The sequence below is a fragment of the Phyllostomus hastatus genome, unplaced genomic scaffold (genome assembly GCF_019186645.2).
Source record: "Phyllostomus hastatus isolate PE091 unplaced genomic scaffold, TTU_PhHast_1.1 phas_contig_196, whole genome shotgun sequence".
In the NCBI taxonomy this organism is placed as follows: Eukaryota; Metazoa; Chordata; class Mammalia; order Chiroptera; family Phyllostomidae; genus Phyllostomus; species Phyllostomus hastatus.
Window position 1 is genome coordinate 3,058,371 of NW_025333709.1, and position 278,569 is coordinate 3,336,939.

At 59.9% G+C, this 278,569-nt stretch overlaps 4 protein-coding genes across 15 annotated transcripts in view; 2 read left to right on the forward strand and 2 right to left on the reverse strand.

The window, feature by feature from the left end:
- The first annotated feature begins 13,298 nt into the window (after positions 1-13,298).
- Positions 13,299-60,122, forward strand: CRMP1 (collapsin response mediator protein 1). Of its 2 annotated transcripts, none has more exons than XM_045834031.1 (14): positions 13,299-13,685; positions 33,021-33,109; positions 34,476-34,660; positions 35,821-35,985; positions 44,962-45,023; positions 46,873-46,953; positions 48,969-49,037; positions 50,442-50,562; positions 51,448-51,604; positions 52,886-53,027; positions 53,284-53,454; positions 55,342-55,521; positions 56,380-56,545; positions 59,100-60,122. In XM_045834031.1, the coding sequence occupies exons 1-14, from the start codon at positions 13,305-13,307 to the stop codon at positions 59,189-59,191; spliced, it is 2,061 nt and encodes a 686-aa protein (XP_045689987.1). In that variant the 5' UTR covers positions 13,299-13,304; the 3' UTR covers positions 59,192-60,122. The 2 variants fall into 2 exon arrangements, with proteins under 2 accessions (XP_045689987.1, XP_045689988.1); XM_045834032.1 differs by lacking the exon at positions 13,299-13,685 and adding an exon at positions 17,599-17,804.
- A 263-nt stretch (positions 60,123-60,385) lies between these two features.
- Positions 60,386-101,219, reverse strand: EVC (EvC ciliary complex subunit 1). Of its 4 annotated transcripts, none has more exons than XM_045834028.1 (22): positions 100,831-101,219; positions 98,514-98,642; positions 94,064-94,147; positions 91,864-92,099; positions 90,303-90,387; positions 89,882-89,980; positions 89,152-89,289; positions 86,289-86,447; positions 82,048-82,264; positions 80,446-80,594; positions 79,760-79,858; positions 72,818-73,030; positions 70,598-70,707; positions 70,092-70,302; positions 69,015-69,221; positions 67,923-68,067; positions 65,950-66,061; positions 63,775-63,901; positions 62,601-62,694; positions 62,009-62,204; positions 61,772-61,886; positions 60,386-61,647 (listed from the first exon to the last, which is right to left on the reverse strand). In XM_045834028.1, exons 1-22 carry the CDS (start codon positions 101,002-101,004, stop codon positions 61,612-61,614), a joined length of 3,135 nt encoding a protein of 1,044 aa, XP_045689984.1. In that variant the 5' UTR covers positions 101,005-101,219; the 3' UTR covers positions 60,386-61,611. The 4 variants fall into 4 exon arrangements, 3 of the variants coding, with proteins under 3 accessions (XP_045689984.1, XP_045689985.1, XP_045689986.1); XR_006785150.1 differs by having other exon boundaries at positions 61,614-61,647; positions 62,014-62,204; XM_045834029.1 differs by lacking the exon at positions 62,009-62,204.
- Positions 101,220-102,963: 1,744 nt separating this feature from the next.
- EVC2 (EvC ciliary complex subunit 2) lies at positions 102,964-162,633 on the forward strand. Of its 3 annotated transcripts, none has more exons than XM_045834324.1 (20): positions 102,964-103,233; positions 104,442-104,510; positions 106,320-106,506; positions 109,040-109,149; positions 109,579-109,632; positions 117,654-117,788; positions 121,626-121,765; positions 137,835-138,159; positions 140,856-141,095; positions 142,964-143,139; positions 145,226-145,385; positions 146,297-146,751; positions 150,813-151,017; positions 152,139-152,261; positions 153,499-153,730; positions 155,397-155,611; positions 157,066-157,153; positions 158,050-158,246; positions 160,309-160,410; positions 161,961-162,633. In XM_045834324.1, exons 1-20 carry the CDS (start codon positions 103,033-103,035, stop codon positions 162,318-162,320), a joined length of 3,774 nt encoding a protein of 1,257 aa, XP_045690280.1. In that variant the 5' UTR covers positions 102,964-103,032; the 3' UTR covers positions 162,321-162,633. The 3 variants fall into 3 exon arrangements, with proteins under 3 accessions (XP_045690280.1, XP_045690282.1, XP_045690281.1); XM_045834326.1 differs by having other exon boundaries at positions 153,499-153,726; XM_045834325.1 differs by having other exon boundaries at positions 109,579-109,626.
- A 14,524-nt stretch (positions 162,634-177,157) lies between these two features.
- The window catches only part of STK32B (serine/threonine kinase 32B), a 124,195-nt gene continuing 22,783 nt past the window's right edge, over positions 177,158-278,569 (reverse strand). For 3 of the 6 annotated variants that reach the window (XM_045834358.1, XM_045834359.1, XM_045834363.1), the window contains exons 2-13: positions 270,922-270,977; positions 252,500-252,651; positions 204,571-204,744; positions 196,163-196,200; positions 191,593-191,682; positions 184,877-184,980; positions 183,778-183,894; positions 182,487-182,612; positions 180,102-180,233; positions 178,672-178,736; positions 177,929-178,103; positions 177,158-177,445 (exon numbers count right to left, since the gene is read on the reverse strand). In XM_045834358.1, coding sequence (XP_045690314.1) covers positions 177,164-177,445; positions 177,929-178,103; positions 178,672-178,736; positions 180,102-180,233; positions 182,487-182,612; positions 183,778-183,894; positions 184,877-184,980; positions 191,593-191,682; positions 196,163-196,200; positions 204,571-204,744; positions 252,500-252,651; positions 270,922-270,977 — 1,511 coding nt within the window. In that variant the 3' untranslated portion in view covers positions 177,158-177,163. The remainder of the gene's footprint in view (positions 177,446-177,928; positions 178,104-178,671; positions 178,737-180,101; positions 180,234-182,486; positions 182,613-183,777; positions 183,895-184,876; positions 184,981-191,592; positions 191,683-196,162; positions 196,201-204,570; positions 204,745-252,499; positions 252,652-270,921; positions 270,978-278,569) is intronic. The other 3 variants (XM_045834360.1, XM_045834361.1, XM_045834364.1) reach the window with 2 other exon arrangements.

The following is a 278,569-nucleotide window of genomic DNA, read 5'->3' on the forward strand; positions in this document are numbered from 1 at the left end:
ACACCTCCTGGCAGAGAGCCACGAGAGGCCCGGGGAGCTACGTGAATGGTGTCAAGGACAGTTGCGTCCGGGGCTCCCGTCTGCACAGAGGTCTGGAGCGAAGTAGGGCACGGACCGGTGTCCCCATTTCTGCCCTCGTTTCCCGAAACCCAAGGGCTTCCCTCCTCCCTGCGAAGTGGTTGTCTCCCTGCCCGGGATCTCCGCCGTTTTCTGCTCGTTCGTCTGCTTCCCCCACCGGACCGGGGAGAGAGGCTGCAGCCCAGGCCTCTCCAGCTCCCCGGGGCCCGCGGGTGCCTGCGGTGGCCTCCCACAATCATGAAGTCACAGAGCTGGGTGGGGGGGGGCAACTCAGGGCCCGCTGGCTGCACGTTCCCCGGAGTGCGCAGGGTCCCCCCCACCCCCCCGTTATCCCTGCATCTGCAGGCGGTGAGCCCACCGTTTCCCCCAGGGAGTCGCCGTGCTGTCTCCGTGGGGTGTCCTTCACGACTCCTTCTGACCCTCCGCAGCCACGGCCGTGCGTGGGAAGCCAGCGACTCTTCCGTCCTGCATTGCAGTTTACCCGCCTGTTCCAGTCCCTCGACGGTGAGGCCCTCAAGGACAGAAATTCCAGTGGTTACTTGTCGCAACATTTCCCATCGCCCTGAACACAGTGCCTGGCACATAGTAGGTGCCTGACAACGAGCAAGTGAAGGAACGAATGAACAGATGAATGAATGGGTGAGTGAGTGAGTGACTGACTAGCTCTCACTGTGAGGAAGTTCTGCCCCCTCGGCCGAAGCACGCTCCTGGCTGACCACCCCCGTCTGCCCCTGAGGTCCACGCACCGGCTGCACGAATGACCACGCTCTCCTCTTGCTCACGGTGGCTTCCCACGGGGCGGGGCCTCAGCGGTCTGCGTCCCGCTCCTCAAGCGTGTCAGCCTGTCCCCGCCGGGCTTGCACCCACCTTTGGCTTGTTGCGCGTCTGCACCTTCTGCTGAGGACACCTGACTCCCATTTCCTCCCCTGTCTGGATTTTCCTTGTCGTTTGGGTCTCCGCTCAAATGTGCCTTCTCAGAAAGCCATCTGTAACCACTCAGTCTGGAGTACTCTCTCCCTGACCCCTCACCTCTTCGTCCTTCTCTGCTGAACCTGGGGCGCCTTCTCCGGATCTGTCTTCCAGTTCACCGAATGCCCCTTCTTCTGTGTCTACCCTGCTGTTCAACCTGCCCATCGGGGTCTTACACCGGTTACTCTGTTTTCCCTTGTAGCAGACGTGTGAACCTTCTAAGTATTCTTACTGCGAAGTCTTTTTTAGAATCCCCGTTACATGTTATCTCCCCACACCGGCTAGCCATCTCTCAGGAGTTGAATATGTTTGTATTGATATAATTTTTTAAATGTAACCTCCTCAGGAAGTACCATCGGTGAGTTATGACCCACAGGGGTTGCAGAGGTGAGCCTGTGGTATTCATTCATCCTGAAAGAGCTGGTGCATTCATTTCTGGATGGGTGTAAGGATTTGGGCACCAACTTTGTGCGTGGTGTACGAAAAGAGCATGACTTCCTGTGTGTGGATCAGTCCCCTGATTCTAGTAACACCGACTTCAGTTTTCTCTGCCCTCAGACTGAAGCAGCCATCTCCCAAGGCAGCGGTACCCAGATGCCAGGTACTTAATGCACGAGTTCGATGCACAAGGATTACCCAGATTAACACGTGAGCCTTGAATTCACTGGGAACACAGGTCTCTGAGACTCCCCTCCTGGAGACGGACTCCATCACTTGGTCTCTCCAAGTGGTTCTGACGCACAGCGAAGTGTGGGCACCCGGGGCCCTATCAGCTTGGAGGCTTGGAGCTGGATTTATTTGCATCTCCCTTCCTTCAAGCAAAAGGGTTGAAAGAATCTTACAAAATATATGTAATACATTCTCTTTTTAAAAGATTTTATTTATTTATTTTTAGAGAGGGGAAGGGAGGGAGAAAGAGAGGGAGAGAAACATCAATGTGTGGTTGCCTCTCATGCGCCCCCTCCTGGGGACCTGGCCCACAACCCAGGCCTGTGCCCTGACCCGGAATCAAACCGTCGACCTTTCAGTTCAAGGGCTGGCGCTCAGTCCACTGAGCCACACCAGCCAGGTCTGATGTAATATATCCTTAAAAGCAGACTTAATAACACCCACGCAAACAAACAACCTAGTGCGTGAGAGCTGACTCTGCTCCATCACCGAGGCACACGGGGTGACGTTGGGTGGGCCTCCTCACCACCACCCTTCTCGTGGATGGGGTCATGCATCTGTGTGATTATTCATCTCTGGAGACCACCTGGGTGGCCCCAGTTATGGGGTCAGCAGTGCACTGAGCAGGGGGGCCGCTCCCTGACAGCCCCCTTCTGGGGCCCCCCTCTGCAGACCGAGGACCCAGACGCATCCATTGAGCCTGCAGCACCGGGGGAGGCTCCTCTTGGCAAACCGACCCGCGTCGGCGGGCCCCTCCCAGCTCACCCTCTCTCACACCTCTTGGCACCCGCCCCCGAGCTGTGTCCTCTGCCCAGACAACTCCTTTTCTTCTCCAAGTCTCTGCTCAGACGTCATTGGCTCCTCGCAGTCTCCTGCTCCGCCTCCTCCACGCCTGCCTTCCATTCTACACTAACGGAGCCCCTCCCCCGCCCAGCACTGCCCCGCCCTGCGCTCCACCCCCGCGTCTGCCCCAGGGCCCGCCTTCCCAGCTCCACCGCCCGTCCCGCTGCCCTCGCTCCCCTGATCTGTCTCCACACGGGCCTCTGGGGCCCTGTCCCCTCATGCAGAGGACACTGTCCATCAAGAGAGCAGCTGACGCGCTGTGCGTGGACAGCACGGTTTAAACCCACCACCGTCAGAGATGAGCGCGGGCCTCCCGGCGTCTCAAAGGTTCGCGCATTCCGATGGCTTCCTGCAGAAGTCACGTGGTTGGGACGGTCCCTTTAAGAACTGCTCTGCCTGCGTCGGTTGTTGCAGGAGAGGAGGCGGCTCAGAAGCAGGTTTGAAAACACGGACACGCCTCCCTGCTGACCAGCGGAGCGGAGGGGGTACCCCGTGATTTGCCGTCCCTTCTGGGGAGCTGAATTATAAGCCAAACAACCATCTTCGTATTTCACATCGTTCATGGGAACGTCTCTGCCACCAGCCCTGCCGTTGGCAGTCCGAAGCCCGTGTGTGCTGGCACGGGGTGGGGGCGGCGGTGTGGGAGGCACCCGGCGCTGGAGTCCAGGGGCCTGGCCGGCTCTGCCACACCTAAGCTGTGTCGCCTTGCACACACTGTTTACTTAACCTGCTCGAACGTCCACTTCTTCATCCGTGTGAAGGTCCTAACGCCTACACAGCAGTTTTGTTGTGACGACTGAAGGAGCTGGTGGCTGCAAACGTGCCCGGACACAGCAGGACCCTTCCCACGCGTCAGGGACCCGTGTGGTTTGTGAATTTGCGTCCTTCCCTCTCCCCGCGCAGGAGCAGACTCTGCCGGACGTGTTCACTATGCTCCCAGCCCTGGCAGACGGGAGAGCGGTTTGAAAACACCTCAGCCGTCACCCGGATGTTGCAGAGCTCCTGCCTGTCTCGCGGGACAGAGCTCAGAGAGTCCTCGTCCGCAGCGGGCACGCGGGCGGCCCTCGGGCCGGGCCGGCTCGCCAACATGTCTTGTTTGGCTCCCTTAAAAGAAAAAAGTCATGATAAAATACGCATAACATCAAATTTACCATCTTAGCCATTTTAAAATGCCCAGTTCAGGGACACTAAGTACACTCCCATGGTTGTGCAGCCGTCACCACCGTCATCTCCGGAACCTTCCATCTGGCAAAACTGAAACTTTGTCCCTGTTAAACTCTAGCTCCCCGGCCCCAGCCCCCAGCCCCTGGCCCCCACCCGTCTACCCTCTGTGTCCGTGAGGCTGGCTGTTCTGGCCGTCTCAGGTAAGTGGGACCATGTGGTGCTTGTCCCTTTGCGACTGGCTAATTTCGCTGAGCACAGTGTCCCTACTGTCACCCCCGCTGTAGCGCGTGTCAGAATGTCCTTCCTTTGGAAGGTGGGATAGCAGTCTGTTGTGTGGCTAGGTCACATTTGGTTCGGCACCGCCTGTTGACAGGCAGCCGGGTGGCTCCCCGCTCTGGGCCACTGTGACGGGTGCTGCCGTGACCATGGGGGCACCAACACCCCCCGTATTGTATGTGTTAATGTTGGAATTAGCAGATGGCCTTTCACAACCGAGAGATTTCTCGTGAAATCCTGCACGTCTGGCTTCTCCTGGGAAAGGAGCGGGTCTGGCCCCACTGGGTCTCCGTCCTCACGGCTGCACTCGGAGCGGATGTGGCCGGCCCACGTTCGCCCTGCTCCTGACCGACGGGCGTGCCCAGCCCAGTTGGTGGGCGTCAGGTCCCCACGCCCTCTAAGGCGGTCCCCCCACCCCGCTCACCATGGAACTGCCCGGTTGACACCCCCGAGTTCTGGGAGGAGACACAGAGGCTCGGAGAGGCACTGCCCCGGGGCCCAGAGTCTGCCGGAGGCCTGGCCGCGTGCCCGTTCTCATCCAGCAAGTGCCCTGCCCGCACTGGGTTCCAGTCCCATCTCTGCCGCTCGCCTGCCCCACAGTCGGAGCAAAACGGGAGAGAAGGTACCATCCCCAGCAACCTCGCAGAATTATTGTGGAGACAGAAGAGGGGGCACACGAACCCTTGACCGTGGCGTGCCCTGCCGCTTCTGCCCACTGCCCTGCTTGGAGCCCCGGAGAGAGGCCTCTGAGCTGCTGCGTGGCCCACGAGGCACCCCTGGGGGGGTGAGCTCCACCCACCACGCACGGGACACTGCAGAGGCAGGTGTGGCCCTGGCAGAGCCCATAGACTTCCCGTCAGGCTTTGGGTGAAATGGGACTGCGAACGGAAAAGCACTTTTTAACAAACTCTTCTGTTCTGCAGAAACGCGCAGGATTTGACTTTTACGCGACAGAGAGCCCAGAGGCCTCACGGTGTGGGAGAAAGAGAGCAGGGTGCAGACCCGGGTCCCTGGGCAGCAGCCGGGCTCTGCACCTTCTCAGCTCCGGGGTCGCGGGACAGTCACTGCCCCGCCTCAGTGGACTCACCTGGTGAACGGGGTCGGAACACACCTGCCTCAGCGCCTGCTGGGAGTGTTCACGCGTACACGGGACGGGAAAGCCCTTGGCGGCCGCCAGTGCTGTGCGGACGCTGTATCCGCGTCCCCGATCCATGCGTATCTGTTATGCACCTACTGTGTGCCGTTAGGACCAAAGGGGGTCTGTCTTGTGACAGTTTGGGAAAGGCCCCCAGGCTAAGGGAGGAAAGAATTGCCTGTCAGATGGTTGTACTGCACACTCAAGATTATGATTAGCAACAGCCAGCGAGTTGGCATGGCAACGTTTCCCCACGCAGTTCTCGGCAGTGTTCTTAAAATAGGTCCGCCAGAGGTGTGGTGCCGCGCGGAGGGCACGGGCGGCCGTTCTGCGGAAGCGGCGGACCAAGGCGCCCTGTGCCGCCACCCGTGTGCTGGGAGTGGTCCTGCCGCGGCTCTTGCCGAGCAGCCAGCGGGGCAGTCACAGCGACAGTAGACCCAAAAGCATCCGTTGGGAGACCTGGAGCTTTATTAGTCAGAATGCTGCTGCTTTCCCCCACTTTCCAGGCGAGGAAACGGACGCACGAGAGTTTCAGCGGCGCACGCATCGGCGGACCACTTGCTGGCAGGGGGCGCTGAACCTGGTCCTGCCTTTCTCGTAGGGGGGCCCCCGTGGTGCCTCGAAGCCCGCTCTTCCGGTGTGGAATTCTCGATCTGGGTCTGATGCAGTCCAGTTTCGAAGGGGTTACACCCCCTAGAGCTTCACTTGGCAACAGGAAGGAAATCCAGGAATTCTTTCCCCGCCCCCATTCCTGCCCGGGATCCCTGAACCGCGGGGTGTCACGGAGACTCCCCTAGTCCTTGGCACCGCTGAGACACGGGGGTTTCAGAGCCCCCAACCCCGTTTCCCCGTGAGAAACTCAAGCGGACAAGCTCATCAAAAGTTGATGACGTGCTTTGCGACGAGATTACTCTAGGCGTTACTCATTCCTCATTGAGGAGAAGCGGGGATCCAAACGCTTCAAAAGACACGTTCCTTTCTCGCTGTTTGTGCCACTCAGCAACCTCCTGAGGACACTTCATAAACTCCGGGGGGCCTTTTCCCTTCACGCTGGTATGGCCCCTTTAAGAGATCCCGGCTCTTGATTAATTCCAGGGTGAAATCCAGGTCTGGAGCGGGAAGCTTTTTGAGAACTCGGGGCCTCTTCTGAGAAGAGGTGCTAGACAGTTCTGACACAGTTTAGATCCTCAGCAGGTGTTCTCTCTGTTCACACAGGGCCTTGCAGGGGGAGGGGTCTGGGGGGGGGCTCAGAGTCGGGGCGGGGGGGCTGGGTGTAGCAGCTCTGACGCTCCCCGTCCCTAGGCCGTTTGCAGGGTGTAAAGACTGTGTGTGGTCCACAGTGGTGGCTCTTCGCCCCGGGTGCATGTTGAACCCATCTGCAGAGGTTGTTTAAAAAACCAACACCAAGTCCCCTCCCCAGGCCCCTGAAAGCAGGTTATCCCGGGTGGGGCGCAGGCCGGGGTCTCAGAAAGCCCCAGAGCGATTCAGGTGGGCAGCTGGGGACAGGGGGCAGGGGGAGAACCATCGGACGATGACCCACACGGCCCCTTCCTCCCAGCTCTCCCACGCCCTGGGTTCATTGGATTCCAGATGCCGCTGCGCACTTCCTCCGCGTGAGACTCGTGTTTGTGGTTATTTCTCCCTGAGAGGGGGACGTGCACCGGAGTCGCCGGAGGGGACTTCTCCCGTCCGGAGCATTTCGGCCACGAGTTGGCTTTGTCACCTCCCCGGAGCGGTGCTTTTAAGCAGCTAATGGTCCTTGGGAAAGTTAAATGCACAACATACTGTCGGACTCGGCTCCACTGGGGCGGGACCCGGGGACCGAGCTCACGGTGGCCGATCTCGGCACAGGACGTAAAAGCCGGGATGATGCAGCTGGGATGTGGGTGCAGTTGCCCGCACCCCCAAATCCCTCAGAAGCAGACACCCTGAGTCCGCTGCGATACATCCATTCACAGCACGTGAGCACATAGCACATTTCCGTTCGGCTTTTGCACCGATGGCCGACTGTGTTCCCTCCTGGCTTTGAAACAAATCCTTTGGAAATCCTCTGGTGTCTTGAGGAGCTGCAGGAGGAAGGAGAGGCCCCTGGGGTTTGTCAGCGTGTTCAGCCCTCTGTCAGGTGTGATGAGGATTTCCGGAGAAGGATAGTGCACAGCTTGGTTCTGAAACTGCTCTGGAGAAGTCAACAGGCTTAGGGTGGGAGGACTGGGCCCCTTTATCCTGTCGGAGTTTCCCTAAATATGACTCTGGTTTCAGTCTGCACCGTTCCTACCTGCAACCGACGTCTGCATCCGTGGCCGCAGGGCACGACACAGCGCCCTGGAGGGACCAGCGGCACAGGCGGCCCTGTCCAAAGGCCGGCTCCAGCACCACCGTTTGTGCCTTCGGTATCCATGGCCAGGCTCTGCTTTCGACGGTCGCAGAACAAGCGAGAGAAAGACAAATAGACAAATGAAAGGGCTGGTTAAAAATGGCTGACAGCGCGATGTCAACGCGGCGTCGATATGGTCTTTTTCAGGCGGTGACATTACACAGTGTTCGTAAACGTGTCATTGGAAGGGGTGGGGCAGCAGGCATCAAAGCAGCGGTGTCAGAACTGTCAACTGTCCGACTTTCCATTGGGACCGGACGCGACATGGGCCGGATGCCCTGGGTTTGAACTGTGACCCTGGCGGCTGCTGTCTGCTCCGCCCGGACAGGGTTACTGACCTGCCTCCGTCTCGCTGTCCTCCGGGGTCACGCCGGGGAAGGTGTGACCCTTCGTCAGACCGCCCCGTGGTTCCTGCAGCGCTGGGCGGTGAAGGGAGCCTTCCCTCGCCTCTCCGAGGGTGCCCGGATGCGCATGGGCGCCACGGCAGGGCGGGAGCCGCCGACCTGCGCCGGGCGCCGAGGACGCTCTCCCGCAGCCCAGGTGCGCGAGGCAGGGAGGGGGCTCGTGTCCCCGGCGGGGGCGGTGGGCCAGACTTGCCGGCTCGCTGGGGCGGAGCCTCCCTGGCCTCCTCCCTCTCCCAGGCTGCATCCCGGTCGGGAACCCCGCGAAGCTGCGGAGCTCAGGCGTCGGTGTGGGAACTGTGCGCGAACGGTACCCCTCGCAGTGGCGTGACTCCGCAAGGACGCCGCGTGACCTGCGCCCGCTGATACACGCAGGGTGGGATGTTCGCAGCCCAAGTTCCACCCCCTCCTTCGGAAGTACCGGTTCACCCCGCCGTGGTCTGCCAACCCCCCTGCTGCGTGTTCTTCCGCGGGCGCCCCTCGGGTGCCGCAGCGGTGGCCGCCCGCCCCTGCCGGCAGTGGCCGGGCCAGCGGTCCGTCCTCGGGGACGCTCACCGGACTCCTGGCCGGAGCCGATTGTTCTTCCACGCCCTCGGGGGAGCCGGGTTTATAACGCCGGCCCAGCCTCGTGGAAAGTGGGCTGAAATCTCCTGTTACTGAGAGGTATGTTCTAGGTTAGTGAAATGCATCACTTGTGTCATTTGGTACATCAAAACGGGCTTTTTCACAAAGTTATTTTCTCTTTTGAACGTTTAACTTGTTAATGGTTTGTCACAAAGTGTTTGGACCCCAGCGAATCCAAGACTGTTGATTTTCGTGGGGAATCAGTGATCCTCTCAGGAGTCCAATCCCCCCTGCACAGGGAGAGGAGTGCTTTTCTCCGCGGTCCGCTGCAGGCCCGTGCTGGTTCGCCGATGTTGCCGTAACAAACCACCACGAACCTCGGGGCCTCGAACACTGCGCTCGTTACCCCCTCACAGGTCTGGAGACGGGGGTCCAAACAGGGCCTCCCCGGGGCCGAGATCCGGGCGTCGGCAGGGCCGCGCTCCTTCCGGAGCCCCCAGGGGAGGGAGAGTCTGTTTCCGGCCATGGCCTGCGTTCTTCGTCTCCGGCTCTCTTCCTGCGCCCTCAAAGCCCACGGCACAGCTTCTTCGAGGCCCTCGCTGACGCCGGCACCTGCTCCTGTTGTCATTTTGCCTTGGACTCTGACCCCCTGCCTCTCTCTTTCACCTTCAGGGGCCCCTGGGGTCACCTCAGGCCACCTGGGTCATCCAAGATCATCTCCGCGTCTCAAGATCCTAACTTTCTCACGCCTGCGAACTCCCTCGGGCCGTGCAAGGCCACGCGTGCCCAGGGTCTGGGCGTGAGCGTGTGGACGTGTTTGGGCAGGGGCCATCCTTCTGCCTGCCCCAGTTCCCCGCGGACTGACCTGGAGGCTGCAGAAACAACCCAGACGCTTCAGCACCAAACGGGCCTGAACTTGAACTGCATCTCCGCCACTTGCCGGCCCTCTGCCCGCAGGCGGCTGGCTGAACTTGCCTGCGCCTCTCCTCTGTCCGGAGTGAGCGCGGCGGCCCCCCACCTGCCTCGCAGGCTTGCCGGCGGCGGCGTCACGCACCCAGCAATAAACTGCAATTCCCTTTCCGTCTCTTTCGGAAAACATTCTTTTTGTTACAACTGATGTTTCTTAAAAAAAAACATCAATTTTTCTGCTGTTTGCCCCCCAACCCCGAAAATAAGGCCCTGCTGCAGAATGTGCATCAGAGCCCTGCAGCCCCCTCATACGCCCCCCACCCCGCCCCCCGTTCCCTGCCATCACGTGGGACAGGTCCGTGGCCTGACCGCAGAGCCTCTCGCCTGTCCTTCACCAAAGGTCATGGCTCAGTTCACTCACGAGCACTCTTGCCCGGGGGACAGGGTGGGGAAGGTCACAACCATCCTCCGGCCGAGTGGCCTTCATGCAGGTGTCCCGGTGCTTTCCTCTGTAGCCTCTGCTGGAGGAGGCTGCTCCCCTCGGGCTCCCTGCCTGCGGGGCCACTGTTTCCCATGTTCTCCCCACGCTCTGTTTCCTGGCTCCTGCCGCTGCTGCCCTGGGGTTACTGGCCTCCAGATGTCGTGCGAAGGACTCAGACCAACCTGGGGACGTGCGTGGTCGCTCCCTGCGGCCACCTGAGTGGCGTGCGTGAGGCTTGTCATCCTCTGCCCTCTGGAAGCGGAGGTGCCACGCAGGCTCCCGGAAGCAGGGTGTGACGTGTAGAAGTGAATGCTGTGTACAGAGCCCCCCGAGGGCGAAGAGAGGCGTGGGGAGGACTCACAGCATCCAGACACACGGCGGGCGCCCCCGGTGCATGCTGGGTGAACGCCCCGTGGCTAGTTGCCCGACGTCGCGTGGAGGACAGGATTCTAACTCAGAAATCTAGACTCTCCCGACAACACCGGTTCATTCCTGTGTCTCCTTTCTCCCAGTGGGACTTCTCCGGGCAGGCTTCTTGGGGGAGGCTGAGGGACACAGGTTCAAGGGCCGCTCTGGGGCCACGCCACTGCTTTAATCCCTAGGTGGCGTCACTTACCAGCCGTGACCCTAGGCAAATTGCCTTTCCCTGAGCCTCAGTTTTCTCATCTGTACAATGGGCTAAATGACACCCGCCTTCAAGGCTGCTGCGAGGCTAATGGGAGTTACTGTATGTGAAGTGCTGGTGATGTCCGCAGCCTACAGAGGGCTCTCCGCGGGTGGGGACCAGTGTCCTTTCCTGCTCCTGCCGAAGGCCGCTCTCCCCTTCCTCCTTCCTTGCGTCACTCCCTCCTGTCTTGACAACCGCCAAGCCCTTTCTCACAATGGGAAGGGTTTTCTTGCAAAGTAGTGAGGTCTCCGTCACCAGTGGTATTTAAACCAAGTGCGAGAGACACTCCCCTCAAGATGCTGAGAGCAGATTCAGGCCTACAGAATGAGCCCCAAAACTCTGTCAAACTTGGGTTCTTGGATTCTCCGATATTCCCATGCACTTAGTCACTATGAATGTCTGTGGAGCTCTGGAAGTTTCCATGCGGTCTTCAACATGAAATCGCCTTGCCTGAAGTGTGCCGGCAACGGTAGTCCACAGGACGGAAGTTTTCCCTGAAAAGTTGAAAACCCTTGCGCTGTGCCCTGGCCGGGTGGCTCAGGAGCTGGTCAGAGCATGGTCTTGGGTACCCAAAGGTTGCAGGTTCAACCCCAGGTCAGGGCACATACCGAGGCTGCAGGTTTGATCCCTAGTTGGGTTGCATACAGGAGGCAACTACTTGATGTCTCTCTCTCTCTCTCTGCCGCTTCCTCTCTCTCTCTAAAATCAGGGAACATGTCCTTGGGTGGGATTGACAAAAAAAGCGAACACTGGCCAGGCAACCTGGAGTTCTGCTGACCTCAAGAGGACCTCCTGTGACAGATCTGGGTGGGTGCCCAGGGACAAAAGGCAGAGCCCAGGACGGGGGCGGGTGAGTAGGAGAGAGCGGACCCAGGTGGTGTGGTGGTCGCGACGTTCTCCGCTCTAACTCGTGTTCAGCGCTCTCTCTCCTACTGGAACAACAGACCCTTCCTGCAGGCAGGGACTTCCCATGACCATGCATCTGCGTGCTCCCGGCACTACTTTCTGGAGCGCGGAGAGGTGCTAAGTGCCCGCTGCGCCGCGGCCCGGCTGCGCGCCGTGAAACCTCTCCTCCTGGTTCCTCGCCTGCTCAGCGGGGAGGCGGGCACACCTACTGGCGCCGCAGACCGGCCCGCTCTGGGGTTAAAGAACGCCGAGCACAGGCGGACGGGTGTCAGCTGAGGCCTTGGGGACCGTATCCCTGGATTCTTCACCCGCAGGCCCCAGTCACAAGGAGGACCCGAATCCGCCGTCCGTCTGGGACTCCCAGAGGCTGGGAGGACGGGTGCTGAAGGAACAGCACCCAGCAGGGAGAGGCCGGTTGGGGCCGGCAGGCACGGGGGTGGCACAGAGCCAGGAGGGACCCATGCTCTTGGCCTTGGTCCCCGCCAGTGCAGATGCTGCGTCTGGACTCACTGTGGAGGGGGTTCGCAGCTGGTGGTTCCGCTCGTCCAGGAAGAGCAGCTGGGGCCACGGGTTCCCCAGAGACTCTTAGGCCCCTCTGCCTGGTCACAGCCACGGGAAACCGGGGCCGTGTCTAGGGGACGAGCACTGCCCCAGGCCTTGGACAGGGGGTTCAAGGAGCCCCAGCAGAGATCCCCCAGGCCCCCAGGCCCTCCTCCCTGGCCCTGGGCAGAGGATGCGCAGCCCCCCCTGCAGGCTCCTGGCTCAGCAAGGGTGGGCTGTAGGGGGGCCGTGAGCCGTGAGCCCTGGTGTGGGGACTGTCTGTCCGTCCGGGTGACTGACAAGACTGTGTGTGTGTGTGTGGGGGGGGGGTGACCTACCTCTAGTGTCTTTTTCTGGGGTGTTTCTATTTAAATCCCCACTTCCCTTATTTCTGGTGTGGATGTGTGTGTGGGCGTCCTGTTGGGTGTATGTGGGTGTGTGTGAAAACCCCCTTGTGGTGTGGGTGTTGCAGGAGGGACCTCACAGACACGTGTGAGTCGCTGGTCCTCGTGCACGAGTGTGCTTCTCTTGTCCGAGTGGTGTGGTCCTAGCGGGTGTCTCTCGCCTTGCTGGCTGTCCCCTCCTTCCTGCTACATACTGTGTGTGTGTGTGTGTTCCTCCTCTCAACGGTTTGTTTTGTTCACCGTGCTGTCCCTGGCACCTAGAACGTGCCGGGCGCCAGGGCTCGTCCCCTATACCGGCGTTGGGTGAATGAAGGCCATGCCCCGCGTGCGAGCGTGTCTCTGGCTGGGCAGTAAATCGCGGTGTGAGCCGTGTATGCGGGGGAGGGCGGCTGAGATTTTCTGGGGTGTGTGTGTGTGTGTGTGTGTAATAGATTCAGAATATGTGCTAGTATGTTTGTGCATCTTTCACGTGTTTGTGTGGCGTAATTGTCTGGTGTGCTAGTACCGACCTGCGTGTGACTCCTGAGCGTGTGTGCACGCACGCGGCCCCCACCCCTGGCTCTGCGCGAGCCCTGCGCTCGGCCTGGGGGCGGGGAGTGGGGGTGCGGCGAGGGTACTGCGGTTCGGCTGCCCGCCCTCGGCGCTGCGGCTTGGGTACGTCACCGTCCCCCGCCCCCGCCGCCGCCCGCGCCCCCGCCCGCGCCGCGGTCCCCGCCTCTCGGTCCTTTGTAGCCGGCCGTTGCTCTCGCCGCCAGCCGCCCGGAGGCCCCGCCCCGGCCCCGCCCCTCCGCGCGCCCGCCCCGCCCCACCCCGCCCCGCCCCGGGCCGCAGTCGCGCCTGGGCCGCCGCGGGCCCGCACCCAGCGCGGAGCACGGCGCACGGCGGCGGCGAGGGCCGCGGGCGGGCGGCCGGTCTCGGACCGGTATGGCGGACCGGCGGCGCGCGTGGAACACGGAGGACGACCTGCCCGTGTACCTGGCGCGGCCGGGCAGCGCGGCGCAGACCCCGCGCCAGAAGTACGGCGGCATGTTCGCCGCGGTGGAGGGCGCCTACGAGAACAAGACCATCGACTTCGACGCGTACAGCGTGGGCCGCCGCGGCTCGGCGCGCACGCCGCGCAGTGCCGGCCGGCTGGACGCCGTCGGCCTGCCGGCACCCGGCGGCAGCGAGGACACCGCCAGCGACGTGAGCGAGCCCTCGGGCTCCGTGGTCAGCTCGCCAGGCGAGCGCGACGAGCGGCCGCCCGCGCTGCGCATCCGCTGCCCTGCGCCCCGCGACCTGCCACTCGGCCGGGACAATGGCCAGGTACCCTCGGGGCTCGCGTGGGCCGGACGGAGGGGGCGGGGCCCTCGGGGCTGCTGACAGCCGGGTCGCCCGAGGGCAGTGCCGAGGCCTGGGTGCTAGGGCAGCCGCCACCGTGCTGGGGAGAGCTACGGAAGGCCCCTCCCCCACCCCCACTCCCGCGTACGGGAGGTTCAGAGAGATTGTGCGGCTGGGTCAGGAGTGGCCAGCATAGTCCGTGAGACCGCAAAGGGTCTTTCGAGACCCAGGCCCCCTCCTCTTTTGCAAAAAGAGCTGGGTTCTGGGAGGGGAAGTAAGTTGGCTAAGCTGCCACATGGACCCTTAAAACGCGGAGACCTTTGGGGTGAATTTAACCCAGGTTTCCTCATTCTCCGCTGTATGGTAAGGGCAGCGCCGTCCCACAGTAGTCCGTTTATTTATGCACTCACTCACTAGTAACTGTAGAGCACCTACTACGTGCCAGGCTGTGGGGTAGGCTCAGTGGTGTGTCCGTAGTCACACAGTGTAAAACTGGAAGAAGCCCCACGCCTCGTGCGTCCCGCGGGAAGGATTTGGCTAAAGAGGTAGGCAGAACCGGACGCCACGAACCCCCGGCGCCGGCATCTTCAGGGGCGGCCTACCGGAGTCCCACAGCACGTCACCAGGGTGCTCGCGTCAGTGCGCTCCAGAGCGAGCCGGAGGCAGAGTGGGGATTTGAACCCGGGTCAGTAGCCTCCTCGTCTTCGAGGCCCCCTCCCCCCACAGTGGGAAAGCACCAGAATGAAGGAAGGCCAGACCCCGGGCTCTATGGCCTTCTTCCTTGAGCTGGAGGTCGCTAGGGAACCGGGGGAACATAGATGGGTGGACGGCACAGCTTTGGGATAGCCGAGTGAGGGTGAGGGTCAGGTGTCTGGAAAATGGGAGTTGGAACACCCAGGGTTGGGCGTGCTGTAGGCACAGCCCAGAAGTGGCTGTCTGAGCAACTCGGGGGTCCCAGACTGCTGGCAGGTGCGGAGGGTCCTGGCCCAGCGCCCCACCCCCACCCCAGGCCAGGTTCACTGTGAGAACTAAATAGGTAGTGAGCATCCAGTAAGCGTTGGTTGTTGAGTTGTAGTCTCATCATCATTTTATTAACCCATCTCCCCTTGAATGCTGCGGGAGGCACTCAGGGGGCCAGCCAGGGGGTGGCAGCGTTTCATTAGGACAGAAATCTGGGGGGGCTTCCTGGAGGAGAAGGGGTAGACAGGCATGTGGCTGCTAGGGGGAGACAGGCGAGTCTCCTGCCCTCCAATCCTCCTCTGCCTGAGACCTTCTGTTCCCAGGACTCGGGAACTGTCCGTGGTCCTGAACCCACGGCCCACGAAGGGGAGCTCTACATTGGGAGGGTGCCGCGGCGTGGGGGCCGGGTGAGGTGATATCGAAAGAGTCCCGCCTCCTTTTTTTCCTACCACCTCTTTTTCTCCCCGCGACACCTCGCTTCTCTGGTGGCCGGTCTCGAGTGGGATTCAGGGCCACGGCCTGAGAAGCGGGGGTCAACACCGGGTGAACCCTGGTTTCCAACCTGGCACTTGGCCCTCCCGAGCCTCGGCTTCTCCGTAGGTGAAATAGGGGTGATGTTTCCTCCAGGTCCCCGGCAAGGCGCGGCGGACGGAGTACCAGGGCGGGGAAGGTGCTTTGTGCAGAGGGGGAGGGGGGCCGTCTGGAAGCGAGTCCCGGCCGGAGCCGCGGGCAGTTTTAACCCGCGGCAGCCTCTCCCTTCCCCCGCCCCCACTCACGCCTCGCCCTCTCTCCCCTTTCTCCGCGGCTCCTCCGCCACAGGACAAAAGGCGGCGCCCCAGGCGCGCAGAGGGCTCCGGAAGCAGTCCCGGTTCCGGGCTGGGGAGCCGCGGCGGGCCTCGCCGCCGCCCTGCGGGGAGCCTTTTACTTTCCGTGGACCCAGCAGCCACGGGGCTCCGCTCTGGCTCGGGGGCAGGCCTGGAGCTCCTGCGCTTTGCGGAGCGTGCGCGCTCTCAGTCCGCCCTTAGAGCTCTTCCCTGGGCGGAGGGGGCGGGGTAGGGGGGGGTGAGGAGGAGGGGTTTCTGCGGCGCCCGCGCAGCGTTTTCCGAGGCTCAAGGCTGAGCGGAGCTTGCGGGGGCTTTGTACCCGGGAAGTCTGCTTGGGAGCAGCTGTCTGTTTGGCCAGTCGCCGGCCGGGGCCCCTCCCTCGTCACACACGTGGCCTGGTCCCGCGTCCTGGCACTCTCCTGCCCAGACCGACCCCTGCGGAGGCCCTGGTGCAGGGAACACTGAGTGGGGATGTAGGGGTGTGTGTGTGGTGGTGGTGGGGGGGGTCCTCACTTGCAATCTCCAGTCACCAGCGAGGATTTAGGACCCAGCTCAGAGCAGAGGTGAGGGAGCAAGCCTTAGACCAGGGGTTCAGGGACCTGGCTCTTTGCACCGGAGATATGTCACCTCTGCAACAGCCTCAGTTCCCTACCCGAAAGATGGGAAAAGTGTGACCCAGTGTCCCTGTAGTGCTACACTGCTTGTTTTTTGTGAACCGACAACCCCACCTCCATGCCAAGGCCCAGGCCTCGCTGGCCTCCTGTCCTGGACTGGAGGGCCGGCCTCCGGCTGGTGGGGCAAGTAAGGGCTTCCGGCGCCCCCAGCCTGCGTGGCCGTGGGGCGCTGTATCCCGTGGAGCACGCCCTCCCCCCTCTGGGAGGTGCAGACGTGGAAGTGGAAAAGATGGGTCTTTCTGCCGCCCCTGCAGGTCAGGGGTTTCCAGGCGCGGAGCAAGCTGCAGAGGTTAGCGTTTTATTCTGCCCGGAGATTTGGGGGCTTGCTGGGCCCCCCCTTTTTGTCTGCTTACCTCTGTTTTCCTCCCTTGTCATTAAATTTATCAGGCTATGCCCTGGCCTCCTGCCCACCTCTCCTGGGAGCGATTCTGGGTCGCGGCTGCCTGGGTGCCCGGGCTAGGGTCCACTTTCCACTGACAGTCCGCATGTCCCATTCCTCCTGCCTCCCAGCCTGTTCCAGCAGGTGTGGGGGCCTCGGTGCCCACGGTCTGGCCCTCCGAGCTGTCACGGTGTGCTAGGCAAGGCTGCAGTGGTGGCCTGGTGGCCTGGCATTGGAGACTCAGCTCAGCCGGGCACAGCAGGTCAGCCATTAATCAGGACCTTGTCTCTCGGGTGTCTGCTACACTCCCTCTCCAACCCCCTCCTCCCCCGAGGGAGGCTCCTGCTGAGACCTCAGGGGGCTGGCCCGGTGACGGGGGCACGGGGAGGGCGACTGGGAAGAGCTTTGCCGAGAAGCCACTGGAGATGAGTCTGAGAGAATGGCCAGGCTTTTGTCTGGGGTGGGGTGTCAGGCAGCGGGAACAGCTTGGAGGAAGGCTGGGCGTTGGGGATGGGAACGAAAGCGCTCGGTCTATTCCGGGAGTGGCGTGCGGACAAAGGGAATCTGGTAGGAGAGGCGGGAGGGGGCCGTCTCTGAGCCCGGTCCTGGCGGGCCTGGAAGGCTCCAGCAGCTTGGGCGGGTCCTGGGCACTCGCCCCCGTCCCCCCTCCCCCGCCGCCCCCAAGAAGCTGCGGCGGCGGTGCTGCCCGCAGCCTCTGCCTTTGCATCGCAAGGCTGTTTCTGGCTTTTAAAAGCACCTGCCGACCAGCCCTTCCGCAGAGCGAGAGCGAGAGCCAGAGCTAGGCCGGGGCGCAGCCAAGGGCGTGTGCTGGGGGAGGGGAGGCGGGGGCAGAGCGGCCGGAGTCGGAGTCGGAGTCGGAAGGGAAGCGCTTCCTGGTTCCAGCCGAGAGGGGCGGATCGGGCTGGGCCGCGGCGCCGCCGCCGGGAGGAGCTGTCTGTCTGCCGCGCCCTCCTCCCGCCCGCGCGCGCCCTCCTCCTCCCGCCCCCTTCCCTGGCGGAGCCGGGCGGTGCTGGCAGCCGGAGCGGCGGCGGCGGCCGAGAGCCGGGGCGGTGGGCGCGTCGCAGCCCCGGGCGCCGAGCCTGTGTCCCTCTCTTTCTTCCTCCTGCGCTTCGTCCCCGCGCCCCCCGGGAGCGGGACCTAGAGAGAGCCCGGCGGAGCGAAAGGCAGCCCCCCGGTCCACCCGCGGGCTGAGGGCGCCAGAGGGGCCATGTCTTACCAGGGCAAGAAGAGCATCCCGCACATCACCGTGAGTCTGGCCGCCCCGCCCCCCCGTCCTTTGTGGGGTGGGGGTGGTCACCGCCAGGGTTGGGATCCCCCTGGGAAGGCAGGGGCGCCCCCCGAGGCTTTCCGCGGCGCAGCGGGCGGGGCGGGGCTGGTCTCGAATTGCGGCCCCCCTCCCCCAGCCTCTGGGGACAATTGAGAGGGGGGGGAGCCCCGCATGATGGGGCGGGGCTGGAGCCTCTGGTCCCTGGGCTTGCCGCCCCCTCCCCCCCCAGGGGATGTGCCAGCAGCTAGAGGCTGGCGTGGCCTGGAGGATGCGGAGCCGAACAAAAGAGGGAGGGAGGGGCGCGGGTCCGGACCCCCTCCCCCTGCCCTGGAGCCCAGCCTCACGCCCGTGGCGGCCTCCCGTGCTGGCACCTCGCCACCCACCGAGTTTCTTCCGTGACAGAGAGGAAAGCGATGAGCCGCCCGCTCCCACTCTCTGCCCATACTGTCCGGGTGGCAGTCCGGACCGGAGACCGCGCCATGATGGGCGGCCCCGCCCATCCCTCACCGCTGCTAAAAACACTCTCACCTGCGTAGGGGGGGGAGGCGCGGCCCCGGAAGGGTTAACACTGCGGCCCCGGATGGAAGAGGGGGCTGAGCTGTCGCCGGGTCCCAGGGTGTGGCCGGAAACAAAGAATCCCTCCTCTCCACGCTTTGTCTCTGGGTGGGGAGCTGAGGGCCTGGTCTCAGGAGAAACCTGGCGGCGACCCCGTGGCCTGCCTGGCACCACGGTGGCACCAAATGGATCCTGAGGGCTGTGGGCCCCTGGGGCTCCGGCAGCAGGCGCCAGAGCAGCCAGGTGCTGGGTGGGGGGTGGGACTCTGGGCAGGATGGAGCGCTCCAGGGTGACGCCCCACCCGAGGCCTGCCTGCGGACAGGGGGGCCCAGCGTCCTCATTTACCCAGAATCCTGGGCCAGGGGCGGCCCCCAGACACCTGCCAGAGGGCAGCCGTGGATAGGAGGGGAAGCTGGCTCTTCCCACTCGCCTGCCCAGCCCAGCGTGCTGCAAACCTTGTTTTACCGAACCCTCTCAAGAGGTCCTTTGAGGGAGGCGTCATTCTCATGAAGCTCCCGGAGGCCACAGCACGGGCTGGGGACGCAGGGGAGAGGAAGGCTGGCAGGGAACGGGCCTCCTGCCCGCCCAGCCCTGCCCCACATTCTGCCCGACTCCGGGCTGAACGCTCCCGAAGGAATTCCCTCCTGGGCCCAGTGTCGGGTCTTGCCAGCAGAGCTGTGCCCAGTTCCCCTCCAGAGGTGTGGCTCCTGAGGGGGGGATGACCCCTGACCCGTCCTTCACCCCTGCCCTCTGAGACAGGGCGGTGTTGGAGACCGTCGCCCTCACAGTGCAGCTGGCTGGGGGTCGACGAGGGTGGGGGGTGGGGGGGTGCCTGCTGCGGGCTCCGCCGGCCAAGTGGCAGCAAAGTCTGGGACGTTCGAATGGGCGGGTCCTTTTCTTGGGACTTCCCAACCCTAGCCCCCTGGGGAACTGAGGCAGGTGATGGGACGGGGTTGGGGGGGGCACAGTGACTGATAAGTTAGGAACCCTGGGTGCCCTTGTGGCTGTGGCCCGTGGCAGGTCTGTGCCCCTCGCAAGACCCCCCGTGTCTGAGAAGGAAGTTGAGAGAGAAGGTCTCCAAGGCAGGCCTGGGGGAGTGGCGCTCCTCTGTCTGGGTCCCAGTCTGCGAGGCAGTGGTGGTCTCCCGCCGTCCCACTGCGACCCCCTGGAGTGGACCCGGACAGGCCACCCTTGGGTCTCTGGTGATCTGGGTGGGCGTCTCCACTCTGTGGCCTCTCTGGGCCTTCACACCCTGACACCAAAGTGGGCGTAACCCTGGCCACTTCGCAGGACCCTGGGGCGTCCGTGAAGACCCTGGCCGAGCGCTCAGTGGGTGCTGGGCACACAGTAGGGCTTCGGAACTGCTGGCTGGCCCTGCCGCTTTAGTCCTTTGTGCAAGCGGTGGTCGGCCTGTGTGCAAAGGGGAGTCCCGACGAGGGGGTCCCGCAGCGTCAGTAGCCCGGGGAGAAGAGGTGCTGGCGGGCACGTTGCCTCCCGCGGCAGGGGCCCTGGACGAGGCATTTGTGCTTCACTGGCCCTCGTGGCCCAGCCCAGCCAGAAAGGCCTGCAGTTCCAAGGACAAACCTCAAAGCAGAGAGGATGGCCCTGGCTGGGGCTCCTGCCCAGGACCCTCTGCTCCTCGGGACCTGTTGCCCACGGTGTACGTGCTGTGTTGGGTGCAACAGCACCACTAAGTGGGTGGGCGAGGCTTGCGCTTTCCAGATGCGGCCCCCTTCCTCTGGTGGGCAGCTCGCATTTGGTGAGTGGTTGTGACTAAAGCCACACATGCAAGGTCTGTGTCGGGCAGGTGCTGAGTGTCAGGGAAGGCGGCAAGGGCGTGGCCTTGACCTCAGCTTCCCAGGGTGCAGCCGAGACCGAGATTTCAGCCCGAAACCACAACAAAGGGTGGGAAATGTTGTAGGAGGTGCACAGGAGGCCGGAGGAGACACAGCAGGGACACCTGAGGGGTGGGGACGGAAGCAGGGAGGAGGGGTCCCAGCCTGTTGGGGAAACGGCAGGAAAGCCAGCCTGTGGGAGCCCAGCCTGTGCTTCCAAGCACAGCCTCTCGTGCAGTGAGAGCAGACGCCGGAGACGGCTGTGGTGTCTGTGGTGTCGGCAGCCAGGGGCTCGAAACGGGACCAAGACTCGAGGCTGAGCTGCATCCTCAAGGCCCGCCTGCGGGGTGTGGGGCCACTCTGGGCCCCCCGAGCCTCAGCCTTCTCGTCTGAACACCGGGGACAAGGTCCCAGCTCTGCCGGAGCGTTTGGAGATGGGACAGTGGACACTTGGACAGAGGAGGACAGGGGACGCCCAGGCGGGGCGCAGTGTGGACACAGACGGGGGGGGGGGGCGGCAGCTGCATGGCCAGGCACTCTGCTCGTGTGCACCCCGATCCTGGCGCCTTCTCTCCCTTTCCCACCGCGGCCCGTTTCTGAGATGGCGCGGCAGCCTGCCAGAAGGGAGGGAAAAGCAGAAGCTCTGAGCATCAACCTCCAAGGTCTGCTTAAAATATTTATCAGGTTCTGTTTCACGTGTGGCTTTTTAAAAAATTAATGGCCTGGCTGGGGAGTCGCTAGCAAGGGCCGTTTCTGGTGCCCAGCGCTGCGGTTAAGCGGGTCGCATTCTGGGCGTGGCTCTGGGCGAACAAAGGCTCATGGCCTCCTGGCCCTGCGGACGCTCCTGGCCCCACGGAGCCGCCCCAGGCGAGGCTGCCCGGTTGTTGGCTGGGGGACAGGAGTGTCTGCGCGGTGGCAGAGAATTATGATGATGACAAACGAAAACTGCATGAGGACCGACCACGGGCGATGTTGCAGAGCGTTCTGGCATGGAGCAGGGATTCCGCAGCCTCTCGCTTGGTGGGTTCCCAGGGTGGCCCTGGGAGGCAGCCTGGACGCACTGTTCTCGTTTTCTGAAAGGTAAACTGAGGCTCGCAGAGACTCAGGGGCACAGAAAGGTTCTTGCCGTGTCCCGTGGGGGAGCGAAGAGCTCAGAGTCGCGCAGGGAGGGCAGGTGGGCTGGCCCGCCTGCTGAGAAAATCGCTTTCTGAGTTGAAATCTGTGTGTGTGTGTGTGTTAAAATGCGCTTCAGTGTGTGCAGGTGTTTGTATAGTTGAGTGTCTGAGTGTATACGTGTGGCTGTACGGTGTGTAAGTGTGTGTGTGGGTGGGGGTGCGTTGACACCAGAGAGCAGAGGTGAGCGGGGAAGACAGATCAGTAAGAGTCACGTCCGAGGGAAGTCGTTACACCGACGGGCACACGTGTGAACACCGTGAGCGCCTGTCACGCTTCCGAGGGGGGCGCTCGGCCTGTCTGTCTGTGCCTGTCCCCCGTATTCCCCCGCCTTCGTACCCCGAGGAGCTGCGGCGTCTTCTGTGATCTGCCAGGCGCAGTGGAGTCAGATGGGGTGGGGGTGCAGGCCCGGGCCAGACCCGGAGGTTAGGGACCCGGGCACGAGAAGACGGGAAAATGCAAGACGGTCATCACCAGCCGGCCCCCGTGCTGCGAGCACAGTGGGGTGTTGAAGAAAAAAAAATCCCCAGCAGGCGCACTGCTAAATTTTGATCCGCATTTTAAAGTGTTGGCCACAACCACCTCCAGAAATCGTTCTAGTAACATCTGTGAGCTGGAGCCCTGAGCGCTCCCAAGCAGAATGGTGTCCAGTGGAGTCTGTTTTTGTGTGTGTGTGAGTGAAAGACAGCCCGTGGGAAGGGCGTGTCAGTGCACCTGGCTGCCTGGGCGCAGACGAGTCAGGGCCGTGGACAGCGCCGTGGTGCTGAAGAGCAAGCAGGTGCCGCCGGGGAGCTTTTAGTAAAGGCCCCTGGGGCCAGACGCAGTCACACGGTAGTGGGGCTGGCGTGGTGACAATCGCTGGCTTATTGGGTGGTGTTGCAGGTCTTCGGTCCCTTTAAGAAAGCTGCAGACTTTTGCAGCACAGTCGCCCCCTCGCCTGCAGGGCGCGGGCCCCAGGACCTCCTGCAGAGAGGCCCAAAGCCTCGGCAGTGCTGGGCCCTGGGGGTCCTGCGTTTTACCCCGCACACGCGTGCGCACATGCTCACGGTTTCTCTCTGCCGTGTCCAAGTCGCCAGCGTCACTACTCTCGTGCTCCGGGGCCGCTGTTCAGTGAAATAAGCGTGACTTGAACACAAGCACGGAGACACCACAGCTGATAACGGAGACAGCCACCTAGTGACTAGCGGTGGGTGGTGTGTGTGGTGTGGAGACACTGGGCAGGGACAGTTTGCATCCCAGGTGGGGTGCAGTGGGATAGCATCCCGCTACTTGGAAGGGCGCACGATTTAAAACTTATGAATTGCTTATTTCTAAGCGTCTCGGTTTAAGACTTTCCGACTGCAGGCGACCACGGGGCCGCTGCAACCTCAGGAGGTGGGAGCGTGAATAAGGGGCGGGGCTGGCTCTCTCTGTGAGCACGTCCTGTCGGAGAAAGGTTGAGGTTGCACCGCCCTAGAGAGAGGCAACGACCAGGCGGTACCTTTGCTCCGAGATGTGACGACTCTGAATGGGCACTGGTGGCTCGGGACACGGCGTGGGGTCTGGGATGCTTCATGGAGTGGCCGGTCTGGACAATACGTGGCTGACGGGAGGGGTTGCTGGCTGCAGGCATGGGAGGGTGCAGCCCCCGGTCCTGCCCTCGGCCTGGGCCCCAGGCCCCTGGAAGGTTCTCCCCGACCAGGCTCACGCCCTTTGCCCTGGTAGGAGCCATGCCTGTCCCCTCCTGGAGCTGGAGCTGGGCGTGCCCCCACTTCGTCACCTTTGGCGTGTGCACTTGACTGGGAGCGCTTGGAGGGCCGGGCGATGTCTGGTTCTCCGTGGCGTGTCCCCAGGCGCACGCTTGGCTCATAGCAGGGACTCCTCCACACGGGCCGAGTGGGTGAATGAAGACCCGGATGGCCCACTGCTCCTCCGCTCACTGGGGTTCCAGTCACTCCCGAGTCTGACTGCCCTAACAAACGTGCTTCCCATAAACTCAGCGTGTGGGTGGTTTCCACCCAGGAGGAGAGGAGGGCGGCGTGGGGGGTTTTCCGAGCTGACACAGAGCCTCCTGGTGCTGCTTGGGCCGTGGGAGTAGGGTGGGTCTGATTTATTTATGGGCGTCTCTGCCTTCACCCCGAGAAGTGAGCTTCTACAGTGAGAGTCTCCCGTGCGGTTGCACCATTGCCGAGCGCGTCTCCCCGGGACCTTCGCCGAGTAACTGCCCGGCGCCAGGACTGGGAGTCCAGTCCACGGCGGACTCAGCGGACCTGCTGCGGAGATGCATGCATGGAGCACGCAGATGGCTGTTTGGGGGAGACTTCGGGTTTGCCCCCAAACTGTGCTGCGGTACTTCTCATCACACCGTGTTTGTAGCCCTTCAGGTCTCAGCAAATACGCGATTTATGCACCCTCGAAGTTGGAAGGAAATGTTTAAATTACATATTTCTTTCTATCTGTGCATTTAAGGAAGCAGAAAAGTGTCCTTTGCTCCCACTCCGTTCCAGTCTCCCCTCTTGTGTGGGAATTCCAGTTCCAAACCCTTGTGCATCCCTCCAGTGACGGGGAGGTCACCACTTTACACACCGCGGGCTGCCTTTGTCTCGGAGCCTGGCTGCTGGAAAACCCTTCTGCAGAGTGTGCCCTTTGCCCCCCCTCTGCCCTCGGGTTCCCACGGGTTCCTTCCTCTTCCCCGCCGGTGTTTCCAGAGGCCCCGGAAGACATTCCCCGTGACCTGGGGCCTCCTCTTTGGCAAAACGGCCCCGGTTCTTTATTCCTTGTCTAGCACAGCTTCCAGGTACAGTGTTTGGACTTTTTTTCCCATTATTTTTCTTTTCCTTTTTTTTCCCCCACATCCTTGGTTTCTGGGCATGCGGGACAAAATGGACCCAAATGAAACCCAAATGAAATCCTGGGCACCTTTTAAACTGATGTAAAAATGTTGCAGCTGGTGGAAGCAACGGAAACTTCCAGACACAGACACACGGCACCAAACCTTGGGTTTTGTAGGCCCCGAACACCAGTTCAGTGTATCAGAAGCTTTTACATTATCTTAATGAACCCTGCGAGGTCGGTGCTTTCGTTAGCTGCGCTGACAGGCGAGGAAACCGAGGCTCACGGCGGCTGGGCGTGTGGCACAGCCACCCGGCTGGGGGGCTGCCCTGTGGGGCTGAGGCGGCGTCGCTGGTGGGAAGGGCCTCACGGTCTCGGGAAAAACGAGCTGGCAGACGAAGCCTCATGAAGTCGGGATGCAGTGCTCCCCCCCACCCCGGGGGTGCCAGCCTCCTGCTGTGGGGGCTCCAGGGGGCAGCAGCAAGTTCCCAGAGCCGAGACACTGTGCCTGAGAGGGTGGGCTGGAAAGCAGGGGGCTCAGCGGGTGTGGCAGGTCGTCCGGGCAACCACCGGAAGGCCTGGGAAGGCCCCGGGGCTGGGAAGTGCGGTTTAGGGAGCCAGCAGTCAGATTCATTTAGGGAGCCAGCAGTCGGATTCGGTGGCACCAGCCCAGGGGAGGGGAGCAGCCCGGCCTGGAAGGGCCGAGAGATTGTACTTGGTCCCGCATATGAGGATGAGCTGGAGGGTGCGGGCGGGTTTCAGGAGAGGCCTGACCTGTGGGGTGTGTGTGTGTCAGAAAGGTCACTGGCTGTCCTGTGGGGGGAGGGGCTTGTCTGGGGTGTGAGAGGTCAGGGAGACGTTGAAGGTGGCAGTGGTGTTTGGAGGCCACCTGCCCCCCAGGTTGCAGGGACACTAAAGGGTCAGGGCTGCCCCGGGAGCGGTCCACGTGCTAACTCATTTAACTTCCAGAGCGGCCCCCTGCGCTGCCGAGGGGAGAGACTGGAGCACAGAGAGGCGGACTCGCCAGAGCCACAGGGGTAGTAAGGGGGGGCCAGATGAGAGCTCAGGCAGCCCGCCCCCACCCCGTCCTTAACCGGCAGACCCAGTGAGACAACGGGGTGGAAGCACCTGGCTCCCGGGGGCATGTTCCCTGTTTACTCCGTGAATGGGCCGCGCAGTTAACCTCTCACCTCTGGACAGCCCTTTGCAACGTCCAGAGTCCTTTAACCCGCCCTCCTGCCTTTTGCAGCAATCCCAGCAGGAGGGAAGGCAGCCAGGCGGCTGAATAGATACGTAGCGTCTGTTCTCACTTGTCCCCGCTTTGCAGAGGGTGGGACTGAGGCGCAGATGTGCTAAGCAGGGGCAGCGAGGGGAACACCAGGAGGCACTGGGCTGTCCCTTGGTAGGGACCCAGTGGCACTGGGTTCTCGTGTGTCTCCACCACCTCCTGGCCGTGTGCCTTGAGCAAACGACTTCACGTCTCTGAGTTTTCTCACTTGTAGCCATCATACCCACTCCTTACAGGGATTTAAGAATGACCCTGGCCAGTGTGGCTCAGTGGGCATTGTCCTGCAAAGCTGAAGGTGGCCGGTTCGATTCCCAGTCAGGGCATATGCCTGGGCTGCAGGTTTGGTCCCCAGTTGGGGCATGTTTGAGAGCCAATCAATCAATGTTTTTTTCTCTCTCTCTCTCCCTCCCTTTCCTTCTCTCTAAAAATAAATAGACAAATATATACATAAATAAAATCTTTAAAAAGAACTATCTTTTTTTTTAAAAAAGGGGGGACTCAGAACTGGAACTGGACACTGGTGTAAGGCAGCGCTGACACTGGGCGCTCAGGAATGTAATTTGCCCAGCAGAGGCCCTGGGTGTCTGTTCAGATTGCTCTGCACAAGGGGAGATGAGGAGACACAGGTGGGTGTCGACGTAGAGGCAGGTGCAGCTGGTGCCCCTGCTGCAGGTGACCTAAGGGCCCCGCCCACTCCTGGGGTCCCCGTAGAGGTCCAGGTACCATGGGGCCGAGGTCTCACTGTCGTCACGGCAGTTGTCGTAGGAACGCACCCAGGCTCACAGAAAAGGCCAGCAGCCCTTGGGTATTGCCTGTGTTTCTGATTCAGGAAGGAGGAAGATGCCACCGTGACCCCTGCCCGTGCGAGTGGGTTGCAGATGTGTGTTGAGTAGATTCGGTGTCGGGCCCGTTGTGACTTTTCTGGGCTGTTCTCCGGCAAAGTGTGGCCAAGGGCCTCCGGCTGACAGGCCGTCCCTGGGGCAGCGTCAGGGGCAGTGGGCTGGTTTTCTGTGTGTGAGTCCCAGGAGTGTGCTGCGGGGGCAGGGGGTGGGCAGTGAGAAGGGGAACCCGGCAGGCAGGGGGCTCCGGCTGTTAGAGGTGGTGACTGAGTCGTGGAATCAGGTAGTGTGAGACCTGAACAGGGATCGCGGTGGCTGCCACCTTGGGCCCAGGGTCCTGATGGTGTGTCGGCTGTCTGTGATGGCAGTAATGCCCCACGACAGACAACCCTGTAACTCTGGCTTCTGCCACCAAATACGACTTATGGCTGCAGGTCTGTGGGTGACAGAGGGCTATTAGTGGGGCTTGGCTGGATTTGTCTTCAGGCTTCTGTCCGGGCCTGGGTCAGGTGTGCTCCTTCTTTCTTCTTCTGGAACTCAGACTGAAGGAGGCGCCGTTTCTTGGGTCCTGCTGTCTTTGTGGCAGAAGATAGAAGCGAGCGCCTCACAGTTCTCTCCTCTGGGCTCTGGGGAGCCCGAGCTGAAACTGCCTGCCTGTTAGAGGTGAGCCCAGAAGGGAGTGGTCACGCCCACTCTCGTGCTATTGGTCAGAGCAGGTGGGGGCGTGGTTTGAGGGCAGGAAGAGTTGTGGAACATGCATGGGACCCACGCAGTCCACCAGCAGGTGCATGCCCACATTATTAGGGTGTTTGTCAATAACATAAACTCCTACCCCCACCCTCGCCTCCCCCGTCTAGATCTGGGGAATGAAAATCTGGACAGAAGCGCCCGGACTGGAACTTTCGGCAGGGTCAGCCGTTCTGGGAGCCGTGCCTGCTCCAGCGGGGGTCGCCCCCGCCCCCTCCTGTTGCATTCTGGAGTCGCACACCTGAGCTCGCCATCAGCAGCTTGTAGGGCTTGGAGGGTTAACGGCCTTCCAGACCCACCCTGACGTCTCCTTCGTCTTCATGGAAAGCATCCCCACCGGCATTCAGTGTCTGGGTCAGCCCATTCCTGCCCACACCGGGGCTTCCCGATCCTCTGGAAGCTCAGCGCCACGACTGCCCTCTGCAAAGTTAGGGGTTCTTCGTCTTTCCAGAAACGACTGGCCACCTGGTTACTCCGCGCCCCCTCCCACTGACGGATCGGGCTGCCCCATCTGACTCTGTGCGCCTCAGCAGCCCGGCCGTCACTGCCTCGCCAGCGTGAAGACCAGCCGCTGAGACCCCTGTATGAGCCCCAGATGCCAGCCTCTGCATCAGGGAGGCCTCGTGGGAGAGGGGGCGGAGGGGGCGCGTGCCCTCCCCCCGCTTTCCTGGGGCGGGAGAATTGAGGGATTGGAGGAGTGGCACTAAGTGTTGTCAGGTCTCGGAGCCACCTCCAGGCATTCTGAGATGTAAGCCTTGGTTGCTTTGGTTCTGCGGGGTTGCAGAGACTACAGATATGCTGGTGGGTCGAGAAAGAAAAGGGTGAAGATGAGGAGGAGGGAGAGGGAACCTCCGGGAACCTCGGTGTCCTGGGGTTGGAGAAACCGCGCAGTCCTGGTGCCCCGCGGCGTTTCAGCACCGCGGACAGCGCCACACACCCCTTCCGTTTTTCATCTACTCAGAACCTGGAACTTTCGGAACCCCGCGTCTGGGTCTATACTGTTTGTTTTCCTGGGGTGTCCCCCTTCTCCTCCCGTTTCCAGCTTCGTGGACCGCTCATTTGTCAGAGCCCAGCTCAGACGCCCCTCCCTGGTGACGCAGCCTCTGTCTTTCCCTGTCATCTCTGTAACCTGCCTTTGGTTCTGGGCCGCTTCTCCCATAGCCACGGTTGCTAGCCAGTGATTTGGGGGCAGGGGTTGGTTTGATGAGGAAAGCACCTCCTTTCTCCTGACACTCCCCAGACCTCAACAGACTTTTTACTCATCTGTCTCTGGTGGGGGTGACAGGTTTTATTCCCACCACGCCATGGGGGGAAGAGAATTTAGGGACAGACCCAGATGCGAGGATGGCAGTGTGGCCCGGACTGCCCCTCCGGGCGGCGGCTGGCTGTTGCTGCTTTTGCTGCTGTGTGGGTAGGAACGCCTGGAGTTGTCAGGCAGATTTTTGTAAGCCGTGCCCAACGAAATACCCAGTGTCCGTGAAGAGAGCGAGGCGTCCGCCCGCCCCAGCTCTGTCCACCCTGTGGGGGCTTGGAGGGAGATGACAGCAGGCCTGGAGAAGGAGCAGTGTCCCCTCCCCTGGGCCCCTCCTCCCGGCTCACAGGGCAGCTGGTGGGGGAGACCTGGGGCCTGCCGGGGCCCCGAGGGGGCAGAGGGCGCCCGGGTTGGGGGCCTGTCAGCACCCACGGCCTCTGTGCCGGGGCAGTGGGCCTGCTCCCGGGGAGTTTTACAAGCAGAAAAGAGAGGACTCTGATTTGTCAGGCCACGTTCCTACTTCTTTCTCTTTGCTCCCTCCCTCCTTCCCTCCCTCGCTCCCTCCTTCCCTCCCTCTCTCCCGTTCTCCCTCCCTCTCTCCCTCTCTTGCACTTTTTCATCTCTACAATTTTTGTATCACTCTCCTTCCCACTCTCTTTTCAGATGTTCTCTTTCTTTCCCCTCCCTCTTCCTTCGCCTTCTGTCCGCCACCACCCTCTCCTCCTGCTCAGCACATGTTTGCTGAACGGCGGGCGGGCCGGCCGGCGGGTCCCCGGGGAAATGGCAGGGAACCGCACGGGGCTCTCCTGGCCACAAAGGGTGTGCAGCCCCGGGGAGGGAGGGGGTCACGCGAGCACGGCCCTGTGTGCAGTGTGATGGGAGGAGAGCGTGCAGGGGGCCGTGGGGACGCGCCCCACACTCCCTGCGGGGGGAGAGTCAGTTACTACCAGAGAGATCTCTTCACCCCAGAGCCACCACCCTATCCAAGTTCTGGTGCTTTGCTTTTGCAGCTAACGTTTTGTTGCGCACCGCTATTGGTGGTTCTTGGACATCCCGGGGAAGTAGTAGTTCAGCACCCAAAGGATGCCCCTCCAGTGGTGTGGCATTACGAGTGTCACTGATTCGGGGTCCCATTTCCCTGTACAATCCCTTGCCCTCGCTCAGGATGTTTTCCTGAGGACAGATGCCCAGCCCCACCTTTCCGGTCCAGCCCTGAACAGTTTTGAGGCCCTTGCTACATTTGGCGGCGCACTTGACTGGCAGGTGTTTTTACTGCCGAGTCCCAGCGTGGAGGCCAGTGTAAAGAGGGCAACCGTCCCGGCTTCTGCCTCTGCCCGGTGCTCGCCTGGCATCTTCGTTCAGAAGCTTCCATGTGTCTGCGTTCCTCTCGGGTGAAAACCCTCTGTCCCGCGGCCACCAGCCCCGACGCGCTCTCCTGCCGCGGCGCGAGAGTCCCTGAGCACCCCCGTGAGCTGGCTCGGGCTGACCTCCCCAGGTCCCCCGCCGAGGCCCTAGGTCAGCTGGAGGAGACCGCTCAGAGACCCCCGAGCCGGCCAGGCGCCTTCCGTCCCCCACGCCTCTCTCCTCTCGTCGCGTCCTCTGGTCTCCTTCTGTGCGGGGCTAGCTCCTTCCTACCCGTTCTCCAAGCTCAGCGTAAGCTCATCCCCCTGGGAGGGCTCCTGCCCATCGCTGCCAGCCCTCCCCGCACTGGCTGCAGAGGCTGGGGTGTGCCTCAGTCTCCCCCACTGGCCCGAGAGCCCCTCCAGGGTGAGAACTTGAGAACTGTTTCTCCCCCCCACCCCACATGCCTTTCTTAAACACATACCTGTCGAGTGTACTTCCTGCTGCGGAAAACGGCAAAGGGTGAAGAGTGTGCACCTGGACGTGTGCCGGGCACCTGACACCCCAGGGACTTCTCCCAGCAGCCCCATGAGGCAGGGCCACCTGTCCCCATTCTGTGGACGCGGTCACGGAGGCCAGCCAGGGACTGGAGCCTGCATCCATCCGTCCGACTCTGGATGCTTTGCTGTCACACAGAGCCGATGCAAGGACAAGAGTCACTCTGATCTCAGTTCTCTTTAGGTCCCTGCGGTCGCGGTGGGAGGAGCTGGCAGGCCGTGGCATGCCCTCGCCGTGAGGTTTTTGTGGAATTTTTAGGGAGCTATTTCACTTTCTTCAAAGTCCGTCACAGTGGTTTTTGTACACAGCTCGTCATGGATCACATATGTTGCTTATTCTGCGCGGTGGTCTGTGAGGGGAGGGTGTTCTTCTTCTTTTAAATGTGTGGCTGCTGTCAAATTCTTAACATTCTCTGTCTCGTAAAGTTGACCCTTGCTGGTGTACAGTTCTGTGCATTTTTACACTTGCCTTTCCTGCACGAGGAGAAGGAGCTCTAGGCACGGCCAGGAGGCTCAGTGGGTTAGAGCGTCGCCCCCCTACGCCAAGGTTGTGGGTTCGGTCCCCGGTCAGGGCACATGCAAGAATCAACTCATGAGTGCATGAGTGCAACAATGAAGTGGTTTCTCTCTCTCTCTCTTTTTGCCTTCCTCTGTCTAAAATCAATGATTTTTTTAAAAGACAGAAAGAAAGAAAAGAGAAAAGGGGCGCTGGAGAGGGAGGCCCTTGGATCACGGACCCCGGGTTTTTCCTGAACGGAATCTGACTGTGGGCCGCTGTGGGCCCCGGGGTTTGGAAACGCCGTGAGACGTGACGGAAGCGTGTTGGGTGGAGCAGCCGCTGGAGAGGAAGTCAGGAAACCTGGGGTCTGACCCGCGCCCTCGCTGGCTGTGTGAACTTGGGTGGCCACCCCGACCCGGAGCCCCGTTTCCCCCTGAGGTCAGATCGGGGCTGACGGGCCGAGAGGCGTGTTCCGTGCCCACAGCGGCGTCTGTCTCCAACACGCGTGTCCTAAGGTGTCTTCTGCGGAGAAGTCTCGTCAGATTTCCCAAGAAACACAAGGGTCTGCGCTTGGAAAAGATGCAGACTCGGTGCCCCTCGTGAGTGTGCGCCTCGCACGCCGGGAGAGCAAAGGGTCTGGGGTTGCCCTCACGAAGACAGTCTCGCTCCCGTTTTACCCAGAATTTTCCAAACTCACCACACCTGGGAATCCCCTTAGGGGACAGTATCCACCAGGACCCCTGCGACCTCAGGTCCCAAGGCACATGGCTTGTGCCAGTTAAAAGGCACAGGCACTACTGATTTTAAGAAAGATAATAAGGAGAGAGTCACATCAGCTCTTGCCTTACTAGGGGCTTATTTTCTCAAGAGACATGCCGGCCCCCGAGAGGGCCGGGAGTGTGGACCCGTCTGCAGGAGCTGCGCCCGGTGTCGGGTGGTAGTTGGGGAGGGGGCGGACTTGAACACAAGCTCCACCATCTGGCTCTGGGAAGAGCGGAGCGGGGTGGGGCTGATCTTCTGGCTCATGGCACATTTAATACCATGTTTCTGGCTGAGCCCGGAACCCCTCATTAAACGTGACAAGGCAGACAGCTGCCTGCGGGAGGCCGCGTCCCGGAAGCCGCCCACCCACTGGCGGCTGGTGGCTCCCAGCTCCCGGTTCTCTGGTGCTGGGGGGTCTGCACTCCGGCTGTCTCGGCTTCTGGGTGTGCACAGCCTGCCCCTCCCCTTCCCTTTGGCCCTGGAGCGCCTCCCGGGGGGGTGTCGTCTGGGGAGGGGGGGTGAGCACACCTAGGCTGGCCTCTGTCTGAGGGATAAGAGGCAGGTGTTGAGCTTCTACCTCCTTCCTCCAGAGAGCCTCCTGCTGGGGAACAGGACATGCTGGTTCATAGCTCTCTTTGAATCATAGCTTATAGTTCTTTGTCTCACTGCTGTGGTGGCTTTTCTCTCCGTCTTCACCCATGCATCCTTCAAGGCATCCATCCATCTACTCATCCACTCATCTATCCATCCATCCATTTACTGGTCCATCCACTCACCTACCCATCCATCCATCGATCCATCCATCTATCCATCCACTCATCCACTCATCCATCCATCCATCCATTTACTGGTCCATCCACTCACCTACCCACCCAGTCATCCATCCATCCATCCATCCATCCATCCCTTTATGCAGCCAGGCAGCCAGCCAGCCACTCTTTCATCCATCCACCCACCCATTCACCCACGCACCCAGCCAGCAAGCCAGGCTGTGTCCAAGGTATAGGAGATGCAGCTGTGAATAAAATAGACGAAATCTCTGCCCCATGGAGCCGACAGCCTCGTAAGGACAACTGCAGAGCGCAACTCTAGGTGGCGCCATCCATCCGTCCGCATGTCTGTGGTTGGTCCCCTGGGAGTTGTGCTTGGCTCCTCCAGGGGGTGACACGTGGCAACTTTGGTGTCAGTCACACTTCAGGCAAACATGTAAACATGTAGTATGTCAGACGTAGTGTAGGAGGTGCTGCGTGAGCAGAAGCGGGGGGAAAGGCTGGGGGGCTGCTGGCCCCCGGGCAGGGGTGCATGGCATTCCAAGCAGGCAGCCCTGGGGGAGGGCTCTCAGCCAGGGACCCTGAGCAGGCGAGACGGTGACCTCTCCTGAGATCGCGAGCCTCCCGATCAGGTCGGGCCTTGCTTACCTTAGTTACGCCATGTGTTACCTTTGCAAAATATGGGAGTGATTTTCGTGGAAAGCTCAAAGGAAAAGAGTCCCCGGCCTCCCCCCAGTGACACTGGACCCTTTGCTTGGCTCCGCAGAGCGACCGGCTGCTCATCAAAGGCGGGCGCGTCATCAACGACGACCAGTCCTTCTACGCCGATGTCTACCTGGAGGACGGACTCATCAAGTGGGTTCGCCCAGCGGGCCTTCCGGGAAGCCGTCTCTCGGGGCGGGCTGACCTGTGGAGGGCATGGAGCGGGCGGGGGGGCCCTGGCCCAGAATCGCTGTGCTGGGTTCCCGCCAACACGAGGGAGGGAGGGGGACGTGGGGGAGGTTTAGTTTACACTGCGGGTGGAAGAGGAAGGGACCTGCGTTTCCGGAGAGCCCCCAGCCCTGGGCCCGGGGCTCGGCCACCGCCCTCCTGCGGGCCGTCAGGCTCACACAGCGGCTGTGACGCATGCGCCAGTGTCCCTCCTGCTCTGTCGCGTGGGAGTGGCGGGCAGGAGGCGAAATCTCTCCCCGTGTCACGGAGCCAGTAGTTTGGGGCAGCGCGTGGATTCCAGCCTCGCGCACTTGCCCAGATTCACAGCCCCTTCTCCCTCCTGCCCGGAATTTCCAGACCTGGGCCGAGGGGCCCGGGAGCGCGAGGAGCTCACGGACAGAGCCTTGGCACTTAAAGGAAAGCCGGGCGTGGGGGCTGAAGTCCTTCCTCACTTTCTCCCCGTGGGCTCGCTGTCCAGCCCTCGGTGACAGGCAGGTCCAGCCTGTGCGGGCCGCCTGAACAGATCACCCCAGGCTGGGCCACGGAGGCCACAGACATTGATGTCTCATTTCTGGGGCTACAGGTCCAGGATGTCAGCGGCGGGGCTGGTTTCCTCAGAGACCTCTGACCTTGGATTGTGACAGCTGTGTCCTCACGTGGCCTTTCTCCCATGCACGGGTGCTGCCGGTGTCTGTTCCTCTCCGGATGAGGACACCAGTCCTGTCGGATCAGGGCCCACCCTGGTGCCCGAGTTTTAACTGAGTCGCCTTTAAAGGCCCCGTGTCCGGTCCCGTCATATGCCCAGTTCCCGGGGTTAGGGCTTCGGCATATGAGTTTTGGGGAGGTCACAGTTCAGCCCACAGCACTGCCTCTGGAAGCTCGCAGGGGGAAAGGGACTGTTCATTCTGTCCAGCTGCAAACACTCTCCTCTGTGTCCTCGAGAGGGGACTCGACTCCGGAGAGCTGTGTGGAGAACCCTTTCCCACTTGGTGGTGATGCTGGTCTCACCTCTATTCGAGTCCACTCTGCCGCCACCTCCCCCTGGAGGCCTCCCCAGATTAGCAGGCTGGTGAAGCAGCCCACCTTGTGCTCCCCACCCCTCTGCTGCAGCAGTTTGTGACCACCTGCCCCTTGAGGGCAGGCAGGGACCTGCCCACGTCATCTCTGTCCCCCCAGCACCCTGCATAGGACCTGGCTCAGAAATGTTCCCGGGTGGGTCTGAGGCCGCACAGCTGGCCGCCATGTCCTTTCCCGGTGAAGGACCAAAGCCGTCTCTGTTGTTTGTCCCCAGACAAATAGGAGAGAACTTGATCGTTCCTGGCGGAGTGAAGACCATCGAGGCCAACGGGCGGATGGTCATTCCCGGGGGCATCGATGTCAACACGTACCTGCAGAAGCCCGCCCAGGGGATGACCGCCGCCGACGACTTCTTCCAAGGGACCCGGGCGGCGCTGGCGGGCGGCACCACCATGATCAGTGAGTTGCGCCCGGGGCCTTGGGGACAGAGAGCATGACTTGTCTGTGTCGCCGGCATCAGCAGCAGCACACAAGTGCTCTGCATGCTCAGGGCAGTTTGCTCAGGGTACAGCTGACTTGTGATTGTCACCACAGCCCGGCCATCACGTGCTGCTGGTGGCTCACACGATGGTTTTAGAGGCAATACAGGCACTGGACGTCTTAAAGTGTTTTAATGCACATTGATGCATTAAATTATGCACACTTAAAGAGTATTTTAATGCAAATAACTAGCACCTCGGGGCTGTTACTGCGTGGACGGAGACTGAAGTCAGAATTGAGACTTTTAAGAACTGTGAATTGATTTAAGGAAAGTGTTAAGTGAAGATATGGATGATAGGGAGATAAAGCAGAAGATTCCTGAACACAGTGTGCCGATGGCTAAAGTTTTGGAACGAGTGACATGGGTATTATTAGGACGTGTGGGAGTAGAGGCCCAGGGAGGTGAAGTAACCTTCTTAGGTTACACAGTGGGGAAGCAGTGGTATTAGTCAGTATTGCTGCCGTAGTGCTGCATAACAAATAGTCCCCCCCAACAGATGCAGTGTGGAGCAGTAGGAGCGAGTTCAGACTCTGCAGCGGACAAGACTGTGGGCATTTCGCCCCAGCCTGGTTACTGGGTGACCTTGGACAAGTTCCTAACCCTCTTTGAGCCTCAGTTTCTTCATCTAAAAAATGAGGATATTCATATTCGTGTTACAGGATGGTTGTGAGGATTTCATGAGCTAATTTATGTAAAGCCTCTGGGGCAGAATATGATACTTAATAAGCATTTGATAAATAGTTGTGATGCTGCTGCAGATGACAAAACAACGGTGGTGGTGACAATGGTGGTAGTGAAGACTAAAGATGGTGATGGCAGCGTCCCTGCTGATGATTGTGATTTGGTGGTGACAGTGATGGTGGGGGTGATGATGATGGTGACTGTGGTGATGATGATGGTGGTGGTGATGGTTGTGGTAAGGATGTTGGTGATAATGGTCGTGGTGATGGTGATGATGGTGGTGATGGTGGTGGTGATGACAGTCATGGTGATGGTGGTGGTGGTGACTGGTGATGATGATGATGATGAGAATGGTGATGTGACACATCTTGGGATGTGACACATGTTTCCGTCCCAGTTGACCATGTGGTCCCGGAACCGGGGTCCAGCCTGCTGACCTCCTTCGAGAAGTGGCACGAAGCGGCGGACACCAAGTCCTGCTGCGACTACTCCCTGCACGTGGACATCACCAGCTGGCACGACGGCGTTCGGGAGGAGCTGGAGGTGCTGGTGCAGGACAAAGGTCAGTGGGAGCCCTGGGTGGGGGCGCAGTTCCGGAACCCCGTTTCTTCGGTGGGTCTGCCTGTGTGGAGTTAGGACCCCTTCATCTGCGTCTGCTGCGAGCCCAGCTGCGGCCGTGCACTGCGACCCAGACGGTGGAAAAGCAGGTCCTCGGGGGTCCCCTGTTCACAGAAGAAAGCCCGAGCTCATGACCTTGGCACACAGGGGTCTAGCCCACACTTGTCTTTCTCTACCATCAACTCCCGGGTGCTTGTTGTCCTGGGTGCCACCCCGAAACCCTGCCAACCGCTGGGCGTCCGCTCACGCTCTTCCCCGCCCAGAACGCCCTTTCTGCTGCTGTGATACCCAGCTCAGCTGTCCCCTTCCCCGGTCTCCCAAGCAGGACTGCCTCCTCTCTGGGACATCCATCGCAGGTCACCTGGGCTTCTTTCGAGGCACCCTTCCCACTGTCCTTGGGTGACAGGACTCGCTCGGGGTGTCTGTCTGGCTCTCCCATTAACCCCTGAGCTCTGCCAGGGCGGGGGCTGTGTCCGCACAGCTCCGTCTGCCCCTCCAGCTTGCCTCCGCTGGAGCTCGCACCGGGCGTCTCTGCCCCGTGTGGACGCTTCACTGGGGCGGAGCCTGGCCGGCGGGATCCGTGTGTGCTGTGGCTGCTAGAGACAAGTACACATGGACGACAGAAGTCCCATGGAGAAAAGGGGACGGCGTGGCCACTCTCTCCCCTCAGATGCAGCTGACTGATGTCTCTGTCTTTCCCTCTCTCTCTCTCCCCCTCCCACCTCTGTCTTCCTTCTCCTCCCCCTCTTCCTAACATCAGTGAGCGTATCCTCAGGTGAGGATTGAAAAACTAGATATGCTGTGTTTTCTCATTATAAAAGTACCATTACCACAACACACACAAAAAAGTCAGAAAGTCAAGAGAAGGAAACACATTTCTCCCTCTGGTCCTCTTCCCATTGCCACTTACACCGTTAATGTTGCGGGTTATTGCCTTCCGCCGCCTGCCCGTTTGGACGAGTTTCTCCTTATATAGTTACACGGCAGCAGCTCCGTGGAGCCCTGCTCTTTTTTCTGCGCGTGTTGCGGGTAATCATGACTCTTCATTAATAACTTTTTAGTGGCTTCGGGCGGTTAATTTGCTCAGCTCTTTTGTTTAATGGGGCACTGGGGATTTCCGTTTGCTGTACTCAAGTTGTGTTATGGCGAACCTGTTCGCATATAAACGTCAGTTTGCATTTCTGGTTATTTCCCTCGATTTCCAGAAGTGACATTATGATTGTTTCAGGACCACGGCCCCGAGTGCCAAATGGCCTTCCTGAAAGGTGCGCCCACCCGAACGCCCGCACGGCCGCGTCTCTGGCTCCCTGCGTGTTCGCGCCAGTGGGAGTCCGGGCTGATTGGATGGGGGAGAGTCAGCCCGCTGTCGTACGTGCGTTCTTTCATTGCTCATCCCGTGAAGCACTCTGTGTGCGTTGTGTTCTTGGCCCTCCGCGGTGGCTGGGGCTTCGGGTGCCCCAGTGCTCCGCAGCAGGGAGGCCCCGCCCCTCCGGCACAGGCCCCGCCCCTCCGGCGCAGTCCCCGCCCCTCCCGCGCAGTCCCCGCCCCTCCGGCGCAGGCCCCGCGGACCACGCTGGTACTCAGCGCTGCGTGGTTGCGCGAGGAGAGTCACAGTGCTGTGCGGGGCTCCTCCGTGTCTGCAGCGTCCCTGTCCGTGGTTCCAGTTACTGGCGGCCAGCTAGGGTCCGAGAATATGAAGTGGAAAATCGCAGAAATAAACAATTCTTCCGCGTTCAGCGGTGCACTCTCCGGAGTGGTGCGGCGCAGTCCCGCCTGCCCTGCCCCGCCCCAGACTTGAACCCTCGCTTCCCGCACTTTACGGCCCCCTCGGTCACTTGGCGACCGTATTGGCTGTCGCAGTATCGCAGGGCTGTGGTCCAGTCACCCTAGTTTTACTTGACAGTGGCCCCCAGGTGTCAGAGGAGTGATGCTGGCCTTGTGGACACCATCGTGGCCATCAGGTGCTTCCTCTACTGAAAGAGCAGATGTTCTTGCCTTAATAAGAAACGAAATGGTAGGCTGAGATGGCTAAGATCTCTGGTGAACGAGTCTTCTATCCGTGAGGCTGTGCAGAAGGAAAAAGAAACTTGTGCTGGTTCTCCTGCCATACCTCAGGCTGCAGAGTCACAGCCTCCATGCGCAAGTGCCTGGCTAGGGTGGACAAGGTGTCCTGTCCGCGGGCGGAAGACACAGAGAGCCCGCACCCCCCCTGACGTTCATTACTGTGTATGGTCGCAGTTGTCCTGTTTTGTGATTAGTTACTGTTAGCCTCTTACTGCGCCTAACTGATGAGTTAAACTTTACCATAGGTGTATATATACATAGGAAAACTCACAGTATATACAGGGTTTGGTACTGTCTACAGTTCTGGGCATCCATGGGGGGGAGCCTTGGGGGTCCCTCACAGATAAAGGGGGGACGACTGGGTCTTGCTGTCTTCACCCAATGTTAAGTCCGGAGCACTGTTCCTTGGCACCAGGGCCTTCAGCACATCTGTTTGAACTCAGCCCAGCTGTGGGGTCGGGGGGCACCAGGGCTGCCCCCGTCACGGGAGAGCCGCAGCCCCGCGGGAGGGGGCTCTGGGGGGCTGCACTCGGCACGTTGCGCTGGGAGAGGGCAGAGAGCTGTTTTCCTCCCTTGACTGAAGTCTTGTGAGGAAGAGACTGGGTGAGGTTTGGGGTGCACTTGTGGGTTTTACGTGTCTAACTTGCATCGTAAAGCACTTTGATCGACTGAAGTTTCAGAATTCGTGCGTATTTACTGAAACAGTATGGGAGCATGCAAAGTAAAGCTGATGATACGGTGTTTTTCTTTCCTACTTGTAATGCACACACTGAATCTTTGAGTATGTACCTATATGTCCTATGTTCATATACGTACACGCACTCACGCATGCAGTTTTTACATAAATGGGGTTATAATGTGCACGCCACTCTGCATTATGCTTTTTTCACCCAATAAAATGTCACTGACTACCAGACCTCTCCACCGAGCAGCTGTGTGACCCGGGGTCAGTCTCACTCCACTTCTCTGCCTCAGTTTCCCCATCTGGAAACCAGTTCTTCCTGCAGCACTGCAGGCCTGTGGTGAGGATTCTGCATTACTGGTTATTGGTTTATTAGCATCCCATGTCACTGTTCGTGGCAGTCCTGGGTTGATCTGTCGCCAGTCAGTGACTTTTTACAAACCGTGCTGGCAGGGCCCCAGGGAGGCAGGAAGTGGCCGTGCGCCCGTTTCCTGTGGCCCCCAGAACAAAACCCACCACCTCGGGGTTTAAATCAACACACGTGACCGCCTGGCGGCCAGACGCGGGTCTCAGGGGCCAGGATCTAGGGGGTGGGCGGGGGGCGATCTTCTGGGGGCCCGGGGAAGGACCCTTGCCTTTCCGAGCTCTGCGGCCGCACACACCCGTGGCCCGGGCCCCACGGCCTCCATCGTCCCATCTCCCTCTCGGACCCTGGTGACTGCGTCGGTCTCACCCCAAAACTCCAGGTGGCCTCTCATCTCGGGCCCTTGATCTAATCCTGTTCGCAGAGTCCCTCTGCCTGGGAGGGACATATCCAAAGGCTCTGGGCACCCGGGAGCAGGCATCTTTAGGGGACCTGCCCCCACGGAGGACTCTCAGGATTGGCCACGGGGTGCTCTGACTCCTGGATGCCCTTCCCGTCTGCCCTGAGGACAGTGCCCTGAGGGGCCGGGCACGTCACACTCTAGGCAGCCAGGCAGGGGGCGTGGTCCTCTGGGAAGGGCGTGAACTCAGAGTGGTTTGGTGACAGCTGAGGGTCCTGCGCCTGCGACTCAACCGGAGGCTGGGGGCCGGGGGTGAGGCCGTCATTCCTGAAGGGGGCCCCGGGGCTCAGCACAGCGCCCCCTGCAGGCTGTCTCCGTTGTTCGCTGTGGGAGAAGGAGCACCCCCGTTGGGGCGCCATGCTGGCCGGGGCAGGTATTTCTGTGAGCAAAGGCTGGTCGTGGACATGGGGCACTCCCCACCCTGCATCAGGTGGGGGCTGTCAGAGGTGGTGAGTGGGGGGCGGCGGTGAAGGGGGGGCTTCCAGGAGCGTAGGCCAGGCCCAGTGGCTACACTGGCCTGTACCAGGTGGTCATGACATCACTGGCTCTGTCTCTCACCTTTTCATCTGATAAACCGGGCAGAGTTACCATTCTCCTGCTCTCTCTCGGGCTCTCGGCCTCTCACGAGTGCACGATGAAAGGACTGTCACACCCCTGCAGAAAGCAGCAGCTCTCAGCCCTCTGGCCACCCAGGACCGCGTCCTGCCCTCGCGCTTCCTGGCTGTGCGGCACCTGCAGTGGCCCCGCTGGCCCCTGAGGCTCTTTCGGAGGCTCCCCCGCACCCGTCGCGTCAGGGCCCTGGCCCCGGGCACGGGACCCGCCGTGCAGGCTCCCTGTCGGTTCTCCAGAGAAAGAAGGAAACGACCCAAACGCCTGGCTCGGGGTGGCAGGGCACACGGGAGGTCGCCCCTGCACACCGTGGGGTGGTACTCGGCCCTGAAGAGAGGGGAGTTCTGTCCCACGCCACACCCAGGATGAGCCTGCAGGGCCCGCTCAGGGAAGTGGCCCGGCGTGAGGGGACAGACACCGCATGGGGGCACTCCGGGTGCCTAGGGGAGTCAGATTTGCACAGAGAGCAGAGTGGCGGGTGCCCGGGGCTGGGGGCTGCTGTTTCAGGGGGACAGAGATCCGGCTTTGCCAGCGGGAAGAGCTCTGGAGATGATGTGGGGGTGGATGCTCGTCAGTGTGGATGCAGGTAATGCCGCTGACCTGGACAGGTAATGGCTTGCGGACAGAAAGACGGGGTTCTGGGGAAAGTGACCCGACAGGGTGATGGGATCGTAAACCCCTAACCGGGCAGGTCACAGTGGCCATCGCACCCCAGATGTGTGGCTTCTTCAGTCGCAGGCTCATCGGTGCCCTAGGCTGGCCCTGCCCGTTGTTCTGTGCCTCTCGGTAAGCCCCTCGCATGCCGGTGGTGCCGCCCTCGGCAGGGCCCGTCCTGTGGGCCGCTCCCGCCGATGATGCCACGTAGGCGTCGGCGCCAGAGACGCCCACGCCCATGGGGAATTTCCCTAAGAGCTCACCTGAGCCGCGGGGACGGCAGATTGGAGGAGGGTTTGTGGTCTTGCTCCCGGGCCTGTGTCGTCGGTCTGGCTAAGTAAACTCACAGAAACTCTGTGGAGGTTGGTCTGGGCGTTTCTCACGGCGACAGGTGAAGGTGGCACCGGTCACGTTCTGTGTGTTCCACCATCACTGTCGGTGAGAAAGAGCAGGTGGTTACTGGCTTCCGGCTCCGTAGGCGGGTGCTGGGTTTGGGCTCTGCCGAGCTGCCCTGCGCTCACAGCCTGGCTCCCTCATGCCCAGGCCTCCGCAGGGACGGCTGGGGCAGGGGGGACGCCTCTGTCTGTCCCTGGTCTCCAGCCGGCTGCTGCGTCTTTCCCCGGCGGTTCCAGGAGGGTAAGAGCGGCCTGAGGGACCGCTGTGGCCGAGGCCGGTGACCTGTGCACGGCCACCTCTGTGTCACTGTTGGCCAGAGCGGGTCTGACGCCAGCCCACGTCCAAGGACCAGCCAAACAGACCTCACCTCTTCACGGGAGTCGCTGCAGAACTTCCGTGAAACTTTGAAAAGTTAGCAGCCTCTTGCGTGTCTTCCTATCTCCCATCTCTGCCTGCAGTGATCTTGTTTGCTTGTTTGTTTGTTGCTCGTTCCCAGCAGAAGGGAGACAGGATCCTTCCTACCCTGTATGTCGGGTTTGTGGAGTGGCGCTCACACACAGTGAGTGCTCAGAAAGTATTTGCTAGTCCTGGCTGGCGTAGCTCAGTGGATTGAGCGCGGGCTGCAAACCAAAGTGTCGCAGGTTCAATTCCCAGTCAGGGCACATGCCTGGGTTGCAGGCCATGGCCCCCAGCAACCGCACATTCATGTTTTTCTCTCTCTTTCTTTCTCCTTCCCTTCCCTCTCTAAAATAAATAAATAAATAAATAAATAAAATCTTTAAAAAAATAATAATTTTGACTCTAATCACCAAAGAGGCTGACTCACAGCCTGCTCAGCTGTGTCAGCCAGGTGCTCGTCTCACCTTCACCGTCTACCTCCTGCGTCTCCGAAAGGCCGCGAGGACGGCTCCCTGCCCCCCTGCCCCCCTGCCCCCCTGCCCCCGGCTGCGCCCGCGCAGGCCCCACCATTGCCCGAGGCGGCCATCAAACCTGGGGTGTGGTACACAGAGGCTTTCATTTGAGTTACTTTCATCACAAATACGACCACATCTCTTCCTTATTTTTACTAGTTAGCCGTTTTTCCTTCATAAATTGTCTAAAAATACTGTTTGCTTTTAGAGTTTTTTTTGCTTCTTTGCTTTTCTTTGAACCTTTTTAACATACAATAGAACAGATACAGAAAACCACACATCAAGCCCTGGCTGGTGTAGCTCAGTGGATTGAGTGCGGGCTGCGAACCAAAGCATCGCAGGTTCGATTCCCAGTCAGGGCACATGCCTGGGTTGCAGGCCATGGCCCCCAGCAACCACACATTGATGTTTCTCTCTCTCTCTTTCTCCCTCCCTTCCCTCTCTAAAATACATAAATAAAATTTAAAAAAATTTTTTAAAGAAAACCACACATCAAAGATGTCACTTTATGCGTTATTGCGAGATTACCCCAGTCAGTCATTAATAAAAACTAGGACCGGGTCGGCCGCCCTGACAGACAGACCCTCCACAGTCCCCGCCACAGCCCTCTCCCTCCTCCCCCCAGCAGGAACCACCGTCTGGTGTTCTTAAAAGAAGAGGTGTTTTCAAACCTCTGTTAAAATTGTTGCAGATACGTTTACTGTATTGGTTTTTGCTTGTTATTCTAACTTTTTAAGAATGAACTTATACCTCTGGCTGGTGTGGTTCAGTGGATTGAGTGCTGGCCTGTGAACCAAGGGGTCGCTGGTTTGATTCCCAGTCAGGGCACACGCCTGGGTTGCAGGGCCTGGTCCCCAGTAGGGGGCGCAGGAGAGGCAACCACACATCAATGTTTCTCTCCCTCTCTTCCTCCCTCCCTTCCCCTCTCTCTAAAAATAAATAAAATCTTAAAAAAAAACAGAATGAATTTATAGAAGATTTTCGTTTGTAACAAGTCAAATCTGTCATGGTTTTTTCACAGAAGGTTTTCATCTGAGATAGTTTTTACCTTATCTCTTTCCTACACTCCTGAGTACTAGTTTTAGGGTGTTTTAATTAAGTCTGCCGTGTTTTCTAACTCATTCTTTCTGCTTTTGTTTGTATTATTTACTTCTAATTTCCAGTGAATTTTCATTTCTTTTAAAATTTTTTATCATGGAAGCTTACTCTTTCCCTCTCTCCTTTAAAAATAATGAGCACACCTTGGCCGGTACGGCTCAGTCAGTTGGAGTGTCATCTCGTAAACTGGACGTTGCAGGTTCTGTACCCAGTCAGGGCACACTTCGAGGTCGCAGGTTCGGTCCTCGGTTGGGGTTTGTGCGAGAAGCAACTGATGGACGTTTCCCTCTCTCCGTTCCCCTCTAAAATCGACAAGTATGTCCTCAGATGAGGAAAAAATAATCATGATGAAGCATTTCAGGCTGTGAATTCACCTCTCTTTCTGGTTTTGCTTGTTTGCCCTGGATCTTTTATAATATGTTGCACTTTCGTTTTTGTATTAAAAAAGGGTTTATCTCTACAAGGAATATGATACCAATTAACCGTCCTGTTATTTTTGTTTAAGCCTACTTGATTAGGAAAATCGATACATGCATGTTAATCTCTGCATATTATTTTTTCTTTAAATTTTTTCCAGAACTTTTGGCAAAGAAAATTTTTGTTGCAGAGACTTTTTATGCAAGAAAAGATTTTTGGCTTGTGTTCGCTATTGCTTCAAATAAAATAACTCTGATCTGGTTCATCTTTTTGCCTTAAATTCTTCATTTTTTTTTATCAGACTGTTTTCTGATTTCATCATCCAATGTTAATTGCACGGTACACATTATGGGCGTGCAGATGGATGATCCAGGAAACATGGTCCTTGCGAAGGACCACGCGAAGGTGAATTAGGGTCAGGTTCCCCCTCCCCCACCCCCAGCACACACATGGCTCCTGGCCTGGCTCCGTGCCTCTGCCTCCCCCTCCCCCTCCCATCTGCCACCTGGTCTCCTCGCTGCCCTGCCACCCACCCTCCACTCTGCTTCCGGAGGAATGTTTTGGAGACAGAAGGTCTGTTCACGCCACTGCCTTTAAAAGCGCTATCCCCTGGCTGGCGTAGCTCAGTGGATTGATCGTGGGCTGCGAACCAAAGCAGCGCAGGTTTGATTCCCAGTCAGGGCACATGCCTGGGTTGCAGGCTATGGCCCCCAGCAACTGCACATTGATGTTTCTCTCTCTCTCTCTCTCTCCCTCCCTTCCCTCCCTAAAACATAAATAAATAAATAAAATCTTTAAAAAAAAAACCATCGACGGCGTGAGGCTGCCTTGTGCATGTCCCGAGTGCCCGAGAGTTGCACCCTTCAAGAGGGTTGTGACTTTGAGTTGCGTTGTTTGTGTTTTGCCGTAGCAGAGCTCCCAGGGAATCTAAACACACACACACACACACGTGCTGTCTTTGTTTCAGCCACAGGACGCTTTCTGGTTCCTGCACGTCCGAGGCCCTCTCCTCAGTAGCCCCACACACCCCCTCGTCCCTCCCATTTCTCCTCCCTTCTCCCTGACTCTTCCCTCCCCTCCTTTAGACTCAGCTTGGAGGGGCTCCTCGGACCCTCGCCCGCACCCCCAGGCTGGGCGTGCGCCCCCCTGTGGGCTCCGCTGCACCCCTCTTCCCTGGCTGTTCCGCTCTGCGCCGTGGCCGTCGATGTACAGGGAAGACATGCTTCGTTTTCCCTAAATGCTCTTTCTCTTTGTGTCTCGAACAGGTGTCAACTCCTTCCAGGTGTACATGGCCTACAAGGATCTCTACCAAATGTCCGACAGCCAGGTAGGCGCTGCCGCGTGCCTGCTCTCCTCACCGGGCAGGAACGGCCGGGGCGGAGCTCGGGGGTCGGGTCCTGCTCGTGCCACACTGAACTGCCATGTGGCCCTGTGTGTCGGCGACCCTCCCGGGCCTGCGCCCCTTTCTGGCTGCCCGGCATGGGGTGGGGCGGGGACCCGGCTCACCCTCCCCATCGCCTAGAGAGGCCGTCAAAAACGCAGACCCCCGGACCCCGTCACAGATGCTCAGGGGCAGAGCCCAGGAGTTTGTGTTTCCTGGAAACTCCACTGTCAATTCTGGGGCCCAAGCCAGGGTGGGGACCATCCTATGAGCACTGACTCGGGGGGACGGCCCTGGCCGCCCCCTGGGCCGACCACAAGCTGCCTCCTTTCTCGGTCCTCTCGTGTGTGCGCGGAGTGTGCCTCGCCAGCCTGGCCGCTGTCAGACCGTCCTCACCGGGAGGAAGTGAGCTGGGGAAGGTGACGCTCTGTGTAGGACACGTGAGGGCTTGCTAGTCAGTGGGCACCCGGCCTCCCTCCAGTGGGACTGCTGGCTTTGCTCTGCCCTCAGTGCCCTCACTGCTCTCCGGTCCTCAAGAATCCGGGCCGTGTGCGGTGGGGGCTGGCGCGGATGCTGCAGCCTGGTGGCTCAGCTGCGAGCCCGGGCCTGGCTGTGCGGCCGGGGGCAGCTTTCCTGACCCCTCTGTGCTCTCGGCTCAGGGGCTGCGGGAGGGTGAAGTGATTTACTACCAGTGCCCCGCCCGCAGTGGTGCCTCTGGGTGTGAATACGCTGTTAGTCATTGTCACCGTAGAGTGTGACGTGCACGGGAGAAGCACGTGGCCTGCCTTCCAGCCCCAGCGCCCGGAGTCAGAGGGGTCTCACTCTGAGGTGCCCCTCCGTGGGCCGAGCGCCGGCACGGCTTCACGCACGGGGAGCGCAGCACCTGGCGTTCGACATCGTTGCGCTTTCCACCCGCATCGTCCGAACATCTGCTCCCGTGCAGCCCCGGCTACAGGGGGCACCCCCTGCTCCAGCAGGTTTTGGGTGCGGGTCCTCGAAAGCGCTCCACGCCTCCCAGCACCCCCACCCCCGCACCTGCTGCCTGCACCTGGACGGTGGGGAGCGCGGTCACCTGGCACCCGTGGAGAACACAGTCAGGCTCTGAGAGCCCTGCAGGGGGAGGGCGTGGCGGCTTTGGGCCTCCCACGTGGGAAGGCTGGATGCAGCTCTTTCGAGGGTGCGAGGAGGACCTGGGCGGTGGGCGGGGCCTGTGTTGGCTGAATCCGGGGCCACCGGGCAGGTTGTGTGTCACCCGAGTGTTGGAGCGACTGGAGAGCGCGCCCCTCCCCCACCCACCGTGCTCTGTCAAGGGACGAGGTTCAAGTTTTGTAAGGGGCACAGCTCCCGAGGTCTGCGGTGCTGGCCGCACGGGCCTGGCAGGGTCAGCTGCACAACGGCAGGGAAATGGAAAACGACGTCCCGGTCCCAGCGTCACCCGGCGGGCGGGGCTGCGATGGCGCGGCTGCAAACAGAGCCAGAGGCGGGGACAGGCGCCAGAGGGAGGGTGCGGTCCAGCTGGCTGAGACAGCGATCAGTCCTGCCCCACCCCGGCCTCCTCAGGGTCAAGGGCAGATCCCTCCCAAGGTCACTCGTTGCTGATTGATACGTGCCATTCATTCACCGGAGCCACCGGCTGTGCTGCTTCTGCGGTGGCCGGGAGTGATGGCGGTGTGAGCGGAGCGCGGTCTTCGCCGGTGGTCCCGCCCCTCACCTCAGCCCCGCCCCTCACCTCAGCCCCGCCCCTCACCTCAGCCCCGCCCCTCACCTCAGCCCCGCCCCGTCTCTCCCTCCCTAGCTGTACGAGGCCTTCACCTTCCTGAAGGGGCTGGGAGCCGTGATCCTGGTGCACGCGGAAAACGGAGACTTGATAGCTCAGGTGAGTGCCGTGCGCCACGCCCCCTCCCTTGCACCTCCATCTGCTTCTCGGTGTCGTGTGACAGAGGGGGCGCAGGCGTGGAGCAGTGAGGTGACTGGGCCGCGTACCAGAGGGTGCACCCCACCTGCAGCGAGGCCCCTGGCAGGCCCCGGGGGCGATAGCGCTACCTGCCCTGCGCCCCTCCAGGGTCTGGTCTGTGGCCTGAGCCGCACGGACGGGGAGGTGCACAGGGGACGCAGAAACCAGGAGGCGGCTCCCTGGGAGCCTCTTAGGGGTTGCCCACCGCACACAGCTCCGGTCTGTGGGCTTTGGACGTCCTGAACGCGGAGCCGTGCGGCGTCCTCTGTCTGGCTGCGGTTGCTGGGTACCGGGTCTGTGAGATTCGCCTCTCCCATTCCACGAACCCATGGCTTCACTTTCCTGTCCCGGGACAGAGTTCCACTGCCGGAGGGGGTCAGACCGGATTCCACGGGGGGTCTGGGGGGTTTCCACTGGGGGATGCTGTGGTGCCCCAAGCTCCCATCCGTGGCCCTGCTGGTTCGGTTACCCACACACGCACACCTGTCCATGTGTCCCCAGGAGTGGGATGGCTGGGCGGTGGCAGTGTCACTCAGCACCAGCAGCTACTGCTCAACGGTTTCCCAGTGAAACCGGGGGACTCCCTGGAGCCCCCGTGCTGAGCTTTACACCCGGGGCTCCTCCACCCCCTCACCGCGAACCTCAGAGTCCGCCCCCCGGGCTCCAGGCGTCTGCTGCCTCGCGGACGTGTGCTCTGCGGCCCCCAGGCGTGGCCTCTGCTGCGTCCTGTGCACTCTCTCTAAGCTTTTGTGCGCCTTCCCTGCCCCGTCAGTGGGGTTTCCGGGGGAGCGAGGTCCCGCGGGTGCTCGGCCTGCGGTCTTTTTCCAGAACCACTGCTCCCGTCTTGAGGGGTCTGTGTGTCCTTCCCCTCCCCCTCCGTCTGTCCCTCCCCCCCGCCCCACAGAAAGAGTCACTGGCGTTTCAACAACACCCCGCAGGGCTCTGTCCCGCTCATGACACCTTTATTTACGCGTGCACCCCTCCGGCAGCGGGAACTGCCCCACCGTGAGCTCTGGAAGTCGCTTCCAGGCCGCCTCCGTCGTAAGCTCAAGCGTGATAACCACGGAGGCGGTGGGAATTGGGGTTTTTCCCTATGGGGGACCGGGCCCCGGGCTCCCGGGAAGAGCGATGGCCCCAGAAATGGCAGGGGTTCAAATGAGCGCCCACTCTGCTGATGTCTTCGCAAAGGCAAAAAGGAAAATGCTTTGGAGAAATGGAAGTGTTCCTGGCGGGAGAAAACCCCGGAGCAAATGGGCTTGACCCTGGGCCGCTCCCTCTGGGAGCCACATCAAGGTCACACGACACGAACTCGAGGCAGAGGCCTCCCGAGGGAAGGGGAGGCGGTTCCGGGAAGGGGGCCCGGTGGAGAGACCCCGAGAGCCGGCTGCCGGGAGAGAGGCTCCCTGACCAAACGCCAGGGAGTGTTGCGCTGCCGGCTTACACACGCGGCCTCACTGACTCACGGCGGGAACGCGGGGACGCGGGCACGCTGGTCCCCAGCGTGAGGGGAAGAGGACTGGGGCTTGCCCAGTGGCCCCGAGTCACAGACACGGGCCTGGAGCGGGACCCCCAGTTTGGAGAGCTTCGATCTGGGTGTCACCTGTCTCCCCGAGGGAGAGCCCTGTGGCAGAGGCTCCGGAGGCTGGGAGGGTGGGGGTGGCCTTTGAGCTCACCCGTCACCCCCACCTCTTCTGGCTGGTTCCGGGGGATTGCGCGGAGCGCAGGTGTGATGCAGGTGTCCGGGGCGGCCCAGGGGAAGGTGGGCAGGTGCAGTGGGGGCGCAGGGGGCCCCGGATCTCCGCCCCAAGTCAGAGCCTGCTGACCCCTGCCACTCTGGGCGCCCCTGTCGGTCCTCCTGAGGGAGGGGCGGTCAGAGGAGCGGCCCCTCCCAGCTCCAATGTTCTGTGGTCACTGAATCCCTTGTCCTTGTGTTGCAGGAACAAAAGCGGATCCTGGAGATGGGCATCACGGGGCCCGAGGGCCATGCTCTGAGCAGACCCGAGGAGGTAAAGGGGTCCTGTGTGGGTGTGACTCCGACACCGCTGAGCTCTCCTGATGCAGTTCCGGCCGGGACAGCCCAGCCAGAGCCCCCGCTCCCCCCGCCCCACTCCGTGCCCCTCCGTGAGCGTGACAGCGCACAGGGTCCCCCAGGGGTCTGCCTCTGACTCCGGCGCCCGGCCGGCTGCAGGCCAGTCCAAGGCGCCAGGGAGGGGCCCTGCCCCCAGAGCCCGGGCAGCCCAGGAATGTCACACCAGGCCCCAGGGACAGTCGAGTGTCCACGCTGGATAAGGACCGAGGACTTGGCCTGTTCGATGCGGAGGCAGAGCCACATGTCCCAGGCCTCCTGCCTGTGGGGGAGCTGACCCTGCGGGCTGTCCGCTGTGCTCCCGGGACTGGGAAAGGGTGCACGCCCCGGGGGCTGCAGAGTGTGTGAGCGTGTGCGTGCGTGTGCGTGAGCCTGGGTGTGTGCACACGGGTGTGTGAGCGTGTGTGTGCACATGCAAACGGCACATGCCCTGCCCTGTGTGTGAGAGCATGTGTGTGCACGTTGCACGCCTGCGTGGGGGTGTGTGTGCACAGTCGTGCCTGCAGGTGTGCAGGGCGGGCAGAGGAAGGCAGGCAGGGTATCCAGGAAGCCCTTGAGCTGAGGATGCTCTGTGTCCTCATCACATCCTGTCCATCCTCCCAGACCCCTGCTCTGGGCCGTGCCAGACGCCTGGGGACACAGCTGGAGTAGACAGACCCCTCCCCCAGGGCTCCACACGGGGGCGCCACTGCCCACGAGCTGCTGCTCCTGGTCCCCAGTGAGCGAGGTCAGGGCCGGCCTGCAGCGGTGCTCACAGACTCAGGCCACATGGACGCCACTGCCGGAGCTGCGTGCCGGCAGCAGGACCACGCCTGGGGCAGCACAGGCTGGGGACTAAAAAGAGAACTGTGCAGAACGTAGCTGGACCTGTTGTTCAGGAAGCGCCTGCCTGGAGGGGCAGAGACCCAGCCCAGCGGCCGGCCGGTTCGGCTGGGGGAGTAGAGGGAGGGAAGCCGGGCACGGCGGCCCAGGGGGCTCGCTCGCATCAGGAATTTATATATGTGACCGACCACCTTGGGGGGCCTGTGGACGCTGCCTAGCTTACCTCCTTCTGACAGAACGTGCAGACTTCTTCCCAGCGGGGTGAGAACGTGATCCTGCCTGCCGGCTGGCCTCTAACCAAACCCACTCTGGCTTAACGTTTTCTTTCTTTCTTTGAACCTACACTCTTTTCCCTTCCTCTGGGCCAGTAGGGTTTCCTCTGACCACGTGGAAGGAAAGCGGGAGCCCTCCGACCCCAGGAGAGCCCTGGGGACTCGGGGTGGGGGACGGCGGCCCTCGCCCCCGCCCTCCGGTGACCCGGGGTCTGCTGTGTCCTCCCCAGCTGGAGGCCGAGGCCGTGTTCCGGGCCATCACCATCGCCGGCCGCGTCAACTGCCCTGTGTACATCACCAAGGTCATGAGCAAGAGCGCGGCGGACATCATCGCCCTGGCCAGGAAGAAAGGTGGGCCGCCTGGTGCCCGGCCTCCCGAGGACGGCAGGGAGGGGGTGTCTGGCAGGTTCAAGTTCGCCAACAGAGCCCCCCCCCACCCCCAGGGCAGAGACTCTCTGCCCGTTGCTGAGCCCGAGCCCCGCGGACCTCCCGCAAGTTTGGGCAGGAGGGATGGGGCCGGTGGTTTTAGATGTGAGTCCCGAGGCCCGTGTGCGGTGTGGGACCTCGGGCAGGCGTGTCCGAGCCGCGGGGTGGCGGGGTGGTTACTGCGGTGCTGCCGCCTGCGGTGCTGCCGCCTGCGCCGCCTCGCGCCGGGATCCTTCCGCGGAGGCAGGTCTGGCCCCTCCCCGGAAGGCGGGGCGGGACCTGGGGGCGGGGGATGCCGGGGCTGCAGAGCCCAGTGTTGGACGCACGGCCCAGCCCCCAGGCCCGGCAGGGGCCGCTCCGAGGCAGGTCGCAGTCTCAAAGGGGTCCCCGTGCACTGAGCCGCAGGTGCCCGCAGCCGTGACTCAGGGGTCACTCGCCGGGTCTGGACTCGCTTCCCCTGCGTCACATGCTCAGTCCCCAGCCTCCGTGAGCTGGGATCACCTCCCCGGTGTGATACCTGAACCCGACCCCTCGCTTGACAGTCCTGCTGCTTCTGGCAGATCCCTGACTGCACAGCAGGACACGACTGGGTGCCTCGTGGCCAGTGCAAACGCTCGCTGTGCGCGTCACCGGGGGCCGGGGGCCGGGGGGCGGGCTCTCAGGGGCGAGGCCTGGGATGAGGGCGACGGACGATGCATCCCCTTCGGCCGACTTATTTTCTCCGGCTGAGACCTCCTCCTTTTTCACATGGGCACCTCCCACGAGAGACCCTTCGCTCTTAACCCCGCGCGTCTGTGTTTGCCCCCCAAGGCCCCCTGGTTTTCGGCGAGCCCATCGCCGCCAGCCTGGGGACCGACGGCACCCACTACTGGAGCAAGAACTGGGCCAAGGCGGCGGCGTTCGTGACCTCCCCTCCCCTGAGCCCGGACCCCACCACGCCCGACCACTTGACCTCCCTGCTGGCCTGGTGAGAGCGGGCGGGCGGGGGCTTCTGGGGCGGAGGGAGGAGGGCTGAAGGGCTGAAGGGCGGAGACCAGGCCGCCTCAGGTGGGGAGGGCGGGGCCTTGGGCTGGAGGCCGGGAGGGCCCAGCACGCAGCTCCGGTTGTTCACGACAGGCCTCCCGGGGCGAGGGGCTGGGTGGCTCAGCGACCCTTCCTTTGCGTGCCACCGCCTCCTGCTCCCGCAGCGACTGTGGAAGCTCCTCTTGTTTGCCCCCCGCCGCCGCACCGTGGATACTGGGGAGCAGCCAGGGTCAGGAGCACCGAGGGCTGTGCCGCTGTGGGCAGGTCTCGTCGCCTGTGATGCCCCTCTGCCGGGCTTGGTGTGTCGGCCGGGCTGGCAGAGACGGTGTGAGCAAGAGCCTGGGATTTCGGGCTCACTGAGCGGCCCCTGTGCCGTGCTGCACGCACACAGTAGGAGCACAGTCGCGGTCACCCCTCCTGTGCGCACACAGCCAGGCGAGCGGAGAGCCCTCGGGGCCGAGGGAGAAGGCCAGGCGCAGAGGCGCACGCCCAGCGCCGGGAGCCTCGCAGAGGCTTCTGGGAGCCGGCCGCAGCCGGCCAGAGCCCAGGGACGCGTGGGAGTTCGCGTGGTGGGCGGGGAGGGGATGGGGCTTCTGGTCCGGAGCCGCTCAGGGGTCAAGGGTGTGTGTCTGCCGCGGCGATCTGGGTCCCCCCAAAGATGTGAAACCCTGGGCTTGCTCAGCCAACAGCTTCCTCTTCGCTGGCAGCCTGATGCCGGGGGGCGGGGGGCAGCTCCAAGGCCAAGGCCAAGTGCACAGGCCCCGACCACAAGGCTGCGCCCCACAGCCGGGGGTTGGCAGGACGCCCACCAAGGGCTCTGGACTGTGGCCACTTCTCGCCCCCGTGGCTGTGGCCATCCGGGCTCGGGCTGCCGCGTTCTCTCTGTCCCGACAGGCCTGTCTGCTCCCACACGGCCCGCCCCCACGTCCCCGTCTGCTCCCAGCAGGCGCCCGGATATTCTAACACCTAAGTCAGACCAGGCCCCCGCCCTGCCCGGGGACCCCCAGGGTCTCCCCATGCCCAGGGCTCCCTCCGGTGACCAGCCAGCCCCCACGGCCAAAGGGCCTTTCGATCTCACTCCCTAGGGTCCGAGACGTGGCCTGAGCCCTCTCCCCAGAACCTCTCTGGGGTGTTAGGCTCCAGCCCGTGTTGAGCGCCTGGAGTTGGGGTTTGCCCTTGAACCTGAAGTCAGCTTCAAACTCTCCCCTGTTTTCCTTCTTGCCAGCGGGGACCTGCAGGTCACGGGTAGCGGCCACTGTCCCTACAGCACCTCCCAGAAGGCGGTGGGCAAGGACAACTTCACTCTGATCCCCGAGGGCGTCAACGGGATCGAGGAGCGGATGACTGTCGTCTGGGACAAGGCGGTGGTAAGGCGGCACCCCATCTCCCCCACCCGCCAAGAACACTCTAGAAGCCTGGGCCCAGTGACACTGACGAGATGCCATAATGGCTGTTATGAAAATGTCCGCGTGCCCGTGAGCGGCTGAGGCGGTCTCTGCCCCGATGAGGCGGCTGGGGAGAGGAGGCGAGGGCAGACTCCTCGCCAGGTTCTGGCGTGTGCCGGCGGGCCCTTCTCTCGCCCTGGTGCGGGGCGGTCTTCTCATCCGAGCCTCCCGCCCTCAGGCTACTGGCAAAATGGACGAGAACCAGTTTGTCGCCGTCACCAGCACCAACGCAGCCAAGATCTTTAACCTGTACCCCAGGAAAGGGCGGATCGCCGTGGGCTCGGACGCGGACGTGGTCATCTGGGACCCCGACAAGGTGAAGACCATAACAGCCAAGAGCCACAAGTCGGTGAGTCCCGGTGTGAACCCCGGGCAGCCCCGGTCCGGGCAAGGGAGCCTGGCTTTGCAGCCGTCTGGACACGTCTGGTTAGACAGGGCTTGTGAAGTGTGCAGCCGGGCTGCTGCAGTCCGACGTCTGGGGGGACGCGGCCACTCAGGGTCCCCGCCCGTGGGAGAGGCGGGGCTGCGGCGGGATTGGCTCGGCGGCTCTTACGGGCACGTGCCGCGTCTGCTCCCCACCCCGCCCGGGTCTCGGGCGCTGGCGGAAACTCTCAGACTCACAGAGCAGCAGCACCCGCTCCGGTGCGTGTCCTCGGTCGAGCTATGGACCTGGAGACGCTCGGGTCTGGTTGAGAAACCTCCTGCCCTGTCCCATGCCCCCTGCTCAGAGTCAGCAAGGGAAAGGGCTGCCCCCCGGAGCGGGTCGTGTTGGTGCACAGCCTGGGGGCCGATGCCCTCGTCCCAGGCCCCGAGCCTGTGGGCAGTGTCTCTGTGCTTTCTGTCTCATGGGCCCTGGACCCCTTCCCTCATCCAGCGGACCTGAGGATGTGGAGGGACTGCAGACATCCATCCCCAGAACCCAGCCAACAGAGGGGTGCAGCAATGCAAAACCGTGGCGCAGGAGAAATGTACACGTGGTTTACATTCGCCTAAAAACAGACCCAGTCGCACTTGTAATGAACCAGGTGCAAACCACGATGGTCAGATGCATTCCCTCACCTGGGCCGGGGACTGAGCGCCAGGGGTTCCCAGGAGGCAGGCCAGCCCAGGGTGTTGCTGGGAATTGAAACCGGTGCTGCCTTTTTGGAGGGCAGACCCATCAAAGGCCGAACCCATTTCCTCTTGGGCCCCAGACTCCACCTCCGGCAGGAGGGGCATGCCTGCCGGGCGGGCTCACGGGGCGTGTCCGCAGAGGCGGGGAGGCCACCCCATGGCTTGTCCCAGGGGCCGGATCGGAAACCGATAGCACCTCCCCGCGGGGGGATGCGGTCCAGCAGGCCAGTGGACGTTAGAAGCCCCTGTAAGCCGCACCTGTGTGCTGGTGTGGACGCTGCTGAGCGGGGGCAGAGCTGCAGGGAGCGCCTGCCACGCCCAAGACTGGGGTTCCCGCTCGGAAACTCGGGGTGGGGGGGTGTGCAGAAAAATCCGCCCGAGGCAGCGGTCTCTGTCGGAGGAGGAAGAGGGGCTGACTTTTTCAAAAGCGTGCTGTTTCAGTCTTTTGAGTTTGTTTGCTGGGTACCTGACCCCCTTTTTAAATAATCAAAAGTAGTCGGCTAGTGCTAGCCATACTCGCTTTAGGAGTGATGGAAAGAATGTGTAGTTTAAGGGAGTGTCTTTCAAAGTGGAAGGGAGGGAGGGAGGAAGGGAGGGAGGGAGGGAGGGAGGAAGGAAGGAAATATAAAAATGGCCCTCCCCATTGCTGGGGGGGGCAGTTTCACAGACAGGAAAGCTTGCAGGACCCCCCCCATTACCCATGCACTGTTGGTTGGCCTGGGGCCTTCTGGGTGTAATGATTTGCCAATAGGCAGCGAATGCCTTAAAAAAGGCTCATGTCCCTTGGTCCAGGAATTTAATTTTAGGAAACTGTCCCGTCCTAAAGAAAACACGTTGTTTAAAAAGACACAGAAATGCCCGTTCTACTCAGCGCGGCCGCGGCTCCTGACTCCTGGGGCCCCATTCCCACTCCTGCTGCGTCAGACAGCATTGGTTTGGGTATAGACACCGCCACCGCCCCCCACATGCCCAGCAGGGAGGAGGGGTTGGTCATGCAGAGGAGGGGCGGGTGGTGGGGTGTCACACAGCCCCAGAGGAGCGCCCCCCCCCGAGGATCTGAGCGGTGCAGTTGCCGCCTGGGGCCCCCTGGTGGCCGCGAGGGCTCAGCGCGCTCTCGCCGCAGGCTGTGGAGTACAACATCTTCGAGGGCATGGAGTGCCACGGCTCCCCGCTGGTGGTCGTCAGCCAGGGCAAGATCGTCTTCGAGGACGGCAGCCTCAGCGTCAGCAAGGGCCTGGGCCGCTTCATCCCGCGGAAGCCCTTCCCGGAGCACCTCTACCAGCGCGTCAGGATCCGGAACAAGGTGCGTGCCCCGGGCCCTGGTGCGCGCCGCACGGTGTCCCCTGCCTGCCGCTCCGGCCGGAGTCAGAGCCGGACCTCGGGGGCCCCGGGGCCAGGCACACCGTACAGGGGCGTGCACACCTGGGGGCGGGCGGGTGCTGGGTGTGGCTGGCCAGGGTGCACTGCTCCGCACCCGCTCCATGAGGTGTCCCGACCCTTTGGCTTCAGATCAGAGCCCCGGAGCTCAGCGCCGTGAAGGGCGGACCAGCCGGTGGCTGGGAAAGTGCAGAGCCCACAGCGTGGCCGTTCCAGTGAGAATACACGGCCCCCGGCGAACTGGAGGGGTGGCCGGCACCCTCCTTCCCTTCCATTCTGCACCTTTCTTTCCCTCCTTTCCTTGAAGAGTCTTAGCACTGACCTTGGGAGGTCAGAGGCCATGGAGCAGGCCCTGGCCCATCTGTAGTCCAGCTTGGAGGGGGAGCTGCCCACACCTCAGATAAACCCCCACTGTGGTCCCCTGTCTTCCCTAATTGGGTCCCTGCTGTCGCCCTGACAACCTGCTTCCCACACTAAAGGGCTGATGTTTGCCAGAAAGGCCAACCTGTGTGCATGTGTGTGTGCCTGCATGTACACGTGTGTATGTGCATGTACATACGATGGTGTACACATGTGCATTTCTTTATGTGTAGAATCATGTGGATTGTGTGTGCATCTGTGCACGTGTGCACACGTGTGTCTGTGGAGTGTGTGGGCTCTGCAGGTGTGCACCCGTGTGCACGTGGAGTGTGTGTGCACACCCATCCCCGAGGCGACCCCAGGGCCCTGAGCCAGCACCACGTGTGCGCTCACCCCTCAGCTGCCCTCCCCTCCCTCCGTCCAGGTCTCCGGACTGCAAGGGGTGCCCAGGGGCATGTACGACGGCCCCGTGTACGAGGTGCCAGCTACACCCAAATATGCAACTCCCGCTCCTTCTGCCAAATCCTCGCCTTCCAAACACCAGCCTCCGCCCATCAGGAACCTGCACCAGTCCAACTTCAGCTTGTCAGGTGAGGGGTGCCGCCACCCAGGCTGCCGGGGACCCACACTCCTGTGGAAAGGGACGCAGGGCCTCCGGTGGGCAGCGAGGAGGGGACCGCGGGGCCCCCGCCTCCTCTCCTCTGGGTGGGGCAGTGCGGGCTGGGGGAGGCCAGGACGCTGAGGGGGCGGGCCCATGGGCAGCACGGAGATACCGGGCCCTGGCTTACGAAGAGTCTGCCTGGAAACTGGCTCATCCTGAGTCCCACTTGGGGACAGTTTTGCACTTTTACCCATGGAGTGTGGCGTGGTGACGGGGCAGCCACCGCCTTCGGCCTGTCCCCTGCCGTTTATCACGCACTCTGGGGACTCGTGGCTTGTCTTCACAGCAGCCCTGTGTGTGGATGGTGGTTATTCTTACTGCTTCAAAAAGGAAATGATGACCTTGAGAGCTTCCGTGTCAAAGGGCCGGGCTTGATGCTCAGGGAGTGTGTGGGCAAAACCTGAAGTTGGCTGGTCCCTCAGAGTTAGCTCAGATGTGCCCCAGGACACGTGTCTGCAATTTCTCAGGATCGCCACACGGGGGCAGGCACGCACACAGTGAGAACCTGGAAGTGGCGTCACCCTGCAAAATATTGGAGGTGACAGTGTGTGCAGGGCTCTGGGAACGAGGTGATCAGTCTATACCAGGGTCAGCAGACTTTTTCTTAATGGCCCAGATAGTAAGTGTTTCAGGCTCAGTGCACGAAGCTATTACAAGCTATGAAATGGGCATTAAAAAGCAGCCATTTAACAATGTAAGGCCTATTCTTAAACTGTGGGCTCCATGCAAACAGGGGGTGGGCCGGGCTTTGTCAGGTGGCCCTCGTGTGCGGACCGCTGGGTTGGCAGGCATGCAGGGCCTCGAAATGGAAAAGGGGGGCACTTGGCGGAAGAGAGTGGAGGGGCGGAGGGAAGATGAAACGTGGATGGAGGTTGGGGGCGTGGCCGACCTTCCCTCCATCTGGGGGGGCAACCCAGCTCAGCGATCGTGCCATAGGGACACAAACTGGGGGGGGGGCTCCCTGTGGTCCAGTCCTCCTCGCTTTCCACGAGCCTTTTGGGCACGAGCTCCTTAGGCACCATGTGCTCCCAGGGCTCGCAGGGAGCTAGTGTGTTTGCACGGACAGGCCCAGAACTCACCCCGGGGCTCTCCTCTGACGCTCAGTCAGCAGGAGGGAGGCGGGAGGCAGTGCCGGGGAAGCCGGGCGGGTGCGCCGGCCGCTGTTCTGTCCTCGGGTCACACCGTCCGCACTCCCGACCGAGCCCAGCAGTGAGGCGAACTGTCGGCTGGAGGGGCCATGACCTCCTTGGCTCTCTGAGGCCGCCGGCAGTGCCCGGGGCCAGCCTCACGGCACGGTGGCAGGTGACTTCACTAGCTGCCAGCCGCGCCGACGTCTCCGGCCACCAGGAACGACCTGACAGCCCTCCTTTCACTGATCTGCGTGAGGCGACACCGCAGAGGTGCCGCGTGGTCTGTGGCACGGGGGTCCTTTTGTCCCAGCCAGCGGGTATTTTCAGAGAACCTGACGCGGAGCCAGGGAGGTGCACATGATCGGGAGGGGAAGAGCTGGTGAGCAGAGGCCGATTTCGGGGCCTTTGGGGGACTCCTGAGCCACCAGGAAGAGACGCTGTGTACCAACGAAACGCGGACAGAAATCCCAAGTCAGCACTCTAGCCCGAGTGGCTTACCCGGATCTCGCGATGCCGCGGGCGGAGGGGCCTCTGCCCCTGTTTCTCAGAAAAGGAAGTGAGGCCGGGGGAGGGAAGTGCGTGATGACAGATTGCCCGGAGTGCAGGCGTGGGTCGTCCTGGAACCTCGGTCTCCTGCCTGGACCCAGAGCCTTCCCCGCAGGGCCCCTCCTGCGCGGTACCCACCGCTCACTGCCTGTTCGTTCAGTGTGCGCCTGCCGAGCACCAGGCGCCGGGCGTGCTGCTGGGCTGCCACGTCCTTACTGAACTGCAGGGGATGCATGAGGTTAGAACGGCTGGTCGGCTTTGCAGGTCTAAACTAGGGACCGCTGCCTCCTCCATGCAGGTCTGCCCGTTGCGAGTGAGGTGGGTGATTGCGGCTGTGAGCAGATCACACGCGCACACACACACACACACACACACACATGCACACCCAAGCACACCACACACAGAACACCTTTGGGGCATCCGGCCCTGGAGACGGACCTCTAGGTGTCTCCCCAAGAAACGTGAGCCGAGCCCCTCAAATTCCCCTTTTGTAGTATCGTGTACCGTAAGCGCAACAGCATTGTTAACGCACCAAGTCCGTGCCTGCGCACAGTAGCCCTCCATGGATGGGTGCCCACCTGTCTCAAGAACGTGAAGACGGACAAGAAAGCACTCAATGTCAGAGGGTGTCCCAGGGCCCAAGGGGGCACCAGGGAGAGAGATTGGGGTGCCTCCCCAGAGGCGAGCCTGGACTGGGTTGAGATGAGGGCTCCGTGTCCCGAAGGCCGGGGACGTGGGGGAGGCACCCGGTCCTCAGGAGCGGCCACTGGAGGCGGTGACAAAGGTGGTTGGCTCTGTCTCTTTCAGGTGCCCAGATAGATGACAACAACCCCAGGCGCACCGGCCACCGCATCGTGGCGCCCCCTGGTGGCCGCTCCAACATCACCAGCCTCGGTTGACCCCGGACCAGTGGATGAGCTAAGAGTGAAGGATTCTGGGAAATATGTCCATTCCTTCCCCCCCACCCCGTCGGTGGTTCTCAGACCCCTAGTTTTACGTGGAACTGCTGGGGGACACAAGAGTGAGGTTCTTTCCTTTCGCGTTTAGGAAGAAGTGGTACTAGTGTGGTTTGTTTGCTTGGAACCCCCCCCCCCCCGGCCCGAGTTGTGTGTCGCGCCGACGCCCGCGCCGCGCGTGGCGTCCTCATCGCCCTCCCTAGTGAGCACAGGTCCCAGCGTCCTCGCGTCCGCCCCTCCCACCGCCCACCGCCCACCGCCCACCGCGCCGGCCCGGCTCCGGGCTCCCGGCGGCTCCTCCGCGCCCCGTAGCTGTCCTAGGGTAGTTGATGCATGTTACTGAGTTGCGTATGCAAGCTCGTGAGGGCCTCTGACGGGACGTCGCCGGGGACCAGTGCGGGCGCCGGGCCGAGACGCCCCCCGCCCTCGGGGTTGGTCCCCAGGCTCCCGCGGCCGCACTGGAGAGAAGGCGCCCCGCCCCGCCGCCACCTGTGACCTCTCAGGGCAGCTTGGAGAACTGCCCTCCGCCTCCCGCGCCGGAAGCCCCGGTCTCTGTGGTTTCAGGGCCGTGTCCCGGGCATGCCGTCCTCCCGGTGTCCACATGCCCTTCCTGGAGAGTCAGGCCGGGCGCCGGTCACACTCGGAGAGGGGTCTCGCGTCCCCACGCAGGGCTGCCGACCGGGAGGGTGACGGCCGCCTCCAGTTGCCCGTGTCCTTGTCCCTCTGCGGAGGTCGACGGGGCAGTCAGATTTTTAAAGTTTTGTACAAAGTTTTCCTTTGTAATCACCCCCATTTTTACTTAACAACCGACTTATTGTGGCTCTTTCTTCTGAATTCAAAGCTTGTGGAAAAAAATAAAACTGAATGGCCCGCGGGCCGGGCTGGGGTGTTTTCACTTAAGGCGTCGGCCAGCATCAGGTGCGCTGAGACACACTCACTGCCGTGGGCGAAGGGGACTGCACCCACGGAGCACCACGATCACCCACGCGAGGTCGGCGGAGGCCGAGGCAGCCGCGGGCATGCTGTCAGACACTCCCCGCGTGGGAGCCGTCCGCCCCCCGAGTACAGAGGCCAGGAAGGAAAATGTGGACCAGGTCCTGGAGACCCTGCAGGAGGGAAGCTCTGCTGAAGACGCTGCCCAACAAGGAGATGCTTTATTCTGCCACCAGGTGGGGCTGTTGGTCGGCGGTGGGAATCCCGGTCGCTGACCAGCGGGTCAGGAGGTCAGGACGGGCGGATGCCATGGTTGTGGGTTATTTCCGTGAAGGAGCCAGTCTTTCCTGTCCAGGGGGGTCTACTTCAGGTTATATGAGATAAAAATTCAGGTCCTAAACAGTCCGGAGAATCCCCGGGACAGCGGCTCCCGGTGCCTAGAGCCCAGCATGCCCTGGGAATTTGTGGGGACGCCCAGCTCTCCATCCAGAATGGCCCTAGGTCAGTGAGGGATGCCCCCCCCCCCGCCGGGACATCCGGCAGTGACTGGGGATGCTTTTGGCTGTCACAGTAGGGATGCCACTGGCGTCGGGTGGGCAGGGGCCAGGGGTGGCACTGCACATCCCACCGTGCACAGGACCGTCCCCTCCCCAAACAGTTGTCTCACCCAAAACGGCCACAGTGCCAAGGGCGGGAATCCCTGTTTTTTAATGAAAAGGGCAACTTTCTTTCTGGGTGGGAAACCTCTCCTGGCAGCATTGTCCTGGGTGGGAAAGAGCTCTCCCAGCTCTCCATGGGCTGGTCTGGAAGCTTCTGGACATTCTCACCAGTGGTGCCCCCGGGACATTCCTCCGTGGTCAGGGGGGTGCTGTCGGGCACTGTCTGCGTCGGGGTCATGGGGTCATGAGACTCGGACCCCAGTGGCCAGGCCTGAGCTGCGGGCTGAGCCCAGGATGGGCAGGGGTGGGCCCTGAAGAGGCCCTGGTGGCAGCCAGGGGCCACGGTTCGTGGGGCGGAGGAAAGGGGGGTGGAAATGGAGGAGAAGAGTCTGGACCCGGAAAACGGCAGCGATGCCTGGAGACCCCCCACCCCCACAGAACGGAGTGAGAGCCTCGCCCTGCGGAAGGCAGGTTTGGGGGTCACCAGCGCAGAGGTGGGGGTGCGGACAGCCAGGAGGAGGCCCCGAGGGGCGGAGCTGAAGGGACAGAGCTCGCAAGGTGTCCCCGACCTCCACCCTCACGACAAGCCCGCGATCGCAGGGAGGCCCCACCCCCAGGTCCATCCCCAGGCAGGTGGGCCCCCCTCACGGGGGCGGAGGGGGGGTGCCGTGCCCTCCGATCAGGGCTTCTGTTCGGCCCCCAACGAGAGGCCGAGAGGCCGTGGACTACAGGTTGCTCCTCCTCTTCAGCATCCTCTTTGCATTCTCGCCGTCACCGGCGTCGCCCTCCTGCTGATTCGGCCGTTTGCTGCCAGAACACAGAGGAGACGCAGCCGGTCAGAACCCCGGTCCTGGGTCCGTCCAGGCGCACACAGACGCACACAGTGGGTGGTCAGTGCGCAGCCACAGGCGGGAAGCCCGGGCCCTCGTACCTGAGCGGTGCCGCGGGGTGTCCCCCAGACGCAGCAGGGTCGTCGTTGCTGGGCGCCCTGGGGTCGCCTCTCTCCTGTGGCGGGGGCTTCTTCCTCTTGGTCCTCACGGACTTCTCTGCAGAGACACGGGGACCCGGACGCCGCTGGCTGTGACTTTGGTCAATGACAGCGTCTGTCAGCCTCGCGCCAGCCCCTCCTGACTCGAGTGTCCCTGTGGGCCAGGTACACGCCGGGCACCTTACTGCTGCTCTGCCCGTGTAGCGTGTGTAAGGAAGCTGCGGCCGGGAGGTGGGGTGCTGTCCCGAGCCCGTACGCAGATGTGCGTGGCAGAGCCGGGGTTCGAACTCTGCTCCTCGGGCTCCCACTGTGTTTCTGCGGCAGCCGGCTGACTGGGAGACTCCCGAAGCAGCAGGAACCCGAGGTGCGGGCTTTACTGTAAGAGACCTGGGTGTTTCACACACTTTCCGCCCCTCCCCCGCAGCAGGCCGCCACGCCCTGTGGTGTCGCTGAGTCATCTCCTGGCGGGGGAGGACAGGGGCGGAGTTCATTGCCCCACTTCACAGATGGGCAAACAGAGTCAGAGATCAGACACGGCCGGTGAACCGCAGGCCCAGGGGTCGGAATTACCAATGGAGGGCCAGCAAAGGGCCCCGGGGGCGCCCCCCGGAGGCTGCTCATGGACGGATAAGGACCCAGAAGCCCCACGAGGGAAGCACAGTGCCCAAGGCCACACCGCTAGCCAGTGGTGGGCACGGGACTGGGAACCCCCAGCCCCAGCCCAGAGAGCCCCCCCTCCCCCCACTGCAGCGCGCCACCCCCCACCGCGTACCTGGCGGCCCGCGCTTACTGGACGACGGCTTGCTCTCAGGGAGGGGCACGTGGGCCAAGGCCGCCAGCCCGGACAGGAAGCCCTGCTCGGCCTCCTGCGTGCGAAAGCGGGGGGGCATCAGCTGGGCCTCCCCCGGTCCTGCCTGCAGCTCGGGGCTCCCTGTCTCCAGGGCTCGGGAGAACTCTCCCAGAAGCCCCCAGGGTGGTCAGGCGCAGGGCAGAGGCACAGGGTGGGGTGGGGGGGGAGCTGACCTCAGCTCCTGCCAGGTAGCGGTCCCCCCTCGCCCCCACCGCAGGGGCCACGGGTTCCCATTCTGTAGAGGTGAGCGCCGGAGGGCCCCTCTGGCGCCGGAGTCTCAGCCACTGCCTCCCCGCCCGCTCAAACCGCACAAAGCCGGACTTCGCAACTCACTAACTGCGCGGGCTGCACAGGGACCAGTGGCCGCGGTCCTAGCAGGGACCTGCTCCTTGGGGGCTGGGGACGACCTTAGGAGGTACAGGGACCACCCCCCCGGACGACCTTAGGAGGTACAGGGACCCCCCCCCACACACACACACACACACAGCTTGGTGACCCCATGATGGGCCCTCAGGTCGTGAACGGGAGCCGCTGTCCCTGACAGGGCCGACCCTGGGACAGGGACCCCTCCCCTCTGGGACAGGTGATCTCCCTTGAAGGCGGCCAGTTCGCTTCATGCCGCACTTTATCGGTAATCACATCAGCAATCACACGCCGATGAGATTCTTCTGTGACGAGACAGCCGCTGTCCGTCACGAGGCCTGCACTTCCTGTGTGTCCTGCATCAAGCGCGAGCCCTGGTCCCCAGCAGCACTGCCTCGGTGACACCCTGCTGTGGGCGCTGACACGGAGCAGTCCATGGGGTGACGAGGGGACGGCTGCCCCGCCCCCACGGTCACTAGACAGCAGCCCACCGTGCCCAGGGCCTGGCCCGAGTGGGATCCACGCGGCCCCGTGACCTGGAGGCTCCCAGGGCACTGCGAGGCCGATGTGTCATCCGCTGGGGAGGCTCCGCAGGGGCCCCCAGAGGGCGTGCAGTCCCCTCGCCAAGGCCCCACTGCCGACCCGGGGCCACAAGGCCCGCCTCCCGCTAGCTAGCTCCGCCTCTCCAACGCACCGCCCACCCGCGGGGCCGGCGTGCTCCCGAGGCGCGCACCTGCAGCTGGGCCTCCAGCTGCGCCTCCAGGTGGTCCAGGACGCCGGCCCTCCGCTGCCACGCCTCCAGGCGCACGCGCTGGTGCGCGGTGAACTGGGCCAGGAACCTGCGCTGCTGCGCCCGCATCCTGGGGGAGGGAAGGAAGGCCGTCAAGGCCGTTCTGGCCCCAGCCCTGGCCGGCGGTGGGGGGTCAGAGGCCTCTCCCAAGGGCCCGCTGCGTCCTGCGAATGAGGAGCGGCTGCGAGCCCTCCGTCCATGAGCCGTGGGAGGGAGCTGTGAGAGAAGGATGGCCACGATCTACTGCGGCCGCTGGAGAGAGCCCCTCCTCCCCCGCAGGCGGGCTCGTCAGGAAAGCGCTTCCCTCTTCGGGATTTACGGCATCGCGGGCACATTTTTCACCAGGTCCTTGGGGTGGCTGGGCGACATCAGCAGGGCAGAGAGCGGGAGAACCGGGGGCAGGAGACGCTCAGGGGAGCGGGGCGTCCCCGAGGTCCCGCAGCTGCAAAGTGGCAGGGCAGCAGGTGACGTCCTCACTCCGGGAACAGATGGAAACCCCGGCAGGGGGTGGGGGCGGGGGCGCTCTCCTGAAGGACGCCCCCTCAGCTAAAGTCGCAGGACTGCCCTGGCTGCTCCCTGTGAACCAGGCGGCCCGTGTCCTGGGTGCCGCCCTGAGAAACCAGGAGAGTGGCAGCCCGGCCTCTCCTCGGGGCAGAAAGGGGGTCCCTGGCCTGGAGAAAGCGCCCCCCCCCTCAATGCCCTGTGCCTGTGTGGGCAGGCACCTCCCCCGGCCTGTGCGAGTACCCCCTTCCCTGGCTGCCGCCTCTCCGCTGACCTTCGCAAACAGGAACCTTCGGTCCCCTCCTCCCTGTTCCCAGGATTACTCTCTGGTTCTCCTCAGCGTCTGTGACCCGTTCTCTGAAAGGAGCTGGCGTTTTCTAGGCCTGAAGGCAGAAGCCACCTCCCTTTTGCTTCATGCTTGGTCCTGCCAGCGATATCTTCCCTCTCTTCTCACTACTTGTCCGGCAAACTCCTATTCATCCTACAAAACCCAACTGTGCATCCACCCACCCCCCATGCACAGACCCACTCTTCCACTCTTTTGTTCACTCATGAACGTGTCTCTGGCCCGCCAGGGTCTGTGCTGGGTTTGGAAGGTACAGGTGTGAGAAGAGACTTGTCGTCCCCGCCTTCACGGAGCTCCGCCTGGGGCCGAGGGGACAGACAGGGACCGACCGGCTGTGATACTGCCGAGGTCGGTGTGCTGGGCCTCAGTTGCCCTGGAAACCCCTCATTATCCCAGGCGGTACCGGCTGTTCCCCGTTGCGGCGGGCCACGCGGTATCCCCCGCTGGGGCCCGAGCTCTAATCCCTGACACCGGTGCAGAGGTTGCCTCCCATGGCAGTCAGGAGGTTAGGGCTCGGAGAGTGCCCCGGATGACCCAGGTGGGTCTCAGCCGTCGGAGCCCGTAAAACTGAGAAGTTCCTCCAGCTGGGGTCAGCGATGCAGCGGAAGAAGGAGGCAGAGGGATCCTAGGTGTGACCGGGACGGGGGGCCAGGGAGAGTGGGCAGGGGCCAGAGAGAGGCCTCTAGGAGGTCAGGGCCCCCGCTGACAGCCACAGGGAACAGAGACCTCCGTTCTGCAAGGTGCTGGACTCTGCCGCCAGCCTGAGCAGCCTGGGGAGACTGCGCCCCAAGCCTCCAGCCACAGCCCAGGTGGCGGACACCGCGTTCTGGCCGTGTGGGACTTGGGGAAATGGCAGCGCCTGCCCGGCTCTCACCTGCAGGACGGTGAGGAACCCTGCCACCTCGCGTGGCGTGTGGCGGGCCACTGCGAAGGCCGCAGCCGGGACACCCGTCTGCCTCACCTCCTGCTCCCTCCCTGACTTCTTGGGTCACCCCCCATTAGCAACCTGCCCCCCCCCACACCCAGCCCCCAGGCCAGGGTCTGCCTCTGGGAGACCCCGAGGTGTGAGTGGGGGCGTGGTGCTGTGTCAGGGCAGCGGACGGGACTCAGAACTAGAACCGCTGCCAGGGCCACCCCTGACGGGCCCCCGGGAGGGGGCACAGGCAGGGGAGGGAGCTGCGCAGACTCCCGGGCGTCCGGGGGCACCGGTGGGGGACGCTGAGACCGAAAGCTGACACATGGGGGCGAATGTGCCCTCGTGGGGCCCTCACCTCTGGTGGATGCCTGGGGCTGCTTCACGGGCCGCCCCCGCCACCTGGTCCCCCGACGAAGGGTCGCCGAGATCTTGCTTCTTCCGCAGCCGGTAGCTCTCCGACCTCTCCCCTGCAGCACGTAACACACGGCGCCTGAGGGGCAGCGTGGTCGGGGGCTGGGGTGGGTGCCGGGAGCCAGGGGCAGCAGCGCACGCCTGCTCGCAGAGAGCCATCGACGCCGGCCCAGGGTCCACCCGGGGGGGACAGGGCGGGGTGGGGACGCAGTGGCCTCTGTCACAGGTAGCACCTGGCCGCCAGCAGGCCGCCGGCTCCCCCTCCACCACCCGCCGCCTTCTTGGCCGGGGAGCGAGGGGAGGTGTGGGAGGAGAAAGGTGTGACGTGCGGCAGCCCCTGCAGACAGCGGAACCCACACCGGCAGGGAGGACAGTTGGACACACAGAGCTGTGGGCGGGCAGACAGACTCGGCGCTGACAGGTGCTCCCCAGGGGTCGGGCAGTGCGGCCTCTGATATCTGGGGTGCCTGAGCTGCCCGTTGGGACGCACTTACCTGACCTGGGGCAGCACCTCGCCAGCGGCTACGCCTCCCTAACGAGCCGCCACACCCAACTAGCTGCCACACTTGCCTAGTTGTCACGGTTAACTGGCTGACAGGCTGACTCCGCTGCCACGGTTCACTGGCGGCCACACGGACCCGGCCACCACACTGCCCCGGCTGCCACGCCGGACCTGCCCAGCGGTGAGCCGTCCAGCAAGCCGCCCACCTCGCTGGGCCCGGGCTGTGCAGCCCTTAAAGGGTGGTGTGGCTGGGTGACCTCCCGGGGCAGGGCATTCTGTGAGTTTTAAATACAAAAGAATTGACGGAATGAAAAAAAGACGAGGCGTTAATGGGGTTGGTCACGCTCGGCTGCCTTGTTTCAGTTCATCTGTGGGGCGACCCCCACATCCGGGCTGGGGTACCAGGGAAGCGGGCAGTCAGAGTGGAGGGGATGCACAGAGGGCTGACCGAACCCTAGCACCACAGACGGGGAAACCGAGGCCCCGGGAGGGGCCGTGAGCGCGCTGGTCCTGAAGGTCCCCATCCCGAGGGCTGTCTCTGGCTGGGCGAGGAGGTCAGCCTTCCCGCCGGAAACCCAGGGGGCGGGTCTGCAGGGCTGGCGGACTTCCAGGGGCGAGCCAGGCTTTGTCAGAATCCGGGGTTCGAATTCCCCGGGACGAGGGTATGACAGAGGCACGGCTGAGCTAACTGACAGCAGAGTCACCAAAGACCCCCGTCGGGACCTGCCACCCCCCCTCCTCCGCCTGTTCACCTAGGGACCAGGTCCCCCCGCTGCGCCCTGAGGCCGGTCCAGGCACAGCCCGCCTGAGAGCGTGGGTGGGCCCTGCTCCGGGGGCCCGATGCCGGGAAGGACGCTATAAGCATGGCCTTTGAGAACCTGGCTCTGCCTGTCACTACATGATGTCCTTGCTGGCCGTGGGGACGCTGTCTGTCCCATCACGCAGGCTAACCGCCACGCACCAGAGCCCACGGGGACCACCACAGGGCCGCTGGCCTGTGCTTTCTCACGGTCCCTGCAACAGCTCTCACCGAGGACCTTCCCACCTCTCCGGCCGCCGGGAGGCCCCGGAGCCAAAGCCATGTCACCACCAAGTAGGACTCCGATGGCGGCACTCGTCCCCAGATCGTGGGCGACCCTACCCAGACTCCCCCTCACTGTCCGGGCCTTGTCCTTGTTCACCCGCGTTAGCAAACCCCCTTGAGCTGCACCCGGATGCCCTCCAAGTGCCTTTTCAAAAGCCTTTGGGTCGGGGGGGGGGGGGGCGAAGCAGGGGTTACACCCGCAGATGAAACCGGAACAGTGTACGATTTCCAACCACGGAACCTGAACAGCCTGGCGGCCCACTCTGTCCCGGACCCCGAGCGTGTGCGGCCCCCGGCTGAGGCCTCCCCATGGGGGGCGGGGGGCACGTACCCTGCAGGGCCCTCAGCTGCTCCAGCTTGCGCTCCGCGTGGTCCCGCACGGCCCCGCCCACCTGCTGGTAATAGGGCTGCACCAGCCGGGCCACGCCCGCGCTGGTCACGTACACGCTCTCCACGGCCGCCTCCAGCAGCGTCCTCTGCGGGCGGGAGGGAAAGGACGCGGTGAGGGGTGCACGTGCCCCCCCTCCCCCTTGCCCGGGCTTGCGTCTTGGACCCACTCCCCACCTGGGCTGGGCTGGGAGCAGGCGGGGAGCACGCGGCGGCATTAAACTGGTCGGTGAGACAGGGTGGGGCAGAAGGGGGTGTACAGTGGCTCGCACAGGAGATGATGACACCAGAATGAGCTCTGTGCTCGGTGCGCTCACGGCTGCAAACCCGCTGGTGCCCCGCCCTGCCCTACTTTCCTTGTCAGGGACAGTCCCCGGCTGGGGGTGGGACCCTGGCCCGTCAGGTGCCACGTTAGGGAAAGTCTGCTGGGGGCGGCGGGGGGGGCTTCCCTTTCCGAACGTCAAGGGAAAGCCTCAGTGCGATTGACTCTGTCATGTTCCTCTTCCCTCCTGGAATGCAGATCTGATGTCCGGAGGGTTAGTGGCCACTTTGAGACTAGGAGGCAACGCACTAGCCCCAAGAACAGACAGCAGATCAGACAGAAGGAGCTGGGTCCTTGGTCACAGCGCAGCGCCCCTGTGCCCGGAGCTCCCTACCTCCACATCCTTGTTAGGTGGGATGAATGACTCCTGCTCGTTTGAGTCATTTCAGTAGGACTTTCTGTTACCCGCAGTGAAATGCATTCCTCAATGATACACCTTCCGCCCCAAAGCAGAAAAGGGAGGAAGTGCTGAGAGGCCCCGTCCCTGGAGACGTGAGGCCCGGGTTACCGTCCCCGCCAAGGTTAAAGGCCGCTGTCTGTCACTTTGTAAAATGACAGGCAACCCCTGAAAGGCTAGACGCCCCCAGGAGGGTGCGGTGCAGACCGGCGCCCAGGTGGCTGCTCTGTCCGAGTGGTCTTCTTGTCTGTCCCCGGCCTCCCGCCCACCCCAAGCCTCCGGCCCTCGGGTTTCTGGGGAGGGGGGTTGGCTCGCACCTTGAAGTCCTCCCGGTCCTTGGCCCGGCTCTTGGTGGCCAAGGCCCGTGCGTGGCCCAGCAGCGCCTGCCCGATGGCGTGCTCCATGCGCTGCTGCAGCAGCCGCCCCACCTCCTGGGCCTCGGCCAGGAGCTGCTGCTGGAGCTGCAGCCTCGTCTGCTGCGTCTCCTCCTGCAGCCTGCCGGTCTCCTCCCGCACACGCGTCTCCTGGACAGGAAGGGAGGGGCTGGGAGAGGGGCGAGCCCACGCTGCTGCCCGGCACAGGAGCTCCGGCCGGCCGGGATGGGGACCTGGGGCCCGCCCTGCCCAGGGCCCAGGAAGGTGGGGCCAGAGATGCAGAAGGGGCAGAAAGCTGGGGCCAGCAGGCGTGCAAAGCCCAACACAATGGGTGAGGTAGGCATGTGTGAAAGCTGCCCCCTCAACCAGGGACATTTATGGAGTCCCCACTGCGTGCCCAGTGCCACCTGCGGCCTGTCACGCATCAAGGATGTCCTCATTCTCCCTGACCACTAAGTGGGGCCCGAGCACTAGGCACGATGAGGGCACAGGCGCTCAGAGATGTGAAGTAACTTTCCAAAAGTCACACAGCAGAGCTGGGTTTTGAGTAACGGGGGACATCACAGAAGCCAAAGCAGGGCCTGTGGGGCCCCGGGCCCTGTCTTTCCTCGTGTGACTGTGATTCAGGCAAGGAGGGGCCGCCTGCTTCCCACCAGCCCTCCTGGCCAAGCGAGGCAGAGCGTGAGCCTGGCCCGCGCTCGTGGGCCAGAACCCCCGGCTGCCCCTGGAGCTGCGTGGCTTCCTGAGACCCGGAGTCGGCCTGCTGGGGTTTAATCGCAGCCCCGCGATTTACAGGGTCTTTCTCTGGATCTGTTAGGACGGACGAGACCCCCTTCCCCCGACCTCCTGGTGACGACTGGACCTAGCTCTGCTCGGGGGTCACATGCCTTTTCCGCATAGTTCTCACTCCGGCACACACTGGAGCCCCGCGGGGCTGCCACTGTCCCCACCCCCTCCCGTCGGGGGAGGCGGGACCGGGGTTCTGACGGACGGGGGGAGGGGCCCAAACGGCGCGCTCACCAGGGCTCTGAGCAGCTGCCATTGGTGCTCGTCCAGACAGTGGGCGGAGCCCTGCTCCAGGGCGTGCTGCTCGCGCAGCTCCTGCAGGAGGCTCTTCTTCCCCGACAGCCGCATCTGGGTCAGGGTGGCCACGGCGTGGCCGCGGAGTGCCAGCCTCCGCAGGGCCGAGCGCAGCAGCAGGTCGTGGCCCTGCAGGAGCCACCGCGTGGACCTTGGGGAGGGTGGGCGGGGGTGGGGGTGGGGGTAGCTTTACCATCGTCCGGGTGGGAAGTAAAACAATAATTAACAAAGAACGCTACGTGCTGTTTCGTGCACTCACACCGGGAAACCTACTTTTGCCCCGCCCCGTCTTTATAATTCGGTTGGTTTCAAAACCACCCTGGAAGAGGCGGGGGCAGAGCCCATGTCCCCTCCCCTTGCAGAGGAGGACACCGGGGCTGGCGTGGCGAGTCACGCAGGACACAGGGCCCTGACTCCGACCCCCCCCCCCCAGGCGCCGTACTCACTCTGCGCTGAGGCCCCCGAGCCGGCCCAGCACGTGGCGGGTGACGCTGTCCTGCTCGTCCCGCAGGTGGGTCTGCAGCACCGCGGCCAGGGCGAGCTCCTCCATCCACACCTGGGCCCCGGACAGGGGGACAGGGGGGACAGGGGGACAGGGGTCAGCTCAGGGGCCTCCTCCCATCCATCACGGTTTGGTGGGCACGTGCCTTTTATTTCTTGTCTAAAACCCCTCTACCCTGGTGGCAACAGCATTGTCTCTTATATTTTCTCCTAAAGACTGAAAGTGTTTCCTGCTTGCATGCACGTGGTAAAGCACGTCCTACTGATTTTCTGTGGCGTGGGGGAGGGGTCTGACTTCCTCCGGACACTTGGATACACTCACGGTGCCGGCACCTCCATTCAGTTCACCCCTTGGTGACCTGCTGCCGGCCGCCGTGTGTTACATAGTTTCCACGCGCACATGGTTGCCCTGTGCACACAGACCTCCGTCCCAACTCCGGCTTTTGTTCCGTGGCTCGTGTATTTCTGCCACAGGCCTCACTGCTTCCCAGCTGTCGCTTACAGTGACGTTTCACAGCAGCTCGGGCAAGGCGCCCCCCTGCCCTCCCCCCACAGCCTGAGCTATTCTTGGGTGTCCTTCCTTTCCTATGGGTTTTAGGGACGGCTTCTCAAGTTTTGGGAAACAGCTTATTTTTTTTTGCATTGTCTTCTAATCTGACTGGATTACATCGATTAATCTGCAGAGAAGCACCATCTCTGTCAGTTTGAGTTTGGCAGTGATATACACTCGGTGTGTTCCCCGTCGATGCACCCCAGGGAGAGACCACTGAGTGCCAGCCCGCGGGGCTCAGTCGTTCCGGGGAGTCCTCCCCTTTCCGCGCCTCCAGCTGCTCGGAGGGCGCTACTCCCAGCAGCCTGCAGGGGGCGCAGGCTGCACGCAGAACTCAGGAAGACCCACACCTAGCCCTCCAGCCTGGACTCTGGCTCTGGGCGTTGGGATTTGTAACACTTTCGCTCGATCTCACCAAGTCCCATTGTGAGTCTCCTCACAAACCAGAAGCTGTGCAGAGTGTGGTTTTGGCCTCAGATAACTTAAGCTTCTAACCAGAGAGTTTTCGATGAATCATAGGTCTTTGCCTAAGGATGTATCAGAAGTGAAATCCCGATATTTTCAATGTTGATGTCATCAAGTGACTGAGCACCATGCAAAAGGCTTTAACTCGATCCCTGTCTTTTTTTCACGCAGAAGCCGTGGCTCTGAGACAGTTAACAAGGCGTGCAGAACGGAAGTTATTAAAGGTCAGCTGACGGGCTAAGGTCCCCCAGCCCGTGAACGGATTTGCCGTGGCTCAGACCCAGGGTTCAGCTTCCAAGGTTAGGGGCCTGTCTGCACACCTCGGCTGTCTCTGAAGAGTCCCTGGCGATGACCTCGGCCCACCCAGATAATCCAGAATAAGCTCCGAGTCTCAGGATCCTTGATCACACCTGTGCAGACCCCTGCGCCCGGTTCACTAACAGGTTCGGGGTCTGGGATGAGCGTGCGGACCTCCCTGCGGGCCATTACTCCACCTAGCGCAGGCGCACATGTGTTCCTAAAGCCCCAGCCGAGGATACACGCACCGGTTTTAGAGAGCGAGAATGAGGGAGGGAGAGGGGGAGAAACACTGACGTGAGAGAGGCATCAGCCGGTTACCTCCCGAACGTGTCCTGACCGGGGGTCAAACCCACAGCCCAGGCATGGGCTCCGACTGGGGATCGAACCTGCAGCCCTTTGCAGGTGCACGGGATGGTGCTCCCTCCCACTGAGCCACCCGGCCAGGCCTGTATACATGGTTTTCACAGTGAAACAGACTCACTGTAAAGCAGGAGTCCCACGGGGGCAGCCCCTCATCCCCGCCCCCCACCCCCACATCCACTGCCCCGTGAAACCCCTTCTGTGGTTTCTTTCCGAAGAACGGGGTTTGCTGGTCTTTCTCAAGGATCAGCTGAAGGCACTACCTACTGACTCCCTCTCCTGGGGAGGGGCTTTGCTACCCCCATCCCCCCAAGCCCACTCTGAGGGCTCTGGTGAAAGGCCGGCAACCAGAACCGCGGTAGAGCACGGAGCGAAGGCACCAGGTGGTGCTCAGTGAGCAAAACCTCCCATCATTCCTCCTAAGTTTCAGAAACGCAGGCTCTACCCACCCCCGCCCCCCTTCCCGCCGTGTCTTACAAACTGCCCGCACCTGCTCCTCTTGCTCCAGGAGGTCTTGGAACAGCTCCCACTGCTGCTTCCGGAAGCGGTCGGACCGCCCCAGCCGCAGGGTGGCGTCCTGCTGGGCCTCCTGGCTCAGGCACCCGCACTCTTCCCGGGAGAGGCCGGTCAGGCCCGGGAGCGTCTGCAGGAACAGGGCGTCCACGAACGCCTGGAACGCCGCCACGGTGCTGCGGAACAGCTCCTGGAGCCGAGAGAGCCACGCGACAGCGTTACGCGTCAGACCCGCGGGCAGCGCAGAGGGTGGAATGACAGACAGGGGCCCTACGGCATTGACGCATCTGCGCTCGTGAGGGCCAGCCACCCTTACACCTTAAAGCAAAGAGCTGGAGATTATAAGAAGTAGCGCTCCCTTGTTTAAAAAGAACCAACCAGACTTTTTGGAACTGAGGAATACGGGCCAGTTTCATGAACCCAATGCACCGGTCCAGCGGCGGCCAGATGCGGCTGAAGAAAGCATGCTGGGAGACAGAGCGAGGAAGGACTGAGGCTGGAAAACATGGAGAAGATACAGGCATGAAAGAGGCAATGAGAAAATCCAATGTTTTTTTAAATAGATTTTTCATGATTTATTTTTTAAATTGTGTGTTTATTTTTTTTTAAGAGAGAGAGGAAGGGAGGAAGAGAGGGAAAGAAGCATCAATGTGTGATTCTCTCTTCATGTGCCCCCACTGGGGACCTGGCCTGCAACCCAGGCATGTGCCCTGACTGGGAATTGAACTGGCAACCCTTTGGTTTGCAGGCCAGCATTCGATCCACTGAGCCACACTAGCCAGGGCAAGATTTTTCATGATTTATTTATTTTTAGAGAGAAAGGAAGAGAAGGAGAAAGAGAGGGAGAGAAACATCAATGTGTGGTTGCCTCTCACATGCTGCCTACTGGGGACCTGGCCTGCAACCCAGGTGTGTGCCCTGACTGGGAATCGAACCGGTGACCCTTTGGTTTTCAGGCCAGCATTCAATCCACTGAGCCACACCAGCCAGGGCAGAAAACCCAACATTTTTAATTGGCGTCCCCAACAGAAGAGAAAGCCCAGGTGGAAGCAATATTTAAAGTGAGCATGGCTTAGAAATTTCCCAAAACTGAGGAAAGAAATTTACAGGTGAGAGACTGAGGCTTCACCTGTCCAGTAACAGAGAGGGTAAAACAAATTGCACCAGTTCCCCTATTTTACAGCCCCGTTTTTTATTTTGCAGGCCCAGCCCCTGACTTTACAGCCCCCATGCTCTCTGCAAATTTGTTTTGAAAACGAATGAATCAGTCTATCACCCAAACCTAGTAAACATGGGGTTGCTTTTTGCTACATTCATAGTAGGTGAAATGGTCTTCAAGGAAAAAAGTGTGACTAGGAATAGAGGGGGTGACTCCATGAGACTAGCAGGGTAAACGCAGCAGGAAGATGGAAACGTGGAAATTCGCTTGCAGTTCCAGGCACTGCCCAGGTCAATGTCATGGGCCACGTCAACGGAACAGAGCAGGAAAGCATCGTGATGATTACGTGAGCAGATGAGGAAAAACCATTTCACAAAATTTAATTTTTGTGCATCAGAAACACTCTTAGCACCCTGGCTGGCGTAGCTCAGTGGATTGAGCGTGGGCTGCGAATTGAAGTGTCGGAGGTTCAATTCCCAGTCAGGGCACATGCCTGGGTTGCAGGCCATGACCCCCAGCAACCGCACATGGATGTTTCTCTCTCTCTTTCTCCCTTACTTCCCTCTCTAAAAATAAATAAATAAAATCTTAAAAGAAGAAAGAAAGAAAAAAAAGAAACACTCTTAGCAAAACAGAAACAGAAGGAGGCTTGGAGGGAGACTTCCTGAATCTGAAAACAAAACAAAACAAAACTATGGCAAACATTACACCTACGGGTGGAAATTATAGAGCAATATTAAGAAAGATTCAATAAGACTTGAGTGTCCGGGTCTACCACGTCTCTGGATTGGAAGACTGGTGTCGTACAGATGTTAATTCTCACCAAAGTATCTGTAAATTACGCACGCGGATCAAACTGGCGGCCACTACGGTAACTGCCCACGGCGGGTCGGACCCGCTTACACTCTTGAACTCAGCAATTCCGCCCCAGAGAAAGGCGTGCACAAGGGTGTCCGATGGCGCCGGCTAGGACGTGCATGTCCATGGAATGTGTCCCAGTCTAACCTGAGCAGCCACACGCACGTCTGTCGGCAGTGGAACGGGCCACGGGCCCCGTGTTCACACGAGGGGCCGCCACGGACCCGCGGGGAAGGAGGAACTGCTGTCCTGCCCGCGGGGACACGGGACGACTCTTCGAGCAGCGGGCGGAGCGAAGGACGCTGGGCACCCACGGGCACAGGCCTCTGGGTTCCATTTGCACAAGAGCCGGGATCTGGCTCCTGAGAGCAGGGAGGGCGCGGGACTCGGAGACGGTGCCTGGGGGGTGTGGGGGGGCTCCTGGGGGCCTGGCCACGTCCCCCCCTTCGTCTGGGTGGCGGTCCCCTGGACGGCGCTTTGGTGACCACTGGTTCGTCCGTGGGGCATGCGCTCTCCCCTTCTTCACGCGTGTGTCACAGTTCACAACAAAAAAACGGGTTAAACGCTTTCCTATCTGCGAGCAGCTCTGTGAATGCAGGATCCGCTTCGAGGGCCGGTCACCGTGTGCTGCCGTGTATGATGCGCACTGTTTTGCCCAGATTTTTGAGGGAAAAACAAGGATGCGCATTACACATGGGTAGTGCTAGTTCTGTATTTATATAAACGCTTTTAAATTCTTTTATTTATACGTATGCGTCAGAAGTGTACCTCTAGAAAGCAATAATGATATCTGTATGCAAAATAATACTCTGGAATATAAGTGATTTTGTCTCTAAATCGAAACAAATAAAAAATTGAATGAATGAGCCCTGGCTGGCATAGGTCAGTGGATTGAGCACAGGCTGCGAACCAAAGTGTTGCAGGTTCGATTCCCAGTCAGGGCACATGCCTGGGTTAAAGGCCACGGCCCCCAGAAACCTCACATTGATGTTTCTCTCTCTCTCTCTGAAAAATAAGTAAATAAAATCTTTAAAAAAAAAAACCTATCACTAAAAAAAAAAAATTGAATGAAAAAATTAAAGTGGAAGATTCTTTTCCTGGAAGTTTGGGCCAAAAGCAGGGCTGGGGATTATGTGTGGGAGCGCATTATACACAGAAAAACGCGGCGTAAGTAATGACGACAGACAGCACAGTGCAGGGCAAGCAGCCCTCTGTCCCCAGCACCCTGGAGGACCTTCCAGTCCTTTAACACTGGGTTCGGTCACGTGACCTGTGTTGGCCAATAAAGCGAGGCGGGTGAGGCGTGTGCTAGGGTGCAGGCTAGCTCTCCATGGGGCTGGGGGAAGAGCCCGCCGGCCTGAGCAGGAAATGAGAGAGGGTGGATGGAGCGTGTCGTGTTCATCAGGCCCAGCTGGGGTCCGCCACCCTCTGGCCAGTGCACCGACCGAGAGGATAAGTCCTGTCGCTTCAGGTGGCCGTGGTTACGGGGTGCGCCCCTAGACAGCAGGGGCCCTTTGCTGCTGTGGGGTGGAGGTGTGTTACCCTCACGGCTGTCATAGACTGTCCCTGCACGGGTCTCCACTGCACCTCCTGAGGGCTCTGTGCCGGGGGCAGGCACTGCTAGGACAAGTGTGGTGGTGGGGAGGGTGGCAGCCCCAGGGACAGACCAGAGAACCTCACTGGTCTCGGGGAGGGGTCAGGAAGGGCCCCCTGCAGAAGTGACCCGTAACTGGGACCAGGATGAGGACACGCAGACCTGGGGGCACGGAGGGAACCGTGTCTCAGGTCGGGGGAACAGCATGTGCAAAGGCACTGGGGCAGGAGGCCCCAGGGCGCCCTTGGGGACCTGAGGGATGGCTGAGGCTGGCTGGCAGGGAGCCAGCAAGGGGCATGAGTCCAGAGAGGCCACCAGTGGGCTGGCTCACGCCGGCCTTGTGAGCTCCGTCAGGAGGGCTGCTTCGGGGCCAGGCTGGCTGGTCTCAGGGGTCTTTGGGGCCAAGTCAGATGGGTCAGGCCGTGTGGGAGCTTCACAGACCAGGCTGGCGGGTCACCATGGGCCAGGTGAGGGGTGTTAGGGTTCATCCCGAGGGCTGTGGGTGGCATTTTTGGGTGTCAAGGGGCTTCTTTATTACGATCAATCTGTAAGGAAGGCAGCTAAGAATTCCTAGACCAGAGGGGTTAAGAGACAAGGACAGGGCCCCACAGCAGGGACGCAGCCAGACGGGGCCCACACTCGGTCTGTCTGCGCTCTGAGTGACCCTTTCCTCCTCAGCACCTGGGTCCGCCTTTGCAGGGGGGCGAGCTGCTGGGGAAACCACCAAACGGAAGGAGGGGGATAATCGGTCGGCAGGTAGGACCGCGAGGGCTCTGGCAAGTTTTACCGCTGCAAACCAAGACAGCGTGACGTCCTTCCTCCGGCAGCTTCGCTGGGTGAAAGCACAGAGCCGCGCCGTGCCGCCACGGAGGTGGGTGGGTGGTGCGAGCGTGCCAGCCTGCTTTTCTCACACTCCGCACCCTCCGTGACGACGCACGCTCCGCCCTTGGCCCTGGATAACGGGCGGCCACGTGGACGGACTCGCCCTCTCTCGCACCACAGCGGCCTGTGGTGGCCGAGTAGTGGCTCCCTGAGACGTCCACGTCTGAGCCCCCGGAACATGCCACCTCCCACGGTCAAAGCGATTTTGCAGGTGTGAGCAAGTGAGACGGGAAGGTGTGCCTGGGGTGCCCAGGTGAGGGCGATGCAATCACGGGCTCCTCATCAGTGAAAGAGGGGGGCGGGGGAGGCAGAGCGGGAGGAGGCAGGAGCGCACAGTCTCTGCCGTGGAGTCGCAGGAGGGGCTGCGAGCCGAGGGATGGGGGCGGCCCCGGAAGCTGGAGGAGCCGAGGAAACAGACTCCTCCTTGGAGCCCACAGAAGGGACACCGCCCTGCAGGCACCTTCCTCGTAGCCCAGGGACACCCGCTCGGGCCCCCTGACCTCCAACCTGGAAGGTAATCACTCCGTGTTGTTTCAGCCGCTGAATGTGTGTTACTTTGTTGCAGCAGCTGCAGGAAACTCAGACCCCGCCCTCCGAATGCCCACAGCGTGGTGGGTTCACTCCTTCCTTGAATTACTCCTTCCTTCATTCACGCGTTTGGACTGATCGCCCCTCCCGCGTCACCCCTCTGCAGCCCTCGGGGGCGGGGAGGCCCAGCTGCGCCCTCGTGGGGGGCTGCGCGTTCCTCTGCCCCGCCCCACGGGCCCCCCAGTGCTTTGCTCTCCCTACTTGAACCTCAGGGGCCCTCGGTCTGGATCCAGGCTCCCCAGCTGCACGGCCTTGAACAAAACACCTTCACCGGTCACGGCGGTGCACGGAAGAAGTGACCCTGTCCGGAGAGAGGCCCGACCTTTGCCCCAGTTCCCGGAAGGTGACCTCTAAACTCCTGCAATGTCCTCCCTGAGAAGAGGCTCTTGGGTTGTTGGGGCTCTCGGGCCCGTCCGATGGCCTGCGATAACGGTGGCATCAGGGTGGGGCCTTGGCCGTGAGGTATCGGCTGACCCGCAGGGGCCGGAGGTTAAGGCCACCCACACGGGTGGTCCAGCACGTCCTTGGGACCCACTGCGCCCCGACGAACACCGAGGACACCAAGGCTCCAGGGAGCTTCCTTGGTCGGCAATGCGCAGCGTCATCATCGCCAGGACCTTGGGGCTGCCCAGGCCCCCGCGGGGACAGGACCCTGGAAGCCTGGTGCTGGGGACTCCAGGCTCCGCCCGCCCCCGCCCCCCGCCCCTGTCTCCGGCCGACCTGAGTCTGGGCCTTCTGCTGCCCTGACGCGAGACTGCGAGCAGACCGGCCTCCAGCGCACATCCGCCGGTCAGAGAACTAGAGAGCCAGAGGGTGGTCCCGGGGGCACCCGAACTTGCCCTCGGGCTCCCAGGGGAGGACTGTCGTGGAGCCTGCCCTGGACCCCCTCATCGGTGCCTATTCCTTCTGCCTCCTCCGAGGCCGGAGTCTCACCTTCTCCTCCTTCCCTCCCCCCGACTCCTCCTGGGAGCCGGAGGTGCGGAAGCCCTGAGCACGGTGGGTCTGCCATGTCACCAGCCCCCTCACCTGCCCTCCCCCGGGAGCCCTCAGCCCCCGCCTGTCCTTGCTGGGCCTGGGCCACTCTGGCCGGAGCTCAGAAATCTCCGCAGGCGGCGCCAAGACCTGTCATTCAGTGGCATCTGTCTCCATCGAGCGGAGACTCTGCCGTGTGTTTAAAGGTCAAGAGACGGCGGGAATTCAGGAACGTGCGCTTTTCTCGGCAGCCTGAGGACCAGCAGGTGGGCATCACCACCCCCCCCCCCCAGCCACCGCGCCCACGGTAGCACGGTGGGAGTGCAGCCCGGGGAAAGGGGGAGATGCTGCCTGCGGGCTGGGTCTGGGCAAGGGCCGCCAGACTGCAAGGCGAGCTGCCCCGTGAGCACGTCCTGGGCGTGCAGACCATCCTGTGCACGCACACACACACACACACCCCGTGCACACACAGGATCCTGTGCACACACGCCCTCCTGGGCAGTGAGGCACTAGCAGTCACGACACGTTTTGAAAGCCTGAAGGAAGCTTATTATCCCCGTTTTAACCGAGGAGACGGAGACGCTGACCATGAAAACGGACCCTGGCCCCACGCCTTCTCACCGCCCCTGCCTGTGCCAGCCCAGCCAGGCCCCCGCTGACCCCGGGGCCTGGACCACCAGGAGGCCTCCCCAGGCTCCCTGCTTCCAGCTCCGCCCCCTACAGGCCGCTGTGTGCACAGCCCTTGGAAAACACAGGGCAAGCCACGCTGGGGCACTGGGGTGCTGGGGCCTGGGAGTGAGGCTGCGAGGTTCTCGCGCACACTCAGATCCTGACGGCTGTGGGCGGGCCCACGGGGGGCCACGTACCTGGCAGAGTGCAGCCATGGCCTCGGTGGTTCTGAGGTCGTCCTCTTCCTCCAGGTCGCTGCGTGTCAGCCGCTGCCGCTCCAGGACCTCGTGGAAAGCCTGTGAGTAAAAACAGGGGCTGAATTGGACAGAAAAATGCAGATTTTTTTCCCCTCTAGAATATCTCCCCGCCTGACCCTTGCTTCTCAGATCTAAAGGGTGTCCCCCCATGATTCATGCTCAGGAATGCCAGGCCCAGGGTCTGGGCCCCTGCTGCTTGCGCACTGAGGCCCAGGCCAGGCCCCGCCAGTCCGGTCTCCAGGGCACCCCGGGCTGTGCGCTTGTCCAGCCCCGTGTGTGTGGGGGGGGTGCTACCAGGCCGCCCCACGACTGCTCTCTCCTGGACGCAGCGTTCTCTGACTCCCGCTGCTGAAGACCACTGCACAGGCCCGGGAAGGCCCACCCGGCGGGGCCCTTGCTGCCGGCTTACAGACCAGGGATCAAGGGAGGCAGGGCTCGGAGAACCCGGCCAAGGTCACGGGCTGACACGTGGGAAGCCAAGAATGGACCTCCCGTCCGCTGGATGCCCAAGCTTCCGGCTTCCTGCGCGTGGTGACGGCGACTGAGCCACACCGCGGTCAGCCTGCATGGCCGCTCCCAGGACCAGCGTGCCCACAGAGGTGGCGGCCGAGTCAGCAGCAGGTCACCTGCAGGAGCCCGTCGGGGTCAGCGGTCAGCGGCGCCTCTGCCAGGAAGTTCTTCCGCTCCTCCTCCTGGGCCAGCAGCAGCGCGGCCGTCCCCTCCGCCTGGCGAACCCGCCATGCCTGGACCAGCTCTTTGCCTCGCCGGACAAGCTCTGAAATTGAAACAAGCCACAGGACGGCCCGGCCCGGTGACTCTGCTGCCGAAACTCGCCCCAGCTTCCTCTGCCAGCGCAAAGAGGGGGCAGGGCTTGGGGGTGAATTCCATTTCACTTTCGCTCTTCCACTCGGGCGCGTGTGATTCCGAAAGGCTGGTGTTAGGGCCCCTGGCTCTTCGAAGCCCGCAGCCCCACAGTAATTGGAGAGACCCCCACTTAGAGTTCTTAGGTCCGCAGCCCAGGAGGAGGGCGGGCCAGCCCAAGGGCAAGGTCCCCGGGGGGCTGGAGGAGGTGAGCCAGGGGGAGGGTCCCACCCGGTCCCTCGGCCCCAGCAGCGTGCGGAGCACAGAGCCAGGGCTGGGGCCAGCCCAAGGTCGGGACCCAGCCCCGCTCTCTACTTGCTCCGAACTGTGTCCCCTCAAATCCCTGTGGTCACTGTATTTGGCGATGGGACTTCTAAGGAGGTCCCTGAGGTTCAATGAGGCCACGAGGCTGGGGCTCTGACGCATGGGGCTGGGGCCTCGGAAGGGGACGGGACGCGAGAGAGCCGTCTCTCTGCCGCATGCGGGTGCACCGGGGAGGCGCCCCGCGCAGGCCAGGGCGTGGGCCCTCCCCAGGAACCGAATCGGCCGGGGCTTCCAGCTTCCAGAACTGGGAGAAATGAACGTCGGTTGCTCAGGCCCCTCGTCCGTGGCATCTCGTTAGGGTGGCCCGAGCTGTGGGGTCCGGGCCTGAGTGGGGGTCAGAGCCTGCTGGGGGCCATGTCAGGCACACGGGTGTCCTGCGGACGTCCTGATGAGACCCGAGAGGCCCGGCCCGGTGCCTCGGTCCAGGCCCAAGGCCACGTGTGCCACCTGGAGCACGAGGAAGCTGGCACAGAGGTGGTGCCGGCCCTGCAGTAGGAGACCTGGGTTTCTTCTCACGGGCCCCACTGCAGGTCTGACCTGGACTAAGTCTGGGGGCCCTGGATGGCTTCAGCCCTTCCCTGCCACTCCGCAGAGTTGGTCCAGGAGCAAAACCGCGTGTGGGAGGTGGCTGTGTCAGGCGCCCTCTGCTGGCTTGAGCGCACCAGTGCACCACCTGGCAGCTACGCCGGGCCCATGACGAGTGTAGGTGCTGCTGGCTGCAGCTGAGAGGCACGTGTCTCCTCTGGGTGTTCCCGCCCTCCTTGGCCCTCGGCAAGTTCCAGGGACCCTGGGCTCTCTGTCAGCCTGGATCACCGACGCCCCAGTGCAGCAGCAGAGCCTGGCCCAAGGAGGCAGCTCATACGTACCCCGATTTATGGAGAAGGCAAGTTGAGGCTCACAGAATTTGAGTGACTGGTCCCCTAGGGCAGAACTGGGACATGGACAAAGGCTGTGCCCCAGCCCTGCCCCCCCCCACGGCCCACAGCTTGGTGGCCCCCGAGAGGCCCGGGCCCCAGACCCAGGCCCTGCTGAAGCGTACTCACCCATGCCGAAGCGCTCCGCCTCCTCCCAGAAGGCCTTGTGCTGCTGGGTCAGCAGCTCCTCCTTCTGCCCCCCCGACAGTCTCCCCTCGACGGTCAGCCCGTCCAGGCTGCGGGAGATGGCGGCCAGCCGGCACTTGGTCTCCTCCTGGACCTGCTGCCTCAGGGACTCGATCGCCTTGGCCATGTGCGCCCGCCCCATCGTCCGCTCCAGGATGTCCTGCGAAGAGACAGACGCCGGACATTCGGCAGGACGTTGCCCATCTGCTCCCAGCAACAGGCTCTGTCTGGGGCCCCCACCTCCCCTCTGAGGCTCCTGCATCTGCTCCTCAGACAGGGACCGCATCGTCCCTGGTGGGGACGCGGTGACACAGACCCTGGGCTACTAAGTGATCCACAGAGGGTCACTCTTCTGGGAAGGAACTCGGGGTCTGCACACAACCGAAGGGGAAACCCCACCTTTCTCAGAGCCCTCCCTCCCTCCCTCACCCCCCTGGGCCACAGTGGCGGCCACAGCCCCGGGAAAGAACTGCAGGGAGCGGAGAGGCATCGTGGGAATTCTGGGCGCTGGGGCCTCATGGAGCCCGGTGCTGGGGCTTTAAGAGACCCGAGGAGAGCCACGACCCCAGAGCCAGGCCTCAGAACCGGCCCCACCCCATCCTACCACGTTGTCACCACTGGGGACACCTCTCCTGGACAAGAGGCCTCTCCCACACAGGACACGCTGACCAGAGGCCGAGGGGGCCCTAAGGTCTGCAACACCGGCCTTATGTCGCAGAGAGCAGACGCCCAATGAACGAGCACTGTGGGATGGGAGCGCGGACGATGGGGGTGCAGGGACAGTGCCACGGTGGCGCGTGGGGCACGTTACAGCTGCAGGGACACTGCCGCCGTGGCACGTGGGTCCCATGACAGCTGCAGGGACACTGCTGCCGTGGCACGTGGGTCACATGACAGCTGCAGGGACACTGCCGCCGTGGCACGTGGGTCACATGACAGCTGCAGGGACACTGCCATCATGGTGCGTGGGGCACAGTAAAGCTGCAGGCCTGCGTCCTTTCCCACCTCGCAGTGGCCCCACCAGCCAAGTGACACCAGCAGAGGCCTGAGTTGGCCCCGCCCCTTCTCCCCCAGGCCTGCGATCCTGCTTCATTCAGATCCTCCTGTTCCCTTCCTGCCCACCCACAACCACACCAGCTCTGGCCACCTCTGCCCTGGGCTGCTGCCTCCGACCGTTCTTGGTCTCCCAGCCCCCCATGGTCCCCTCATGCTTCGCCCCCCACATGGCAGACGGGGTCTTTCTGAGCTGCAGATGTGGCTCTGTGGTCCCCTGGCCCAAGCCCTCCAGTCCCCGCCCTCGGACCCGGTCCACACTCCGGGGCATGGCGCACGAAGCCTTCAGGACCAGGCTTGGCTGAGTCCCCGGCCCGGTCCCCACACCTGCAGCTCCCGGCTGCTCAGGACACCCAGCCTGCAGCTCCCCCCGGCCTTGGCGCACGCCGGGCCGGCCTCCCGCTGCAACCCCTCCCCTTCTCCTCTTACCCCGCTGCCTGGCCGGGCCCTACACGTCCCTGCAGGCTCTGATCTTCCGCACCCCACCGCACCCCTCCTCCAGGCTCCACTGCCCCTGTGCTTCTCTGTCGTTAAGGAGCTAAACCTGAGGACACTTGAAGCACTGAGGGCCCTTGAAACAGGGGCTGAGCCCGAGCCACCGCTGCCCAGCCTGGGCCTCACTGCTGCTGAGCCGCACTGGTCTGTGTGGACAGGGCAAGAATAGCCACCCCCAACCATGGACGAGGACGCTGAGGTTTATTCTGGAAGGCCACACATACATAGCTAGCCCGAGGGACAGTGCACCTTCCTCTCCTCCAAAGAAAGGAACCTGCCAGCAGCCTGCAGGCCCTTGACCACTGGAGGGCGCTGGAGGATAGGCGCTCTCGCCTTGAGGCCTGGCTGCTAGTGAGAGCGCTGATCTGGGTTTACTGTGCAGGACAGATGGGAGGGGAGAGAGGGGAGCCTGAGCCCAGGGGCGCCAGAGGGAGGACGGAGGGCAGGAGGAGCAAAGGGACGCCAGGCAGGCCCCCGGGTTCAGTCGAACTTGGCTCCACCCCTCAGCGCTGCAGGACCTTGGGGGCGGAGTCCTCACTGGACCCCTCCTGTGCAGAGTTGCTGCAGGGACTAAAGGCGCTACAATGTAGGGGGCCAACGCAGCAGCTGGAACACAGCAGGTGCTGGGGACGTGGCGGCTGTCATCACTACTGCAGCCAGGCCCCTCACCGCCCGTGGCTTCCAGTTGTCCTCGAGCGTCCCAAGAGTCGGATTCTATAACCTTCAGGGCCCTCTCCGGGGCTCCGTTCGGGCAGTCATCCAGGCCACGTGACACGTCCCAGGCCCGCGATGCTGGCCCGAGGACTGAAACTCTTCTCTAGTTCATCCACAGCACAGCCCTGGATGCATCTTGGGGTGCGGGGGAGGGGCCTGAGTGGGGGCAGGCGGAGCTAATGCGGCCCTCTCCCGCACAAACGCCCACTGCAGCCCTTTCCCGGCACCGCAGCCATGGCGAACGCCTATCTGGCCCGCTGATGGCGTCTGACCACTAACGCGCATGCGCGCTTGCGGTGCGCCGGTATCTGTTGGGAAGGCCGGGCGTACTGTCCAGTCTCTTAACACCTCCCGAGCAGCGGCCACTCTGATCCCATTTTACAGAGGGGGCAACTGAGTCACAGTCACAGAGAGGTTGAGGGACTACGCAAGGCCACACGGCCCATCAGTGGCAGGACTGGGGCGCGTGCTCAGCCCTCCGGCCCGAGTCTGCAATACCGTTTCTGTCACTGACCGGGGCTCCGCGTAGGCGACGCTCATCCGCCGCTGGCTGAAGAGCGCCCGGAGCACCTGGACAATTCTCTCCCTTCTCCCTGTTTGGGTGTTTCTGCCAAATACTTGGGCCAGAGTCAGCTAAGGATACATTTGTTTTCCCTGCATCAATACCCTGCCGACAGGATAATAATTAAATAAAAAAAGAAAAATGAGAAAAGGAAAAGTTTTTCTCCATTGACGAGCATTCCTAGCGGCAGCCCGATCACATTACAATCCAGTTCAAAGGGGCTTGGATGGCAAACCAGTATGCTCGGGTGCAGGCCCGGCACTGCCGTTGGCCGGGTGGGGTCCCAGGAGGGTCATTAGCGGGCCTCTTATCTGTCACCGTGAGCATCACACCTGCCTGTCTTTTAGTGGCGCCGAGGCAGGCGGGGGGGCTGTGTGTGCACTGGGTGGGACAAGCCCTATAAAGTCCTCCAGCGGCTGTGTGCACGGGGGGGAGGGGGGGTGCGCATTTATTAACACACACAGCTCAGTGTGGGTGTGGGGGGAGGTGCTGCATTTCTAACCAGCTCTCGGGCGACACTGACGCTGCAGTCCTGCACACTGCCCTTAGGAGCAGGCGGTTTGTGGAGAAGCCACAGAAATCCACTCTGGCCCCTCCGGACCTGCTCCCGGGTCTGAGCAGCTGAGTCTGTGAGCTGAGGGCAGGGTGGCCAGGGGAGGTTTCTGAGCCGGGTGTGACCTGGGTGGCGCACGGGTCCGAAATGTAAGGCATGACTTCATCCCCAGGGTCAGAGGCAGGGTGAGCCCCAAACCTCCACAGAGAATCTCCCTGGTGACAAGGGTGTCACAGGTCAGCGAGCACTCAGGGGGATGGATGGGTGGATGGATGGGTGGTGGATGGATGGATAAGTGGATGAATGGGTGGATAGATGGATAGATGACAGATGGGTGGATGGATGGAAGGATGGATGGATGGTGGATGGATAGATGGTGGATGGATGGATGGGTGGTGGATGGATGATGGATAGGTGGGTAGATAGATGGATGGATGGGTGGGTAGGTGGGTGGATAGGTATGTGGATGGATGGATGGAGGAGGCATTGGATGATGGATGGTGGATGGATAAATGGATGGATAGTGGATGGATGGTGGATGGCTGGATGGTGGATGGCTGGATGGTGGATGGATGGATGGAAGGAAGGATGGATGGTGGATGGATGGATAGACGGATGGACAGAAGGAAGGGTGGCTGGATAGTGGATGGACCGTTGCTGTTTTCTGGGCTCTCTCCTGCTCTACAATACGAAGGTGTGCACCTGAATGACCTGTACAGCACTTCAAGCTTCCTGATTCCACATCTCTGGTTTACATCCCTCACGCCCGGCCCCTGCTCCCAACCCTTCCCCCCCACCCCAGCGCACCAGAGCCTGCAGGTCCTGGGAGTCCCGCAGCCACCCCTCCGCTGCGATCATTCTTTCTGTCAGACTCATCTCGAGCTGTCGGGCTTTGGAGCTGGAACACTTAAACTGGTCCACGAGCAAGTGCTGGATGTTTTCCATCTGTTTCCAGAAAGCTTCCATCTGTGAAATGAGAATGAGAAGCAAGAGGTGGGGGGGAGAAGACTTAGTTAAGAAAGCTACAAAGCTGGCTGGCTCAGGTTTGGCAATTTCGATTCACTCCTCATCACAAGCTGAGGCCCTAAACCATCTGCACGCCGGAGCAGGGCCATCTCGGCGACCATCACATCCTCTGGAGGTCCCTCCCCGTGCCACTGCCGGCGCCGGTCAGCGGCAGGGCGGCTTTGCAGCAAACGGTGATGAGCAGCTGCTACGGCAGGTCAGCACCGGCTTCCACGGTGTAAGGACCCTTCACCGGGCTGATTCCTGCCACCAGGGGCGGTGGGGGGGGGGTGCGGGGTGTGTGCACAGAATTCCAGTGTGCTCTGGGAAGCTTCCAGATCTTTAGAAGGGATTAAACGTGCCCTGGAAATAAAAGCACCAATGGCCATTTAAGTAGCACATCCTGTCCTAACAGCACAAGAGAGGGCAAGGCAGAGAGGCGCTGCCGCCGTGCCAGTGCTCTGCTCTGACGCCTTCCTCCTTCTCCATCTCGTCGGGAGCAGAGCTGGAGTCCCCGAGCGGCTGGGAATGTGGGTGCCCCTGCTGTCACTGTGGTCCCTCAGAGCTGAGAACGATGTCACCAGGGGTCTTAGCTGCTGTCTTGTATCTTATGGCCGGCAGGTTCTGTGCCTCACGTACGCATTTTGTGTCTGGATAAAATCTCGAACAGGCTCAGGAAGGCGGGGCCCTTGTCCTAGGTCCCGGAGCCGGCGAGAGGCAGAGGCAGCCTTGGTTCCGGTCTGTTCAGCCCCCAGCTCTGAGTGTCTCCATCTCGGCTCCACCTCTCCACCACCGAGACAGACATTTCTGGCTGGACAGGCACAGAGGGGTCAGGGGTCAGGGCCCCCGACCCACAGGATCTTGCTGGACAGGGGTCGGGGGACAAGGACGCCAGACCCACACTGATCTTGCTGCTGTGGCTGCAGGTGGAGAAAAACGACAGCCTGAGACCGACGCGGTGCAGCCAGCCGCCTCCCAGGGCTGGGCCCGGCCAGGAGGAGGAAACCCGCGCCGGCAGGGACGGCCCCTCCTCAAAAGTTTGTTCTCCCACCTCGGGGTCTCCGGGCAGCAGCTCAGCCATCACTGACCCCACCCGCCACCTTCCTGTCCCTCCGGCCCATCAGAGGGCCCCGTCTCCAGCTGCTGGGACAGGAAGTGGACGATCGCCCATGAACTTCGCACCCGGAAACAGTTCCACGTCCAGCCAGCGCTGCGGCTTCTCCTCCAGCCCCAGAGAGCCAGGGGCCCCGTCGTCCTTCTCACAAGCCCGGCCTTCCCCCGGCGTCCGTGACAAGGTTCCCTCCTGGTTCCTCCAAGTCCCTGCTCTGCCATCTCGTCTTGGTTCTCCTGGGCCCTTGCCCCTCAGCTGCTGCCGGGATGCAGGACCGGGCACAGACTCCCTCCTCTGCGCGCCCCCCACCCCCCACCGCACGCTCCTGGGCGGGAGCGCCCCCTGGTGGTTGCAGGTCACCGACACGCCCCCTCTGCCGGAAATGTGCAGGCACGGACAAGACGGCCCCCCGCCTCGGGGACTCTGGGGGCCACGGGGCCCGGCCGAGCACCCTCCCTTCCCGGCTCCCCCTAAGAACACACCTGCTCTCCTTGCCCTCCCACCTGAGCTTGGGGGGCTCTGTCCCCATGCACCTCCAGGCTGTCGAGCAGACTCACCACCTGCCCCCCCCGCCTGCTTCTCACTCTGGGGTCCTTATTCCCACAGAACTGACCCTGTGCACCCTCTCCCCCCCAACCTCATTATATCCCACCCCACGAGCTCCCGCTTCTCCTCCCCTCCCCCTCCCCACCACACCCGCCCTCATGAAACCCCTCCTGCACTGGCCCTGCAGCTCTTTAGGGGACCCCCGCGGCAGCCTGTGTGGTCCTCCTAGAACAGAAAGGGACCCTCCTCCCGGCAGGAGTGGAGGACCCTGGGGCCCGGCCCTCCCGGCTGCCCTCTCAGCCTGCCCACTGGCCAGCGCCCGCACTTCTCCGAGAAGCCCCCTGGTCCTTTCTTCTGCGAAGATGCCCCGGGCCCTGGGGTGGGACGGAGCCTCCCTCCACGGCGATCAGCTTTCCCACGTGCTCCCATCTGTCACGTTCGTGGCCCATAAGTCTGCACCTGCTCAACTGTCGGTCCCCGGCACCCCCCACCCCGCCCCCAGGCTGGCCTGAGCGTCTCTCCGGCAGGGCCAGGCCCAAGTTCATGTTGGATACCCAGTAGCCGGCACAGTGCCTGGGTTCCAAGGAGACGTTTGTTGAATACATAGTATGTGAACAGGGGGGCGTGGAAGGCCCCCAAAAGCCAGAAGGAGATGTCGGAGGGCAGCCACCCTCTCTGAATTTAAATCCTGCTTTTCCGAGTGGGGTACGCGGCGTTAGGGGCCAGTAGTCAGCTGGCAAGGCCAGAGAGGGTCACAGCAACCTTGGCTTTCAATGCTAGAAAGGTCCACCCAAGATTTAAACAAGGGGGGGTTGGTTTGAAAAAAAAAGTCTTGCCCCTTTGTCAGACCTTCTCCCTGGCGTCACTCAGAAATGGGTCCCTGGCTGCAGGGCACAGCCGACTGGGAGTTCCCGTGTCGGACACGCTCCCGGGGCACCCGTGGCTCCCCGCTCCCCGAGCGCAGCCCCGGCTTTGCTGCTGCGGAAAGAGCGCCCACCCCGCACGCACGTTGTCGATCAGCTGCTCTGCGTGCTCGCGCTCCTTCTTCTCCACGGCCGCCAGGGTGACGAACTCGGGGTCGCCGGCGCCCAGCACCTCCGTGTCCGACAGCCTGACCTGCAGCCCCCTTTCCAGCTCCCGCAGGTCCTGGAGGAGCAGAGGGAAGAAAACTAAGGAAAAAAAAATCTAACGTTTCTTAAATCCTAGAAAAAGAAACGCTCTGACTTGTCCCATCACCACACCGGATTTCTTAGCCGTGATTAAATGCTCCGGGTGTGGCCCCATTTCAGGCTGGAGGACAGAAATCTCTTTTCCTCGTAAACACAGAGCTCAAGAATCACGGATTATTTTCTTTTATGTTCCTCATCGCCCAGGAAAAATAGACCATGCTTAGTAAGCAGTGAAACAGGATCTTTCAATCCTTGTGAAGTCCTGCAAAATTGTACATGTAAAAACAGCCCAAGCTTCTGCAGAAAATAACATCAGCGGTGACTCCCTTGGGCGATGAGTATGACCAACATCCTTCTCTTTGCTCTGCTGCCAGTGTTTCCTCACATTTTAGAAACACACTTGGTTATTGTCACATCTGCACACATCCTTCTGTGTCCCTAGACTGCGTTTAGAAGTGTATGTGGGAATACACCATTTCCACCCACGAAAGCAAAACCACGTTCCCAGGTGTTATGTGTTGTAACAAGCCACCTCTCAGGCTCCTTGACGTAACAGGCTGAAGACTTACACTTTCTTGTTTCGAAAGAATCTTCTGGTAGAACTCATCATCCGACTTCTTTTTCGGAAAAATGTCCAGCAGGCACATTTTTAAGACCTGAATAAACATCTGTGGCCAGAAAAGGAAATGAAACAAAGGGGAAAGTTTAAACAATGGTTATCTCCCTCCCTCGCCTCCTCCTCCTGCTTCTCTCTCTGTGTGTCTGTGTGTCTATGTGTCTGTGTCTCTGGGTAAAGCAAAGCCGTGCCCCCAGTGGCAGGAGTTGCTTTGCCATTTCGGGGTCTGTGCCCAACGTCGCTCTCCGGTCCTGCCGTGCCGGCTCCATTGCTGTGCACACCCGTCCCCCAGGGTCTCGGGGACTCAGGGCACAGACCGCCTGTGGCCCCGGTCCTGCGCTGTGAAAGGGTGACGAGTCCCCCGCGCCACATACCGAGTGCCTGTCCTGCCTCAGCGCCGTGTCCAGCTCCAGCAGATCCTTTAAGTGAAGGTTATAGATGCACAGGTCAAGGTCGGCGCTGCAAAGCCACGAGAGAGACAGGAAAGACCTTGAGTGTGTTTGAGGCGCCGAGAGAGGTCACACTTCAGTCCAAGCCACGTGCGTCCTGGCTCCGGGTTTGAAGCTCGGCCGCACGCGGAGGCTCCGAACGGCCAGCCGCGGTCTCCACGAGGGACCCACAGGGGCTGCCTGACATCCACCCGTGACTGGAAGAAAACTGCGCTGCCTGGGCATTAAGGACGTATCAGGAAGAGCTGGACGGTGGGAAAAATGAGACTAACTCCTCCTTCCAGTCACTTGCACATCTAGTATCACATGTCACCTTTCTGAGGGCTGAAATGGCACCATTCTTGTGCCCATTTTACAGACGAGGAAACTGACTCAGGAAATCGAGGGCCAGAGGAATCAAGTATCGGTCGCACGGTCACGGGGGCAGATAAGAGGCAGGGTGTGAATAAATGTGTCTTCAGTAACTACACTCCACGCAAACTGCTGGACGGTCCAAACGCTCAGAAACAGCCCTTCCCGGCGAGGGGGGCCCAGCCAACGAGGCTGCCGCTCAGCGGAGTAGCCCCTCCCACCCTGGGCCAGCCGCAGGGTCCACACCACGCTCAGGGTCTGGGCGCACTGTTTCCACGGCTGTGGACTGTGTGCCGGCCTTTGACCTTCCTCACCAGCATTCAGAGCGGACGGGCCTGAGTGCCGACCCACACGCCTGCTGGGCTGAGGGTCTTGGGCACCCCCACACGCGGAGCCCTGCTCGGGCTGGGTGCTTGGATGACGCTGAGCCTGGGCTCCAGAGATAAGGCGGTGGGCTCAGCCCCGGCCCCTTCACCGTCTGCTGTGTGACCTCGGGCAAGTCACTCAGCCTCTCTGAGACTCACTTTGTCCTCCGTAAAATGGGGACAAAAACAGCACCCGCCCGCTAGGACTGTCAGGAGGCACCAATTCACCGTCTAATGAATAGTTCCCTGTATTTTGCCGTGTATAATGAGCTCCCGTGTATAATGCACACCCACGTTTTTGGCCCAAACTTTCAGGGAAAAAAATCTTTTGTTTCAATATTTTAATTCAATTTATTTACTTACTATTTAGAAACACACTGATTATCGTACTCTAGGGTGTTATTTTGCCTATGGCTATCATTACTGCTTTCTAGAGGTACACTGTTAGTACAAACGCCTACATAAAAGAAATGAAAAACATTTCTATAGATACGGAATTAGTACTATCCATGTATAAAGTTCATCCTTGTTTTTGCGCCCAAAAATGTGGGCCAGAAATGTGCGTTCCACACGGCAGATATGGCACCTGTCGCCGACCCTGTCCCAGCCGTGCCGGCAGCAGGGACAGGGTGGGCAGTGGTGCCGGCCTGACCCCTGTACCCCCCACAACGTGCAGTCCCACATGGTGCCCAGCCCTGGCCCAGCGCTTGGGAAGCGCTTAACCGGGGCTGGCTGCCGCCCGCCCGCCCGCCCGCCCGCCCCCTCCTCACCTCTCACAGGCCAGCAGCTCGGGGAAGCTGTGCGCCCGGAGGAAGGCGCGGCCGAGGAAGCGGTCGTCGCTGGCGGCCGAGCGCAGGCTGGACGAGGAGCTGCAGTCGTCGTCCTTCTCGGCCGGGCCCAGGCTGCCCAGGCTGCTGCACGGGGACGCCTCCGCCGGCTGGTGGGGCAGGGCCGCCTGCTTCCCGTTCTCGTGCAGGGATGGGTTGGAGGAGCCATCGGCCAGCGGCTGGGGCGGCAGTGGCGGCAGGGGTGGCAGGACAGAGGCCAGAAGTTTAGTGCACGTGTGTGTGACCACCAGGAGGGGTCTGGTGGCTCTACCCGCTGCGTGTGCTGGCCGCTCCCAGGACGGCCCGGGCACACTGGGGAGGGCTGAGAGGGTCCTGTATCCCGGCGCCCTCGTCCCCAAGAGGCCAACGCTCTGCACCCAGGCCCCCACCCTTTAGCTCTGAGCCTGCCTCTGGCCTTGGTGGCCCCTGCACCTGGCCACCCCCTGACCCCTCTGTGCAGCCCACCCGCCTGGCCCACCTCTTGCTGCTGCCTCAGACTCACCAGCCTGCTCTGTCCACTGACCTGCTGACCCCCCAGCTCTCCTTCACCCACACTGTCCTGAGTGGCACCTCCTGCCCCCAGGCCTTCCAAGCGGCAGGCACCCCACCGCCCTCGGATCAGCTTGAAGCTCCTCGTCAAACAAATGCAGTTCCTGCCGTGACCACAAAAGGTCGCAGCTTGGCACAGCCTGAGCAGGAGTCTGTGCCCAGGCTGACCCCCAGCTGACCCCAGGCTGAAGCAGCCCCTCCCGAGCCCAGCTTCTCTGACAGCAGCCCTTGCCAGGGTCCACAGGCCCCCGGTCCCTTCCGTCTGGCCTGACCCCACACGCTGTCCCCCACCCAGCCTGGGACAGCCTCTGGGCGGGGGGGACGATGCTCCCCTGACCCTGGGTCACCCCCTGCAGAGGCTGCCCAGCGGCGGGTGTTGAGGGTGGAGAGATGCCCCTCTGCCCCGGGAGTCTGCCCCCCACCCCCCTCCCCGCTCCCCGGAGAGCCAAGGGAACGAAGTGGCCCCCTGTGTGTGTTCCGGGGTCCAGTTCCGTGAACCGTGCCCCCTGCTCACTGCGAGGGTCCCCAAGAAAGCTGAACCCGGGAAAGTCCCGGGCGGGAGTTCTCAGAGCCCTGACACCTGGCCGTCTCCGCAGGAAGTGGTAACGCGGAAAGCCGAGCCTGCACTGAGAGCACGGAGGCCAGGCGCCACGCGGGGCCCGTACGCCTGCTGTCCGATTCCACCCTCAGAACCACAGGGGGCGGGAGGGCCATTCTTCCCATTTGGCAGGGGAAGGAACCGAGGCCCCAGACGCCACGACGTGGCCGGGCTGGGAGTCACGGCGGAGTTCGAGTGACCTCAGCGTGACTCCAGAGACAGTCCTCTTCCCTGCCCGGACAGCAGGCAGCATTCTCCCCAGCTGGCCTGACCAGGAACTTATGTCACAGGCATCTCACCCGCCGAGGGCTCCCCGGCAGCCTGGGGTACGCCGCTCCGGGCAAGACTCCCGGCCACCCCGGCCGCCGGCACGAGCTCCTGCCTCCAGGCACGAGACCTGCCGCCAGGCTGGTGGGAGGAGAGGTGGCCTGGGCCGGCTACCTCCTGCAGTGTGACGTCGGACAGGCCGCGGGCCTCTCTGGGCCTCCGCGCCCTCGTGTGCAAGGTGGAGCTGACAGTGGTATCTGTCTTACAGAGGAGGTGCAAGGCTGAAACGCCCGATGCGGACAAATGTGCAGCCCTCTGCCGGCCCTACAGAGAGTGTTTAGTGTGTGCCAGCCACTGGCATTGGGCCCAGGGACGGTGACCGAGACGCTGGGATTCTGTCCGAACCCGTGTTTGCATCAGTGGTAAGTGGGCAGGGTGGGGCCTCCCCCCTGTGCTGTCACCTGTGTCCCTGCGGACACAACGGGCGATGGCAGCTCCTGGCCTCCAGATGCCAGGGGACGCTGTCATTGGCGGGGGGCAGGGGAGGGGGTCCTGCCCTGACGTGCTGCTCCGTTTTGGAGCCTCGCCACCTTCACCCCTCTCCACATGCGCTGCCACCCAACCCTCCACGAGAGCCCGGAACGGCACGCTCGACCCCACTGCCCCTGCCCCGGTCTCTAGTCCGTGACCGAACAGTCGCGTTTCCAGGACGGAGCTTGGGACTCTCACCCGGAACTTCTGGTTGATGGGATAGACGACTCTGGCCTTCAGGGCAAACGCTGTGACGTTGCTGTTGACGGACGGCTCGTGCTCCTGGGAAGGAAGCAGAACAGATGGCATGGGGGGGAGCGCTTTCTGCAGGACGCAGGAGAAACCACCGAGAGTCCCCAAGATGCCGCACCCTATCTGTAAGAGTGGCCTCGGAGAGGGACCACGGCAGGCATGCACAGATCCAGGTACGTGCTCGCTTGGTAAAAGGATGGGCGATGGATGGATGAACAGGTGGATGGATGGATGGACAGATAGATAGATGGATAAATGGACGGACAGGTGAATGGATGGATGGATGGACGGACAGATGGGTGGACAGAGGGATGTGCAGACAGCTGGAAAGGTAGATGGGTGGGTGAATGAATGAGTGGACAGATGGATGCATGGATGCATGGATGCATGGATGATGGACGGACGGATGAATGATGGACAGACAGATGGATGGACAAATGGGGGATGGGTGCATGGACAGATGGATATGAACAGATGGAAGGGCAGGTGGACGGATGGGGGAGGAACGGGTGTACCCACAGATGGATGAATGAACAAGCAGACATTAAACAACACATTCGTTTAATTCCAAGTCTTTACCTTTGAAAGAAATCAGGGTTTAAATAACGTGACAGTAATTAACAAGACTGTTCTTAAAAACTACCTCTTTGAGTGGAAAAGTCAAGAGATGTGCTCGGGGCCGCTCACACTGCCAAGCGGTATAAACACCTAGATGCAGTGATGCTCACGCAAGACTTTGGATGAGACCCTTCGACCACGAGCCGTGGATGGACAGCCCGGCCCCTTCTCTGGACCCAGGCCTGGATCGCGGACAGCACCGGGGGTGGATCTGCCCCCAGGACCGAGCGCGCAGGGCACCCAGCAGAGTGGTGGGGACCCACAGGAGCGAAACCGTGGCAGCTGTGAGTACAGGTGAGGGGCCCGGGAGGCCCAGCTCAGGCACCACCTCCCCGGGCAGCCGTCCTGACTGCAGCTGCACGCCCAGTCCGCAGCCCGCTCCCCTTCCGCACGCCTCTCTGCGTCTCTCCCCTGCAGGGGGCACCGCCCTGCACCCGGCAAAGTTGGCGCTGAGTGAAGGCTTTGGAAACCGACAGCAAGTGCCCGAAGGTGAGCAGGCAGGTGAGCCCGCAGCCTGGTGCCCAGACCCCGAGCACCTCTCTCTACCCAGCAGCCTCCACTTCTACGCCCACGCGTTTCAGCCAGACCTTGAAGACAGAGCTCCGTGCCCATGGGCGAAAAGTACAGGAGATGTTTTACTTTCTCATAACATGAAGGGTCGAGCCAGCGCCTGACCCGCCGGCACACGGGCCCCTGCGGTTCTCCAGCGAGGGTTTCCCATGATGCCCTACGAAGCAGGGCAGGGAGGGGCCGGACCTGGGTCTCGTCGTTTCTGCCGGTCTCTTAGGACTCACCAAAGCAGACGTAGGTGACAAGAAGGGGAAAGACCACCAACGTGTGCCATCTCCTCAAGCTTCTGCTTCTCACACAGCACAGGGGAGACACAGAGAGGTTAAGCTATGTGCCCAAGGTCACACAGCTCACAAATGCCAGAACCAGGATTCGAACTCAGGTTCCCTGGCTCCACAGGGGCCCACCAAGGCTTAGGGGTCGACAGCTTCCACTTCATCCTCCACATGGCAATCAAATGACCTTTTAAACATGCGGTTCCCATCGCTATGCAGCTCACAGCCCTCCTGGCTCCCCAAGGTTTCAGCCAGACCTTGAAGACAGAGCTCCGTGCCCATGGGCGAAAAGTACAGGAGATGTTTTACTTTCTCATAACATGAAGGGTCGAGCCAGTGCCTGACCCGCCGGCACACGGGCCCCTGCGGTTCTCCTGGGGGAGGCCCCCCAGCCCCTGCCCCCTGCCCCTGGCCTCACCACCCGCTGCTTGACCCATCTCAGTACAAAAGCGGGGGGTGGCAGAGGCGAGAAGGCTGTCGTCGGACCTGGTGACACAGTGGTGCGGCCCCGTACAAAGTGAGTGTGGGGGCCTGTGCAAAAAAGATGAAGAATTTCCAGGCAGCAGAGTCTGGGGAGGCGGGACCCGGCCTACGTGACTTCACGGGTCGCACACCCACCACGCCGGCCCTGGGGATGTCAGAGCAGAGACGCACCGACCCCGGGAAACGACTCGGAGGCAGAAGGGCGTGGCGGTTTTGCAGACTCCTCACCGGAAGGGGAAAGGAAGGGCCTAGTGGAAGGCGTGCCAGCGAGACAAAGGCATGAGCCCTCGGCCTGGAGCTCCCCTTCAACAGGGGAGACACAGAACAGAAGTGCATTTCTCGTGAGAACCGTGACCGAGGAGGACAGGGTGTAGAGGCTGGGGTGTAGGGGCCACCTGGCACCTGTGGATGTGAGGCCGGGACAGGGGTGCCAGGGCCCGTGCAGGGCAGCACTGAGCCCAGCTGTGGCCCGCCCCTGCCACGCCCCTGCCAGGAGGCACACACCCCAGCCAGGTGGGAAGCCTGGGGCTGCCTGGCCTTTCCCACCGTCTGCCTGAAGCGTGCCACCCCCACCCCACCCTGGGGCAGCCCCGGCGATGTCACAGCACTCGTGAGCGGACTCGGACCCAGAAGCGCCCAGCACACGGACCCAGGCTCCTCCGCCCGAACGGCCTGAGGTGCGTGGTTTTTGCTGCTGTCCTTCCGTCCCGGGCTCCTCCCAGTCCTGACCGCCACCCCGGCCGCAGCCCTACAGCCGCTGAGGAAATTGGACCAACGTGTATTTCAGCGTGCTGCTTCTTCAGGTTACCCAGGGCAATTATTCCGAAAACTGGTTAAAGCACAATGGTAGGAGGAGAGGGGCCACTTTGCACACCGACGTAGCGGGGCTCCTCTCAGCACGCGCACACCTGCGCCCGTGAAGCTCGCGCAGCACCCTCTCCGTCTGCGACACCTGGGACCGTCATGGAGCGCACAGGCCAAGGCTGCGCAGGCTCCAGAGCCTTCCGGAATGTTCTGTTTCTTTTTGGCTGACGTGAGCTATTTATCAAAACAGAGCTCGCTCAAAGAGTGGCTTGAAGCACACGTGCCCGGGTTTTCTGTGGGTTGGCGGACACGGGGGTCACGGCTCAACGCCCCCCTCAAAATCGGCCCCGAGCGCAATCCCTGACCAGCTCCGTCTGCACGAGGCGGGGCCACGGGGCAAGCCGGCCACTGGAACGGGCAGACCTCTCACTGAACCCTTGGCAATCATTAGCCCGGTCATGGGCCTAGCTGGGCGGGGCTACACCGTGAACAGGGAAAACATCCCCGCGCAGGAAAAATGAGCTAGCCTCCTGGGGAGGTGGAGAGACTCGGCTCCCTTATGGGGTGACCCAGCGCTTACTCTGCGGCAGGAATGCTCACAGTGCCCCCTGGTGGTGACCCCGAGCAGCCGGCTCACTGCTGTCATCATCATAAGGCCGAGAAACCAGAGGCTCAGAGAGGTCACGTCTCTGGCCCAACGTCACACAGCAAACAGGCGGCAGAGCCGGGACTGGGTTCCAGCATCCAAAGCAGAAAGCGATGCCCCACGGGCAGGCCCGGGCTGGACAGAGCTGGGGCCAGGGCGGAGGGACAGGGAGACCCCATCTTTTTTTTTACCCTCACCCAGGGGTATGTTTTATTGGTTTCAGAGACAGAGGAAGGGAAAGAGAGAGAGAGAAACATCGAAGGGAGAGAGAAATGTCAACAGGTTGCCTCCCACATGACCCCGACAGGGGGTCGAACCCGACACCTAGGTGCACGCCCCGACCAGGAATCAAACCCGCCGCCCCCTGCCGTCCGGGACGGCGCTCCAACCACCTGAGCCACCGGCCAGGGCGAGAATCCATCTTTCAACATTGTGTCGGAGGCTCGAGGCTCCTACTCCGAGATAGTTACTTAAAAGAAATAAAACACAACGAAAGCAAACACACCAACAAACGTATAGGTGTTCACCGCAGCCCTATTCAGAGCAGCCGAACTCCGACACAGCACTCAGGGGCACGTCCCCATGAAGTACCCAGTGACTAAAGGCCGATTACTGACCCGTGCCGGGTCACAGATGGCAAAAGCAAGACGCTGAGGGGACGCAGGCACCAGAAAGCAGGTGTAGAAGTCGAGAACCCGCAAACCAGTCCCAGTGCCAGAGGGCAGTGGCTGCCTTGGGAAGGGGCTTGGGGTGGGGGGTAAGCCAGAAAGGGGCCCCTGTGCCCCGGAGCACTTTCCAGGGTGACAGATCACTCCTGACCGGGGTATCGGTTTCAAGGGCGTGTACACGTGTCACTCATCAAAATGCACACGTAAAACCCGGGCATTTTATTGAAGGTGAATTATGCCTCGAAAAGGAAGCCGACTGGGACCTAAGCTCTGTCACAGGCTCGTCTGGGTGACACCTGGCTGCCAGGTGGGACAGAGGACACCCCACTTACGTCCAGAGCCTCCGCCTCCTGCGAGGTCCGAGCTCCTCTCCTCCTCCTCCTCCTGGCCGGGGAGCCGGTTTCCGAGGAGGCCTGTGCATTAGACTCCAGGTTCTTGAGCAGACTTCGAGGGTCGTCCACCTGAAATCCAAAGGTGGGGGACACGCTGACGTCAGTCGGCCGGAGCCCCTGGGACCCTGGTCGGGAACCCTATTGTGCCAGACACACTTCTGGAGCCGCTCTGCACCGCCGGCCGCTCGTGGGTATAACCTTGGGACTGAGGACGTGTTTGCCCGGGAGTTAGTCCCGGAGCACCTGCGAAGCGTGAGCCTTGCCCTCGTCACCGGGGACGGAGCGCGGGACAAAACACGCCCAGCCCCTGCCTCCGTGGGCCTCGCGTTCCAGCGACAGGAGAGAGAGGCAGGCAAAGAGATGAACAGGTCGCGTGTCAGAGGCGACAGATGCTGCGGAGAAACAGCGGGTGGGGGAACGCGGAGTAACGGGAGGGAACGTCTTCTTGGGCCGGGCGGCATTGGAGACAGAGCTCGAAGGGAGTGAGGGAGAGCAGGCCAGCCAGAGGTCTGGGGACAAGCCTTGCAGGGAGAGTGCAGAGCCCGTGCAAAGGCCCCGGGGCGGCAGCACGCTCCGCCTGCCCGGGAAAGCCTGTGGCTGGAGCACTCTGGGGGTGGGGAGCGGGGTCGGCGACGGAGCCGGAGACTCGGGGGCTGTTTGTCCAGCACTCACGGCTGCCTAGCACCAGGTTCTGCCGGGGAGGCCCCGTCGGGGTGTCCTACAGTGAAGGCTCCAGGAGAAAACTGTCATCTGTTTTGTTTTGTTTTTTGGCTCCCCCTTTAAAAATGATCGGGAGGCCAAGAGTCACCAGCCCTGTGATCACAGACTAATACGGAAGACAAACACAAAACAAAGAAGAGGAAAAGGCAAGTGTGGGGGCGGGGGGGGGAGGAACTTGAAGAATTATAGAACCCTCAGAGAGATACGATATTGGGTTGGCCAAAAAAATCGTATGGTTTTTCCCATAAACTAAAAGACACATTTTTCATTTTCACCCATAACTTTACTGATTTGGGTGTTTCGAGTGTGTCGGCTCTCTCCCGTGTGGTATACTGTTGATTGTTCTCGATTAATGTGTCGATTTGATCGCTGTCAACTTTGACTGGTCTGCCTGACCGTGGAGCAGTGTCCAGAGGGAAATCTCTGGTGTGGAACTTCGCACACCACTGCTGACACGTCTGATCAGTCACAACACCTTCTCCGCACACTGCACATGTCTCTTTTTGTTTTTGCATTTCAGCTGTGTTTTTACCTTTCTTGAAATAATAAAGCACAAGATGCCAAAAATGTTCCATATTTCCTGCCACCTTCAATATTAAAATGGTTACACAAAATTCACTAATTTTGATAAGTTTTTTTTTTAAATGCATGCTGATAGCACAGTTGTCCCAATACAATGCAACAAAATTGTTTCAAAGGAAGTTAAAGACAACTAAGTGCTACGAGCGCCATCATGGGGGGAAAATGGAACGAACTTATTGGCCAGCCCAGGTGACACTCACCAGGTTAAAACAGGTGGTAAAGACACAGGACCTTCTGAGGACAGGAGAGACCACAGCCAGCACCCAGCACTGGTTCCCCTCACAGGACTCGTGAGGCTGTGTCATCAGCACACGTTGCCTTGTAACCTGTCTCCCGGCGGCTGCCCGCCTCCAGCGGTCAGGGCAAGGTCTAGTCTGCTCACTGAAGTGGCCCCTAAGATCCCTGGACCGGGGAGCTGGCGGCAGAAAGATGCCCAGCAAACTTTCACGGTAGGGGTGAATGAATGAAGGAAGGGAGGATGCATGAATGGAGGGAGGCGTGAATGCATTCTATCGAAGTAGCTGGGACTCAGAAGAGCCAACAAGGTAAAACAAGGAGCCAGGAAGCAGAATGGGCACCCAGGGGAGGGGATCCCCAGCCTTCGGCCACTGCGCTGAGCTGGGTCCCCGCCAGCTTCCAGTCCAGACCCCCAGGGCTACAGATGGGGAGACTGAGGCCGAGAGAGCTTTGGCGGCTCTCGACATCACACAGCGGCGTCGGATGGAGGCATCTCTGGGGACAGCGCCCTTCTGACCCTGCGCCGCTTCCCTCTGGAAACACTGTGTCCAGCCTCCTCCCGCGGCAGAAGGGGAGCCCCGGGCAGCACCAGGTGGGCGCGAAGCCCGAGATCACGCTCCAGTGGAAGTGGAGCCCGGGCCTGCAGTCCGACCCTGGGGGCGGAGGAAGACGGCTCCCCGTGCGCCCCACACTCCAGCTGCCCTCTCCGCCGACCCACCTGTTGTCGTAGCCGCCGGCGGATGGCGCGGCAGCCGAGCCACAGGCCGAGGCCCAGGCCGAGCGCGGCGCCCAGCAGCACCGCGGGGACCAGCAGCGCGGGCGCCGGCCGTACCGCGTCCCGGCCCAGCAGCAGCCGCGCCTCGCTCCCGCAGGCCTCTCCGCCGCGGGCCATCGGGGTCGCTCAGGCCGCGGCCCAGCCGCATCCCGGCCGCATCGCGTCCGCCGCCTCCCACCGCCTCGGCCAGCGGCCCTGAGCGCCGTCCCTGCCCAGTCGGCGACGCAGGACTCGGAGCCCAGGCGGGCCAGGGGCGCAGCGCGCTCCGCCGACGACTCTCCGGCTTCTGCCGCCTCCTTCCTTCCTTGCCTCTCCCGGGTCCCCGCTCTGCCCGAGCCGGAGGGAGGAGCCTGGATCTTCCGCCCAAAACTTTGAGCCCCCCCCCCGCCCCGCCCCAGCCTGGCCTTTGCACTGAGCATGCCCGGCGGGAGGCGCGCTTTTCAGCGAGCAGAACTTTTCGGAGAATCCTTGGTTTTCCCTGGGCCTCTGGACCTCCAGCGGAGAAGGAATCCCCATGCAAACAAGCAGGGCGCTGCTCAGATAGAGTTACGGAGCGCTTCCGATGTGCCAGGCATTTAACCTGACGGTCTTGGCAGCTTTCTCAGCAGCCCTCCGAGGTGGTTCCGGCCATCCCCCATCCTGGCGATGAGGAAGCTCAGGTCCAAGGGGCTCAGCGCAGGTCCCACTCCAGCCTCCACCCATCGTGCCTCCGAACTTTTCTTAAGAGTCTGTCTTAATGCCTTTCTTCGCCATGGTCAATACCTTCCTCTGAGGCAGTGTGCAGAAAGACTGTTGCACCAGCCCCCAGCAGAAACCCCACGCTGTGTAGTAAATCACTCCCTCAGTGACGGGTTACGGAGACGGCGCGGATCCAACCAGCGCTGGGCCGGCCAGGAACCGGACGAGGCCCAGGCTGGGAGGGTCTCAGAGCTGCGTGGGGAGACACACAACGAGGTGAGGTCAGCATCTGTTCTCCTTCCAGCAAACACTTACTGAGCAACTACTAGATGCCAGCTCTTGCCCTGGGTGCTGGGGGTATAGCAGCAGACGCGCATGCGTCCGAGATCAGTTCCCTGTGGGGGGCGGGGAACCTCGGGGATCTGCTTCAACAGAGGATGAGTGGTGTTTGTGTTCTTAACCCAGACGCACAGCTCGAGTTTCTGGTTTGTTTTTTTTTTCATCATTTCCCCGTCTACCCTTCCGGGTGGGCCAGATGGGAACCACCACCCAGATTTAGCTTTTATAGATGAAGAAACCCACAGCCCGAGAGGAAAGGGGGCTCGCCCGAGGTGTTGCCTCCGGAAAATGGGACAGATGGGTGAGCGCCCGTGTCTGTCCGGCCAGGTCAAGGCCGAAGAGGAGCTGGCAGCTGCCTGGCTTCCGGGCCCCAGGCTGCAGACCTGACCGGCTGCCCTGCAGGGAGGCTGCAGGAGGGGAGCCCCTCCCCCGAACACGTGGAAACAGTCGCCTAGGGACCCTGGAGTAGCAGGGGGCTCTGCTCAGGGGCCGCCTCCTGGCTCCGGACACTAACGCCCCTCTCTCTGGCTCACAGGAGACCCTGCAGGCTGGCCTGACTGCCTGCCCCACTGGTGCCCAACTGGGCTGAACTGAGCCCATCCAGAAAGGAGAGTCATTTTGTCCTCTCTCTGCCCCTGAGCTGCCAGTCTCCCCCCCACCCCCCAGCCCCTGCCTGTGCCGTCCTGCCCGCTCTGGGCCCCCGGGACACACGGGACACATGGCCTTGCCTCTCCGAATGCTTCTCTGTTAGGGAGCTGGGGGGCTGGGGGCAGACTCGGGTTTCCACTCGGTGGATGTCAGGGAAGGTTTTTTGGAGAAGGTGGTCTCCGCTAAGAGTTAGAGAACGCAGGCGTTAGTGGAGGGGCACTTGGAGCCCCCGGGATCTTTGGAGGCAGGAGAGCCGCCGGATCTGTTGTGGGTACTGCCGAGGCCCGGGTGGCTCGCTTCCTCCCACTGCCGTCCTGGGCCTCGGCCCGGCTCGCCAAGCCCCAGTCGCGGGAGGTCTTCCAGAAAACTTTCCGCGGCGGCTCGCACTGGGCATGCTCGGCGGCGGGGCGGGTCCGGGGCCCGGAAGCGGGAGCAACTCCGGGGCGCCCGCAACTGTGGGGTTTCTGGCCCGGGCACGCGATGGGCTCGGCGGCCGCCCCGGGGCGCGCTGCTTGGGTGCTGGCTGGGGGCCTCCTCGCCGCCGCCCTGGCGCTGCCCGCCGGGTCCCGGGGCCGAGGCTGGCTCCCCGTGGGCCCGAGTCCTCTCCAGCGTCCCCAGGGCGCGCAGGCGCCCCGGGATCGCCCCGAAGCCCCCGGGGCGGGGCCCGAGCGCGCCGCGCAGGTAAGGAGGTCCGGCCCCCAGTCTCCGCTCTGACTCGGGCGGCTCGGCTCGGTCTCCACCCGCGGCGGGGTGCTCCGTGGAGTTGGGGAACTTATCAGAAAGGGTGGGCGCCGCGCGGTGTTCCTTAGTGCAAGCCTCTTACCGCTGAGAACTCTCCGGAAAGGTGGGGACAGCCGCGAGGTGGCTGCGGGGAGTGTGTGTGTGTGGGGGTGGGGGTACCTGAAAGCTCCTCGGGCGGAGGGCCAGTCGCTTCCCTTCTTGCGCCCGCGTTTCCCGCTCTGTAAGCGCCCGCGGCAGCGTCTGCCCCGAAGGGTGGATGTCGGGGTTTGGCGAGTTCGCGGTCGCAGAGCGCGTTGCGGAGGGGAGCGCCCCGCGGGAGAGTAACGGTGTAGGACGTGCCGGAGAGTAACGGCTCTGGCCGGGATCGCTGGCTGGGGCTGTACCTGACCGCACCCTGCGGGCTGATGGGTTTAGCCACGCCCCCTTCACCCTGCCCCTCCCTCTGCGGTCCCAGTCCGGGGAAGGCGCGGAGCCCTGGCGCCCCCTTCTCCCCAAACAGGTCACCAGGCCTACTGCCCTTTGCTCCAGGTCAGCTCCGCTGTCTGCCCCTCCTCGCCCCCACCCCGCCCCTGGGTTCAGTCCCCACCCCTTTACCTCTGGCCTTTGGGGACCGTGACCGTTCGCTCTGGGTTTCCCTCAGCCCCCTACTTGGAGCCCTGGCTTTCCACTGGGATTTTTCCCAGGGGAGCCGCTGGGGCCTGGAGCAGGCCGACAGTGGTGGCTTCTCGGTGGGGTGTTGGATCCAGCTCACCGGCGGCTGCTCCGGAAGGCAGGGGTCCCTCTGCCAGCTGCTATGTGGCTGGTGTGCCCCCTCCGTGGCGCGGTCACTAAGGAGTTTGTCCTCACCTCTGCTCACTGGCTCTTGCCGAAGTGTCGGGTCTGGTTAGCTGCATCCCTGCGACCACAGGTGCTGTGTGTGCGCCCCAGACCCGGAAAACGCCCCAAACACATCCATGTTTTTCTGTCCTCGTAGGTTTTAAGTGCCAACCCTTTAATCGTCTTAAAGAGACCTTCAAGATTGCTTATGGCAGTTACTAGACTGGCCAAAGTAACTCTTTACCCCCCTTAAAAGTTCATCTTGAACTTTTATGAAATGTGTATAGCAGGAAATGTTTTTGTTTTCTAATCGTTTCTATGTTTTATTGTAGCATGGAGACATTTCAAGAGACGTTCAGGGAACTCCCGAGAACGGAGTCATTTTTCAGAAGTGTGCCGTGGTGAGTGCCCCGGGTGGCCCGCGCTTGAGGGGGCGGTAGTTGGATCTCACCCACAGCCTTTATCAGGGAGGTTTGGTGTGTAAGAGCCGGCGCAGCACAGGGCCACCTACCCACGTCCGGACACGAGAGCGGTGCGGTGACCTGCAGGGGATTTATTCCTTGACCAGGGCTGAGATTGCTGGTGGCGGTTAGGTTGTTGTCAGTGAAAACCCGCTGCGGCCACTTAGAATAGGCTTTGGCATCGATATGGTACTTGACTGCTCAAAAAGTTACTTAAGGTCCCATAGGTCTTCCGTCCCGTGAGATGGCTTATCACGTTGTCCGTGTGGTGGGTCCCCGAGACCAGCCTCAGGGTCCGTCACTCCCTAGAAGGACTCGCGGGCCTCAGCCAAGCTGTCGGGCTCTGGGTACCGTTTATCGCAGCAGAAGGGTGCGGGTCGGCGCCAGCAGAGGACAGCAGAGTTCCAGGGGGACCGCCGCCGGCTGTCCTCTGCCGGTGCAGTCGTCCGGACGGCATTTAACGTCCCCGGCTGTGATGTGTAACATCGCCCAGGGCCGCTGGCCCAGCCTTGGGGTGCAGGGGTTTCACAGCAGGTGGGTCACGTAGGCTCCGAGCCCCTGTGGTACCGCCCTCAGTCCCCAGCCCCCCGGAGGCCACCCTGCCCCAGCCCCGCCCAAGGCCCCCGGTGTATGAAGACGGTCTTACCGAGCAGGGTGTTCGGGGCTTCAGGGGTCAGGCTCCCAGGAGCTGGTCCGGGGCCAGTCCTTTCCCTGGAGCGTGCAGGGCGTGGGCGGCCCCCGCCTGCCGAGGGACCCCGTTACTGCCCGGCCCTCATCTTCCCCCAGGCCCTCAGGCGCCTTGCTCCCCTTCCTGGGCGCGCCGAGTGCTCCAGCTTCCTCTGTGTCCCTCCGGAGGTGTGTCCTGCCAGGTGCCTGCAGTCACGTGTGTGTGTGTGTGCACTTGCACGTGTCTGTACGCGTGCCTTCCTCTGCACCTTTATGTTGGTCATGGGGCCCTGGACCCAGAGTTCTGCAACCCGCTTTCCATACTGGTGTCCCACAGTCACTTCTCCCGGGACATGCATGGCACCCCCCTCCCTCCAGCTCCAGCATCTCATTCAGCAGAGCTGGGTGGTGCAGGGGCCGGGCTGGTGGCAGCCGAGTTGGAGAGGGGAACGGGGCAGGGGTGCAGGGGCTGGGTGGGGCGAGCTGGTGGGCCACTGGGTGGCTCCCAACGGCTGCACTGGCCAGACGTGGCCGGGCCGGAGGGGCAGGCCTGCAGGCAGGAGGTCAGCTCGGGGGAGCCCGGAGACCAGACGGCAGCCCGGGGCCCGGGCACGGCTCTGGGGCCAAATCGTCAAAACGAGGGACCGAGAGAGAACCTCCGTTTGCTTTTCTCGGTGACGCCACTTGCCACGGTCTCCCCAGCCTGACGTGGGTTCTGTGCTCGGATGGCTCATCTGCTGAGTTTCTCTGTGGGAGCGGTCTCACTGCATCTCGGGCCCCAGCGACGTGGAAACTGTCGCCAGGCAGCAGCTGGGCTGGCGTCGGACTCTCCTGGGGCCTGGGGAGTCCGACCTGATGAGTTCTCAGAGCCTCTGGGGGACCGTCATGCCCTCCCTGGTCCTCCCAGGGACGTTTCCCACCACGCACGTGCAAGGATGAGTGTGTGTGCACGTGCGTGTGCCCTCCCCACACGTCTGGGTACACGCCTGCACACGGACACCTGCCGCGTACACGTCGGGCCGCAGCGTCGTTTCAGGGAGCTGCACGGCTCGTTGACTGTGCCCCCGTTTCACCCCCGCCCAGGTGTTGGGGCCGAGCGTGGCGCAGACGGCGCAGGTGCGCCTGCTGGTGAACAACACCCCGGCGCCGGCGGCGGCCGACCTCTCAGACCTGCTCCTGCTCGACAACGTCACCGGCCTCGCCGTCAGGGAGTCGCCTGGAAACAGGACCGCGGCTGGGTTCCAGGCCTTCGCGAGGAAGTTCCTGGCAGGTGAGGGCTGGGCGCGGCGAGTCGGGGACACGCACACTCCCAGGGCACGCGCCCCGTTCCGTGCGTTCACTCAGCTGGTGCTCACACGGGTTCCCGGGGGGGGGTGGGCGTCCGAGGAGGGGACCGCCTCCCGACAGCTGCCTCCGGCAACCTGGATCTGCTACTGAAATTACAGAAGGGTGGGATTTGAGGGGAGAGTTTTAACCAATTACAGATACTCGACTTTTATTATGAAACGTTTCAAACGGAAGCAAAGACAGAGTTTGCAGTGAACCCCAGGATGGCATCACCCACGTGACCAGAGTTGCCGTCTCTCAGGAAAACGCAGAGCCCGGCCCGGGCTGTGCTGGAGAGCGGTCCAAACACGTGGAGAGATGGGGCGCAGCAGAGCATGCTGGGGCGAGGGCGAGGTGGGAGGACAGGCGTCGGTCAGACCCGATGGCTCGCTGACCCTCCCGCAGAGCTGGGTGGGCTCTGTCACCCTGACCCCCCGCTCCCCCCGCTTTGGGGGCTGGTGCCACCCATCTGGCAGGAGCTGAGCCGTCTTGCTTCCTGCTGGAACCCACTCTCCCAAGTAAGAGGGGCTCCCTGGCGATGCACCCCGAACTTACCAGTCCGAGGAGGTGCCCTGGCCAGGGAGAGAGAGCAGGGAGGAGCCCCCCAGATTCGGCCGGGTGCCCATGCCCATGGACGGAAACGGCAGGGTGTGGCTGTGCGTCTCCCCTGCTGGGCTGTGTCGGCTGTCCTTCTGGTCCCCCCGGGCTTCTCGCTCATCTGCAGGGCGGGTGGTGGCTGGTCCTCTGCGGAAGGGCCGTCGGTCCAGACTCCAGACGGCCCCACTCCCCTAGCCCACCTGCCCACAGCCCCGTGTGCCCTTCGGGGAATGCCAGCGAACACAGGAGGCCTCGTTCCCTCCCCCGTAAAGCCTTTGGGAACGGTTCCGAGGGTGCGTTACGGAAACAATTCCTCCCCACGGCTGGAAATGCTCCCCAGTTCTAATGCCCACGCGAACCATGTCCGGCCGTGCTGTTCAGCAAGGTATTATGAGTCATGGGCTTGCCATACGATGAAAGGATGACCTGGAGTTTATTTTGCATAAAATGCCCCAACAGTGGCCTGCCAGCACGTCCCTTTGGCAGATTCTCAGGGAGAAATGAAAATCTCAGGAGCAAACCTCCTACAGACTGAAAGTCAAACAGACTCAAGTCCAAAAGGAATCAAAATCTGAGACCAGGATGTTAGCCCTTGTAAGTTTTTAAAAGTCCGAAGTCCGGAAGTCTGGAATCAAATTAGAATTCCTTAAACCAGCTTCCCGACATGCTGTTCTGTCCAGGCCCCCCCATGCTGCTGGGGTCTGGGAGGGGTGGGCTTCCCTCCACTGCAGATGGGGCGCGGCACCCTCGTCTCAGACGCTGAGTTAGTTGAACGTCTGGTTTCCACATGCCCCCCTGTTTACAAGTCCACAGGGCTCAGGGACACAGAGGGAGTGTGGAGTGGGCACACAGTGGGATATCACTCGGCACGGAACAGGGGTGAGATGCTGGTCCCTGCTCCAATGTAGGAATGCCCCCCAAAACGTGCTCCGGGGACACACACGGACGCTTCCGTTCCCCTGAGCTGACCAAAAACGGCAGACTGGTGTCTGAGAGTAGGTTGGCCATGAGGGCGGAGGAGACGGTGGGAGTGGCCGTCTTTGGGCACAAGGCTTTCTTTTAGGGTGATGGCATGTCCTCAAATTAGACTGTGACGATGGCCACACAGCCGGAAGTATACTAAAACAGGTGAATCAATGGTTTGCAAACTTTATCTCAAAGCTGGTTTTTTTTTTCCCTAAAAAAAGGCCCTCACAAGCCCAGCCCCACAATCACCTGATCCACACAGGAGCTGCTCTCAGTTCCTGGACAGGCTCCACCAGCCGTGTCCCCGTCCCCAGGCTGTGGCTGAGGCCCCGAGGCCGCTGCCACAAAGAGGGAGGACAGAGACTTCCGTTTGGCTTCAGTTTACGAAGTGCCCTTGGTCCCCGCGAGGTGCCCAGGGTCCCCCCGAGAAGCCAGCTCAGTGGGAGGGGTCTGTCGGCGGTCACAGTGGACTCGACCCGTGGCCGCACCTGGTGGCAAGGTCCTGGTCCACCCTGTCTCCCGTCCACCCTGTCTCCCCTCCGGAAGCAGTGCTGCAGTGTCGCCCGTCCTGCCCCTCCTAAGAGCCGGCGTTTCCGTGCAGCTCCCTCCCACGCAGCGCTCGGGGCCCGGACCCGGGACCCGTCTCCTGGGGGGGGGCGCTCCCTTCCGCGGGAACAGTTCACTTCTGTGACGAAGCAGCTGAGGGCCAGCTAGAGGCCGTGAGGTTGGGGACCCTCCGTGAGCCCCGGGGGACCTTCACTGCCCCCCCCCAGGTCCCTGCCTGGTACCACTGGCCGTGCACACAGACCCCACTGCCTGGAGGTGTCGGAGCGGCAGTTGGTGTCACCTGTCACCGGGGGTGGCTGCGTGGCAGGGGCCCCGTCGTGACCCCCCTGTGTCTTCTCTCTGAGCAGTGGGAACCTCCTTCTCGGTCAGCTACACCGCCTCGCTCGAGGCCGGAGACATCGGGCACGGGGAGGTCCTGGCGCTGCCGGCCCAGCTCACCTTCCAGAGCTCGTCACCGGTGCGTATGGCCTGGTCACACTGATTTCTGTCCTGTCGCTGCCCAGTGGGGTTGTTCTGGAAACATGGACTCCTTCCCTCCATCCCTTCCTTCCTCCTTCGGTGATGTCAAACTCTGGATGAGCCCACGGGCCCTGGCATCTCACACCCCGCAGCGCTGGGCGCGTCCCTGCAGGGCGCGGGTGGCCGGTGCTGGGCTCCGTTAGGAAAACCGTCAGGGCTTCACACGGCCTCTGGAGGAGAAGGGGCTGCGCAGTTCCGACCTTCTCCCCCCGCCCCCCGTAGGACTTTGAGACCCCACCAGCTCCGCCCCCAGCAGCCACGGGCCCCTTGCAGCTCCAGGCACAGTGGGCGGGGACACAGCAAACGTTACCCACCTGCCAGATGCCAAGCCCTGTTGACCAGAACGCCTTTTTTTTTGTTTCTCTAGAACAGAACGCAGCTGAGAGCGCTTTTCACTGTCACCGTGGAAGAAAAGGTAAAGGTGAGAGAAAATGTCCAACCTGGACACCCCTTTACGCCCACGTGTCCTTGATGCCCGTGGGGCAGGGTCTCTCGTTCTCAGAGCCGGGGGGGGGGGCGGCCGCCGGCCCACACCCGGCCGGGAGCTCCAGGGGTCTGGGGTCCCTGCTGTGTCCTGAGGCTGTGTGGTCGGTTTCCGGGCATGACCCCTCCCTCTGTGCCTCTGCCCTGCCACCTCACACACACCCTGCAGCGTTTGCGACCCGGCCGGCTGGGGGCCGTGTTTTGTCTTCCGGAACCTTCCCTGCGCGCCGCCGTCTGGGGCGGTTCCCCCACTCCTTGCTGTCACCGTCGGCACGTCGTCCCCATTTCCGTTCATCAGTTCGGTCACTCCCAGCTCACGCACACCCTGCTTCCCTCATGGGGTCACTGGGTGTCCCCCTATCTCGTGGCCACACTGCACGTTTCTTAAGCACCTACTGTGTGCCAGGCTTTCCGAGTGGTGTGCATGTGTGAATCCTGTCATCGGCACAACTGTGGGAGGTAGGTTCTGTGTGTAAGCAGCCCCCGAGTCGTCACTGGGGAAACCGAGGCACACCCAGGTCACGTAGTTTGCTCCAGGTCACATGGCTAGTGTATCAGGGTCCCATGACGCCCTGGGAGGACTCATGGGTGGCTCATGCAGTCCCACCCGTGGCTGGGACGTCACAGGGAGAGGATGCAAAGCAGGGTCACCCAGGGAAAACGCACGGGGGTGGAGCCTGGAGGGCCCGGGACACCCTCACTTCCTCCAGCCCAGCCCCGAGCTGGACAGCCGTGTGGGGCGTTGTCCGCCAGGGGAGCTTGTCGGGGACCCAGGGTGCGTGTTGGAGGCTGGGCCCGTGGGCACCCCGTGTGTGATGTGTCCCAGGGTTCCGGGCCTCAGAAGGAAAGCAGGCACTGGGTGTAGACTGAGCCACTGGTACAGCAGCCAGCACCGTGAGCGCCCTCATCAGGGAGTGGTGGGCGCCCGCTTGGATCCGAGCTGTGAGCCGCTGGTGCAGGCCTGCCGTGTGCACCGGGGGCGAGGGGGAGCAGCCTCGGGCCCCCTGGGTGAGCGCATCTCGGCACAGCCAGTGCTGTTCGGACCAGGGTCTGCACCCCCCCCCACCCCCCACGGCCCTTGGCTCCAGAGCCCTGCTGCTGGGCGGTGGGTGGGCCACACGGCCTCCTGGCGAGCCGAATTCCTGGGGGCTGGGGAGGTGGGGGGGTAGCAGTGACAGCTGAGGGTGGCCGTGGGAGGCTGAGGGGGGCCACGCAGGTGCAGAAGGCCCCCTGGCTGGTCTGTGAGCTCCGGCGGCGGGCACGTCTGTCTCGCCCTTGTGTCCCCCGCCGTGCTTTGCCCTGCGGGTGGCACACCACACGCGCACATCTGCTGATTGAGCTGATTGTCTTCAGCGGCGGTGATTACTTCTCAGGGGAGGAGGTGGCAGGTTGTTGTGTGATTGTAATGGAAGTCAGAGGACGTTGGTTTCATGAATATTTATGGGCCTCCCTCCAGGCCCCAGGCTGTCTCCCGGGGGCGGAGATGAGCCACTGGGTCTCAGGGCAGCCTCTGGCCCACCGGCGCCTGCGGGTGTCCCCCGGGCTGTGGACCCCCGGGTGCAGGTGCGGCAGTGCAGCGAGCGGGTGGAGCCAGGTGGCCTCAGGCTGCTGCGAGTGGGAAGACACAGCCTACGTAGGTGGTGGCCCCGCAGCACTGTGGGGACAGCACGCTCCCACACCCGAAGGCCTGGCTTTGAACCCCTGTCCCCCACTGCCGGTACGTGAACTCGTGCGTGTCGCTGCCTTCCTGGGCCTCCGCTTCCAGCTGTGAAATGAGAAGGATAACGACACCCATTTCATACGGCGCGCGTGTGGACGCGTGCCCGGCCCTCAGCGCGTGCTGGCCTTTGTGAGCACGCAGCGGCGTCGCCGGTGTTACTGTCGCTTGCACAGGCAGCCGTCACCCTCGGCACGCATGCTAAGATAATCACGCATGAATAGCACGGCTCAGCGTGTCCAGTGCAAATGCCCACGGGGGCCACGGGGGTGCTGTCCGTGTGTGAATCAGGCCCCCGCGAGGCTCTGGGGAGTCGTGGAGTCTTGGGCAGCCCGGGGACTCCGATCGCCCATGGCCCCGCCATCCCTCCGCCCACGCGGAGACATTCAGCGCGGAACAAAAGGGCTAAGGAGACGCACAGCCGTGAGCGAGTTCGTGCGGTTGTGAAATGCAGAGCGTGGGCACTGCGGGTGCTGCCGGGAGAAAAAGCACTGCGTGGCTTCGCTGCACGGCCGGCCTCCCGGAGGAGGGAAGAACTCATTCATTCGGCTGGACCCGTAAAGCAAGGATTTTGTCAGCGAGAGAGGAGGGATGTTCTAAACCGTGTAGCTGGCTGGTTGGCTGACTCCCGGCCACGCCAGCGTGTGGGTGGGTGGGAACCGAGGTCTCCAGGGCACAAGCTCCGTGCCAGGCACCAGTGAGACACACGTGGGGCGAGGCGAGACCCTCACCACGCAGGGAACGCGTCCTATCGCGCTTGATGCGGGCGCCTGCAAAGACGACACCCTCACACTCGGTGGGGGGGAGGGGCGGGGTGCCCGTGATGAGTGGGCGGGGCTCGGCAGCGAGGACAGAGGCTCCCAGACATTCGCATCAAGCCGTTAGAAGATACAGTGAAGACATCAAGTGACCCATCGCGTGCGCTGGGATTCCGCACCTCTTGTAAGAGGCCGCGTCGTGTCCTTCGGTTCCCGTCTCTTTCCCGAAGGTGAACCAGACCTGTCCCAAATAGAGCCGCTTTGACAGGAGAAAGTCACGTGACACGGTGCTGGGCACTGAGTGCCGGTGCTCCCACTGTGCCCGATGTCACTGCTGCTTTATGTTCGTTACAGGTGCCCCGGGAAGGGCTGGGCGCCGTGCCACACACCCGGGCAGACGGGACCCCGGCCTGAAGCCACAGAGGGACTTGGGAAGCAGTCATGATGCTACCACTGAGAATCCCGGTGGGGTTTGGTGTGGGGGGGAGTGTGTGGTCAAAGCCACCAAACTTCACCCGGAAATGTCAGTTTATGAAACGGGGTGGAAACAATTAACAAGGAAGAGGGAGGTGGGAGGATACGTCCCTATAAATACTGAAAAGTTCTGAAGCCACCACGTTAAGGCTCCTGGAGGAAAAGCCAGACCGACGGGACAGAACAGAGCATCTGCAGCTGTGTGTGGAACACAGCGGTCTTTCAAATCGGCGGGAAAGAACGTCGCCCGTGAACTTGGGGGCAACTGACTGGAACCTCTGGAAGGAAACTGAAGGTGAGCGGCCTCACCAGGTCAAGACCCAACCGCAGACCACGAGTTGCAAAAGGCAAGGGCGCGTCAGCGTTCTGTGATGTGGAGGAAAACCGTGAGGGAAAACCGTGGACTTGGGCACGCACGTCCTTGAAGACTTGACATTGAAACATAGCCTGGAGAAGGGTTAAGGGGCCCGCGGGAAAACATTTGTAACCTGCATAAGAAAAGGGTTGATGTGTTTAGCAGAGAAAAGGCTCCCGTCAGTCGGGAAAGGAGCGGCCCCAGGGGTGGCTGTGGGTAGCCCGGGAATTTCTTTGTCCGATACAAGCGTCGCGGTGGGTGTGCTCCAGCCCCGGGAGGGAGCGGGTCACTGGGGGCAGGGTCACGTGGCTCTGAGTTGCACTCGGAGGGCTGCCGCCGTGCAACCCCTCTGCCTCCCCCCTGCCTCCGACCTGTCCAGTCCCGCTCCCCCGCGGCCCGTGGTGCCCGCTGCAGTGACCTTCCTAAAGGGCAGGCCTGCTGGTTTTCCGTTCTGGAGGGCCCCCCACTGCCTGCCGGACGAAGCCCAGTGCCTGGAGCTTAGTTCTGGGGATCCCTGGGGCCGGTGGACCGCTGCTGCCTCCCGGTGCCCCGGGCCGATTTCCCACACGGCCCAGGCGTTGCGCATGCTGCTCTTTGCCTGCCCGTCCTTCGGGCAGCTCGCAGGCGCCCTGCAGTCCTGACCGGCATCTCCTGCATGAATTCCTGAGCCTCAGGCCGGCCAGCTGGTGGAGCGGATGGCGCTGGGACAGCTGGTCAACCTTATCTCTCTGTGACATGGAGTTTCTTTTCTTGGTTGGCACGTAATACATTTTTGTGGACATCAAAATAGACTCCCCCTCCCTGCCCCCACACAAGAGATTTAGAGATTATCTAGTTTCACTTCCTCAGGTGAGAATGAGAAGCTCAGGTCTGGAGAGGCTCCGGGAACTGGCCGAGGTCCTGAAGCTGAGGGCCCTCATCACAGTGTGCGCTGGCCCCTGATCCACCTGGTCGCCCGATGAGCCGCTTGTTAGTGAGGGAGAGTGGCTGTACCTCTGAGTACCTGCAGGCTCTCGCTCCCCCCAGAACTGTCACCTGGGAAGACCAGCGTCTCGGCCCTCGGAGCCGTTCTGCTGGGGCCGCGGGGCTGCCATCGCCGAGTCCCTGACCCTCTGCGGGCCTGGGTCTTCAGCCCGGCGTGAAGCGTCCCGACTCCGTGACTCCGGAAACCTCTTCTAGAGAAATCATTCTGGGTGCTTTTCCCCTCTTGTTCAAACTCTGTCTGGTTTTGAGCGGGGGATGGGTGGGATTTAACATGTGTCCACCGTGGACATCTTGACGAAACATCGACTCTACACCTGGGCTGAGGGGGGGGCGGGGAGGGGAGATAAGAGAGAGAAATCGGGCAAATAACATGCCATCGCCCCCTCGTCCCACCGCCAGGGAGACCCATTGCCAGCACGTTAGCGTCTTGCTCCCACGAGTCTGTATGTGTTAGGTGATCGAAGTCGAGCTGCGTAAACAGCCCTCCCTCACGCTTCCGTCCGTGGTGTTGGACTTTGAGGGCTGCAGGCATTCCTTCGGAAAGCCCGTCTGTCTGTCCGGCACCGTGCTGCAGGAGCGCAGTGGCGGACCGGCAAGGGATCTGCCGTCAGCCAGCGCGAGGTTAAAGGAGCAGTGGTCACAGCCGACCTTTTCTAGCCAGGGCCGGGGGATGAGGAGGGAGGGCGGTTCCTGAACCACTTCCTTCTCTGTATTCTTAGATGGTGAAGGTCAAGGTAACGGGGCTCCTAGAGGTCTGTACTTGCAGTGATTATTCGTGGAATGTGGCTGCTAGACTTTTAGGGGAAATCTCGAAGGTATGATTAACTCGGGGCTGATCTCCACGGCTCTAAGCTGGTCTGATGTTTTTATTTGTCACTGCAGTCATGGGTGCCACCGCCACCCAACCTCCCAAGGGAGACATCCGGGGACATTCTTGCCTCACCCACCCGTCTGCTCTGTCTCCTAAATATGCCTCTCACCTGCGTCCGTCTCCGGGTCCAGCAGCAGGGGGAGAAGCCGCAGCCCAGACGCAGGTCCTGGTTTCTGGGCGCCGCAGTGCACTGAGGTCGGACCTGTTTTGTGCGTGCGGTGAGGTGCAGATAACAAAGTTATGCATTGTTGATATTTAGTGCATGCACACGGGGTTGTGCAACCACCATCACTGTCTAGTTCCAGAACATTCTCACCACCCCAGATGGAAACTCTGTACCCATCAAGCAGGACTCCACTCCTCCTTCCCTCCCCCTCCCCCAGCCCCTGGCGGCCACTCACCGGCTTTCTGTCCCCATGCACGTGCCTGCCATGGACACTTCAGGTGATAGAATCATGCACCGCGTGCCCTTTTCTGGCTGGCCTCTTTCGCTTAGCCAATGTTCTCGCGGTCCATCCGGGTTCTCGCATGTGCGAGCACGTCCTTGGTTTTCATGGCTGCATAATGTCCCACCGTACAGACAGACCACGCTGTGTTTACGCCTCACGTGTGGCCTCGCACTCGATTCCGGGTCCAGTGAACCTCTGGCCCAAAGCCCCTGTTTCTGCCTTAACTTGGCTGTGATCGTCTGGAAGGGCAGGTGGGCCTTGTCGGTCTGTCGGAAAAACTTGACCTTGACTACGGCCCGCATTGTGACCACAGGGGTGAGGGATGGGTCCGTTGTCCTCCTGCTCCGAAGGTGCAGTTGACATTCCCATTGCCTGGAGCCGTTTTTGATTAAACTGGGTGCCCCTGGCTCGTTCCCCCAGAGCAGATGCGGAGACAGAGTCTGGGCAGAGGCCAGCCCACACAGCAGGCCCGAGGCTGCTCCCCTCTGAGAGGCCAGCCTGCAGGGTTGGCCCTGGGCTGCCATCTGGGACCTCGGACTTCAGGAGGGCTGCCACCATCCCCCACACCGACGAGTGGCTCTGGGGGCCTCAGCTGTTTTTTTATCAATGATATAGTTTATGCCGAATGCCCGCTTTCCCTCTGGGAGTCTGGAATTTTGGTGCATGCCAGGCGGTGGGTGTCTAAGCGGCCCTTCCTGAGTCTAATCTGGTGAGCTTTGCTGCGTCACAGCATTTCGTGTGAGTCGTCAGCATTTCACGTTCATTGTTCGGGGAATAAGCCTGTCCCGTGTGAAGCAGGGGGGACAGAGGGAAGCAGAATTGGACAGAGGAGGAAGTCAAGCTCTGACCTGGGCCAACAGAGCCTCACCCTCACCCGGCAGGGAGCTCTGGGTGAGTGTCGCCTGGCCGGCCGCCCTCACAGGGCTGAACTGACTGGCCATTGGGCCCTTTCTATGCTGCTACTGGGCAGGGCGTGGCCTCAGGCGAGGTGGCTCTCTGCGGCTGATCTAGACCCTGAACCCGGGTCTGCTGACCACACTGCCATAGCTGGGCACCAAGTCCGTCCTTGAAGGGAGAGCTGGGTGGTGCATCTTCTCACCTACCAAACTCAGCCCTAAGAGAATATTCATTATTGTAATTTTGGTCTCCTGATGATACCGGTAATACACGCCCACCGGAGAGACCGTAGAAAACACAGAAACTTAAAAAACTCAGCCAGTCACCACACGCAGCCCCACCCTGCAGGGCTGTCTTCAGAGCCTGCGCATGCGCATGGGCATTATTTTAACTTCAGTGAAACCGGGGCTTTATTGTGTATGCGGTTTTGTATATTCTTTAAAGGTGTCACGTTAGGATATAAGCATTTTTGATATTATTAAAAATTCAACACAAAAATGAGTTGCTTTTCTATACACTAACAGTGAACAATACGGAAAGGAAGTTAGGGAAACAATTTCATTTCCTGTAGCATGAAAGAGTAAGGTATTTAGGAATAGGCTTAACCAAGAGGAGGAAGACTTGCACGCCGAAAACCGCAGAGCACGGCGGGTCGGGGAGGGAAGAAGGCGCACGTGAATGGAGAGTCGTCCGTGTTCGCGGATCGGAAGACCTCGTGAGTTGGGATCCACAGCTTCTGTGCGATTTCTGTCAAAACCCCCTGGCATCTTTCTGTAGAAATAGAAAAACCCACCCTAAAATACATATAGATTCTCAAGGAACTCTAAATTGCCAAAACAATCTAAAAAAGAACAAACCTGGGGGGTCTCACACTTCCTGATTTCAAACACACCGCAAAGCTACAGTCGTCAAAACCACGTGGTCCTGGCGTACAGACAGACACAGACCAATGGGACAGAGTCAGAAGCCCGGGAAAAGCCTCACGTGAACAGTGAGATGATTTTCAGCAAGAGCGGCAGGACCGCTCGATGGTGGAAGAGCAGTCATCTCAACACCCGGGGCTGGGGAAAGGGGCTCTCCACCCGCAGGGGAACGAGGCCGGGCCTCGCCTTGCAGCACACACAGAAACGAACTCGAAATGATCAACGGCAAATGCGAGACCGGAAGCTATCAAAGTCTCAGAAGCAAACATAGAGGGAAAGCTTCTGGACGTGGGATTGGCGATGCCTTCTTGGCTGTGACACCAAAAGCACAGGCGACAACAACAACAACAACAACAACAACGATACATTGGATTTCTCTTCAGGGGACCAGCCGGGAGGTGGCACACTGGGTCCGCACCCAGCTCCTTCGGCTGACGCTGCCCTTGCTCTGCCGTCAGTGAGTTACGACTCCACCTGAGAGGTGTGAGGTGTGGCCGCAGGTGCATCCCTGTCGCTCTTTTATTCCCATAGGTTCTCCCAAACCACGGCCTTCACGCCGCCGGGTTCTTCGTGGCCTTTGTCGTCTCCCTCGCGCTGACCTGGGTCACCCTTTTCTTCCTGGTGCGGTATTGGTGTTTGAAGGGAAGCGTGCTCAGCAGACACCAGGTGAGTCTCCACGCGTGTCTTCTTCCGGAGGGTCGCTTGATCGGTGACAGGTGTGAAGTTGAAGTTCATCATCCTCCAGTTCAGCAGGTCTCCACCCTGGGTGGACGGCAGGGTCCCCCAGGGCACTGTGGACAGATGCTCGTGTCCAGGCAGAGACTCTTCCTGGGCTGCCCCCTGAGGGGCCCCGTCATTAGTCATTTAAAAAAATTTTTTAAAGATTTTATTTATTTATTTTTAGAGAGAGAAGGGAGGGAGAGAGAGAGAGAGAGAAACATCCATGTGTGGTTGCTGGGGGCCGTGGCCTGCAACCCAGGCATGTGCCCTGACTGGGAATCAAACCTGCGATGCTTTGGTTCACAGCCTGCGCTCAATCCACTGAGCTACGCCAGCCAGGGTCATTAGTCATTTTTAAAGGCTTCCTGGGAGATTCTAGCAAATAGCTGGTGTTCAGAACCACTGCTGTCTAGCTGAGTAACCGAGTGCCCACCTGCGTGTCCAGTGCCGTAGTCCTGCCACACCCTGATTCGGGTTCCGCCCCACACTGCCTGCTGAAAGGTCTTTGGGGACCCACGTCATCCTCGGGGGGAAGCCTGGAGCCCCTGGCGTGGCTTATGAAGACCCCGTGGTCCTGCCCCTGCGTGCCCCTCCTGCCCCTCTCCGCCTCACGCCGCAGCTTCCCCTCCCCGCAACAGCTTGCCGTTTCCTGTCACCCCAGACCCCGCTTCACTCCCCTCTCTGCTTTTCCGTGAGCGTGACTGTGACGCGTTCTCTAAGACTCAGCTCGGGCCCTGTCTGTCCCTGGAAGTCGTCACTGGCCGCTTCCTGGCTGAGTTAGGGCCTTCTCTCAGGGTTCCCACAACGCCAGGTTGCACGTGCCCTCGTCTGTTGGGCCCCTCTGTGAGCACCCCAGTCTCTGTATTCCCGTCTTTGCCTGGGTTCCCCAGAGGCACATCCTGAGACCAGAATCCGAATGCATGTGGTTTGTGTAGGAAGTGACCCCAGGGAGTAATGGGGGCGGGGGGCTGGGGAGTGAGGCCGGAAGGGGAGGCAGCCCACCAAGTGAGCCCGGGGGGACCTGGAGCTTTGTTCTGCTCGGCGCTCTGGGGACAGTGAGGAACCGCAGGGTCAGCACCGCCGCAGGAACGGAGCTGTGGTGTTTGTCTGCCTGGTCCCGTTGGTCAGTGGTTGAGGATGCAGGGTGGCGGGGTCGGGGGGGTTGACATTTCCCAGGCATGGGCTCAGAAGGCCAGCAAGAGCTTTCTGGGGAGGAAGTGTAGGTGTTGGCTGGTGGGTCTTGGGCTGGTGGGCACTGGAGTGGCAAGGGTGAGGGGACATGGGCAGAAGAGAGACGGGCCTGCCACAGTCCCCATTGCCTGGTGTGGACCCTGGTCCTTAGAAGGCACTCAGGACGTGTGTGAAGGGGTGAAGGAGGCCTCGGCCAGTCAGTCACTTCTGTCCACAGTTCTGTCTTCTGCTCAGAAACCTGCCAGGTCCTAACGTTGATTCCGTTTGACAACCGTAATTTTCCTCTCCACAGTGGTGATGACGGTGATGGTGATGGCGATGACATTGATGATGGTGGTGATGGTGGCGATGGTGGTGATGATGGGGATGATGGTGGGATGATGGTGATGATGGTGATGATGATGATGGTGGGATGACAGTGATGATGGTGGGATGATGGTGATGATGGTGGTGATGGTGGTGATGATGGTGGTGATGATGATGGTGATGATGGTGGGATGATGGTGGTGATGGTGGTAATGATGGTGATGGTGGTGATGGTGGTGATAGTGGTGATGTTGGTGATGGTGGTGATGATGATGGTGGGATGATGGTGATGGTGGTGATGATGGTGGTGATGTTGGTGATGGTGGTGATGATGATGGTGATGATGGTGGGATGATGGTGGTGATGACAGTGATGATGGTGGTGATAGTGGTGATGTTGGTGATGGTGGTGATGATGATGGTGGTGATGACAGTGATGATGGTGATGACAGTGATGATGGTGGTGATGACAGTGATGATGGTGGTGATGACAGTGATGATGGTGGTGATAGTGATGATGGTGGTGATGACAGTGATGATGGTGGGATGACAGTGATGATGGTGGTGATAATGGTGGCGATGGTGGTGATGATGATGGTGATGGTGATGATGGTGGTAATGGTGATGTTGGTGGTTTTAGGGAGAGCAGGATGGCAGCTCATCAGATGAGGAGAGCTCTGGGGGACCACTCCCAGAAGGCACTGCTGGGAGTCCGCATTTCTTCAGGGCAAGGGGCAGCAGAAGCTGCTGTGACTGTCACCCAGAGGCCCAACAACTTGGAGGAATATCTGTCATCTTTCTCCCTCTTTATATTGGGGAAACTGAGGCCTGTGAATTTAAATAACTTTCTCCAAGTGCCCAAACCTAGGCTGGAACCTGGCTGCTGGGCCCCCCTCTCTCCGGAGGCTGGAAGGCTGGTCCCCTTGTTCATTTTGCTTCTGCTTCCTGGAGGAGAGGGTTGTCCTGTCAGTGGACTGATGTTACGGCTGAGCGTTACGATTGCGGAGGGGAAAGCCAAGTGCGATTTGATTTAAGGTTGAAGGCCCTTGCAGTGTTTTCCTCCGTCACAGAAGGAACCCCTGTCACGTTTGGTTTTATCTTTCCCAGCATGGGAGCCGCCAATGAGACGATGCTGCCTGAGACAGAAGGAGCCGCTGGGCTCGGGTGACTCGGGATCAGAGGCCCACCTGGCCTCCGTGACCTGTGCGACCTTGGACGATGTCGTGTCACCTCTCTGAGCTGCAGGTTCCCCATGTGTAAAGTGGGGGCAACGATACTTTGTTGTGACGGCTTTATGATATGACACAGACAAGGCACAGGGGCAGGACTTGTTCGTTGTTAGCTCAGCTAACGCCCGTTTCTGCAGGACTGATGCTGAGGACAAGACTGACATACCATCTATCCAATCAGAGCACTGGGCGTACTTATTTCTGATGCCACGTCTGTCCTACAATCGTATATTTCTGATTAGAAACCAGCCAGATTCATGATGTTGAAGTTCATCTGCCAACTGACATTTTTCTCTACACAATGGTGATGATGGTGATGCTGATGATGTTGGTGATGGTGATGGTGGTGATGGTGATGATGTTGGTGATGCTGATGGTGGTGATGCTGATGATGTTGGTGATGGTGGTGATGGTGATGATGTTGGTGATGGTGATGATGGTGATGGTGATGCTGATGATGTTGGTGATGGTGGTGATGGTGATGCTGATGATGTTGGTGATGGTAATGGTGGTGATGCTGATGATGTTGGTGATGCTGATGGTGGTGATGCTGATGGTGATGGTGATGGTGGTGATGTTGGTGATGGTGGTGATGGTGATGATGTTGGTGATGGTGATGATGGTGATGGTGATGCTGATGATGTTGGTGATGGTGGTGATGGCAATGGTGGTGATGTTGATGGTGATGATGTTGGTGATGGTGGTGATGGTGATCATGGTGGTAGTGATGATGGTGATGACAGTGGCAATAATGGTACTGATGGTGGTGATGGCAAAATATTTTTCTAGATCTTTAACGTGTTGAGATTGTCCACTCATTGCCTTGTTTCATCCGCACAGCGCTGTGCAGGGCTCCTGGAATTATGAGCCCATTTCTTTGATGAGAAATTAGAGGCTCAGGGAAATGCTGTGTCTCCCCCGAGGTTCCCCTGCTGCCAGGCGGTGAGGACAGCCCGGTTCTCTGACTGTTACAGATCCCACCTTCCCTCGTGGCTTTCGCAGCACGTGACAGCCACGAGAAGACCCACCGAATCACCGTTTCTGAACCTCGCCCACAGGGTCAGCATCACGAGAGCAAGCCGGAGCACGCCCTGTTCACGTCGGCCGATGCCGTGGACGAAGACCTTGCTCTGAATGACCAGATGGTGGGCATTCTGTCCTCAGAGGACCCCGGCAGCATGCCGCAGGCCTTGGAAGAGTAAGGCTTCTGCTTCTCGTTACACTTTTTGGGGCGGGGTGAGTGGGTCCACTGCAGTGGCATGAGATGGAACCCAGTGTACATTTCATTCATTCACAAACCCACCCATTCATTCATTCCTCCTGCAGTCGTCATAATCAAACGGCTGCTGCACTCTGCACACTGTGCTGGGTACGTGGGACAAGGCGTGACTGAGACATAGTGCATGCTGTGACCCTGTCCGACCGGAGCCCCCAGAGCTGGTCACCGACTGTGATGTTGGGGAGGGGGAGCCTCAGGGGACTCCCCTGGCCTGGGTTTTGTTTGTTAGTTCTTTGGGGTTCTTTTTTGTGTGTGTGAGTGGGAACAGGGGGAACACCCGCAGCTCCGGCTGCTCAGTGGGTCTGGAGCGCAGGAAAGTCCCGACAGGAGGAGGGGGAGGGGTCCGCCTTCTCCAGAGCGTCCGATGCTGCGTCTGGGCAGGGGTCTTTGGGGGACCTGCTTATGCCAAGTGCACCCCCCTGGACAGGGTGGGTTCTCGTGTCAGAGTTCTTCCTTTGCCCGCTTCCTGCACTGGGTCATTCATAACGGGGCCCCGCGGGAGCCCCTTAAGGTGGGTTCCATTCACAGTAACTTCTGTCTGATTGTGGGCTCACAGTGCACAGCCCCCGCCCCCCCCTCACCCCGGGGAGCCGTCTTTGTGGATTCACTTCATCATCTCGTGGCTGGTAAAGTAAAATGCCTTATCGTTTTTGATGATACCTTATCGTTGTTTAGCGATTTAAACTACCCAGCCTCCCCCCGACCCCTCAGTCGCTGTGGTCCTCCCTCCAGCCTCCGTGTCGGGCATCTGTGCTGCGGCTCCGACAGTCCAAGACCCCCATGCTCGGCTCCATGGGGAGGTCTGTCTCCAGTCACGTGTCTAGTAAGTGACACGGAACAGGGTTTGAGCTTCCTCGGTTTTTAGCCTCAAACACGTTATGGTTTACGCGCATTCTCTGATCGTCAGTTTCCTCGTCTGCCCCCGGGGGCACCGTACGCTACCGCCTTGGGAGAGGGTCACGCTGGACGTCGGGGAAGAGACATGGGGGTGATGCGTCCTTGCTGTGGTGTTGGCCCCGAGCCTGGCCCGATGGGAGGAGAGCAGGCCCCGCAGAGAGCCGTCCAGGCGACCAGGGTCTCCCCGGCCTTTCTCCAGAGCGTGGCTGGCAGCAGCGGAGCGTGGGGGAGCTTGGAGGCAAAGCTGAGCAGCTCTGTGATCCTGTGTCCCTGGAACCTGGGAGTGGTGTCCTGTGGCCTTGTCCCGTGACGTATGTCCTGTGACCCATGTTCTGTGGCCGTGTCCTGTGGCCCATAGAGACGGACCCCAGATAGACACAGAAGCAGAGAACACTGCCCCTCTGTCCCTAGGAGTGCCGAGTGCTTGGCCTGAGAGGACAGCTCCCTGGGGTCTGACTTGGGGCTCTCCGTGAGCTGAGTGGGTGCTGTCAGCAGAGAGAGGGGCTTCCATCCTGCCGGGAAGGGTGCTCCTGCCCGGCCACGGCCCCCCTCCCCAGGCCCTGCCAGGCTTCACTCCCTCGGCGCAGGGCTGGCCTGGCCCCGCCTGGCACCCGGTCTCACTGACCCACTTGCGGGTGTCAGGGTTGTGCGGCCTCTCAGGTGTTATCACTCATTTTAGGTCAGTTCCCTAATCAGAAGGCCACGGGTGACAATTAAAATCTGCCACGCTGTCCAAGAGGGTGGAGGGAGGAAGAGGAGGACAGGCAGTAGGAGGAAGGGGGAGTCCCTGGCAGGTTCGTCAACGTCTCTTGTCACATGAAGTGGTGTGAGCAGGCAGGTGACTCCCAAACGTCCCTTGCTGAAAGTCCGTTTTCCTCCAAACTGCGGAAATGCAGAACTGGGTGAAATGCAATCAGCTCCTAGGCACTTAACTGGCAAGCGGGTAACACCCTCTGACCTTCCGACTGGAGCAGTTAGTGCCTGAAAATCAGTCCTCCTCTGTGTTCCATTCAAGGGGTGGTGGAGCACCAGGGACCCCGTTGTCCTTTGTCCCTGCGTCGTGTGGAATGTTGTGGCCACTGCAGTTGGCTGGTTCAGGGGTGTGGGTTCTGCCAAGACTGTGTTCTTGTAGCTCTGGGATTTTGTATTTCTGTCTTCTTGGGAGCCAGTCCTGTTTGGCCTGAAGCGTGTTAAACATTCACTACCAGGCGTGACCCGGGACGGCTTTGCTTGAGAGCTGGTGTATCCCTCCCTCCCTCCCTCCCTCCCTCCTGCCCCCCAGCTTCCGGCCTCCCCGCCCTGCCCCGCCCGTCCCAGGGTCCCCAACTGTTGAATGCCAGCTCTGCTTCAGACACCACGGCTGGGTGCTCCTTGCGGGGACCTGGAGACACGTTTTAAAAAATATTTTATTTATTTATTTTTAGAGAGAAGTGGGGGGAGGGAGGGAAACATCATTGTGTGGTTGCCTCTCACACTCCCCTGAACTGGGGAGCTGGCCCGCAACCCAGGCATGTGCCCTGACGGGGAATTGAATCAGTGATCCTTTGGTTTGCAGGCTGGCGCTCAGTCCACTGAGCCACAGCAGCCGGGGCAAGGAGACACATTTTTAGTGGCATCATTGTGGGTTTCTTTTCATCGTTCCACCTGGGCTCATATGAGCATCTCGAAAGAGAGCACCCTCCGAATGTCAGGGGCTTCGTGGCCCTGGAAGTCTGTGGTGGTCTCCCAGTGATGGTCTCCCAGGAAGAACAGCTTTTTCCTCCAGCTGAGCACGTACCCCACTTGTAGTTCTTCCACGAGGGTTAGCTGGGATTCTGGGCAGGCCGTCAGGTGGCTTGACGAACGCCTCACTTCTGAGACCCATCAGAGCAGTTACTCTGCTCGGTCTCGCTGACTTGTTTCTTTATTTCTCTACTGGGGGTGGGGGGGAGGGGGCAGAAAGGGAGGGAAAGAAACAAGGAATGTGCGAGAGAAACGCAGATCGGTTGCCTCCCAAATGCGCCCTGATCAGGGATCGAACCCGCAACCTCGGCCTGTGCCCCGATTGGGAATCGACCAGCAAGCAACCTTTTGCTTTGTGGGATGACACCCAACCCACTGAGCCCCGCAGGTCCAAACTCGCTGATTTGTTTTTTCTTTTTTCTTGGCCAAGAGCAGCATCTCCTTGGCTTGCTTGGTGGTTTCTCCTCCCTGCCGATGGTTCCCAGGCTGCCGCTCACAGAGGGGACTCGAGGGGGGGATGTTGCCTTCGGTTTTTAGCAGGCGCCTCCACTGTTGCCCTGGCGGGTGGTGGTGGCGTGGCGCCGGGCGTGCTGGGACCGGAGGAGGAGGAGGAGGAGGAGGAGGAGGAGGAAGTGTGTGCCGCTGGCCGGTCTGGAGGCCCTGGAGGCAGGCAGTGCCCGCGGGGTTGTAGCCCTGGCCCCGCGCTGGCCCTGACCGCTGCCCAGAGCCCCTTGCCCGAGACCGTACTTAATTCTCACGGCAGCGCTCACGAGGGAGCTGACATTCAGGAGGGCTTTCTGGTCTTGCCTGCGGTCCCACGAGTGGGGGTGGGTTTGGGCCCGGGCCTGAGCGCCTGCAAACCTGCTCTTCTCTGGACGTAGCGGCTTTTCAAAAAGACCGAGCTCAGATTTTCCCAGAGGAGCAAAGAAAGGGTAAGAGGAGAAAGAAACCCCACGCCCGTGTGTGTCTCCTCTGTCATTGGGAGGAAGCTCACTGCTGCCCTTCGATGTTGCCCGCGTGCCTCAACATCACGCCTGGTGCACAGTCGGGGCCCGTGAGCGCCGGCCGACTGGGGCCTGTGGGAGACGGGGCCGGAGGGGGTTCTCCCGTGTGACGTGTCTCTTACAACCGCTGCTGCCCTCTCGACCCGGAGAGACACCCCGGAGATGCGACGTGGTTCCTCATCTGGAACCCTGGAGCCGCTCGCCCAGGTTTCTCTCGTCCGTTCGTTCTCTCTCCGCACTCTTTGGCTGCGGCGATTTCCGGGAGGCGCTTGGTGCCTTGGCTACTGCAGCAGATCCCCGCCGGGGGGCCCTCTGCGCTGGGTGCGTGGCAGAGCCTGGCGGGTGCTGCAGGGTCCTGGTTTCTGTCCCCGTGAACTTGGCAAGCAGCATAGAAACGCGGCGCCGATGACCGCCCACTGGTCACCGTGGCAAGGGCTGTAGGGGGTCAGGAAAAGCGGGGGGCCTGCTCTCGTGTGGGGTCTCAGGGCGGCCCCTCTAAGGGAGTCAGTTAAGCCGAGACCTGAGGGATGAGCACTCTGTGGGGTGGGGGGCTGCGTGTGCAGAGCTCAGGGCACAGTGTTTGCTCACGGAGAAGAGGACGAGGTTGGGACGGCAGGAACCTGGGAGTCAGTTCGCGCCGTTACCTGGAGCAGCTCCTCCACCGCCGCCGTCACCGCCGGTCTCCATCCTCAAACTCCGATTTTCTGCACCTGGCGCCCAAGGCTGTCGGAAGCCACCTTGTCTGTCTGTCCTTTTTTGTGATGTCTCTGTATTCCGGCTTCCCCGTCCAGGCAGTGAGGTCACGAGGGCAGGAGCTGTCTGTCTCGTTCATTGGTTTATCCCCGAGGCCTCAGACGGCGCCTGGCACACAGTAGGTGCTTGTGGGGTTGGCACCACACCCAGGGATGTGCTTGGGGACAGTCGCCAGCAGGTAAAAGCAGAGGTTGTTTGGGGGCTTCGACAGCAAAGATTACGAGGGGCTGCCACGTTTCTCAAACCAGAAGGAAGACAGCACAGCACGTTCCCTTGTGCGACACGGCCCCCCGGGTGCCCAGAGCTGCCCCGAGGACGTCGGCTCTGCCTGGGCCGCCCCTGCAGCGGGACGTGCCGCCGGGAGCCAGAGCCGTCCCTGCTGTCTGCGCAGAGCCGTTCCTCTGTGCCCTGTTGTTCCACTGCACCCCGTCATTCTACTGTACCCTGTTATTCTACTGCATCCCATCATTCCACTGTGTCCTGTCATTCCTCTGCACCCTGTCCACCTGATCGGCTGCTCACTGCCCCCACCTCAGAGCGGAGAGAAGGCCAGGCTCCCCGGAGGGTCCCCCAGGATTTAGTCTGCCTGACACCCACCCTGCGGGCTCGTGTGTATTTGTGGGCTCGAGGGAGGAACGAATGAGGGACAGCCCCGGGATCTGCCAATGGGTCGGCAGCGGGGTTCTCAGGCCATCGAGGGTGACGTCTGAGTGTCAGTCAGGCTGAGCCGCTGGGCGGACGTGCTGCTGACATCCTAAGTCGAGCAGAGAGGGGCCACGCTCACTGGCGTTGGGAGTCGGACTTGGGGACGTCAGGATGCCCTGGAGACGCCGGGGTGGTGACGCCCGGGGCAGCCGCGTGGAGGTCTGGTCTCAGGAGCTCTGGGCTGGAGGTGGGGCGTCAGGGCGGGGACTGAGGGAGGCGCCTGTGGAGAAGGACCCAGAGGGTGGAGAGCCTGGGCCGGGCCCTGGAATTCTGGCCTCGAGGGGTCGGAGGGGCCCGGGAGAGCCGAAGAGGAGGGGGTCCCAAGGGAAGGGGCGACCCTCCGTGTCTACTGTGGCCTTGAGTTCAGTCAGGTGCGGACTGGGACGTGGGCTGACGTTCATGACCAGGGTGTCATCGGGGACCGGAGCAGGGTTGGGGGAGGGGCGGGCCGGACGAGAGGGACGGACAGTGTTTTTTGAGGTGGTTTTTGGTGTAGCCCACAGCCCGGTGACATGGGTCTGGGTCGGTCCCACGTTCTGGGGAAGTCCGATGCTGGAATACCCAGGGCCGCCCGCGGCCGCGCCCAGCCGAGGTGGGAAGCGGCCCGTGCTCACACCTGCGCCTCGTGGCTGGCGTTCCTGCGAGGCGCTGGGTCCCCTGCCAGCGCCTGACACACCAGCGCCCGATTGTTACGGGGCACATACCGGGGACTGCTTCACAGCCCAGTGGCTCTAATGCCTCTGGTTTCCATGGCAACCCTCACTGTCATCCTCCCAGCAAAAGGAACCTTTCCTGGAGGAGTCCTGTGTCCATCAGACACCTTTCTTCTCCCAGCACGTGTTTACCGAGCTCCTGCTGAGCGCCGGCAGTGCTGTGCCAGGGGCTGGGGAGGGAGCCGAGAAAAGTGAGGCCCCCCAGGACGCCTGCCGTCCGCGGGAGAGGCAGCTCGCACGGAGCAATGCAGGGCAGCCAGGCAGCGAGCTGGAGCAATCGAATAGCAGCTCCCCTCCCCCGCTTGTCACCGTTGGTGGAGACGACAGAGTCACAGACAGCCCCGGCAAGGTGCAGTGGGGCTGCGGCAAGGTGCAGTGGGGCGCAGGCAGCCGGGGATGGAGCGCTGCCTGGGGGGCGGGGACTTGGTTCTGCCTTAAGGAGACAGGGTGGCTTTCGTGGGGGGACCTGGGCTCGAGGAGCAGGGAGCCAGAGGGAGCGGGAGCCGGGCCCCCTGCTCAGTGAGGCCCAGAGGACGTAGCAGGTTGACGCCTCGTCTGCCCAGGACATTTGACGGGCACTGCCCACGGCCGGGCACCGCAGGTGCTGGGATGCAGCGGGGACCAACACAGAGTCACCGCACTCACAAGCCGAGTGCCGTCCGGGGGACCGGAGATAAAGACGAGGTGTGGGAGGTGGCCGGTCGATGCAGCACGGCGCCGTGGGGAGCGGAGCACTGGGACAAGGAGGGACAGGCATTGTGCACCTCCGTCCCGACAGGTGGCACGGGAGCGGGGGAGGCGCCGGAGGGAACCACGAGGACCTGTCCCCTTGTCCGCGGGGACAGAGTGAGGAAGTGGGTAGGTTCTAGATGCTACCAAGGACCTTCGAGGCCATCTGGTCTAAACTCCCAGCCAGAGCAGAAGTATTCTCTCCGCTAAGAGGTGGCCAGCCCGTTTCTACTTGGACATCGTACTGACCGTGAGGGGCTGTTGTCCCGTGGAGGTTGCCGTGGCGGGTGGAAATGTGTACCCCCCAAAAAGCATGTTGAAACCCTAACCCTGGGATCAGTGAACGGAACCTTATTTGGAAGTAGCATTTTGGCGGCAGAGGTCGTAATCAAGCCAAGATGAGGTCACTCGGGGGCCTCAGTCCACGGCGCCTGGTGACCTAACGAGAAGAGAGCGGTTTGGACACAGAGACGCAGGGAGCGCACCGCGTGGAGACCGAGGCAGAGTCCGGGGTGACGCCGCTACGAGCCGAGGATCGCCGGCACCGCCGGGAGTGGGGATGGGGACTCGGAAACTTCTCCTTCACAACCGCAGGGGGAGCCAGTGCCGCCAGCACCTCGATTTTGGACGTCGGGCCCAGGACTGAGACACAATGCGTTTCTGCTGCTCGAGCCACCTCGTTCGGGACGCCGGGTCACAGCAGCCCTAGGAAACCAGTGCAGTTGCCCCTCTCCGTGGCGGGCAGCTTGGAGTCCTTGAAAGGCCCTCCTTATTTTTTTTATTTTTTTATGCCCTTGAAAGGCCCTCCTTATTTTTTTTATTTTTTTATTTTTTTCCAAAGATTTTTATTTATTTATTTTTAGAGAGGGAAGGGAGGGAGATAGAGAGAGAGAAAGAAACATCAGTGTGCGGTTGTTGGGGGTCATGGCCTGCAACCCAGGTATGTGGCCTGACTGGGAATCGAACCTGCGACACTTGGGTTCGCAGCCCAAGCTCAGTCCACTGAGCTACGCCAGCCAGGGCTCGGCCCTCCTTATTTTTAACCAGAGACGGTGAGCAGCCAGGTGAGCTGTGGTGTCCTCCCAACATGTCCTCCTCTCGAGGCCTCTCCCTCCTGCAGCTCTCCCCTCCGTCCATCTGGTGGCCACCAGCTGAGCCCCAGCCACCTGCGTGTGTTCACTGGCCTCCTGCACTAACCCCATGTCCACCCCAGCCCTCCGCACATTCTCCACACGCCAGCCGGGGGGGTCTCTTCGGGGACCCGGCCTGGGGCACTTGTTGCTGAAACAGCTTTCCTCCTCATCTCCATCCACGAGGCTCGGTCACCTGCCCGAGGCCGTGTGGCCTGGATTGCAGATGGTTTGTGTGCACGAGATCACAATGGGCAGACATTTGTAAGGTCGTCGTGAAGAAGACGGTGGCACCGGGGGCAGTGGTGGAAATTCTAGGGAGGAAATTCTGGGGTTCAGCTAATTACGAAGAAGGCCGCTCTCGCCGTCTGAGCTCTCCAGTGACAGAAGGGCCTGCCCCGAGAGGCGGCTGCTCCCCGTGACCGTGGGTGTGCAAGGCAGAGGCGGAGTCGGGGGGGCGGGGCATTCTGACGAGAAAAGTGTTGAAGAAATCTGAGCATTGAGTGGAAAGAGGACTTAGCAGTCACTCGAGGTTTGTCTTATTTCTAAAGTCACCTTTAAATGTTTTATCCTGCAGTTTCATTCCCATGCTCTTCAGGGACAACACTGTCCTTACGAGGAAGAGTTTCAAGTGTTACCTATCGATCTATGTCCCACCTGTCCGCTCATCTACTCATCCATCCTTTCATCTGTCTGTCCATTGTATCCACCCACCCACCCACTCGTGTATCAGTGTATCCCTCCATCCACCTACAACCCATTCATCCCCCATCCATCCACCCATCCACACATCCATCCATCCACCCATCCATCCACCCATTCATCCACTCATCCATCCACCCATCCATCCATCCACCCATCCACACATCCATCCATCCACCCATTCATCCCCCCCATCCATCCATTCATTCATCCATCCACCCACCCATCCACTCTCCCATCCACTTGTGTATCCTTCCGTCCACCTACGACCCATTCATCCACCCACCCACCCAATCATCCACCCATCCACACATCTACCCATCCACCCATCCACCCACCCATCCATCCATCCATCCACCCATCCATCCACCCATCCATCCATCCACCCATCCATCCATTCACCCATCTGCCCACCCCCCACCTGCTCGTGCGTTCTCCCACCCACGCACCTGCCCATCCTCCATCCGTGTACCCACCTGCACTTCCCCTCGTTCGTCCCCCTAGTCATCTGCCCGTCCATCTCACCCGCCCCTTCGTCCACCTGTATGTGTGTGTGTTTCTCTCACATCCTCTTCTCTTTCCCACGAAGGGTGTTACGATGAGGAGGACGACAGACAGACCGCCACCGTGACATGACGCGGGGGCGCGAGCCGGGGGACACGGGGTGGAGCGGAGACGCCGGAGCCGTGGCACGGCCCCCCGGTCCCAGCTCTGCCCCTGAGAGCTGTGCTGCTTTGAACGAAGGATTCTGATTTTTCCGCGCCTCCGTTCCTTCACCCGTAAAAATAGGGCGAACCGCCTCCCTTTTCAGATTGTGGTTTGATCAAATGTCTGGACATCCGTAAAGCTGTTGAAACGAAGCCTTGGACGCAGAGGGCACAGTCACTGATCTTCTCAGCGACACGGGGGATGACATTCTCGCTCACCGCTCGGGACACCGGGCTCAGAGACAGCAAACAACGCACGTCCGCCGCCCAGCTCTGACGGGGCAGAGGCTCAGTGGCAGGGACCCCAGGCCTGGGACGCCTTTCAGACAGAATGAGGGCGGTCAGAGGGGTGGGAAGAAAGTCCACGAGGGTTGGACGTGGGAGAGGGAGCCTCGCTTCCCCTTTTCCCTGTTCAGAGCTGACCGAGCTGTTGGGGTCTGGTCGGCAAACGGGTGGGGAGTGGCCCCTGGACAGAACGGGTTACTGCGCCTCTCTCTGCATCTGTAGCCCCTCCTGGGGGGCAGCTCAAGGCCTGGAGGGTGCCCCCCACCCTCCCACCCCCACCCAATCTGACTTCCAAGCAGACATCTTTAAGAGGAAGACGCCCAGGAGGAAGGGTGCGGACTGCTGCTGACCCCGCATCTCACAGTACGTGTGAGCTCCTGCCACATGCTGGACACCGCGGCGCGGCGCCGTGTTTACTGACGGCGTGCTCACACGCGGCAACTGTCTTTACTCCAATGTAACCTCCCGTTACCGTCTGGACAGGGAAGACGCTCAGGAGGCGTTTTTCTCCCCGGACTCCCCCTGTCCAGTGCCTCGAGCCGAGAGCGTATAAATCTGATTTACGAGCCCCACCTGGAGCCTGGCGCGGCGCCGTCTCCATGGAGACGGCTCCGGGGAGGAAAATGCCACTCTCCCTGCTGCCGAGCTGGCGTTTGTGGCTCTTTGACTCACACCGGCTGACGGGTGGGCGCCCGGGGCGCGTTGTAAAAGATGGCGTGGCCCTTTCATGTCCCTCCTGGACTAACGACCCTTCACCGTGATCAACGCGCCCCCGTTCCCACGCGGGGCAGCGCTGACCGCCCCGGGGGTCAAAGCCTATCATGCTGGGCTGGCCCCTTGCTCGCGCCGTTTCCGGGGGACGTGATGAACTTTTGTGTGAAATAACTACGAAAAAGGACAGGAACGTCATTCTCTCTTTTTTTTACCCTCGGTAGCCAACCGAAGGATCGATCCGTCCTGGGGTGATTGAAGCTGTGCCCTTACTTCTAGAAAGATGTCGCACCGGGCAGGCCTGGCCCTGAATTGTAATGGCTCCCACGGCCCCGCGGTGCTTGGTGTTCTGAGCTCCCTGTGCAGTCGGTCGGTCGCGCACGGGCGGGGCGTGGCGGGCACGGGGTGCGTGTCGGCGCACCGCGCCTGAGCCGTGCAGTCGTCTTGAAGGTGCGGTGGCAGGATGATGTGCCCGTGACTGGGGAAAAACCGCGTGTTCCCTGGGAGAGCCGTGTGGCCCCGCCGACTCTGCCGCCTGTTGAGGCAGGAAAGCGGGTCGGGAATCTCGGTCCAGCGTGGGGAGCTCGGCAGGGCTCGGTCTGTCGCACAGTGCCAGCGGGGACTTTGGGGGAGAGGAGGGCGCTGGAAAACATGTAGGTTTTATTCTGCAAATAGTTAAAAATGCCCGGGGGATGCCCTGGCTGGCGTAGCTCAGTAGATTGAGCGGGGGCTGCGAACCAAGGCATCACAGGTTCGATTCCCAGTCAGGGCACATGCCTGGGTTGCAGGCCACAGCCCCCAGCAACCGCACATTGATGTTTCTCTCTCTCTCTCTCTCTTTCTCCCTCCCTTCCTTCCCTCTCTAGAAATAAATAAATAAAATCTTTAAAAAAATGCCCAGGAGTGATGCGGATTTCACAGGTGTCCAACCCTGTACCTGAACGATGCCTCCTGAGTGTGTGTTTTCCTCTCCTGGGGCCGCTGGGAAAAATTAGCAGAAGAGAGTCAGCTCCATGAACTACGTGGTGTTTTAACTGGTTTAAAGGGACATTTTTGCTTTCTTCTGTGGCTCTGGAACACCCCGATGGTTTTTATTGTTGCCACTTTGGCCAGATTGACGTAAACACTTGGACAGAAAGCACCTGTGAGGGTGTCTTCCCAAGCGACGGGAAAGGCTGGGCCTGGGGGTCGGGCTCCGTCTGCAGCCGGCCTCCCGGAGAGAGGGCAGCGGAGGGGACGGGCACTGTGGTCATTCAGCACCGACCAAATGCCAGGCTCGACCCACGCATCTTATACTGGTCTCTTTGGGCCCCCGAACAACGCCCTGAGACGTGTGGTCCCCATTATGCTGCGGGGAGACTAAGCTCTTTTTTTAAAGACTTTATTTATTTATTTTTGGAGAGGGAAGGGAGGGTGGGAGAGAGAGAGAAACATCAATGTGTGGTTGCTGGGGGCTGTGGCGTGCAACCCAGGCATGTGCCCTGACTGGGAATCGAACCTGTGACACTTGGGTTTGCAGCCCAAGCTCAATCCACTGAGCTACGCCAGCCAGGGCTGGGAACTAAGTTCTTTCCCAGGTCACGTAGTGCAAATGACTTGACGGCAAAGTCCTGCTGGGATGCTGTCTTGCTCACTTCATCCCCTGTGCCCGGTAAAGCACCTGAAGGTCACCCAGCAGGCAGCCACCGCACGTTCGTGTGTGAGTTAATAATGAGCGAAGGAATGAATGAATGAAGGAATGAATGAATGAATGAGGATGGTGTGGTCGGGTGGGGTGAATGAGCTTCCTACCAGCGCTAACAGATTGCCACAACCTGGTGGCCTCACACAACACAGACGCATGACCGCACAGCCCTGGGGGTCAGAGTCCCTCTGGCTAGGACAAACCAAGATGTCGGTGCGAGGGCGGGATCCGTTTGCAGCCTCCCTCAGCCTCGTTTCCACGTTCCCTGGCGCCTGGCTCTTCCTCCTCCGCCTTCAATGCTGACGACCCCGCGGCTCCCGCCCCTGCTCCCTTCACCCCGCCTCCCTCTGGTTCCCGCGCCCCGTCCTCCCGCTCCCACCGGCAAAGACCCCCGTTGTTCGTTCGTCTCTGTCTGAGCTCAGCCATGGAGCCTGACGCACTCGCAGGTTCCAGGAAATGGGGTGTGGGCGGGTGGGGGCCAGCGTTCCACGCGCCGCCAGAGGCGTCGTTCCACGAGGTCTGTGATTTCTTGGGGACGCCGTTGGGGTCGCCGGGTGTGGAAGTAGGTGCGCTCTGCCTTCAGGCGTCTCTTGTGCTGCTTCCTCGCCCTGTCACCCGGGAAACACGCCCTGCGCTTGCGCACGCATCCGGGAAGGGCTTGTGGAGAAGACGAAGGAGGGGAATGATCGCGTTGTGGGTTAAACCAGATGAACGGGCCGTGTCTGAAGGACGTGAGCCCCCGTGGTCTCAGGCCATACACCGTGGGCGTCAGCCGGAACGCTGGCTGTGAACCACGTGACATGCACCACGCGAGGGACAGCCACGGTTTCCTGATGACGGGAGGCAGGTGGCCTGCGAGGTTCGGCTCAACGTTTGGGCTCACAAGACTCCCGCAGATGACACTTGACCCCACCCGAGCAAGAGGCCGGAGCATGGGAACGCAGCCGCCGTGAGGACAGGGCCGGGCATCCTCCCGTGGGTGTCCTTGCCGCAGGCCACACCGCAGCCCACTTAGCTGTCCCAGAGGAGTTTTCTCCAGGGGACACAGCCTGGGGGCGAGGAGATGCAGTCCCCACAGATGCCCCGGTCTTCTGCCACAGCTCACAGGCCTGGCTTCCCGGGTCCCTCAAAGGACACGCCCGGTTCCAGGAGTCACCTCACCCAGGGAAGCTGGACGTGTGGCTTGCCCATTAAGTACTTACGGCTCACCGGCCGGCCCTCCCAGCCAGCTGTAGTTTACCGGCATTTTACCAGAAACTGTGTAGCGTGCAACATTTTGACATATTTGTCCTCCTTATGAAGATTCCAGATAAACGTTAGCCAAAGCGCAGCTTCTCGGGGAGCTGAGGCAGTGTGATTAGCCCTCTGCCCTCATACCAGAACAAAACCTGCACATGAAGACACAGACCCAAGCTGCTTATCGCCTGGAGGTTGCTATGACACCAGCTTTTTCCCTAGCAAACAATCAAACATCTGTCCTGTCTCTTAGCTTCATGTCAGAGTCGCCGAATTGTTAAGGGAGGTTGTCTCTCTTATAAAGAGAATCTCAGCTTTAAAAATGCAGAAGCAGAGCCCTGGCTGGCATAGCTCAGTGGATTGAGTGCGGGCTGAGAACCAAAGTGTTGCAGGTTCGATTCCCAGTCAGGGTACATGCCTGGGTTGCAGGCCATGACCCCCAGCAACCGCACATTGATGTTTCTCTCTCTCTCTCTCTCTCCCTCCCTTCCCTCTCTAAAAATAAATAAAATCTTTAAAAAAATGCAGAAGCAATGGAATTAGAAGATGTGCTTCTTTTAATTCCCAAGGAAGTCGTGGGTCCAGGTAGCATTTACAAGGGGAGGCTAAAGCCGCTCGGGGGCAATTCGATGGGAAGGTTTGTGATTTGGCATCACTTGGATGCACTTGAACCTGCCCACCCATCACAGCATCCGCCCACGGTCTGACCCTGTAGGGGGCGCTGGCGCCCCATCTGGGCGTTTTGGAAAATAGGCTGGATCTGACTCAGCAAGACCTTCGGTCTAACCAGCCGTCTATGGGAAATGCAGGGACTAGAGGGACAGTGACACCCTGCGGAAGCCCTCGGCCCAGTCCAGGGCAAGGACATTGTGCGGGGGTGGGGTGGGGGGTGACCTGGTTCCCCAGCAAATCGATGGCACGGAAGGAGAAACGGGATGGGGGCAGAATGCCAGCGAGCAAACCGCACTGCGCGGATGCGGTGGGGTTTCGTTGGCTCCTTGAATTTAAACCTTTTGACTGTAAAAACTATTTGGGGACATTTGAGGTAGTTTGATTAATGACTGATTCTTTACTGGAGTTGTTAACTTTTATTTTATGATTTTATTTTATTGATGTGAGAGAGAGAGACGGGGAGAGAAAGAGAGAGACATCAATTTGTTGTCCCACGCATTTATGCATCACTGGTTGCATCTTGCGTGTGCCCTGACCGGGGATCGAACTGCAATCTTGGCGTACTGGGATGATGCTCTAACCAACTGAGCTACCCGGCCAGAGCTTATAAATGTTAATATTTTGAATGCGATGCTATGATACATGCATGATACACAGGTCAGGTAAGAAACCCATGAACACACGTATGCATGTATAGGTATACATAGGTACTTGCGCATGCCCTTCACATACACAACTTCTCGGCAGTTGCAGCCGCACACCGAGGAACTACAGGTGAAGTGAAAGCCCTGGGGTTTGCCTGGAAACGCCCCGGTCGGCGTGGAAGGGAGGGGCTGGCGCCAGCCCGGAAAGAAGGGGCCATTTTTGAAGTCCTGTGCTGACCGCGGTGAGAGACACACTGCTCTTTCCGCTTTCACGGGCTGGCGAACTCCTGTCATGAAGTTTTCTGCAGACCTTTATATTTTTAGACTCCAGTGCCATTTTCTCCTGTCAAACTCTCAAAGACCGTTAGACACCGCTGGGGCGCTTTTCGGGAAAGCGCGTTGGCAGGCCGTGCCAGGAGACTGCAGAATGCTGCTGATGCCCGCCCGCGGGCCCGGGAGGGAGTCGCTCTCGGGAAGTCACCGCGGATCGGACCTCGAGCCGGCAGCCTCACCCAGGTGGGGACGGCAGCTCACCGTTCTAGGGTCTGGGCTCTGCGAGCGCCCCACGCGCGCCGCATCCGAAAAGCAGTTGGTTGAATTGTGGGGCTTTGCCTGGGAAAATGCTTTCAGCCATCGTAAAGGAAACTTTGACAGTTTTTAAGCCACTGGCAGATGCCTATCACAGTGACAAACGGACAGAGAAAGGACAGCGTTGTCCTCGCCCCTGTGTTCTCACCGGCAGTGTGCACATGTGGCATGTGTGCACGTGTGGCATGTGTATACGTGTAGGACACGTGCCCGTAGAGGACAGAACAGAAGTGAATACAGCAGAGTATCCCCGCTGGTTCCAGTCAAGAGGTGGGCCCAGAGGGGACGAAAGCCTCTCCGTGTCCTTGTGTTCCAGACTCTCTATCACGAACAGCCCTGTGCGTCCTTCTGTGGCGTTACTTACACAGATGTAACGAGCATCCCGTCAATCCGCCCGCACCGAGAGCCAGTCCCAGGTGTCACTGTGCAGACAGCACCCTGCACCTGGCTGCCCCGGCCGGCGTTAGACCCCGGGGCCCTGTGAGCACCCCGACTGCTTCTGCAGTGGGCCTGCTGTTTACAGCAGGTTAGACCCGCAGAGAGTTAAGGGACAGCACACGGGGCCCCCACCATTCCCCATTAGTGGTATCTCCCCTCACTGCGGCGCATGGGCTCCAAGGAGTGAACCAATGTTCTTGCACTGTTAACGGAGTCCGTGCTTTATCCAGATGAATCCCTTGTCCTTTGTCCCTTCCGGGATCCCGTCCGGGGTGGCACATCACCTTTACTTGTCATTAAAAATTAAGCTAATTTTTAATTGGAAAGATGAAAATAAACTTGATTCTAAAACTCTCCTAATACCGTAACTATCGCTTTTTCCCGTGGTCTCCTGCCACCAAGGGCCGTGCTGGTGTCGGCCGTGCTCCTCTCGCTCCCGGCAGGGCACCTGCCCCCTTTGCTGGAGGGGAGTCTGCAGCTCCGACACTGGCCTCCGGTCTCCGGAGGGGGCAGAAGGGAGGGAGGAGAGGAGGGGGAGGGGAAGGCAGAGGGGAAGGGGGAAAGAAGGCCTCACCTGTAAATGGTCGGAAACCTCAGAGCTCTGGGGGACCTTTGCTTTCTGTTGCCACGTCACGTCACGGCACGCTCTCGACCTCTGTATCTCCCAGGCTGGAGATTGCGACCCTGAACCGGGCGGACTCCGACCTGGAGGCTTGTCGGACCCAGATCAGCCAAGACGTCATCGCCCTTCTGCTGCGCGGGCTGACCGGCCGGGGCCACCTGTCCCCCCCAGTGGAGAGGAGGATGGCCGCTCTTTTCAAGAAGCAGTTCCTCTTGCTGGAGAAGGAGATACAGGAGGAGTACGATCGGAAGATGGTGGCGTTGACGGCCGAGTGCGACCTGGAAACGAGGAAGAAGATGGAGACCCAGTACCAGAGGGAGATGGCGGCGATGGAGGAGGCGGAGGAGCTGCTGAAGCGTGTCAGCGAGAGGGTAAGGCAGCTCCGGAGGGCGGGCTTCCGCTGCCCCCTCCTTCCTCTCGGGGATCCTGCATTTATCTCTCCGTGCAGACATCCATCCATCCATCCATCCATCCATCTGTCCATCTATCCATCCACCCACCCATCCACCATCCATCCATCTACCCACCCATCCATTCATCCACCCACCCATCCACCATCCATCCATCCATCCACCATCCATCCATCCATCCATTCATCTATCCATCTACCCATCTATCCATCCATCCACCCATCCACCCACCCACCCACCATCCATTCATTCACCCACCCATCCACCCATCCATCCCCCCATCCACCCATCCATCCATCCACTCATTCATCTATCCATCTACCCATCTATCCATCCATCCACCCATCCATCCACCCACCCATCCATTCATCCATTCATCTATCCATCTACCCACCCATCATCCATTCATCCACCCACCCATCCATCCACCATCCATCCATCCATCCATTCATGCACTCATTTGTCCACCCCCGTCTGTCTACACATCCATCTATGTACCCACCCACAACCCAGCCATCTGTCCGGAATTCATTTAGGAAGCACTTATTCATCACTCACTGTCTCTCAGGCACCGGGCTGGGCTGTGAAGACAGAGAGAAAAATGGGACATGGGGTTTGCATTCAAGAAGTCTGTAGCTGAGAAGGACCCTCCCATGTTAAAACACGTGTCATCATTCAACTACGTTCTAATAGCACCATGTTCCCGGTGCCGCGGGAGGCCCTGGGGAGAGGAGAAGGTCTCCACATGTGATGTCTGTGTGCATGCGCGTCCCTCTGGGCTGTGGTCACGGCAGCGTGCTCTCTGCAGCACAGGCTGTGGAGTCAGACAGACCTGGCCTCCCACTCTAGTGCCTTCCGGCTCTGCTCCTGTGGAGTGAGGCTGGGGCGCCCGTGCGGGGTGGCTGGGGGACGTGGTGCGGGGGCAGGGCGCTGGCCTGCGAGGCTGTGCGTGCCCAGTGCTGCTTCTGCAGAGGCCCCGGGCCTGGCCTCTGCCGATTGTTTAGCTCTCCTTTTCTAAGAGGTGTGTCGGCCGCCGTCTTGAAAGGAACCACGCCAGAGCCCCGGAGATGTGGCCAGGGACACGCACGGAATATCTTTCCGTGTCTGGCGCAGTGGCTGCTGCCGGACACGTCGCTGGGGGCACCTGGGGACAGGGCTTGTCACACACCGGCTACTTTCTGGGGCAGCTTCTGGACAAATTGAAAAGTCCGTGAAAAGAGCTGGAAAGGGGCGGATGAGGATTCCGCCTCTGTAGGGTTGTGGGTGGCCGGAAGCGGAGGCGGCAGGCCTGTGACTGGGGTCCCCGGGAACAGAGAGTGCGGGCGGTGTGGAGCCACCCCCCGATCGATCCCGTGTAGCTGAGGGGGCCCAGCCCTTGCCCTGTGCCGTCACTGCCCGTCTGCCTTCCCGGCCTCTGCTCAGTACAGTCAAGGCTGTCATCTCACCTCCTCCCACCTCCCGAGACCATGTGCGTCTTGACCTTGACCTTGGACCCCAGGATGGTGGCGCCCCCTAGCTGTGGGACAGATACACTGCCCCTCCCTTGGCTCCACCAGCATGGGGCACCGTGCCGTGTCTGTGTGGTTTCAGAGCCCGGTGCCTGGAGAGTTGGTTTGAACGTCCCCTTCCCTCCTGAGCGCGGAGAGAAATGGGGCAGGACCCTCGGCGCCCCCGAGTGTGTGCCCCCTCACCCTCAGTGTGTTCGTTTTTGGTCGGCTGTGTGCCACAGCACCACACGCTCAGCGACTTAAAACAACTCCCACGGGCCATCGCGAGCCTCCGTGGTCCGGGGTCTGGGCCCGGCCTGGCCGAGCGCTCCGTGCGGGTCTCGCCGCCTTGCGATCGGGTCCCGGCCGGGCTGCCCTCTCCCTGGAGCGCGGGTCCCGGTCCCACCCAGTCCTTTCCTCGCACCGGACCACGTAACGTGCAGGTGTCACGTGGCTGTGTCTCCACACCCCTTTGCCGCCATTTTCATCCAGCGGCCTCCACCTGGGCCTGATTGTTGGTGCTTTTCTCCTCAAGTCCGTCACGAGTGAGAGACGGCGGCAGCGAGCGTGCGCGGCCAACAGCACAGTCCTCGGGGTCTCCGATTCCAGGCTGTTTCCAGGCCGTCTGAGCTGCGGATTTCCTCCCTGTGAAGTTCTTGCTTCACGAGGTTGTTCTGGGAAACGTTAGCGTCTCCCAGAGCCTTGCAGCCTCTCCGTTGTCTGCTTGGGGCACTGTGTGCGTGTGCACTGTGTGCACGTGTGTCTCATGGGAGTGTGCATGCTTGTGTGGTTATCTGCACACGTGCCTGTGTTTACACATGCACTGTGTGTTGTGTGCAAGCATTCACTGTGTGTGCATGTGCGCACGCTGTGTGTGTGCACATGCACACATGTGTGTGCACAGTGTGATGTATGCATGCATGTGTGTGGTGGGTTGCTGCACATGTGCATGTGTGGTGTGTGTCTGCATGTGACATGCACGGTGTGCATGTACGTGGCGGGTTGCCACATTCATGCCTGTGTGCTGTGTGCGTCTGCATGTGGTATGCATGGGTGTACACACGGTAGGATGCTGCATACGTGTGTGTGCTGTGCATATGTGTGCATACCTGTGTGCACGTGTGCCTGGCTGGCGTGTCAGCCGCTCCCATCCGCCTGCTCTCTCTGTAGTCCGCCGCCGAGTGCAGCGGCCTGCTGCGGACGCTGCACGGCCTGGAGCAGCAGCACCTGCGGAGGTCCCTCGCGCTGCAGCAGGAGGAAGACTTCGCCAAGGCTCGCCGGCAGCTGGCCGTTTTCCAGAGAAACGAGCTGCACAGCATCTTTTTTGCCCAGATAAAAAGTGCCATTTTCAAAGGGGACCTGAAGCCCGAGGCCGCGGAACTGCTGCTGCAAGACTACTCCAACGTCCAGGTAACGCCCCCAGCCGCGCCGCTCCGGGGGGGGGGTCTTTTCCCAGGCCGCCCGGGGCCTTCTCCTCCCCCAGCGCCGAGTCCCGCTCCCCTTCCGCGCCGTGGACGCGGGAGCTCTCTTCCTCCGCCCCCACCCCCTCCGCCCAGTGTCCGTGTGAGTTTCCCGAAAGCAGGGGAAGTGGGGGCGTGAAGCCCAGGCCTGGGACCCGGGCTGACTTGAACTTGAATTCCAGTGCCACCCCTCCCCCGCTGTGTCAATTTGATCAAGTTACCCGGCTTGCCTGAGCCTCCGTTTCCCCACCTGTGAGATGGGGGTAACAAGGCGCCCACACTCCGGGGGCAGTGGCGAGGTTTAGTGAGCCGGTCCAGGAAAGCCGGTGCTCGGTACGACGCGTGTTTAAAAGATAGGGATATGCGTGTGCATAAATGTGCGTGTGTGTGTGTGTGTGTGTGTGTGTAGGGTTTACAGTCTGTGCCCAGACACGTCTGCGTGAATTCGTGCCTGTTTTTGCCCACGAGCTTGAGTGTGAATGTCGATAACGCAGGCTGAATGACCTCCTGGACGGCCGTGAAAGCAGTTGATCTGGGACCGTCGCCACTGCTGTGGAGTCTCTCCGGAGGCGGCCTGGGGTGCTTTGTGAGCGCATGTACACATGTATGTACACACGTGTGCACACACGCAGTGACATCGCTGGCGTGCAGATTTCCAGCCCTGGCGCAGGCCCAGGGCAGGAGGGTGCCACAGAGCGGGCCAGGGCCAGGGCCAAGGGGTGGCCACGTGACCGCCGTGAGCTTTGGGAAGACAGGGCCACTCCCAGCTCATGGGGGTCCAGCTCTGAGGGGAGCACACACATGGATTCTGTTGTCGTGACTCTCAGGGAGACGCTGGTATTGGGTCGTGTCTGCTGCCCGTGCAGCTTCCACCGCCCAGACGTATGGGTTCTCGGCTGTCAAAATTGGTGGCGTGACAGGTTTTGTGTGGAAAGGAGACTGCCCACGGCGCCCAGTGGGCCTCGTTGAACAAAGTGTTGATCGTTTCAGTAGCCCGTTGCATGGACAGCATTTCCCCAGACGGAAAAGCTGGCAGAGCCGATCCGTGGGGCAACACCGCCGAGTTTAATTCCTGCCGACGCAGTTACTGCGCCACTGGCTGAAGCTGTGTTCGGAGCAGGCGGCCTTCTGGGAAGTTAGAGCACAGGCCGTGGCATTAGACCGCTGAGGTCAAACCCTGCTCGGGCATTTACCAGCTCTGCGGCGGGACTCAGTTTCCTCATCTGTGCAATGGGAGTCACAGGCCTGCCTCCCTCCGTGAAGTTAGATGAGGTGAGGGAGGCCTCGGGCCCAGGGGCAGGCCCGGCGAAGACGCCGGTGTAAGCCAGGTTACTGCACTCGCCGCGCTGGCCGGGCTTTGCTCGCTCCGGCGACGGAGGAAGAGTCCTGGCTGCTCCAGCCGACTGTGCTCCTCTCGTCCCCTCCACAAGTGCGGGCGTTTTGGGGGTCAGGGCCGGCGGCCGGCAGGTCCCAGAACTGTGGCACCAGTCTTGGTGCTGCGCCCTGGGAACTGCACATGTGCACACGTGTGTGGGAACGAAGGCGCATCGCCGAGAGACTGAAGTTACGTTCTGTGTCTTAGGGCGGTAACGATGCTCTGGTGACCCGCGGCCACCTGGGCCCAGGCGCTTTCCGAAGCCCTCATTCCTCACTCACGTGTCATTGTCCGGGGCCCAGGGGGTTAAATGCCCCCCCCTCCAGTGCTCCTGGTCCTGGATATGTCTTGAGACAGGAAATGTAATATTTTTAATGTCTGTAGGGAATCTTCTCTGAATTTTAATTAAGCATAGTTTCCTGATTTTGACACTTTTTTGACAGGAGGAGGTAGAAGAGCTAATGGACTTCTTCCAGGCCAGCAAGAGGTACCACCTGAGCAAGAGGTTCGGCCACAGGGAGTACCTGGTGCAGAACATCCAGTCGTCAGAGGCCCGCGCGCAGGGACTTCTGAGCACGGCCGCCGCCCAGCTGACCCTCCTCGTCCAGAAGCACGAGAGGTACACCGCCCTGCCCCCACCCCCCGTCCAGGCCGCCTGCCGCCGTTCATTCATCCATGCCCTGGCTGCCCCTTACTGAGGTCTTACGAAAAAATTTTGCCCTGGCCAGTGTGGCTCAGTTGGTTGGAGCATCTCCTGTACACCCAAGGGTTGCGGGGTCAGTCCCAGTCTGGGCACATGCCTGGGTTGTGGGTTTGATATCCCGTTGGGTTGCATACGGGAGGCAACCGATTGATGTTTTTTTCTCACATCAAGTTTCTCTCTCTCTCCCTCCCTCTTTCTCTAAAATCAATAAACGTATCCTTGGGTGAGGATTTAAAAAAAAAAAAGAAAAAAGAAAAGTTCTCTGGTTGTAAGACTCCATCGCACTGCAGAATTTAGAACTCTTGACAGTTGAGACAACTGTGCCGTGAGCCCCGGGCACCCAACATCCGCCTTCAGGAGGTGCCAACTCACGGCCGGTCCCCACATGGAATTGGGTCTCCGCCCCGGGGTGTTTTAAAGCAGGTCCCCAACATTTCACTAAGAAATCCATGGTGGAGGCTCTTGGGCACTATGTGGGGAGCCCTGGTCTCGGGCCCTTGCTCGCCACTGGCCCCCCTGCATTTGCCTTTGGGAAGAAGCACAAAACTCCAGTTGGTCTTCCTCAGCACCTCCAGGAGGAGGTGCGGGTACCAGGGACACCCACCACGTGGCCAGGGAAACCGTGGGGTGCGGCCTCTCACCGGTGCAGCCCCTCCCCTCGCTCCAGGCCCCTCCTCAGCCAGTCTCGGAGGCGCCTCATTGTCAGCAATGCAAGTTACTCTCCGTGGGTTACGAGAAGCCCTGAGATGACCAGGGACGGGACTCTAAAGCTGGTTTCTTACAAGGAGCGTGATTTTGTGAATTGGTTCCGCTAGATAATTTTATTAGGGCTTTGAAGCGCTGTTGCTCTTATGTAATGAGAATTCTGTAAGTGCAAATTGTGTGGGCGCTGTTTGCCCAGAGATGCTAATGAGTCCGTCACCGCAGTTGACGCTCCTGATTCATGTTCATTCCGGTGCGTGCAGACACGGTGCCTCACCGTGAACCGAAGCGCCGGCGGCGGCTGCGTCCGCACTGCCCTGAGGGAAGCGTGTCCTGGCTCTGATTTGTAACTGCTGCCGTGAAAGTCCGCACAGACTTAGTTCTGAAACGTGCACCTCCCATTCGTTCATTCATCCATCTACCTATTCGTTCCTTCCAGAGGTTTCCCTGGAGAACCTACCCCGTACAGAGCAGGCGGCCCAGCCCGGGTGGGCATGCAGACTGACGGGGAGTAATAGACTAGGGAGGTGATAGTGAGCGGGACAGAGCGCCTCTCGGCAGGGTTCTCCAGAAGACAGGGAAAATAGCCTGCACGCGAGGACTGGCCCGGCAGTTATGGGGGCTGAGAAGCCCCGTGCGTGCTGTCCTGCCGGCCGACAGGAAAGCTGGCGGTGTGGTCCATCTGCGTCCAGAGGCCTGAGAACCAGGGAGTTCCAGCCCGAGGGCAGGAGAAGGGGGATGAGAAGTCCCAGCTGGAGCAGGGAGGCAGGGAAAGCAGGGGCCAGTTCCTCCTTCCTCCGCCCCTAGCCAGGCCCCGCCCCTAGCCAGGCCCCGCCCCTAGCCAGGCCCCGCCCCCAGTCAGAGGAGGCCCGCCCACTCTGGGGGTGGCAGGGCACTCTGCTTTGCTGAGTCTGCTCATTCAAATGCTAACCTCTTGGGGAAACACCCCCCCAGGCCCAACCGAAAACCTCATTTAAACTGGCTGCCGCCACTGTGGCCAGTCACACGGACACACAGAACTGACCCTCACAGAATGACCCCTCGGTTCACCTCTCGGACTTTGCTCGTGCCCAGGAGTTCCTAGCCCGCCCTCCGCTCTGGGCAGACTCTGCCTGCGCCACGGCAGCCCCCCCTTCGCCTGCTGCTTCCTCCCGGAAGTCTCGCCCCATCTCCGCCCTCCCCGGTGGTGCGAGCTCCGTCTGCTTGTCTGCAGCGACGCTGGCCTCGCCCTCCCCGCCTCTCAGCCACGTCTGGGCGTTTGGCCGGGGAGAGAGCGGCCACCCCGGTGTTCTCCCCCCAGAGCCGGGTACTTGGATGAAGACCAGACGGAAGCGCTGTTGGAGCGTGCCCAGACCGAGGTCTTCTCCATAAAGCAGAAGCTGGACAACGACTTAAAGCAGGAGAAGAAGAAGCTCCACCAAAGACTAATAATGAGGAGGAGACGGGAGATGCTGCAAAAGGTGTGTGAGGGCGTCTGCCCTTCGTTCTCCCCACGACCGTTCCGAGCGCCGGCCAGGGCCAGGGGACAGCTGGGATGCCCTGGGGGGCCGGCCATCTGGGCGTCAGGGGCGGTGACTTTTGGGGACGCCTGTCAAGAAGGCTTCTCCAGGTCCCACCCGGCCTCGGCGCCGCAGCGGGTCTCGGCCGGCGGTGACAGCTGCCTGGGTGAGGAGGGCGCAGGGGCGAACGATGACAATGCTGTAGTGTCAGTGGTTGAGTGTTCCAGCGTGTGCGGGCTGCTGTCACTCAATGCCGCAGCCCAAGTGGCTGACAGACAACAAAAATTTCCACCTCACGATTCCGGAGGCTGGAGGCCCGAGGTTAGGGCGCCAGCACGATGGGGGTCCGATGAGGGCCCTCTTCGGGGCTGCGGTGGCTGACGTGGTACTGGGTGCCTGGGTCGTGGGAACAATAATGGTGGACGTCTCTGCATTTGACCCCTGCGCCGGGCGCTTCTGCAAGAGCCGCAGGTGCTGAGCAGCTCAGCGAGGGAACCCCCATGCCGCTCTCCGAGCTGGATGCTCTCCTGCCCGCCGGAGGGATTAGGAAGTGGGGTCACAGCGAGGGCAAGATGCTCGCTTCCGCCAGCACGGCGTGCCAGGGGAGAAGCCGGGATGGGAACCCGGGGCGGGGTGGGGCGGGGGCAGGTATGGCGTCTGCCTCCTGGGCTTGCCCGTGTCGATGAGTGAGGGCTGGATAAATGTCGAGCAAATGAAGTTTTCACAAGGTTTTGGGTTATTTTTCTGAAGGACAGTCTTCTAAAGGTGAGCTTGTTGGGGGAAAGGGTCTAACCACCTTCCCAAAGTGTTTCCCGAATGGCTTCGTGTACTGAGCGTGTCCCCTGTCATCTCCCTTTCGGAATTCGCGGCAGCACAAGGAGCAGCGGAGGGAGCAGCTGGCCGTCGGGGACGCCTTCCGCGCCGCGGAGGACGTGGGCCAGTACCTGGGCCAGTGGCGGAGCCTGGTGGCGGAGCACAGCGCCGCCCTGGAGGAGCTGCAGGAGCGCCTGGACCAGGCGGCCCTGGACGACCTCAGGGCCCTGACCCTGTCGCTGTTCGAGAGAGCCACCGAGGAGCTGCGGCGCCTCCAGAACTCCGTGGTGACCCAGGAGCTGCTCAAGCGTGGCGTGCCCTGGCTCTTCCTGCAGCAGGCGCTGGAGGAGCAGGGCCGGGAGCTGGCTGCCCGGGCCGAGCAGCTGGAGGGCGCGCAGAGGGACCGGGACCAGGAGGGCGTCCAGGGCGTGAGGCAGAGGCTGAAGGAGGACGCCCCGGAGGCCTCCGCGGAGGAGCAGGCGGAGCTGCGACGCTGGGGGCGCCTGGTCTTCGCGTGAGTGGCCCTGCGTCGCGGGTGGCCCTGCGAGCTCCCCTGGGTCCCCTCCAGCCGCAGGGGAGGGAGGGGCTCCGCCCTGAGGTTCTGGGGCACGCAGCCCCCAACACAGGACGGAGGAGGAGGCTGACGGCAGTGTATCCATCTCGGACACTCACAGCCCCGGGGAGGAGGACGCCGCCTGACACCCAGGGCCACTCGGGGGTCGCAGCGAGCAAGCGGGGGCTGCGGGAGGCGGGCGTTGTAGCAGCAAGAGGGCCAGGTCCCCCCCCCCGCCCTGCCGCTGGTTCCCACGGGAGGGCTGTGGCTGCTTTGTTGGAAGGATTTCACGGGCAGACAGGGACTTAAACCCTCTTCTGGTGAGTAAGCAGGATCGTCGCCTGGTCCCCAGGGTGGGAAGTGATTTCTGACAAGAGGAGGGAGCCTCTCTTCTCAAAACCCCTTAAAGTCGTTTTTCCTTTCCACAAATGAACCAAGAAAACCCTGTTTAAGCAAGGAACCAAAACGACACTTTTTTACTCTTCTGTTCTTGGTACAGACACTCCACGGTTTCAGTTGGATCTGAGCCACAGTTCAGATTCTGAATCGTCGTCAGAACACGTGATTTCTCCGACATAGGGCTGTGCAGGGGGGTGGGGGAGGGGTGGGCGAGGAGGGAGGGGAGGGGGGTCCTTCTCTGCGTGCCCGGTCAGTCCGGCTGTCTCCCTCCCTGTCTGTCGGTCTGACCGCTCTGTCGGCCCCTCACAGTGGTCCCCCATCGGCTCTTCCTGGACCCTCGGGGGGACCCTGGAGCAGAGGGTTCACCCTGGGCAGAGGGATCGCCCATCCCTGCTTGGTGGCGGTCACCGCCGTGAACAGGGTCCTCCTGGGCTCAGAGCTGCGCTGCCCCCTCCGACTCAGCGCTGTTCCCGGGGGATGGCTCTGTCGCCAGGGAGGGCAGGCCCCCTGCGTTGGCTGAGAGCGACGTCATCTTGGTGTAGATGGAGCGACTCCTCAGTTCCTCCTTGTCTCACTCTGTGGTTCCGTCCTCCTGGAGTTGGTTCCGCGTCTTTGAGAGCGTTCGTTTTCCCGAACACACGCAATGCCGTCTTCTCCGAGCCCAGGAAGATCAGTCCCTTACACACCACTCACTGTGGCCACACGTTGTTCTTTTTTTTTTTAAAGATTTTATTTATTTATGTTTAGAGAGGGAAAGAGAGAGAGAGAAACATCAATGAGCGGTTGCTGGGAGCCGTGGCCTGCAACCCAGGCATGTGCCCTGACTGGGAATCGAACCTGCGATGCCTGGTTCGCAGCCCGCGTTCAATCCACTGAGCTACACCAGCCAGGGTCGTTGTTCTTAACAGCGATTGCCCAGCTCGGCCCACGCCCCACCCCAGTCCCTCTGCACGCCCCGACCCCCTGTGACTCTTGGAAGCGTCCAGATCAGACCTGACTTCCCTGCTACCGGGTGGCCGCTCTCTCCAGCCTCACCGGGATCCGTTCTGCAGGCCGATTCCCGGCCCGCCACCGAGTCAGCATCCAACGGGAAAAGAGAACCCTCGCTCCGCTATCGAACAGCCCCTCTTGACCTTCCTGTGCGCGGGGGAAAGGGGGCCCGCTGACAATGCACGCCGTGCCAGTCTGCTCGTGCACTGTGCGTGTGTGTGGTGCCACCAGGTTGTGGCCTTGATGCGGGAGGCGTTGAGTAAAAATGGCTTTGCACCGTCGTTTTGAAGCACGTTTTTATGAGCCTCCCAGTGTCTAGGAGGACGGAGCTGTGCCCTGGTCACATAAAGCAGGAAGCGACAAGGACACGCATTTCTGCCCGGGCAGGAGGCTCCGTCCCCAAGTTCCTGCCTGGATTTCGGAGCCTTCGGGTCAGAGGCCCTGTGTCCGGTATTTCTGGGTGACCTTGGCGCCGACGTAACAGAGGAGAAAGATCACATCGCCTGGGCTGGACTGGGTCAAAGATGGGCACGAATGCTGGGGCCCATTAATCTTGGGGTTCCCTTCCCTTTGGATTCCACAGGGGGCCCAGGGGCTGTGGAGGGGGGGACCCAAAGGAGCCGCTGCGGCTTCCTGAGGTCCTTTAAAACCACGGGCGGCCCCACGGAGTGAGAAACCCGTGAGAGGGATGTCAGCAGTGGGGGCCTCGGTCCTCAGACTCTGGCTGGAGCCACTGAGCCCCGGTGGTCTCCCTGTTTTCCCGAGAGCACGTCCCCGCTGAGCCACAGTCCTGCACCCCCGAGCTGGGATGGGGCATGGGGGGGCCTGGCCCGGGCCCCCACCGCCGTACCCCACAGGCACTTCTGCATTTTAAAGCTCCCACAGGGCGTGCTTTACGCAGCCTGTGCTGACGGAGCATTGCCAGAATAACTCCGCTGCCCCCGGGCCCCTGTCGGTCGGCAGAGGCCGTTTGTGGAGTGAAGTAGTGAACACGCAGCCCCCAAGGCAGAAAGGAGAGGAGGGCCTCTCCCTCCATGGCCGACCTCCCGGGGTCCCCTGCAGGCTCCCCCTGCTGTCTGTCTCCTCGGCCAGAGCTGGGCCCCGAGAGGCAGGACGTCTGTCACCCCAGCGGCATGGCAGTGGCGAGGATTAGCAAGGTGTGGGTAGATGCACGTGTCTCCCGGGCGGCCGCCACCAAGCCCCCCACACTGGGGGCCTGAGGCCACAGGAGCGCGTCCTGGCGCAGGTCTGCAGGCCGGAAGTCGGCAGGGCCGAGGCCCCTCTGAGCGCCCCCGGGAGGGTCGCTGACGGCCTCTCTCTCTGGTGCTGCTGCGTCTGTCCTGTCTGCCAGCTGGTAGACACGCTGCACCACTCGCCGCCCTGGGCATCACCTGGTCTTCCCTTCATGCGCGGACACCGGTCACACCGGGTGGAGGGTCCGCCCTGCTCCAGTTGGGCTGACTGGCTTCTTGCCGGCTCTGCAAAGACCCTGTTTTCAAATCAGGCCGCATGCGCCGGTAGTCAGGGGCAGGGCTCGAACCCATTTTCTAGGGAACACCAGTCAGCCCGTAACGGTGGGTCCCTCAGCTTGGTTCCAGCACGGAGTAGGTTTTCTCTGAACAATCACCGTCCTAACAGACCCAGGGCGGGGGACCCCCGTTCCCGACCCACCTGAGCCGAGGGTGGGGCTCTCTCCTGCGGGCTGCTAGCCTCGCCTGCAGTGTGCACTGCTGACCAGGATCTCAGGGAGGATCCGTTGTCGTCATGTCTGCCTCCAAAGTGAGCCCAGGGTGTCTTCAAGGTCACGAACGCTGGGAGGCTGTTCCCTTGCAGACACCTCCCAGCCTCTGAATGCACCGCTCCGGCACGGTGCCGTGGCCGGTGCAGCGGGCCTGAGGTGCTCGGGAAGCACTGCGGGACGAGGACGTGGTACAGGAGATGCTGGGCTTTCCAGGCAAGAGCTCAGCTCGCACCCTCCGCTCTGTGGGTGTCCAGCTCCCACCCCAAGCACGGCCCCCACTGTTTCCTATGGATGAAAACACATTTCTATATTAAAAAAATTTTTAAGCTTTTTAAAAAATTTATTTTTCAATTACAGCTGACATAGGATACCATGTTAGTTTCAGGTGTCCAGCACAGAGACGTTCATGTAACTTACAAAGTGATCACCCCAAGGAGCCTTGTACCCATCTGGCACCGGACACAGCAGTCACAGTGTTACCGGCTGTACTTCCGAGCTGCGCTCTCCGTCCTTGTGACTGGGACTGTAACCGGCGACTTGTACTTCCTGACGCCTCTCACCCTTGCGCCCATCCCTCCGCCCCTCTGCCCCCTGGCGACCGTCAGTGTGTTCTCTGCAGCTACGAGTTTGTTTCTGTTTTATTTGTTTCCTTATTTTGTGCATTAGATTCCATCTGTAAGTGAAATCACAGGGTGCTTGTCTTTGTCTGTCTTACTGCACATGGCGTACCACCGCCGGGGTCCCTCCCTGCCTTCACGAGTGGCAGGAGTGCATCGCGGTGTCAGGGACAGCGGCCAGCCCTCGGCAGCATGGCGGGCGCCAGGGCAGAGCAGGGGTGGCCTGCAGGTGCACGGGACGCACTCACCCGGTGCGTTCTGCTCTGCTTCACCAGGAGGCTCCGCGCGGCGGCCTTCTCCCTGTCGGAGGAGGAGCTGCTCCGCATGAGGCGGGACCTGCACGGCTGCTGCGCTCAGATGGACAGGAGCCTGGCCCTCCCCAGGATCCGGGCCCGCGTGCTGCTGCAGCGGCTGCAGGCGGCTTGGCGGGAAGCGGAGTCCCTGAAGCTGGACCAGGCCCTGGCTGCCCCCGAGCTGCAGGTAGGGTGGACGGCCCGGTGGCCTCTCGATTCCTCCGGGGGTGGGCAGAGAGGAGAAAGGGCAGTGGGGTGGGGAGGGCTGGGGAGGGGAGGAGACGGCTCTCACTCGGGAGGGCCAGCCTGCTGTGCACGTGTTCAGCAGCGTAGGTGTGCGCTGTGCCGTGCCGTGTGGCTGTGTCCTGTTAGATTATGTTAGGTTGTGTTCTGTTGCGTTGTATCGCGCTGTTGCACTATATCGTGTCACGTGGTGGGGCACTGCATTGTGCCACGCTGTGCTACATTCTGTCCTGGTGTCTGTCCTGTGGTGGTGTCATCCGATGAGGCAGACCCCCATTCCACAGGCGTGCAGACCGAGGCTCAGAGATTGTCCCATTGGCCACACTCGCTCATTAGTTGAATGACAGTTTGCCGGGCACCTGTGACCTCACCTTCGTCCATGCCAGCCCCAAGCTTCAGGGCCTGGAACCCTCTCCTTGCAGATTTTCACACACCTGACACCGTCTTGTCACGGGGTCCCGGCTGCCGTGTCGCCCCCTGACCTTTGGGGAGAGGGGCATGTATACGTAGGCTGCCCACGCTCTGTTCTGGGAGGGTCTGTGCTCCATTCCATGTGCGTGGCACCTCCTCAGGCCGTCTCTGCTCAGCGGCCATTCACCTCTGCAGACGCTGCCCTGTCCACTCAGCACCAGATAATCCACTGTCACCGTGTCCCCTGTCCATCATTGCCCTCACGGGCCACACGAGGGTGTCTTAGCTACTGGTTTTCGTGTTTCCCGATGGTTTTCTCCACTACTCTGTGAGCGTCGTGAGGAGGGGCCCCTCCCCCGGTATTCCCAGCTCCCTGAGGCTGACGGGTGGGGTCCCCGGTGGGCAGGTCCCCATGCAGAGCTCCAGCTCCGCCCAGCAGAGGCCCCGGCCTCGCTTTGGCCGGAGGGGCCCCCAGAGACCGTGAAGACGAAGGCCCGGGAGCTGAGCTTGTCTGGGAACGTGAGCCCCCTCCCGGGCTCCAGCTGGCTGCAGGGGCGCACCCGTGGGCGCAGAGGCTCCTTGGCTCTGGGGGCCGGGGCGGCAGGGACATCTGGCCGTCGCCTCCATGCCCCCGATTTCTGTCGCCCCCTCCAGCAACAGTCCAGGGCGAGAAAGCCGCGCGCCAAGAGTAAGAGCAAGACAGACCTTTTGAGGAAGTGCATCGAAGATAAAATCCAGCTCTTTGACGGACCGGCTCCCGAAGACCTGGTTGAAAAGGTCAGCGCTTCTCCCTCACCTGTCGTTTCTCGTCCCGCCCAGCAGGACTGGCGGCCGCCGTTTGCGGGGCGTCCAGACCCCCAGGGCCATGGCCATCCGCCTCCCCCAGACACCGCGTGCTACGCTGTGGTCCTGTGGGAAGGACCTGACCTTTCCCCTCACGCCTTTCCCTCTGTTCCTTGTGTCCGGAAGCCCCTTCCCCCACGTGTCCGCAGGAGGCCGCTGGGTCACCCTTAGGCCGCCCCCTGCCGCCTGAGATGCCACCACCTCTGTGTGCCCGGCCCGAACTGAGGGGTTGCACGGGTCACTTCTCTTCTGTCTCCCCCGTCATCCAGTGCACCCCCCTCCACCCACCCCGGGGTGTCCACAGCAGCCCAGCCTCCCTGGCCCGCCCACTTCCCATCCCGCTGCCAGTTTCGCCTGGTGTCCCGGCGCCAGGCACGGCAACTGTGGGGTGCTCCTCCGCCCCGTCCTTCCCTCCCCGGGGGCGTCCCCTCGCCACCTTTCTTTACCTGGATGCGTGCACCCGGCCCTTAGCTGTCCTCAGGCGTGGCCTCCGCCCTCAGGTGTCCCCTCTTTCCAGAAGCCTCATGGGAACACCCAGTCCTTCCCACGCACTCCCCCCGCCCTCGACCCTGTCTCCCCGCAGCACATGCCGCTCTGTTCCTTGTCCGGTGCGGGTTTGAGGAGGCCCCGGGCCCCGGCGCCGTGCCGACGGGCTCTGGCTGCGGCATGACGGAGGCGGTGCGGGTCCCTGCTCTCGGGGGCACATGTTCTGGTCGGGGAAGGTGGGGGTCCCCCGAGCGCGGTGCCGGTGTCAGAACCGACCAGACCGGGCCAGGCGTCCCTTCCCTGGGAGCAGGGTGGGGAGGGCTGTGGAGCCCGTGTTAGGAGGTCTGAACCTCACCCTCCACGGTGGGGAGCCCGGAAGGATTTTGCACTGGAGAGAGACAAGGTTCGATTTGCCTGCAGGAGCGATAAATGTGCAATGAACCGCTGGACCCCAAAGGCCCCCGGAGGGGGGGGCATTTGTGAGCCGAGGGGCCCCCATGGTCTGGAACTACCCACTCCAGGGCTGCTGCTTTGCAAAACCCAAGACCTACCTCCGAGTCCTGAATGACAGGCTGCCCAGCGGAAACCAACAGGCTGCCCTTTGTAACCTGCCGCTCTCTCCCCTCCCCTCCACTGACTGCTGACCACTGACCATGCTCTGGCTTCTGGCTCGGCCCCTGCCCAGGTCCGAGGGGAGCTGCTTCGGGAGAGGGTGCAGCAGCTGGAGGCCCAGGAGGGCCGCTTCGCCGAGTCCCTCGCCTCCCTGCAGTTCCAGAAGGCGGCCAGGGCGGCCAGGACGCTGCGGGCCTACACGGCCCTGCTGGGCCTCCAGGACCTGCTGCTGGAGGAACTGCGCATGTCGGAGACCCTGACGCCAGCGGCCTGCGCCCAGGTCCTGGAGTCCCACAGCCCCGTGAGTGCGTGTGCGGGCCCGCGGCGGGAGGGAGGGGCTGCGCCATCGCCGGCAGCCGGCTCTTCCTGGCGCCCCCCCCCCCCCGTTCTGCACCCGCCAGCGGGTGGGGTGCCGGTCGCCTGATCTGCCTCCTGTCGGTGCCACCGGGTCGTGCCCGGTGAGGTCTCTTAGCCGGGAGCACACCACACTCTCGAAGCCCCAGGCCGCTCTATCTTATCACCTCACTATGACAGGGACAGTGAGGCTTTCGGTGGCCGGCCCCTTCGATGCCGTGAAGCACCGGAGTAACGCTGACTTCTGTAATTCCTCTTGTCTCCGTTACTCCCACGCCCCGAATCGCCTCCATGTTTCTTCTTGCCGCCCAGCCTCACGGTTCCGACGAGTCTAGACCTGAAAAAAAAAAAACAAAAAAAAACCCACGCGTAGCAGCTCACGGGACTTGAGCTCTGGTGACATCCGAGGCAGCCGGTGAAGTGTTGACACTTGCCTTCTCCCCAGGAGATGAGTGGAGACGAAGTGTCTCGGCCTCAGTTTTCTCGTCTGTGAAACAGAGCAGCCGTGTGTCCAGGGGCTGGTTGTATGAGATTAAGGTCGGTCAGGGGTGTCAAACTCAGTTTCACCTGGAGGGGGCGCCATCAGCCTCCAGGTCGCCTCTGAGGGCGGGAATAACTTTAGGACTGTGTACGTGTAACTACTCCGTAACTGCTCGGGAGTTGAAATTTCACGCCGCCCTTCGAAGGCGACCTCGAGGCCGACGTGGCCCCCGGTGAAAGTGAGTCTGACACCCCGGACGTAGGTAAAGCACACGGATGTGCCCCCGGGCGACCCCCTGTCCGTGACGGACGCCAGCCGCCAGGCCCAGGGCCACGTGCTGGCGACGGGGCGGGGGAGGCCCAGCCCGGCCCTGGACCAGCTCGCGCTCCAGCAGAAAGGCCGTGGGCGGTGGTTTCGGGCGACTGTGGAAGCGGGAGACGGGGCTGGGTCAGCTCTGGCCACTCAGACCAAGGGCCGGAGACATGCAGCTTCAACGGCTGATGTGTGTCTGCTCGCAGTTCTGGGGTCTGGGAGTCCACGGTCAAGGGGGCAGCCGGTCCTGTCTCGGGGGGGGGCCCTCTTCCTGGGGGGCAGGCAGCTGCCTTCTCGTTGCGCCCTCCCATGGCGGAGAGGGGGCTCTGGCCTCTGCCTCTTCTGACAGAGACAGCGACCCCCTTGTAGGGGCCCCGCCGCCGTGAATGACTCCCCAGGGCCCCACCTCCTAGTCCACCCCATCTCAGGGTCAGGGCTTCCGTACACGGGTCTGGAGGGGGCCTGAGCGTTCATCCGGAACAGGCCTGTACGTGGGCAGTGCGTGGGCATGCTGCGGAGAGGGGGCCTATGTCTCGGGGCACTGAGGGAGCCCTTCCCCGAGGAGGCTCTTCTTAAGCCAGTGCTGGAAGGAAGACTCAGAACAGGCCAGACCCACAGGGGCAGGCCCTGCAGGTGGAGGGGGCAGCGTGAGCAGAGGCCCGGGGGTGTGAGATGGTGGTGCAGCCACACCACGCAGTTTGCTGAGGCTGGATGGAGGGGGCCAGCAGCGGCAGGTGGAGCCGGGCTCCTGGGGCCACACCGAGCAGGTGGGGTTTCCCTGTGCCCACCTGCCTCGTGCTCACCACCTGTCCCCCGCTGTGCAGGAGCTCCAGGAGCTGGAGAGGAAGCTGGAGGACCAGCTGGCCCAGCAGGAGGCGGCGCAGCTGCAGCGGGCCCTGGCCAGTTGGCAGCAGTGGGCGGGGGATGGGCCCGGGCTCCCGAACGAGCCCGAGCACACGGACTCCGAGAGGCAGGTGTCCGCTGCGCTGCGGCACGCCCTGAGCAGGAGCCAGAAGTTGCTGGAGCACCAGCAGCAGAGGTGAGCCGGGCCCATGGCACTCCTGGTGGCAGAGGGGCGGGCGGGGGGTGGACACCCGGCCCCTCATGCTCAGCCGAAGGAGGAGGCGCCGTCCCGGCACTCAGACGGGGCTGCTGCGGGGGCAGCACGCCTCTGCCCTGACACCGTCCTGGACTGCGTTTGCTTTCTTTCTGACGCCACTGAGGTTTGGCCGAACACAGTGTGTTTGCACTTTTTATCTCAAAGTCATCACAGACTCTCAGGAAGCTGCACAGACAGTGCCGAGGTCGCACGTGCCCTCCCCCCGGGGCGGCCCCTCCCGTCACGCACACCCCAGGCGTCGGCCCCGACACGGGCACGGGTGGGGGGGGGGAGGCAGGGACCACGGGCCACCCGGCCTCACCCGTCACGCCACGTCACGTTGTAGATCCGCTTTTGTACAATGGGAAACAGCCAGAACCCCGATTTTTACTTTTTCAATTAACATGAGAGGGTTAGCTTTGTCCGAGACTTGAAGAGCACTCGGAAAACGTCATTTTTGACAGCTTCCTAGTTGCCCGCTGCGAGGGTGACGCCGAGGGGGAAAGGGTGGTCCATCTTTGAAAAGCTGTGCACACATTCCTCGGCAGGAAGGGGACCAAACTGTAACACAGGCGATGTGACGGGTGGTTTGAATTGGTCGGGTTACACTTCTCCGAGTACACGCAGCCTGGGCGTGTGGTCCTGTCCCCACTGACCTGATTCCAGGACGGGCCGGTCCCTGTGCTCGGAGGGGACGCTCAGGGCCTCGGACGGGCCTGGGAACAGCACGGAGGCTGTTGAACACCCCGCCGCCCCCTGTGCTCCGTGGAGGGCGCTGCTGGCGGTCAGGCGTCCGATGTGCAGGGGGCCTGCAGGGGGCTGGGTGGCACGAACCAGCAAGGATGCGGGCGGCTGATCCGTGGTGCCAACCTGAATGGGCCAAGGGGTGGTGTAGGCAGAGCCCCTCGTGTGCAAGGTGGGAAGCCTTACAGGGCACCCTCCTGTGGAAAGGTGCCCCCGCCCAGCCTCTGGGGCCCGAGCCAGGGACACCCTTGGACGATGGCCCCAGGCCTGCTGTGACCCCAGGGCACAGAGGGGACCAGCCCCCGGAGCCTGGTCTCCTTGAGCACGGCCTTGGCAGCCAGTCCTGGGCGTTTTCCAGGCAAGGCTGACGACTGCCCGGCAGAGCCACCACCGTGCGGCCCCCATACCTGCCCAGAGCTGCCCACTCCGCTCCAAGGGGCCCTCCGTCCCGCTGGGCCCTCCCTGACGCCCCCGACACGCTACGGCAAAGCAACAGTCCCGGGCCCTGATGCCCTCTGGCCAGCCCTCTCCGTGGATGTAATCAAACACAGTGTAGAGCAGAGTGGGGTTCTCCGCTGTGTGAAGTACCTGGACGATCTCGTAGCCTCGCCTTCTAACAAAGCGGCCCTCGCCGGCTGCACCCCCCGCAGGCTGCGAGAGGAGCGCGAGGACAGCGCCGTGCTGGAGGACGCGCTGGAGACGATGGAGGCGGACACCTTCGCGACCCTGTACGGCCAGGTGAGAGCACGGCCTTCTGGGCGGGCAGGGCCCACTCTCTCTCCCGGCCTTTTACTTTGCAATAATCTGAGAGCGGCAGGCAGTTGCCACAGTCGCAGGGGGAGTCCCAGGCCCCGCCCCTGTCTCGTTCAGTTTTTGCTGTGGTCGCGCCTTCCGAAGGCCAGCCCCCTGGCAAAGCCGGGCCCCGGACCTTGCTCTCGAGTCCGTGTGCCATTGTGTCCGGGCGGACTCCTGCAGCCAACACCGCCGTGCAGACAGAGCTGTTCCATGGGCACACACGTGTGCCCCGTGCCACCCCTGGGGCCCGCACCCGTCCCTGCGCCCTGGGCCACTGCTCCCTCGTCCTCTGCACTGGGTCCGTCCTGGCGTGCCATACACATGCAGTCATGCAGGAGGGGACCCGTGGAGACTGGCTTCTTCCAGGCAGCACAGCGCCCCCGGGTCCACCCCGTCCCCCCTTCTTACTGCCCAGTGCTGCTCCGTGGCGGGGTGGCCACGGCACAGTTTCTTTAACTGCCCACTGGTCTGGGGTCCTTTCCGTTGTTCCCGGAGCCTGTACTGTCCCCACCCCAGAGTCCCCTTGCTCCTCGGAACGGGAAGGAGACGTCACTGGTTGCCGCCGCTGTCGGCCAGGACGTTGGCTGCGGCGAGGGAGCTGGGAGCGGTCAGGAGGGGCGGGCGAGGGCTTTGGAAATGTCACAGGGAGCCCAGGCTGCTGACCAAATAGGTTTTTTGGCAGCTCTGCAAACGTGGGGACGTGTTTCTGAGACTAAGCTACTGAAATATTTATTTCCCCGGGACAAACTGCCCCAGGCCTGCGATCCGGTAGACCCTGCTGCTCATGGGGGCTGCAGGGCCGAGGCCTGAGCCCCCCCCCACCTGCCCCGCCCCCCCAGGAGCTGAGGCTGGCCTCGTACCTGTCCAAGCTGACCATGGTGCCGGCCGGCACGCTGCACCGCCTCCTGAGCGTGGCGCTGCCCACCGCCTCGCAGCCCGAGCTGCTGGCCGTGCTCGAGTCGGTCAGCCAGAAGCAGCCGGACCACGCGGTGGACAAGGACGGCGTCGGGGGGCCAGCCGACCCGGGCAGGAGGGGGTGAGTCGGCGCCCGCCAGCCCTGGGAATCAGTGAGCGAGGCTCCGGGGGGAGAACGGGGGAGGGAGGGGCGTGGGGCCCCCACGGCACACGCATGCCATGGCCCGAGCAGCAGAGGTGCCGGAAGTCACTGTGAATCTTTCCAAGCCCCGGGGGACCCTCGTCTTTTGTCAATGTGCAAAGTCACGTTGTGTAATAATTGTCCCACTGTTCAGACTACACTTCCTGTTACTTGACCAACAATTTAAAATTCATACTTTTCTCCGTTACGGAAACACCTTCATTGGTGTTATTTTTGACGGCTGCCTAATACGCCCCTGACCTGGGTGCTGTGTGCCCTGCTGCCGGACTGCCAGCGTGGGCTCCCTTCTCCTCTCCTCAGTCGGGGGCGGGGCTGCAGGGATGCGCTCCTGCAGGACCCCGTCCGGGTGCGAGCTGGGCCAGCAACGGCCCTTTGTGAGGAGGGGCACGAAGCAGGGGTGTGGGGGGCAGCTGGCAGTGCCGCCTGAGGACAGAGTCTGTGGGGGTGGGGTGCACGGGCAGCTGTGGCCAGGCCCCGAAGTGCTGTGCGCCAGGCAGTGGGGGCCGCGTCTCCAGAGATTTCATGGGAGGCCGGGGTGGGGGTCTGGAAGCCGTGAATCTGGCAAAATGGCACGGTTGCCTGGGTGTGTGTGTGTGCGTACGTTATTTCTCCTGGAAGAAGGGGCAGTGTGGTTTCATTAGGGGTGTCGAGGGTCCCTGACTCAGAGGTAGGAAGTCCGGCTGAGGGCAGAGTAGGGCCGTGGCGGGAGGAAGCGTGGGAGCATGAGAACACAGTTGTGGGCAGGGCTGGTCATCCACGGGGCCGGGAAGAGGCTGCTAGCGCTGGTGAGGGCAGCACAGTCACGCGGCTGGAGTGGGCGTGGCCCAGGCTGGGTGTGGGTGTGGCCAGAGGGCTAGGCTGCCTGGGGACTTGGTCAGGGGGGTGGGGTGGGCGTGGCCCTAGCTGGGCGTGGTCAGAGAGCTGGGTGGGAGGTGGTTAGAGAACAGCCTGTCACCACGTGGTTTCTCCCAGTGCACAGCCAGGCAGGGACGTGCAAATGTCAGGTATTGGAAGTGACTCTGGAGCAGGAACATGCATGATCCCAGGGAATCTACTTCTGCCCAGGGGCCATCCCTAAGGACCTTATTTACGGGGCTGCCCCTTTGGCCAGTGCCGTTTGCGAGGCTGGTGAGCAGGCGCAGTCAGGCTGACGTGGGACCGATCAAGAGCACCCAGGGCGGCCGGCCGTCAGCAGGAGTGTGGAACTCAACCAGGTCTTTCTCGCCCGGCCTCATGGTTCACGTGTCACTGTCTCTGCGGGCAGGCAGACACTACGGTTGTGTCCCCAGTGCCCTGTCCCATCATTTGGGAGTCTGGGTTCAAGCCACAGAAACTGACTGGCTCATCTAAGCAAGAAAGGGTGTGTGAGAGAGGGACCTGTCAGGACGCCTGGTCCCTGGGACGGGCAGGACCGGGGGTGTCCAAGGGGCGTGCTCTCTGGCACACTGCCCTCAGAGGGCCAGCCTTCTCCTCCCAGGACTCAGACTCCTGGAGGAGGCAGCCTGGCCCAGCCTGGCCTGGGAGGGGCCGTGTCCACCGGCAGCTGGGCAGTGCGACCTAGCTGAATCGGATTCTGAGCCTGGCTGGGCACAGACAGGACTCTGGGGCTCACTCCACCCTTTAGGGACTTGACTTGAACCTGAGGTCCTTGAACATCAGCTCACAGAGCCCATTGCTTCGTGAACACTCCGTGTACCCCCTTTGCTGGGACGCCAAGACTCAACTCCCAGCAGCCCTCCTCTGCCTGACGGATGTCACCTGTCCCAGGCTGTGGCCTCTGGCCTGGGGACCCCTCAAGGGCAGAGACCGTGTGCGGACCAGGCCGGAGGAGGTGCTGGATGAACGTGCCCTGAACAGGGGGAGGACAAACGGCGTGAACCCCCAGCCCCTGACATCAGGATGGAGCCTGGGGGCTGTTCGGGGTGGTGGCTCGCTGGGAGACTCTGTCCTGAAAACCGTGACACTCCCTTCTTGCCTTCAGGAAACACCAGGGCTGGTGGCGGGACTTCGACAGCAGACTGCGCGGAGAGCTCGTAAGCAAGGGGTCGGAGCAGCTGCGGTGGGCCCGCCAGAGGAAGGCGAGGTAAGTGGGGCACCTGCGCTCAGGTGGGCTGCGGAGGGGTCGGCCAGGCTGCCTGGGAGCCCGGAAGGGGGCCGCGCCTTCTTGACGACCACGATCTGCCTTCCGAGTGGGCCTACTTCGGGAGCTGAGGACAGGCCTCCGGCTCTCGGTGGGAGAATGTTTGCCTGCCGTCCATCAGCACTGGAATGACTGCACTCATGCTCAGCGGGGGTCCTTTTCTAATGGGGCCGTGGGAAGGAGCGTAATTCCCTGCGGCTGTTCTGGCTGTGCAGCCGACCCCGCCCGTCCAGGTGCGCGGGGCCGGAAGTGAGGACGACAGCCCGGAACGCAGGGAGGCCGGGAGGAGAGGCCCACGTCTACAGCTGGGAACCGTGGCCCTGGGCCTGGGACAGCTAACGAACCCCTTTGTTCCCCACACTTCTGGGCCTCTCAAGTGTCTTTCTCCTTTAACCGTGGAGACTGCACCCCCGGCGAGCAGAGGAAAGGGGGGGCAGGGGGGCTGTAGGCTGCTGCACACCCTTCACCACCATCTCCAGTAATGCCCACAGGGGGAGGCTTGGAGCAAGAGTAACATCCCGTGGATTCACGGTGGGTTACGACGTGATGCCCGCTGTGTGCGTGGGGGACGGTCGATGTCCACGGCAGTGTCTGATCTGGGCCCTGGCCCCTGCCCGCGAGCTCAGAGCCTTGGAGACGGTGCTGAGATCGTGCTGCCTGGCTTGCCCACGAGGGGACTCTCGGAGGCACGGAGAGTGGGCTGCGTTTCAGAACCTAGTCCCCAAGAGACTGGGTCAGGATGCGGAGCCCCAACCACGGAAGCAAGATGCAGGCCGTTACAATGGAAGGGGCTCCCCGGAGGAACGGAAGTCGGGGTTGCTCGCCGTCACGGTGGGGGGGGCCCAGGTGCCCCGGGCCGCATCTCCAGAGCGAGTCCCCCTCTCCTGCTTCAGACACGTTTTGTCTGTGGCCTTGTCGTCGGGTCTGGTCAGCGGGCGCGGTGGTCCCGGGAGAGGGGCAGGGGCTCTGAGCGTAGCGCGCGCCAGTCTCCGTGGGCACACACTCCTCCCACTGCGGCCGGTGTGCAGCGCACGGCGCGGTGACAACAGGCTCGCTCACTCCTGCACGGGTCTCGGTTGTGCGTCGGGAAGGGCTGTCTGCAGGGGCCCCTGCCGCGGGCCTCGGCCAATCTCGGGGGCCATCTGGGGACCAACGAGAAAAGCTTTCTTTAAAGTGGTTCCTCCTGGCTGGCATAGCTCAGTGGATTGAGCGTGGGCTGCGAACCAAAGCATCGCAGGTTCGATTCCCAGTCAGGGCACATGCCTGGGTTGCAGGCCACGGCCTCCAGCAACCACACATTGATGTTTCTCTCTCTCTCTCTCTTTCTCCCTCCTTTCCCTCTCTAAAAATAAATAAATAAAATCTTTTAAAAAAATGGTTCCTGATTGGGGACCCAGGGACTAAAAAGGTCATTTTCCTGGGGACCTCTGGCAGGACACTCAGGAGGGTCAGATGCCACAAATGTCCATGTGACCTTTTTTTTTTTTTTTTAGCGTATTGAAGAAGACACGCCCCCCCCTCCGAGAGAGGGCGCTGTTCTCCGGGAAGGGGAGCTGGCCGCACCTGTCCCTAGAGGCCAGCGGCGAGCTGGTGCCCGTGCCCGTGGTCGGGGCGGAAACCACGGACCTGTTCCACACGGGCGAGAGGCTCTTCGTATTCAGAAACCTGAAGGATCCGGAGATCTCCCTGCACGTCCCCCCCAGGAGAAAGAAGAACTTCCTGAACGCCAAGAAGGCCGCCTGGGCCTTGGGCGCGGACTAGCCGCGGGAAGGCGCCGCGGGAAGGCGCCGCGGCGTCTCCAGGGCTTGGTCTCTCCCGCCCACCTGCGCGTGTGTTCGCGCTGCGCGAGCTGAAGGCCGGAGTCGCCCGCGGAGGACACGGGCGCCCCAACGAGCCCCCTCCCCGACTTCCGAGGCCCCAGTTTACTCCGTGCGCAGGAATTCCCAGACGGCCCGCTCTGCTCGGCTTTACAAGGGGCGCGAGGAGACGCCGGACCAGCGCGAACACTCGGTCCCCCCTCCCCCCTCGCCAGGGGCCTGCAGGAGACCCAGCCAGTCCCCGATTCGCGTCCCCGCGACGTCTGGCCCGGTGTCGCAGGCTCGCTCTTCTTACATGTTGCGCTTGTTACATATTGTATCGAGGAACTTTAAAAAAAATAAATATATTTTACACAGGGTTCTTCTTGGCGGAACTCACTTTTCTCCCTGTGGGGGCGGCTGCTGTTGAGTCGGCTCGGGTGCTGGCCACACTCGGGGTGCTCACCCGAGGTGCACCCTCTCATGCCGGGGCCAGAGCACGCCTCGGATTCAAACCGGAGTCACCTGTCCCTCTTCACAGATGAGGGAGTTCAGGGGCCCAGGAAGGGGAGTGGGTCTATGCGAGGTCGTGAAGCTAGTGAGTAGCAAAATCAGGATTCTCACTGCACCACCCCCTGGCCTCGTCCTTTCTCCTGCATTTGAAGTTTACTTTTGGTTTACAGTCCATGTTGCTTTTATTGGTTTTTATTGGGTTCAGGTGTCCAGCGTCGTGGTTAGACCGTCACACACTTCACGAAGCCTTTGCCCTGACCTTTGCTAGCACCCACCCGGCACCGTACGCAGTTATCACAGTAGTACCGGCTGCAGCCGCTGCGCGGGACTTCCGTCCCCGGGGCTGTTCTGGGGCTGCGCGTCTGTACGTCTCCATCCCTCACCCTTTTCCACCCGGCCCCCTCCCCCTCTGGCCGCCACCAGTCTGTCCTCTGTGTCGAAGACTCTGTTTCATTTGTTCACTTATTTTGTCCCTTAGATTCCACGTATAAGTGAAATCACGCAGTATCTGTGTTTCTCTGTCTGACTTGTTCCACGTAGCTTACCCCCCTCCAGGTCCATCCGTGCCGCGGCCGGTGGTGAGATTTCATTCTTCGTTATGGCCGAGTGCTACCCCGCTGTGTACGTGTGCTCGCCCGTGGGCGGGCGCTCGGGCTGCTCCCGTATCCTGGCTGCTGTGAGCAGTGCTGTGTTGGATGCCGGGGTGCCTGTGTGCGTCCATGTTAGTGAGCGAATTTGGGTGTCTCTGGACAGGCACCCAGAAGAGGGGTCTTCAGGTCATAAGACACGACCTGAAGCTCCACCTCTAATTTTTGGAGGACCCCCCACACACTGTTTTCCACGGCCTGACGGCAATTTTAATCAGGGTTTCGTGTTTCGTTTCCAACCGCTACACTTCTTCGGTGAAGCCCCTGGTGACATCTTTCGTCCACTTGCCCTTGGGCTGCTTGTTTTATTATATCTGAGCTTTGAGGGGTCATCGTATCTTCTGGACACAAGTCCCTATCAAATATGTGGTTTTCCAATATTTTCTCTCATTCTGCATTTCATCTTTTCATTCTTTTTACAGTGCCTTTTTATGAGCAGAAGTTAAGGATTTTGATGAAGTTCAGTTTATCTGCTTCTTCTATTATGGATTATGCTTTTGGCATGTAAGAAATCTTAATCCAACATCACAAAGGGCTTGGGGCCTGTGTTTTCTTCTAGGTGTGTGTGTGTGTGTGTGTGTGTATACAATATATATACACTGGTAAATAAATATATGTTTGTATAGCTTTCCATCTATGATCCATTTTGAGTTTTTTTAATACTGTGCCAGCTATGGGTCAAGGTTCTTTCTTTGCATATATACTTCCAATTACTGTCGCAGCATCTTTTTTTTTAAAGATTTTATAAGGGAGGGAGTAAGGGAGGGAGAGAAACATCACTGTGTGGTTGCCTCTTGCACGCCCCCCACTAAGGACCTGGCCCCATAACCCAAGTATGTGCCCCGACTGGGAATTGAACCAGCGACCCTTTGGTTCACAGGCCATGCTCAATCCACTGAGCGCACCAGCCAGGGCTACAGCATCATTTTTAAAGGCTGTTCTTTCTTCACTAAATTGCCTTTACACCTTGGTCAGAAATCAGTTATACAAACACACATACTAGTCAGTCATTTCTGTACTTTCTCTTCTGTTCCATTGATCTATTGGCTTATTTTGACACCAATTATAGTTTCTTGATTATGATAGCCATACTGTCTTGGATCCAGCAATGTTAAATAAATAAATTCATTGTTTTTCCACAAAGTCGTTTTGGCTATGATAGGTCCTTTGCATTTCCATACAGATTTCAGAATTACGTGTCTACCAAAAGCCTGCTGGGATTTTGGTTCAGCCTGTGTTGGGTGTATAGGTCAGTTTGGGAGAATTTACATCTTAACAAGATTGATTCTTCTGACCCATGAATACAGCTCTCCACTTATTTAAATTGTCTTTTTAAATTTCTCTCCATCATGCTTTATAGTTTTCAGTGTACTTTAAGGAGATTCATCCATAAATATTAAATATTTTAAATGTTATTGTATATCATATTGCTTTTTAAAATTTTGATTGTCTTGTTTTCCATTGATAGTATATAGAAACACAATTGTTTTTTTTTGTTGTTGTTGTATTCTACAAGCTTGCTAAAGTCACTCCTTAGTTTTAGTGACTTTCTTATACATTTCATCAATTTTTCTATTTAGACAATCATGGAGTCCTTGATTTAAGACAATTTTACATCTTTTAGAACCTGGACACATTTTTTTTCTTGTCTTATTGCACCAACTAGCACCTCCAGGCCAGTGTTTAACAGACGTTGTTACAGCAGATATAATTGATTTCTTCCTGGTTTTCGTCTTTCATTACTGAGTTTGATGATAGGTATAGGTCCTTCATGGATGCCCTTTATCACGTGGAGAAATTTCCTTCCTATTCATAACTTGCTAATAGGTTTAATCAGAAATGGATGTTGGATTTGCCAGATGCATTTGTTTCCATCTGTTGAGATGATCATATTTTCTTTTTCATTCTTTTATAGGATGACTTGTATTGATTTTTTAAAATACTAAATCAATTTCGTGTTCTTGGGATAAACCCAACTTTGTCATGATATACTATCCTTTTAAAATGTATTATTGATTTCTATTTGCTAAAGTTTTGTTAACCTTCACATCTGAGTTCATGAGGAATATTGGTCTGTGGTTGCCTCTCCTTGCAATGTCCTTTCGGTTTCGGAATCAAGGTGTTGCTGGCCTCAAGAAAGGAGCTGGAAAGTATATTCTCGCCTCACTTTTCTGGAAGAATATGGGGAGAACTGGAATTATTTTTTCCTTAAATATTAGGCCCCATTTATCAGTGAATGTTGGTGCCCAGAGTTCTCATTACTGGAAGGTGTTTCAAAAAAAATTCTATTTTCTTAAAGATAGAGAACATCTCAGGTTATCTGGTTCTTTTTGAATATTCTTTGATAGTTTATGTCTTTCAAGGACTTTTCCCATTTCATCTAAATTGTTTAATTGACTGGCCCAAAGCTGTTCATAATGTTTCCTTATTCTCCTCTTAATTTCTTCGGACTCTGCAGAGACGCCACTGCCCTCACACCTGATCTTCATCATCGGCCTTCGATGTGTTTATTTATTTATTTTTTACCGACCAGCCTGGCTAGAGGCTTATCCATTTTATTTATCTTTTCAAGAGAGCAGCTTACAGTCTTATTGGCTTTTTCCACTGTTTTTTTTAAATTTTATTTTATCACTCTCTGCTTTTGGCTTCGTTGTTTCCTTTACCCTACGTACTTCAGGTTTAATTTCCTCTTTTCCCCCTAGTTTCTTAAGGGGGAACCTGAGGTCGTTGACGGGCGAGCTTTCTTCTCTTCTAACACAGGCATGTGGTGCCATCCGTCGCCCCGCGTGGCAGCCCTGGGTGGAGCCGACTACGTCTCCTCCTCACTTTGCAGCGCATTTTCTGCTTCTTTCCACGCCTGGCGTTTCCTAATCAAACACCCGTTAGCTCGTTAGGTGCGAGATATGTTTGTATTTCTTATCCACAGCCTTGAGCTTTGTTCTGGGGGGCAGTGAAGCACTTGGAGATGTTTTGAGCCTTTTGAGTCTGGTGTCTAAGGCTGGTGAGGTGGGACCGGGGCAGTATTTAGTCTGTGACTCACTATACCCCGTGACTGAGATGCGCTTCTTCCCGGCCCCCTACAGAATGGCCCCTGGCTTACACGGTCTTCAGGTGTGGCTGGTGGGAGGCGGCTCTGTCCCCCGCCCTGCGGGGCACCGAACCCCATTCCCTCCACACCTTCCGGGCGGTCCTTCCCTCGGCCTCAGGTGCTGGTGCTCTCCTGGCCAGTGGAGGGCGGCCCTCTGCAGGTCATTGGGGTTCTTGCTCCCGGTGGTGCTGTCCTCTTCCAGGCTCTTCCTGGCGACCTCTGGCCACCTTGACCTCTCCGGCCTCTCATCTCGTTCCCCAAACCTGGGGAGCCCGGGCTCCAGCGGGGCGCCCTTCCCTGAGGCAGGGCCGAGGAGTCTCTCCAGGGAGGGAGTGCGGGAACCGCGGGGCCTGCCTCCCTGGATCCCGTCTCTCGGGGGTGAGGCCCTCCCCTGCCCGATGTCCGGGGGCTTCAGCACGAGTGTTCCGTGCCCTTGGTCCAGGTTTGTTTTTGTTTGTTTTTTTTTTTAAAGCAACTGCCAGTTGCTCTACCATTTCATTCATAAATTTTTTGTTTTTAAGATTTTATTTATTTATTTTTAGAGAGGGAAGGGAGGGAAGGGGAGAGAGAGAGAGAAGGAGAGAGAGAAACATCAATGTGCAGTTGCTGGGGCCGTGGCCTGCAACCCAGGCATGTACCCTGACTGGGAATCGAGCCTGCGATGCTTTGGTTCGCAGCCCGCACTCAATCCACTGAGCTATGCCAGCCAGGGCCAGTCTAGGTTTTTCAGTTATTCAAGCAAGAGGGTAGATCTAGTTCTTGTCGCTACATCTTGGCTGTAAGCTGTAAGCTAAAGTAGTTCTAATTTAAAGATAATTGACCTTTCTCGTGTCAGCAAGGTTTCTGTCTTTTCGGACAATTAAGATTCTTTTTCTTTTTCTGTGAATTGCTTATTCATTTCTTGGCTTATTTTTCTCTAGTTTTTTTTCTCCTATGATTTTGGAAAATTCTATAGAGATTTATATAGTAGGGATAATAACTCCTTATTAATATTGTGTTTTAAATTCCAAATATTTTTCAAAGGTAACATTTGTCACTTTAATTTTTATTTTTTTGTTATGCAAATGTTTTTTAGTTTTTATATACAAATATCTTTATTGCTTCTAAATTATTAAATGTATTTCTTTAAAAACAAATAACATAAATAAGCACATTGGGTTCTAATTAAGCAAGAGATAAACTCTTTTTTTTAATTCCTCACTCAAGCATATTTTTATTGATTTTTTTTTAGAGAGAGAGGAAGGGAGAGAGGGACAGACAGACAGACAGACAGACACTGGTGTGAGAGAGGGACATCCGTCAGTTGCCTCCCATACACACCGCGGCTGGGGATTGAACCTACAACCTAGGCACAGCCGGGAATCAAACACATGAACTTCTGGTTTATGGGATGACATTCCCACCAACCGAGCCGCCTGGCCTGCTGGTCGGATGAACTCTGTAAGTGACCCTGGGGTGGGGAGCACTGAGATTCTGATACAACAGACTGTCTGCACCCAGGTGTTTTTTAGCGAACAGTGTCTGAGATACATTTGCACCGAGTGTTCGCAGGCATCTGTGCTAGAAATCAGGGGCTAAAGTTGAGTTCGGTAAACGCCTGCCTGTGGAAGTCGGGGGTTTAGTTCCTCCTTCTAAAGCTGTGGTTACAGTGAGAGGGTCCCCGAGAGGAAGTTCCAAGTGCAGGAGCTCAGGCAGAAGGACTCACACTGTGTCTCAACAGAGGAGCAGGGCTGGGGGCAGGCTGAGCGCCCCCTGCAGGCCAGGCTCGGTAGGGAAGAAGGCAGCCGTCGGAGAGAAAGGCAGCAGCGGATATCGGCTTGTTAATCCTGCCAGCCTTTGGAATACTCATCCCAAATCTGGAAAAGTTCCCTCCTGGTGGTCCTTGCCCCGCCCCGACCCCGAAGTCAGTGACTCACGTCCCAGCTTCCCTCGCAAAACAGGACGGGCATGTGACTCGGGCTTCCCCAGGGAGAAACCTTGACTTGCAAGACAGCAATGATCGGAGGAGCGAGCACTCGGCAAACCCACCTCCCCTCCCCGTGAGGGTTACAGCGGGGGCTATGTCCAGACGGGGGCAGGCGGGGCCGGTCCCGCCGTCCAGCCAGGGGTCAGCCTCGGGAGCTAGGACGGCTGGGCTCGGTGGGCGCCGCAGTGCGGGAGCTTCGCCAGAGGGGACCAGAGGGGCACTGGGACATCAGAGCCAGCAAACCTGATCCCCAGGCCCTTTGGGGGCCTGGGGGGCCCTGACACCTCTCAGCCAGCGCTGGCAGGCCTCTGGCGGTCGCCCATTATCTAAGGCTCGTCAGCGAGGAGACACGTTTGAAAGTCACAGCTCCTCCACAGCTGACACGAAAAGAGAAGAGAGATAAATAAGAAACAATCCTTTGTGTTCCTCAGAGAAGAGAGTTGAGAGAAAGTAAAACCACCCGCCGTCCCTTTGTTCACAGGAATAGGAATGGAGCGTGTTCCCTGTGCCAGCTGCTGAGCTGCATGACAGGTCTCAGCAGGACGCGGAGGAGAGCCGGGGGAGCAGAGCCCCTCGACCGTGACCCCCGCCACTCGGCACAGACGCCAACCCTGCGGGCTGTGAGGGTGGCTGACGTCACCTGACAGGAAGCCCAAAGGTGCTCACTGGACAAGCCAGCGGGAGGTTATTTCCCGCCCCCCCCCCCCCCCGCAGGGCCACTTAGTAGGGAGTGACGACACCCTTTGGGAGAAGCATCCTCAGAAGTGGCCGTGAACACGTACTTCCCGCGGCTGTGAATCCGGTTTTCTCTTGGGAAAGGCTTTAAACATGGAGGGTCAGCCTCTCCTCTTTATAGGGTGCCTCACGGGTCTCAAAGCGCACGCATGCATTCATGTGTACAGACGTGCGTTCGTGCACGCGACCAGCCACTTGCAGAGCACCTTCTGCCTGCCCGGCCCTGCTCCGGAGTCAGTGCACGCTGTTTGCAAATCGATACGTCCCACGGAGTTAACATGCACCGCATCCCTCACAGCACGGTGCAGCCGCTCCGGAATGTGTCGTGTTCACACCCCCAGTTGCGGGCCCTGCCCCGGCCTTTTCTCAGCAGCGCTGCCAGACAGATCTTTTTACAAATATAAATCACTTCTCGCTTATAGTCCTCCAGCGGCTCCTCATCGCTCCTAGGAATAAAGCCCAGATTCCTTCCCGTGGCCTGCAAGGCCTTGGAGGGTCTTGGGGGGCTTCTGTATGAGCCCATCTTCTGCCACTCTCTCCTTGGTGCCCCCTAATTCTGTCACCTTTGTCTCCTCCCTGTCCTTCCGACGTGCCAGGCTGGGTCGTCTCAGGACCCGGGCTGCACTGCCGGGCTCACCACCCGTGCTCGGTGACAATCCCCCCACTCCGGTCAGACCCTCCCAGAAGCAGAGCCTGGGGCAGGGATTCGGGCACGTGGGGTTTATTAAGAAAGAGCACCTGGGACATCCCGGCGAGGGGCGGGGAAAGGTTGCACCCTAGGGTCAAAGCCGGCCTCAACCCCACCTCGAGCGGCAGCAAAGCGGAGAGTACACGCCAGAGTTTATCCAGCCCCACACTCCACACTGGTCAGTCACCGGCCGTGGGTAGGGGCGGGGAGGACCAGGCAGACCCTCAAGCTCTCTGGGTGGGGGTGGGGGGGTGAGGGGGATGGGGAGCAAGCCTGGGAAGGGCGCAAGGGCAGGGCCTGGCAGCAGAGCCTCCAGGGGCCGCCTCTTCTATAAACCAGGGGTCCCAGCTGTCCCGCCACCCTGGGCCGTGGGAGCGTCCTGCATGGGTGGTGTGCACAGTGCTCACGCCAGTCCTGGATCTCCCGCGTCTCAGCTCCACCGGGTTCTGCTCGTTCCCCCTTGCCCCTCAGTGCCCGAGACTCTTCCAGGCGCTCCTCCGGCCCTTTTAGTGAGTTGCTAATCGTGGCAACGACCTCTCGTCTGCAGGAACTCTCCTCGCACTCTTCTTCCTTTCCTCCCGAGGAGCTCGCGCTGTTGTCTTCTGGCCGCCATGTCTCCTCCCCTCTCCCCGCGGAGGTGAGGTCCCTCGTCGCACGTCCTCTTGTCTTCCCCCGGAGTTGACCGTTTCCTCCCAGGAGGGCTGCTCTGTGTCCCCTCGCCCGGGACACTGCTGTTCCCACGGCTGCGTCTGCTGGCCTGGCCTGGCCCGCGGTCTGTGGGTGAAGGACTGCGCTGGCGGGCACGGGTGGCTCCGTGGGCCTCCCCTGGGCATGTGTGACCGCATGTGGCCGCTCGGCTTCCCCTGCGAAGGCGGGGTCATCTGCGGGCAAGCCGGTCCCCGGGGTGTCGCTCTGGTCCGTACGGTTGGGACAGACAGACAGACAGGGTGTCCTCCCCCACCATCCGCTCCACCCTGGGCGCTAGTGCCTGCAGCGAGGTTTGCTCTCCTGGGGGCGGGGGGGAGGTTCTTCGCTTCCTTCGAAGGGAGAGCCCAGGTGCAGTCTTGGGGGCCAGTGAGACGTGGCTAGGAGGGGCCGTGGGGGCATTGTTGGGGGGGTGCGGGGGGGTGCCCAGCTTTCCCACAGGCATCTTTTAAAACTGTTTATGGTGTCACTGTTAGATTTCCAGAAGAGCTTCAAAGGCAGCGCTAGAGCCCCCACAGGCCACTCATGTGCCCCCCGGGGTCAGCGTCTCCCACGCCCTCAGCGGCCTGGGCCCCCACCCTTGGCGAGCTGCCGTTACCCGAGCCGCAGCCCTTGCTTGGGCTTCTCCACGCACGCAGGTCCCTCCTCCGCCCCAGGACCCGCCCCACCACCCGTCACTCACTCGGTCACCCTGTCCTCTCAGTCTCTTGTCACCTGGCCTCCCTCTCCTCCTGCCACACGGCCCAGTGTCCCGTCTTTCACGGGGGGCGCTGCTCGGGCCTCGGGTGGGCTGCTCCCCGGCCGGGGTCTGTCTGATCTTTCCTCGGGAGCAGACTGGGGTCCTGGACTCTGGTGACACGCCTTTCTCGTCACTTACCATCGGGCGCCAATGTCACCATCACTGGGACTTTTTACTGGCCAGGCTGTCTCTGCCAGTCCACCCCCTCTCCCATTCCCCCCCTCCCTGCCCTTACTCTGCGGGTCGGAAGCAACACAGGTCAGCCCGTGAGGCTCCGGGACCGCTGACAGGGTTTCCGTGAACACCCCTGGCCGCTTGTCACTGGTGGATCGGCCGGGACCTCTGGCGAGGCCGGCACACTCTCCGGGACCCGGGACTGGGGGACGCTGCGTGTCAGGGCGGGCTCTCTCCAGGCGCTTAGGTTTTAGGATTAGAGGCACCTAGGAAAATGTTTCCGCTCATCGTGGATGGAGCTGCCCGGTGGCTTGGGACCTGTCCGGACCCCGGGCTCCCCCGTTGTGAAAAGGGGTGAAGGATGTGGGCCTTGCTGAGACCTGGGGGTGCAGTGGGAGAGCCCAGGCGGAGGGCTCAGCCCGGGGCGCCACTCCTGGCGGGTCCTCGGTGGATCTCCGTCCCGCCCGCCTGAGCGGCCCGGCCCTTCCACGCCCCCCCCCAGCCCTCATCAGGAAATGCACAGTAGCCAGAGCGCACATGACTCTGACCTCAGTCTTTTCACACGACAAGATGATGAGGGAAGATGGAAAAAACAAGAAAATATGATGGCACACTCTCTGCTGCCTCAGGTCTCTCTAGGAAAACCCAGCCAGGAGGGCCTGGGCGGGGTCGTCGGCAATGAAACCGGGACACGTGCTCTCATACCCGGGGGGGAGACTTGTTAAAAGTCGGGTGCTCAGCCGCCCAAATCTGTTTTCCCTTCCCCTTTCCTGACAGAACCTCAGTTTGGGTCGGGGGCACGTCACCACATCCCCCTCACCCCGCCCGGGGAAGGTGACCCTGTCTGCAGCTTACAGGAGTGGGGGACTGCGGGTCCAAACCCACCAGAGCCCCGCCTTCTCCACGCCAGCCATCAGTGCCAGGTGGGCGTGGCCGGCGCTGACCCAGGAGCCATCGGGGAAAGGCCGAGGGACGGCAGGGAAGACCCCCCGGGGCCACGCACTGTCCTCTGCCCGCATGGCATGCCTTTCAGGTTCAGAACTGTCAGGCTTATTGGCGTCAAGACCCTCGCACACCCAGGGTCCTGCAAAATGGGGGACCACTTCCTCCAGGGGTATGGGCTTAAAATGCGACGCCCAGAGCACGCTGGTGGTGCGCCCCGCTGTGCCCCCCAGGACTGGTGAGGAGGCTCGGGGATGGGGGCGGGGGGTGGGCAGAGGCTCCGAGGGAGGAGACGCACAGAAGGCCCGTGGATACACCCCGGGCCCCTTTGATCCCGGGCTCTGATCCAGCAGGACTCTCCGGCGGCCTAGTTGCTAGCGGAGCGAAGGGATTGTCACGCGTTTCCCCTGCCAGGCGCGTCTGCCATGGGCCCCCCCATCGCCCTCCCCGAGAAAGGGGCGGCAGGCTTCACTGAAGGGCTAGAACTGCGCACCGATGGGGGCGGGGTTGCTGGTGGGCGGGGCTGCCGTGCTGGGCGCCCTGGAGCTGGCCCGGGCCAAGGTCACATTTCAGGAAGAAGTGGGGCCTTGCGAAGCCGTGGGTGGTGGCTTCTTGCTTCACTGGCACCTCTCGCCGGCCCCTGCCCTGGGGCGCCAGCTTGGCTGCGGTCCGTTCCTGTTTGGTTACTGTTTCCTGGGCGACCGTGAGAACAGGGGTGGGGGTGGGGGGGGGAGATGGGTGGAGGGGGAAGGGATGATTGGCAAGAGAGGACTCAGGATTTCCTTTTTTCTATGGTTTTATTTATTTAGTTTTAGAGAGAGGGGAAAGGAAGGAGAAAGAGGGAGAGAAATATCCATGTGTGGTTGCCTCTCGAGCGCCCTCTACTGGGAACCTGGCCCAACTCAGGCCTGTGCCCTGACTGGGAATCGAACCAGCAACTCTTTGGTTCACAGGCCGGCACTCAGTCCACTGAGACACACCAGCCAGGGCATCAGGATTTTCTTGTCCTTCCCAGAACCCCACCGGAGAACCCTTTGCTCTCACCCGTAAGTATTACTATTATTTATTTTATTTTTTAATCCTCACCCAAGGGTATGCTTATTGATTTTAGAGAGAGGGGAAGAGAAGGGGAGAGAGAGAGACATGGGTGCCTCCTATACCTGCCCTGACCGGGATCGAACACGCGGCCTTTCGGTGTATGGGCCGATGCTCCCTCTGACCCGCGGGGCCAGGACTCACCGTTGAGTATTTAGAGTTCACTGAACACGACACGTGAAATGAATTCCTGTTTGGAAAATGGCATTGAATGGAGCTTGGAAGCCGGCCGCACAAACAGATGCTTGCAATTCGGTCGATGCGAGGGTGGCAGCCTCGCGCCGGGGCGGGGAGCGGGGGCGGGCGGAGGGTCTGCGTGTACCCCGCGCCTCCTGTCTCTGTGGAGAGGAGAGAATTAGCGTGCGTCTGGGTGGGGGTGGGAATAAACTCAAAGGGGTGAGAGGGCACCGGGAGGCCAGTCCCCGCACCACCTCTCTCTGACCTGGGAGGCGGCTGCTTGTTCTTTGTGACAGTTCGTAATCAAGCACCAGAGGCCTTGCCCTGACTTCACGTTCAAGGTCGGAAGAGGAAACATTGAGAGACACTACGCGTGAGCTGAATCCTCAAGGTGACAGGCATTTGCTAACTGGGGTCCAAGTTGGGCTCCCGGGTGGGACTGACTGTCTGCACTCCCTCCGGGTCCCCCAGGGGCAGCCCTGGGCGGGGCCAGCTCTGCCCCGCCCACCCCGTGGAGTCCAGCTCTGCCCCGCCCACCCCGTGGAGTTCCGGGCCTGGAACGGGGCGGATGGGGCGGGGCGGGGCCAGCGGGGCTCACCGCCCTCCGTGCTCTGGTGTGGTAAGTGCTGTGGGAATGAAACCACGGGGAGCGGGGACACGAGACAGAAGGCCGCTGGGAGAACCGAGTGGCACGGGAAGGGGGCAGGCAGGCAGGCAGAGGGTGACTTCCGATAATCCCCGACTTATTGGAGAGGGGTTATTGACGAGGGTCCGCAGTGGGGAAAACGCCCACCAACAACCCCTGAGGACTAATGGACCCTGGATGTCTCTGGGAATCCTCCTCCACGGGAACCCCGTTGGGTTGCATTGCCGGCGAGCACGGCAGCTGTGCGTGCTCTGCCTGCCCGCCGCTCGCCCCGGGTCGGGGGGGGGGCGCCCTCTGCCAGGGGCCGGCTGGCGCCTAGCCTCCGCTCTGCAGGGCACACGGCCTCTGCGGTTGGAGTGGGAAAGCCGCCGCAGAGGCTGGAAACGTGTGGGCGTGGCCAGGCGGCGGGGCGGGGCGGGGGGGGTGCGGCGGCAGAAGGGCCTAGGTCCGCGTACTCCAAGGGCGGCCCCTGGCCTGGTCTGGTCAGCACGCCCTGGAGGCTTGTTAGCAATGCAGAGTCTCGGGCCCCACCCAGAGCCGCTGGGTGCTTTCTCACTGTGCTGGGCCGGGGCTCCGCACCCCGAGATCAGGGTTGGGAGGAGGGAGAAGGGAAGACTCAGGTGAAGACTCCAGGCAATGGCTCTGAGGAAGACGGGGCGGGGGTTGGGCCAATCAAATTATTGATTACACCTTTGAGCCAGGTGCTGTCAGGACTGGGAGATAAGGGCGGGGCGGGGGGGGGGGGCCTGCAGACACGAGAGGACCCGCCCTCTCCCACTCGAAGGCAAGGAGGAGGAGCCAGGGGCAAAGTAACCCTCCTGCACAGGTGGCAGCGATGAGCCGTGAGAAGGTTCCGGAAGCCGTGTGGGAGAGGGCGTGGAAGAGAGGACACCTGGCTTGGGTCGGTGCCGGCAGGAGACGCGGAAGCCCTCGTGAAAGAGCGGAATTCAGTTGGTTTCTGAGAAACACCCGTTTCGACACAGCCAGACGGGAGTTGGAAGGCGTCGGGGAGAGACGACCGACCAGCGAACTCTGCACTGTAAGGCTAACCCTGGTCCCTCCGCGCCCTTTGGGGACGGGGGACCCGTCTGACCTGTAATTTGAGGACATTTTAAGGGTATTTTTGTGTAGGTGGAGGATTTTCTGTATATTTTTCCCTAGTGTATAGGTTGCACCTTTGTAAGCATGAAATAATGAAGATGATGATGATAGTAAGAATTGTGTAATTGTAATGATTCTGTAACTTGTGCTCAAGTTGGACAGAGCCTTGAATTGCTAAGTCTGGGTTTCTCCTCCGGACAGAGTGCACACGTCACTGACCTGGCAGCTGCCCCCCGCCCGCCCGCACATGCCCGCCGTCTCTGTTTCTCACCAAACTGAGGTCTTAGAGGCATCACCCATCCCGCCCAACCCCGAGGAAGAACGAAGCTGGGAGAAGGAGCGTCTGAGAAAGTTTATTCTGAACCAGGAGCCCCAGCGACTCTCCGGCCGCCTCCAGCTCCTGCCCCAACTCGTGAGGCCCCCCTGCACCGAGAAACCCCAGCCGCTGCCGGGGTCCCCGTGGGGAGGGCAGGCAGCAGCCCGGCTGCTCCCCGGAGGGGACGGGACGGTGCCGACAGGGAACGAGGAACAAAACGTCTGTGTGAGCCAAGGAAACGGACGGACGTGGGCGACTGCGTCTGGACACCGCCCTGGCTCGGAGGAGGGAGACAAGGACCGTTGAAAAAAATAGAAACATAGAACCACACGTGACATTCTCATGCCTCTTGAGGAAACAGAGAGGGGAAACTGACAGCCCCAGGGACTGATTCCCGTGTGAAACGTGGACACCGGAACTTGGATGGAAAAGCAAAAACGTGGCGATCAGTGCTAACCCCGTCACGACCCACAGGGGGCGCTTGTCACGCCGAGTTTTAAGCCGAGGAAACTGCCGCTCACATGGTGAGGCCCGCTGCCCAAGGACTTCCGGTGAGTACCGGCCTCTGAACCCGGGCCTGATCCCAAGTCCAAGCTTTATCCCGGACGCTGCGGCTTCCCCCCCATCCAAGGCGACGGGCCCCCAAGGAGTGTGTGTCCCGCCTGCCCCCACGGTCTTCCTCGGGCAGGCTCCCTGGGAGGGCCCAGGCCTCCTTCCCCCCTTCCCAGGGCAGAAATCCTGGCAGGGGGTGCAGGGAGTCAGCACCCTGCCGCGGGACTCGGTCTGGGGAACTCGGACGGCACTAAGGGGTGACGGATGGGCGGTGACTTGACCTCGTGAGTGGGCACCCACGTGCCATCCCGGCTCTGGGGCGGGGTGGGGGCCCGCCGGCATGGGAAACGGGGTGAGGCGGTCTTCTGTGATCGAGGGGGGAAGTGCGTCTGCAGCCCCCAGACCTTGGGGACCGGGCTGGGCTCGGGCCCCGCTGCCGCAGGAGGCCGGAGGCCCTTCGGTCTGGCTCCAGGCCCGGGGAGCAGAGTGTCCGCAGGAAGGGCACATGGCGCTCGCGTACTTGGCCTTCGAGCTGCGTTTTCAGAAGTGCTGTCCGGGGGGCCGGGCGGGCCGAACTGCAGAGGCGGGAGGTCGGTCCGGTTGCTCCGGGGGCGGAAGTGCGCGTCCGCCGTCGCGACCAGACGCGGCACGTGCAGACGCTCACAGGCGTCAAGTGTTCTGCACGTCTGCCGCCAGCAGGAGCCCCCCCGCCCCCGCCGCAGCCCCGTAGTCGGAGCCAGGGCAGAGGGCCGCTGAACCCCTTTGGCAGATGCAGGAAACTGAGGCACAGGAAGGCGGAGGTTTGTCCAGGGTCGCTCACAGGGAATCCTTCCGGCCGCTGGGACCACACGCTGGGCTTCCCAGCTCCAGGCCCTGGGCTCCGTCTGCATCCGGTGTGGCCGGGGTGAGGCAGGGCCCGTCGTGGCACCGAGGGGGACGTCGGCGTGTAGGCCCGCTGGGCGGCCCCAGGGGGTGGCTCAGCTGCTGCAGCCCCGGGGGCAGGCGGGGCCCAGGGCGGTGTTGTTGCAGCCGTCCCGGAGGCCGCCCAGGCCCTCGCTGTCCGGGCGCTGGCCGCCCTGCCCCTGCTGCCTCCTCAGCCTGCAAGCAAGCACAGCAGCGGCCTGCGTTAGTGACATGGGGAGGGGAGGGGAGGTGTCCAGGACACACCGGGGCCAGCAGAGTGCCCGGGAGCCTTAGCCCACACCTCCCCCCCATCACCCTCCGGCCTGGGGGAGCACAGTGCTCTGGAGCCAGGTGGGCCTGCGCTCAGAGCCCGGCTCAGGTGTGCTCAGGCGGGGTATTGCCCACGCAGAGCCTCAGCTTCTCCATCGGCACAGTGGAGACAGCAGCGCCTGCCTCGTGGCCCCCGTGAGCTCTGCAGGCACCGTAGGCATGGCTCTCCTGAGCTCCCCGTCAGTACCGGTGGTGGCACCCCCACACCACCCATGCACAAGTTCGCACCGAACGCCCACCGACGGACCGGCCCCTGTGCGGGGTGGCGGTGGGCAGAGGAGACCCTGGTGGGCAAGGCGGTCCTGGGGGACATGACTGGGATTTTTGTATCTAAAATAGCGTGCCCACCCAAATATGGTTGTACTGAGAGCCAGCACGGCCGTCTGTCTCCAGACTCCTGCACTCCCGGTTTAACAGAAAATGAAGCTTCGAGCGCCGCTTCCGAGGGGTGGAGCCTAGTGACTCAGGAGCCCCGACGAGGGAGAGATGGCTTCTGACCCTGGTGTGGGTCAGGGAGGGCTTCCTGCAGGAGGCGGTGTTTGAGTCGGGCTTTAGGGACCCCAATCGAGTCCCTCCCAACTCAGCGTCCTCGCCCATCTCTAGCCAGCCCGGGGTGCTGGGGTCCCAGCACAGCCCACACCCACTAAATAATAATAATAATAATAGCAATAATAGTAATAGTAGTGAGTAGTAATTTACATTTTTACTCTGCTAGGCATTGTATCGACAGCCTCATTTAGGCTGGTAACAACCCCAGTGCCAGGCAGGGGGCGCCACTGGCCCATGCTGGAGACCAGGCCCAGGGCAGGTGAGTGCGGGGTCTCAGGCCGCTCGGGCAGCCACAGCACGGGACGCAGCCCCAGGCTGTTTCGCCCCATCGAGAGGGCCCCCAACCACCCGCAGCCCTGCCTCTGCGCCAGCAGCACCCCTGGGCCAGCTCCGCCTGCTCCCCCACTTCCCACGAGGACGCCGAGGCCCAGTGGGGAGAAGACACGCAGGGTCCGAGGGCTGCTGCCCCTCCGGGGTCCCCGGGGTCCCCGGGAGCCCTGAGAGTTGGGAGGGCACTGCACGGCGGGCAGCAGGGGACTCACTGCTCTCTGTTGAACACGATGAACTCCTTGCGCACGGTCTCCAGGCGCTGCTGCAGGTGTCCGTTCTGCCGAAGAGCACAGACCGGGGGCTGTGAGCGACCGGAGGTTGGTCTGAACGCACGGGGGGGCCGAGGGGGCCTGGGGTCGGGGACAGCTAAGCGGCAGCAGCCGCCTGCGGCACGGGCAGCTGGGCCAAGGGGGCCCGGCGGACAGAGAGTGTGAAGCCGTGCAATCCCGCGTGCAAGCCCTTTGGGGCGGCTTGTGGAGGGAAAACCATCAGCTTGGCCTCCTGGCCACCAGAACGCCCCTTGGCCCCAACTAAGCACGAGGGCGCGGGTGAGTGCGAGGCCACCCTGCAAGGGGCGCGTCCCCGTCAGGAACAGGTGCCACAAACCACCTGTGTCACCATCACCGCACACCGGGCAGACACCACCCCCACCACCCATGTGTCCTTATTAACACAGACTCAGTGGCATAGCGCCGGGGGCCCGCCATCCTTCTAGCCTCTCCAGAGACGTGCTCATTTCTTTTAAAAGCAGCAGAAAAAATGAACTCTTAGTATTCCAAGTTACACTCATCCTCACACTCCCATGGTCATAAAACATAATTTAAAAAATGTTTTTGTGGGGGAAGGGGCAGTGGAGGGCTGAATCGGGCCCCCTCACGAAACACGTGTTGAAGTTCCAAAGTCCTCACCCCTGGGCTGGTGACCGTGGCCTTGCTGGGGGACAGGGTGGTTGCCACTGTCCCCAGTTAAGATGAGGTCATACTGGAGAAGGGTGAGCCCCCGATTCGATGGCAGGTGTCTTTCAAGGAAGGACACAGGGCCATGGAGGGGAAAATGCCACGTGACGATGGAGGCAGACGGAGTGATGCAGCCACAAGCCAAGGACCGTCTGGACGGCTGGCCACCACCTGCGGCCAGGTGACACGGGAGGACCCTCCCTGCAGCCTTTGGAACGAGCCTGGCTCTTCCGGTACATTGACTTTGAACTTCTGGCCTCCCCAAATGGTGGGAGAATAAATGTCACTTATGCTAAGCCACCAAGGTTGCACCACTGTGTCCTGGCAGCCTAGAAAACACAGACCCAAGGCCAGCGTGCCCGGGGCCCACGGAAGTCACAGTGTGGCCCTGGCTGTCTCCACAGCACGGACCCTGTCAGGACGACTCGGCACCCCTGTTGTGCTCCTGCCTGGGGGCACTCGAGGCTCCCCGTGCCCGGGGGGCAGGGCTAACCGCACGATCAGAGCGGGGACCGTGGCTCTGCCCCCAGTTCTGTGCGGTGACAGGCCACGTGCTGGACGGAGGCATCTCACTGACAGCAAGTGGGAGTACCTGGGTGGGGGGCGTGCCCCCCCACCCCCGTGCCCCCGGCTCAGCCACCCCCACGGAGTGCAGCACCCCGGCCCCCCCCGCCCACAGCGCTCACCAGAGGACAGCTGCCCTTCGCGCCGTCTTTGGTCCTGTTCTTCGCCAACCTCTTCTTCTTTTTGTGCAGCGGCTTGGACTCGAGGATCATTTCTTCCAGTTCGAACGTGGGGTCGCAGTTCAGTCTCCCTTTCTGGAAGGACAGCGCGGTTTCTCTTCGTCCCGCCCACCGCCGGCTTCGTCTCCACCGTCCTGTCCCTCCCCCCGCCCGGTCACTCACGCCGCAGGCGGTGCCGGCCCGCCCACCACTGCGGGCACGGCGCTTACGTGCACCTTCCCCGATGACGAGAGGCAGCGCACTCCCACTGTCCGCGTCCTCCGCTTGCTTCCCCGCAGCTCTCCCCGCCCACCCCGGACAACCCCGCCATCACCGTCCCGGGCTGCCCCCTACGTGCGTCCGCTTCTCGGGGCTGAGCTCAGTCTCCCAGCCTGTCCTCTCCACGTCCTTCACCCGACACCTTCCCGTGCCAACACTCTCTTCTATAAATATCGTTTTCAATCGTTCAGTTTAAAAAGGCCATTTCTGATCACATTCTTCCCAATTTCCAGTCCTAGTTGTCCGCTCCTGCTGCAGCGGGAGCCAGGGGCCCAGCCGGGCCCGGCCTGGCCCTCCCACAGGCTGCAGCCCCCCCACCCACTGGGGTCAGGAGGCCCCCGGGTCTCCCTGCCTCCCAGACCTGGGATCCCAAACCTCGGGCGGCCTTGGTCTGTCCCGGGACCCAGGACGCCAGCCGCCCAGGCAGCAGAGCCTCCTGGTTATAAGATCACAGCTCTGGGGGCACCATCTGTCCCCACACGCAGGTGGGACTTCAGGCCTGAGTCTCTGCTGGCCTGATGGGTCTGCCACTCATTCATTCACCCACTCACCCATTCACCCACTCGCTCACCCATTCACCCACTCACTCACTCACTCATTCATTCCAAGGCAGGCTCTGGGTGCAGAGTGCCCGGGGTCGCCCGGCCCCGCCCATCTCCCACCGAGGAACCCTGGCAAGCCCCCCAGCCTGAGACTCCCGACAGGCTCACCTCCCGGGTGCGGGCGCGGCACCCAGAGCACACTCCACCCTGTGGGCTGTTACCCGTCGTTCACTCGCTCACTCACTCACTCATGTGCATTGATCAGCCGCCCCCGAGGCCCCACCGCTCCCCCAGAGCCCAGCCGACACGGCGTGGTCCCCGCCTCGGGAGTTTCAGGAGGAGCACTGACATTGCAGGGCACTGACGTCAACCTGGGCACCTCTGCAGTGGGCTGACCCTCGAGGCTGCCGTCACCTGCGGAGGAGGTGGGGGCTGGCCGGGAAGCATGCCCAAGTCAAGTGACACCTGTGTTTGCCTCCCGTCCAGAACCCGTTCCCGAGACCCTCGTGTGGGCCGGTCGTTGTGTTTCACGCTGAGTCTGGAAGGAGGGGCGGGAGGCGGGGGACTGCCCCGTGGACGAGAACGGCGTCCCTGGAAGGGGGAGCAGGTGTGGCCAGAGGCGCACCCCAGGCTCCTTCCAGGTGTGACGGAAGCACGGGTCCCCTGCACACGTGCTCGTGTGGGGTCAAGGGCACCCGTGAGGGTGTGTTTGTGCGAGAGCGAGTGTGTATGTGATCGCATGTTTGAGAGTGAGTGTGCACGTGAGTCTGAGTGTGCGTGAGTGTGTCGGGATGGGGCTGGGGAGGAGCGGCAGGTGAGGACCTCGGAGAGCGCCGTCGCCAGAGCAGGCGATCAGCCAAGGGCACCGAACGTGACCTCCAGTGGGCGCATTAATGAAAGCGGCAGTGACACACTCACACACACAACACACCCACACACGCCAGGCCAGCACCTCTGCAGCCCGGCTGGGGGGGAGGCGGGGACAAGGGTGGGCTCAGAGGACCACGGGGCCACACCTCCAAGGACGCGGTGCCAGCCTAGCCGGCAGGGACACGGTGTCTGCTCGCCGGGAGAGCCACGAAGAAACCAGGGTCACCAGGTCAGCTGACACTGCGGCCCATGCGTCATAACCACCGTCTGCAAAAGGGGAACCTGAAGCCTTGGATTCGGGTAGAAACCGACTTGGGGAGACATTTTTGCATCCAGCGGAGCAAAGAGTCTGGAAGATACTCTGACATAAAACACCACTCTGGGGAGTCGGGGATGCACCCCCACACCTGCCCACCGGGGGGCCTCAGCAAGTCTTTTCCGCTCTTTTGCACTTGTGGTGTGAGTGTGCAGGCATGAGAGTGTGCATGCGTGAGAGTGTACGAGTGTGTGTGTCTCCGCAAGGCCAACTTCTACGCCCCCGTGCTGGACCTTGGTGAGCGTGGACCTCTGCTGCTCAGCGGCCAGCGACGGGGCCCCTGGGACAGCCAGGCCGGGACCCCCCCGAGGGTGGCAGGCCCTCCCACGGGGCCCCACTCACATGGGGCACGAAGCTGGGCGTCAGCGCCTTCTCGAACACTGCGTCCCAGTTCACGTCGGCCAGGTAGGGCGCGCTCTGGACGTCGCCGAGGCTGGACAGGCGGCTCTCGGGGTCCTTGGTCAGCAGCTGGGGACACAGGGCGATTGTGATTGCCTGAGCCGAGCACCACCGAGGTGAGTGGGGCTCTGTGGGCGGGGTTGTGGGAACCTGAGGGGCCTCTGCTGGTTGCGCTCAGGCCGTGCTGCACCCCGCCTGGGAGGCTGGCCCCGGAGGTGTCCCCTATGTTCCTCTCTCTACAGCAGCGGGGGACCGAGGGGTCAGGCTGCTTCCACAGGGTCACCCGGCCAGGGGCTCTTTGAGGGGGAGACTCAATTTGCCCTCGGGGACTACGGCCCTGTGACTCGCTGGCCCTCACAGGTGTCCGCTGAGGCTTCCAGTTAAAAATAAAAAGAATCGGCCACCTCATCTTGGGACTTTCGGCTTGAAAATGGGACGTACAAAGTGTCATCAAATTTGCCCTGGACGGTGTGAGGTGACCTCTGTGGCCAGAGGCCCTGACCTTGTTGGTAGCCAAGGGGACACATTTCAGCTTCTTCTCAGATTTCTCCTGATAATGGCGGCCGTAGACGGCGACCTTGAACCCAAACGGGCCTCTGCCTGTCCACGCGCTGCCTCACCGGGTGCGAAGGACGCCGGGGCCATGACCGCAAGGACGGGCGTCCTCGCCCCGGGGCCGCCGCTGCGCTGCGAGGGGCCTCTCGGGGGCCGCTGGCTGCGCTGTGCTGGCCCGGGCGCAGGGCGGCCACCCCTCCGTGTCCAGGTCATGACCAGGACGAGACCCGAGGGGCTCAGCCCCAGCTGTGGAGGGGCTGCCTCTCCACACCCCGAGAACAGCTGCTCTGTGCTAACAGCAGCAGCAGCTCCTGCAAACAAAAGGTCAGGAGAAGCCCGACCTCCTGAAGCTGGGCGCAGTAAAAGGCCGACTATAGCGAACATTGTACAGGGCCACCTGCATCACGTAGAGCCACCTGCGACACATAGAGCCACCTGCGACACATAGAGCCACCTGCGTCACGCGTTTCCACCGATCGGGAGCTGGCGGCAGCGTGAAAGAGCCCGCGGCTCTGCGGCCAGAGACGGCGCTCCATGCCAGACTCCACTGCCCAGCGGCCTCGTGACCCTGAACGCAAGGCAGAGCCCCGGCTCCGGCTCCTCGTCCCCTGGCCGGCTGGCTCACCCAGCCCACGCTGCGACCCGGCTCCCTCGGGGCAGGCTGGCGGCGCCCCCTTACCTGCTTCAGCAGGGCGACCATGCCCGTGCCCCATGTGGAGGAGTAGTGCACGCGCTCCACCTTGAACAGGTGCAGGACCTCGTCCACCGGCGTGGCCGAGTGGATCTCGTACGGCCTCTGTGGAGGGCAAGGGGCGGAATCAGGGTGGGCGCAGCTGGCACCGTGCGGTCACCGGCGACGGTTTCCTCTTTCCCGCAGGGAGTGCCGGGTGTTCCTGTTTCACGGCAGAGCAGGTGGCCCGGACGCATGGGCCACCAGTGAGTGACCAGGCCCATGGGCAGTGCAGGCACCGGCCGGTGGGCGCTCCGTTAAGGCCACGGGAGGTCAAGTGAGCTGACCGGGTCACACAGCCGGCAAGCGGCAGAGGCGCGATCCACACCCAGCAGCCTACCTCCAGAGTCCCCGCTCCCGGCTCCGGTTGGGGGCTCAGGGGCGTGGCCTGGAGGGGTCGGCTCTCGTCACCGGGCACCCGGCCACACCTCAGTCACAGCCCCCACTTCCCAGCCCAGCCGGCCCTGCAGGGGTCCGTGGTGACTTTGTCCTAGTTCTTCCGGCTCAACAAAGCAGGGAGTTACTGCTTGCTGCACAGCTCCCTTCGCCACCTTTGGCTATTTTGTGTAAATGAAATAGTGGGAGAATACGTGCCCAACGCCCCAGGACACTGAGCTAAGGGCTCGGGGAGGTGGGCACGGACACACAGAACGGGGGCACATGCGTGGTCTGCACCCCGAGGAACACGAGGCAGGGGCGCCTGCAGCACTGTGTGCTGTGGGTGCGCACAGGCCGGCACTCGGAACCACCAGGCCAAGCGGCTTCCCGGGTTGGAGCTGCCACTGATCGGCCGCTGACCTTGGCCGCACGTGACCTTCGCCCCCGGACATCCGGGGGCTGGACCAGAGGCTCACCGATGCTCAGGGACCTCAGAGCGGACACGCAGGCCACGGGGACTGGCACCCGGGGCTCGCTCCTCACACACAGGGCTCCTTCCCGCCGCCCTGCGCTGGCCCAGCAGAGTGGCGCGCCGACTCCACGCCAGCCTGGGGTGACCCGAGCGCCCCCTCCGCGGCCCCCGTGCCCACCGCGCAGGCGCGAGTCTCACCCAGCCCCGCAGCAGCTCGTAGGCCGTGACGCCCAGGGACCACCAGTCCACGGGGTACGAGTACCCGGGGCCTCCGTCCACGCACACCTGGAACACCTCCGGGGCTGCCAAAGACAGGACAGAGAGAGAGTGTCACCGTGTGTCTCAGTTCCCACTCACGGCCCCTTCGGGAGGGGACGTGGGGATGGGAACCATGAGGCCAGTACCCCACCTGCTGTGCCACCAGCTCCAGCCCCCGTGAGCTAGGAGTCGGCTCCAGAAGAGCCGCAGGCGTTCGGGAAATACTGGCGTGACCACCTGGGCAGAAGGACAGGGCGTGCCCCTTGGGCGCGGTGGGGGCCGCCTGCTCCGCAGAGCAATGGGCAGCCCCGGGAGCGGGCCCATTTGGCGGAGTGTGATCCCCACCAGCACGCGAAATGGGTGGGCAAGGTTTGAGTTAAGAGGGAGAGAAACTGCACCCAAGGGGCTGAGCACTTCGGTGAAAGTCACTCTGCTTCTGGCACCAACACCGGGTCAGGCGGCCCGGCGACCGGGGGTGTTAGAGCCCTCCGCGCCCGCTGCCGGCTCGGAGGCACGTTTATTTCGGCAGACTCGGGGCCCACCCCAAGCGCCCACCCGCAGTCGGAACGCCAGGGCCTGAAGGCAGGCTGGGGTTGCCGGGGGCTGGGGGCGGGGCGGTGACAACGGTCTGCAGCTAGCCGGTGGCGGTGGCCCCACGGCCCTGCGAACGCACCGAGTGACACGGAAATGCGGCTGTAGCGCGGTTAGTTCCGTTACGCGAACTTCCCCTCGGGAGAAAGCGGCGAAGGATGGGGGTGCCGAGGGGGGATTCATCTCCTCGCCTCCCCCCACCCCAGCCCACTGGGCTGGGCGTGCACCCTGAGCTCCCATTGCTCAGTGTGGCCTCTGGGAAAATCTGGTGAAATGTGTATGATTTCTAGCAAATTTGTTTGCAGATACGACTCGGCTCCGCCGTTGCCAGAGCAGCCAGAGTCTCCCCCAGGGAACCGCACCGCGCTGTGACCGGGGGCGCCTGGACTCGGGCATCGGACCGGTGTTTGGACAGCGTGGCGACGGGAAGGCACCGACGCTCGAGTCTGGGTCCGACCCCCGGCCCTGACTCTGCCTCAGTTGTGGAGGTGGGGTGCAGCCCTTCACTCGGGGTGGCTAGGGGGACTCAGGGCGACAACGCCCGGGCTGGCGGGCTGGCTCCGCTGCGGGAACCTCGGGCCGGACCTTCGTCAGCGGAGCTCTGATGCACGCGCCCGGGCCTGGCAGGCTTAGCCTCCCCACGTCCCCCTGCTGCCCAGAAGCCTGGGACCCCCTTAAACGTCACCCCCCACAGCCTCGTGACCTGACGGCCCCCAGACCCCGAGTTCTGCATTTGCAGCATCTTTGTCTCCCCCCGTCTCATCCGTCCTGGGTCCGCCTGACTCCAACGGAGTGGGTCCCACCTGCTCGTGGGGCGTCCGGTGAGCGACGTGGGCTTCCTAGCGCGCGCCGTCCCTGAGCGGTGCTGTGGGTCGTCATCCCTCCGGGTGCCCCCCCACCCCCGAGCCCCCTTCCCTGCCTCACCATCTGCACATGCGTCCTCCTCTGGGCTGAGGGACCCCCAGACAAGCAGCCACGTGGTTCCCTGCCAGCACCCCCAGGACCCCACAGCGGCTGGGCCACCCACGTGCTTGGACCGAGTGGGGGGCGGGGATGTGCCCGTCAGTAGGGGAGCGGCCGTGTGTGCCGAGGGGTTCCCTGGACACCCTCCTCATGCCCGCCAGCCCTGAGCCCACCCGGTGCTGCAGGTAGAAACAGCAGCTGACGGATTCTCTCCCGGCTGTCACGAGCAGTCCAGTGACAAATGTCTGCAGCCTGTGAAAGGTGACATTCTCTCTTCCCCTTCACACTTGGGGCCGATGATAGAACACAACATTTATGTCATAATCCATGTGCCACAAGAGTGACTGCTGTGGTGGCCCGGAACCACAGCGCCACACGGACTTGGGGCTGAAGTGCGGGTACGAGGCTGTGCCCGTCACTCCACGTGCGGGTGACGGAGCCGGCGCAGCCGCGGGCGCCGGGTGCTGGGTGAAGCAGGGTTTACGTGCACGGCCTCTCCCACCCTGCCAGCCCCCCAGCCAGCCAAGCGCCCCGATAATGTCCACTTTTCAGACGAGGCAGGAGAGGCATAAAGGGGTGTGGCGGGCTGACCTGTGTCCCCCCCAAATGGGTCCAGGTGCTAACCTCCAGCACCTGAGAATGCGGCTCATTTGGAAACAGGGTCTTTGCAGGTATGACGGAGGTGAGAATCTCTAGGTAAGATGTAGGGTCCACCCTGAACGTCTGTGTAGGAGGAAGAAGAGGGGGACCGAGACACAGAGGAGGCCGGGGAGGGGGCAGAGACCAGCGATGCGGCCACAGGCCCGGGGACCTGGAGCCACCAGGAGCCGCCAGCGGCAGGAAGGACCCTCCCCTGCAGCCTCCGGAGGACGCGGCCCTGCGGCACCCTGAGAATACTGCGCCCCCCGAACGTGAGAGGGTGACGCCGGCTGTCTCCAGCCACCACGCCTGAGGGTTTGTCGTGCGGCCTGGGGACACGGGTGAGGGGCGAAGACGGTGCCCCCGGTCGTCCGGCTGGTGTGGCAGAGTGGGGCAGTCTCTCCCGGGGTTCTGACTCCAGCGTCCCTTCCCCGGCGCTGCGGTGGCCGCCGGGAGTGATGGAGAGGCCCAGGACGGGTGGGTCCTGGCGCACCCTTACACCTTCCTCCCCGCCCCGCCCCCCCCAGAGCCTGGAGCTCAGCCAAGTACACAGCAGGCGCTTAATAAATGTACACTTCTCTCTTTCACCACTGAGGCCCCGGAGCCGGTCCAGCTCATGGCCCCCTCCGGGCCAGTGTGGCGGCGGCAAAGGGTCCAGTGGATGCCACCCTCGGGGACCACAGCCCTAGGCTGATGGGGGAAGGGCAGTGCGGTCTGTCCCCACAGAGGACACGGGGTGGGAGTGGGGGGAGGGGCCGGAGAAGCAACGCCTCTGCCCCTGGGGAAGGGCGGACGAGCCTCCTGGGCTGAGATCACTGGTGGCTTCCGGCTGCTGGGCGAGGACAGGACCAGCGAGCAGGACCACCCTGAGCCCACAGGGGCGGCACCTCCGGGAGACGCGCTGAACGGGAAGACGGAGAGCGGGGGCTCCCCTTCCCTCCCCAGCGCCCGGGAAACGGAGGCCCACTGCCCCGGGACAGAAGGGCCGGGGAGTGACCCTCTGAGCGCAGGCCCACGGGGCGGCCCAGAGCTGGGGGCGGGACAGCACCCGGAGAAGACCCTCGGGCAGCCCCTCTCAGCCCGGCCCCAGACGGGGCCCGTTGAGGGTGACCAGGCAGCAAGAATCCCGAACAGGCGCAGACCCTGCTGAGAGGGGCTCGGTTCTCCCTCCCCCCCGGCCCCCACAGAACGAAGGGACAGTCCTTTCAACAGATGGTGCTGGAACATCGGGGTGGCCAGGTGCCCCCAGAGGGAGCCGGATGCACCCCTCGCGCCGTAGTCAACGATGCCCCCAGAACGGACGTGGCTCCTGGGTAAAACCCCCAAGCACCGAACCTCGGCCGGAGGACCAGGCGAGATCCTCGTGAGCACGTGTGAGCAAGAGAGTTCCAGAAGCGACACCAGATACATGATCGATAAAGGGAAAACTGGACTTCATCGAAACTGAAGAGGACGCTTTTAAAAGACTCTAAAGATGCCGGAAAGTCAAACCAGGGGCTGGCTGAAAATGTGCGCACCACATGCACCCGAGGAAGGACTGGCAGCTGGTGCACATACAGGCTCTCAAAGAGCGTAGTCGGAACAGAGCGACAGTCCAGTGAAGTCGTGGGCAGGGGACGGAAAGGGTGCGTCACCTCGAGGGCACCGGGACGGCAAACAAGCACATGAAACTGTGCTCGGCAGCACCGGCCACCAGGGGGCGGCAGGTCAGACCTGCTCCCTACACGTCAGTCAGACCGGCTCGCAGGAACAACAGCACCCACGGGGCAGGTCCGGGCCCCGCGGAGGCAGAGCTGGGCAGGGGGAGGGGGGAAGTGGACCGGCCTCTCTGCAACACGCGTTGGCAGTTTCTCGGGAAGTTAAACGTACACTTTGCGTATAACCCAGGAACCCCCGCTAGGTGATGGTTCTAGAGAACTGAGAACGTGAGCGCTTACAAACACCTGTGTGCAAACGCTCCCAGTGGCTTTATTCAAAGGTATGGAAAGCCAGGAACAGCTCCGATGCCTTCGTGCTCGCCCAGGGGGGCTGCCTGTCGCCCCGCACGTCGCCCTGCGCGAGTCACCCAACTTCTCCCAGCTCGGGGCCGCCCTCGCGTTTGTGAGGGTGACGGGCGGAAAGCACTTCACGCAGCGCCTGGCACAGCAAGCGCCACAAAGCGACATCTGTACCGCGCGCTACTGCCAAACTGCACTTGTGGGAGGGATTCAGCAAGCCAGGGAGGGTCGCCTGAGCGAGTGGAGGACTCGGGGGGCAGGGGTGGTGACGCGGTGTTCAAACCTCCGCACGCCCATGCGAAAGACTGACGGACAGAGCCGACGAACAGCTAAACCGGGAACCACGGGCAACGCTCACTGCCGAACTAAGTTGTCCTCACACGCCCCGCAGTGGCAGTGGGTGGGAGCGAAGCGGCAACCGTGACAAGCCCGCCTGCCTGGGACTCCTGCGCGGAGGGGAACAGGGAGAAGCACGGCGGCGTGGGGGCGAACCGGAGAACAGAGTCCAAAGGTTCCCGGCCACGGGGCCGCACAGCTGGCCCAAAGACCAGAGGACCCTGGCCAGCCCAGCAGCAGGGGCGGGAAGGGGCCCTCGGCACGTCCTGCACCGGTGGTGGGTGCAGCCGGGACCCCGAGTCTCGTTAATCAGTGCAGCGGCGCTCCCTGCCAGGACCCCCCAAGGGGGCGCTGTTGGGAGTGGAATCGTGACCCAGCCGACAGCGGACCCACGGACCTGGGAAGGGCAGGTCCAGGTCCGAGTGGGCAGTGGAACCGAGCCGGGGAGCCCCAGCTCGGACGCCAGGCTCATGGCCTCGAGTTTTGACCTCACAGACACGACAGAAGAGGTCAGTCTGCTGAGCTGGAAAAGCTCCCCTAAACCGCCCTAAATCTTCCAAAAGTTCGGGAAACATGAAGTATCCAAGTCAAAATCCATGCAACCTTGTTATGACCCAAAGGAGAACAGAGAGCAGAGCAACAGGTTACACTGAGAACATACCAGCATGATGTGCCAAAAAAAAAGACCCAAACTGTAACCAACTGTCTCAAAGAGTTCAGTGATGGTGTGGTGGGCTGGCTCATTCCTGGTTCCCCAGTGAATCAAAGCATCAGGCTGTCCGGTAGCCCCTCCCACAGGCTCCCTGGTCTTGGTCACGTGACGTGCTCTGGCCAACCGGACGTCAGGAAATGTGAAGCAAGCAGAGGCTTGATAAGCGCGTGGGAAACGGGCTCCCCTTTCTTGAGACTACTGTCACCGGGTAGCAAGCACAGTCTGATCCCCTTGGGGACGGAAGGCCACACACAGAGAGGCCCGCTCATCCCGCCTGGGTCCTCGCTGAGCCCCGCCCCCACGGACCCGCTGGCTGAACCAGCGAGCCCAGCCAAAAGCAGAACCAGCAGAAGAGCCATCCCACCAAAGGGCAGGATGGTGAGAAGTGACACATTGTTCTTGTTCTAAGCTACTGAGTTTTTTTTTGCTGTTGTTTTTTTTTAAGATTTCATTTATTCATTTTAGGAGAGAGGGAAAGGCAGGGAGAAAGAGAGGGAGAGAAACACCAGTGTGAGAGAGAGAGAGACATTGGCTGGTTTCCTGTCATACGTGCTCCAACTGGGGGCCGAACCCACAACACAGGCAGGGGCCCTGACTGGGAATCGAACCGGTGACCTTTTGCTTCGTGGGACGATGCCTAACCAACTGAGTCACGAGAGCCAGGGCCTGGGCTACTAAGTTTTGACGTGGCTTGCTACTCAGCAATCAGGAATTAATATAGACATCAAGAACTAAGAACCAATAAAGACATGAATAAAATTATACAAGACATAAAAGAACAACATGAATTAGAATTTAAAACCTCAGACATCAGGCAGGAGAACTCAGGAAACAAATTAAAAACAACGGGAAATTATTCCAGTAATGATTCCTTCACTAGAAAGCGCACGAAGTAAAGAAAGACCACAGACAATGCTTCAAAAGAAAGAGAAAGAAAAGTGAGGAAAAGTTACACAAATGAAGGAAGAGCTAAGAAAGATTTGAAAACGACCAGTACTGAAGGCTGGCAAAGAAGACCCAGCGTGCGGATAACAGGCGTCCTTAAAGAAGACGGAAGGAGACAGAGTGTTGGCCAAAAAGAACACTTCCATCAAAAAAAAAAAAAAGTCACGAAGAAAAGCCGACCCGCAGCCACACGCCATACACCTACGCCTGTCGGCCCACGTGCCTGACACGGACGCCTGTTCCGGCAACGCCCACAGACACTAATCCAAGAGGGAAGGAGGGCTTGTTTGTTCCTTTTCCCTGAGCCCGGCGGGGCCAGAGTTCTCAGGGGACAGAGGGGAGGTGTTTCCGGCAGGAAGGCACAGCACGCACTGGGGACGGTGGGGGCGGAGGGGGAGGGACAGGGGACGCACACACACACAAAGGCTGCGGCCCCCGGCAGCTCCCACCCCGCAGGGGCCCGGGGCACTCACCCATGTAGGGCTTGGTCCCGGCCATGGAAGACGCCTTCTCTGCCCCCTTCAGGACCGTGGCGATGTTGAAGTCCGTGATGTGGACGTGTCCTGGGACAGAGAGAGGGAGAGAGAGACCCGGTGGGCGGGAGTGGCAGGCGGCGGGCCCTGCCCGTGGGACTGAAGGCCGCAGTCTGCGAGCTGACGTGCAGGGGGAAGCCACCGGAACCGCTACCTCCATTTGTATTTCATCTGACACTTGGAAAACATATTTTTTTCTTTTCCTTTTTGGCAGCATTATTCGCAGTAGCCAAGATGTGTAAATAACCTAACAACCTAAGTGTTTGCGAACAGGCAAATGGGCGAGGAATGTGGTACGCCAATACCGTGAAGTACTATTCAGCCATGAAAAAGGACACCCGCCTTTGGTGACAACATGGGTGGACCTGGAGGACGTCATGCTAAGTGAAATCAGGCAGAGAGACAAATACATAAACACACACTGCAGGACAGGCCTTACACGCGGAGTCTGAAAACCACCGAACCCACAGAGACAGGGGGTACAAAGAGGCTGCCGGGCGCTGGGGGTGGGCAACGGGGGGAGGTCAGCAAGAGGCCCGAACTCGGCGCTGCGAGATGAGCCTGGTCTGAGCGTCTGACGGGAAACACAGGGACCTCGGCTGGTGACACTGCTGTGCAGCTGACATTTGCCGAGAGTAGAACGTAAATGTTCACACCCATGTCTCTTTCATGGGCAAGCTTTCTAGTGCCATTTTTTGGTGGTTCATGCGTATTACCTACAAACAGACAAATCTATTTACACCGAGGCTGTGACAAAAGCAATCACGGGTTGCCAGTGTAGAGGCCCTGGCCCAGAGGATTCACCAGGGAGAGCCCCTGGTAAATAAGAGAGACAGGCCCGCCCAGACTGCGGGTCAGGGAAACCGTGAGTGACCACGGCTGGGGCGGCGCACAGAGAGGACTCTCACGCCCGGGGGGCACTCTTGTCCCCTGACTCTCTGCTGTGGTCAGTGGGGGCCTCAGGACTGTCCCTGACCAATTCAGTGGGGAGGGGGCTGGGGGTTGACACCCTCCTCCAGCCAGCCTAACGGGACAGGAACAGACCGGGTGCTCCCACAGGTAGGTAGGCGTTCTAGACCCCCGTGAGGGAAGAGGGGGAAGGGGAGGGGAGGGGGCTGGAGACAAGACGTGGGAAAGGGGAGAAGGGGAGAAGGGAAGCAGAGGCAGGGGGGCTCCTGAGGGGGCAGTGCTGGCTCTCCAGGGAATTTGGAGCACAAGCACCCAGCCCGGAGACCCCCGAACAGCGGCTATAAATGCACTCACATTCTTCCCTGTTTGTCGGCACAGGCTGTGAACACGGATGGTTGGACCGTCACACTTGAGACACATTTGCGGGGGGGGGTGGATGGCGTGCACAAAGCTGGCTTAGGGGGGACTTGGAGGGCACCTCGAAGGGATAGGTCCTGCTGAGGGGCCCCCGAGAGAGGCGTGTCTGATGCCATCAGCCACGGTGGACGGAAAAGGCATCATGGCCAAATCCCAGGTGTCGGCCCGGCGGCCAGCACCGATGAGTGAGGGGCCACGCTGCCCGGCACTGTGTCCGGGGTCCTGGGTGTGACGCGGCCATGAGATGCTCAGAGATGACTGGCAGGCAGGCCCCTCCAGGTGCGTGGACTCTGCCGGGAACCCTTTCTGGCCAATGCCCCGCGTCCCACCCAGGCAGGGTCCCTGGAGTGTCTCCAGCCTGCAGCAGCCTGCAGGGCTGGCTGAGCGGCTCTGCCGTTCAGTCATACACCCACGGCCCTGCCTGCAGCGCGGCCGTGGGGGGCCGGGCTTGGGGGCACGGACTCGAAGCTTGACGGCCTTGGTTTTGGTCTCAGGTTTGTTGTGACCCAGTGGGGGGAAGTGAAAACCGGGGAGATGGTTTTCCAGGGGGATCAGGAAATGAAGAGTCGTCTTTGTTTCTGGAGCTACTTAACGTGATATTCTGTGTCTTCGTCCAGTGTGACAGGACCCCCAGGACCGGGGCAGCCTGGAGATGAAGCCTGACCACGGAGAAGCTACAGTTGCAAGGATATCGAGAAATGGGGCCAGAGCCTGATCAAGCCCTGCCTGAAGCTGCCTCTACTGGTCTTCGGTTCTACCAGCTGAAAAACACTCTTTATTGCTTAGGACAGCTTGAGTAGGGCCTTTGGTCCTTGTCAACACTGCAGGTGTCCCGTTGAGACAGCCACTCACTATGAGATCTGGACAGCTCTGTTCACTCAGCCATCCTCGGACTCCTGATCTAGAGAGTGGAGCTAATACTAATAAGCAGCTTGCAGAGCAGTTTTAAGCATTAAACAGGGTGGTGGGGGACGGAGAACGTGACATTTGAGCACAGACAGGAAGAAGAGAGGCAGCAAGCCACTGAGCCACTGGGGAAGAGGGTGGCAGCCACACGGGCCCTGCAGGGGACCAGCAATGGGCTCAAAGAGGGGCAAGAAGGACCGACTGTGCAGGGCCCTCAGGACTGAGGACACTGCCACTCACTTCGAGGAAGACCAGGAGTGACGTGATCCAACTCATTTGGGACATCCTGTCGGCTGCTGTGACGGGACGGCAGGGCCAAGGCCTGAGCAGGGGGCTGATACCGAGGGAGAGGAACGCACCCCCGTCGGGCTGAGCCCCTGAGACTGAGGGCTGCGTGGCTGGTCCCGCGTGGGCGTCAAATCCCACGTTGATCCTTGAAGCCCTCTCGTTAAGAGGGGACGATGCCCTCGTTTTGCAGAAGAGGGGCCTGACCTTCCCGAGACCAGCATCCTGTGCGAGGCTGCGCGGCTGATGTGTGGAGAAGCCGCACTTTCTCTCCCGGTCCCCCTCCCTCTGCCGCACTCTGTCCCCTCGAGGGGACGGCTCAGCTCTGCCCTGCTCCCTCCCGGCCCTGGGGCCCTGGGGCCCGGACGCTGGGGCATCTCTGAAGCAGACTGCGGGCCACACCGGAGTGCAGGCACAGCAGGAGTGACAGACGGCAGAATCCCGCTTCTGTCCTTCTCGGCAGCAGGAGGAGCTGTGACTTCCCTGCACGTCTCCTTGGAGGGCTGAGTAACACGTGGGAAGCGGGAAATGGGCGCCTTACGAGGTCTCCCAGGAGTTCCTTCCGGGAGGATGGAGACGGACTGTAAAGTGTGCTGATATGAGCCACGTTTTAGGCTATTTGCTTTGCAGAAATTGAAAACCTTCAAAACTCAGAGAGAGGAGCCCAGGGCATTGTGAGAGACCCGTCAGCACAAGTTCTGACGAGTGTCGCTCGTCAGTAATCACACTCCCGGCCCTGCTGACGCGTCCTGTGCTCCGCACGCTTCTCTCCTGTCTCCGGACGCAGGGAAACCGTCTCACGTCTGCGCCTGTGACAGCGTTTGGAATGCTCTCCCCCCGCCCCACGCCCGCTGCCTGGTGGACTCCCATTCATTCTTCTAAACCCGGCCCAACAGCTGTGTTACTGACACACGCATATCGGCCTTTGCTTACATACTTCCACTAACGGGAAACTCACTGCTTGTGAGAGGAGACCTGGGTACCTGAGAACTCCCTGCACTGCCCGTGAAGGCTCCTGGCCGTGACAGCGGTGGTGGGTAATAAGCCATTCACTCCTTAGTATAAAGTAGCGTGGTCAGCGCTTTGCCCCAACGCCCAGAGCAGCGGAGACACGTGATGAAACAGGAGCTTGGAGAAGAGGGAGGAGGGCAGGTCCAGAGGACCAGGGGTGGGGACAGTGCAGGGGGGTGTGGGGGGCACAGAAGGCAGGTTGGGGGCCTGTGCGAGTTTCATGGGAGGTGGCGAAGGATGGGGAGCTCAGAGTGGAGCACTCTGGGAGGACAGTGAGAAAGGGCTGAGGTCAGGGGTCGAGGACAAGGGCAGAAAGGGAGGGAGGGGGAGGGATGGATGGGGACCTGGAGGTTGAAAGTGAGGAAGTGCAGAGCAGGCGGGGCTGTGGGAGCGCTGCAGCCCGGCTGTGCGGACAGGGCGGGAACTCGGGCGTCGGCAGCGCCCAGGTACCCCACAGGCTCTCCGGGTGTCCGTCCTCATAGATGCACTACGGCGGAATTATTCCCATGACCTTCTGTTCCTGCCTTAACTTTGCTTCTGGTGCAGGAGAGACACCAGGGGCTCACTGGCCACACTACCCACCCCCCCTGACCCCCAGATGGCCTGGAAGGTGGCACCTCTCTGCCCGTCTGATGGGGGGCTCTGAGGCCCTGAGCAGTGAGCTGCTTTTCCGGGGCCATCGGCCCGCAGGTGGGGGTGCTGGGGCAGAAACCCCAGGGCCCTCCAGCCCTCTGTCACCCCGAAGTCTGCCCGGCCGTCCTCACACCGGGTCGCCAATATCCAAGTCTTCAGACGTGAGCCCTTGACATACACTCACCTGGGCGGAACGCGGACCAGCAGTTCACACAGGTGCTCGCCCGCCGCCAGCACTGAAACCCCAAGAGGCTTCCCCCTCGATCCTGACATCGTCTCACCAGGACCCCTGACCTCCCGGGGCCTCTGCCTCCCCGCGCCCCACCTGCAAAGAGCCCCCCAGACCTACCGTGCTCGTCCAGGAGGATGTTGTCTGGCTTGATGTCTCTGCAACAGAACAGAAAGAGGCTGAAAACACAGTGCCCGGTGCTGCTGACAAGCGCACGGCGAACGCGGCACGCGGGGACACGCGCCCGGCAGCACCCCGCCAGCCGGACGGATGGAGCAGGCAGTGGCGGCTGCAGTCCCGGAGTGCCCGCGATCTCCCTCCTCCCGTTTCCTGGGACTGCGGGCGGGCCGTGCGAGCAGTTACCCCGGGACATTCGTAAGGGTTTCTGGCCTCTCCCCGTAGTGGGCGCCTCCCTGAGCACCTGGCCTCAGCCGGCAGGGGCAGGCGCTTCCCCTCTGGAGGTCGTGAACCCCCACCTCACCGGGCCACGCCCCCCGCGTCACTGTCTCCCGTCCGTGGACTCGGGAGCTGAGGCTCCGGAGGGTCGTGACGCGTGTGTGTCCGGATGCACCACGCCCCGCCCTCCGCCCGCGCCCCTGTGGCCTGCGCGCGAGGGGGGGGGGCCTGGCCCCTTGAGCGGGCTGTGGAAGCAGAACAAAGCCCCCGCCACACAGCAGCAACGAGAAGGAACGTGCAACAGAGACGGCCGTGGCCCTGACGCCCGAAACATTTAACGTCTGCCCTTCGGGGAGACACTCTGCCGGAGCCGTTTTAGGGGCGCACAGCGAGCCACAGGCAGGGAAGCCGGGCCGGGGAGTTTCGGGGTCCGCTCTGCATCCAGCGACGGGGCACACTGCCGAAGCGTGGGAGAATCCCAGACGGTCAGCCGGAAGGGACCTCGACTGTGTCTGAAACGGACAAGCCCTGGCTCTCACACCCTCCCTGGGCCTCTGCGCCCTCATCTGTCAGGGCGGGCAAGGGTGGGGGTGGGGGGTGGGGGGGTGGAGGGGTGGGGGGTGCAGGCCCAGGGCGGGGCGGCTGCAGACTCCGACCAGAGACTGGGAAGGCGGCCGACTCTCCTGTGGGGCCTGCGCCCTGCAGCCTCCGTTCATCAGCCTGAAGCTGACTGATGGCCCCACTCGGGACAGTCCCCCAGCCTGGTCAGTGCCCTCTGAGTGACTCCCTCTCGGCTGACAGACGGGGAGCGAGGAGGGAGATGGAGAGACCGAGGGTGGAGGCCGGGAGGGAGAGGAGAGGGGGAGAAGCTGGCTTGGGGTCTCCCCCACCCCTAGCAGCACGGGCATACTTCGGTGAGGGGGTGTGTGGGGGTTGGGAGCCGGGCAGCGGTGAGGTCAGCGCCCTCACTGGAACCCAGCGGTCATCACCTGCCCACTTGGGGATCTGGCCCGGCTTGGTGACCTGGGCCTTACTTTCCTGGCCTGGGAGCGCTGTGAGGACCAGTGTGAGCGCTGGCAGAGCCTGGTGCTGGAGTGAGAGGGAGGGAGGGGCCTGGGGACAGTGTGGGAGGGAGGGAGGGAGGGGCCTGGGGACAGTGTGGGAGGGAGGGAGGGAGGGAGGGAGGGAGGGAGGGGCCTGGGGACAGTGTGGGAGGGAGGGAGGGAGGGAGGGAGAAGTCCGCCATGACAGGGCCTGGGTGGGGATCCTGGGTTGGGGGGGGCCCCCACTGGGGGCGGGCCCAGCCTTTGCATCACCTGTGGAAGACGGTTGGGAAGCTCCCAGTGAACCTGGGGGCTGACGAGACGCATCTGTAAAACTAGAACGCACTGGGACAGGGGCGCCCGGCCTGCGGCCCAACGCAAAACAGTGCGTTTGCTTAAAACATCACGAGTTCTTTTGTGATCATGCGTCACAGCGTGTTTAACGTGTGGCCCCAGACAGCCCCTCCTCTCCCCGTACGGCCCAGAGACGCGGAAGGGTGGACACCCCTGCGCTAGAACGCACCGGAACACGCGTCCCCGGCGGCGGGCAGGACGCCCGGGTTTCCCGGACGTGGCTCAGCGCTGCAGAGGCGCCTGGCACAGGGTTCAGTGGCCGACGAGTGCTTACGGGGTGGCTGAGTGAGTCCCCGTGTGAGACAAGGGGTCAGAACAGCGTAAAGCCCCTGGGACAAACAGACCGGCCACTTCAGACCAAAGGACGAACGCTGTCATCACAAGGAACGAACTAGACTGGGAACAGGAGGTCTGGTCCCCCCACGGGAACCCCTGCCGGGGGCTGGAGAGTGGGCGCTGCGCCCACAGACCCACTCCCAGTCGCCCGCTGCGGGGCCGGGCACAGAACAGGGTGGGGGTGGGTTGCGGGGCTAAAAGGGGAGGGGAGTAAGCAAAGGTCTGACTCACAGGTGTGGTCCCTGGCCCCTACGCCCTCCTCCGGCCACGCAGCCCCATCTTCCACAGCCAAGCCAAGGTCATTGCCGTGCACAAGGCCGTAAAGGCCCCAGAAGGCTGACCTGCAGACACTGACATGGCCAGCTGCTGCCGGACCGTCCCACGCCCCACGGGGGCGTCGACCTCCCAGCTCTTGCCGCCTGACCCTCCGCCACGGAGCCCACCCTCCCCCACCCCCAAACCAACCAACCAGCGTTTCACTGTCTCCTTCTTCAATATCAGTGGACACTTGTGTGTGACCAGTAATCATTAGAGAAAAACCTTCAGAACGAGATGAAATCAACAGGTAAAAGGACCTCGGCAGACACGAACGATCGCAGGGAAGAGGGAACTGAGGAAGAACGGTCACTACCATCGCCGAGTGTACAGAGGACACCGTGTGCCCGTAAAACACGGGAGGCCGTGCGGGAGGAGCCTCGGGGGGGACAGCGCGCTCGGCGGGGGGGACTTCCGAGACCCGGGAAGACGGTCGGTGGGCGGGTGACGCGGAACCTTGCTAAGTCAGTCGTCTCCTGACCCAGAAAAAATGAGAGCTGACCTGTCATCTCCCCCCTTTTAAACGTTCTGGGTGTTTCTGTCTGGCACGGGAGGAAGCATTAGATCAGTGACCATTTCTTCGGGGGGACGCCAGCCTAGACTCCTAATGACGACGTCTCCAAGGCGGAACGCCGTGCAGGGAGCCGGATTCTGCGAGCCCCCGCCAGCCGGCAGCGCCAAGCCGCCTGCAGACAGCACACGGGGCACCACCGTGTTTCCAGTAAATTAACTGCGTCCGAACGCAGCTCCGCTGGACGGGCGCAGCAGGACCCGGGGGCCCAGGGCTGCGGCAGCGTCAGGGACTCGCTGCTCTGGCCTTGCTCACTCGCCACATCCACCAGAGCCCACACCCCCCTTCTGCCCCCAGATGCCCTGTTCTCCAGCCCTGGTCCCCAGGCCTCCGCTCTCCTTCCTCCTCCGTCAGCCCTTCTGACTGACTGCTGGCGCTCGTCTCCCTTCCCCGGGGGGTCAGCCATCCGTCCGCTGGCTCCCTTCCTCGTGCTCTCGTGCTGGACCACCCGCTACACCCGTGGGCCTGTCTGCGGGGTGAGGGGGTCCGCACGCCCCACCCCGGCCCGTGGTCAGAGATGGAGAGATGCGGCCGGTGCCCCCAGCGCAGCAGCTCTGAGTCACGGCAGGAATGGTCTCTCCCCGGCTGCTGTTGACAAAGGCCTCTTCGGGGCCTTAAAGAAATCCTCGGCGATCCAGCTCTCATTTAGCTAAGCTCCAGGGAGAAGCGTGAGTCTTTGCAGGGGAGTAGGCCCCTCGTCCCTCTGTCTCCGCAGTCACAGTCTGAGCACGGAGTGACAGGGAGGCACGGCCTCTTCGCTGAACCCACAGGCGCGGGTCCCATCTCATCACACCCTTCCCCTTGGAGCCCTGCTGTCGCCCGAGAGCCACCTCCCCCCCCCACCCCCCCCGCAGGGGCGTCTACGCTCACGGCTGGGAAACGGGAGGCGGTGGCTCTTGCAGCCCAGCAGCCCGGCGGGTGTGAGGACTGGACGGCACAGCCCACGCACACATAATGCACCCCAGGGAACCGTGTCACACGCTTGGCCCGCCACAGCTACTAACACCGGGGACTTAAAATTCGCCTTCCAAACCGAGCAGCGCGGGAACTCGGCACCAACTTCAGCAAAGACAAGGTCGGGATCAGGACCCAAGTCCAGGCCTGTGAAATGCTGGGCCCTTCTGCTCCATGCAAACCCTACAAAGAGGCCACCAGGAGATCAGGTACATCAGATGCCACGTGAGCAGCCACTGGGGCCAGGCCACCAGGTGTTCCTGCCCCCGGCCCCGTGGTGGGGCTGGTGTCCTTTCCAGGCGTGTCACTTTGGCACCTCCCATGCACCAGGGCGCCCAACCCCTGGCCAGCAAGCCGCACGCAGTCCAGGACGTCTGTGAATGAATTTACTTAAAACATGATGAGATCCCTTTGTGACTGTGTCAGTGCATGTAATGAGTGGCCCAGGACAACCCTCCCTCTTCCAGTGTGGCCCAGAGACGCCCAGAGGTCGCACGCCCCTGCGCCGTCTCTGCCACCAGCCGGGGAGGGTGCGCTCTCGCCTCCCTCACACACCAGGAAGCCAGGGCCGAGGGCTCAGCAGCTCGTCCCTGAGACTCAGACGGCGGGTGCGACAGCCCCGTTCCGGCTCAGTTTCGCTTCCTGGCCATTTCAGTCTGTTTGGTCTGCCTGCTCGAGCCCTGCAGGGAGGTAAAGGGTGGGGGGAGCATAGCCAAGGGACCCAGTGACGGCGACAGGACCCCGACCGAGGCTCAGCGCTCACGTCCGTCCATCCGTCCGCACCTCTTCCATCCTCACAGCGACCTGAGGTCATCGTCCCCACCCCCAGAGGGAGGGCGAAAACGGGGTCGAGGCTGGGGGCGGGGTCACTTTCCCACAGAGCACACGGCCAGGGATTCGATCTCGGGACCCGGGCTCCTTGCTCACTGCCTTGCACACGCTCTTCCCTCTTTGAAGCCCCCCAGTTCTTTAGAGGTCGGTTCGAGGGCGCGTGTATGTCACAGGAATGACGCACGGTAGGGAGTGATGGGCACGTCCGCACAACCGTGCGGCCCATAAGCCCTTCGGCACATCTGGAAACGCCTCGGAGCATGACAGCACGGGTCCCGAGTTCCTGCAGCGCTGCCCGTGAAACCCGAGGCCTCGGCGCCCGGTGCGCAGCGGTGCACACGCTCCGCACACACTCCGCACATGCTCTCCGTGAGCTCCTCTCCCCCAGGGACTCCCTGATCCGTCTCTTCTGCACAACGCATCTTGCCGACACCCAAGACGAGCTCCCGAGTCAACTTCTCCACACGCCGCAGGAAACATGTGTGCGGACACGCTAAGAATGCCCCCCGCCGCCGCCTGAACAGAAGTTCTCTGCGTTTCCACGCACTGGCCGGGCTGATGGTTCTCCAACACGGCCGTCTCCCCCCCGGCCCAGCGTCTGGCTTCTCCGCGGCGAACAGGAAGCTCCTGGGCACGCGGCCTCTCCCGGACGCCGACGAACAGATGGGTGGGAGGACGTGCTGGGGGTTAAAACAGGGCTGGAGACAGGCTCTGTCTGGGTTCAGTCCAGAGAAACCTCAGAGGTGCTTTGTGTTTGATTCCTTCACTCTGTCTCCATGTCTGTAGACCCTACTGTGTGCGGGTCGCTGTGTTAGACCCTGGAGGCAGCCAGGTATGTGAAAGAGCTCAAATGAATGAACCCCCACCTGGTAGAGAAGACAGGTATGAACTACATCACTTCTGTGACAGAAGCATGCAAGAGTCCAGTGGAAACACGGACGAGGGAACACCTCCACGGTTCGGGAGAATCTGGGCAGGCTCCCTGGAGGAGGCAGCGTTTTCTTCCAGGGAGAGCTGGTGGAAGAGGCGCACGCAGGCTGAGCCAGCCCTGTGCACGCGTGGGGGCCTCAGGTCTCTGGGTGGGTGTAGACCAGTAGCCTATTTTTCAGGTTAGCAGGGCCTCCCGCCCTCTCTCTCCTGGTTTTTTTGGGGAACCCCTCCCCTTCAGGATGGTCCCAAAGGAGCTGTGCCCGGGGCTCAGAGAGATGGGCACATAGTTCAAGCTGGCGAAACTAGAACATCCCACCCTTCTGTCTGCAGGAATTCATTCAGGGACAGCCATGAGACTCAAGCAGAGCAAGTCAGAGGTGTTTCTGGGGTTGACGGAAGAATCCCGTGCCAGGGAAGGGGAGTCTCGAATTTGCAGGCCAGCTGGGCCCACGGCCGTGTGGGGCTGGTGGCGGGCGTGCCGCCGGGCCGGGGAGAGCCTGCTCGCCAAACCGCGTTCTCGGAGACCCAGGCAGCGAGATCTCTGCCTCTCTGCGTTTCTCTGAGGGTGCGCCTCCAAGACATCAGATACGCCGAACGTCCACATCTTAAAAACACAGAATCCTTTTCCTCTGAAACTGGCTCCATCCGGCCTTCCATCACTCTGAACGCATCGGGACAACGATGACAAGGTGCCGCACCCTAGTAGCCTAACGGGACGAGGGGGCAGAATGAGAATGAGGGTCACGTCACGAAGGACGGGGCCGCGGCCCCCAGATGTCGTCCCGTGGGCAAGGAGCAGGCGTCGGGGACACTGTGGAAGAAGCCAAGGGACGTGGTTCGGTTTTGTTTTACAGAGACGCCTGCAGCCGGCGGCTGAGTCGGGGTATGCACCACCCATCGGTCCGTGCACATACGGTGAGGGCTCCCCCTGGCTGCATGGGGGGGGGGGCGCGGGCCAGAGGGAAGGGCGCACACCGTGAAACCGATCGCTCCCTCCAAGGGCGCCGGGAGGCCCTTCCCTCTTTAGTGAGGAAGGTTATTTCATTAGTGGCGAACACTGAACTTGTCTGCGTTAAATAGTGGAGTCCACCTTTGAAGGGGACAGAACCATTTCTCACGCAGCAAAATCCCCGCAGGGAACATGACACATGCCGCGATCAGCGAGCCCGTCCATTAATCAAGGAAATGAAGGCCCAGGCCCCACGGGAGCCCGGCCGAGTATACTTCTCCACGTCCAGTTCTCTGGCTGGGTAGAGCAGCTGTGCTTCTCCACGGCCCTGAACTTGAACTCCATCTTGGCCGAAAACCTCAGACCCCCATACCTTCTAACAGCGCTCACTCGGGGCCTCATAACCGAGTCAAGGCCCAGGGCCGGCACCAAGGTCGGAGTCTGTCTTTAACAGGCGAAGTCTGCCCAGGACCCGCGGGGGACACGGCCCCGTGACCCTGAACTCTGAGTCAGCACCCGGTGGCAGGACCTGCTTCCAACCCGGGCTGAGCCCGTGGCCTTGACAACTCACGGCCTCTCTGAACCTCCACGTCTCCACCTGTGAAACGGGCGGAACCACAGCGCGCGGCCCCAGCCTGGCCACTGCGGCCCGGATCAGAGGGACCAGCACACGCACCTCTGGGGCTGAAATTCCAACTGGAGATCGTGATCCAGCAGCCACCAGAGGGGCGAGCACGTGGGGCAAAACCCACCCGCCCCTGCCCCCCCGAAACGAAAAGGAAAGGACGCCGGCCTCCCGAGAGCCAGCAGGCTGCGGCGGTCCCCTGAACGGCGGAGACGGGGAGACGGGTGAGGAAGCCGGTGGGCCGCGTTCGGGCGGTGGGACGCTGGCACGGCCAGGGCTGCGCAGGCCGCGGAGCGCGGGCTCCGTGGAAACGAGGGAGGACGAGGAGGGGCGGCAAGGGGCCACCCAGACGTGCCGCGAAGGAGAGGCCGCAGGCGCCTTCCAGCCACGCGCACCTGGAGGAACCCAAGCCAGGCTAGGCTAACAGGGTGACGCTTTTAACACCGTAAATTCAGGGTGCCCACGTTACAGTTGTTCTTTAAACAGGAATACTGGCAGCTGTGTGAGTGGGCCGGTCGGCGAGGCGCAGCACGGTGAGCAGGTGGGGGCCGCTCAGCCCCGCCCTCCCATGAGGCCAGGGAGGGGCCTGCAGGAACAGGCCAGGCATCCCGCAGCCCCTGGCGGACCCCTGCCCGAGTCAGACCTGCCGTACTCACGGGGTGGACCTGGCCGCGTGGCACACGGAGCGTAGAAGCCAGGCCCCGCCCCGAGGAGGCGGCTGCGGAGACTCGGCTCACAGCCAGGGCCCCGGCCAGCACGGAAGCTTCCCAAGAGGAAGACACCCTCCACGGTGCGCTACCACCGGTTCCCCGGGCCGGAGAGGGGCAGGGTGGAACCCGCTGCACAGCCACCTCACAGCACGGGGCCGGGGGGGGGGGGGAGGGCGGGGGGCGCTGTTCTAACCTGATGCCGGAGGGACGGGCCACTCCAGCCTCCCCAAGACACGGGAACGGAGAAGCAGAGGCCGGCCACCAGCCAGGTCTCTGAGGGGTGGGAACGGCGAGAGAGCTGGACCCAGGCAACAGGAGGGTCCGCCCCCGAGACAGGACGCCAACCGGCAGGCTGTGTGCGGAGGCTGCCCAGCAAGGACCAGGCTGCCCCGTGGCTCCCGGGGAACGTCCCTGAGCACGCTCCCCGCTGCCGCCGTCTCGGCACACCCCCACCCCCGCGCTGTCCCTGGCATCCCCCCCCCCCCCCCCCGCCCCTGCCCCGCCGCCCGCTGACCTGTGGATGATGTGGCGCCGCTGCAGGTAGTCCAGCGCCAGGGCCAGCTCGCAGACGTAGAGCCTCACCGCGCCCTCCGTGAAGCGCACGCTCTGCTGCAGGTGGTAGCGCAGGTCCCCGCCCAGCAGCAGGTCCGCCACCATGAACATGTCCTCCTCGTCCTGGAAGGAGTACCTGGAGGGGGCACAGAGGGGCAGAGCTCCTGAGGGGCGGAGGACTCCAGCGTCAAGACCGATGCTCCCATCTTACAGACGCGCACATGGAGGCCGGGGGAGAGGCACTGGCGTGGCCCGAGTCCCAGTGTGTGGTCGACAGAGGACAGACCCCCGGGCTCCGGCAGACGAACGGCATGTTCGCCGCTGCTAGGCGCCGACGCCTGACTTCGTTTCTGGCGGACGCCTGAGTTTGGTGTCTTCAGGATTTGCAGTTGCCCGTCTCCAAAGACTCAACCCCCTCCCCAAAAGTTCCTCCGTTCCCCGCACACAGGCCACTCCCCAACGAAGGGGGCGGGGCTTGCTTCTGCAACCCTGGGACCCTGCGCCGCTCTGGCAAGTCCAAGGACAAGCCTCAGGGAACCTGCGGTTTCTACTTCCTGCCTCTTGGAGACCGGCCAGACCGCCAGCCCCAGGGAGAAGCCACGAGAAGGACAACCAAGGCGCTCTGGTCAACAGCAGCCGCAGATGAGCAGCCAGTGACGGGCAGTGCCAACTGGGGGCTGCAGGGCGAGCCACCTGGGCCCCGGGATGTCCCACGGCAGCCCCCGCCGATGTCACGTGGAGCAGGACCGCACAGCGGAGCTGTCAACTCACGGAACAGGAGATGACAAGGCAGCCGTGTCCTAAGCCGTTCCTTAAGCCGGCTCCCGAGGGCAATGGGCAGCGGACACGGCACCGAATGCATCTAAAAAATACATGCAGGGTTTTCAAGAGCCAACACTGAATCTGAGAATGGTGGAGTACAATCACAGTGCCGTAAAACAGTGTCATGTCTCACAGAGAACGGTGGAACGTAATGAGGGCATCGTGACATGTAATCACAGAGTGACAGCGTTGTCATGGGAAGCACACCCGTGTCTCGGGTCCCTGAGTGTCGGACCAGGGCCAGGGCCAGGCCATTCTTCTGTTTCGACAGAGGAGGAACCCGAGGCCCAGAGGAGAGAGGGAAGTTAGGGGCGGGGTGGGGACACGAACCCAGATCTCCGGCCTTCCCCGGTGCTCCCACCAGGACACGCTGGCACGCACGCGCACTGTGTTTCTGCAACCTGGGCGTGCAGCCCCGCGGAGGGGACCCGATGCTTGGTTTCACCCACGGGAGGGGACGGCCACGTGCTCACAGGACGGGGGACTCCAGGGCTGGACAAACGCTTACAAACCACCCAGGCCCGCCGGCCCCCTATCACAGAGACTGGGAGCCAGGGACTGAGGATGGTGGCCCGGACGCTGCGGTCTCGTTTGTGTCACTGGCTACCCACGCAGTTCTGCGTCCAGGCCGGGAGGGCGGGGCCCCGTAAGGCGCTGCCCAACCACGAATGTAGCAGATGTCTACGGAGCACCTGCCCCGTGACCGGCACCGGGCTGTGTGCCGAACACACAGAGACAGAGAGACCGCCCTCTCTCTGAAGGAGCATGCGGCCCCTGTAAGAGGGGGCTGAGGCCACAGCGCTGGCCATGCGGGGGGCCGGGCACACTAGGAGGCTCTCTGGGGTGCAGCGGGGCGTGCAGAGGGAGCCGTCTCTCCAGAGGTGGCGCGGGCTGGGGGTCTTTGCAGATGAGGGTCTGGAGCACTCGGGGGCTGTGACTCAGACACAGGGACAGCCTGAACCCTCTGGCGCTGGGGCTCCAGGGTTCTGCGGGGCTGTGGCTCCTCCCGTTCTCCCGTGTCCAGCATCTCAGCCACTGACGGTCCTGGGGGGTGGGGGGTGGCGCAGCTTCTTCCCTCTGGCGCGGACCCACTTCAGGGCCGGTGGCCTGGCTGCCAGCCCAGGCAGGGCCCAGAGGGCCAGGGGCTTGCTGGCTGGGCCAGAGCCATCTGCAGGGCACTAGCTGGACTTCCCATCTGTTGCAGGACAAGAGGAAGCTCAGTCTGGCACGTGGTCGCCGCCGCTCTGGATGCATCACAGGAGTGCCTGAATGTCAGTGACGTGATTAAACAATAAAGCAGGCCCCACCCCGCAGCCAGAACCCTGCGAGGTCGAGGCTGGGGGCCCTGGCCTTTGCCAGACACTGTAGGTCCTGGGTGGCCGTCCAGGTAACGTATCTGGGCCCCGTGGGCAGACAGAAAACCAAGCAAGGAGGCGCTGGACACACGAGCCCGGAGCAGTTAACGGAATGAAGGCCTTGGAAGGCCTCCTCAATCTTGTCTTTGAACGTGATCGGAGCCATGGTTGGTGGTTGATGTTTTCTCTTCCATGCAAGTTTCAGGATAAATGTATCTAGTTTCTTGAGAAACCCTTCTTCGACGTTTGTTGGAATTATGTGGACTTTACAAATTACGGAGAATTAACCCTGCCGCACCTTTCCAACCTTCCCAGGAACAGGAAATGCTCGGTCTTCTTTTAGGTCTGGCAACGAAGTTTTTATTAATTTTCTACTTAAAGGTCTGGCATAGATGTATTTTTATTCTGAAATTTAAGTAGTTTCACTGCTGTTGTGAACATGATCTTTTAGAACAAGGCCGACCCAGCCCGGTCACCGCCACGGGAGACCCGCCCTGCAGAAGTGTGGACGTCCGCCTCGACGCCAGGGGCCTGGCCGGCCTCCTGGTCATCGGCTCCCCTGCCCTGTCCTTCGGGCTCCGGGCTGCTCACCCTGTGACGGCGACGGCGACGGCGTCTCCTACGGAAAACCTGCCGCAGCTGCGTCCTTCTTGCTCTTGGCTTCCTTTCACCGTCCGCAGCCTCCAGTGAAATGTCGATCGTGAGAAGTGGCAGCGGGCGTTTCTGCGTCGGTCTGGACCTCAATGAAGTGTGCTCACCGTTACCTAATGTGTTTGCTGTAGACGTTTGGTGAATTCATTTATCCAGTTAGGAAAGTTGCTGGAAATGTCTGAACTGACACGTCTTCCCGTTGGCTCCTGGAGGGAGGGGTTGAGACACCCAAAGGACACCCTACAGGCCTCAGCAGCCGCACTGGGCCTCCTACGGAAGCTCCGCCCGCGCTCCAACCGCGGGTGGCCGGCTGCAGCACCGCATGGATCACCAGGGCGCTCTGCACCTCTCTGTGCACGGCCGCCGCCCACGGCGCCTCACCCAGCCTTCGGTCAGACTCTCCCGCGGGGCAGCGTGAGTGCTCGGGAGAGAAACCCGCACACCGGAATGGAGGAAACCCTACACATAGCAAGGGGCCTGATGCCAGCCCTAACGCAGGGAGCGGCTCTTTCGTGCCGAAGGCCCACTTTGCCCTGGGCCCCGGCCCCTGCATTCCCAAAGAGACGCGATGTCATTGTCGGAGAACAGAGGACGACCCTCGGTCCCTCTCCCTCTGCAGTGCTGCGCCATCACACAGCTCTGTGCCACTGTCCCTTTCCCCTCCTCTCAGGCTGGAACTGTACTCAAGTCCTCGTGCTGCACTCTGCCACGGAGATGACACAGCCACCAACGAGAAGTCCGCACTCTGCCGCCGGGGCACTGCCGTGGGGCAGTCTGGGAAACGCCCCCTCCCCCCCACCCCCCGCCTGACTTCATCTCGCCTGGCCAGCGCCCGGCACCAGGAGGCCCTCCCCCAGCTGTGCCGTGATGGGGGTGGGGGGGGGGCGGTGGGAAGCACCAGGCCACGCGGCCGTTTCAAACACCTGCCTCGCTCCAGTTCTTTCCCGAGGCAACAGGAGCCGAGTGCCCAGAGGTGACTCTGCGGGATAGTCCTTCCGGGGCCGAAACCAGCGGCCGGGACGGGCCACGTGTGTCCGACCGTCGTCTCCTGCGCCGATGGTGCGGTGCCCGCAGGGACACGGAGCGGGCGTCCCCTGGGACCGCGTGCACCCAGTCAGATCTCCCCGGGGAGCAGGCAGAGAGGAGGGCTCGCCCGCCGCGCTCGCTCGCTCCCGGCGAGTCTCAGGGACTTAGCATCCCGCAGGAGGGGAGCTAAAAATACCCTCTCGGGCTGCAGACACTTAATAACGGGCTGCTGGGCCTCTGTCCGCTCCCATTGTACAAAGAAAAAGGAGCTTCTCACACTTGAATTCTGCTTGATGCATATAACTCTCCGATAACATTCACAATAGAAGCTTTTTTTTTTTTCCTTTTTAATTTGACTTGAGCTACAGCGTCCTCAGGCTGTTCAAACAGCCTGCCCCTCGCCGCTCTCCGCACCGGCCGACCCTGCTGCTGCCCCTGCCCCTGCCTCCTTCCCGGGAAGCCAGATGCGGCTGGGCAGCTTCCCTCTGCCCCCAGGGGGCCACACGACAGCCAGGGAAGACTCTCCAACACCATCCGCTGCTCCCCAGGCCACAGCAGTCTGGGGGGAAATGGGGAGTCGTGGGCGATGCACAGGCAAGCTGGGGGTCCAAGCCCCACAGCCCGCCTGCGGCACAGCAGGACGTGGCGGACAATGAGGTGCCACCCCTCCGTGTAAATGCAGGACACTGCTCCTGGTCTAAGGGTTCTGCTGATCTCCTGCACGCCTCTGACGGTTCTGCGGTGGCCGACAGAGTCAGTCCAGTGGGAGGGATGGGGAAAGATGTGGAGCCAGGGAGGGGCCAGGGGGCTGCTCACCCGGACACTCGGGGCAGGAAGGGCAGCTCCGACCTCTTCCCCGTGCAGAGCAAGCAGAGGGCCGTGCAGACCGACCGCCTCCCACTACGTGGTGGAGCTCCCCGGGAAACCGCCCCGGCAAGGAGCTCCATTTCCGGGAGGCTTTCGGTGAGGAATCACTGCATCGAACAGTTCCAGGGCTATCTCAGTTCACATCTCTTTCTTGGTTCAGTTTTGGGGTTTCATTAGTGTTAAGTGGTTCGCAGCGTTCCATGATTACCTTCCAACGGCTGCCGGGTCTGCCTCAACCTTGACATTTGTGACTGGGATCCTCGCCCGGCTTATACGTGTGAGTCCTGAGAACCGCGTATGAACCCTCACATGTTTCTGAAGAGGCAGCCTATTGTTTCACTGGGTTTCTTTTTTTTCTATTGCTTACCTTTTTTCAATTGCATTTATTCTACCTTTTATTATGTCCTACTTTCTGTTTGCTTTGGGTTTATGTTCTCATTTAAAAATATCTCAGACAAAGAGCAGGAGTCTGTATATAGAACGCACGTATATATTGCATACATGATGTGATTGGTGGGTAACAAATCAAGTGTGTAGCAACGACCCGGGCTGACACATCGGCCTGGGGAGAGCTGGCGCAGGAGGCGCTGGAATCTCTCCCCGCCCAGACGGCAAGCGCACTGGCAGGATCCGTCTGACGCAGGGTCTGTCTGATGTGGCCCCTTTGGAACTCTGGGGTCTGCGGAAGGCTTGCAACTTCCAGGAGAAGGCCTGGAGGGTGACGTGCAGTTCATCCTGCTCAACTTCAGCTCTGGGAAGAGCAGTAGCTGCCCATCCCCCGCTTGCCCCTCGCCCCAGGGCGGTAAGCTGTGCACAGGTGCCAGGAACAGCTTGCACACGCATTGCAGAAGCTCTGGTGGGCAGAAACGGTCCTGTGCTCCAGAGAGTGGAGACTTGTGCTTCTGTCCACCAAGCTGCTCACAAAGGCACGGGGGGGGGGGGACATTTTTGTTGCATCTCCCCCACTGTTGCAAGCCCCGCCCCTCTGGCGGGAGTGACATCCAGGTCCAGTGCTCATTCTTTTTTCTCCTGCCTTCATTTTTCTCTCTCCTTCTTTTGGGATCCGTACATTAAAGACAAAGACATTTAACACCACACAAATGGGGGCCATTAGAAAGTCATCATGCATGCACGGGGAAAGGCACAGGTTCAGGAAAAAACCCGAGAAGACCTTAAGTTTATACTTCAGGCCGATCCTTGATCCTTGGCAGAGACAGCCTACAAGGTTCAAAAAAACAAAAACAAAACAAAACAAAACAAAAAACCTGAGCAAATCCTGGGGAATGGAAATATTCTGACTCTAGATTTACCACGTTTTACATTCAAATGTTCAGCTTTCAACAGCCACACAAAAAAATCATAAGGCACACAAACAGGAATGCAGGACCCATTCAAAGGAAAAAATAAACCAACAGAAACTATCTCTGTCAAAAGATCTGACGGCAGATCTATCAGACAAAGACTTTAACATAATGGTCTTAAAGATGCTCAAAGAACTGAAGGAAGGTGTGGAGAAAGTCGAGAAAATAATATATGAAAAGGTGAAAATATCAATGAAGCAAAAACCTAAAAAGAAACGAAAAAGAAATTCTGGAGCCCAAAAGTACAATAACTAAAATAAAATATTCACTAGGAATTCAAAAGCAGATCTGAGCACGCAGAAGAAACATCAGCAAACCTGAAGATGGAACAATGGAAATTTTTGAGCCTGAGAAAGAGAAAGAAAAAAGCTTGAAGAAAAGCACTCAGATCCGAGGGATTTGTGGGATGCCATCCAGTGAACTACCACACACATTGTGGGCATCTCAGAAGGAGAAGAGAGAGAAAGAGGAAGAATAAGCATTTGAAGATATAGTAGCTGAAGGCTTCCCAAATTTTATGAAACACCTGAATATAAGAATCAAAGAGGCCCAACAAACTCCAATAGGATGAACTCAAGAAGACCCACAATGAGACACATTATAATCATACTGTTGAAAGCCAGAGACAGACAGAAACCTTGAAAGCAGCAAGAGGAAAGCAACGTGTCACATACAAGCGAGACTCAATGAGATGATCCCCAGTTGTCCCTTCAGAAACTTTGAAGGCCAGAAGTCAGCGGACTGATACATTCAAAGTGCTCAAAGAAAAAAAAAAACCTGTCAACCAAGAATCTTACATGCAGCAAAACAGCTCTTCAAAAGAAAGGGCGGAGAAAATAGGACATTCCCAGAGAAACAAACGCTGAGCGATTTCATTACCACCAGACCGGCTGTGCAAGAAGGGCTCAGGGGAGTCCCATGGGGTGAAATGACAGGACGCCGGTCCGGGTCTGAAAACCGTGTGATGAGGCTCCCAAAAAGGCGGACACACGGGCAATTACCAAAGCCAGGATTGCAACAACAGTTCGTAACTACACTTTTTGTTTCCACATGATTTAAGAGAGGAATACATTTTTAAAAAAGCAATCATTAGTATAAAACTTAATAGTATTATAGTTTTTTGTAACTCTACATTGTTTTCTACATAATTTAAGAGACTAATGTATTTTTAAAAAATATCAGCTTGTGTTTTAGACGCAATGTATAAAGGTGTAACTGTGGGACATCAACCACCAGAAGGGGTGGGGTGTGCATGTAAAGGAGCAGAGTTTGTGTATGTTATTGAAGTTAAACTGACAAACATCCGAATTAGAATGTTGTGATTTTAGGACGTTAAATCTAACCCCTGTAGTAACCACAAAAATAGTAATAGGCAATACACAAAAGGCAATAAGAAACGAAGTTAGACGTTTCACAACAAAATAAATTAACTGAACACACAGGAAGACAGTCATGAAGGAAATAAGGGACAAAGAGCTGGAATGCACACAGAAAACCAACAGCAACACAGCAGAATGAAGTCCCTTTTTACCAGTCAGCTGTCAAAAGGAAAGCGATCCAGTCCCACGCCCCAGCGTGGGTGGCCTGGAGGGTACTGTGCTGAGTGGAATGAGCCAGTCACAGAAAGACAAATACTGCACGACTCCGCTTAAAGGAGTCAAAGTCACGGAGATAGGAAGAGGAACAGTGGCCACCAGGGGCTGGAGGGCAAGGGGAATGGGCAGGTCGTGTTTAGTGCGTGGACAGGTTCAGATCTGTGAGACAAACAGACTCCGGAGACGGACGGTGGTGATGCTTGTACAATAGTGTGAGTGCATTTAATACCACTGAACTGTATTCGTATGAGGGGCTCGGATGGTAAACTTCACAGGTACCCATTGTCACAACCCCCCGCCCCACAGAATCTGGCCCACAGCACCTGCGTCTCTGGGGGCTTCTCCTCAGGCACGTCCTCCTCCAACCCCCACACGGGGCTGCTCCTCTGCCTCTGTATCTGTCCTTGTCTTCCTCGTTCATATATTCAGTGCAACTGCGCGATGTGTTCCTCGGTTTGCCATCACGTAAAACATGATGATATTCATATCTGTGCCCAGCAGTGCCCCTCTGCAACAACAGAGGCAGTGACACTCGAGCCCCAGCACTTGGGTGGTGTGTACTTGGGGTTCCAGATTTACAGTGAAATACATTTTCCCTCCCGGAGCCCGTCACTGATTTCCTTGTCTCCTTTGCTGATGGGCAGGAGGGTGGCCATGTAGTAGAGCGTCACATCAGGCAGTGAAAATGGTCTGTGGGTCAGTCACTCACTCATTCATTGAACAGATGACTAATGAGTATCTGTGAGGGACAGGGTTATAACACATCAGCACAGCCAGGCAGGCAGGCGAGAAGAGGCCAGCCCACACGTGACACGGGAGACGCCGAGGCTGAGAGCACGCTCGTGAGCAAAGTGAGAATCAACTCCCCCTTCTCTGCGTCTGTGTGAGCTGAACCGCTGGGACCCAACTGCAACGGCTCGTGTCCGGCCATCGTGGTCCGCTGGCCCAGTGGTCCCACCACCGGGAGCTGCCCCAGAGGAAGTGGAAACACCAGGCTGAAGAGATGTCTGCACCCCCCACCCCCGTGTCCAGCACAGCCTTACCTACAACAGCCATGACATGAAAGCAACCTAGGTGTCCATCTGTGGATGCATGGATGAAGATGATGTGGCATATACGTGTGTGTGCACGTATACATTCCATGCATACGATGGAATATTGCACAGCAATGAAAAAGAATGAAGTCTTACCATCTGTGATGACATGGGCAGACCCAGAGCGTATTATGCTAAGTGAAATAAGTCACCCATACAGACTCTTAAAAAGCAAAACATAAACAGGCTCATGCAAACAGAGACCAAAGGGATGGTCACCAGAGAGCAGGGCAGGGGGATGAAATAGCAAAGGGGAATATGGCCAATTATACTGGGATACGCTTACACGGTGACAGACGGTTACCAGCGTTTGTGGGGCAATCACGTAGGAAGGCACAGAGGCGTCGAATCGCTGCATTGCACACCTGACGCTAACACGACTGCTACGCGATTACGTACCAACCGTGCTTAAGCTAGGGAGGAATGAGGGGACTGGGCGAACCCAGAACGTGCACGGACTGCCCGCGCGCTCCCTGTCTGCAACGCGGCCGTCCCACAGCTCGAAGCCGAGCATGCTCGCTGTACTCGGTTGGAAGCAAACCAATCTGTTGGCCCTCAAATGGCCCACGTTTACTACAAGGATTTGGAGCTGGAGGGAACCGGTTTCACGGGGTAGGAGTTCAGCAGCAGCAACCCGTGCCCATGCTGAGACCCGGCCCTCCCATCACCCAGTGGGAACTGGTCTGAATGAATAGGGTGCCCTCTTCTGTGAGTCAGTCAACGGGGAAACTGGAAAACCTCCCAGGCCGCCGTTCTCTCTGGGAGGCAGGCTGTTGCTGCAGAAAGGCACAGGCGCTGGGCGTCTGGACAGAGTGGGGTGGAGATGACACCCCCCCCACCCCGCCATCTGCCCGCTGTGCCTCTCTGGGCCATGCTTCAAGTCTTGAGCTGCATGTCCCTCTTTGTAATATGGTTATTATAAAAATAACAACAACAAAAAAACCCCCACAGGGTTAATGTGAGATGCATGGGAGAAGATACACGTGGAGGCAGTTTGAAAATACAGATGCAATTACTACTCTATTGTGACAAATGAAAGAAGGAGACAGAAGTCCTCTGGTTTCCTTCTCGGCGAAGAAGGGGCTGCACGACGTGCAACAAGCCTCATGGGGCTCCTTGAGACTCGGTGCCAGGGGCTCTGGAAACACCACATGCTCTGTGTTGGGGCAGGAGCCCCAGGGGGCGCTGGAGGCGCAGCCTGTGCCCAGCGGGATGGCGCATCAGGAGAGGGCTCCTCACTGCACACCCCAAAGGACGATGTGCATTTTAATTTGGCGTCGTTTTTTAAAAGGCATCGAAACACAGTGAAATGATAAAATGTCTTTTAAGATGCGGGCTCGCCGTGGGCTCACTTTGTTCTTGAGTGAAAGGAGACGCTCTGGGGCGTCTGCAGCGGATGACAGACGTGGCATGCCAGGGTCCCTGGAAGAGTAGGGGTGACTGATGCTTGGCTGCAGCGCTGCTCCTGTTTACAACCCTTCACGAGGCTCTGCTGACTTCTAGAACGTGGGCCCTGGCTATCCGTCCAGCCCACCCTCCTCCTGGTCACCACACCAGGGACCAGGGCCCCGGCTGCACTCAGCATGGGCCGCTCACAGGGCGGCTCGTGCCCCAGGGACCCTCTCGGAGCCCCTTCTGCTCGGCCCTCCAGCCCCACTCCTTCCTCTGTCCATCCTCCGTCTTCCCACGGCCCCCAGGGCACAGCCGCAGCTACAAACACCGATGCAGGCGCAATGAGGGCAGTCACCAAGACGACGTCGGGACTCGGAGGGGTTTGAGGGGTGAACAGAGGAGAGCCAGCCAGGGGCCCTGGGGCTTCAGCGGGACGGGGAGGGGCTGGAGCTGCTCTGGCGCGGAGGGTGCACTCCTCTGGGGAGGTGCCTCCCCACCGCCTCCCCAGGCTGGGCCAGAGAGGGCCCGGGCACAGTCCGAGGTGAGAAGACATTGCATCAAAACTGACTAGTGGCCGTTCTAAATAAAAACAACAGACTCTTGAAATCATGACCTGGGAATCGATCACCTACCATTCAATGTGAACTGACAAATGGAAGGAGAAGCAATTCGCACTCCTGGTGACAATGAAAGGACAGGAAGGACAGATGAGAAGTGACTGAGTTGAACTTGCACCGCCACTAAGGTTGTATAGTGGGTGTCTTTGGAGTATCTGATCCTGTCCGCCCGGCCCCGCCACTCGAAGGTCAGCTCCATAATGCAGGAGCCTCGTCAAAATCACCCGGCCGCGTGCTGGTGGTCCTTTCTGTCGGGCTCCCCGCTCTGACTCATTGGTCCGTGCGTCTGTCTGGATGCCAGTGTAACGCTGTCTTGATTACTGTATGTTTATAATAAGTCCAGAAATCAGGTAGTGTCCGTTTTATAGCTATGCTCCTAATTTTTAAAGGTGTTTTTACTCTTCTAAGAGCTTTGCGTTTCCACATGTTTTTAGAAATCAGTTTGTCGCTTCCTGCAAAAGAGCTCGCTGAGATTTTGACTGACAGTGTGTTGAATCTACGGATCAGTTTGAGGAGAACCGACACCCTGGCGGGGTTAAATCCCCAGACCTACGAACAGGTGTTTCTCTCGGTTTATCCACACCTTCTCTCCTTCCTCTTAGCCGTGTTTTGTGCTTCCGTGTGGGTCTTTTACACCGATTTGTATCTGAGTATTTTGGGTTTTTGATGTTGCTATACAGGATTGCCCAGAAAGTCCATTTAGTTTTTTCCATAAAATAAAAGGCACGTTTTTCATTTTCACCAATAACTCTATTGATTTGGATATTTTGTGGATGTTGGCTATCTCCTGCTACTGGCTTCACGTGGGGAGAGGCCGGGGTGCTGCTGAACATCTTCCAATGCACAAGACAGCCCCACAGCAAAGGGTTATTTGGCCAAAATGTCGATAGCACCAAGAAACTTTGCAAACCACTTTTGACACATTTGATCAGTCACAGCACCTTCTCCATACACTGCACAGATCTTTTTTTGTGTGTTTCAGTTGCATTTTTACCTTTCTTGAAATAATAAACACGGTGAAATTATTGTGTATTTTCTTCCATCTTCAATATTAAAATGGCTGCACAAAAATTCACCAATTTTGATCATTTTTTTAAAAATGCATGCTGATATGACAGCTGTCACCATATCATCTAACAACACTGCTTCAAATGAAGTTAAAGACAACTAAGCGCTACTAGAGCCATCGTATGGAAAAAACTAAACGAACTTTTTGGACTACCTGATAAATGGCATTTTTAAAAATTCAGTTTCTGATTATTTATTGCTACTATATAGCAATAGACTTGATTTTTATATATTGATCTTTCCTGGAACTCTGATAAGCTCAGTTATTAGTTCTAATATATTTTGGTAGATTCTTCCAGATCTGCTATGCAAACAACATAATAATGTTATTTGCAAATAAAGAGAGTTATATTTGTCCTTTCCAGTCAGAATGTTTTCTTTCTTCTTTCTTGGCTTACTTCACGGGCTAACCCCCCCCCCCAGTATAACCTTTAATGGAAGCAGTGAGAGTGGGTATTCATGTCTTGTTCCAAATTTCAGGGGGAAATCATCAATCCTTCCCCATGAAGCACGGTGATCTGTGGTTTCTCAGATTTTGTCGGATGCTGCTTCCCCATCTGTGGAGAAGATCGTATGTTTTTTCTCAGTTTGTCCATATGGTGCGAGGCATCGCTTTTCAGATGTAAAGCCAGGCCTGAATTCCTGGGGTTAATGGGACTTGTGCATGGTGGATTATACTTCTTGTATGTTGCTGGATTTGATTTTCTAAATCTTTGTGAAGAGTTTTTGCATCTATGTTCCTGAGGGACATTGGTCTGCCTATTTCTTTTTTAAAATAATGTCTCCTTCTTTCTGTTCTCTTTTCTTGTAACGTCTTTGTCTGGTTTTCACATCCGGGCAGTGCCGGCCCCACGGAACGAGCTGGGGGAATTCGCTCTGCCACCACGTCTCCAAGGTCACCAGTCTGCTTTCCTGTAATGTCTATAATCTGGTGTCAGCCCTATCTGGTGTATTTTCAACACAGGCATTGTCGTTTTCATCTGGAAGTTTGATTTAGCTCTTGTTCATATCTTCGTATCTCCACTTAACAGGCTGAACACGCAGAACACAGTTATAATAACCTGAATGGCCCAGTCTGTTTTCTGTAATTCTCCCTTTCCTTGACTGTTTCGGGAAGGAAGGTAAATCTAGTCTCTCTTATTCCATTTTGGCCAGAAACAGAAGCCATTAGCCTAACTCTGACACAGAGTAGATTTTCCCAAATACACACACACACACGGATTTAATCACTATGGAATGATCAGGGTAAGAGAAGCGTACAGCAAACAGGACACAAAGGCCCCGAACTCACGGAGCTCAGAGTCTAGTGACGGCTGACAGCCCAGCAACACAAGGCAGACAATAAGGACCGGAAGGAGACCGTGCAGGCAGTGGGGGCCAAAGGCAGGGGCTGGAGGACAGCGGGGGAAGCAAGCGCAAAGCCGCTGACCAGGGAGGCATCTGCGGGAGGCGGGATGCAAGCCGAGAGCTGAGGAGGAGGTGCGTGTGCAGAGGTCATGGTGAAGGGCGCTCCGCTCAGGGTCAAAGGCCCTGGGAGGGAAACGAGCTCAGCGCCTTGCAGGGCCGAGGGTGGGCCCTGCTGGCTGGCGTGGAGCGAGAGAAGGGCTGGGCCGGAAGGGAGGCGCGGAGCAGAGCGGCAAAACTGCGCTCTAACGCACAAGACACATCAAAGGGAGACTTAGTCCTTGTGGTCGGTCTGTCCGTCCAGACTGGTGAACAAGAAACGGCAAGGAAACCGGGTCGCCCTCCCTTGTGGCTGCGGAGGTTGCAGCCCAAGGCTGCCTGTGCTCAGGAGAGAGCGGCTGTCCTGCCCCTCGTCCCGGTCCGCCTCCCGACAGCACAGCGCCCCCCATCGGGAGTGCCAGCCATCCTCCCGACCCTCGCACCCAAGGGAAGCCGCCGCATTGCCTTCCAGAGGCGGCGGAGCTGAGGGAGGGACGCCATCACCAAAGTCTTCTGTGCATCACGAAACGTGGCACACACCTGGTGCCTCTAGAGCAGGTGCCTTCACAGTAAAAACTGAACTGATTTTCGGTTTCCTTCCCCGGCACCCCTGCGGTTTGTCCGCTCCCACACTCTGGCTGCGAGACTGGATGAGCATCGGGAGGACTGCGTAACCAGAACGCGTGCTTGCACTTGACTTCAGTGCCAGCCGCGTGACTCACTCACGGTGTGACCTTGGACAGGTCGTTTAACCTCCCCGACACTCCATTTACTTCCCGAGATGGGAGGATTCTCTCCTCTTTCCCATCTGCCCCCGGAGGGGCTGTCATGAACCACGTTAGCGAAACGGAGCTCTTCCCCCCCGCCCGCACCCAGATGGGGGGGCGCTGAGACCCACAACCCTGCACGGGACAGGGCTGGGCGCGAAGCGGAGGGATGTCGGGCAAATGGAGTGGGGGCAGAGAAGGTATCAAGGGCGCAGTCTGTAACAAATATTTTTTCTTCTATTCAATTTTTAAAGTACAAAGGCTGAACTGGATTTAAGAGCAAGTTGCTGCCACGGTCCCCACTGACGCAGCCTCGCCTCCACTGATGCAGCCACGCCCCCACTGATGCAGCCACGCCCCCACTGACGCAGCCACGCCCCCAATGACGCAGCCACGCCCCCACTGACGCAGCCTCGCCCCCCATTGATGCATCCACGCCAGACACTCGACAACTCTTCCCCACTCACCGCCGCCCCTGCTCCCTGGGAAGTGCACCGGGCGTCCTCACTCCCAGTTCCCACGGGATGAAGGGACCGCGTGTGCGAGAGGTTCCAGACGACACAGATTCACAGCGTCACGCCCTCCACCCCCGCATTTCACGCCCTCCCGGTTTCATGGGTTAAGACTCTCTCCCCTGGGTCCCACCTTGGTGCCACAGGCCCCCAGGAGTTTGGATGTACGAGCTGGGAAGCCTTGTGCTGGGCCTTTATTTAACCTGCTTGGCAGTGGGGAAAAGCGATTTAAAAGTACAGGGCCGACGCGCATGCAAAAGATGCTAGAGGCTGAGGAGGAGTTGTAAGCAGAGTAACTCCAGCGCTAACCAAGCACGCTCACCGGTTTCCTCCTATTTCACTCTGCAGAGTCGGGGGGCTGCTATTCCCGTGTACAGACCAGACTCGGGCCCTCTGTGACCGCTGTGGTCACCGCCGTGGGCTGCAAAGGTGGGGGGAAGCAGTGCGCACCCAGGCTGCCGTGCCAACTCGGGGCTCCTTTAGGCAAACCCTGCTAAGACGGAGCTGTGACGGGGGCAAAACGCCGGATTAACCAAACTATCTTGATTTGGGCTACGGCTGATTTGCCCTTCCACTGCGTGTTCCTAGGCGATGGCGAGAACTCTTCATCCGATTCCTTCACCTTTCCTGGAGCTCACACCACCTCTCAGCTGCGCCCCGTCTGTGCACTTAATTAACTAGCTGCCTCAGGTTCTTCCAGATCGTTAATTAAGCTCTCTGAAACCAGACCTAAGCCTTTCACCCTACCACCCCCTGGAGACTCCCGTGCAGCCCCGAAAATAACTGCTGTTTTAACCCCGCAGAATATGCGCAGCTGGCAAAGGGAGTTTTATAACTGTACCATCTCAAAAAGTTAGTTTTGCCAGGGACAGGCTGGAAGCCAGCTGTATGTTTTTGTCAAAATCCAAGCACAGTAAATTGCCTCCAAATGCTGTTGATGCTTTCATTCTTACTAATGCCCGGTAATTAGAAAAATTATTAACAAAATTCACGGCAGCATCTTTGGTTTAAATCCCAAGCCTGCTTAATGCAGACGCACACAGTGTCCTCAGGAGACTGTGTGTACATACACCAGCAGACGAACAAGACCCATCCCCCTACCCCTTCCACGTGGTAAGCCAAGATCTAGAAAGGCACCTTAGAGAACAAAGTCAAAAAATAGGGGAAACGTTTACGTACTTGGGTGGTCATCATTTCACATGTTACCGAATGTCAGACCTGATCCTGTTATCTACCAATGAGAGAACGGGTTAGTATTGATTCGTGCTGATGCATCCGTGCTATGGAATAGTATACTGCTATTAAAACAAACACTACGTGCCATGGCTGGTGTGGCTCAGTGGACTGAGCACTGGCCTGCAGACCAAAGGGCCGCGGGTTTGATCCCTAGTCAGGGCACATGCCTGGGTTGTAGGCCAGGTCCCCAGTAAGGGGTGTGCGAGAGGCAACCACACATTGATGTTTCTCTCCCTCTCTTTCTCCCTCCCTTCCCCTCTCTCCAAGAGTAAATAAATAATATATTTTTTGAAAAAGCATATAGAAACTAAGACAATGTAATTACAGGAAAGGCACCCAGGATATGATATCAAGTAGGAAATACAGAGGAGAGAAATGCAAAGCCTACAGCAATCACCGCATATAAAAATAGGTCAGGACGGACCAGGACTGAAATAACCTGGGGGAAAGAGGAAGAGTCAGCTTGGGATTATAAGAATGGGAAAGGTTTGTTTTCACATTACATTTTAAATTAACATATATGCAACAAATGTTAAAAAGTAAGACTGCCCTGATTCAAAATATTTCAGAAGCATCTCGGTGTTCCTGGTGTGATCCAGGACGTCTGCATTAGTACAGAGCACCTGTGCCCGTACCTGCCTGTAAACCCCGGGCCGCACCCCCTCAGCCAGCTCCCCGGTCCTTCCGACCACCGGCCTGGGCGTGTGCGGGCCTCGGAGCGTCAGCCTGCACCTGCGGCAGCACGTGCGTGCCGCGGGTTAGAGGAGCCGAAGAAGGACCACTTACTTTGCACGGTGAGACCCTCGCTCAGCACCCAAGCACTCTCCCTTCTCGCGTCTCCGCACACGGCCGCACTTGCACCCGGGTACCGGCACCCGCTGATGACGAAAGACCTTCACGTGAACGCCTCGCCACAGCCGCGCAGGCGCGGTGAAGGGCTGCGTTCCCTCCAAATCTCGGGACGCGCTCTCGCCCACGGCGGATGCAGCGGCGGGCAAGGCCCGGGGCGCCTCTGCACAGCTCAAAGGGGCACCGGACGGGGCCAGCGGCCACTGTGGTTCTCGCTGCCACGCGCTCGTGATCAAAAAAGCCCGTTTCTACTAAGAACAGCGCTGGGGAAGTGGGCAAAATGTGAACTTGAGCGAATGTACATCCCTGGATGTGGATGTCCTTTTATTATTCTGCGTGGGAAGGGGGGCGTCTGCACAAGGCGCTTCCCTCCAGAAAAACAAAACTGAACAAACATTTTGGCCCTTAAGGTGCCCGCTGAACTTGCCCCTTTTTTCCATGGGAAACCCTTCCGACCTCAGAGACCCGCTGACCTGCAAGTCTGAAGATGAATGAAATAAACCTATTTTGTTTTGTTTTGTTTTGTTTTGCACAGAGATCTTCTGCCTGTATTTATTGCCAATGATAAAATTTGAGTTTCCAAGTGAAAATTATACGTTTAGGAAACTCGCATCTGTCACATGAGTTTAACAGCTTCCCAACACTTAAAGGTGTTTCTGGTGGGTTTGGGAGTGTTAATAAATATGACCCAAAAATACTGAAGAAGGGGGGTGCCAACGTTTGGAACATCTGGATAGATCAGTGACTCTGTTCCAAGTTGCATTATGTTCCAAAATCACACACAGGTAAAAGCTTCCCTCCAGTTTCCAGACAGGCTGAAAGATTCTGAGAAAACAAAATGTGACAAGGTAATTAACATGTTTCCAGGTCCCCCATCACAAAAACTCCCTAGGGAACTACCACTCGCTGCGTTCTGGAATAACATCAAAGAAGAATATTCGAAATCATCTACAAAAGCCGGCAAAACACCCCTCCCTCCCCCAACTGTGTCTGTGAGTGAGGCTGGGTGTTCTCCATGTTCCTCAACCAAAGCGACGCCTGCGACAGACTGATGCAGCAGCGGACACAACAATGCTGCTGTTTTCAATAAACTGTCGAACAATGGCACTTCCTCACTATATTTTTGTTTGGGGGAAAAGTAAGTGTTTTTTAAAAAGATTTTTAAAAATCTTCGCTTGAGGATACATTTACTGATTTGTGGGGGCGGTGGGGGGGGAGAGGGAGAGAGAGAGACAGAGAGAGCAATGTGAGAGAGAAACGGCCCCCCGTTGCCTCCCACACGCGCCCAGACCAGGGGTCGAACCCGCAGCCTAGGCAGGTGCCCTGACGGGAGATCAAACCTGCACCTTCTGAGCACAGGGCGCTGCTACAGCCAACCAAGCCGCATTGGTCAGGGCAAAAATATTGTGTGTTTTTTTTTAATTAAAATGTTATTCATGTTAACATGTAGGGAATTTATTATGGTCACTTTAAAATACATTTATAGATACCTGTGTCAAATTGCTCAGTTTTCACTTATAAAACTGTACATACTGATAGATAAAACTCACAGAAACGAAACTCTTTGACGTTGTCTGTCCTGGGTACGGGTGTCGGGGTCGGGAAATCCAACCTGTGGAGACCATGGACCTCAACTGCATATGTGATGGCCACCCGCAGGCCCACAGGCACCTCCCGGAAACATTTCTGAAATTTCTCACTTGGAAGAGAACACTACCTAACAACCCTTGAGTGCCAAGATTACGTCAGGCATATGATCAAGTCCTTTACAAGCATCACTGTGTTGCACCCTCACAGCTCTGTGATGTGAGTGTTATGAGTGATTGGCCCCCACCTCTGTTCTGCTTCCCCAGAAGCTGGCCTTGAGCTGAGGATTTATCTGAGAACTGGTTACTTGGAAGGGCGCCCGGGGAAACCAGTCAGTGAGCAGGGAAGTGGGACCTGGAAGGAAGAGGCCAAGGGCCGGTGAGAGAGCCGGCAAGATCCCAAGGGTGGCCCCTAGGGGGAGCTCTGCAGTTGGTGTGAATCACTCCCCAGATACCCCTGATGGAGGGAGGCACAGGGGAGCTGGAGGACTCACCCACCTGCCCCCAGGTAGTTCCAGGAGGACAGAATTCTTAGGCAACCCCAGCTTTATGCACATCGGGCAAAGAAGGCTCTGGGAGGCCGACAGCAGCCCTCCCAGAAAGGTGTCAGGTGCTGGCAAGCTGGAAGGAAGCACACTGGGGCGGACAGGTGGTGAAGGTACCCCAGCAGGCAGGTGCGCGGGCCGGGCACCCACAGCTTTGGCTACACCTCCCCCCAGACGTGCCTTCCCTCTTCTTCCGTAGCGCCCACCTCAGTGGGCCGTGTCATCCTTCTGAGGCTGAAACTCGGGGACCCAAGACTCCTCCTCTTCCCTTATTTCCGGCAGGAATTTGGTCACCAAGGCCTGCCAGTGTTACTTCCTCCACATCTCAGGAATACACGACCCTTAGACACACCGGACACATTTCAAGGCCGTGAAGTTGAGGTGAGGACGACAGCTGCTACTGGTGGAAGTTGGGGTACCGCCTAACACCTCCTCCCAACGGCAGACGTTGGAAGCTCATCATTCCATGAAAAGGGTTGCATCTAGAGATCAGGTCCTTAACCTGCCAACTGGGGGGAGGGGAGAAGTACAGACAGAAGGACATCCATGGCTCCCAGGGGCAGCCCACCCCTGGAGAACAGAGGGGCGGGGACCCTCAACTTCAACACCCCAGCTGCTCCCAACAGACACAGGAGGCGCAAGTGACGTGAGAAACCCACTTGCTCAGGAATCCGGGAAGGCGCCGAGGGGCATGAAGAGAGGATATCAGCTCCTTCCCCCATCGGTCCCTGCAGGGCGGGGGTTTCAGCAGCAGTCCCTGTCCGGGTCAACCTGATGGAGAGGAGAGGGAGGACAGGCTCTCCCCGTCCCTTCCGTCCCCACGGCCACTGCTGTGCCACCGTCGATCGCCGCCACGGAGACCTCGCCCCGCCTGCCTCCACCATGGCACGCCTCACTCCCAGGTCCCCCCCCCAACCCCCACCACTGTGATGTGAGTCACTCCATGCCCCACCCCCTGCTTAAGACTCCCCTGAGTCCCCACACTGCCTCCAGTTGGAATCTAAATTCCTCGGTCCCACCCACAAGGCTCTTGTTGACCCGCCCCCTGGCTTCCCGGCCTCGACTCGAATCCTAGGACCGTTTGCACGTCGTGTTCTGTTACTGTGAACTGCTTACCTGTGACATCCCTTCCCTCTGACTCACACGAAGCTGGGAAGCGGCCGCCCGCCCGTCAGTGTTCAGCTCAGAGACACGCTCCTCGCCGGAAAGCCTCGTCTTGACTTCTGCCGGCTGACGCAGGCGCCCCCTCCCTGCACCTTCTGTCCTGGCGTGCGGCACCCTGTCCCGGGGTTTCCTGCTCACCTCTCAGTCACCACAGAAGAAATGTGCCACTCCCACTCCCACTTCGTCACAGCGCCTGGTGCAAAGCTGGAGGCAAAGCTGGACGGGGCAACAGCGGAGTGAGCGCTTCAGCACCCCGGACAGCTCCCGGGAGGGCGCGGCTCTGGTGCTTTCAGAGCGGGGGTTCTGCACTTTCAGGGACTCCTGACTGTCAGGAATCCCTCCGTTCTGTAGACCAGCCTTCGCAGTTCTGGCCCTTGAGGCCCGCCCCAGGACCTGGCTCTCCACGCAAACATGCATCTCCAATCTGTCTACTTTCCACCTACTTATTGCAAACCTGACATTCTCCTCTCCTTCCTGGGCCGCCACACAAGCCTCCTCAACAGGCTGCTGGCTTCCGCACCCTAATGCACCCCCCACAGCCGTCAGAGCGGGCCTTCCCAGGTGCACACCTGCTCTGTGGGTGACAGGCAGACACGGGGTGGTTTGCCGTCACTCCCAACAGGAGGCGCAGCCAGTGCCCCTCCCCGGGCTTGTGTCAACGAATAGGAGGCAGGAGTGATCCGTGTGCATCTTCCAGGCTGGTCCTGAATAGCAGCTGTGTAGGTTTAAGCAGCTTACAGAGCCCAGACACACTGGGAACAAGGCGCCTGACCCACTGACAGATATACCATGGGGGAAAATAACAGCTAAAATAAAAGTAATAGCAATAGTAACAGCTTCTGTTGAAGGATAACCCTGAGGAGGTCCGAGACTGGCTCAGATGTGTGAACTTCACTCTGTTTGAAACGCCGAGAGGTTGGCAGCCTCTCCTTGTTCTTCACGGGCTGGGGGAGGGTGCGTTACTGCTGAGGCTCACACACCTTCCTTCCCAGGGGGATCCTCAAGCCACCCTCCCCCTCTGTTTGGGGGTCCTACAAATGCCCTCCTGCCCCAGGTCCAGGCACTAAAATTGTGGGACAAGCCCAACTGCGGGTAAGATCTTATTTTCTCCAAATTACTAAAGTAAGTCAGATGCCACACTGTGTGGCCGTGGTATCTGTCCTGCCCTGAGAAACTCCCCGGAAGTTCAAGGGCCAGATCCTGTCCGTGCAGCCGCCTGCTACCCGAGGCCCTGAACACGCGGGCACACGCCCTCCTTCTGAGTCCACTGCTCTTCCAAACACGCTAATGAGGGGGGCGGGGACAGGACGGCAGCCACCTGCCTCCATGCTCCTCCCCCATGGCCCCCGACCCCCCCAGCTCCCCACCCCTCCTTCCTTGTGCAGTGCAGGATGACCTCCTGGCAAGGGTGGATGGAGAATGTGTCCATCCCGGAGGCCGGCGATGGGGTTATGAACCATAAATTATAGCAGTCCGTCACAATCTTGCCTAAGTATGAGAGAATGCAAAATGATGCCTTCTCCAAATCAGTGCAATGTGTAATTTCAATTACCGACCGCTGCGGGGGCCGGCTCCGTGGTGTCACCCGCAGGGCGGTGCAGTCAGACGCAGTCGGCCTAAGGAAGTGGCATGCCGGCCGCCCTTACTGCTGCGAGAGCTCAGGGTGCCGCACCCGAGCTGTTTGGTCACCGTGCCACCGGCACACACACACGGCATAGGAGTGTCCTCAAAACTCTAGTTGTCAACACGCAGGGACACACACACGTAGGGGCCCCCGTTCACCGCGGGGCGGGGGACTGGTATTTGCGGAACACTCGCTGAGCAGCCAGGCTCCGCCTGCGCCTCCAGGGCCGGGCCCAGACACGGCTCCCAGTGAGACGTGATTTTATGAATTAACCACCGAGTGTAAATGAGTAAAACGGACACCACACCACCCGGCCTGGTTTAAAACTCTGTGGGGTTTTCCTGGCCTCTCTCTTGAAAAAGGAAACCCTTGAAGCTGGTCCTGAAAGCACCTCCAACTCCTCCACCCTGGCCTTCCTCTCCACTCACCCACCCACTGGCCGTCCCGTGGTCCTGTGTGGGTAGCTCCCACCCACTGGGCGCCCCATGGCCCTGTGTGGGTGGTGCCCACCCACTGGCTGCCCTGTGGTCCTGCATGGGTCACGCCGGCATCGTCCCCAGGGCTCCACCCTCTCACTACCACTTCCTTCTCCCCGCCCCATCCTCCCCCCTCTGTCTCCCAAACTCCCATCTATTTCTCAAGTCGCAGCTCAGAAGCCACCTCTGCAAGGAGGCCCCCCGACCCCGAGGCTCAGACAGGGTGAGGTTCCCTGCTTCACAGTCTCCGAGTTTCTCCAGGACGACAAACAAGCTCCAGGAGGGTCAGGGCTGTTTCGCTCAGGGTCGTATCCGCAGCAGCCGACCTCGAGAGGAAGGGATGCTTTCTGGCTTCAGCGGAAGTTCTCCAAGGGTGGTCCCCGGACCCGCAGCATCGGATCCCCTGGTCCCACCCCAGACCTCTCGGGCCGCAGGGGCAGGCGGTTCGGACACGCACCCGGTTTGAGAACCGCTGGCTGCAACATTAAGGCGCTCACGCTCCAACAAGCGGCTGGCAGACAGTCACGAAGGGCGCGACGGGGACCGGCGGCGGGTGCTGCGTGCGGGCTGACTGTGGGTGAGGAACAGGAGCGGCGTTCTTGCAACCAGGAAACTTGGATGACAGGATGCCCTCGGGAGAGGGGGCCGGGCACAGCGGGCCCCCGCTGAGCAGGTGCATTCGGGGGCTTGGTGCGTGGTCAGCACCAGCCTGACCGCTGGAGGAGGATGCCTGGGTCAGGTGAGACTAGCCAGGAAGCCCCCCTTCCTCTCTGCGAGTCCAGGCGACCCCACCGTTGGGTGTGCTCCAGGGGGGTTTGGAGGCATGTAAGGAAGTGTAACGGAGCTTGGAGTCGTTCAGGTTAAAACAACATCGGACGTTGAATCAAGGTAACAAAAACCATAAACGGTCCCCACCCCATGTCACAAGAGGCTAAGACATGAGGACTTTGTAAGTCACCCAGTGAGATCCAAGTGGGGCACCATCTGACCGGGGGGACCCAGCAGCCCTGTGCCCTGGCGGCCCGAGGGGGGGACGCGGCCGCTACGGGAAGTCACGGGAGCGCGTTCCCACGCAGGGAGGTGCTCCGAGCTCCCGCACCGTCTCCTGGCTGCGGCTGATGGACCGGAGGATCGTTGGGACACGGACGACGTCGGAGACGCTGCAGTCAAATTGGAGAAGGACCTACACTCGGACCGTTCACCTGCCTCCCGAGAGCCATCGGTACAGGAGCCCCCTGTTTAGAAACCGCGGTGCCCTGTGGTCTGGACGGGTTCCAGGACCAGTCCCTTCAGACTCAGAACCCCGTGAAAACACGGCTTCTCCCAAGTCCCTGGCCCACTGCAGAAAGGGGAGGGCTCCACCTACGTTCTGGTCATTGTTTGTTCCCGGAATAAGCACCGATGGTGACCCCAGAGAGCACGTGGCTTGCTCCCTCCTGCCGAGACTTGAGAAAACGATGTTTAGGCTCCTATTGCGCCCATTGGTCCCAGATGCCTTTGGGTCGCAGTTCTGAATGGAGGGCCCAACCCCTCCTGTGTGACTGTCCCTTTATCCACAGGCAAAGAACCACATGTGCACGTAAGTACATCAGGGATGCAATTTCTCCCTCGATGGGAAAACCATCTTGCTTCCTGCAAAAATGTTAACGCTTTGTTCATATCTTTCTCATAATAAAAACATAAATTTGGAGCACTTGCAAACATGCATCAAAATACAAGAAAAAAAAAAAAGAAGACGCTTTCCTTCCAAGAGGAAAATGCAAATTCAAATGCTAGGGAAAAAATGCAAATTCCAATCTCTCCCGCACATACGCCTAAGCAGGACGAGCAGGAAGGGCCAAAGCACTCGAGGCAGACGGTCTTGAATGCACAGGGTTGTGAGGGAGTTTTCATTTCTCCTTCATTTTCATGCACCGTGACCAGGTGGTGGTGGTTCACACAGGGTGACCGTGGCGCGGGGCTGGACAAACGGACCAGAGGGAGGGAACGGGCCACCCAGAAGCAGACGCATGGCTGTGAGGTCCCTGGGGAGAGGGGGTGTTTTCGATCCCCGAGGGACTGGACTAAATGATGCTGGAACAATGGGTCTTCTCTGAGAAACAAAAAGAAAACCAGATCCAAATATCACCACATACAGACATCAACACCTCACACCATACAGAGAAACCTCTTGAACTTAAGAATAAAATGTGAAAAGCCACACAGTTCAAAATCGGTTGGAAGAAAATTGTACGGCCATGTCATTACAACGTCAAGATTGGGAAAGCTTCTCAAAGCGCACATAAAATACACCGGCTTTAAGAAGGAAAGACTGGTAATGCAATGCCATGAAAACTTGAGATCATTTCTATCAAAAGGCATCATAACATGTCTTCCAAATCACAAGAAGATAATCAGCATTTATAATCCCCCGTACACCAGTAAGGAAAGAGAAGATCTCGGTGAAAACGAGTGAAATGGCAGGAACACAGGTGGGAAGGGTGCCTTCGGAAGCACGACTTCCCCAAGGAGGCAGGCTGTGCTGTTAAGGGGGAGAACGTTCGGCCGAGGGGGCTTTAGGAGCCCACCTGTTCGGCAGACCCGGGCCGTGCTCGCCCGCGGCCTCCCTGTCGGTAATAAACACGGGCCTCGGATCCCTGCCCGCCCCACTTCTGGGCTCACTTCCCAGTCGGTGAGAGGGAGGGGGCGGCATTGTTCACCTCCAGTCTCCGCAGAAAGGAATCTGGATTTGATCCGGGAGGGTTTTGAACAAGCCTGACATGATCCGACTTAAGCCTGTTTGAAGTCCATCCCGGAGGCTCCCTGGAGAATAGGCGGCCGGGAGACAGGACGAAAGCGGAGAGATCATTAGCCGGCTCTCACCGTACCCGGGAGGGCGCGAGGGTGGCTCGGGGACGGGAGCGCAGGAGTAATGGGCTGAGCTGTCCAGCCCACAGGGTTTGCTATTGTGCTGGTCGGGGAGGCAGGGGCGGGAGGAGAACAGATCAGGAGGAGCCGAGAATTCAATCACAGGGAAAGGACATAATGGATAAGAAGTGTCTCGACGAGAGGTGCTACTTTGAATGGCTCCTTTGTGTTGTTCGGTAATGAGTGAATGCTGATGGGGTTTCATCTGATTTGCAGAGCAGGAGGCTGTAGAGACTATTCCGGAGACACAGCCACGCAAGGGTAGGGAGCAGCAGCTCCTGCTTCTGAGAGGAGGGGCCGACCCTCGGCCTGTGGTAACGAGCAGCCCTCAGCCCAGGCGCCGGAAGCTGCCGTCCCCCCTCACCGAAGGCCTCCTGTGGGGCCACGCGGCCCACGAACCCCGAGAACGTTTTGTCCTTAACAGCCAGCGGCCCCAGCCTCGTGCAAATCCGACCTCTGTGTCCAAACTAGATGTGCAGAAGAGGTCATCTTCCCCTCGGCCCAGCACAGCCACTTCCAATTACATCGTGTTATACGGGACAGTGACAAATGCTGGAGACATCACCTGGTGGCCTTGGCCAAGATAACACAATTGGAAAGCTTGGATTAAATCACAGGATGTTGAGGGTGTTCTGACCGGGGGTTGGCGGGGGCAGCTAACTCTGCTCGAGTGACCAGTGGTGGCTTCTTCAGGGGTCTCCCCGTGGGGAGGGGCCGGGTTCACCCCCCCCTTTTGTAACCTCTGAGTGGTCCCCGGTCACTGCAGAGCGGACAGTCACGACTTGTGTGTTGAGCACTGTTTGTCAAGCTGACGGCATGGCCACAGGCCACCGGGAAAGAACGCTGGTTTTGTGAGGTGTCCCATCGGAGGGTTATCTGGGCAAGTGGCCCAGCTGCCTGGTCCGGGTCCTGGTCGGCCAAGTTTCTCTGGATCTGGTCCTTCAGTCGCTCCGTCTGGTGAATGTCAACACGAATCCCGTGTACTTGCCACCTAATTGTGGGGATTAAGTCCACGGCCCATACAAAAGACCGTGTCTTAGTCGGCCTGGCGGCTGTGACAAACGCCACAGCTGGGGGCCTTCCGTAGCGGCATTTGTCCCTCTCCGTCTGGAAACTGGAAGTCCAAGGTCAGCTGCCAGCAGACTGGAGTTCACAGTCAGCTTCTCGCTGTGTCCTCCCACGGGGGAGGGGGCACTGGCAGGGAGCTTGCTGGGGTCCTCTCTTTCACGAGGGCACGACTCCCGGGCCTGAAACTCCGCCCTCAAACCTAGTCACCTCCCCCAGGCCCCGCCTCCTGCACATGAATCTGGGGGGACGACGGAGACTCTCAGGCTCCGGCATGCCCGCAGTGTCCGAGGCACCGTGCCGAGGCCACGGGTAGTATCAGCCTTCGGTAGCAGCTCCCCTGCGTCACCTCCATGACAGCACCTGGCACCCAGGTGTGTGACAGCACCTGGCACCCAGGTGTGTGACAGCACCTGGCACCCAGGTGTCACACATCCCGTTTGCTGCAGGGACGGTGAATGAGTCATCACCGCCCTCCCAGCCTCCGTTTCCTCACTAGTAAGTATAGGGAGCGGTAAGTTAACGCCCGAGTTTACGATGGAGAGGAAGGCGCAGAAGACACCAGACAAATGCTGGTTTGCCAGAGGGACTTCAAACAGCCCCACCACGGAACCAGAAACGGCATCGGGAGACCCGCCCCTCGGCTGTGTTAGAGATTGCTTGATGCACAGCTGAACATGCGAGTTTATGTACTTTTCAAATGAACAGACGTGCACTTTCAACTCTGACACACGATCCTCTCATTTGCTTATTTCTCCCCGGGACGGAACGATGCCCGGTCACAGGGCCATCATGCAGAGCGAGCGAGTGGACACAGGGGACTCTGGCCCGAGCACAGGCTCCCTCCGCACAGGACAGGACCTCCTTCCCGAAGCAAACACACCGACGAAGGAACAACGGAACAGCGTGGACCCCAGGGACTCGCTTCTGTCGATGTCCCCCTTCCTCCCCTGACCGAGCCCCACAGGCTAAGGGGCACAGGGCCCCTGCTCTCCCCTGGCCCCTCCTGGTCACCCCCGGGAGCCAGCGGTCAGAGCTGTCACCGAAGGGAAGGTCATTCTTCCGGTCATCCTACTGCTGACAAGGCCACTCCTGGTGGGTGCTGATGCTGACCTTGCTCTGGCTCCCCCCACCCCACCCCCGTGACCCCTTCTCCCCCGCAGCCTCACCTCCAAAAAACCTGGAGTGGCGGGGAAGCAAGCATGTGTTTTCCCTCTCTCTCCCTCCCACCCCCAGAACCACAAACCTTCTCCATCAGCACAGGACCACAGGGCCTTGTCTTCCTAACTCCGTGTCCAGGGAAGAGGTCAGCTGAGGGGAGGCCCCTGATGGGAAGGGGCAGCTCAACGGGCAAACACGTTTCCTGGGTTAGAAAACGAACGTGGTTTCTTGCCACAGCCGGTGTGGCTCAGCTGGTCGGGCATCGCCCTGCAAACCAAAAGGTCGCCGACTCCCAGTCTGGGCACGTGCCTGGGCTGCAGGTTCGGCTCCCAGTTGGGGCGCCCGTGGAAAGCAACCAGTCGAAGTTTCTCTCTCGCATCAGCGTTGCTCTCCTCCTCTTTTCCCCCTTCCCCCTCTTTCAAATAAAAAAATAAAAGAAAGAGAAAAGAAAGTGGGTTCTTCACTGCAGGTCTTCCCCGCGCCTCCGGCGCACCACTGTTCTCACGGCCCCGCAGGAATGGAGACACGCAAGTGTTTCCATGACGAAGCTGACCACGCAAACCTCCGGGCCGAACACACTTCTGCACACGGCCGTGTGACGGCGTTCCAAGGAACGGACTTCAGAACGCACTAGGTGCCTAGTCATCTGCTGTGGAACGCGGCCAGTGCCCGCCGCTGGGCTGGGCGTGACAGCGACCCCCACACCCGGCCCCTGCCTCGCGGAGTTTGAGGTGTGGTACAGGAACACCCAGTGGGTCCATGCGCCCACAGGCAGCGCTCACGCCACCCACCATCGAGAGTGCAAAGGCACACAGTGAACCTTCAGTGTGAGGCTGAGGTGGGACAAGCAAAGTCTCCGTGGGAAAGTGTCTGTGGTCCGGGTGAGAGGTCGGCTGCGGTGAACACGCAGAGGTGGGTGGGGCGGAAGGAAAGACGTGGGGAAAGGCAGGAAGGCTGGAGAACACGGGGCCCGGGCCCCTGTGCGGACACAAGGAGGGGCGAGGTGGAAGGGACGGTGGGGACAGTGGGTCGGGCACCTCGGGAAAGCCTTGGTGATTGATGGTGATGATGATGGTGATGGTGGTGATGATGGTGGTGATGATAGTGATGGTGTCGATGATGGTGGTGATGATGGTGATGAAGTTGATGGTGGTGGTGATGATGGTGATGATGATGGTGATGATGGTGATGATGGTAGTGATGATGATGATGGTGATGGTAGTGATGATAGTGATGGTGTCGATGATGGTGGTGATGATAGTGATGAAGATGATGGTGATGGTGATGATGATGATGATAGTGATGATGGTGATGACGATGATGATGGTGATGGTGATGATGATGGTGATGGTGGTGATGATGGTGATAGTGATGATGGTGATGCCGATGATGATGGTGGTGATATGATGGTGGTGATGGTGGTGATGATGGTGATGGCAGTGACGGTGACGATGATAGTGACAATGGTGCCACATGCCTGCAGCCTCCACCCTCCTGCCACTGGCCCTGAGCAGACTCCACGCCTCCCCTCGACTGCACACGGAGAACGGCACATGCGTCCACAGGCAGCAGACTCTGCCTGTGACATGACACCTTCGTAATGGGACGCTCTCTTCGAGGACATGGCCGCTGGATCGCATATGTGCTGAGCGGAGGGAGGGTGTTTCACGTGCTACCGCTCCAATGGAAGCGCTTCAGCGGTGCATCATTTCAGCCTTCTACGAACTGGGCTCTTACATCCCAACCGGGCAGGTGGCCTCTACAAGTTCACGTATTTGACCTAAATTCCTTGCGTCAACACACGAAACACTGTCGGCGGAGAAATGGGGGCAGAGGGGACATGGCCTGGCTCTGGGAGGCGGGAAGTGACGTGGTCACATCCTGTCTGTCCCTTTGGAGCCTTGCGGCTCTGGACCAGGCCTTCGAAGTCTCCGAACTGCGTCTCCTGTGTCCAGTGGGGCCACTGTCCACGCTTCCCAGGGGTTGTGTGACAGGCCGGTAAGGGAATGGAGACGAAGGATCTGGCACGGAGACCGCTCCACACAGACTGCGGACACCACGATTACAGCATCATCGTGAGCGACTCAGTCCAGTTGAACACCTGTTTGCGGAGTGACGTGAACTACGTGCCAGGCAGTGGGTGGTTTACACAGTCGCATACAAGGACAAGGGGGAGAAAAGGCTGCACCCTGGAACTCAAGAAGGGGGTGCAGATCAAGCGATTTTGGGAGATCACTGTCCTGTGCACTGTTACTGCCTTCACTGTCTTCAGAAGCTTGACTGTCGGTTGCCCCAGTCACCAAATGTCCACTTTTTACTGCCTGTCCAGTCTCCAAGCCAACCCCCCCCCATCCTACTGTTAACATCCTGGTCCAGTCTCGCGTCTTCTCTGCCCCCAAACGCTGCCCCCCAGCAGCACCGAAGGGCGGAAGTCCGGGCGGGGACCCAGCACGTGCACAAGGAGGAGGGGCCATGAGGGGGCAGTGCCCAGCTGGGCAGGGATCGGCTCCGAACAAAGAAGTGTGGCCTTTTCCCTGGAGGCCCCGGGGAGTCAGGAACAGAGGGAGGAAGTGGTTTCTAAAACCGGAGTCTAATGAAGATGGCTCATGAGGCATTACGATAATTTATCTGACAAAGGACAAAACAATCGTATTTACCAGATGGGCTTGATCTGGGAGCATCGAGCCGGGATCCGGCTCTCATCTCCTCCCCTCCCGTCAGGGGGTGGGTGACCAGGGGGCCCCTGCCTCAGTGCCCGTGGTGGGGACGCCGTAGGCACTACCCCAAAGCCAGAGCTGGGGCCGGGAGACCGGCAGCCCTTGTGGCACCATGGGCAGAGGTTTGGGGTTTTTTTTTTCTAATTAATATTATTCTGCATTAGTTTCAGATGCACAGAGTCATGGTTAGAAAATCACACCCTTTGCAGAGCGGTCCCCTGCTGCTTGCCGTGCTCACCTGGCCTCGTACACAGTTATCGCCGACTGTGTTCCTCCATAGTTATCACCGACTGTGTTCCTCGTGCTGTAATCCGCATCTCGGGGCCGTCCTGTGACTACCGGTTTGTGCTGCTGCGCCCCTCCGCCCAGCTCCCGCCTCCCCCCGCCCCGCCCCCCACTGACTGCTGTCCGTCTGGCCTCTGCATCCCTGGGTCTGTTTCCGCTTTGGCTGTTTATTTTGTTCATCAGATTCCACATACAAGTCAAATTGTAGGGAAATCATCCTTCTCTGACTGGCTCGTTTCACTCAGCATAACGCTCCCCAGACCCCTCCGCACCGACGGCCGGAGTTCCCACCTGGAGCCAGAATCCCTCCTGCGAGTCCCAGCAGCTGAGTGGCCTTAATCCGGTCACTGAGTCTTGCTGGGACTCGGTTTTCTTGCGGGTAGGTGGGAAAACACCTCCTGGCTAGTGTCAGGAGCAAATGTCGTAACGACGACAGGGCGCCGTGTAAGAACTCGGTGAATCACGTGGCAGACTTGCCTCTCGCCCGGACTGGGGTTTGTTCTGACCTGTCTCTGCATCACCAGTGTTTGATGACCGTTCGTCCGACTCGGCAACACCTGGTTCCTCTTCCTTCCCAGGCACGGGACAGAAATGTACTTCCCGACCCCCTGTGGCTGGACGGAGCCCTGTAACTACTTCTGGGCTGAGCTCTCTTCCCCGGTGGCCCCAACATGGACAGATCTTTACTGATCTGCAGATGTCGAATGATCCCTGCATCCCAGGGACAAGTCCCGCCTCACAATAATAAACCCCACTTTTAACATGCTGTTGCATTCAGTTTGCTAGTACTATGCCAAGAATTTTTTTTCTTGTTGCAGCCTTATCTGGCTTTGGTAGCGGTGACGCTGGCCTCACAGAATGAGTTTGGAAGCGTTCCCTCTTCTTCCGTCTTTTGGAAGAGTCGGTGAAGGACTGGCATAATTCTTTCAGTGTCTGGTAGAATTCACCAGGGGCGCCATCTGGTCCTAGGATTTTCTTTATTGGGGGGTTTTGATTACTAATTTAATCTCCTCATGTGTCCCTGGTCTGCCCAGATTTTCTGTCTTTGTGATTCAGTCCCGGCAGGTTGTATATCTTTGGAATTTGTCCATTTCTTTCGGGTTATCCAGCACTAGGGGCGTAATTGTTCACAGTATTCTCTGTAATCTCTGCATTTCCGTAGTATCAGTTGTGACGTCTCCTTCCCTTTACAGTTTTATTTATTTTCTCCTTCTTTCTCTTTTTCTCCGTCTAGCAAAACGTTTGTCAATTTTATTCATCTTTTCTAAAAATCGGCTCTGCATCTCACCGATCTTTTCAACTGTTTCTCTCATCTCCGAACTATTTCTGCTCTAATATTTATGACTTCCCTTCTCCCGCTAACTTTGTGCTTCTTTGTCCAGTTCCCCGGGGTGTAAATGTAAGTGGTTTATCTGAGCGCTGTCCTTTTTTCTTAATACGAACTTTTCCTACTGAGATCTTTCCTCTTGGAACTGATTCCGCTGCGTCACAGTGGCGTTGGTATGTTGTGTTTCCACATGCATTTTCCCCAATATATTGTTTTATTTCTCTCTTACATTAAATATAGTGGGGTGACATTGGTTAGTAAACATACACAAGTTCCGCGTGCGCAGTTCTGTGGCACGTCACCTGCTTTGTGGTTGTTTTGTTTCCGGGCGACTGCCGCAGCAGTGCAGGAGGACGGGCAGCCACGCCGCCAACTCCCCCCCAGATGCTCCCTGCCTGCCTGGGGGGACCTTGCTTCCTGGCCTCGCCCTTCCCCGGAGTTTCAACACTACGAAGGGGGGCAGGGGACCACGCACATCTCAGTCACCGAGAAGAAGCACGTGGGCACCAAAGGGAACTTCTCCTAAAGCTGACAGGGCGGAGGCCTCCGGGGCCCAGGGGGGATGCAGGGGTGCTCATTGCGCCCACAGCCCAGACGTCTCCCACGGGCTCCTGCCCCTCCCACTCTAGAATGTCGCGGGACACTGATGTTGGGGTCTCTCCTCCCTAGCACTCACATCGCGCTCCAAGGGCCTAGGGGAGATGATGCCCACCCAGTTAGTTGACCAGAGCCTGACGTTCATTCATTTGCTGACCCTCAAAAACCGAGCCTGCCTCCTGGCCCTCCACCCACGGGGTCCGGGGGAGGGGTCTGGTCGCCGCTCCCTGCACCCGTTCGTCTGTCTGCACCGCTTGGTGCTGAAGGGCTGAGCAGCTCCACACTTCCCAGCCTGGTGGCCCCTCACCATCACCCGGGGGGCTTTCCAGTGACGACCCCTGGGTCCCCCTCTCCGCTCGACCGGTGAGTGGGGCCCCAGCACCACATCGGCAAAGCCGGCCCAGGGATCCGGCACACAGCATGGTCAGAGCGCCGAGGGGCAGTTTGGGCGAGAACACGCGGGCTGCTCACCCCGAGTCTTCCTGTTTCTGCAGCCGCACGGGGGTGCACGGATCCCCAAGTCTAGGTCTGAGCTGCGGGTGGAAGGTTCCAGTGTGACCTCGAGTCCGCGAAGAGCTTTCCAGACCTGCCTGTGGCAGAACCGTGTGGTGAGGCGTGGGGACGCTGCCGAGACATTAACAAAGCTGCACCCTGGCACGCGGCTTGGCATCCCTGCGGGTCAGTTCCATGGCCCTGACCCCGAGGAGAGAAGCAGCGTGGCAGGACCCGGCGCCCGGACCCCTCCCGGAGCAGCAGACCCGCGGGAGGGCTCCCGCCCCTTTAACAGTAGAAGAGCTCATTCCAGACTATCTTGGCTGGTTCCGCCAGTGACTTCAGGTGGCTTTACAACATCAACGTAGAAAACAAAGTGATGATAAAAATAGAAAGAGATCCGGGACCGAGGAATTTCGATGTCAAGCCGAAAGCCAGGCAATTAAAAAGAGAAGAGCGGTGCCCTGGCTGGTGTAGCTCAGTGGCTTGAGCGTGGGCTGCGAACCAAAGCATCGCAGGTTCGAGTCCCAGTCAGGGCACATGCCTGGGTTGAGGGCCACATCCCCAGTGGGGGCCATGTGAGAGGCAACCGCACATTGATGTTTCTCTCTTTCTCCCTCTCTTCCCCTCTCTAATAAATAAATAAAACCTTTTAAAAAAAAAGCAATGAGAAAATGTCCTTGAGTGAGGATTAAAAAAAAACTAAAAAAAAAAAAAAAAAGAAGAAAAAAGAGCGGAGAAAGGCCGGAAGGGAACCGAAGAACAATGTGTTCGAGAGCTCAGGCTTCGTCTCGTTTACAGCCTCACCTTTACAATCTCAGAAGTCGACAGTAGCCCCGTCTTACAGAGGAGGCAACCGAGTCTCAACCGACTGCCCAGGTCCAGCAGCCGGGCCTGACCCTCACACTCAGGCCGCCCCGCCCACCCGGAGGGAGGTCCCCATTCCTAGGGCCCCACGCGGCCTCTCCGAAGAGGGTGAGCTCCGTCCGACCTGCCCATCGGTCAGAGGGGAGAGGGCGGCACAGCCACATGCACACGCTTCACTAAGAGAAGGAGCAAGCATTTCAGGTCCCCAGGAAAAACACATTTTTTCTCCCAGGCACTAACTTAAAAAAAAAGGAAAGAAGCATCACTCCCATGGGATCAGAGAAAGCCTCAGGGACGAGTGCGGGGCAGGGTTTTGTGGTTCAAAGAGGAGCTCACGGCGTAAGCGGGGGTGGGGGGAGCCTCAGGAAAGTGGAACAGCCGGGCAAAGCACCTGGTGCCGGAGGCTCCCTGGGGTGGAGCACGGTGGGGGGGGGGGTGGCGGGGGCGGGGCAGATGGCGGGGTACGACGTGAGGTTCATGGATTAACTCCTGTTGGAAAGCTCGGCCAAGTTAAAATCCAAAGACAGTAAAGAGAAAACACAATTTAAAGAAGTAGAATAAAATCTTACGGTGGGCTCCACTAATTTGGAACATGCGGTAATTCAGGGAAGCGTTTGAGGGGCTGGTGTATAATGTAAGCAAGACTGGAGGCACCAGTAGGTGTGCAAATATCCAGGAATACAGTAGCACACAGCAACAGAGGTATGCTAACGACAGACACTTAACATATTCATTAGAATAGGTCCCCACGGTACCGCTCCTGTCTACACCTTCTTAGGCTTTCTCCTTTCTGCACGATGTTGACCCACCTGCCTCGCGTGGGCTGTTTCTGCACAAATCGCCAGCCTGCATCCTTAGCTACAGGGACATTCGCTGCAGGCCCGGCCTTTAGCTGGACGTGTGGCTGAATGGGGTAACCTATGTCGCCAGTGTGCAGTCCCATGTCCCGCAAGCCACCTCCGTAAGACCCAAGGCTCCTCCGAGACTAACATCCAGACGCAAAAGCTGCATCTGGCTCCGGGTTCATCAGAAATCTCATTACTCCTGGTGCAGACCTCAAGGGTGTGGACAAAATGGAAATTGTCAGAGTGGAAATTGTTTCGACTGATTTTCCTTTTCGCTGCACCTCATTCAGGAGTGCATAATTAGGAGGGAACGAGAGATTAGCCACCTCTGCACAAATGCTGCGCGCACGGCAGGAATTCTGAACCAGCCCGACACCCCGATCTGCCGTCGTGTCTCCCACACAGCCCGCGCCACCAGAATGCAAAGCGAGGACCCAGCGTTTGGACGTGACGTGATGGCCTTTGCTCCTCCTGTGCCCCCTCCAGCAGTCCTGCTGCTGCCTCTTCTCTGCCCCTCGTGCTCCTGCTTCTCCCTCAGGACGGAGGATGACATCGGCACCTGGGCTGTCAGAGGGGATGCGGACCGCATGGCCGGATGTGCGTGGGGTCCATGTCTACGGCCGCGCCTGCCAAACCGATCATTCCCCCAGACGGCGAAGCCTAATCGCAGTCTAACCGCTCTCTGAAATATTCATGCAAAGAGACGCATTGAACTAGTGGCCAATAACTGTCTAAAGCAAGAACCAGCCTTACGGGGGATCAAAGACACGCGCGGGAAAACAGCCACGAGCTGCCGTCTCTTTTTGCCCGTCCCGCTGGCCGGCGAGGAGGCAGGGGAGGGGCGTTCCTAGAGACGGCTGGTCCCACGTGCGCACATCTGAAATGCAACTCACGGTACGTCTCCAGAACCTTTCGGCCCGGCGTGCGGACTTCCAGGAGTGAACATTTTAAGCAAATAATCAGGGAAGCAGACCCAGGTTCACAGTCACGCCAGCAGCTGACTCTCAGATGCTCAACCTCTGGGGGCCCTACCCCCTCGCTGCACAGCGGTGTTGTGGGGCTCGCTCTGCGGGGAGCAGGGCAGTCTGTCCTCGGTGGTCCACGTGACACGGCCCAGCACAGGTCACACGTGTCAGAGAGGCGCTGACAGGTGGGGAATGCACGGAACTCGCGAGGCGGCTGCCGTTGCCCTCGAGATGTGCTGAAAACAACACGTGTTCCCCCGTGAAACATTGCAAAGCGGGGTTCATTCCAGGGAGGAAGAGGCGCTGCTGGGAAATGGGAAAGCACAGCCAACCGCACTCCAAGGTCGAGCAAACCAAACGTCTGAGCACCGTGACGCCTCTTCAAAGGCATCTCAGATTTCACAGTCCATTCTAGACATAAACAGGCTCTTAGACAAACAAGAACGAAAGGATCACATCCTCACAGGTATTGATGCAGCCAGACAAGGAAACAGGATAGAGGTGTATGTAACCATTGGAAAGGAGAGCATGTTCACCCTTCCTTCCTTCCTTCCTTCCTTCCTTCCTTCCTTCCTTCCTTCCCTTCCCTTCCTTCCCTTCCTTCCTTCCCTCCCTCCCTCTCCCTCCCTCCTTCCTTCCTTCCCTCCCTCCCTCCCTCCTTCCTCCCCTCCCTCCCTCCCTCCCTCCCTCCCTCCTTCCTTCCCTCCCTCCTTCCTTCCTTCCCTCCCTCCCTCCCTCCCTCCTTCCTTCCTTCCTTCCTTCCTTCCCTCCTTCCTTCCTTCTCCCCATATTTCTGGGAATGCTGCCCCACACCTGTTACCCAGGAGAACATGGTGAGGGGTGCAAGAGAATCAAAAGGCTCGACCTTGACCTCCCAGGGCCCCAGGGACCAGGCTACTGGGCGGTAGGAGAAATGAGAAGACGTGCCGGACACCCGAGCCGGCACCGCAGAGGTCTCGCCAGCGACCCAGCGGCAGGAAGACCAGCCCTCGAGGTCCCCTGGGAAGGGTTTCTAAGGAAACAGCGCTCTTGCAGACTTCAAACCTTGCAGCTCCCCCCTCTGCCCTTTGGGGGCAATGTGGCCCTTAAACCAGCACTGTCACTGACCGTCCTCTCAAGCTGTCCTCACCGCAGGGGCTCAGGTGGCCGCTGCCAGGGCAGCGCCCTCTGAGAGCAGCCACGTGGCTTTCCATGCACAGTGGCCTCTGCTGCGGAGGGGACAGCATGTGGTGTGCGTGGGGGGGCCACCTGGGACGCGTTCCCTGTCCCCCACGGTACCTGTCCCCAGCCCGGGGCACAGCGCTTAACAAGGAGGTGGAACCGAACACTTGAACCATGAATGTGCCACCCTTGGTTTCACAGGTTGACCTTGATTTTCACGAAGCCCCGGGTGTTTGGATTTGGTCGCACAGTCCTCCCTGCTCGCCAGACTGGGCTGTGCCCGGAAAGCAGGCCCGGTGCTGTCAGGCCTCAGGCTCGCAGAGCAGGAGAGACTATCCAGGCCGCCAGGGATTAAAATCATTTAAGCAGCAAAAAATCCCTCCTTCAGTGAAGCCCACCGTAGAGCCCTAACGCACAACAATGGGAATGCGGCGTGTGGCTGGACGGAGGCCCGGGCTGGGCACGGCCAACCTCGTGGGCCTCCGGGGACCCCCAGGGACTTCCTGGACCCCCAAGGGCTCTGGGGGAGCCAGGGGGGACCAGAGGGCAGAGTCTACAGCTCCGGTTCACGGCTGAGGAAACCGCAGACCCCAGAAGGGAGGTATCAGGTTTCCCGGTCGTGGCTACAATCCCACCCAGCGAGCGGCAGGTCTGCTTCCCCGCCGAAGTCCCTTCACAACTGCACACACTGTCACTGCAGCAGCGCGAGAGACACCGAGGCAGAGCGTGGGCCAGACAGCCCTGGAGGGAGGCGGGCGGGGTGCGAACCCTGGCGCCGAGCCCCGTGGACGGTGGGCCCTGCCCTGTCACTCGCTCAGCTTCTCGGAGCCCGTTTCCCCACCTGTAACGGCACCTCCCCTGGGGATCTGCTGGGGATCGGCACCTCTGGGTGCCCCTTCCTCCGGGAGGCCCCCTTGTGCCACAAAGGGATGCCAGGGTCCTCCAGTTCACAGTCTCAGACCTTCCCGGGCGCTCTCCTCTCAGCACCCGGCAGCATCTTGAATTCTGCACATTTTTATTACGACTTAATTTTTGCTCGTCTCCCCGTCTAGCAAAAGGAGAAGAGGAGCTACTCGACCCGGGCGAGGCCGTGTCTGCTGGGCTCTGCCCGGACCGCCGGCCCTCTCAGCACAGAGCCCAGCGCAAACTTCACACCTAACGCAGGTGCGAGGTACAGACGTGCGGAAGGAGCAAACTCCGGAGCCAGAGGGCAGTGCAGGCCTCGGAGCGGAGGACACGGGCGGCACTCAGCACGTGCACGGGCCACGGTGTATGGGTGTGGGGCCCCCGGCCTCCGTGGTCACCCCCACCCCGTAAAATGGAGCAGCAGAGGGAAGCACGGGGCACAGCGCCAGGCACCCAGCACATACCTGACGGGGGTCAGCGACTACAATGGCCATCCCCATGACCCAGAGGCCAGTGAAAGGCCCCTTTCCCGCCCTGGCTTCGCAGGCTCGCTCCGGCTCAGACGGAGCGGCCGGGTGGCACTCCCTCCGGGCGGGGCGCAGGTGAGCAGGGGAGCGTCTGCGGGTTCCGGGGCTGAAGGTCCCGTTCTGGTTTGGCTTCCAGGTCAGCGTGGGTCAGGGTGAGTGAAGGCCCGGGGGCGCGGGCCCCACATGGCCCGCCCCCCCCGTGGGGCTGGTGGGGGAGGGGAAGACTCTATCACCCAGCCCGTCCACTGGGCGGGCACTTTCGAGCGTCGTCCGGCCCAGCCACGGTGCTGAGTGCTGGGAACGGCGGGGGCGGGGCGTGCAGACCAGGGTGCCCACCCTCACGGAGCGAGCCAGCCTTCCCTCGTGTGCGTGTGTGTGCGCGTGCGTGTGTGAACCAGGCAAAGAAAATAAACCAGATAAAAAAGTAAAACGGGTTGTGTTGTGAGGTGGGAAGTCTCACCGCACATAAAGCCAGGGGCTGCCCAGGACTGAGACCTCAGACAGAGGTCACGTCTGACAAAGGCCTGAAGGACGTGACGGGGCACACCTGCAGGCGTGTGCGGGACGTGACCCCGGGCAGAGGAACACGGGTGCGGAGACCTGGGGGCGGGGGAGGCACGCACCTGGGTGTCGGGAGAATGTGGGGGGAGCTGTCACGTGACTTTTAACAGCGCGAGGAGCCAGGCCGCCGCTTCCAGTTTCATTCAGCTCACCGCGGCAGGTACGCGCTGCCCGTTACAGTGTGCCGCAGCCAGGACGGTTCCAGTGTCTCTCCGGGGCAGCAGGCGGCCCCAGGTCGCCCGGTTGTTGAGCAGCCTCCGGCGTCACCTGCAGTCCTCACAGGCTGCACCGCATTCGTGCCTCCCGAGACCAGCTTCGTAGCCCGTCCACCACGTTCACAGGTTGCCATTCAAGGTGCCTGCTTCTCGGGAAGCACGCTAACTACCAAACTACCAGTTCTACCAAACAGGGCTTTCCCACACGGGGCCTCATCTGACTGGGCCCCCACGAGGGAGGGGGTGTTCCCCTCCCACGGATGAGGAACTGGGGCTTTCTGGGGGTGCCCTCCGAGGGAGGGGGGCACACCTGCCACTTCTGTTTCCTGCCCAGCATGCAATCGCCACGCTTCCCCGTGTCCATTCTCTCAGAGCACCCCCCTCCTGGGGGTGGGGGGTGGGGGAGCAGGCCCATCATCTGCCTGCCTTCCCCCTGGGAGGTCCAGTCCCGGGCCTGGCTCTCAGATGCCGGGTTTGGAGGGAGCACAGGCTTTGCTGTCAGTCTGGGGTCTGCCAAGGCTGGGCTGGAGCCGGTTCTGAGAACTGCTAGGTTCCAGGCCCCTTTGCAAGCTGTTAACACCACGCAGTTGCTGTGAAACCAGCCGCCTTTTTCTTCCGGCTGCGGGAAGGGAGCACCCCAGACGGAGTGGCTCAGAACCAAGGGAAATTCATTTCTCACTGTTGCGGAGGCCAGAGGTCCAAGGCCGAGGGGCAGCCCGATCTGGGTGTGGCGGGAGCCCCCTCCCTGGTTCACAGCCGGCCGCCTTCTCCCGCTGTCCTCGCAGGCGGAAGGCGCAAGGGCGCCCACTGGGGTTTATTACAAGGGCACTGAGCCCAGGGATGAGGCCCCGCCCTCAGGACCTACGCACCTCCCAAGGCCCTACCGAGACACCATCACACTGGGGCTCGGTTTCAACACACCAGCTGGCAGGGGACACACACACTCAGTCTGGGGCAAACCACGAGGACAGCATTCACGCCACGCAGATGCGCCGCACCAGGGTTTGGTGCCCTTGGAGATCTGGTTGTTCAGCACCCGGCACATCGTTGCCTCAAACCCCAGCGCTGCCTCTTGCTAGCGGTGGTCTCTCGTGCACACCACTTCACCCGCTAGTCCTCCGCCTGCACACTGGGGGCGAGGACACCCACCTTGCAAGGCGGCTCTGAGGACGGATCGGTACGACGTTGGGACAAAGCCGTGCACCGCGGTGATCCAGGAATGGCGGCGCCGCGGCCACTACCAGGCACGGAAGAAGTGGGGGGTGGGCTGAATCATTCCGGGGGGGCCGAGGGGGGCCCAGCTACAGAAACACACGTGAGGAGCAGCCAGAGAAAGGGGCACAAGAAGGTATCGCATTGGGGCAGAACGTGGGGCAGCAGAGCACCCCAAAAACCCCGGACAGGTCAGGAGTGAGTCCCGTTCTCCCACAGGACCTGGGACAAACCCCACCCCCTCCCTGATTGACAGCTGTCCCCCCAATCAACCGCAGGAACTGTCTCATGCACCAGGGCCAATCCCGGGGTCCAACCCCTGGCCCCCAGCCCTGGTTTTGCTCAGCTCCACCTCGGCCTCCTCGCACAGCTGACCCCAGGTGTCAGAATGCAGGCTGATGCACCTCACCATCCACGCACACGCCCCACCCTGGCCCCTGGAGAACAGCAAACCTACGTCACTTAAAAACAAAACTGGCAAACCTGGCATTTTAAAAGCAGAAGCTGAAGTTACCAGTGACATTAACAAATCCTGGAATAGGAAAGGACAAAAGAAGGACCCTGGACGAGACGGCATCACCTTCTGTCCCCTTTCACGAAGGCGTTACCATGGTGATGCAGACCGATGGAGTCATGACTAACTGGAATCAGAGAAACCGCACCAGCGTTTCCCGTCTCTGTGCTGGGGGTGGACCGGGGCATCACCTGGCCCTCAGGGCATGGCAGAATACAGATTCGTGATCTCTGTGTATTTTCACTTTACCCAGAACCCCAAGGACGGTGACGAGACGTGAGCCAGAGCTCCGAGGACCGGAGTCCAGCGTGGGCGTAGGGTCTGGCCCCGGTCACCTGTGAGCTCTGTAAACACGGGGCGGGACGGTCCCCTCCTTCACTGTGCCAACGACTCCCACCGTGGCTGGCATATCGTAAGCCCTTCACAAAGGCTGAATGAACTAGCTCCTTGAACGTCAGATGCTGGGGATACGGGCGTGAGTGGGGGGTGGTCCCATCCCCCGAGCAGCTCGCTGCTAGTGGAGGAAGCAGACAGACAGATGGACAGAGGTGACGAGCCGCCCTGTGGGATAACGGGGTCCAGCAGAAAGGCCTGCGTGTGGGTGGGTGGGGGGGTGCGGGAGGCAGTCCCAAGGACGCCGGACAGAGGGGGCGATGCCCGGTCAAGACAGCGCCCGGCACCACGTACGAGCCCCCTAACTATGCAGGTATTGGGTGGACACTGGCGGGAAGGTGAGCCGTGAGCCGAGGGGAGCCGGCGTGCGGGCGGAAGGAGCGGCGGGTGCCAAGGCCGGGGAGATGCACGCAGCGAGGCGGGTCACAGGCACGGCGCACGCATCGGGTAGCACGGCGGGGGCAGAGACGCACCACCACGGTGGGCAGCAGGGGCGGGGTCGGGAGGAGGGAGGCTGACTCCGCGGGCTTCGGGGCCCCCGCAGGGTCCCACGCAGCAGAGGGGCGGGCTCCGGCTCGCAGTGTGGCGGGGTTCGCCCTGTGCTGCAGACTGAATGTGTGTGTCCTGCAAAAATCCCCGTGTTGGAGCCCCAGGTCCCCATGTGAGGGGGGCTGTTGGGAGGTGATCGGGCCGTGAGGGTGGGGCCCCCCGCAGGAGGTGAGTGCCCTTTTCAGGGGAGACCAGAGAGCTCCTCTCTCTCTGCCCCGGGAGTTCACACAAGGAGGAGACGGCCTCACCCACACCAGGAGGAGAGTCCGCTCCAGAATCCGACTTGTATTAATCACCTGCCGGCTCTGCACGTCCTTACGTGGCGGGTGAGGGACCGCAGCCTTGGGAACGCTGCCACGGCACCTTCTCGCTCCCATTTTTGCTGACGGGCTGACCGCTGGCCCCCTGACCTCAGACACCCGGCCCTCAGATCCGTGACACATGGGGGTGCACTGTCTGAGCGCCCTGTCCATGGCTCTGTCCTGTGGGCCCTGACCTGATGGAGGCACCCTCTGCCCTCTGCGGGGTGCCCGGGTGACGGATGGCTGCCGAGCATGGACCCAGCTGGAAGGCTATAGCGATAGTCAAGGCCAAGGATGATTCTTTTTATGGAAATGAGGCTGCTCAGCACCTGCTGATTGTCTGTCAGGGACTTCTGTCCTTTACCCAGGATTCCCGGGGGCTTCTGGTGTCTGTCCTCCCCCCGACCCCTCCCACCTGCCCCCAGCTTCGGCCCACTCCGCGGCACCTTTACACACTGTGTAGTTTTATTTTAATCAAAGGCCTCAGTGCCTTAAACAAATAGTAGCCACTGATGTAAGTGGTTCTGTCTGGGCCTAGATTGACACATTGACTCCATCCATTGGGACTCGGGGAAAGTTCTAGAAACATGTGCTTGCTGTGCCAACTGTTTAAACTGATTCCAGGCGTCTGTTCTCGTCCGGCTCTGCCAGGTAGCCACGCCCACAGTGATGCCAGCAGTCGGTTGGGGGGGGTGAGCCCTTGCCCAGTTTTTTTTTTTAAGATTTTATTTATTTATTTTTAGAGAGGGAAGGGAGGAAGAAAGAGAGAGAGAGAGAAACATCAATGTGTGGTTGCTGGGGGTCATGGCCTGCAACCCAGGCATGTGCCCTGACTGGGAATCGAACCTGCGACACTTTGGTTCACAGCCCGCACTCAATCCACTGAGCTACGCCAGCCAGGGCTGCCCAGTTTTAAACAGAACATCTGAATAGCTAGTCAGGTAACTATACCCAGTCAGAGAAGTGGGAACGGATTTTGAAAACACAGTCTGAAAACTCCTATGGACTACCGACCCACTACCGTTTAACCAGGGTAAAACTCCGGCACTAAAAACTCAAGACCCTTCTCCCGAAGCCAGCCTGTCCGCATGTCCACCGCTGGAAGGGAATGAGACTGCAATTCGTCCAGCTGAAGGCCGGTCTGAAGGACCAGGGCCCATGACGGCAGCCCCAGGGAGGTGCCGGATGCGGCGGTCAGCCCAGACCTGCAACCGTGCGGGCACCTGCTCCCTACTGCCCCATGTGGTTGGTCCTCATAGCACCGCTGTGGCGGAGCGGCCCCTCCATTAACCTCCACAACTGCCTAGAGACCCTGCCTTCAGGTGCAGTCACGGCGGGAGGGCTTCAACACTGGGATGGGGTGCAGGGACCCCGTTCAGTGTCCTGCAGCCTCGCTCGCCCGCAGGACGCAGAGCCGGACTGGAGGAGTGGGGGCCGCCCTCAGAGCCGGAGTGCTGCGAGGCCCCCTCGCCGCCCCCCTCTAGGGCGCTCACGCACGCGCTCCCCGCACAGGCCGGAGTCTTTCCCTCCCTTCCTCCCTGTCACAGGCCCAAGAGTGCAAAGAAGCTTTGCTCCGGAACAGGTGAAAATACGGCTCTCGACAAGCCAACTTGGACCACCCCAGGCTTGGGGGCGGCCATCACTCCCTCTTTAGAGACAAAGTGGTCAGGAAACCAACCCGTGCCCGGCCTTCGCCCGGCCCCCACCTGGCCCCCCACGGAGCCCGTCAGCAAAAAAAACGGCAGCGAGAAGGTGCTGAGCCAGCGTTCCCAAGGCTGCGGTCCATCACCCGCCACGCAAGGACATGCGGAGCTGGCAGGCGATTAATACAAGGCGGTGGTGTCCTTAGAGCCCGACAAGCAATTTCTCACTGTGCTCCCATCCTGCGGGGCGGGGGGCGGGAGAGAGGCAGCCAACAGGAGCCCAGCCTGAAGGGCTCCATGCAGGGGTGGGGGCAGGCCATGAAGCCACACAGCCTGGGTTCCAGTTCCATCTCCTCCACTGACTAGCGGTGTGACTCGGTTGCCCCATCTGTAAAATGGGGACGATCACAGTAGGATGGTAACAGGAAAGCAAAGAGGCTGTTAGGGGACTGAGAAGTTCAAGGTGACGCCGATCAAAGACAAACAAGTGTCAGGGGTCACTTCCCTACAAGCACCGGAGGTCTTGGGCCCCAGGGGCGGTCTGAGTGTGGTCACAGCACAGCTGGCTCAGGCAGGCCATGCAGCTGCTCCGGGCCCTGCTTTGCCCCTGAGCGAGGGAGCCCGGGGCCCCCACCCCGCAGGGCGGCCAGGAAGCCTGCAGAGCAGGACGGCGCACATGGGGGGCAGGTGCGGATCCCGTGGCCAGCGAGGCCTCCGCCCGTTTCTAGAAACACTCCCAGTCTCCCTCTGGAGTTCCCCTCCCTCGTTCTCTGTCCCTGGGACTCAGGTGGGACCAACCTTCCGCCCTTCCCCCACTGCCCCTGGGTGGGCACGTGACCCGAGCCAAGTCCGACCCCTTCGGCCTCTGCTGGGGCAGCCCGACCCCGAGGAGACGCTGGGGCGGCCAGCGGTCAGCACGCGGCTCGGCCCTGAAACAGACTCACGGACGACAGCTGGGCCCAGAGACCAAGTCGGCCGGAACTCCCTCTCTAGTCACGAAGCCCGGACACTCCCCTCTGTGCTGAAGCACGTTGAAGTTTTTGTCCCCTGCACCTGCACGATCCTGATAACACGCCCTGTGCGGAGCACTCGCTGCAGCCCGTGGATCGAGGACTCACTGCCACCCGTCCCTGGAAGGGGCACTGTCCCCTATCATCCATCTGTCATCCATCTACCGTCCACCCATTACAACACATATGCAAATAAACACGTATCCCAAATCAAGCAGCAGGTGCCCGCCCTCCTTGCTGGCCACGGAAACTTCACTCCATCTGGGGCCAACATTGCAGAGGGTCTCACTCACTCACCCAGCACTTTCACGGCATGAAGGCACGTCTGTCATTCATCGGCTGGCGTCTTGGAGACCATGAAGGAAACACCCGACACCGCTGCCTACGGAGGGACCGCTGAGACACAGTCCCCTCCTTCAGCACCCGTCTCAGCCCAGACGCGCATCCGGCCCCCTCGCCCACTCTCAGGGGCCTCCCCCCGAAAGTGCAGGCTCACAGATCTCCACCTCAGCATTCCTTACACTGGCAAGATCGTTAGAAACAGCCCGACATAACCTCTGTGACGGGACTGCAGTTCGCTTTCTCACGGAACTCCTCCAAGTAGAACGTTCCGTAGCCATGAAAAAGGATTTACCAAAAGTTTACAACAATGGTTCCAAGAGTTCCAGCCAAGGTGGAGGTATGGGTAGAAACCCTTCGCTTCCTCGCACAACCAAAAGGAAGATGGCAACCACTCTAAAAGCAATAAACAACCAAAAGTGCCAGAAAATTAAACTGCGTGGAACTCCAACAACCAAGGAGTTAAAGAAACAGTCACCAGACCGACAGCACCACAACACAGCAAGGAGGGTTGCCCCGCTTGGGTGAACACATAAGGCCCCGCCCCCTCAAAACATAACAGGGGAACCAAGACACAGAAATATGGCCCAAAAGAAAGAACAGATCAAAAGACTTTAGAAAAAGAGCTAAGCAACAAAGAGACAGCCAACCTATCAGATGCAGAGTTCGAAACACTGGTGATCAGGATGCTCACAGAAATGGTTGAGTGTGGTCACAGAATGAAGGAACCCAAAGTGAAATAAAGCAAAATACACAGGGAAATAACAATAAAGGGAAGGGAACTGGGACTCAAATCAATGATTCGGAACAAAAGAAAGAAATAAACATCCAACCGGAACAGAATGAAGAAACAAGAATTCAAAAAAATGAGAAGAGGTTTAGGAAACTCTGGGGTAACTTTAAACGTCCCAACATCCGAATCATAGGGGCACCAGAAGGAGAAGAGTAGGAGCAAGAAAATGAAAACTTATTTGAAAACATAATGAAGGAGAACTTCGCCAATCTGGTGAAGGAAATAGGCTTCCAGGAAGTCCAGGAAGCCCAGAGAGGCCCAAAGAAATTGGACCCAAAGAAGAACACACCAGGGCACACCATCAAGTTACCCGAGATTAAAGATAAAGAGAGAATCTTAAAAGCAGCAAGAGAAAAGGAGACAGGTGCCTACAAAGGAGTTCCCATTGGACTGTCAGCTGATTTGTCAAAAGAGACCTTACAGGCCAGAAGGGGTTGGAAAGAAGTATTCAAAGTTATGAAAGGCAAGGACCTACATCCCAGATTACTCTATCCAACAAAGCTATCATTTAGAACGGAAGGGCAGATGGAGTGCTTCCCAGATAAGGTCAAGTTAAAGGAGTTCATCATTGCCAAGCCTGCATTATATGAAATGTTAAAAGGACTTATCTAAGAAATAGAAAAAGATAAAAAATTATGAATAGTAAAATGACAACAAACTCACAACTATCAACAACTGAACCTAAAAAAAACACACACAAAAAACTAAGCAAACAAGTAGAACAGGAACAGACTCACAGAAATGGAGATCACAGGGAGGGTTTTCAGTGTGGACGGGCAGGGGAGAATGGTGGGGGAAAGGTACAGGGAATAAGAAGCATAATTGGTAGGCATGAAAAAGAAAGGGAGAGGTTAAGAATAGTATAGGAAACAGAAGTCAAAGAACTTATATGTTCAACCCAGGGACATGAACTAAGTGGGGGGCGGGGGGGGAGGCTGGGGTTTGTGGAGTGTAGGGCAGAGGGGGGAAAAAGGGGGGGGAAATTGGGAAAACTATAATAATAGAATCAATGAAATATACTTTTAAAAAAAGTTTGCAACAATGAGATAACACTCCTACCAAGCCATTAGTTTGAAAAAGCAGGGTATAAAATGTTCCGTGTGTTTTTATGTCGACACCGCAGTAATCCAGGGGTGGGAGGGTTCTGGGTCACTGTCCCCTTCTTAGGTGTTTCATTTTCTGAATTTTATAATGAAAGGATGTTGTCTCCCTGGTTAGAAGTTACTTTAAAAAGCCCCCCTGTACAGCAGTGAAATCAGGAAGGGGTTTATTTCCCTCAAACAGCCGCAGTGCTTGGGTTTCTGCCAGGGACATGATGAACTTGCCCTTCCTCCCCAGACTCTACTAACACACGGATGGGTTTCCCCATGGGAACGCCGGAGGCTGTGGCATCTGCCAGGCACCCGTGGGTCTCCCCAGGCGGGACGACCCGTGTCCCTCCTCGTCCTCACCCGCTGTTCAGGATGCTTCTACGGAGAGCAGTCGCAACAACCGGTGACATCAGGAAAACGGGCCAGACTAGACTTTCCCATCGGGTCCCCTCAGATGCTGATTAAGATCAATCAGTGACCAGTCCACGGAGGCCAGAAGGAAACAGAACTTGTTTCCTAGAATAGTCTGACCTGTCCCTGCAACAAAACCCAGCTCAGGAGACACTCCGTCAGAGCCTCCAGCGCGTCTGAGGCGGCGTTAGACTCCCAGAAACAAAGATCCAAGGAGCAGCCCTGGTTCTGGAAGGCTCCTGGCCTGCGTCCCCTGTAAGCTGCACGGAAGGCACACGCGGGGTTTGGTTAGTGGAGGCTGGGGAGCCGGGGCAGGCGGGAGTTCCGGGAAGAGGAACTCCCGACCGCGGGACCTCTGTCCCGTGCAAAGGCCCCGGGGCCGAGAACCACCCGCAGCGTGGCGTTTCTGGGGTGCAGATTTAAAGCAGAGATGGTAACTAGGGATGGGATGGAGAGAAGGTTCCAACCATGGGTCCCGCAGGCCGTGTGGGCTGGATTCAGCCCTGGGAGTTTAGGGTGCCCACACTGGGCAGCCACCCCGAGTCCTCCTTACCATCGGCACGACGGGCGTGATTCTCTAACAAGCCCCGCACAGAAGCCCGCACCTGGCATTGTCCTGCCGCACTCCACGTGTTCTTGGACGGACAAATCCTCCTCGAGACTCACCTTCAACTCTAACCCGTCAGGGTCAGAAAACGGAATTACAATTTAAATGGAGCCCATGTTTAAAGATTTCATCCGAAAATGTAGTTTAAAAACTAGTCATCAGAAAACATACTCTGCAAAGTATCCACAAGAATGTTTGAAACCGGAAAAGCCCGCTCCTGTCTCTTCGCAGCCCAGAGGTCTCCTCCCCACAGAGCTGCGCAGCCGTGGGGGTCGTCCGGGGCGGGGCTTCGCAGGCTGGGGGCGGGGTTTCGCAGGCTGGGGGCGGGGTTCACGGACTGGGGGCGGGGTTTCGCAGGCTGCCGGGGCGGGGCACTCACCACAGGTTGACCAGGAAGGGGTGCTCCAGCCCCTGCATGATCTGCAGTTCCCGGAACACGTTGCGCACCTCATCCCTCTCGATGCATTTCTGCTTGTTCATGTACTTCATCGCGTACATCTTCTTCGTGTCTCGCTTCTGCACGATGCATACCTGAGTGACAGCAACGGGGAGAATGTTCAGGCCAACGTTAGAAAAGAAAAACAGATCAGCCCTCCCTGCATCTCTGCGTCGGGGTTCAAGTCTCTGTTCTGAAACCTGCCGGCGGAGCAGCTCTGGCCACGCCCCCAGCTCCCCGCACCTGTGACGTGGAGAGGTGGCGTCAGATTTGCCTGCTTATCAGATATTTACCCCTGATCTCGGCCAGTACGGGTGCTGGAGAAGGAGCCAGCCCTGCCCCCAGGCCAGGGAGCCCACTCCACCATCCGTGAAACAGGCCGGCAGGGCCGGAGGGTTAATTGAGGCCGAAAGAGCAAAACCTGACCCGTGCTGGGAGTCCGGCCACTACACCCCAGGCCCCTTGGCCGTCCAGCGGGGTAAGTCCGGGGCCCCCAGAGTCGGAGTGTGCCCACGGGGTAACTGGCTTGGTGGCACCCCCTGCACAGGCAGCCTTCCGGCTCGTCTGCACACCTGACCCACTGCACACCTATCTCCATGTGCCCACCCCTCCTGCGCCCCGCACTCCAGTCCTTGCCCTGGAGCCGCTCCTGCGAAAGCCCAAATGCGGCAAGATGGGAGCCAAGGAGAAGTCAGAGGGCGGTGACAGCGGTGACGGTGACTCTGTGGACTGAGTGCTTTCCTCAAGCCAGACGCTGAGCACACGGTCTCCTTCCTCCGCTCACTCAATCCCCGAGAGAGATCCTTAGGAATAAAGCATCCTCTTCCCTCCAGGACGAGGAGGCGGCAGCCCCAAGGGGGCCCATGAACTTGCCCAGAGTTCCACAAGCTGTTGAGGAGCGGGGCAGAGACTCAAGCCCAGCACGGTCTGACTTTTGAGTGGCTCCCTCACTGGGGGCAGCCGGGGGCCAGGCAGGAGGACGCATGGCCAGAGGCGTCCCTCTGGAGGAATTCGTGCCTCCCTCTCGTCTCAGGGCTCAAACCCCAGCTCTGCCTCCCCAGCCCCCACTTCCCACCAGCGACGCTTCCTCCCGCGCCTGCAAGATGCCCTGGCTCCGAGTCCCTGATTCTTGTAGGTGATGATGAGGCCTGGGTGGCTCTCACCTCCCGGGGAGGGGCCGGAGGAGGGTGGCCCCACCGCAGCTCAGAGATGGGAAGGAACTGGAAGAGTCCCTTCAAACCTGAGTAAGAACTCCAGCTTTCGAAGTAGTACTAATGATATCTGAAGAGAGCTTCACAGTCTGACTTCCGTCCAAGCCTAGAAAGGGCAGTGGGTGCAGGACGTGGGACAGAGCTCAGCAGTCTGGATTCACAAGTCAAGTGAGAGAAGCCAGCAGCTGGAGAACTGGAGTGTCATTTATACGGGTCCCCCAGGTCTGCAGGGCCTCCAGCAGCGGTGGGGGGGCGGGCTCCCTGCCTCGGGTTCACTGTGCGGGAGGAGGGGCTTCTCTTCCTCCCAGATCGATCCCACGGCAACCCCGTGATGGAGGGATCTGCGGACCGTGCAGCATTTCAGTCTTGTGGGCTCGAGAGGACGGTGGTTCTTCTAGGGGGTCGCCAGCACTGCTCGCTCGCAGGCCCGGGAGACGCTCCACGTTACCACAGGAGAGCTGGGCCCCCAGGGGCACCCCCACGCCTCAGCCGGGCGGCCCAGAGCCTTTCCACCAGAAAGCACAGCTAATGAGGCGGAGAAGGGGTAATTTGGCCAAAGCCACCCGAGCTGCTAAAAGCAAGCACTCAATTAACATTCCTCATTAGTCTAATTCACTTAGGAACTGGTGTATCATTATTAATTACAACTTATGGGGACAAACGAATAAATGCTAGCTAGTGTGGATTTCGGGCAATCTGCCCCAAGAACAGCCTGTGGCATGCACACCACACGTCAGAGATGGGGCTGGGCCTTGCATCCACAGGGAGTTAAGGGCGCCAAGAACCCTTATCCCCGGCACCTGGGGGTCTCCGGCTGGACTTCGTGCTCAGCCCGAGTGTTCGTGATGTCCATCACACCCAGGGCTCCGGGAGGAGCCGGGATTCTGCATTTTCCAAAGCTCCCTGCAGGGTCTGATGGGCAGGCCAGTTGAGGATCTCTTTGCTAGAACCTTCAGGACAGCCTCTGGCTGGCTGCAGCCTCAGTGACCTCAGTGGTCGGGGTTCGAACCCCTACTGTACAGCTCAGGCACACCGGCTCTGAGGACCCCGGCATCAGAGAGGCCAGAGTTGAGCTGGGCCCCAGACCAAGGTGGGTGCAAGGCCAGCAGCGCACCTCCAGGGCCCTCCCAGCCTGCGCCACACCCCCTTACCTGACTCAGCCGACTCACCCCAGCCCTGGCTGGAGCGCACCTCACTAACACTGTTGAATGAATAAACAGCTGGAGTGTGATGTCCAAGGGCACTAGCTTGTTCGCAGGGGTAAAATTCTGGGAAACAACCGATTTGGGGGAGCGGGGTGAGGATTAAACACAGTCACTAAGGAGAGGGGTCACGCTGGGTCCCGTGTTCCAACACCCTCAGCTGACAGGAGCGCTGTCTCTGCAGACAGTGCCTGTGAAAGGCCGGAGCACACGCGCCCTGCTCCCTCTGAAGCAGGACGACACTTCTCCTCAAGGAGGCAACACAATCCAGGAACTACCTGCAGCCACAGGCGACCGTGCTTATGCCAGTCTGCCAGAGGCTTCTAGGAAAGGTCGTGCTTTCTGGACAGGAGGGGACAGCTACAAATGGTCCACGTCTCTATCCTCTACCACTTGTCTTTCCTTCCTTGAACACGCACGTGATGTCTGGCGCTGCAGCAGCCCCTTATGACCATGAGGCCAAGAGCATCTCAGAGATGCAGAACCTGTTACCATGGAGCCACCTACCTTCCCACTTCTTTTTAGGTGAGAAAAGGAACCCCCTCTTTGTTTAAGCCCCGGTAAGGTAGGTTTTGTGCTTCTTGCTTCTGAGCACATCTGATACGCAAAGTGCAGGGTGATTCTTCACAGCACAGAAAGCCCGTGTGGGCTCTGACCCACGGCGTCTCATTGGGGTGGGCAAAAGCCAGCTTCACGGAAACAGAGACCCAAAGGGTGGTCACCCGAGGGCAGGGGTGGGGTGGGTGGAAGAGGGAGGGGCATGCCGTCAATAACACTGGGATAAGTTAGCGCGGTGATGGGTCATTACTACAATTATCAGGGCGATGACACTGGCAGGTAGAAAAGTGTCGAATCACTACACTGTAGCGCACCTGAAACAGCCAATATCAGCTTGTACACCAACGATCTTGAAGGAAAAAATCTAATTAAGATAAAACAGTTGGCCTCAGAAAAACACTCACTTGGATGAGCAAGCATTTCTTGAATGACAGCAGGGGCCGGGAACCATGCCAGCCATGGTGAGGGTGTGACAGGCCCCTCTGAACTCACGGTTTAGTGGGATAAACAGATGACACTCGGAGGCGAAAACCCTCTCTGTGGGTCACCGGCCCTCCCTGGCCGGGCCCCAGCTCCGGTCCATTCCCACCTGTTACTCTCCTCCCTGCCCACTCACTCCCCGCCCCGCCCTGGCCTCTGCGCCACTCCCGTGACTGTCCCACTCTCCCCGTGTGCCCCTGGCCTTGGGCCCCCACCTGCTTAGGCTCCGCTCACAGACCGCTTACGGGGAGCACCGCTGAGCCCCCCGTGTGAAAGCGCCAACCCCTCCTCCGCCCCCTGCCCCCCGTTCCTCCGTCACCCTGAGCAGCTCCTGCCACGGCACACGCGTCTTGGCTCATTCGTTACCCCACTGTCCGTGTCCCCCGCTGGGCTGTAAACCCCATGATACTGGGTGCTTTTCTCGGAGTTCTTCACTGCCCTGCCAGCGGTGACAGGACAGCACCTGGCAGGGGGCAGGCGTCTCGCTGACGCCAGAAGCTGGCTGAGTGAGTGAACGGGTCGCTGCTCCCCAGGAGAGGGCGGTGAGCACGTGGGGCTCAGGGGCCGCAGGGGAGGGACCTGAACCTGCACACGGGGTTAGGGGAAGGCCTCGTGGGGGAGGCTGCATGTGGGAGCTGTTTCTCCGTGGTGCGGAGCTGACGCAGGTGCAGGGGAAGGGGAGCAGGGTGTTACGGAGAGGGGCCCAGCCCTGCAGGAAGCAGAGCGACGGGACACGCGTGAGCGTGTGGCATGCATCCGCAGTTTTCTCACCTGTAAAATGGGGATAGGAGTAGTACTGACCTCGACAGGTAGTTAGTGGGGCTGCACGGTAAGCACTCACTAAGTTATTTATTACGACTGTGGCTATGATGACCACTCATACACGTTCTGAAGGCCAGAGCAGAGAACATTATAGAGATGGGCAGAAGTGGCGGAAGAAGGACCTCAGGAACCAGCTCCCGATGGTCTGGGGTGACAGTTAATGTTAGACATCAGCGCGGCTGGGCCACGGTGCCCAGACGTGTGGTCGAACATGACTCTGGATGTGTCTGTAAAGGTGCCTTTGGATGAGATTGATTTCTGATGACTTTAAGTCAGTGGAGCAGATTGCCCTTCGCAGCGTGGGTGGGCCTCGCCCAAGCAGTTGATGGCCCTCGGAGAACGGAGACCAGCCGCCCCTGCCAGGAGGGAATTCTGCAGCGGGCAGCCGCAAGGCCTGAGCTGCAACACCAGCTCTTCCTGGTCGCTAGCCCAAGAGCCCATCCTCAGATTCGGGGCTTATGTGCACACATCCTGTTAGTTCTGCGGCTCTGGAGAACCCTGACGGACACATCTGGCAATGAGCCAGCCAGGATCGGAAGTCGGCACATGAACTCAACTTCGCATGGGCCCAGGGAGCCACCGAGGCATCCATGCTGGGCACCTGGCTTCCCCCCACTGTCCCCCAAAGTGCTCAAACTGCTAGGCGCTTGATTCTAAACTGTTCTCTGTCTGCACATAGAAGGGGCAGCACCACGGCGAACATCCCTCCAGGGCACGTCCAGCTACGCTCCGAGCCACGCCGACCTCTCCTGGCGCCACTGGGAACAGCACAGCCACCCCACTGACCCCTGGACCCCGAGCTCCAGCCTCGCCGGGCAAGGGTCCCTGCCATTCCCCTGAAGCAGTGCGGCAGGCATCGCGGAGGTCGTGGCAAAAGGAGAGGAGACAGAGGTGAGACAGGGGCAGGTGACAGATGGCCTGACAGGACATATTTAAGAGGGGGGTGTTGTGGGCCGAACTGCATTTCCCAAAACCCCGAAGTTGAAGCCCTAAACCGGGGGGGGGGGCACCCCAGAGCGTGACCGTATTTGAAGAGAGGGTCTCCGAAGAGCTAACTCAGTTAAAACAGGGTCATTCAAGTGGGCCCTAGTCCCACCTGTGTGACTGGTGTCCACGTAAAAACAGGGAACTGTGGAGACGCACTCGCAGAGTAAAGGCGGCGTGGGGACACAGGGAGGAGACGGCCGCCCACACCCCGGGACCGAGGCTCCCAAAGCAGCCGCTCCTTTGTACCCTTGGTGCCTGGCCTCCGGTGTCAGAGCGGGGACAGGGGTCCCACCGTGCCACACCCCCACCTCCGCCCTGTCCACTCCGCTGGGTTTCGTCACGGCGTCGTCGTCAACACACTCATACAGTTGGCTTTTGTCCTGAGGGCACTGGGGAGCTCCTTTTAAAAAGCCAACCCTGGGCACATAATTGGGAATGAATGCATAAAAGGAAAAACCACCAGCATGGAAGGTCTGAGGCTTGAGGAGGGGAGGGGCTCTCGCTGGGAGCAGGGTGGAGGCGGCTTTGCAGGCCCTTCCAAGAGCTGACCGTGGGCTTTACGATGCATTCATGCCACTGCTCACACGCACACACACACACACACGGGTCCCTTCTGGAGCCACAGCGAGGCCACAGTGCCGGAAACACCGAAGGGGCCCCCTTGGGGACAGGGCCCAGGCCAGCCCCGGTGCTTCTGCCGCCCTCGGGGCTGGGAACGCATCGCCAGGGCGAGGCGGGGTCGGCACCACGCTGCCCGTGAGAGGGCCTGGGAAGGCCCGCCCGGCGGACACAGAGAGTCGCATCGTGGGAACGTGGCGGGAAACGCACGCGAGCCAAGAAGTCCGCCACACACCGGTCAGCACCGGGTCAGCGGCTGTGGCCGAGGCCGGAACGGCGTTCACGAGCGAGCCTGCGTTTCCCGTGATAGCTAGCTCTTAATGACGCGATCCCGGGAGCCAGCAAATCCCTCCAACGTACGCCTCGAGCCAAACACAACCTAATTAATATAAAATGAATAAATATCTCGTTGAAACCAAATGAATCCCATCCCTTTGTGAAAGCCGTCTGCGCGCACAATCGAGGCTCCCGAGGGTAAGCGTCGTGTTTCGGAACTCTAAAGGGACTCTTAGCCCTGGCTGGCGTAGCTCAGTGGATTGAGCGCGGGCTGTGAACCAAAGTGTCGCAGGTTCGATTCCCAGTCAGGGTACATGCCTGGGTCGCAGGCCATGGCCCCCAGCAACCGCACATTGATGTTTCTCTCTCTCTATCTCCCTCCCTTCCTTCTCTAAAAATAAATAAATAAAATCTTTAAAGGGACTCTTGCACAATGGCTCACTCTGCAGGCTCCGGGAGGCAGGCAGCTCTCCCAGAGCCCCCTGCCAGAGCCCCCTGCCCGGGCCGGAATTCCAGCTCAGCGCTGTAAGAGTCGCAGCGGAGGGTTTCTGACCATCGTGCTGTAGACTGACGGATTCACGCGTTTTCCTAGAAGACCAACCACATACAAGGTCTGTCCAGAAGGTATCCAGCCAGGTAATATGAAAAAGAGACATTTACTGAAGAAGATACAAGAAACATTGTTCATGGGACAATGACGCCTCAGTCCCCTTCCAAGAAGGCACTTCGGGACCTCACACAGTTCTCCCAGTCGCCATCCGCTGCCCCGCCGTATTTTCCTGAATCTCATCGATGGTCTGAAATCTCTTTCCTCTCAAAGATGATTTTAGTTTTGGGAAAAGCCAGAAGTCCTAAGGGCACCAGATCTGGGCTATAGGGGGGCTGAGTCACCTGGGCGATTTGATGTTTCACCAAAAAACTCCGCACGAGACGTGATGCGTAAGTAGGTATGTGCTGATGTGATGAAGCTGCCAATCACCAGTTGCCCACAGCTACAGCCTTCTGAACCATCTGAGTAGTTTCCACAGAGGAATGTTCAAGCTTAACATAAAATCTGATGCAGATTCATTGCCCTACTCACTCAGTCATTTTGAATGCGACAACCACACAGTACACATGCTCACTCAATGGCATCTACTGCCCCCACTGACTAGAGCAGTGAAGTCGTCATTGTTCTCACATGCACATCCCAGTCCCCTCTCCTTGGCTGCCGGGTGACATCCATGTCACTCAAAACCTTCTTGTCACATTAACAACGGCTGGGCTTTTTCCCGACAGACCTTGTATTCCGAGGCCCCGCTTGGGCGGACACGGTGCCCTTGCCCCATCCCTAACGCTGTGCCTGCCGCAGGGCCTTTGCATCTGCTGCCCCTTCTGTCTATGGTGGTCTCTCCCCCAGATCTTCACGTGGTCTGTGTCCCTGTTCACAGTTAAGTCTTGGCTTAAGCACTTCCTCCTCAAGGAGGCCTTCTCTGTTCCCTCTCCCCAGAGGAGAGCAGCAGTCCTGCTCCTTGGGCCACTGCACTCTCCTCGCCCACAGGGCGACCATCGCTGCTGAAACACCCTCTCTGTTTACTGTTTGTGTGTTTGTCTGTTCCCCTGCCGACCTGTCCCTGTCGGCTCCGTAGCCTCGCGGGCCTCGTCACACACAGCCCCCCAGAACGCCCGGCCGTAAACATTTCCCGTCCGACCCCAAGTCCCGCCGTGCGCTGCTTTGTGCCACCATCTCCGGAGGGCCCGGCAACTTGAAACATGACCAAGATTCCAAAAGACTATTATTTTTAAGGGAAAAAAAAAAACCCAAGTTAAATGTTTCTGAACATTCACACTGATAATCGCATATGTGAAGTCTAATCCCTGCTTAATTCCGAAGTGGCTGTGTTGCATCTGGGCCCTGAATTGGTGAGTCTGCTATTAATCAAATATTTTCTTCACACCATACACGCGCACGCAGATGTGAGAGTCTGGAAGGCGGAGGGGACCGCTAACGGCACGCTCGTGTGCGCAAACCACTGGCCTCGCATAACAAGGCCGTGTGGAGTCTGGGAGGCCACCTGCATGTCCTCGCGTCCCTGCTCCGCCTCACCCAGACCCCCTCTCGAGGAACACGAAGGACTACCAGCACGTAGCTCAGTGCCGCTTGCCGCTGCCGTAGGAGCAGACCGCCTCAGGCGGTTCCATGAATGTTAACGAACTCCCTGTTCATCTGGCTCCAGCCCCCTGGCTCCTTAAGCACAGGGTGCATTGTGCATCCAGAAAAGACACCTTGGAAGCCAGCCTCTCAGGAAATTCTCCCAAAGGCCTCCTCCTCCCTCCCTAGAAGATCGTGGGGCCCTGTCCACTTCCGAGTCCACCCAGAGTGGACACTGCAGCCTGAACTCTGCTGGCGCAGAAGCAGAACGCTGGCCGGTGGGCTCCCGCATCAGGGGGAGGGCCCGAGGTGGGGGCGGGGACTAGAGGGGTGAGTGTGAGTAACGCACGTTTGCCTCTGGGGAAGTGGGCAGTCGGCCTCAGGACCCTAGTCCAGAGACAACCGGTGCCAACCGGTCACACAGATCTTCCCAGCTGATTGGTTAATTGTGAAGTTCTTTATTAATTTATATAACACACACTCATTTATACTATATATCATATATGGTCTCTGTATCATCTGTACATATGTATGTGTATACTATATGTATACATGCATATACATTGTGCAGTGGGTATGTATATACACGCACACATGTTGATGTGCACGTGTGCACACACGTGTATACTGTTATGCAAGTGTGCATTTACATGTGTGCACACACACGTGTGTATGTATCCAGCCTGCACGTATGAGGTAATATTTGCATATGTACCTATACATTGTCTAGTGGGTGCATTTATGTGCCTATACATATATGTAGGCATGTGTATACTGCTGGGGGTGCCTGTATGTACACGTGCACATGTACTGCTTAGAGCGCATGTGTGTGCACGTAAGTGCGTGTTTACAAACACTGTATACGTGTGGATAAGGTACATGCACTATTTCTGTTTCTTTGCTCTGTGCCCCATTTTTCCTCCCCCAGACGGACCCGCACCCTCACCGACTGCTGAGGACACGGTGAACAAACGTTGGTGAACAAACACTGGCGAACGGGCACAGACCTGTGTCCTCACAGCACCTGCTTCGGGAGGGAAAGACAAGCCTCCGGCCTCCGGCTCTGGGGGCGGGTTCTGCGTGGCGGGGCTTGGGGTGCACGCACCCCCGGCGCAAGCACTGGTGGAGCCAGATAGGGTCGGGGAGGCTGGCTGGGCCATGGCCCAGGCCCCCTTCTGGGTGGGGGGGGCGGGGGGCGGGACCACGCTGACTGACAGTCCTCTGGGCCACAGGGAGTGGGGAGGCGGTCTCCAATGGAAAGGGATGTTATCAGGAGAAAAGGGCCTGCATAGCAAGCAGGGAAGTGAAAAAACAACCCCCCAAAAACAAATAAACAAAAACCCCAGCTGCCACTGCAGTTCCTCATTCTTTTCCCATGTTCCAGATGAGAACATTCGGCTTCAGAGCCGCTCATCTAGGCCCCCGAGCACCCACAACTGACGCCAGGCGGAGTCAGCCTGACTCCCGAGTCTGGGCGCTTGCACCAGACAGGCGCGAATCCCTCTGCCACCCCCTTGCTGTCCCGCATTCCGCCCCAACAGGGTCAGTACAAATGCCAGCACCCTCCTGCGACAGTCAGCGGACCGCCCGCAGCGCTTCGCCCCGGGGCAGCCCCACGGAGCACGAACGTGCGCCCGGACGTCCGCCCCCTCACGTGCGCTCTCGTCTGATAACCGCGGCTACGGTCCCAGGGGAACAATGGCCTGTCTTCCTGGAAAACCATTCATAAGTGCCAGAGGGCGAACCTGCCGAAGACCGAGAGCAAAGCCGCACCACTCCACAGGAGGAGGGGGGCTTTCTCCGCCCCCACCTGGAGTTAGTGACAGTCACGCAGACTTCTGCGCGGACCGTGAGCGGCAGCGATTACCTGGCCTTCTGACCAGAGCAACGCTGCGTCCCATTGCAATGAAGTCAGTTTACAAACCTCTGAATGCCGGAGGTTGGGATACGTTCCCCGTGCATGTGGGAGTCGTCAGGAAATTGCTAGGACCCCAGAGCGACTTAAAAACACAGCCTCTAGACAGCTTGCATTTTTTGGAAGAGCCATTATAACCATATTTAACCCATTTTTGCTCCGGAACTGCAGGTTCTGAGAGCCGAAGCACCAGGCACGCCGCAGCACAGGTGTGGGCAGAAAGGGCAGGCAAACCTGTCCAAGGATGAGGGCAGAGCATAACCAACTTAAAAACGACGAGGCTGCCTGCTAACTGACTCGGGTGCGTGCCAGGGAAGGACGCAAAGGTACTCAGGACCGAAATCGTTGAGGTCGTGAGGTTAAAAGGGATGTGCCCCCACGTCTTCCACGTGGGGCCGCCTGCGCTGTGGACTAGAAGACGGGCATCGAGTTTCCTTACGTCGTGAGATGCTCACACTGAGGGTGACGAACAACAGAAGGGGAAGGCCGGATGGGGTGTTCAAATAGTCCGTGGTGGGACTTCCGGCAAGATGGAGGCACAGGTGGGTGCACCGTATCTCCACGCACAACCAAGATTAGAACAACAACAATTTAGAGCCAGAATAACACCCAGAACTGATAGAGAATTTATCTGAATGGAAGTTGGACAGCCAAGAAGTTGAAGTAGATGGGACTTATCTAAGAAAAGAAGATAAAGAAAAAACATGTATAGTAAAAGGACAGGAAACTCACAGTTATTAACAACCACGCCTAAAGCAAAACCAAAAGAAACTAAGCAAACAACCAGAACAGGAACAGAACCACAGAAATGGAGATCACATGGAGGGTTAGCAACAGGGGCATGGGAGGAGGAGAGAGGGGGAAAAGGTATGGAGAATAAGTAGCATAGATGGCAGGTAGAAAATAGACAGGGGGAGGGCAAGAATAGTATGGGAAATGGAGAAGCTAAAGAACTTATAAGTATGACCCATGGACATGAACTAAAGGAGGGAATGTGGGTGGGAGAGGGTGTGCAGGGTGGAGGTGAGTGAAGGGGGGAAATGGGACAACTGTAATAGCATAATCAATAAAATATATTTAAAAAAAATAGTCCGTGGTTGTTGTTGAAGCTCGGCCGCTATCCTCGAGATTGTAGGCGAACTTCCTGAACTCTCTGCGCCGCGCTGCTGGGAAGTGTAGGGATGAGGGGCCTCCAGCCAGCCCACGAGCTCTGCCCGAAACTCCCGCTGGCCCCCACGGATCAGCGGTAAGGAATCCGGCAGGGACGGGAAAAGCAGGCGACCGAGGTCTGTGCGCCTGCCCCAGGGGCAGAGCAGGCAGCGTGAGTCCAACCAAGTTCACTGCTTGTTAGAAGTGCATTTCCAAGACAATACAGCAGAACCCAAGGTCTCTACGACAAGATACTCACAACCTCCAGGATGTAACTACTAAAACGGCTCAACCTATAAAAAGTGGGAAAATGTGACCCTTTTTCAGTGACTCAGACGCTGGAATTAGCAGGAAGGACATTAACACAGCCTGATGACTATGACTAAGCTGCATGTTATAAAGGGCAACGCGGCACCAGCCAGTGAGAACACAGTCTACGCCGAGAGAGAGATACTCTGTAAACCAGGAACTCCCACCTACGCACACCACAGTCAAGTGGCTGAAGTCAATGACGGTTGGAAAATCTTAGAAGCAGAGAGGCAAACGTGGTACGTGGCAGGCCACGTAATAATGGTTAGGTTTCATGACTTGTCGTCAGAAACTACGGTAACCGGGTGACAGGGGTACAGAATCTGTAAAGTGATGAGGAAAACAGAGTCCACCCAGTAACCTGTGCCCGGCAGAAACAGTCTTCAAGAAAGAAAGGGAATAAATACAGTAAGTTTAGGGGGGAAAACACAAATATTCGGAAATTGAAAAACACACATGCCTAACTAATGCGTGAGTCCAAGAGAAATCAGAAAATATTGTAAACTAATAAAAACACAATACTTAAAAGTTTGTGGAATGTAGCTAAAATCGTACCTGGAAGAAATTTTATAGTTTAAAAAAATATATTTTTTAAATGTCTAAAATAATATGACCTATGGCTTCATTGTGAAAATCTTAGAATATATAAACTGAGCAAGAAATTAAGAACAAGAACACAAATTTCTAATATCAGAAATGAAAGAGGAGTTATAATTATAGATGCTACAGAAACTCAAAGGTTCATATGAGAATATTAGAAATTACTTTATGCCAACAAATCTGGCAACCTAAAGAAATTTGGTTGAATTTCTGAAAATTCAATTCCTGAAAATTACAATTTATGAAAATTCACATAAGAATATCAGAAGAGACTCACATCTATTAAAGAAATTAGCCCTGAATGGTATGGCCCAGTGGATTCAGTGCCCGTCTGAGAAGCAAAAGGTCGCCGGTTTGATTCCCGGTCCTGGTCAGGGCACTGCCTGGGTTGCAGGCCAGGTCCGCAGCTGGGGGCACCCAGGAGGCAACCGATCGATGTGTCTCTTCACACACTGATATTGCTCTCCCTCTCTTTCTCCCTCCCTCCCTTCCCCTCTCACTGAAAATAAATAAATAAAATCTTTTAAAAAGGAAATTGATCTTCGTTGTCAAAAGCCTTTCCCCAATGAACCCCTTACCCAAAAGGTTTCATTCACGCTCGTAAATCCTATCAAGCATTTAAAGAGGTGTCACACGGTCTTTCAGAAAACAGAGGAGAAAATGCCTCAACTTGTTTTGTAAAACTAGTGCAAGATCGAAAAACAAGTCCTAAAATAACTACAGAGAACTACAAGATAACTATCACAACTAATAAATTAATTAGCAAGATTTCAGAATACATGATATAAAGGTCAATTGTATTTTTATATCTAGTGATAAACAATTAATATTAAATTAAAAACAATTCCATTAAAATAGTGACCCCCCCAAAACCCCTCATAAACTATTTAAGGAAAAAATTAATACAAAACAAGGGCAAAGACCCTGCCCATAAATGAAAGAATCTCCAATAATAAGTGAAGGAAAAATAGAGAGATATGCCATGTTTGTCCATTAGAAGCCGCAGTGCTGTTAAGATACCAACTGTATTCAAATTGATATATAAAGCCAATGTAATCCCAATTATAATCCCACCCATCTATTTTATTTTAGAAATTGACATGCAATTTCAAAATGTGTATGCAAATCCAAAGACCTAGAACATCCAAACAATCTTGGAAAAGAATAAAGTTGGAGGATTTACGCTACCTGATCTCAAGACTTATTGTAAATTACGACAGTCTGGCACTTGGATGAGCAGGCAAGGTCAACAGGACAGGGCCCAGAAGGGGAGCTCCCGCGTGCCCAAGGCACCCGCTCTTCACAGGGACCCCAACTTGGTCTGACATGCACAGGAAAGCCTTTTCAAGAAACGGGTATGCAGCCCTGGCTGGCGTAGCTCAGTGGATTGAGTGCAGGCTGCGAACCAGTGTCGCAGGTTCGATTCCCAGTCAGGGCACATGCCTGGGTTGCAGGCCATGACTCCCAGCAACCGCACATTGATGTTTCTCTCTCTTTCTCCCTCCCTTCCCTCTCTAAAAATAAAAATAAAACAAAACAAAAAAAAAAGAAATGGGTATCCACATGCAGAAAAAAAAAAAAGAACCTCAACCCTTACTTCACATCATACAAAAAACTTAATTCAAAAATATAATTCCAAAAGTTTAATTCCAAAACTATAAACTAATCCATAAAGCTTTTATAAAGGAAACATAGGAAAGTATCTTTGTGACTCGAGCATATTTCCTGGAGCCAAGTTTGCTTACACAAGTCACGTAAAGCAATAACCGTGAAAGGGAAAATTCAGTAAATTAGACCTCATCAAAACGTAAAAGGCCTGCGCGCCCAAACACACCACTAATAACATTAGTGGGTGAGCCACAGCTCACGAGAACAGTCTCAGACCTGACACACGACTGGTAGCCGAATATAGATATCCCACACCTGAATAACAGTAACACAACCCAATTTTTAAAAATGGCAATAAGTTTTGAGCAGAAACTGCACAAACGATGATGTATGACTGGTCATTAAGCACATGAAAAAATGTGCATCACCATTTCTTGTTAGGGAAATGCTAATTAAAACCGCAGGGAGACACTACGGAACACCCAGAACACCCCCAGCGGAAAGCACCGACGGCACCAGATGCCGGCGAGGGTGTGCAGCAGACGGCGGCCTCGGCGGGAGCGTGAATCGGTGCCGCCACACTGCACAGCCTTTTGGCAGTTCCGTGCACAACTAAATAAACACCTACTCTGTACCGAGCAATGCCAATTCCGGATATTAACCCGTGAGAAATGGAATTGTGTGTTCTCAAAAAAGACTAGAAATTGTCACAGCAACTTTCTGCAAAATCACAAACACTAGAAACAGTCGTGGAGTCCATGGTGATGAAGACGGATTCACAAACTGTAATGTGTTCACACAGCGACTGCCAACCCTTTTCATCTCACGCCACACACAGACTAACTACTAAAATTCTGCGGCACGCCCAAAAATTTATTTTTGGCCAATTTGATTAAAAAAAGAGGTATGATTTTGATTTGTTCACACTGGACGGCTATTGTTGTGTTGGCTGTTGTCATTTTTTACTGGACAATCCAAGGGAAAAGAGGTCCATGCCCCTGTATAGTCAGGCATTGCCTGACTTAGAAATTCTTGGGGCACACGGGTGGAAATCGCTGGGTTGATAGGATGGAATATTATTCATCAGTGACAAGGATAAAGTGCTGGTAGGTAACGACATGGATAAACCCCCCAAAACATTGTGATGCAAATCATTATGCAAAATACTATGAAGCCACATTTAAGTGCTTATTGCATGGTCTCATCTCTGTTAAGTTCTAGAGCAGGCAACTCTAGTCTGTGGAGGATGGCGGGGTCAGCACAGCTGAGTTCTGGCCGGTAAGGGTGGACAGGGGACTCTGGGTGATGGTAATATTCTATATCTCGGTGGGTGCTCACGTGACACAGGTGGATGCATTTCTAAAACACAGCTGAAAACGTGAGGTTTGTGCATTTCACTGTATGTGCTTTTACAGCAACAGAAAAACTATAGACAAATCTCTGTGCTGAAACAATTGGGGTAAGTGTACAGATATTTGCGATTTACTATAAAAATGCATAAAAAGATGGGTTGATGGATGAACAGAATAGGTGTTTCATTAAGTAAGCTTGGTAAATGTTAATTGTAGAATGTGGAGGGTGGATTCGGATGGGCATTGGCTATAAAACCCCTTCAACTTTGCTGTATGTTTGCAAATTTTCACAGTGAAGTGTTAGAAAGTATTATAGTACATAGACATCTGGTCAACCCTGCCCTCTACAGAGAGGGTCAGTTTTGAAGTCTGAGTTTTGTATCCTCCAAACTTGCCCCTATATACCCATTCCTCCTGGGCTTTCTTCCATCTGTGTTTTTCAGACTGGACTTTAATTGTGTTCATTTCTCTGCCTCCTGCATGTATCTGAGAGATCCCCAAAAGCAGACACCATACCTGGTTCATTTTTGTAACCTCAGAACCTAGAACAGGATCCGAACGACGTGATCCTCCACACAGTGAGTGGGAGGAAGGAAGGAAGGAAGGAAGGAAGGAAGGAAGGAAGGATAGGTGGATGGATGACGGATGATGGATGGATGGAAGGAAGAAAGGAAAGAAGGATAGATGGATGGATAGAAGGATGGATAGATCGATGGAAGGATGGATGGATGGTGGATGGTGGGTGGATGGATGGATGGATGGATGATGGAAGGAAGGAAGGAAGGAAGGAAGGAAGGAAGATGGATGGAAGGATGGATGGAAGGATGGGTGGATGGATGGATGATGGAAAGAAGGAAGGAAGGAAGGAAGGAAGATGGATGGAAGGATGGATGGAAGGATGGGTGGATGGATGGATGGATGGATGATGGATGGAAGGAAGGAAGGAAGGAAGGAAGGAAGGAAGGAAGATGGATGGAAGGATGGATGGATGGATGGAAGGATGGGTAGATGGATTGATGATGGAAGGAAGGAAGGAAGGAAGGTGGATGGATGGATGGATGGATGGAAGGATGGATGGAAGGATGGAAGGATGGATGGATGGATGGATGGATGGATAGATGGATGGATGGAAGGATGGGTGGATGGATAGATGGATGGATGGAAGGATGGGTGGATGGATGGATGGATGGATGATGGAAGGAAGGAAGGAAGGAAGGAAGGAAGATGGATGGAAGGATGGATGGAAGGATGGATGGAAGGATGGGTGGATGGATGGATGATGGAAGGAAGGAAGGAAGGAAGATGGATGGATGGAAGGATGGATGGAAGGATGGATGGAAGGATGGGTGGATGGATGGATGATGGAAAGAAGGAAGGAAGGAAGGAAGGAAGATGGATGGATGGATGGAAGGAAGGAAGGAAGGATGGGTGGATGGATGACAGATGATGGATGGAAGGAAGGAAGGAAGGAAGGAAGGAAGGAAGGAAGGATAGGTGGAAGGATAGATCGATGGAAGGATGGATGAAGGATGGATGGATGGTGGGTGGATGGATGGTGGATGGATGGAAGGATGGGTGGATGGATGGATGGATGGATGATGGAAGGAAGGAAGGAAGATGGATGGATGGAAGGATGGATGGAAGGATGGGTGGATGGATGGATGGATGGATGATGGATGGTTGAATCCCTGGATGGCAGAATGAATCAATGGATGAACGGATAAAAGAATGAAGACACCAGCCTGAGCTGGCTAACTTTATATCAGTTGTACACAAACTACCAACAACAGAATTAGAGAAAACTCAACAACAAGGCTCCTGCTACACAGAACTGTGTGGTTTTCCGGAAGAATGAGTGCTGTGAAAGATCATGAGCCTCGCCCAGCCTCGTCCCACCGCTTATCAACGGTGACATGTCACACGTGACGAGATGCTCTGGGAACTGAAATGCGCACCACAGCCCTGCCTGTCCCAGTGCCACCCGTATGCCCGAACAAAGGCGCCCCCCCCATGCAAGAACCAGGCACGCCCACTGCTACTGCCTCCCTCCAAAAAGCACATCTAGTTCAAGCCTCCTCTCCCCGCTCCCTGCGGCCTGGGAGGGAGGGGCCCTGCGCAGGGAGGGGAGCAACGCTGACCGGGCGCTGGTTTGGTTTCGTGCCGGGAACGGCGCTGCTTAACCTCATCGATTTATCACAACAGCCAGGTGTGAGCGCCACGGACAGGGCCACTGCCCACGCCCTGCACGCTCATAAGCCCTCGCTGACTGACTGACTCCGGGGGTGGCAGCCGCCCCAAGGGAAACCCCTGTTTGCCCGAGGACACTGTGTAAGGACGAGATGCCCCTTACCAACACAGACTGCTCCTTGAGCTGCCCTCTGACCCACAGCCCGGTGGTGACACAGGTGGACACATCTGGGTCAGGGGGACAGACACGGGAGTGAGGAAACGAGGTGCAAGGGCACAACAAAAGCCTTACACAAGAACGAAAATCTGCAGCGTGCTACATGTGGGTGCCTCCTGAGGACATGACCCCACTGCGTGACTCCACGTAAACGAGGGGTCCAAAACAGTCAAGGTCACAGAACCAGGGGCTGAGTCAGGGAAGGCCCCTGGGGACACGGCAAGTCACTAACTAGCGGGCACAGAGTTCAGTGGAGCGGGACGGAGGGCCCCGGGGACCCGCTGCAGTGCACCGCGTCCACAGTCGGGGGGTGACGCGCCGCACACTAAGTTTCGGTGGGAGGGTGGCTCTCACGTCAAGTGCTCTTTCCAAACAGAATTTTTAAATGAAATGCCTGCGGCGCAGCAAGGAGCTGATGTTGGCCATCTCGTGGGTTTGTGGGTTTTTTCCACTTTCCTCATTTAGATCCTCGAGGGAGAAATGGCATTAGAGCTCTTGAAATAATTACCGCTGTGCTTCACCTAGCCAGGGCTGCCGTGGTAACTTAATTTGCAGAATGAAATCACAGCGGATCCGAAGGAAAGCATTCAGACTTCCTCTCACACGTCAGACGTGGCGGGTCCAGAGCGTTCTGTCGAACCGCGCCCAGCGGCCGGCAGGAAACCAGACACACCGACCCGCGCCCAGCAGGCGGGACTTGCGTCCCTCGCTGCTGGGATTTTTTTGAGATCCATCATTCTTACCTTTCCAAAACTCCCCTTCCCAATGGCCCGCAGAATCTGAAAATGGTCAAAGTTGACTGCAAAAGAGAAAGGGGGGAGGGGAGAAACAAGTCAGACACGCCACAGCTCGTACTGGCTCCCAGAAGTCCTTACCTACGTGCCTACCCATGTATCCCACACGGCTACCGGTTTCCGTGGCGTTCATTCGTGGTAGAAGCGCCCCACTGCAGAGTGGGCGCTCTCAGCATTTCCCGCCCCCACCCCCACCCCCACGGCAGCAAACGCTTCCCCAGCGGGTCCGGGGCGGGAGGGATGACAGAGAGCGCCTTGCACACTTGGACTGCCAGATCCTGGTACGTGCCGCGGTCCCCTCCGCCAGGATGACCTCCCCCCACGCCTGGTCCCCATCTCGTCCACCTGGCACGCTTAGCTCATGCACACAGAACGCAACTATCCTGCCCCAGTGTGCGAGAAGCTCATCCCACTTCCTTTATAGAACCTTGGAGCCTGCAATTGCCGCGAGCACTTCACGGTCCCTTCCCGCTTGGATGCCAGCCCGCGCCCTGGCATCCTGAGCTCCCGGAAGGCGAGGGCCATGAGCCCACGCCCTCCTCCCAGGTCACCCTGCCTCGTCCCCGCCTCCATGCCGTAGCCCTTGCTGTTTCAGCGCCTCACTCCGGTCTGGCTTCTCTCCACACCCCTGCAAGTAGAGCGAGGTGCGGCTGCACACTGAAGGCTGTGGACACCCCTCTGAGAGCTAAGTCAGGATGACAGAGGTCCTGGCTGGTGTGGCTCAGTGGATTGAATGCCGGCCTGTGAACCGAAAGGTTGCTGGTTCTATTCCCAGTCAGGGCACATGGGTAGGTTGCGGGCCAGGTCCCCAGTTGGGGGCGCTTGAGAGGCAAGCAGTCGATGTATCTTTCACACATCAGTGTTTCTTTCCCTCTCTTTCTCCCTCCTTTCCCCTCTGAAAATAAATAAATAACATTGTTCAAAAACATCCCTTTGACTTATGCTAAATTAAATGAATTAATAGCTAGTCATTAAATACCTAGATCATCTTTTAAAAATTCCTCCTTGTATATGTCGGGTATTCATCATCTCGAGACCGTAGGCTTCAGCTCCCAGGACCAGATCCCCGGCGGTGAGGCCGGCCTGGCGTCGGAGTCTGGCGAACAGCCCAGGGCCGCTCTCGACAGGCAGGGGCCGAGGGGGGGGGTCTGGGGCTGCGGCATACGGACAGCACTAATCACCCCACTTCTTCCCCACTCCGCGACCCTCCTCCCCTGCGAGGTGTCCTGCTGGCTCCAGCGCTGAAGGCCATCTCCCCACTACTGCCTCTCTGTCCGGCCCCCCCCGCAGTGACCGGAAGCCGCCGACGGGGGGCTGGCAGGCTGGACCCGCGCCAGGCCGGGGAAAGGGCCTGTGCGTGTGTCCACTTCCCGTCCTGCTAGTCCACCTCCAGCCCAGGGACACGGCCGGGCTCCCTGGGGGACCAGGAGACACGGGCAGCCCCTGCAGCCCGCCTGTCCCTGGCGAAGTGGTCTCACACTGACCACCAGCCGGTCCCCAGACGAGGGACAGTGTCCAGCCGGGGGCAGCAGAGCCAACCCACAGACCAGCGAGGGTGCTGAGGCTTGCAGATGTGAGCCACGGGCTCGGGCGTGGGGGCTGCGTGGCAGCACTGACCGTGAGGCGCAGGGGGAGAGGGAGGAGGAGGGATGGGGGAGGGGAGAGGAAAGGCAGGGAGGGAGGGAGGCAGCCACAGGCTCACGGACTCTCTGCAGAAGGGCGACACGGCACAGCCACGGGACAGCTTCACCCAGTCTAGTTCGCCCTCCTTCCCCGTGCCTGGCGTGTGGCAGGCACTCGGTCACACCTGCTGAGGAAGCGGACGTTGTCTGTTCGCTTTGGCCAGCCCCCTGGCAACCCCTGGAGCGGCCGGGCTCCTCTCGCCCCCGACCCTGCCTCCCGCTCCCCAGCTCTCTGGGAAGCGCAGCCGTGTGGTCCGCTTCCCCAGCCTCCGCCCAGCTCTCTCCCTGACACACAGAGACTTCCTGGCACCACCCTGTGATGGTCAACGCTACGTGCCAACCTGGTTGGGACACGAGGTGCCAGGTGTTCGTCGAAATGCCACTCTGGGTGTGCCTGGGAGGGAGCTTCTGGGTGACGGTAACGTCCGAATCGGCAGACTGGGCGAAGCAGACGGCCCTCCGCAGGGTGGGTGGGCCACATCCCATCCGTGGAAGGCCCGCGGTGGGCGTGGGGAGGCTGATTCTCCTCCGAGGACTCGAGAATTCTTCCGGCTGACTGCTCGAGCGGGGAAACCAGCTGTCTCCGACTCGAAAGGAAACGTCAGCTCCTCCTGGGTCTCCTCCGGCCTGCTGGCTTTCACACCGAACCGGACGCCGTGGGCGCCCCGGGTCTCCAGCTTTCTGACCGTACATCACGAGACTTAGCCTTCTGAGCCAGTTCCTTAGAATACATCTCTATCTATCCATCCGTCCATCCACCCACCCATCCTATTGGTCCCGCTTCTCGGTACTCCCCGACCAACACAAACTCACAGCTGACGGGGGTGCCCACCCACCGCCCCTCGGTCCTTACCACCACCACCCCCACACACAATGCGAGCCTCGGCACCTCTTCCTGGTGGGCTGTCTCTGGAGCCCGGCCTGGGGTCTGCCCTGCACGTCGGGTGGGGAATAGCCCGAACGGAAGGGACGCCGGGAGCAGCCCTCCCCCCTGACTGACGGGCACGGCTGGACCACTGTCCTGCGTCTCAACCACAGAGCGAGGACTCCGGGGTGTGCTCCGCACTGCACCCCACAGCCTGCAGGCGCCCACAGTGGCACCTGCTGCCTTACTAGCAGTAAGGTGACTGCTGGTAAGGTAACTGGTGGTAACACACACCTTACTAGCGGCCTTCCCTTCCCCGCCCTCCCGGGAACCTGGGAGCACCCCTAACGGACTGTCACTACTGGCCCGTGGATCCTCACGTCAGGGTCTGCGTCTAGGGAGACCCAACCTAAGACCCAACCCCACCCAGGGGGCCCACGCACGCCCGTCATTTTTTAGCTCAGGGCCCAGCCCCCTTCCTTCCCAGCGTCATCACGTTCTCTCAGTTTCAAGAATTCATTTGTTAGCTCACTGCCCCTCTGTGACAAGGGCCCTTGTCCGTCTGCGTGTCCTGTGGGTCTCGCGGGAAGTGGCTGTGCAATTAATATTTCACGGGCCCCTGTCAAGAAACGAAGGAAGGAAGGACTCGCCCTGGACAAGCGTCTTGTCCCCTGGCCTCGGCCCCCTCGGCGGGAGGAGGGGCACCTGCCTGCCTTGGTGTCGGAGGGACAGTGCAGCGTGTGGCTCTGCTGCCAGGCAAGGCTCCGGATAGAAGCGTGGCTGCATTCGTGCGACAAGGCGGCCGGGACGGCGTGGCGATTAGGAAGGAAGACAGCGGGGGAGGAGTCTGCGGCCAGGGCCTAGGCTAATGACGGGGTGCCGCCCGAACTCGGGGAGCGTCTGCATGCAAACGGCCTTTTCAGGGTTCCGTTCTTCAAGACTAATGAGTGTGTCAGGCTTGAACATAACGATTCCCTGCTAATTACTGTTTTAGTCACCCCTCCCCCCCACCGTCTTGGCTCAAGCTTTCCGCTTGAGAGTCCGGGAGGGAGACAGATGCCCCTGCGTCCCAGGGCGGACGAGCCTCGGCAGTCTTGAGGAGGAACAAGGTCAGAGGCGTCCGGGTGCCACGTCCGAGGTGCCAAAGGCAGGCGGGCCAAGGCCGTCCATCACCCGCCCTGGGCCCGAGGACAAGGAGAGAGAGAGAGAGAGAGGGGACAGGGTCCGAAACAAAGCCAGCTCACACGCACGCAGCCCGTGCCTCTGCGAGAGGGGGCGAGCACTCGGTGCTGTCGGCGAAGGGTGGTTTAGGGAGATTGCTGCAGGACGGACCCCGATACTGACCGCGTCTCCGGTGTCCGTGACGGGGCAGTCCCCTCCCACAAGGAGTCTGGGGTTGGCCGCCGGCCTTGCTCCGGCCAAAAGGGGTGACAGCAAGTGTGACAGAAGCAGAGACTGAAAAGGGCTTTCGCGTGATGACGTGCCCCCTCGTGCCCCCGGCATCTCTCGGATCCCCGCCGCCCTGTGAAGCGGCCCCAGCGACCCTGCCACGAAATGACGAACCCCAGGGACAGGGGCCCCCGCCCAGCCAGCAGCTGGCTGCCCCGAGTGGGCCTCGGCCCACATGGCTGATGGGCCATGTTGTGACCCAAACCAGCGGTAGCTGTTGTGAGGGACGGAGTTTGAGGTGGCTTTTGTTACACAGCGACCGCGGAGCTGCCCCCATGGCCTTCAGTGAACGGTCGTGAGCCCCCTGGGAATAAACACCGTCCTCTTCCCCCACCCGGACATCCAGCCAGCTCCAGACAGACGGCAAATCAGCGCTGAAAGGTAAAAATGTAACCCTGTGGAAGGTTATAGCTGAGAAAGTCTTTGTGTCTTGTCAGAAGTAAGGGTTTTTTAAAACAAGACACAAAATGTGTCTAGCCAATAAAGAGGACAAACTTATTATGTGGGCTACATTCAAGTAACCATTTCTGTTCACTGAAAGATACCATTAGGAATGAACAGAGTGTGGAAAATGTTTATAATGTATGTAACTGATAAGTGATTCTTTTTTTTTTGTTCGCATGTACATTTGATAAATGGTTCGTATTCAAAACACATCAAACACATAAAAACCAGTAAGGGAGATAACCCAATCTGAGAAATAATTGGCAAAAACCTTGAACAGACACTTCATAAAAGGAGTAGCAAGTGATCATTTACATATGAAAATGTGCTCAATTTCACCCTGTCTCGGAGCGCTATAAATTGAAATTACAACAAAATGTCATTACACAACCCACCAGAATTTCTAAAATTGCAAAGAACTACGAAGAATACTAAATGCTGGCAAAGAGGTGGAACAGTTAGAATTCTCACATATCGCCAGCGGGAGCTTCAATTAGTTAAAAATCCACTTTGCAAAACCACTGGACTGTGCCGGTCAAAGCCGAGCGCTCGCACGTGAGCTGGCAATTCCACACCAAAGGGCACATCCCCGGAAACTGCGGGGACAGCGAGCGCCACGTCGAGACACACAGAGGGCGGTGCCAGCCCCACACTGAAAACAACCGCACCCCCGCCGGGAGCCCGCCCAAGAGACTGCGATCTGTTCCCAAAGTGAGGTACCACGGGCCAACGGTGCCAACCACGGCACGGAATGCGGGTGATCCCCAGAAACGACGTGGAATGAAAAAGTCGCACATGCGCAGAGATACCCCATGGGGTTGCTTCTGTAAGTTCCAAGCCAGGAGGAAAGGAAAGGAAGGTGAAGGCAGGGCTTACCTCTGGGAGCTGGTGAGTGGGAGAGGGAGCACAGGGTGGGGGGGAGTTCTTGGGGCCTCGTGACACATGTACTGATGCGTGCGGTGACCACGTAGGTGTGCTCGCCCGTGACGACGACCTCGTGCCGCACATACTGTTGGAACGACAATCTGCACACATGTTATGCTTCAGTAAAAATGTATATAAAAAATGAGACCGTGTCCCTGGCTGGCGTAGCTCAGTGGATTGAGCGCAGGCTGCAAACCAAAGAGTTTGTTGCAGGTTCGATTCCCAGTCAGACCACATACCTGGGTTGCAGGCCACGGCCCCCAGCAACCGCACATGGATGTTTCTCTCTCTCTCTCCCCCTCCCTTCCCTCTCTAAAAATAAATAAATAAAATCTAAAAAATAAATGAGGCCACCATTTATAAAAATGCATGTAATTTATGAAAGCAAAACTCATAATGGGCCTCAAAAAAAGGAACGAAACCCAAGTAATGACACTGGAATATGCAAAGACACCAACCCTCCTGAAACGTGGTGAAGAAAGGGAAAGACCTGGGCGTTTATTCTGCCGTTCTCCAGTGACCTGTGCTCCAGGGGAACCGCAGAGCGAAGAGGACGAGGTAGCGTTCTTCTGCTTCTTAAACACCGAGGAAGTGGTGGGGTTACAGTTTGCCACTGGCAAATTCCTCAGCGGACACCCAGTTCTGGCCCTGGTGGCCCATAGGCAGTTGCTCACTGGGCGGGAGGCTGACGAGAGGTTTTTGCAGGAAAGGGACCAGGTCGTCACGACCCGACCCGCTGACCCGCCCTGGCGTCTCTCACAGTGACACGCCCACACCTAGCAGCGAGGCACAGCTCCACCGGCGAGGAGTGTGCGCCCCCAAATATTAAACCTACATCCAACCTGTGCTTTGTATTTTAGAGCTGACAGCACACCTAAGGTCCGGAGGAATGCATTAAATGACACCACAAGGAAGCAGGGACAAAATCCAGTACATGGAACCTTTTTCAGAAAAACCTACCTCCTTCTCAAGTACACAGCGTGAAAAAGTAACGTGAAGAGAAAGGACTCTGGCAGGCTCACAGAGACAAAGAAAACGCAGAGACATCGAGATAAGAAGCAGACCGGAGGGAGCTGTGTTTGAATCCCCACGTCAGCCGTCAGCAGAAGGCACGTGCTGGGCGACGGAGAAGATTTGAATACGGACGGAGTGATGTGGACCGCTGTTCACTGCATTGCGTGTAACGCCGACTTCGATCTTGCGCTGGCGTCGAAAATCCGTCCCAGGCGGGTGGCAGATCTGGGCGTGCGTGGTTAAACCCTAAATTTCCCGGAGAAAACCGGGAACATAGTGAACGTCCTTAACGTGGTAACGGTTAACCACCGAAAACTTTAAACGCACTTCACGTTTAATGTTCAAGCTTCAGAAACGTCCCCGCTGAAGCTGGGAATCAGAGAAGGATGCCCTCTGTGACTGGTGTTGCCCAACAGTTCAGTCTTGGGGGGGGCAGTATCCCCAGTACCCACTGGGGGGCGCCTTCACCACCTCAGAGCAGGCCAGGACTCTGCAGCACCCGCCATGAAAGGACAGGCTGACAAATGGAATCCAAGAGTATCTGTTCATCGAAAGGCACCATTCAGAGAGTAAAATGCACGACGCAGGGCAGGAGGAGACACTTCTATCACGCCGCTGAGACCTCCACGCAGGGCGCACACCCAGAGTAGGCAGAGAACACGAGAAAGACAGAAACTCGTAGAAAAGTTGGCACAGAATTGAGATGCACGTCGTAGAAGGACATCTCAATGGAAATACGCCCGTGAAAAGGCATTCAACAGCACGAGCAAAGGAAAATGGAAATTCAACTGCCGTAAATTGTCACCGCACACCTACGGGAACAGCTGAGATAAGAATGACAATGGCAACAGTCAGAGAGGAGGGGAAGGAGCAAGGGGACCCTCCTTACCCAGGGGTGGGGGGTGTCACCTGGCTGTTGTGCTAACCATAGGTATCCAGGCCGAACAGAGAAGCACAGCGTACTATACACACGCGAGGGACCACAGCGAAAGGAAAGGCGAACTAAAGCTACAGAAAACAACAGTGTCAAGCAGCCAGAAGCAAACGAACATATATTCCTTGACGCTGTTTCACACAAGGTTTGCAGACAGGCGACACTAATCCATGGTGTTAGAGTTCACGACCAGCTCCCTCAGGGTGGGGGGGGGTCGGGGGTGGCGGTGGGAGGGTAGGTGGGCTCCCGTCGATGGTCTTGTGTTCGATCAACGTTGATCACGGG

Excerpts from the sequence above, each read along its gene's own strand:
- CRMP1 (XM_045834031.1), top strand. The coding sequence starts at position 13,305 with ATGGCGGACCGGCGGCGCGCGTGGAACACGGAGGACGACCTGCCCGTG. Across the intron at positions 53,028-53,283 it reads TCGTCTGGGACAAGGCGGTG|GCTACTGGCAAAATGGACGA; the intron begins GTAAGGCGGCAC and ends TCCCGCCCTCAG. Across the intron at positions 55,522-56,379 it reads GCGTCAGGATCCGGAACAAG|GTCTCCGGACTGCAAGGGGT; the intron begins GTGCGTGCCCCG and ends CCCTCCGTCCAG.
- EVC (XM_045834028.1), bottom strand. The coding sequence starts at position 101,004 with ATGGCCCGCGGCGGAGAGGCCTGCGGGAGCGAGGCGCGGCTGCTGCTG. Across the intron at positions 70,708-72,817 it reads TCCTGGAGCAAGAGGAGCAG|GTGTGGATGGAGGAGCTCGC; the intron begins GTGCGGGCAGTT and ends TCCGGGGCCCAG. Across the intron at positions 61,887-62,008 it reads ACGGGCAGAGCAGCAGTAAG|AGAAGTCCGTGAGGACCAAG; the intron begins GTGCCCGGCGTG and ends GTGTCTCTGCAG.
- EVC2 (XM_045834324.1), top strand. The coding sequence starts at position 103,033 with ATGGGCTCGGCGGCCGCCCCGGGGCGCGCTGCTTGGGTGCTGGCTGGG. Across the intron at positions 106,507-109,039 it reads CGCGAGGAAGTTCCTGGCAG|TGGGAACCTCCTTCTCGGTC; the intron begins GTGAGGGCTGGG and ends CTCTCTGAGCAG. Across the intron at positions 160,411-161,960 it reads GCCCGCCAGAGGAAGGCGAG|CGTATTGAAGAAGACACGCC; the intron begins GTAAGTGGGGCA and ends TTTTTTTTTTAG.